Here is a 288,358-nt window from a genome sequence, read left to right as displayed (position 1 = left end):
GAATTTCTAAAAACTGACTGAATATTATAATAAAGTACTATACTAAATATATTACATCAATTTTAAATAATATCAATACTCTTTTGTACATGTACATTTTTATAACTTAGGAACTTCTCGTTACTCGTTCAAATTTCAGTTTAGATAAACATCTATTTATAATAATTTTTTGACAAATTAAAGTTAAAAGGGTAATTCTTATTTAAAATTGAGGTTTAATCGCCACAGCATACTTTTTAAATGATGGTACAAAAAATCATAAATAAATATTTTAAAATATTGTTCTTGAGTAGGTTATTTCAAAATTCCAAAACATTAGAATTTGAATAGATGCATTTTTATTAGTGGGAAAAATGGGGGAGTCACTTAGTAAATTATTTTCACACTGCAGTCTACAGTAAATTTCATGTTCATATCATGATAAAAACTTAAAAGGTATGCCAACATTATTTAAATTACCTAATATATATTTGTATTTATAGTTATTAAATAATGTAAGCTTAATTCATATAATAAACTATAGAGTATAGATATACGAGTATATGAATTATTATATGGGTTCTATAGCTACATAAACCACCTACAAATGAAATCTTTAACTACAGTAGATTTTACGCGTAGGATTAATCTTATGTGTAGGTACATAGTGGCTATGTTATAGCCTTATAAGTAAATCAGATATACTCATATACCTACATAATAGAATACAATTTTCAATTTGTGATTTTTTCTATGAATTTAACACAAAAATTTTAAAATAACTCAAATCAAACTAGTAGCTATTTGTGTTTCTTTTTTAGTGATAAACTTGTATGATCAGTCGTCAGAGTTAAATATTTTCTTATTTCAAATTCCATACAAGTTTATAAGTTTATGATTCATACTACAATGAGTCCAATGTTTAACATTGATTGATGAATTTCGATAAAAATATTACATTGCATCATGCCTGCAATCTGCATATAATCTGCACTATATGTTACATTAAAATGTAACAATTGCGTTTTTTCTGATACGATAAAAATATAATTCTTTATAATTTATATATATATATCATTTATTATAATATACAGGATTTATTCCGACTTTAGTAGTATTTACTTCTACACCTTTTAGTATTTTTATGACTGGCTTGGTGTTAACTTAACAATAATTATGTAAGAAGTGTTATTTTTACTATTTATAAATTATAAGTAACTAAATTATTATGCTTATTACCATTTTTACTATATATTTATATAAGTCCTAATAAACTTTATTTACCTACTCGAAATGATATATTCTACTCTTTACACTCGTACATATTTAATAATAATATACGTTATACGCCTTACACAACAACGCTAATTACAATGCACTATTGAAAGAAGACGAGGTGTAAAGTGACAAGATGCATAATGTTTGCAAACTGTTGCAGGTTTTTAATTTCAATAAAAACAAATAAGTGTAGGTAATTTTTGACCTTGAGTGTGCAATTTATTAGGCATATTAAATTGCATTTCCTATAGAGTTAAAAATATGTAGGTTTACTTGACGTCATCCAAAGACGATATCTGTGTAGCGTGCAGTGTGTACTATTAATGATACTTAATGTACATAATGCATATGCACTAGTTACTGTTCGCATGCACTAACTGTCTATGCGTCTATGTCACTATTACATACATTTAGTTACTCCCTAGAAGAGACAAACTACACAACCAATTTTGTGACAGTATACCGTAATATATTCAAGTATTCAACTACAACAAACTTTGTCGCTTTGGGTAAGTTTATGATAGCAATTTATTAAATATAGTTAAAATAAAAATATTTATTTATGAATATTTATGAAATCAAGTCGTACGCCAAATAATATATTATTGTTTAATAAGAAATCTATACTTATCAGATAGATATTACATGTATATACAATTTAAACTAAGTAAATACTACTGTTGTCAGGTATGCTTTTAATCTAGCAATAATAGTTTAAAAAATATACTCGTATATTAGCTATAATAAGTAGATACCTATATTTTTTTTAAATAATTATTTAAAAATATTCCAAATGTCTTAAATTAAAAATAAGGTTTTTAAAATGAAAATAGTGAAGTCAGTGAAGATATAGAATGAAACGGAATTTGTCTTTAGATTATAATTTATAACTTTATGTATAGGTATATAACTTCTAAACTTTAAATAAATATATATTAACACCACTCTCCATCTTGTTTCATAATGTTAACTATAAACACGAATATTTTCATGGTCGTTCATGTAAAATATATAATCCATTCATACCTACTTTATTCTACATTTCTTTTTCGTGTAATAATCGATATTACCTACCTTAATGTGTTTTCGTTAGTTTAAAATTTTATTACAAACCAATCGGCAATGGTATTATTAAGGTACAGTACATATTCACTTATTAGAGTATTTGGGGGGGTTAAACGGTTTTTTTCTTTTTTCAAAAAGAAAAATATACGTATATAATATATATATATACGCAAAAATGTACATCCAAGTATCATACATGAAAATAGAAATCCTAAAGACTCGAAATTAAATTCAATATTAACAAAAATATTTCATAATATGACGCGTATTAGTAATTCTTAATAGTTATCAGTTATCACTTATCAATAACGTTAGCTTAATATTTAATAAACATTAAATAGGTTATTATAATTATAATGAATTATACATATATACGATTATAATATGACTTACAAATTACCTAAAAATTATAAATGAACGGACGAAAAATTAAATAATAATAATTAAAAAAGTATTATATTATTATTCCCTTTTTTTTGAAAATACAAATAGGTGTACTAACTTTCAAAGAAGATCGATAAACATGCGTAATACGTGTATAATAATAGTTTGGATTAGAATAAAATAATTTACCACATATCCACCCACTCAATGCGTGTGCATAGTACATAAAACGTATAAAGACAACCAATGTCTAATATTGTAAAGTTTAAGTAGGTATAAGTGTGCATCACGTGTCGTCTAATCGTATATTCTATTATGCACTTGTGGAGTTGTTTGCTTTGCAGAGGCTCTGTACATCACAAAAGGGTTTCTCGATCTATCGGCGATCACACGGGTATTATTTCTTATTTTCTCATATTCGCTGTTGTATTATACACCCGCGACTATTATAATATAATATACACCGGACACCCGTGTGGCGTACAGTATTATAGCAACAGGGAGTGTCACTTCCGATGTTTGTATCTGCTACGTGCCACGTTTTTTATAAAATTATAATTTATCCTAAATTATTATGGTCTCTATTTGACAAGTGCCTGCAGTGTGTCACATCGAACGTGTGCATTTTTATAATTATGAATATATTATGCTACTTGATGTGCATATTTTCAAATGGGCGTGGCTGTGCGTATACTATAAGCATATATTATTATCACAACAATTCTTGTTTTTAAATTTTTTTTTGCCAATCATCAAACACCCTGTATTAACAAGAATTCTACAGCGAGCAATATTATAATACGTGCATATTTCGCAGTAAATAACAATTATGTATACATATAATTTGTTTATTTTATAGGTAATTTCAAGCATATTTTATTGATAACATTTAAAAATACGAAACGAGTTAGCGAGAATTTGTGTGTGTGAATAATTTTAGAACCGATGAGCAAAACAAAACTATACGCTTATAATCTATACTCTTTACCTACAGTTATTATATGTGATGTTTTAAATTTTAAAATATTGAATAAATCAAATATAATTCTAATAATACTATTGAATGCATTACCTAATGTATTAAATTGCACCATTGATATAGAAAATTGCGCTTCTTATATTTTTATAAATAAACAAGTTAAAAAAAATAAAAATACTGTACGTTTCCCAATGAATAATAATTAATAACAATAACAACATTATAATCATTAATAGTATGATTTCATTTTTAGAATTTATTCAAACCATGAGTATGTTGTTTATCTTATTTAAAAATTGTCCGATCAAAAACTTAAATTTTAACCAAAAAATTATAACTATATTTAAATATTTAATAGCAATTATGATCCGTAAACCATTAGTGTTCAATTTAAAATCAATTTATGTTATAATACTTCGCAGTATTTGACATTGAAAAATTATTAACTATATTAAGAAAATTAAGTATAAACCATCGATATTCATTTAAATCATAGTTGTTCGCAGAAGCGAAACCTTGGTTGGCAAATATAAACAAATTTACCCTTCCTTAATTAAATGAAAATTATTATTGGTATCAAATTTTATTAACTAAAATATATTACATACAAAAACTTAACATTTTGTTCAAAAACAAAACAAAACAATATATTGGTGAAAAATAGTTCACAATAAGAAGTAAGTTATTTATGCTACTATAACTTACTACCTACCTAGGTATTAGTCTATTATAGTCCTATATGGTCCTTTAAAATAATATAGGTAATAGCATTCTAAAAAAATGCATAAAATGTACAAGATATATTTAATTAATAATTTATAAAGACTAACAAAATACATTTATATTTTATATTATATTATTATACTATAAATTGATCTTTGTAAATGCTGGATCAATGATTAATTCGTTTAACATTTTTTTCTTGATAACCAAAGTACACAAGTTTCTTAATCAATCATGATTCATAGTATTCATTAAGAATGTCTTCAATCATTTTAATACATTATTATTCCTTTCACTTAAAACAATTGTGGCAGTCGACAGAATGTATAATATCAACCTTAACAATTTGGTCAGCTGGAATATGAACAATGTCAATGTATATAAAAAAATTACTATGCTTACCTATGTATTTTTTAATTTTTTGGTTTTAGTAAGAACTACTTATAAAGAACATATTTGAATATATAATTCTTACCTACAAAACCTGCGCATCACAAACTTTCTGTTTTCGTGATTTCAACAAAAAATTTTGAAATTTGAACTTCAAATAGGTACTTATAAAAAATTGATTTAACTTTCAGTAATTTTTTTTTTTTTAATAGTTGGAAAAAATTATAAAATAACTTTTATATAAGCATAAAAAATAAACAAAATATTAAAAGAAATTGTTTTACAACAAATCAATTTGAAAACATTTTACGAATTTTATTAAAATTATGAATCTAAATGCTTATAAAAAAATACTGCGACAATACATTTTTAATAACAATTGTACAAATATTAAGTGAAAATTATAAGAATCTACGGTTATTTATTTTCAAGTTCCACAAAGAGAAAAAAAGAAAATCGGATTTGACAAATAATTAATTTGCGTGAAATGTCCAGCTTTTCCATGTAGTTTTTTTTCTGAGAATTTTTCAACCTCTTTAAAGAATAAACTACATCTAATTTTCTATCCTAAATCACCTTCGAAGTTGGAATTTGAAACATTTTTTTGACTATTTATCGTGTATCCTTACACAAAAAAAAAAAAAAACAATCAGAATTTAAAATATTAACAAACTTTTAATTATTAAATTCAACGATTCCTTGGATAAAATGTATTTATCACGATCATTAAAAATTATCATTAACTTATTTTTCAGTCTTTTTAGATCAAAAACACCGGGAAAATTTTTTTCAAGTTGCAATAGCTTTTCAACTGGAAAAAAAATGTTATGATCCTTAAATGCCTTAATAATTGTGATTTCTAACAAATCGAAAAAGATCAAACATTTTAAATCGAGTATTTATTTTAACTTAACCTAACCTTTTTTTCTGTTTGAACCGACGACGTCGCAAAAACTGCTTTTACTTCTTTCGCTATGCTACCATCGTTCGTTAAAAGATAAATGATAAGACATGTTAAATTATTAATTTTTACATCTGAGTTTATGTCTCTTAAGAATGCACATTTAAATTATGATACATTTTATTGAAAATAAAATACATTTGTAGCTTAAAATCATGTTGTTACTTGTGATTTTGTTTATTTCATCAGGGTTGGTTTGGTTTTATGCAGTTTTCCTTTTGAGTCTTTCGTTCCCATTTTTTGCTCAATTCTAGGCACTCTCAGTCACAGCACTATATGCGACAGTCCGATCTTTATGCTCTTTCCACTGTTGCTTTTATCGAAATCACCCGGACGACAACCAGCCATGCTTAGGGCGTCCTACTAATGCCCCGGGGCAAACCATCTACTAGGCGGCAATTTCGGATGAGGGATACTATTGGTACTAGGGCACAGGATGGATCACCGTTGAGGTGCTTGTTTTCCAAAACTCCGCGCACTTGCCATACGGAATACAGATACAGACACAGTACAGATTTTTAATTGACATGTTTATCAAATTTGAAAAATATTTTATCAATAATTCTTCATACACAAATAAGTATTGAAGGTTGATACTATCTCTTTGTTTATCTTATGACACTTCACCGGTTTGTAATGACTGTAAAGATTCTCAGAAACGATCAAGTCAAAAAATATAACGCCAATATTTAATGATTATATAAATTAAAAATTAATGAATAGAAAATACTATAGGTACCTATATATTATGACGTTTATGTGACCGCAAAAACCTTAAAATTACTTGAATTGTAAAATTATATATAATTGTAGTGTAATACCTACGTTTATAATTTATTTGTACCGTATTTTTAAATTTCTTATAGTCATTTTCATTATGAAATATTTTTCAATAATCATTGGTTAGGTTTACTGGAAAAATGTCTAATTACAATGCCTTTGTGAAATTTCGAATTCGTGTTAATAATTAATTTAATAAAACTATGGCAGCTATACAGCTTAGAAAAATTTAAACGCGATAATTGTTAATTTGTAATTATATAATTACAATATAATAATATAATTATTTGTATCGGCATATTTGGATTTTTTTATTAGCACGTGCAACAATTGCAATAGAATAAGTAATGTAAAACTCGTTTAAACTCGAAACCTTTCCTTTTAGAATATTATACTAATACTATTGTCATTACTCATTGTATATTCTTTCAGGTATGAGTAGGTTATCTGAAGGCAGCATATGTGTACTCCGAAACCTGAGCACATACTTAAGTCATAAAACATACGTGTCAAACGTATAATATAGGTACTCTATGAACTATGATGACTGAGAATTTTATTAACTGATATTATTTCTCAAAAGTGGTCAGTGAGATCAATGAGTAATTATTATAAATTGTGTGTAACTAACCGCTGTCCACCACAATGCGACTGGCTTAAATTATGAGAAGACTGCAATTATTAAAAACTTAAAATAAATAAAATAACAGCACTTTATTTATTTTCCATTGACGAGGAGGACCCGCAAGTCACAAGTACCAAACCCTAGATTGCTATTAGGCACGTGCTCAAGTTTCTTATTTGTTGGGCGAATATGAAGGCTTACGAACTTTCCTATTCCCACATACGCACAAATGTATACAAAATTACCATTAACTTCTAATTCAACTTTCGATTTTCATAACACCAACAGTTAACAACAATATTTAATATTGTTATTGATCATAGGCGACGGAGACGTTCTACGAACACCTGCAGACCTAACCACTATACTATACATAAATCTAAAAATAATTTTCAAGGAAATAATCAATGGGCGATAGCCATAAATCTAATATTATGCACAGTTATTAAAACTTAAAAAGGCGCCACACCCATATGATGTGTTGTCTTCGTGTTTCAAACACACAATATAGCAAATTTTTGTTTTGCAATTTCAATTGTATGCAATAACCTTTAATACAATTAATAGAGAAAATTTACCTATTATATTTTATCAAAATTAAGTGTATGAACATTGATGTGCTTTCAGGTGGTTTTTTACATTTTTTAATTTTTTAAGCGAGCTTAACAATTAAAATATAGTAAAATACCTACGTGAAAGCACAGATAATGTTCTTACTTTTAAGTTTGACAATAGATCAATTTTATCCTCTTAATTTGGATTTAACATAATTGGTTATCAATTCGAAAATAAATAAAACATCACTTTTATAATATATTTTTGTAGAACAATATATAAACTAAAAAAAAAGATACATTTTTTTTTTAGTGAAGTGTAGGGGGAGTTAGCTTTAAATATTTTATTAGAATCGTATTTGCTCAAAACCTTATTTTCATGGACAATATTTTTTTAGAAATGTTTATACATTATTGAATTACGGAATATAGTTATGAACAAATATACTGTGCATTTACAATTTATATTATTCCGATAAAATTGTGATAAAACGATTACGTTTCAAAAAAATTCGATTCTACAATAATATTTTATCATTTAATTTTTAAACACCTAAGTTTTGGAATAGATATACTTTTAAAATTATATACGTTTCTGAATAAATACCTATTTTAACTGACAAAATACAATTCTAAATCAATATAATTCAGAAAAACATATTTTTTTAAAATTGTTCATTATCTACAGCATATTTATGTATACAATATATAATATATTTTAAACATTTATTTATGCATTGTGTCATCGTGCTACAGGTTACAGCGCATTCAATTGTGTATTCGTATTGTAGTTGTATTTATCATTGTCCATTGAGTAACACTCACGTGGGTTTTACCTTTTACTATTTATTATTCTTAAACGATAAGTATTATACAGTAATTCTAGAGCTCATTTAAAGACGAGATACATCATACTCTATTAAAAATACTATAAAAATTTGAAGTTAGTGTTTTTAACTCTTGTTATAGGTTTTGTTTAAAATTCTTGTGGAACAAGCGTAATAGTATTTTATACCATTATGGTACTATTGTCGTATAGACATAATACGCAAATGTTTTAGTGTGTGTCTTAATAAAACAAACTGATTGATATAAAATATCATAAGATTTTTTTTAAATACGTAAAACATTGAATTTATTATTTTAAAATTCATTCTTCGAAAAATGAATCATTAATTTTCTCTTAACACCAATATATATACTAATACAGTAATGTTATGTGATAAACGTTGTTGTAAGGCATTCAAACGTAATATAAAGAAATAGAAATATTATTTTTAATTAATCATTCTGTGGTAATTGTTTTTAGAGATTTTACATAGTATATGGATATTGGATACCAAATACGTATTAAATAAGATTATAGTTTGTTATGATTTTTTTTTCGAAAACCTAAATAGTCAATGGGATCTTTAAAAATTTATGAAAACATACATAATATTATAATTTAGGTACTAAGTATAATATATAGTCAAGTTTCTCGAGACAATAGGATTCATTATTATTATTTTTTTCTAGTTTAAATCAGATTCCGATAGTTTTTTTGTATAATATAAAGTTTTATTGTTATTTAATATATATTAAGCAGTATTCAAAATTATACAACTTATAACTGCTCTTAATGATTATAACTTAGAAATTAGAGTAAATGCGTACTGATAATATGTACATATTTTATAGATATAGGTAGGTACATATTTACTATTCACGAATTCAGTATCAAAAATTATTTTGTAAGTTATTTGTTGTGACATATAATTTAAATTAATAATTTTACAATGTTTATGAACTATCGATATGTGACATAATAAAAATGTATTTAAATGTATCGACAATTTTATTAAAATAATAACCTCGTTTAAAATTACTTGTATAAATTACTCGAACATTTTTTTACTGTTAAGTTATTTTGTAAATTTATATGAAAAAATAATATGTAGTAACGTACTAACGTTTTATACTTTTGTTCAATTTAATTGGTAGCAAATGTGTTACCTACTACGAATTACTTACATATAATATACATAAAAAATAAATTATATGTACACTCGTGTACAATTTCAAAATTATTCGATCATTAATTTATTATTACCTATACCTATATTTATCATTATAACAGCTGCTAATTAACACTGTAACATTTTTATAACAGTATTTCGTGATTGTATCCTATATGTATAAAAGTTTGAAAAAGAAGTCATGTCTAATGACTTCATGCGAGTAGTACAATAGAATTGTTTTGAATTTCAAATACCGCACGTTTTCAATATACATTGAATATTATTATAATAATACGTATTATACTATTATGTTCAATATTATATAGGCCTTACTACAATATGTATGATAAACACTACAGATAACTAATATACACTTTATTCTGGCATCACGGTGACTCTGTTTATACCTACGTTTTCCAGTCGAAATTCCAGCGCTAAGAGAACCTCTACGTGATAATTTCTAAAGTTTAAAACCGACATCAAACGAACCGGCCCCATCTATGGCAATGGGACACTGTGTATGACGTATAATATTATATAGCTATATACAGTGTGATAAATGGAAAGGAATGCAGACCACAAACGTGACCTCCTCCGGGTTAACAGTTTTCAGATTTGTATTATGCGTTATACGTGGTGGGTCTGGTCTCAGGTAGATATATGCCTATAGTGCCTACAATAGTCTACATATATATTTACGTTGTATGGTACACCTACCTACCAATATGGTAGATGCACATGCACGCACGCACGCATGCACGACTAACAGCAGCTGAGGAGTTCGGAATGCAGTTTTTAATACATCCGTGGTAGCTTGTTTTGATAATATTATATATTTTTATAATACGCCGATAAAAAGTATTTTTAGAGGGTATTTGGACTTAATCCCTCGCGGAAAAATTCCTCAAATCTTTTGTACTCTATGTCTATAAAGCTGCAGGTTTACATACCCACACAAAAAATAATGCACCCATTCTTTTCCTCCATAATATAAAAGAAAATGGGAATTCGTTGTGTACAATAGTAGCACAGATATATCAATATATATTATACATATTGTCAACGGCTCTTACAATACCTAAATATTATATTTTATTTATTTGTATCAGTTCAGAATGTTTTTTTACTTTTGGTGTTTATTATATAGTTTGCAAACATCGCTCTAGACATATAGAAAACATGTAGTGCAGTATATGTTTAGGTACTGCACTAAAACCATTAATTGAACCACAGCAAATGCTCAATATTTCTCTAGTTACCATCATATGTCCATATCCCATATACTTGCTAAATATTTATTAAAATATATACCTATATGACTATTTATTACAATAATTTACATGTTCCAACAACCAAATATTTGGCGATCACTAATCGGTAATCAGTCTTCTTATTCTCATATCATAGGCCGAAAAATTAGTAAAAATAAATATGATAAAAAATAACTAATTATTGAATATAACTATCTAACTATTTAAATAATTAAATATTGTTTACTCATCAGACATCAGTCATCAATTATGTAGCTTAACGAAATGATATTTGTTAATGACTATTAATTGTTATAAAGGATAATTTATCAAGTAACGTCAGTGCTAACTTCTATTTATACTTTTAATAATGAATTTATTTAAATTATGATTTTTGAAATTTTCAGTACATACTTAATGATCTTATTGTTATTTTTCAATACTTAGATTTTACATACTATTGAAGGAGTGTTATGCGGTGATACTAGTTGTTAGTATATTTAAATCGAATTTTAAATGCCTAATTTTTATATTATTTTGTGTTACTTTGTGTACCTACCTACCTACTTGCAGATAATAAAATAATATATTAATATGAAAATAGGTTTGAAAGATACAGGATTTAAGATGATGATTATTATAATGTTAGTTTTAATCAATCAATACTTTATATTTTGTACAATTTTAAATATACCTAATAAATATTATATATTTTACATAAGTTTTAAATTTTTTTAACCGTTTTCAAGGACCACTATTCTTAGTAAATATAACGAGTAACACAGCAATGCATTTCGTTTAAATTTTGATTCAGATACATCTAAATTTTCAAAAAAAAATAAATATTTTCTTAATAATTTAGTAATTATTACAGTAGGTATCTAAAAAAAGGTTGGTTCTAGTTTAAGCAAAATACATTTTTTTGTCTCAGGACACTTTTTAAATTATATGAGAAATTTAAAATATATATGAAAATTAAGTTCTCAAGTTAACTTAAAAATTCTAAAATCAAATTTTGAATATATTAATTGTTAAAGTAAAAATGGGGAGAAGCATGCTTGATGAATCACATTCTGTATACATGAATCACTGAATAAAAACTAACAAACTATTTTAGTTGATTGCATTTTGAGACATCATAAATGGAAAAATAATTTAAATACAGTGAAGAATTAATAGAAATAAATTATTGAACTGTGTACTTTAATTTCTTCAACCATTCTACTCATATTATTAAAATGTTTTAATTTAAAAGTAATAAAACCATATTGCTTTTTTTTTATTGTAAATAAGTACGGTTCAAATTCCAAAAACTTATACTAGTTACACTTGTTATATAAATATGATATATTAAGTAAATATATGAAAAAAATATGGTATAACACATAAACACTAAATACTAGAATATTCAAAATTAAACTATATTGTGTTTTATAAATTTTTTATTTTTGTGTTATATTTAAAGTTCAAAATCTAGCTGAATACTCATTTTCGTGGAATAATTATATTTTATGGTCAGTTATTATAAATATATTTCTAATGTTAAAGTATAAATCTACTAATAATTATAGTTATTATGCATATTATTGAATAGTTTGAATCTATAAATATATATATATATATAGCCTTAAATTTTTAAACATTTTTTTTATATAATTGCATTTATCGAATAGTTTAGTTAGATATCAATTATCTTACTAGGAAAAAAGACATTTAAAAAGAACTTTAACGTCTTAAACTAAACAATTTAAATTAAATTAATTAAAAACATATGGTTTTCTATCACATAATTGTAAATATTATTGTAAGTTATGACTGTAGACTGAAGCAATCAGCAACCATAAGGTTAATAAGTTTTTCTATAGTTATAATGTAAAAATACAAAATTTATAACTTTAGTCAAAAAAAGGAAGTATGACCAATACCTAACCACCCTCCTACCGTAAATACGATACTGTGTCCGTTCAACGTTCGTATTTCAATGGAAAAGCAACAAAAATTATCAGATAAACAAAAAAACCCTCTCCTGTAGACTTGTAGAGGGCGGATAACGCATATTACGCACGTGAATTACACATGCAGTTCGATTCAGATGTAGTTTCCGCAAACTATAATTTTATCCATATATTGTACATTGTACACGAAAAGTTGATAGAAATTGTCACCTCTCTTTATTGTCTTATTATCACTGCTAATGGGTAATGACGTCTACAGACATACAGCACTCCGGAGGTCTGCACCAACTGGCCTCTCGTTATAATTATTTTTACCCACATGTATCCAAGACTATTTAACGATTTAAAATTCTCATTATGTGTGGGATCATAGTCATTAATATTTCATAAATGGAAATATTGAATAACCAAATGATCTTCATTAGTAGCTACTAGCTCGTAAGTATATTTTAATTAGGTATTCCCTAGACGATAGATGTAAAGTTATAAAATGAAAATTGGGATTGAAAAGAAGGGATGTATTGTATTTTTAGGTTGATGAACTAAGTTTTAAACTTCAAAAAAAAATTGAAAATAATGAATATTGCTCAAGGGAAAAGTATTTTAAGAAATTATTCGAATTCTGTTTTATTTCGTGACTCGATATATGAGTCAAAAGGTACCTATGCCTAGTTTAAAAGTTTTCTTTTTAAATTACTACTTTCATTTTATAAAACACTGAAAAAACTTGCGTTTTTTAAGACAAATTATAAATGGCAATTTATTTTTATTAAAGGCCTTTAGTTTACATATATTACTGTGAAACCTTATTGAAGAGACATATTTAAATAATTATACCTCCACCAAAAAGCGAACGTTTTTTTTAGGAATAAATTATAAAGTTTCACAGATTGAATAGTTTGAATAGCAAATAGCGAACACAATTTTAGCGGACAGCTACCAAGAGTGTCCGATATTATTTAAGGTTTCACTGTATAGTTTTATCACAGCCTCCGGAGGCTTGGCACGTTAAATACAATTATAAGAATAGCTTTTTTTTTTTCTGACGAATGAAATGACGGATCATCCGTAAAATTAGTAAAGAGGATCCGGGCATATTTCGAAGTATATTATATTCCCCAAAACTTAAAAGGGAGAAAAAATAAACAAACATCAGCGTCCGATAATCCGACCGTCAAAATTTTGTGGAATGTGACTGCCGAGTGCCGACTGGCGCTGAGTGCGACGTTGCCGTTTTGCCGTCGCGTCAATAGACCGACCGGTTTTGGTTCGATACTGTCTGGTGGCAACGTGGCGGCACGTTCCCCGACGGACGTGCGCCACCAGGGCAGATGGTTTCACCCAGACGGGCCAGACGTTTTTGTTGTGCAAGTACACATCTCCCCCATCATTGCACATGCACATTGTATAATATAATATTAATAATAATAATTATTATTATCATATATTACATAGTATAGGAGGCTACAAAAGTACAAAGACATCGGAGCACGTTGCGTAGCTCCTGCGACACCAGCTGCTCCATTATTATTATTATTATTATGATGATTTTCGGCGTTTTTCTTTTCTTGATAATAGTACTCATCAAAACCAACGGATTCTGTCCGGAAACTACAGTAGTTTAATACACTCTACAATCTTACTGTTAACGAGATTTCGTTCAGGTTTTTTTCCACTTCCTCCGTTACACGTTCAATGATAAATAATAACATGATCAGTGGTAATGGATATTATGAATAATACTCTCAGAAAATTAGGTATTCTAAATTCGAATTTACTGTTCTTGAGGAATATTTAGAATATATAGTAATATAGGTACTGTTTACGACTACTATAATATATTAGAGCATTTATGGTCGATATTACAGTCCAATTTATTGTGCTTTATTATTACTATATAATTAGAAATTTATCAAACAACTATAATCAATAATACTGCTGATCTACTTGTATGATTTTATGATTTTATGTGTACTCCACGTGACCGTGCTTAGTGCCATCATGTACTGCAAGTATGCGTTTGTGTATTTCTGAACAAACGTGGTTGCACGTTGCACTACAATAAATAACAACAACAACAACAACAACAATAATAAGTATAATAACAAAAATAATAACAGTATACCTACTATAGAGTTAGATAAACTCGGTCGTCGGCCACGCACTTTCTCTCCGCAATACCGCAAAACGTATTTTTACACGACTACCTCTTGATTCCTGCCTATTACTTCTACGCAGTCTCTTTTTAGCTCATACGTTCGCTCCTACATATAGGTTGGAGCAGGTCAATGACAGAATGACTCTTACACTAATTCCGGTTACTTGATTAATGATTTCTTTTTAGTTTCTAATGGAATTTATGGTGTCTTTATTTGGTTTTCTCACGACATGTCTAAATCTGGAAAATACTCATTTTTTCATTCTATAAATCAACGCAGCTGATTTCATCCCAACACTATTTAAAATTTAAACACTGAACGGTGCAAATTTGATCCTGTCCTTTTAGACAAATATACGTTTTAGAGTTACAGATTGTTGTCCATTTACGAATGACGTTTATTCTTTATATTCTATTTACCTATTTTGTCTTAAATTAAATATTTCAAATTATTATACCGTCTATAGTGTAATCGTAACTTAAAGTCAGCCGTCAGCAAGAATATAGACAAAATAATTGTTTTGAAATTAAAAATATTTAAATAAATATAAAATTACATTTTTAATTGTCATTATATTTCAAGTTTACTCAATGGTGTATGAAAATAATACATTTACTAAGTAGTCTATTAATTTTTTTCGTTTTGATTACACGTCAATAATTTAAATTTACAATACTCTTAATTGAAATTCCGATTATTTATAAAAACACATATATTTATATATATATGATTTGAAATATGGGTAGTACAGAGTACACTAATAGCTAGTAGCAACAATAAGTCATAAATACGATTATCATTATAGCGATAGAAACTAGAAAGTTCTAGTTAAATCTGAATTGCATTTAAACATTTAATATATTATTATATTGCTTCCCTCCACACACGATTGCCTATTTAGGTTTAAGTGGATATTAACAGCGCAGGCTTGAAGGCTGATTTAATTAAATTACTCAATGGCTATTCGATTTCATCGTTTTGTAGTCGACAATTATCTAGGCCACATAAATGTGGTTTTTATAAAATTATTGGTTTTAGACAGACCACAATGCCAATGGTACTTGAATTATAAAAATAGTTGAAATGTTTTGTATTTTAGTAAACAACATCGTATTATTCGTATTATTAATGTGCCATCGGGTCGTAATTAAACATTAATAATTTTGTGTTTTCCCACGTACGACCGTCGGTGTTCAAGGCTCCATTCGCGACCATACAATATACTCGCCACTCGAGCAACATAACGTGTACGGATTACTGAGTACAGAGTTCGTTTGTGGAAAACGGAACGTGGCAACACTGTGTTTCGTACAATGAATAATGTAGAATTTTATTACTGAATGGATTGTTAGTTTTTTCCCCTACCATCTCCAGCTGACGATGCAGACGATGTCTGCTATCGAACTACGTCTACGTGGTAGGTCGTCGCATCGCGGTTACTATTTACTTCACACCATATAATAGAGAAACTATAATATTATACTATTAAGTTCTTTATACTATGCTAGCCCTATCTACTTCATACTGTAGGCTAGTATGCTAAATTTTAAATCACTTAAATAATTTTATTAATTTTCAGTAGTGTCTATTTCGTATGTTTTTGTTTATGAAATATTATATTCCCAAAACATTCGAATCACATAAGCTTATAGATATTTAAGGTCATCATAGTATACTGAAACTGATCTATTAACACTAATAAGTAATAACTATTTAAAATACAATAATAATAATTATATCGTAGAAAAAATATTAATACTGAATAATTATTAATTAAGTATCAGCCGTGCAATAATTATTTAGTTGGTAAATATCAATTGTGCGTATTACGTAATATACTGTTATATATTTTACATATTATATATTTCGTTATTGTATTCCTCTTGACTATTTACTGTTTAGGGTATCACTATAGATGGATAGCGTGTTTACTGAATGTGTAAATAATTTTAATAATTGTAGTGTTTTATACTATAACAGAGACTAGAGTGTACCTTAAAGGGTTCGACTAATGTCACATGTAAAAGTCTTATCAGTGGGTCGTACGTAGAATGTAGATAAATGTAAAATTTTATCGAATACTTAAGTACCGACGTAACGACTTTTGGCGCCGAAACTCGGAGACTATAATTTTCATCTTCATTAATCATTACTATTATATAATATACAACGAAAACGAAATGAATGAATATGTTTGATTGTTTGAATACTTCGGAATTTTTGTTGGACATGAGTCATAGTTCGTGTCAACCTTTGGAATAACTTTGAAGATAACATTTTTTTTTTTCAATTGGATGATTACGATTTACGATTCCCGAATAAACACATACGATTATCAGTATTTGATTACTTAATATAATAACATTCAACTAATTAAATTCTAACATATTTGAATAGTTAGTTTTCCAGTGGTCGCCGAATTAACATATTGTATTTTAAATTGTATTATTAAATAATAAAATTGTTTGATATATTTTCGTCAAGTCTGATGTTGACCAGTATCAATTAAGTATTGAACTTTACATACATTTTAAGAAGTGAAATAGAAAAACTATTCTATGGGAGTAAAATACAGATACCTATAGAGGTACCTTTATAAAGTTAGTATTTCAAGGTAAACACATTTATTTTTTTTTTAATATCATACATTTTATAAAATAATAATACGAATGTTTTGAATTTAATAGCTGTTTGGTAATAATCTATATAGTTTGCTATTCTTTCTATATAATATAACAAAATAAGCAATAATTATGTGGATTACGTAAGCTAGTATAATAAAATAATATAACTACTAAAATACAATACAATATTATGTTATATTTATCTGTGGTTAATTCGAGTTTAGTGTTTACTTCAGATATAGCCTAATTTAAATAAATAATTGTGCGTAGTCGTAAACACATTCCGTGTCTATCAGTATAATAAACATGTGCTTTTATCATTGTGTTGTTTTTTATATGGAAATCCATTGCGCACGATACCACGTCGTAGCAGTGATATTTACACAGTATAATAAACAAGTAATGACGCACACAAAACAGAGGAAAACATTGAAATGACCGTTTCCAAGATGAAAAATTACAGATAGGAACTTCTCAAAATCGTAACACGAGATGTCAGTAAAAGAAGCGAGCGAATGCCACGGTCGAAGACGACAAGCGACCTTTTTTTGTAATTAATTATATCATGCTGTTGATAAAAAACGAAAATAATATTATATTGAAATGCTACGATAATAATACGTTGTTACAATGTTATCATTGGCCATTATCGGGAGGCCATTGAAACGGATATTATTTATTGTTACTGTTTTTCGGAAGCGTGGTTAGCAAAGGGCAAAGGCAGTGTACCCAAAAATCGAAATGTTAATGTAATATTTTTGGACTCTGGTTTGTGTAATGTATATCGACCAACGCGCGCGCGCGCGTGCTCTCACCGCTCTCCGGCAGCCGGCTCCCTATTCGCCGACAGCCGAGTGTAGAGGGGTCCGTCTGGCACGACCGGCGACGGCAGCGCGGCGAAGGCTTTGTCGTTCTTCGTTGATCGTTATTTGTTGTTTCAGTACGGCTGAAATCGCGACGGCTACTTCTCATTTTCACCGACCAACTCCGTGTGTTTATGATGTTCGTCCCGTTATAATTCCATTCCCAGTTTTTCCCACCCGTGTCCCGACACTCCGACGTCGCCGTCGGTGTTGTTGTTGTCACTCGTATCGAGCGACAAATCCGTGAAAAACTTGACAGCTGTGAATAATGCAAAAAACGTATACCGCCATCGTTTCGGCGCTGTGAGGTATTCGACGTTTCGAAATCTGAGGACAAAACTTTTCTAGTGGACATTTGTTCGAATTTCTCCTTGTTCGTTGCCGCACTTCAACGCTTAAGTTTTCGTCCAACGTCAAAGCACGCGCTAATACTTTGGAAAAACGCCGCACACAAGGTATAGTGTTATATTTTATTTATATTTCCTTTTGCTTACTAGATAGTTTTTCATATTTTTTTTCATCGTTTGTCTCGTTCGCGTTAGTACTTTTTATTTTCGTCGTTGGGTGTGCGTAAAACGGCTGATAGCTATTTACGCAACTTTAATAGGTAGTTTTCGTGAAGGTTATTGCATGGCCGCCGTCATCACCGTAAAAGGCATTCCATCTGGTATCACTCGTATGGTGATGTGGATGGTAGCCTCTGCAACCTTCATCGGTGGGGGGGCCTAATTCATGGACTGACTTGCGAGAGATCTGGTTATTGTATGGGTGGGAGGGTAGAAATTTTATTTTGCCAGCACTATCGATTTGTCCTAATCACACGCGTTCATTGTTTTCGATACGCGACGTACATCGTAAACACCGGAAATGTAAACATCCGTTTCCGGTCCACCAACTAGAATAATCATGGATTTATTTTTTATTATTACGTATTATTACGAATAATATGATATTGATGATGTTAAAATATCTGTACACAATGTTTATAATGATCGATTGTAAATTCTAAATTGCTGACATCGTGGCGTCATTGTCGAATGTCGATTATTAATCGTCTTGATATAATTTACAGGCCTGTTTTTGCTCAGGACGATTTCTTTGTCTACAATTTTAATGTAGTTACTGTGAGATTGGGTGTGTCCCTGAATTTGGAATTAATTAAGCTAATTGGTTTTAGGTGACAAATGCGTTTAAATTGTTTTGTCAGTCGAGGCTTTTATGAACAATAATAAAAAAAAAAAATAAATAAAACTATATTGATTAATGGTATTATTGGTTGTGGAAAATGAATTGTTTCCTTTTTGTTGTTATTGTGCTATTACCAGTAGTCCTATTAATTAATATCAATAGTATGCACTGAAGGTCTTAACAATTTAAAATACACGAATTAAGCATCATATTTTAGGTATAAACAAAATAAGCATACCCTCCTACTTAATGAATATTGAAACTGAAATAAAATAATACAATGTTACAATCGTGTTTCTCGTAGTAAATTGGCAACTATTTAATGTGTCTTAAATTACAAATATAATATATTTATTTAAATTGGTTAGTGATATAATTAAAAGTGCTTACAGTTTTTATTATGTAGAATAATACAAATTCATTGTTTGATATTGTATTGTTTATTTTACAAGCAGATAATCTGGAAATCTCGTGTAATTATACATATTTTATTTATAATTTATGTAAATTAAAATACTTAATTTGCTAGTCTTTTAAATTATACACTAGATACTAATTACATAAAAAGAAAAAAATAGGGAAAAAAATATTTATAAATTCCTACTTAAAATAAGTTCCTGATATTAAATTATTGTATAGAGAAGTATTATACTTGTTTGTGATAATGGGTTATTATAAAATCAATGAAAGTACTTTCATATTTACTTATAAACTGTATACAATTAATTTAATAATTATACTATAGTTCGTTTTAATTTTTCTTTTAGTGTCACCTTATTTGTTAATTATTAGGGCTTGGAAGTTGATGCATTTTGCATTTATTTTCTGGAACTTATTAGACAATGCTCTCCTGGTCACAAATGCATTTTATAAACATGTGAAGTGAATCTAAAGAACTATTTTGCATTTTTTGGATTTTTTACTTTTTAAGTCATTTTTAGGTCCTATTTCCTTTTTAGTTCAATTTCTTGTATTTATAACTAAATTTTGTTAATTAACATCTTTACATGTATAGTTTTTGTTTTACACAGACTATATAAGTACTTAGGTACATCAAATTTATATTTTATAAAATAATATTTTACACAAGTTATAATATATGGGTTAAGTAAAGATAAAGAGTCAATAGAATAAAGCAATTGCTAGCTATCATTTTTAATTTTAATAATATAAAATATGCTTTAATAGTATAATGTAATAATTTTGAGTAATTTTTTTATTTTTACTATTCTTTAAAAAAAAATAATGTATTTTTACTATTTTTAAACAAATATATATAATTTTTTAAATTTTTTTAAGGTCATCAATTTCCGAGCCTTATTAATCATATATTATTATTCCCATTTTCTTCCTCTATAAAGCTGTCTTATTCTTATGTTTTGTAGCATATATAGTTGCTAAGGATTCTTTAAGGGAAAATAAGTCAATTTTTATGGAAAATTTATAATTTAAATATTTATTTTTGGAAACAATTACAAATCTTATAGGTATATACCTTTATGTTTTTCATGTAATAATCACCTCTCATTCATTGGATCAAACTATATTTACATTTTCAATTGGCAACCAGGCTATTGATTTTAAATTCTTGAGGAGAACATTTTGATGTTCATTTATTCAATATTATATACAATACTTATTAATTTTGAATATGGGTACACATTTTAAGTTTTGATTGATGAATTATTGAAGCGTTAAAGTAGATCTAGTCAATTTATATTTTCCTTAATTATGCTTTTATTCTGAAGTTTAAATTTTCATGATTGATAAATCAATCATTATTACATATCAGATTTATTATTTAAATTTTCAGAATAATCTTTTGATTGACATAGAATAGTTTGTAATGATATTCACATTATTACGCTACAAAGCCTTATAATTAAATATCATATTATTCATCATACATATTAATGCATAAGTAAATAGTCATATTCATAAACAATATCACAATAATCAAAATTATATCAGTAATATTTATATTTATAATTATACTATATAATATCCATCTAATTACCAATTGCTCCAAATATAGATACACGTGTATTTACAAACCACTTTAATATATCAAAATAATTACCAAACAATTAATAATAATATAATTCTACTTGTTTAACATTTTATATCATAAAAAAACATGTTTTTGTAATACAAATTAAAATGGAACAACAAGTAAAAGATCAAGCCTATAAGTAGAACCCTTTTCTGACAAAAAAGCCAGTCTACATCCAGTCACCAGCCTTTCCTCATAGAAGCACACCACCGTTATTCTCAAAAGCAAGGGAATATTAATTCAACAATCCAAATTGATCTTTTATTCGTTGTGAAGTTTAAATTAATATTACAAATTTAAATCAAATTATTATTCTTATTTTATTTATTTAATGCATGTTCAATTATCATTTTAATTATTAAAGTATCCAACAACTTCAGCATCCATCAGATAAGAAAATATATCTAAATATTTATACTTCAGTACGTTAAGCACGGAAGGAATATCACCATTAAAAGTAAAAATAATAATAAACATAGACTCCGGTGTTGTAGGGAAAGTAAACATAATCTATATTTATAAATCTATATCTGCGATCCCAAATAAATGGTAATAATTTATAAGTTTTAACAAATAATAGACGAGGAGGTAAAAGAAAGTCGACATTCTTAACTTTATTGTTTATGTTTAATAAAACCTAACTATAACATCTAAAAAGTTAATATAATATTATAAGGTAAAGTTTCATCAATAGAACAGGCCAAGCTTATTTTTGATTCATTACAAGTTTTTATTTTTTGTATCACATTAATAATAATAAAAAAAAAAAGAAAATCAGATTTGGTTTTATGAAATACTTGTATAACCTGTCTTTTCATGAATTATTTGATAATTAGTTACCTATCTCATATATTTAATTGTGTTAAGTATATTGAGTTCATAAATATTAAATAATTATGTATTTTTTTAATAAAGTTTATGTTTAATTTTTAGAATGTAGACTAATTGATATTTATATTTTGTTACAGATGACTCCATCCCCAAATCATAGAGCTGTTGTCTCGCCAACATCATTAGGAAATATTTTAAAATTAGAAAAAAATATCATTCATATGTCAAATGGGTGTCCAATCATTCTAAATACTTCATATCCTATAACTGAATCTATTTCTGATAATCCTCTGGAGCCAATATCCAGATCAATGTCTGATGAAAGACCTTCTTGGGATTTGACTTCATATGAAAATCGCTTGAGAACGTTTGATGGAGTATGGAAATTACCATTTATAACACCTAACCAAATGGCCAAAGCTGGATTATATTATTTGGGCATACAAGATCGTGTTAGATGTTTATTTTGCTCTAGAGAATTTGATTATTGGCGACGTGGTGATGATCCTACTGTTGAACATAAACGCCAGTCTCCACAATGTCCATTTTTTAATGATTCTTCAGGTAAATATAAAATAACTAAATTTAATCTGTTAATGTTTAAATTATTGATTTTTAAGATAAGCATTTTATGTGTTTAATGACATAACTATAATCATACAATGACTATAAAAAGAGAGAATCTATTAAATAATTGACCCATCTATTGAATGCTATTTTTCTAATTAATTGCTAAAGTGAAATTATTGTTGTAAGCTAGTTATTGAGATTACATTTTAGTATTTTTACCATAAAAAAACTTATTTTATAATAAAAGTGTAGTTAGTGAAATTGAGTTTTTAAATCATACATTAGTTAAATCTATGAATAAATTATTATTAGGTATAAATTTGTATGGTTGATACATTTTTATTTTAATAGTAATAAAGTGAAAGTTTAAAGACATTTCATTTTTTTAGGATATAAATGTTTCTACAGATTATTTCAGATTATAAAAATGTATTATACTAGTACTATTACAGATTGCTTGTAATAATTAAACATTTTAATTCTATTTTTAGCTGGTTATGATGTATGTGGTCTTTATGGTTCTGCTCCTGCTGATGTTCAGTCTAATAATGAGTCAAAAAAAGTACAAGATTTTTTAGATTCTGTGGGTGTCCTGCAACAAATTAGACCTCCTAAGCATAAAGAATTTGCAACATTAGAAGCACGCTTGAAATCTTTTGAAAAATGTTTAATACAGTTAAAACAAGATGTTCAAACTTTATGCGAAGCTGGATTTTTTTATATAGGTAAAATGATATTGTAGTGTACTAATTCACCGCTCATATTAATATTGTTTTAATATTTTTAGGCAATGGTACAAATGACCAGATGTTATGTTACTACTGTAGTCAAGGTCTTAAGGATTGGGAAGATGACGATGAACCATGGACAGAACATGCTAGATGGTCATCAACTTGTAGTTATGTATTATTAAATAAAGGCAAAAACTTTGTTGACAAAGCATGTGGTGTGAAAAGTAGTGATATCTCAAAATTCAACACAAAGGTATTTTGATAATTTTCTCAATCGTATGGATGGAATATTAGAAATTTACCTTAAAATTAATTTTTAGGAGTTATTCAAATTGATTGCTGAACATAAAGATACTACGTCCATTCTTGAAAATAATATGAAAGTAAATTCGACAAAAAGGTATGTGTTTATAAAATGAGTAACATTTTTTTTTTTTTTTTTCAATAAATCATTAAAAAAATTTATTCAATAAATCTGACAAATAGAAATTTGAATCTAGTTAATTATTTAATTTAAAACATTGAAGTTCATGAATAAATTTCATAACATCATTAATATTATTACAATGTTAGTTATAGTTTTTTTTATTTGTTTTAATCAGGATTCACATTGTCTGTCAACATCATGAACTGAGGTATTACACCTTGAATCTCTTTTTTTTTTTTCATAAAGTTGTAGTTAATTATTTAGTTGTTTTCAATGCACTCAATTTAATTCAATCGTTTTAATAAATCCATAAAATGCAATTACAATTACAATTAAAATGTATGTTTTTAGTCGATTTAACATTAGAAATACATCACCAAAAGCTTTCTTTTACATTTTTTTTTTTAAGCACCATTTTATAAAATTATTAATCTGTTAATTTGTTAATGAATTGATTCTTTAATGAATATTTTTTTATTTTTTTGTTATAGAAAACTAGATGATCAGTCAGAAATTTCTGATATTAGTCAAATTAAAATATCATCTGACGAAAACCTCCATCTTTCTCAAAAGCGAGATCCTAATACAATGCCGGATTCTATGCTATGCAAGATTTGTTATAAGGAAGAGATGAAAGTGGCTTTTATCCCATGTGGTCATGTAATAGCCTGTATTCAATGCGCTATAACCCTTGAACAGTGTGCTGTTTGTAGACAACCGTTCACTATGGCAATGAGAGTATACTTATCAATGGATGAAGAAAAGGATAAAGATCTCAAACAGTTACCTTGTAGTTCATCACAGTGTGTCGAAGAACAATTAGACCCAATGACATGTAAAGTATGTCTTAAAGATGAAATGGCAGCAGCATTTATACCTTGTAGACATGTATATGCATGTGTTAAATGTGCGACAGATATGCACGAATGCCCAGTGTGTACAGAAGGATTTTGTGCCACTATTCAAGTGTACTTATAGGGCTTATAAAATTACCATGACATTTGTGTGGTGTAAACCATTCTAGTCTTAAATTATAATTTGTTTAATTAATTTTAGCTTTAACAATTTAATTTATAATGAAATATAATAAGCACCAAAGTGGGCTAAATCTTGCTATGTTTGTTGTGTTGTTGGTATTTAAAATATTCTGACAATGCGCAAAGATTATAGTAAAATGTGAGACTGATTTCCTTAGAGGATGTTATACAATGGTTGTTATCTCTATCCTTTTATAGTAAACTTATGATCGGTACAATTATGTTATTTTTTTTTATAGAAATACATTGACATAATATTTACTATTTGATAATTATTCTGAATGTAAGTGTCAACATAAGTGTTTTAAGATATATTTATGTAGAAACAGGTATGAAGTCCTTTTATGATAATTTTTAAATCAAATTGTTTGAATACATTATATAATCTTAGAGCTGTCATAAGTTACTTTTTATATTAATTTGATTATTTTTATTTCCATATTTTGCACTTGGGTTGAATGAATACAGCAATTATAGCTCTTAAGGTAGATACTCCAATGTACAGTTTCTTTGTAAATAAACTTTTTTTTTGTTTTTCTTTTGATTGTTGTTATTTAAAAAAAACAACAATTATTTAGTGTTTTAACTATAAAAGAATAATTATAGAATAAAAATCTGATTTTAAAATTATGAACTATGTGTTATTTTATTTAGTAGTATATAACAAATATTAGTTAAATATTTTTCTTAAAAATAAATAATTAAAAAAGGTATAATATATATATAATTAATAATTTATTCTCGCCATCTATGTCCACAGTTACAACATTTATAGAAAACAGTCATAGGTTCATCTGCTGATCTAGTTTGAACTTGTAAAAAGTATGCTCTGCCATGATTACATGTATTACAAACTACATCAATTGAATCTACATTTTCCCATGCAGCTTTGCCTCCCAAAACTGAGTCTATTTCCTGAAAATATGTTACAAATTATATATTAAATAAGATTTTTGTATAATTTTGTTCAAAATTTTACATAATACATTAGTACAAATGCATACATAATTTATTATTCTAATGGGAAATTGGATCAATGAAAATTGTTTAATATTGATTGAGTTAAGGATTTTGTAACATTTTCCAGCAGTTTCTGGACCAGGCATATTTAATGTGTAACTTGAATTTTTTGTAGCCTTTGGATTACTCAGAATATCAGAAAGTTTAATGAAAGTAAAAAAAAAAATATATATATATTTAAATCTTATTTTGTGTTGTAACTGTTAGAAATATATATTTTGGTGTACATATTAAGTATTATAATATTTATGTACTGTTTCAAAGATTTGTATATATTTTATTTAGAAAAGTTTTTTGTACAGCTAGCATAGTACTATATAAATTGCTGGAACAGTACATAAACATAATATATAATATGTATATCAAAATATACATTTCTAACAGTTACAACACAAAATAAAAATTGAACATTTTTTTCATTTAACTTTTCAATTGCTATTAAGTTAATACTTAATATTTTATATGCCTGGTATTAATACTAATACTTCCTTCGTATTATCATCTATATGTTGCAAGTAAAATACATATTTAAATTTCAACTAAAAACAATTTAAGTAATTTAAATACCACACAAACTCGTCGGTAGTGACATTTTAATTACTAAAATTAAACTATGAGTTATTGAAGAGAATACAGATAAGTATATAGCTGTCCTTAGCAATATAGCAATATATTTCAGATATTTTAGATCATGGTTAACTTTAAATTGATGGGTGATGGATCCTCTTTAGTTTAGGAATTATATGATATATTTTATTTAAAGGAAGTTATGTGTGTTTTAAGAGCGTGCAATTTACAATTTTAAAATACTCATAACTTGTTTAAATTAAAATATAATAAAAGCCTATGAGATGCCCTAGATAATAATCTCACTTTTAAATTTCAAAAGAGGTCAATTCATTCTAATTTTCAAGCTGAAGGAGCTAACGTGATCATCTGAGTACTATTTGCCATGTTATGCATTTGTAAGACGGAGACAACATATGCGGGTACGACATCCTCTTGATTAATAATTAATTAAATGATTTGAAGGGAACTATCATAAACGGTGATTACTTTACTATTAACTTGAAATATTTTATTAGTAACTACTTAAATACATGATTATATAGGTAGATTGGTAAACTTATAATTATATAAAACTATATATTAATATACTGATGTTAGTTTTATTGTTATGGATATATAGCGTAATATTTATCTTTTAACAAAACAAACATAAATTAATTAAACATTTTGTTTTAATTGAATGGTTAGTATTTATGTATATATATATATATAATTGTTACTATATTGTAAATATTGTGAATAATAATAATAATAATAATAATAATAAAAAAAAAAACAATTCAAATAAAATATAAATTATGGAAACATAATTTTAAAAAGGTGTTTTATTTTTCAAAATTGTATTTTAAAAAAAATCAAATTAAAAAACATCCCTTTCTTAAATTAATGGTACAAAATAATTGATAAAAATTAAGAGTGTACCTAATAATTAACTAAAATTAATTACATTAGATAAAAACTAGTACAAAATCTAGTTCAGTAAGAAATTTTTTTACAGGATATAGTCACTAATAAATTATTTTTTAAATCAATGTGTTGGTATGTTTGGAATTTAAATAATGAGGGATCATTAAAATGAAACTCGGGTCTTTATCTTTTTCTCAAAAATATTTTAGACATAGGTAATTTAGACCATATTAGTGATATACTTAAAACTTTATCATTGCCTGCTTGGTTTTAACCATGAATACTAAATTAACCTGTACAGTAAGCTAAAAATTCAGTCTGTTAAACTAAACACAGTAATTTGTTACAATTTTGTCATATTCAAGTACATAGCAATTTCATAAGAATCACTAATATGGATGAAAAGACTATTATAATATAGTGTATTGTTTGATGATAATAATGAATATTTTTTACTTTTAGTTTATAAAACGATCGGGAAGCAAGCATGACATTTTTGATTGCTGAGAAGTATGGACACACTTGACATTTTTGTCTCATCTCGCCCATATACTCGTCCAGGTGAAGAATGTTTGAACAGTTTGGACAGAAATCAATATAGCACATACTACTCTCATTTACCACTTTGCTGCTCATTTTGAAAACTGAGTATTTTGTTTTATAATAATACAAATAAAACTGTATACACTATATAAGTAGTTGTTAAACGCACTACGCACTATAAAATGTATGCTAATACGTAATATACCAAAATATCAGACTACAGAATAATTGAAATTTAATAAATTTAGTAACTTCATTTACTTATTTTATATTTTGAGATAATTGATTAGAGTGATCACTATTCACTGATCAGACAGTAAAATTTAAACGGTTGATATCACTCACTAAGATAGATAACAATATAGATAACAATTTATTCATCCGTCAGTGATAACACAATCTAGCAAAAAACTTACCGCCAAATTTAATTATTATATTTTATTTAAATTTAATTATTTATTTAATAATTGATAAATGTTTTTTATCTTATATTTATAAATAATAGTTTAATATTACATTGTAATATATTATTCATTAAAATATTAATTTATCTAACTTTCTATGAAAAATATTTAATTCAAATGTACAATGCTTAAATTAATCATACTTAATACTTACAATTTAAAATAAAAGTTAGGAATATTGTATACGATATGCATATTATAAATTTTATAAAATGAAAATGTTAAATGAAATTTAATACATACTTTAAAAAACAAAAATCAATTTTTATGATATTTAAACGGGGATCAATTTGATCCAAACAGGAAAAAAATGTTATATTTTAGAATATTAAGTTCGTAATATAAAGAGTAATATTGTGACACAAACAAAACAAAATTAAAGTACTACCTTTTTATAATAATACATACACATACGCGCACGCCTATTAATTTTTAAAAAACGATAGTTCTACCTTTCTGTTTGGTTATTTGTTCGATATTCGTTATAAGGAGTGATTTGATGGAAATTCCATGTTGATGGTGAAATATCTTGGAAGTTGGAGCCTAATACCATTATTAGAATTATACCTATTACTTCTGTAAGGCCATTTAAATTAATGGTACCAAAAAAATGTACCAAACCTGTTGTTTTCTGTAATGCAAAGTTTTTAAAAAATTGATTTTCATTAATAGGTACATACTTGGTTTTATGATAAAAATTCCAAACTATTGAGTTTTTTACAAAATGTATTTAAATTGTTATTATTTAAAACATGAAATAATAAATAAAAATTATATTGAATATTTATTAACTTCATATTTAGAATACTTTAAACTAGAAATATTGTATCATTTATATGTTTTTGGCTAATGATTAATAATTTATACTGAGTTACATCTAAAACTAGTAAATATTAGTGCGAAGCATTATTTCAACGAATCTGGATTACGAATTTAATCCGGTTTTTCCTATATCTGAATTTGAAATAATTAGCTAGCGTTTCATTATGATCTATTAAATATGATCTCGGATCTATCGACAGTCAACTTAATGTGATATCATTTTTAAATAAAATACTCTACGTTTTTCGAGTGTTCCACAATTTTTTAACTTAATAACCCAGAGAAACTTTGTCGACAAGTCATAATATTATAATGAATAAAATAATTATATGGGTGCCTATTATTATTTCTTATAATTTTAAGGTAACTCTAAATGAATAAAGAAGAATCCTTAATTATTGTGTATCTACTATGCAGTAATGTAGTATATACGTATATTTATAGACTTAAGATGATTATTACACGACGATTATCATTATTGGATTATTATAATTTTGTAAATCTATACATAAATGTAGTCAAATTGCCTGCATATTGCGCCAGATAAGCCGCACAGTCAACTATTAGAGAGTACCACAGATCAAATAAAACTTCATTTTATCTGTTGTAATGCCATACACATTAATACATTATGTGTTATTATTTAATATCATAAAAAAAGAATGGTTTTTTAAATTCAGAACGGAGCCATGAATTTATTTATTTTACAATGATAGGTACGTGTTTTTTTTGTGTTTATGTATACGATAAGTAATCAATAAAATGCTTAGATTTTTAATTTTGAGAATGATTTTTACAGAAAACTGAATTTAAATTGTATTTTAAAGAAGTCAAAATAAAAAATTGTTTGTAATTTTTTTATGATTGGGTAAAACAAACAAAATATTTATAAAAATAACATGATTTTAGGTATTTTATTTTTAATTAAAATTTTTTTTGGTAAGTATTAAACCTGTAATTAACATATACATTTGTATATTTGCATATCAAGTTTTGTAATTTGTACAATTATTATTTAAGCGTGGAATTAAAAATTGGATGTGATGGGAGATTGTAGAACATGTTTCTAACCCCTCAAATATAAAAAAAAAATATTGCAAATTTTTTTCCACCCAATGCTTAGCATTTAATTACTAATAACTAATAAGAATATATATTGTACGAGTGGTATTTAAATGGTAAAACTATCATAGTTGTTGGTTGACAAAATCCGTTATCTTATCCGTACGTGTCTTTGATTCCACAACGATACAAAATACTTGCCATTAGGTATTGTAAATTTATTCATTTATATTTTTTGTTGAAACTCACACGTCATTCACTTAATCACCTTTATTATAAATAGGTTTTTTGTTTTTGTGCGTGTCTCCACTACTCTCTAGCACCCCAAAAAGTGAAATAATGCGATTTTTAAACTTTTTCTATGGTCATGTTTAGCACGTAACTAGTATGAATCAGCACAAATTGTTAATTAAATTGGCATGAACATTTTTTAGGATTAATTTATTTTTTGTTGTATTACAGATGTGGTATCAACACTATCAACAATCAACAGCAATTGATTAAACCGGCGTTTCCGTACTATACCATAAATCGAATATTCCATAACCTTGTTCATAATCGTAGAATTATAGAATTTATGACCTTGATTTGCATGGAGGAAAAAATTATGTACGATTAGTAGTACCACAAACGGTGTTGGTAGCACTGATGTTCGGGCTACACAACGAGCGCAACTTTGGGCCGGTGGTGCCGGATGAATAGACGTGACGCCATTTTATGTCGGTTTCCGACGAATGATCCTTTCACTATATTTTGCCGACCCCGGTTCATAACAGTCGTTTGATTCATTATTCATTAGTCAACTATCCTCCATCGCCGTTCAAACAGCGTGTTAAGTACACAGACTTGGTCGCCGGTGATGCACTGCTCCTGCTGCTGCTGAACCGCTGCTAATTGTTGTCTACTGCCGCCGCCTGTTCAGGTTTTTGTCTGGCGGTTTAGCGTTAAATCGATTCACCCCAATGGCCGCCAACAATTATTTTGGGTTCACTCACGGCGGCACCCAATATGCGTAAGTTTCTATACAACAGTTTCGGCGGCCTTAGTAGTTCGCCATCTGCAACTTTTAAACTGCGGTTTTCGTAATTGACATTATGTAGTGCGCACTAGGTTATAATAATAATGACAAATATTGTTACCGCGCACGAGGTCGTGATGAAATTTTGATACTTTTGCTATGTTTCTGTAATAGATATTAGATACTATTTAATTCACGCTCGTGGGTGTGAAATTTATCTGATGTAGAGCTAATAATATTTTTAACCCCAATGATTTTGAGGGTTTAATTCATTTTACGTTGAGTTCAATAATAAATATTTGACTATATAGTACGATTTAATACTTGCGTCTTACACGTGTGCGATGATAATCTGTGTTCTCTTTCAAAACTCTTCCTTTTTTTTAATCTGGCGTTGCTTACTTTTCTTGTTTGTTATAATTGTATTAATTACTGTTCATCATCATAGCTGTTCCTATATATTCATTCCTGTATGTGTAATTGTTACTCATTTTTATTATAATCAAAATATTAATTTGTAAATTTTAGATTATTTTATGGTATTTTCATTGGTTGATATTCATTAGTGAATTCTTACAATTAAGGTCACTGCCATCATGTTTATACTTTCTATCGAGGATTTACAGAGATCTCTAACGTTTTCGACATATTGCTTTACTTTTTTAGTCTTAATAAGATTAAAAAGCCATTGGGTTTAATCAAACATTTTAAACTTTCTTAATTTTCGGAAAGTCTGGGATTAAATAATGGAGGATTAACTTTGGTTGACTATAGATTATATTGATTAGTACTTGTTTATTATTTTATATAAATATTTAATAATTTAACTAGCCTTATAAATAATGTTTCAGTACTGCAACTGGTTATCAGCCTCCACCACAAGCTGGATATGCTGTACCACCAGCTACTTATACAACTCCACGAGCTGCTGCAACTGCATATGATGTAGCATCCTATCAAACGGCTGCAGCGACACAATCTGCCTATGGTATTAACTTAAAGTATTAATTAAATTAAAAAGGGTTACATAAGTAATTATAAATTAGAGATGTGAAATTCTTGAATCAATTTAAATCGGAATAAAAAAAAAATCGATTCTCAAAATAAAGATTTTATTTTAATTGCTAGATAGTGCTTTTGACATGTTCTAGCTCTCTCTTTTTATACTATAGTTCATACTGATTAGTATTTAAAGGTTTTCCTTATTAATTAATGTAGTGCGAGTATTCCCTATCTAATCCCTCTTAATTTCCGATCGAGTATATGCTGGAAAGTGTTGCAGTCTTATCAGGGCTGCTGGACTGGGTCAAAAATTTCTACCAGTAAAATAATATAAAATAAATAGGCTTACTTTGAAAAACCTATAAAAACAATCTTTTAAAAAATTTAAATTTTCATATGAAATGATAGTACATTTTGAACACTTAAAATTATTTTTAAAATTAAATTAAAAATTGGTTAGTAAAAAAAAAATGTTATCATTTTTATTTAAAATACATTTGTTTAGACTCCAGAATACACATTAATACATTTTAAGCATTTTTTTTTTTAAGGTTTGAGTTCTTTTGTGTAATGTTGTCGATTATGATTTCATTTTCCAATGCTATCAAAATATCACACAGCTGACATAAGCATAAATGATTCTAATGATCTTGAATCAATGAATTTCCTATTTTATTGACAATATATTTCAATTTCAAAAACCTTTCACAAGCTACTTGTGTTGATGACAGTGATATAATGAATCTGTAGCAAAAAATAGTATTCTGACTTGTAAGCTTCACTGTACAGATTATATTTCAGTAATATAATTTCTGCACGCTTTAATTAATATTGTTGATTTTTTTTAAATTTCAAATTAAAATTTTTAGTGCTTTCTTTTAGTTATAACTGCTTTTTCCCGTCCATAAAATTATCAAATTCGTACCTCTTTGTCAAGTGTTCCCATTTAGAAGAAAAGTCTTGTAGTTTAAATATTAAATTAGTTCTTTTTATACTTTCATCATAATTTACTAAATGCTTAACTAATTTTGTAAATGCTTCTTCAGGATTTTTTCTATTGAATCTGCTAGGTTGTAAAAAAGCACAATTGGCTACTAAAATATTGTATTGAGCCTTTACCGACAAACCTTAAAAAAAAAAAAAAATCCCCTGCAAGTACAAATAGCTCAATTTAAACAAGCAGTCTACCGCAAAACTCCTGGTATCCCATCTGGCCCTGAGTCCTATAGACTGGCTACATCAATCAAATAGAACTCACTATTTCAATGAAAGGTGTACTTTGTCCACAGAGAGAGAGGTAGATACATCTTAATTTTTTATTTTTTTAAAATTGTATAAATTATCAAATTTAAAATGTTTTTACTTAACCATGGTTGGAACTAGGCAGTTGGTAGTAACCAGTAATGATATACAGAGAAAAAAAATAGCTGATTCTTATGTAATTAAGTCAACTCTTCCAAGAATTGGTTCTAAAAATTAATTTTTCAATTTCAAACATTGATTTTTTTATTACATCTCTTATAAATTGAGACATCAGATATTTATACCAATTAAAATTTAGTTCTTATTTATATTTTTTTCAAAAAATAATATTTAATTGATTGATATTGAATGTTTTAAATTATTAGGTTAAAGGTATTTAGGTTGTTAACTAATTTAGTGGTAATTTATAATGAAATGATATTTTATTTATTTTTGTTAGTTTTATTAGTTTTATTTATTGTATTTTTGTTAACCAATTTAATTTTTATGAATTAATCTGATAATTGACAAACTAGGAACATAAATATTTTATTTAGACTAGTTGTATAAATTTGTTTACATTTTGGGACTACATAATTTTCTTTGTTGTAGTATATTATTAATAACTCATCAGTTTTTCAATGTCAATAATCCTTCAATATAAAAATGTATGTTAAAGGGTCTCAAAAATATTAATGAAAAAAAAAGCTAAAATTTATTCTGAACTGAATATAAATTATGTTAAACAGGTATACCTATGATAACATAATAATTTAATGAGTTAATATTTATAAATGGCTTAAAACTTGATAATATTTAATAACTTCTAAACTAAAATATTTTATGTTGCAACGCTTGCCACATTCCATTTATCCATCCCACCAATTGATTATTATGCTCTCAAATATTACTGTATAATATTGTATTAATTTTAAAGTGAGCTATTTATTATATTATACTTAAAAATTTTAATGAAATAAATTAACCTATACATTTATATTTTTAGCAAAAGCAGCTTATAATAGTGCAGCATATGATACAAGACAAAATGCTTATGCACAACAAGCATATCCCACTCAGCCACAATATGCACCATACCAAGTAAGTGATAATAGTTTTAAATTATTTAGTTCGTGTAATTGTATTAATATTTGTTTTTTATTATTATCATAAAGTATATATAAGTCATATTAGTATGTTTTTAAAAATATCGTTAGTTGTATAATTTGTACAATATTGCTAAATTCTGCAAAAATATTGAACACTACTGTTTTTTTGTTTAATTAAATTATCTATGATCAATATTAACCTATAAAATATATATTTCTTGGTTACATGCTGTTTTAGCTTATTAGTAGTTTTTTAGCTACAAACTATATGGTCTTACAGTTGAATATGATATGTACAAGGTTGTATTAGCTTTACCAAATAGACCATTTTTACCCTAATAAACTTATTGGGTCAGGGATAGTTTTTATTATCGCTTATAGATGTTGATAATTTTTGAATTCTAAGTGTAAGTGTAAAGATTATAAAAAAAAAATTATTTTATGTGTGGCATTGTTAAGTGCTACAAACTAAGTGTTTGTTGCTTAGTTGTCTATTCAATGGTAACCATGGTTACAGACCACTTTTAATAATTACTGATTTATTGGATATTTTGTTTAAGATAATTTATAATGCTTATGTGCTGATGATTAATATTGAATGCAATAATTTATTGTTTTCCAATTTAGTAATAAAATATATTTTGAGACAATAATAAAATTATAAAATTAAATTTCATATTTTATTATACATTTTAGTACTACTTTCTTAAATTTTATACTAAATATATTTATTTATTTATGATGAAATACAAATATTTGAATATTATGATAAATAATATTGGCTTAATCTTTTCTGAATGAAAGAACTTCATTTGAGTTTAAATAATTCACTTGTTAAGAATGCAATTTTTTTAACTATTAATGTATGTTTAGATTTGTTAATATGGAATATTTTCTTAATTTATGGGACTAATTAAATATTAATGATGAAAAAAATGAAAGTATGATCATCAATGATTTATAAAATTGGCTTAATCTTTTCTGAAATGTTATTAGAAGTAACTCCAGTCTTCAAATATTTGTAAAACTGTTTCTAAAATGGCATGACTAATTATAGTTCAATTTATTATGTAACCAGTATTGTAAGTTTTGTTATTTTTATGATGAAAAAAAATAAATATGACTATTATGATTAATATAATGGCTTAATCTTTTCTGAAAAATATTTTTGATTTTAATGATCTTACAGTGCAACTGTTAGAACTAGAACTTTAATATGGTACTCATTAATACATTTTAGGGTTTTATGATGAAAAAATAGAGTATGAATATTCCTTTGATTTATAAAATGGTCTAATCTTATTAATTAAACTTCTTAGTTGGCTAATTAATGAATAAATGTTATTTCTTATTTTGTCTATAATTTTAAAGACTATTTTGTGTTTTTGTACATTTTAGGCAGTTACTACATATACAACAGGAGTTGTTCCAAAGAAACAATGTCAAGCTAATGCAGCTGCATATGCTACTAGCTCAGCCATGCAACAAAAAGTCACTTATCCAATTCAGTCTGCTGCAGTTACCCCTAACCAGACTACAAATAAAGGTTTGGTTTCAATATTTTGATATTTTCTATTATGTTAAATATGTTTATGTTTGACTAAAAAAATTATTTATTTAATTTCTGTCTGTAATCCTTACTAACTTATGTAATTAATTTCTTAATCCAGGGGAGGATTTTAAATTAAATTTAATAATATCGATGTTAATTAAAAAACTATGTGTTCAGTATTAAAGTTTATTCATTAAAAATCTAAGAATTAGGCTATTTAAAAGTATATTTATATATTTCTGTTGATTATTTTACATATTTTGTTGATTTGGTGTCTTATACCATAATTTCAATAAATTCAAAATTCTTAAGTATTCAATTATGTAAAAAAAAAAATGTCTCAATACAACTTTATATTATTATCCCCATGCTCCACTTTAGTTAAAATAAAATAACTATCAATCCTGTATCTAATTGTAAACTAGTGAACTTCATTTAATTATTTTTGTATTTTTACAGCATCAACTGTACCAGGATATGAAGCTGTCTACTCTAATACAAATTTTCCTACTCAAAATCAAAATCAAATACGACCTAATAATGCACAAAAAAGACAGAATTGGTTTAAAAAAAGTACAACTGGTTTTGCTGGAGGTGCTAAAGGTAATAATAGGATAGGTTTTGCAAGTCGATCTCAGGAAATTCACTATTGCGAAGTTTGTCGTATTAGCTGTGCTGGAACTCAAGTAATTAATAACTTAAATTTATTATAAAATACTAATAATTTATTTAATTATTTAATGATTTAATTTATGTAATTTATGTAATTTATTGTCTTCAGACATATAAAGAACATCTTGATGGTCAAAAACATAAAAAACGTGAAGCAAATTCAAAGTTATCTACTATAAATGTCAACAAGCCTTCAAATAATCCGGCCACAAAAGTTTTCCATTGTGATCTTTGCGATATTTCTTGTACAGGTGCTGATTCATATGCAGCGCATTTAAGGGGTTCTAAACACCAGAAGGTAAGTTTCTACATGAAATTAAATTCATTTCAGAGTCTACTATGTTGATTTAATACTGACTAAGCTCTCCGAGTTTTAATGTTGTTTAAATGTATCTAAGTTTATTTAATATTAACAATATTTTATTCATTTATAAATAGTAAATAATTAAGTTGATCCATAGAATGATGAAAAAAATACTATACCCAGCTCTCTGAAGTTACTTATGTGTTGAGTTTAATTTCTGATTTTGTTAGACACTTGATATTTAATTTAGATTATTATTTATTTATATTTCCAGAGAATTAAAACAAATATTATTTCTGGTATAAGATTAAGGATAAAAATTAATTTAGTTAATTAAATTATAATCTTAATGATGATATCATTTTTCTATACCCAGCTCTCTGAAAAAAAAAATGTAGAGAGATTAATCTGAAGGTTATATTAAGTTTTAATAGTATTGTATTTAATTTTTATTCTATATTTTTCTAATATAAGAAAATTTAATAAAATTGTATGATGATAATATTTATTCTATACCCAGCTCTCTGAAAAGATTTAAGTGTTGAGTTTTATTTCTGATAGTTATTTTATAATATATTTATTGATACGATGATCAATATTTTTTGATATTTTTTTAAAAATTTGTTGGGAGTGTTAATTAGATGAAATATTTACTTATATATAATTATATTATTTATTTCAATGATATGAAAAATTAATTTATACATTTTTTGTATTTTTATAATATCTTTATGATGACATTATTTGCTATACCCAGCTCTCTGAAATTAACTTGTTGAGATAATGGTCTGAAAGTTGAAAATTATTTTTATGATCTATAGTATTATATTTTATGATGATACAATTATTCTATACCCAGCTCTCTGAAGAGAACCGTGTTGATAATATTATCTGATAGAAATATTTGTTCACTATGTTTAATTTTAAAATGTATAAATAAATGTTTTAAGATGTGTTTTTAATCTATAATTTATTCCAGGTTTATAACTTGCACACAAAGCTTGGTAAACCAATCCCACCACCTAATACTGAAACTGTAGCTGTTTCAAAAACTGCCACTCCCAAAGTGAATTTTATTGCGGGTACATACATTTGTTGTTTCTATTAGTTTAACATAATTATAATAGTAACTATCTACAAATACATATATATTTTTTAAATATTTTATAAAATTAAATAAAAATAATTTTTAGCTGGAAAATTGGGAACAGTTGTTCCTAAAATAGACACTAATGTTTCTCCCGTTGTTACTGTTAGAACTGAAACTAAAAGTCTACCTCCTGTAGTAACTCCTATCATAACTGGAGAAACTGATGTTTTACTAGTTGGAATGGAATATATTGAAGAAATAAAAGATGAAACAGGTATGTTTTAACTGTTTATTAAATATATTGAACTTAGTACTTTTAAACTGTGTTGATCATAATTAAATACAGATAATTTATTGATATTATTAATTAGAATAATAGTTGGTTTGTAGATTATATTTATTATGTGCTAAGCCTTAATAATATTGTTTAGGTAAAATGGTGAGTTTCAATTGTAAATTATGTGAATGCAAGTTTAATGATCCCAATGCTAAAGAAATGCATATGAAAGGTCGAAGACATAGACTTTCTTACAAGAAAAAAGTGGATCCTAGTTTAATAGTTGAATTAAAACCAAGTTGGTTTGAAGCTCGTAGAATGCAAAAAGACAAACAACATGATGGTCCTAGAGTAAGAGAAGACAGGTATTGTAGACTTCTATGAATTATTTAAAAAAAGCAATGTATATGATGATATAATTAGATGACGAGTCTGAATTTAAGTTTTATACTGTAAGAAGCATGTTTTTTGTTTCTTATGGATAAAATTTAATTTAATTGAAGTCATTAATGATGCTGATGAGTTGAAAATACATGGAATTATATTCTCATGTTATAATAGTTGAATGTAAATTTTGTATAAATAGTATGTGTATTCTATGTTATGTATGATGATTATTTAGATGACGAGTCTGAATTGAAATTTCAGATCCAAAGAGAACATGTTTTTTGTTCTCTTAGGACACGATTTTTTTTATTTGAAGTCATTATTTTACTGATATTAAAATATTTTGTTAAAATTTTAGTATATCTATGTCTTTAAAAATAAATATTTGAATTCAATGAACTTCTAGATCTAACTTTTGGGCTGATCGTTTTATGGATATGGAAGATAGATTTTCATGGGAAGATCGAAGACGCTATCAAGAAGAAGTTGATTACTATGATTGGTATAGGTCTGTAGGACCAAGAAATATGAGTATGGGACCACCACCACTATTTGGTCCTCCAGCCATGATTGGTGCTCGACCACCTCCTCATATGGTGTGTAACTAGTATTAACTAATAAAAAGTATATAATTGTAAAATAAAGGTTTTATTAAATAAAATGTTAATAGATGAAATTTGGTATTGGAATGAGACCTCAAATACATAATTCAATGCGTCGTTATGATACTGTTGATGATAAGCATATTATGGCTAAGCACTCAAGTCTATTTCCCAAACAAAATTCTTTAAAAACTTTACAAAAAGCTATTTCAGACACAGAAAAAGCACTGAAACTTGCTGCTGAAGATTTAGTGAAAACTGGTTAGTACTTAAGATTTTTATATTGTTGATTTATTAATATTTTTATTGGTTAAATAGTTCCAGAAGTAGTTGTCTCAGTTCCAGAACCAGAACCAGAAGCTGCAGAAAGTACTGAAGTAAAAAAAGAACAAACAAAAAAGTCAACAACCGCTAAAGAAGATGGCCGTGATGGCTCAATGTGAGTTATTGAATCATATAAATTAGTATCTTAAATATATTAAATGACAATTCAATGAATAGGTTTACTTTTACTTCTGAAAAAGATGACACTAAAGTAACAAAGAAGATGACTGGTTCTATGCGCGTTGGAGCACTGTCTAAAGGATTGTTATTAGTTAATGAAAATGATGTAGACTTGGTAATCATATGTTCAGTACCGCCAACTGTAGCATTGTTAAACTCTGTTGTTGCTATTTTACCAGAAAAGTTGAAGGTATTTGAATTTTAAATAATTGGTTAGCTGTATTAAAACATTTGTATGTATTAATTTGTTTTCTATTTTCAGATAGTTGCTAAAGATGATACATATATTGTGAATAAAAATGAAGCAGCTGCAAAATTAACAGTTGAAACCATTTCAGATGAAGAAAAATATGTTGTAAATGTCACCCTAACATCACCTTCTATAAGAGAGGCTATTTTGAGTGCAGCTGAAGGAGGTAAGTGAATTATACTCATTTATTTATAGGACTTAATATCCTCATAAATTTAATAGCTTAAAGTATAATAGGGTATCAGGTCCAGGTATATAGGGACATTTAAATTAGTAAACCGTAATTACATTGGCATCTGATGTAATGTTAATGGTAAATTTATCATGAGTATGTACTATTATTTTTTTGAAAAGGGTTTTTGACCATGTGGTTATGATAATTATTGTGTTATTATTATTATCGGTTAAATTTAAAGAGCTCAATATACTATAACCAAGTTAGATTATGATAAGTTATATCTTAAGAATTAATATGGTGTGGGTCTCGTAGTCTTGATTTTTTTTTCAATGAGAATTAGGTGCTTAATAATATCTTTGTAACTTAATGTTTTATGTGTAAAAGTTGATAGTTAAATGATTTCAATTGCTACTTCAGTTAATATTTGCTTTTTTTTTTTTTTTTGAAGAAATGTATATTTTTGATATTTAAGCTTGGTGTAATTCAATTTATAATCGTATTTATAATTATAATAATGAATTTTATTAAAGTTAGTTCTTTTATTTTGCCAAGATCTCAATTTCATGTAATTTTCACTAATTATGCATTAACAAGTGTAACTATCTTTTAAATTTCAAATTATATCATTGTCTTAAGTATACAAATTTACAAGAAAATAAAAGCATATAATTCTAAAGTATAATTATAATAATTACGAGTTATCATTGTGCCAATTCAGCAATTTTTAAATGTAAAACAAAAGGCGACTGTTTTGAAAGATTTGTTCAAAACATTTTATTGTTATGACATTTAAAATATTAAATTTTTTCCTCGGAACTAATAAGAATGTACTCTTAATATTGTGATATTTTTTGGTCGAATTGTAGTACTGGTTGAATTTATTATTAAAGGTATAATTGTTTATCTTATTTTATATACATTTGTCTTTTGTTGTCTCTGTGTATGTGATGTGTTTTAATCATTATTTTTAAGGTAAACAATCAAGTTTTATTATGCTACAAGTATTAGTATTACCATTATCTATGTTATGTATCTGTGAGTAGATGGACGGGTGTAAAATATACTTTAGTAATTAACATGGGTTATTACAAATTCACTTATAAACAATGTTAAAATAAGTCATTCAAATTATCTAATATTCTCAAAAACAACCAACTTGTTGTGAACTGCTATGGATCACTTATGCCTCTTGTCTTTAATTATATTAACTTGATCCGTGTTGAATCAATTCGTTTTAGGATATAAGTATGAATACATGTTTTCAATTGTATTAGTATGATACATTTCCACCAAACTAGTTAACATTGCAGCGTTTATATGCACAGTTTAAACCTATTTACCTTAAATTGAATTAATAATCTATTTTTTTCACCATGAAAATATTAATTATTCCGTTGACGGCATGGCAGACAATTATAATTTATGTAAATAAAATGTGATTATACAATGTTATGTGTAATCACATAAAATTATTTATTTTAATAAAATAATGAATGTTATTACAACTGTAAAAACTGATGACATCTAATATTATACTTTTTTATCTTGTTGTAATTACTTACTGCAATCCATAAACAGATTTTTATAATTAATTATTATCTGTATGGCATATGCTGCAATTCTGATTTGGTTGTTGTAATGTACTATTGTGATCCGTTTACATACATTTTCTATACTCGTAGTTATTTCTAATGTGCATTTCAAATATGAATTAACTACACCGTTTTAGGTAAACCGAATTAATAGCCGTTTAGATGCATTTAACTCTGGGAGTTAACTAATTTGAATTGGGTTAAATCTTAGCTGTGCATGTAAACATAGTAATAGAGTTTAATTGAAATTAGCTTTTTCCCATCTAAGTGTGACATGGTTATATCAGTCAACTTTTTGAAGTTAGGCATTATTTGTACTCCATTGTCAGGCAGCTACTATATATTTCCTATAGCATGATTTATCGATAAAAAACTAATTGTTATTATACTTTTAATTCGAAAAATGTTTAATGCTGCGTTAATGCATTAATTTTTAATTATTATGAATTTAATCAAGGTAAATCATAATTTAACAATTTGTAACAATCTACTCAAATCATTTATATGATTTAAATTTTAAATTAATTGAACCATCTAATCTTACTTATTGATTTAATTTGTATTATCTATTTGATGTGACTTCTTTGTAAATGGTTGTTTTAAAATACAAAATTGTGAATTTACAATGTGTAAATTAATAATTGTTAAAAATAGGTATACTTAGTATAGTTATGTTATGAATTAGTCAAATAAATTGAATTTTGAAATAATTCAATAAGAAAAAAAGTAAAAACTTATTAAAATTTTAAATTATTTAATATATATATGTAATGGTCAAACACTCTTTGGGAAATATCATACTGAGCACATTTTTTTTTTTTGGGGTTTTTATTGTAGAAAGCCAACAGACGGAACCAGTGGCCATTGTGCCTGGCGAACACGTTTTGGACAAGACAAAATGTTTGGAAGCATTGGCTGCCATCAGGCATGCCAAATGGTTTCAGGTTTGCCTATTTATTTATTACTTTCCAGCTTAGCGAAATTTGTCATATTTGCCATAAGCAAATATGATTTTTTTTTTTTTTTTTTTAAAAAATTATAAATTAAATTAAATTAAAGTTTTTTTTTTTATTGTAGATCATAGTATTTATGTTGTATGTATTTATATACATATACTTATTGATTGTTTATACTTGAAAAGTACAAATGTATAATCGTGTGCTTTGCGGGGCACCCAATTTATAACTGATGGTCAGCAGGGTGGTGTCCCTACAATACACGAATGTACAAATGAGATGGATGTGTGCGTATGTATGTATGTGTATGTGTGAATATGTAAGAAACATGATATAAAATCAAAAGGGGATTAAATATATCTATTTTGTGAGAAGTTAGAAGAACATATTGCTTAATTTAATTCCTTAACAATCCTTCTTTTATTGCACATATTCTTAAACGTTAAGTATAACTGATTATTCTTTAAATTAATCCAAAGCTTTATGCTCTAAAAGTGTATTTTATGTAGATAGTGTCGAGGTTATAAGTTAAGCACACATCCTAGGTAATTCGGTATAAACTGTTATTTTTTGAATTTAGAATAATATTATTAATAACCGAATGTGTAAGGCTGGAAAGTACAAAAAATATGCATTTGCTGCTGATAATATTGCGTGTTAGAAAGTCCCATTTCGATTATTTTACATATTGAGAAAAATTTACTTGATAGTAATACACTTCTAAACTAATTTTCTGGGATGAGCCAATATACAATCAATTAAGTAAAACTGTATATTAAAATTAATAAAACTATTATAATATAGTTTATTCAATAAGTTTTAATAAAGATGTTTCCGTTATTTAAATTAATATAGTATGTTTTGTATGTGTTATCAATTGATTTGTTAAAAATGGCTCATTTCAAATTAGATTTATTTAAGTTTAATATTAATAAGATGATATATTACAATATTTTAGGCTAGATTGGCTGTAATTGCTAATGGACCTTTGATCATTCGTATTTTAAAAGACTTCATTAAACGAGAACCTAAATGGCATCCTTTTACTTCATGGGTAATAGAAATTTATAATTTTCTTGACATTTATTATTTGATATTTCATAACAATTAAAATAATAATAATAAAAAAATGTTTTTAGATGTTGGAACTGTTTGTTGAACGTGTTTTAACTAGTGCCTTTCCTCCCAATTCACTCAATGCTGCTGCTGGTTTAAGTCCTGCTGAATCGTTGAGACGTTTCTTAGAAGCAATTGCAAGTGGTGCCTTATTGCCAGGGGCTACTGGTATTCATTTAGTTGACCCATGTGAAAAAGATCCTGTTGATGCTTTGGCACCACTTACTGTACAACAACGAGAGGACATAACTCTGTCTGCTCAGGTAATTTAATGTTTTATGACTGTATAAGAAAGGTGGTGGGGATTGGCAACCAATCTGGGAATAATTTTGTATGCTCTTTGTATACCTTATTTAAATTTAAAAACAAATTATAAAGAGTTTAACTATATTCATTGTTTTAACTGTTGTTAAACGATTCAACCATGTGTTATATTTTGCATTATACATAAATTCTTTAGTGTGTAGTGATAACTGTAAACTGCAAATTGTTGAACATGGTTATCATACAACAAATTAAAGTATCAATGATTTCTGATTTTAGTAAAAAGAAAATGTTTTAAAGTTCCTTATTACATTTTTTTAAATTTTTTTTTGGATTTTGTTTAAGGAGATTACTGACCCTTCTTATAATGTGATTATTATGTAATAAATTATTATGATTTTATAAGGTAACTGTTTGACTTGAAATCAACATTTAAAATTAAATTTGTTGGTATAATTTTAAAGCATGAGAAATTATTAATTTCATGAAAATGATGATTTATTTAACCTAGCTCACTCTGATTGACACTGTCATCCTGATGCTAAATTATATTTATCTGATAAAATAATCATACAACAATAATTGTAAAATGATCTATCTAATATTTATGTTTATTTTAAAACTAAACCATATTTTATCTGATTTGATAGTTTTAAAATGTAAACAATGATTTTTAAAATATTTTCATCTGATGATTTATGTTTAACCTAGCTCACACTGATTGACATTTAGTCGTGCTGATGCTAAACCATATTTATCTGAATTAATATTTGTAAAATATTTATATTAATGATTATTGGACTATTTTATCTGATGATTTATATTTAACCTAGCTCACACTGATTGACATTTAGTCATGTTGATGCTAAATCATATTTTTCTGACTAAATAGTTTTAAAATATAAATAAATATGATAAACCTTAGATATTTTATATATAATAATTATTGTTTAACTTAGCTCACTGTTTTTATCTTATTGACCTAAACTATAAGTAATATTTAATCAATTAATTTTTTTGTTAAATTTATTTATGGTGTTAACTTTTTTCTTTTATGTGGCCATGATGAATGTCTCATTAAACCTAGCTCACTCTGATAATTTTGGTTTGATGTAACATGACAGCTCTGAGCTCAAGAAGGTGATATAGTAAACAAGTTGTTCAGCTCACATGTGTATAGTAAAGTGTTTCCTTAAATAATAATTAGTTTTCACCATAATAGTTTAAAGTATGTTTTTCTACTTTTACTTATTCTCTTAAAGTACAGAGAATTGTTAACACACAATTAGTTTTCTCTTTGATTCCATGATGATTTAAGTAAAATTAAAAAATGTGTGTTCAGTAGATCCAATCTTGGGTTGTTAGTTTTAATATAAAAGTGAATTGACATATAAAATTTAGGATTTTTAAATCTTTTTATATTTATCTTTCTATTCTTAAATTTAAATTTGAACTATTTATTTTTGATATTACTTTTAAACAATTGAAAATAAAAAATAAGACATCCCATCAAACTTAAAGTGAGAGTGAAATGATTTAAAATTTAAACTATTTTCAATTATTTATAATTGATTAATAGTTGTCAGCAGAACTTGGTCATTTTACTTCTGAAGCCCTAAGCACAATTTGAGATTTAAAAGTTACATAAACATACATAATTGGACACAAATCAGATAGAACTATAAAGTATTGAATACATCTTCCTGTATTTTTAAGATCTTTTTAGTTAAATTTTTTATTATAACTAACTAATACTTTTTTTTAATTTGATAACACCAATAGTACTTATAATACATAATAAATATATAAAAGTCAATTTTATTTTAAATATTAAATTTTTAGAATGCATTGCGATTGTTAACCTTCAGACAAGTGAATAAAGTACTTGGAATGGAAATGCTTCCTGTAAAACAACAACGTTTTACTCGCAAGCGACGTCGTGAAGGTTCAACTGGTGAAGGGAATGAAACAGAAGATGGTATTATTTCTTTATAATAAATTATTTAAATATAATATGTATTAATGACCAATTTTTACATTTTAAAGTTGGTGAAAATAAGAAGAAAGACAAAAAAGAAGATGACAGTAATATAATTCAAAGTGAGACAAGTGATCCTATTGATACTGCTGATGAAATTTCAAATGGTATAGTAGCTAATATGGAAACTGAGAAGATTGATACTAAATAGTATGTAAAAGTGAACTAGTCTTGTACATTAACTATTCTTTTTTTTTTATGTTTAAGGAATTAAATTTTACATTATAATCCAAATCATTTTGGAATTTTACCTTTATACTTGTATTATTTTCCCAATGATTGACAATTCAGTTGATTTTTTTTCTTGTGTTGATTACTTTTATTTTATAACTCATATAAGTGCATAGATTAAATTAAGCATGTACTTTCACTATAATTTTTAATATTATTTTTCTTCAATTTGTATTATTTTATATTAATTCATAAAATAGATTATATTATAACTGGTATAAATTAAATATTTTATTATCAATTAAAAAAACAGTTAAATCATACTAAAAAGATATAATATTTATCGGGTCATAAAATAAATATTCTTATTAGAATCCTTGTTTTTATTAAGAATATTAGAATTGTCAGTTATAATATCGTATAGTTAAGTGCAATAATTTATTTTTTAATTTTTATGATAAAGTTTACTTTTGGTTTTTTTTTTTAATTTATCTTTTTAAGAGTTTTAAATAGTTCAAAGATCTTCAGATTATATATATAATCAAATATTATCAAACATGTATATTAGCTGTGGCTAATTAAAAGTTTTATTGTTTTCTAAAATAAATAACAGAATATTTGTATTCAAATCTTATGTAATTTAATAATTTACTAAATATTCAAAAATTAGTAATGGATTGAACATGAAACTATTATTAATTTGAAAATATTTGAACACAATATTGTATTATACCAATAATTTGAGAACTTTTTTAATGAAATCAATGGTTTGAGTGTTTTAAAATGTAAAACTATTATACTCTGTCTAAAAAGAGAAGACACCAGATATTGTTATTTTTAGTCTGAAAGCTTATAACCTGGAAACCAAGTTAGATTATGCATATGAGATCACCACCGTTCCCAATGGGTGTTAGCCGTTTGAATGACTTATGGTTTTTAAAAAAATGATTATATTTATCGTTGAATAATAAATGTAACGTTGATTATGAATTAATAATTATAAGTGAAACTGTGTTGTCTGTGTACTGTTGTATCTGAAGTGCCCAAATATATATATAGTACATCATGTAAATTCCAAAATTGCCTTCAAATTTTGTTTTTTAAATTTTAATATACTTATCTAATTAGTCTGTTGAGTTTAAAAATAGACAGCCATGATGGCATAGTAATTGTGGGTACAATCCATCATGAAACATGTCATCTCCATCTTGTACTAAACTGGTGGTGATCTTTTCATTTGGGGTAGGAGTAATATAAATATATTACAATATAATTATTATGATCTTATTAACCTTGCAATAATATTGTTGTAAACATGATGTATACATCATTATTAAGTATCTTAAATTTTAGAACATGTTTAATAAAATTATGAGTGAAGGACTGATTGTGTATTTTTAAGTATAATTAATTCGTCATTATGTATAGTTACGTTTGGTTTTATTAAATAAATTATAACATGACATTTTTAGAAATTTTAGACAAAATGAATTAATTACTTAATAGTTAAAAATATCTGATTGGGTACTTCTTTTTCTAAGTACTATTATACAATCAGTAAATCAGTTATCATACGTAAATTTTAATTTTTTTTTGCTTTAATTTTGTTTTTAATTTTACGCATATATTATTCTATTATTATCGTTCATCCATTTTTACATTTAATGTTCCTTTAGTTTTAATATCATATTCTATCATAACCAAAATTGTTTGCAAGGATTTTCCATGTAGAACCTTCGAATTGTCAAAAATGTAATTTTGAAAGAACTAATTTTTTTTATGGCAACTTATTAGGTGGTTGAAACACAATAATACTAATTGATTTATTTTATGTATGAATGTAAAATTTGAGAAAAATTAAATAAGCCTGGACAAAAAACTAAACTTACATAACTGAACTTGTCACGTTAATTGTTATTTTTATACACAATATTTCCAAATGCAATTTTTTTCGGCAAAAATGAAAACAAATTACCCAATATTAATATCAAAAAAATATGAAATATATTGGTGATACAGGTTGATAATTTAATACATCTATACATCTATTACAGTGACCAGTGATCTACTTGACACTTGCCGTTCAGTTGAGTGGTTAGATCTACATACTTAGTACTTACCCGTGCGATGGCGCTGCTGTTATGTCTGGATAAAATAATGGTTTAAATGTTAAAGTTTAAGAATTGTACCATTTTTACATGTTTTGTTTATTGTCATAGCCATGGCCTATGTGTTAAATTTAACTCTTCAACACTCAGCTTCAAAAATTAAAGAGTAGGATTTTTTTTAATCAATGTCTGGTCTGGTAACTTTTTTTTAAACCCTCAAAACAGACAAACGTTCTATAGAATTTCGTTAAAAAAAAGTTGTATTTAGTAACATCAAACAAGTGGGACTTTACTCCGAGACTCGTAAACTGTAAACACTATAAAAAATTGTATGATATGCTGTTATAATTTTTTAAGCACATGCATGATAACTTCTGATTTGAATAGCAAGTCAATTTTGAAGACCCAGGGTTTTTTTTTTCAAGTTTTCATTACAATTTTTACTAAATATATTTTCTACAATAGTTTTATATTTTTTAGCTCTGATGTTCTTTTTGATGTGCTCTAGACAAGAGCTATGAATATAGGTAGTATATATCGTATAAAATGTTAATTAAATTATAATTAAACTACAAAAAGTACGTGCAAATGATTTAAAAAAACATTTTAACGAATTTAATATAGACAGCGGAAGATGTAGTGAGTCCCTGGCGAGAAAAAAAAATAGAAATTTGAGAATTTTTAACTTTACTACTGAGTAAAGTTTTGTACGTTGAAATGTGTTTGCATCAATAATTAGAGGCTGGAGCTAGAGTTAGGGATATACTTTTTTTTATATTATATCGTTCGGTCGAATTGGTTTTAACTACTTTATGACTAATTTTAGTCCAACCAAAAAATTACAAATAATTGTTATTATTAAGAGAACTTACAACGCAAAAAAAAAAATAGACGGGAGTATCGATCTCAATTATCTATTTATACCTATTGTCTTTTTTGATTTTAAATAAAACTCAAAATTAATTAAAAGTCTAAGACAGAATTTATCATGATATTATTTAGGGAAGAAAGTAAAAACTTTTATTTGCTGTTCATAATTGAGCTGAATTTCCTGTAAAAATCGTATCAAAAAAAAAAAAAATAATAATTACAAATATTTATTTTATTTTTTAATTGAAGTACACCTTAGGTTTTATAATTGGAACTTGTAATTTTTAATATACAATATTTATATAATTACACAATTTAACAACATAGTCGTCACTATTGTCTCCAATGAAGTAACAACTAATAACTGAAACAATTTTGGGTAAAATTTCAAGTATTTGAAACATTTGTTTTATTAAAATTAATTTACTAAACGTAACATGCATAAATACAGTGTTCCAAAAGCTTGGAATAATAATTTCCATAATTTTGTTAATATTTACAATTTGTAAAATTAGAATATTTTAATAATATAGTCACGTTTTCAAGAAATGTTATGTAGGAATATTGACCGTTGGCCAACATCGGAATATTTTAATAGTGTATACATTATAATAATATTATACGTATTATAAGTTATAACAAAGAAACAAATCGACGGCGCGGCGTTGAAAACGATTTTTCTCTTAGAAAAGTTTATTATTTCCGCAACGTTTTCCCGAAAAAAGATGATACTATGTTAAGTATAAGAGTACAGTTACAACAATTTAATATGATATTAATGATATTATATACCGTTACGTTATTTCTAGTTAATGATAATAGTTGTCAACAAACGATTTGTGTCCATGACTGTCGTTTGTCTCTCTAACGCAGGTTAGACCTGTACGCAGGTACATAAAAAATATTCGTAATTTTAATAATGGAAATTAAAATACATACATTTAACTCCCTAATATGACGCGAAACACAGTATTATTATAATATTATATTGGCAAATATACAACGAATACGATCACAGTAGACATCCAGTCTGTTGATGAGCGAATACCTAAATTGGCGAGTAGATATTCATTTATACAAAAAAAGTTACATTAATCGATTTAAAAATATCTGTTTAGTTTATTGTATTTCTTGATGACGACGTAACGAGATATTCAACCGATAGCTTTGGCCCAGACCGCAGTCAACGCGGCCACCGTAACTATGTGCATGTGTTTTGGACATGCCGATGATCTGGCGACTTTGTTCTTTGAGCTCTTTCCGATGGGTATGTCGCCTTGAAGCTCTGGAAAAAAGAAAACCATGACGTTTAAAATTTAACGAGTGTGGGTAAAAGTTTTTAATACTAAAATGACCGCAATTGTTTAATAATTCGATTCTATGTACAGGAAATAGAAGGTGCCTAGGTCGGACGATAATTATTATCAAATTTACATAAGCCGCGCGAATAAAACATAGCAGCTTTAAATCCGACAAGACCCGTAACATTAATTCTATGGATAATATTGTTATAGCAACGACGTTTCCGATTTTCAAGTACCCAGTTATATGGTTTCTGCGATGGTGATTAAACGGCAGGTAGTCTTAAGTCGTCGATGCATTTTGGCAGTGATTGTCTATATATTGTTGTGTATAGGATATTGAAAAGCTCTTTATATTAGACGGTATCGCGATTAGATGCGCTTATGCGAACCTTTAAAATGTGTAGATTATAAATTCAATAATCAGGCCTGTAGCCAGACCAAATTTTCAGGTGGGGCAAAGTAAATTTGGGGGGGGGCATTATGTATAAAAACAATATTAATGCAGTTTTTAATTTATAAACACTAACATCTCATTAAATTGACACAACTATAATTTTCCATCTAAAATTCATTTATAATAGAATATTTTGGGAATTTACAATGAAACATATATTTTAAAAAACGGGCAAGTGAGTACCGCTCTGCTGTACATTAGGGGGTGGGGTGAACCTCGGACTAGGGTAGGTTAAATTTGAATGCTATGATAGGTAACATTGTACACGAAAAACGATTCTAAACGGAGATGATTTGTCAGTCTAGGATATACCATATTTAAATATTGTCATACATTCTATTTTGAAACAAATATTTTATTTTTCAATTAGGGCGCATTTGCAAAAGTCATGGTTAATTAATTAATTATTAATTTTTATGAATTATACCTACAAAATAGTTAGCAAATATTCATGGTTTTGACGAATTTTTGTCAATATTTAAACTTCAAATGCTAATAAAAAAAAATTGTGCCTATGTATTCTTAAAATTTTTTGATCACTACAAGAATAACTTATGAGGAACTTTGTATTAAATTTTCAAGTATTTTGATTAGGTCAAAAATTTTTGATCGACACTTCAAAAAATAATTTTCAGAAAAATTGAAAATTTCAGTTGTCTATAAATAACTGGTTAAAATTTTCAAGTATTTACGACTTATACTTTTTGAATATTAACAAATATTTAAAATCGTTTGAGGATAAATCGTTATCGTCACGCTATTTTGTAAAAATTTAAAATTCAAACGCACTTAAAATTTTTCCTATAATGATGCTTCGAGTTTTTACTATAGCTACTAGAAGGAAAACTATAGCTACTAGAAGGAAAATTGAGGGAAAACAGGTAGTGTAGTATTTTTAATCCTTAGTTATAAACAAACATTTTTATGATTTTTCAACTTCAAAATTACTTACAAATTTTCGCGTTTTCGATACGTTTATAAAAAAAAATTGTGACTAACGATTTTTAATTTTTTTTAGCTACAATAAGAACAACTCATAAGGAACCTTGTATTAAATTTTCAAAATTTTTTGGTAATTCAACATTTTTTTATCGACACTTCAAAGAAAAATTCTCATAAAAATCGATAATTTCAGTGGTCTATAAATAACTCAAAAAAACTCAAAATTTGGTGAAAATTTCAAGTATTTACAGTGATTAGTTTTTGAATTACAACCATATAAAAAAATCGATTTGGTCGAAAACTGGTTTTGCGTAAAAATTCCCGTTTTTCCGTCATTTTTTTTTTGTTTTTCTCAATTTTTTTGTAAACTGTTGGAAAATGTTTACTTTTTACCTTTATAATGCACCAAGGATATTCACTTTGCCATCGGAAACCACCCCCGAAGTTTGAAATTGAAGCATTATTTCGACTACTTATGCTGTACACAGACACAAAAAAAAAAAAAAAAAAAACACATCGTTGTAAAATCAATACATTCATTACTCCGTTCAGAATCTAAAATACAAAACGAATAATACTAAATAATAAAAATAAAACTTAAATTAAAATTTACGTAGATAATTAAATATTACATTGATGTCGCATGGTTAAATTTTTATGGTAATATTTTTAGGGGGGCAACGCTCTCCCCCATGCCCCCGTGGCTACAGGCCTGGCAATAATACAAGAGGTGTTTACGACCACGTGTTTTGAGCGTATTCGTCATGTATTATGTTAGATATGTATACCTTCCAATAGAAACGGTTTGCTGGTTATAATATAATGTACGACAGAGATGTCGGACGAAGAATGTCTGCTACTGTGCTGCAGGAGGTGACACCGTGCGAAAAGAAAAACGAACGTCAATCGCATTCAAGAATCTTTCTATGTCTAAAACCGTTTTACCTTATCTTCAATATATCTCGAGACGTGACGGCCCAGACGCATCCCCTACACCTAGCATATGTAAATGCGAATCCGTTCGAGTATGAAATGTAATTCATATTTATATTCTTTTCCGTCGCAGTGTTAAACGCTCCGTATTGTTGCAAGGTAGGGCAGATACGTTACAATACGACGAATATGACGTTTTGGGTGTGCGGCCTACGCTTGGGGTTATTTATTTTATCTTAAATCGGACTCAAACGTCGCATACTTTGCGGGTGTTTTGATTTTGATTTTTTTTTTTTAACTGTAAGTGATACAAATATTTTTTTTTTGCTCAACAACAACATGTTGTCATATCAGATTAATTTGCTCTCCTAACTGTTCAATTTAATTGCACTGCTATAATGACAGGTTGCTTTTGATGCTCTCGTTGTTGTCGATCTCTGCAGTTTGCTTATAATATATAATATTCAATACGTCAATATTTTTGAAATAATGAATATACCAGTTTGCACGATTGACATTTATTGTAACAATAAAACCATATAAATATTTTATTAATATTTTGTATATATTGTTACAGGCAATGCTAAATTTAGTTAAATTTTAGGCGTGATAGAATATTATATTTTATTATTGCTAATAAAACATGTAAATTAGTATTAGTCATAATTCACGACACTATATATAATTTTCTAGGAATTAATTTATTCAAATTAAAAAAAACAATGCTGTTAATTTAGTTTTTCTTTTGACTGTGTTTACATATTCAATTGATAATCATTAGAATAATTAACTTAACTTAGCATATCCACCTAACTTAAGGCTAGAAACTAAAAATATATATATAAACTCTGAGAAACAAATAATTTAGATAGAAACTTATTACACTATCTATATTGTTTATTCGTATTTTGGAATTTCAAGGGATGCACGGAGGAGAGGAGTCCAATACAGTTTTATAAGTAGGAAAGTTGTCCACACCCCCGGGGTTTTCTGGAAATTAAGAACTAATTAAAATAATTGGTTTGAATAATTTACCTACTGTCAAGGTAATTAAAAAATAATTCTTTTGAAAGTAAGCATGTGAATTTTATTGAAAAATTATAATTTTTAAGTTATTTTGAATGACATACATTTTTAATTTCTTTTTCTATTATAATATAATTAAATATATTTTAATAATGAAATTAGTGGCAATAAATTATAATATGCTGATCTAATTTTTAGATACTTATGACTAATTAACTAATAGTTAAAAATTCGATTTTTATTTTCCAAAATACCTCAGAGATTATATAAGTGGATCTAAGCTATTAACATAAGAGTAAACTAATAAATTATCAACTAAGAACATAATATAATCTATTTTTTGTTATATTATCATTGTCAAAAATTATCTTGGGATAGAGAGTATTATTCATGAGACTTCACGTAATTTGTAATTTGATGTTAATACCTATTCAATGTATAATAATATATATATATAAAACTAGTTACATAGTCAATTGCGGGGCTGCGCAGCGAACCGTCTCCCTTGACCCATTTTGGTAAAGATTTATTTTTTTTAATATTAACTACGAATTTACGAACAGTTAGTTATTTTTAATAAATCCATTATGTGAGTACAAATTTCTGTAATTTTATACCATTTGGTTTATATGTATACACAATATAAAATCATACTAAATACTAATACACATATTGTTCTTTGTATTGGGAAATTTAAATTTTAGAGATTTCAATCGCTGTTCGGGAAACTACTGCTCAACGATGGTCGACGGTGCAGTTATTATTTACACTCGACCCTCGTATAATATTCAGCAAGTATTGTGATGATAATAATAATAATCATATGGAAGGGAAATTTATCTAACAAGTTGCAGTGGAAAAAGCGTTCAACGGGTAAGTGTGCTTATTGTGTGCGCACGCGCGCGTGTGTGTGCTGTGTGGGGCCAGTTTACGGTGAATTTTCTCTCGTTCTTATCGTTTTTTTCTCTCTCCGAAATAAGGTATTGTGAAACAAATAACGTCGGAATATAAAAACAGAAAAACCTCAGAATAACAACCCTTTTTAGAGGGTTACTGCTCGTTTATAACTCCGAATGTGGCCAATCTCCGTACATACGCAAGCAATAATATAATGTGATGTTGCACAGCGACAGACTACACCATCGCAATTTTTATGAAGTACCGCAGAGTTATTTCACGCCCTATTCTAGTGAGTTTATTTTTCTCGAGGCCATAAACTGATTTCATTCGGTCGTCAATTCACTTTGCCGAGAATCTTACGCAGTAAAATATCACTTTTATTTATCTTTGTATGTTTTGAATATTCAAATTGTATTCTTTATCATAAAAATAGGTACCTACCTACCTATCCAAATTTGATCTATATGATTACATAAACGCATAATATGTCGTACGATATCTTGTAGTGTATGTTCATAGAAATTGTTAAATGTACAAATTATTGTGCGTTAGAAAATATTAAAATATGTCTGGTGCAAAGGAACCACTAAATGCTTATAATTTATAACCTTAAAATTTGATAATAATCTGCTAATACAACATAAATTAAAAACATTATTTAACATTATTTACTATATATAGTTATAATAATTAAGGTTCCCTAATCTCGAGCAAGTGTATTTTTTTAAATGAATTATTTTTATGAACGACTATATGGTCTATGGCAGTGATGTCCAACCTTTTTTCTTTGGTGGGCCACTTTGGTAAACAATTATCTTCAAACGGGCCACAAAGTATAAAAGTACAAAAATAATCTTATATATTGGACTTGTTTTCTTATCTTTTATTGTCTATTGAAAAGATTATGAATTGAGGTACACATCGTAGGTACCTAATAGGTACACATTAATTTGATCAGTTCGTTATTTTAAGTACACGGGTGATATCGATATTTAATTGTAAAGTTTCCGTATGAAAATTTCAGACAGAAAAAAACGAAAATATAATGATGATTTTGCTGTGATGAACTTCAAAAAATAAAACAAAACGATATTTTAAAATTTTATTCAAAATTCTACACAAAGATTTCCCTGCTTTAAGAGACTTTATAATGAAAATGGCTACTGTATTTGACTCGACGTATATATGCGAACAGATATTTTCAAGAATGAAACAAACAAAATCGGTTCATGGATCGCGACTTACGGATGAACACCTTCATTCAATTTTGAGGATTGGAACCACTAAATTTCAACCAGATTTTTCATTATTAGTAAAAGAAGTACAAGCTCAAATTTTATATTAAAAATAAAAGTAAAATATTTTTGTATAGTTTTTAGTTTTATTATTATTATTGTATTTTTTGGAATAATTATTTAAACGAATTCATAAATTTAAATATAAATAATATATGAAAATAAATAATTGAAAAATTTGTTCATACATTTTAAAACTTTTTTTTATATTAGAAAATTCGTAACGGGCCACATAGAATACCTTCGCGGACCACATGTGGCCCGCGGATCGCGGGTTGGGCACCTCTGGTCTATGGCATCGGTCTTTTCTAAGATTTTAGAAAAGGCCAAATTTAATTTTTGAAAATTACTTGCGGCCGCATACATTTTTAATGACAATAAATAAAAGTAATAAGATAAGATAAAAAGTAACAGCGGTGAGCGACATAGTTTTTTAATTTTATTATCTTATATATAATAGTAATAATAATTAAAATTATAAAATAAGAATTTTATCTTATTCACTGTTCATAGACTTGGAATTTAGAATGTACAATTTAATTTTAGTGAGGGACGCATAAAATTTGTCAAAGGACCGCGTAGTGGGGGATAACTATGGTTTTAGATGCTTTATCATGTTTACGAGAAAAGTAAAGCTTCATATATTTTTTTATCAGTATTGTCGATAATATTTTATTAATTTTCTGTTTTTATATTAATCAGTAAGTTGATAGTTTTTGTTTTAAATTATGTCTTTTGTATTGCATTTTTTTATAGTTAACAAGCGATTTTGATTTAAACCTATTTAAAGAACTTTTTTTAATGAAGTAAGCAAGCCATTTAAATATGGATGAACAAAAAGAAATTCTGTAATAAGTACAAAAAATCATTATTAAGAATATTAAAATTATTTCCGAGTTTTTGAGTTTTTGCTATTCTTTGAACAATGAGAAATACATTTTTCTGTAATATTACTGACATATTCAAAAATAAATTTAAATTAAATTTCATTCCTTAAACTGATTAAGATAACAGTTGGCGTGAAAATATAATTTATTATGTGGTCGATATAATAATTTATCGTAGTTGTATCTGATAATGTTATTATAATTGCTTAATATTAACCAATAATAAAAAACAAATTATTACAGCGGGAGGTTGATAGTTGCCTCAATGTCCTCAGGTTACGGAATCATGACATTTCTACCAATAACAGTATTATTGTAACTTGTAAGTTGCATGTCAAAATGAATTTTAAGCGAATGATAATAATAAACGATGCGTAACAATTAAATACAATATAAATATTTATAAGAACAGCTTTTAATTCTGAGGAAGTACTTGAACTTCGAAAAGCGTCGATTTAACAATACTAAAATATTGTACTAACTCGTAATTTATAATTGCAGTTGGTTTGGATTGAACATTATTTTTTTCTTTTCAACTATAAAATTGTAGGTCGATAAAATAATTAATTGTATTATTTCAACTAATTATATTATTGATTATTATTATTAAAATAATTTTGTTAGAATTACAATAATTTTTCTTTCCGCGCGCGGAAATTAGTCTTTTAAAAAGGGAATTCCCTTAGGAATATACGAATAGTTATTCTTGTCCAAATATTACATTGGGTCGTTGTTATAATTCTAAGGGGCATTGGTATCAATAAGACGGTATACAGCTAAACACACCAGTAGAATTTTAATGAATTTTCTACTCAACATGTTTTCTAACCAACTTATATTTTATGCTCGGATCCTAAAGACGTTTCGAGTTTATTTGTGTACGTATTAATTGAAATAACTGTTTATGAAATTAGTTTTAATTTGAAAAAGGCTAAAGGGTAACTTAAATAAATTCTTTTCAAAACGTATAAAGACTGTTCAGTTATTGTATTGAATAACATTTCAATGTAACCAATTGACAAAATTATGCTACTGTACAAGCGACTTACTACAGGTAGAATTGACTCAAAAAGGATTTCATGTGTATAAACGTTTCGGTTTTGTATAATAAATATAGGAATTGTTTTGTTTGGTTGTACGTTCGGTTTTTAATGAATAATGTTTTAATTTTGTGTCATGATGCTTGCTGACACTTGTTAAATTGTAACGGTCAAAATAATAGTATTATGAGGTTTAGTACTATTGTAGTTATGTTATAAACAGAACAGGACCAACTGTTATATTATAAATGAATAGTGTCATTACGAAAGTAACCATAGTGTCGCCTGATATTTAATTAGTACATTTGAAAGTATAAAAGTGTAATTATTTTATTTTAATATCTTGTAACTATGTTATTATATCAACAATAACATAATTATAGTTAATTATACTTGTCGTATAATAATTAAAATTAGCGAAATGAAAACTTATGAATTTTAATTTTCAAGTGATGTATTTTTTTTTGTCACTATGTCACCAATGTGGCAGAAATTGTGCGATATAAACGACAATAGTATGACACACTTATAGCAATTAAAATATCTGCATAAATAAATAAAATTATGATGTTGTATTATTTACAGTTTGGGTAAATAGTTAATTTCGTTATATTAGACAGTTATTACTCATCAGCTAGAAAGTAGTAACTGTGTAATTATAATTATGATGATAATATTCTTTTACCTGCAGTAATATAGTGCAAGTAATTCTGAAATAGTGTTTTGTAGTAATGATTTAAAAAAATTAATATTTTAAGTTTATTAATCACAATGCACATACTATTTTAGAATTATTTTTTTTTCTTTTATCGATCGATTTATATAATATGATTAAACTTATAATAATATGTATCAGATAAAGAGAATTGAAAAAATGATTAAAAAAATACGATGGCAATATTAATAAATTTCATAGTCATAGAAGATTATTTTCAAAAATTAAATCGTTAATGATGCAAACATTTTCTCGTTAAAATAAGCCCACATTTATACGTGTATACATAGGCATTTATATTACGAGAAGTATCGATAGTAATAATTTTATTATAAAACATAGTTTAATGTATACATGTTTCACTAAGTGACAGAGGCTACCGTTGATGTGCTTAGACAGGAGATGACTTCATATAACTATAAAAGTAATAATAATTTAAAACTAACTTGCATTTGTTAAATATAAATTTTAGATCTACGAATTCAGAGACGAATTAAATTTAAATAAAGTAAGAACTCATAATTTAGTACATCAATGTAATTATATAAAAGTATGATACCAGTTATCAATGTAAACTAGTACCTTTAATAATAATAATGATATTTTAGTTCACAGATGCATACATTTTTAGTCATTTTCCGGAAGATTTTAATAATTTGTTAAGTTTTGGCATCCTTGTTTGTACATTTAAGTCAACTTTTATTCCTAAATATTGGTCAATGTTAAAAAAAGTGAGTTATTAAAATTTATCGAATTAAATGAATTTGTTAAATTAGTTTTGTTGTTCTAAACATTTTATGAAATCACTTGGGATCATTAGAGTTTCATTAAAATTTTAAGGCTTTAGATGTATTTTGTTGATTTTAGTTTGTTATATAAAGTACATAACTTTTATAATAAAAAGTAAATATTTAAAAAAAAAAAAGTTTGGTCAAGTATTAAAACATTAAAATGTTATGGATTTATTTTTTGACCAAAGTAATGTATAAAATAAAACAAGGTAAGTATCTATAACATTTTATTTTTTTTTGCAAATAATAATTTCTTACAATACTTAAATGATATCTAAGTTAAGTTAGTTTAGCCATATTTATGTTAATGTTAAGGTTCCATTTTAAAGTCATGTCTTATATTCTTAATACGAGAATTGTATTTTAAAATAAAATCGTTTTTAAATCTGTATTTCGTTTGTAATTTTATATAACATAATTAAGGCAACACGAAGTATTATAGTTAGCTTTCAATCCGTTAAGCGGGGATGAATAATATCCTTTCATAAATATGAATGTTCACATAACTGTCTACAATTTAAAATACTTGTCTTATGTAATATTATCTACGGCTAAAATATATTTATCCAACTTTATCAGCCATTATAAAGTAGTTGAATAGCGAGCAGTGTGCTTTTTTTCAGCTATAAAATTCGTTTATTGTGTGATTGGAATAAATTTACCCCTCGTGACCATATCCTTTTTTGTTTTATATTTATATAATACTTAATAGGTATTTGTGTATTTTGTAAATCAACATAAGTGTCACTAGTGAGTGGAAAAGTGCAGGCTTCTATAATCATGTCAATTCACAGATAAAACATTCTTATTGTGTATTGTATATTTATATGTATCGATAAAATAATATGTGTGATAATGGTTTATAATATTATATTAATTAAACAAAAATAATAATATTTATATTTATTTTAATAATGTTATAAAATGTATAAAATTATGATAAATCGAATTTGGGGATTTAATAATTATCTACATAATGATTTTCAGTACATTTTTTTTTATTTTCTTAAAATTATGCATGCTTTTTTTTGGTTTGGTTTTCTATTTAAATATTTTTCGTGAATTATGAGTTATATATATGAATATTTTTATTTGAAGTCTTGTTCTTTAAATAATATACATTTTTGATGTATGTTATTCTTAAGACTGAAATTAACTGTTGAAATGTAAAAATAAGAAAAACAATGATTGCTCATTATTATTTTTTACGATTTGGATAACTCATAGGTGACGAAAAATAAATATTTAATGTGGAAAAATAAATAAATGCAATAAATGACCGAAATTTATAAGACAGCCAATATTTTACTATTCTTAATATATATTATTTAGTTTGTTGTTATTATGAGTTCTATTATTTACCTGTTCAGAAAAATAACCATATGTACTTGTTTATAAGTTATAACTTATTTAAATATTATATAAAACTGTAACCGTGACAACTTACCGTACACTCTTAGCGTGCCTTCAGAGTTTCCAATGGAGTTAGTTGATATGCAATTGTAGGTTCCCACATCTGATTGATCGAACATTTTGATAACAATGTAGTACGCAGCCTTGTAGCCGGATATTGTTTCTCGAAGAATGTGCTTGGGCCTGGGGAGAAAATAATTGCAATTAATAGTCTAAATGATATTTAGTGGTACATGGAATGGCTGAATGCTTAAATTATATTAAGTATTCATGACATAGTAGGCTGTATAATTCTGAGAATAATGAGGTAGAGCAGACAATTTTTTCGTTCCTATTTTAATGATACAATGATTGTATTACATAATATTCGTGTACGATTATGATGATTGTGAACTAAATCACGAAATTTGTTGAATGTTGATACTTTTTGATCGATACTACCTAATACTTATGCATAACGTAAATTCATTATTAAGGGCGTAGAACAAATAAATAACATAATTTTATAAATTAATATTATTACGATATATATATTTTTTTTTTTTTTAATAAAAATACATTGTTACATACTTAAAAAATCAATATGAAACGCAACGTTTTGAAAAGTCAAGAAAATTAATTGTAAAGCGCAAGTTTATCAGCTATCAAAAAAATGAAAAACTTATTATATTTAATTTTTTGAGTTTTTCCGTATTTCAAATCGGTTAGTTATGATTTTATGAAAGATATTGGTTGAAGAAAATAAAAAGAGAGCAAATAAATTATACTTAACATGCATATTGAATTGGCTTCATTCAATTGCATACTTTTCAAAAGATCAGATTTTGAATGCATTAACAGGTAAATTTCCAAATATTAATATTTTTAATTATATTTCAAAGTATGTAATTTATTTGAACTGTACAAATATAATTTTTCCCTTTATAAATAGCTTATATTATTATTAAATGTTGATTCAAAAAAATAAAACCTGTGTCTAATTGTTGTTTATTCTATTAATGTTACTGTTAGCTAATAATCAGAATTTTTTTTTTTTTTTTGATAAGGAATGATTTCAGTATTTCCAATTTTGAATTAAATATAAAACACACCAATTGATGTTGTTTATACGAAAATATAGCTGAGAAAATGTCAATTTCGGAACATTATTCTAATATTGAGCTCTTGATTTTAAAAAACCGTAAAAAGGATTTAAGCAGCTCTCCAACTACCTTGTACGCTGTAAGTTTTGCTATAACTTCTACGACAAATTGCGTACACATTTAGAGACTAATAGCTATAAATTTATCCAATAATGTTCAAACATTTTATTACATGTTCCAATACCTTTACTTAGGATTTGATTTATTTGTGATGATTGTACTTTATGAAAAAAAAGTAAAAATACTATTCCATAACTTTATGCCGTGGTTATTATTATTATTATTTTTTTTTATCAATTCTACTGAATGAAATATATGAAGACATTTAAAATCCACCAGATTTTTTTTTTTATTTTGATTTATTTTTTGCGATAAGAACTTGGAGAATTATAGAAAATATTAAGTATCGAACTGTCGTAAATAATTCATCTAAAAATGTCTTTTCTTACCTTTTTTTTTTTTAAAGTATTATTGGAAAGAGTTTTAAGTAAAATAACTCTGTATATTGACGTGAACAATAACATTTCAATAAATTTTATTATTTAAATCACAATTCTATAAACCGAAAGTTGTTTGTTCGTTTTATAGCTTTTAAGATATATAATTTTACAAGTATTATAGTTATCTAGCTAATTATTTCTCATTTAATATTTAATTTTTTTAAGTTATGATGTTGTTACGGCACTTTAGTGACTTAGGTTTGGTAATATTAATAATTATTTTTAAATAATAATGTTTAATAAGTTACTGGTGCTCTGGTACATAATTTTTCCACACTTGAAGAATTGATGATTTATTAACATTTTTTCTGTCATAACATACTCGTAAGTTTATTGTTAGCAATTATGTAGATTTTTATTTTAATTGCCTTGGAACACTTTTTAATAGATAGAGTTTTTAAAAAGTTTGTTTTAGTAATCAGAAATATATTGTGAATGGTATTTAATGAAAGGATTTTTTCGTTTAAAAGTCAAAAGTAATGTTTCTCAATAAATGTGTTGCGACACACTGGTGTGTCACTGGATAAGCAAAATGTGCTGTTAAGTACCTAACAAAATATATAAACATTTTTGTCACGATTTACAAAAATGTATATGTATATTTGATAAAATTTCTATGATGATAAAAATTTGTCATCTGTTATCGACATTAATCATTATTTTTTACGTTACATATTTCTTTGTTATTTTTAAGTTTACATTAGCAATTAAAATTAAATATTACCCATTATCCTATTTTTATAATGTGTCATAAAGTATGAAATATTTTAATATATAATGTGTCGCCATAAAACAAACATTGAGAAATACCAGTCTAAAGGACCAAATACGTAAATCTATCTTAAAAGTCATCAAAGTATGTCATAAAATGTTATCAACTATGGTTTCAATAGCTCTTCGTTAAGAATTGTTTTCTGATCGTGATGATTAATTGTAGCTTTTAATTGAGTATGATAACACATTTCAGTTCAATTCTGACTGTTTAACTCTAGGTTTCTGTATCTTGTTTGTTGCTATGTTAAATAATTAGATGGAGTATAAATACATCAGTAGTAAAAATAGGTCCAATTTACAGCTCTTGTCGTTCAATTCCTGAAAAATCCATCCAATCCAAACGACGGCTTTTTTAGTACTATACAGTAAATTCGCGCAAATAATGTACTAACTGATTTGATTTTTAGGGATTGTCACTAAATCAGTAACGATAATCAATAACGCATTTAATTTACCCTTATACAATTACAATTAGTATTTGTATTTTTAAACCGTTTATTATAACACACGTAAATTACACATGTTTAGGTTTGCAACGTTCATAAAGTAAAATTACACCATCAGACCGAAGAAAAAAGAAATTGTTTTTGGGGTATGAAGCGTTTTCAAAATTAAAAACTATAATTGGAAACGTTATTAAGTTATGACTTTTTTTTCGGTACAAATTCGGTATGACATAACTTACGAGTATTTGGAAATGTTCTAATAATTCATTTTTATTCAGTTACAACTTCGTAGTTTATCCTATACACGTGCGTGCCACTGATATTAATATGTTAGCGTGTATAACTGAATTTAAATTTGGAAAGAGGGCAACAGCCATTTATTATGTCCAGCATTATACCTGTCCTCCACGCGTCAGTTAAGCACCGAAAGTGTGGATAATCATATGTACGCGCGCACAAGGGTTATTAGTTTATTACTTATTTAAAGTGCAAACAAATTGCGCTTGTGTTAATTATTATTATTATTATTATTATTATTACTGTTGTTAATCAACAGTGACTTGGTTATGGTAGTAATTCATTCTGTTTAAAATCTGTCATGAATAGATCACGCATATTTTACTCCCACGTGTTTTAAATTAAACAACGATAGTGGATGGATGGAGTTGTATCATGATTAGAATTCTCTCAGCAACAGAGACCTATAATAATTGGAAATTACTGTTTGGTGTACGTTACCGTGATGTTAACTTGGTTCAAACACGAAAAACACATAAAATATTATATTTTATATTTTTCCGCCGAAAATTAAATAGGCCTAATATTATAATTTTTTAAATATTTTATCAATTTTGTTTTAATTTATTTGTTAAACTTTATTTAATTGAAAAAAATGCTTTAAATTTCTTGTGATTAATGCGAAATCAACGAATATTAAAATTCATAAGTGTGCGGTATAAATTAATGTATAACGACAAACAATGATGCAACTATATTTTATACGGACAAAGTAAACGTTTTAAAATACACAATGCTTATATTTTTTTCATGTTTATTTTATAGAAAATATTTAGTTTACCATTTATCACAATATGCTGAAATGAATTCTAATGGTTTATTTTTTCGATATTACCATTAAGAGTATCAACTCTCGGTTTAATTGATTCCATTCAATAATATTCAAAATTTCATTAAAATATCACATTTAGAAATTAATATTTATAACGATCTGACGATTTAACGGTTTTAGAATAATACAATTTTGTGTAGTTTAACTGTTTGAAAATTATATTTATTCAAGAGAGTAGTAGTTTTTATCGGATTTTTTTTTACTCCTACTTTATTTGAACCTAATTATTTTCAGTACGTTATAATTTATTAAGTACCAGTGTTGAATTTTTTAAAAATCCAATAATCACAATGGTTTGGATTTTATTATTTAAATTTCAACAAATACACCAATATTAAAGAGTGTATTCCGGTTATTTCGACGTTAAATAAATATTTATATAAGGTATAGGCTTTTATTTTGAAATATAAATTATTGGTTATTGTGTATGTAGTACTTAATCGAGGTAAATTTTCAAAAAAATACACTTCGTTGTAAGTTTTAAATTGTCTATAATGAAATAGTCATTTTTTACTATGCGACTGGTATTGAAAAGAATGTCTTGTGTCAAGTTAAGTGTTTGGTTATTTGATAATGCACACGTTTTTCTAATTTTAACATCCTAAAGTTACGAAATTTAATTCTGTTTTAAACATAGTATGTGCAATTTAATTTTATATTAATCATAATAGTCATTTTTACAATTTGTGAAATAAAAGTCACGTTTTATCTAAAATCTTAATACTCTATAGTCTATAAGACTATAATTATTATTTATAAATGCGTTTTTCATTTATCAAGCATATATACAAATACACATCACATCTTTATAATTAAATTAATAGTATTTACTTTGATATATATCATCTTAAGAAATAAAAATATGAAAAGAAAACACTGTATGTTCGAAAAATATTTACATACGTACCATTTATATAAAAAAGAAACGCTAAAATTATGTGAAACTGAGATAATTATCAAAGTAAGCTTAATTTTACATACTAATTATTACCATGTACATAATTTTAGAAAATATTACTTTAAATTATTATTTTGTTTTATGTCTAAGTATAACCAAAGTTATCAAGTGTCAAAAGTTTGACTCTTAACTCGTAAACAGCGATAATATTGTTTACCATCTTTGCATCTATGTAAACAGATAATCGTAAAATCGGTTTTATAAGCGAATTAGTAAGATTATGTAGTATATTAATAGAGCCTATGGCTTAGAAAATAAACACAGATTACACTATTATTTCGTATTTTTTGTGCTGCTATTATATTTTATTATTTATTTCTGAGATTCAAAAACGTTAATTTCACTATAGTCTCCGAGGTTTAGTACAGTTATTATTTTTATGTTTATTTAATAAAAATAAATAAACACGAATTAAGAGCGTATTTATTTTTCATGAGCTGAACAAATTTGGTATGAGACTACGAAAAATACGAAGAAAATTAATGTCAAAATGTTTTTTTATTTCTGTTTTGCGTGTACTTTGAAAGATATGTAACGCGGTTTTTGTTTGCTAAATAATATCATGTTAACAGTAATAAAGCTAAAACGGAGATACACCTATGTAAGTATATAATTTATACATATAATATATGGTCACATAGGTTATTTGGAATGTAACCGTCAAGACATCAAATGTCGGCCGGAATTAAGTATATCTATCTAGTAGGTTTTAATTCTACTCCAATTACGGTTATAGATAATATAATATACTATCTTTTATCGTGACTCTGATAGATCAAATATATATGCACAAACAGGTGCGCGAACGTAGAAATTTTCTAAATTTTGTGACACACTAACTACAAGAATGGTAGCTATCGTTCGTGTAGATATTGACTGAGGGCACAAATTATTAGGCATACAAAGTCTGTTGACATTCCGGGAATGAACCGGGCTAAAAAAAAAAAAAATCATAATATGTTTCAACTAACAGCAGTTATCTGTTTTTTGGTAACGATTAGGGCTCAGAAGTTGTAGGAATTTCATATTGTTCTGTATGCTCTTAATTTATAGCAAACCATGCAAGAAATTTGAGCTGTTCAATGAAGAGTCAAAAAATTGAAAATGCATATTTTATCAATTTAACTAAAAAAGTGCATATTTCATTGATTTTATATGCATATTATGCATATTTCATATTTTTCTAAAAAATTGATTTTTTCCTTCTTAACTAGTATATTTTAATTAAATAAATATTGAATGTAAAACTTAAGATTTTCAACAAAAGTATTTATCGTAATTTCAAAAATACTGAGAATATATTTTTAATTATATTTTCAGCTCAATAAGATGCCAAAATGCCAACCAGTTATAAATTGTTTTTAGTTGTAAATAATTTTTATGTATATTATTATTTTATTAATTTTTATTAACAACATCTGATTTTTTTTTTTGGAATTCAGAATAATTTTTTTGTATATTTAACATAATTTTTTCGCGCATATTTTGCTTTTTTTTTAGCTCCTACAACTTCCGAGCTCCATTTAGACCGTAAGGGCGATAGTCACAAATAATTATTAATATTATTATAGTTATTTGATTTTGTGGCCTTGATTTGTTACATCACGTTTTAATTAAAATTCCAATATACGCTCAGTAAAATTCTATTGTTATTACAGTAATATAATAATTCCGGTTTTTTATACGCTTCAGGCTTCATAACATTACTAAATTACAATCTCGTAAAATTAAAAAAAAATATACTTACATTATACATTTTTCAACTTTTAAATATATGCATAATATTTAAAATCTCAAATTTTTAAGCGTAGCTTGTGTGAAAGTAATACGATTTTATCAATCAAGATAATCAGTCAACTCAGGTTATTTTGAGTCAAAATTTGTAATCAAAATAGAACAGCTATGGTGTAAGGTTTTCGCTTTGGAGACAAACGCCTGACTAAATTGTTATTTTTGATATATTTGTTTGTAATAATACATACTATATATATTTCGATTAAGTTGAGAGTATGACCAAATTTTCGACAAGTTTGCGTTTATTTTGGTCAGATACCCGCCACGTTACAACGATATAATTAAATGAGTTATTTAATTGGTTAATTAGTTTTTGGTAGCTACGTTAACATATTTTTTTTACATATTTTGAATATCTAATTTAACGCGTGGTGGTGTTGAAATGAGCCATCCTAATTGCGCGACTTGTGGTCATCTTCTTGACTTGGTTGGAGTATTAAAATAATAATAATAATATTTATACCCGATGACCGGTGCGTTGTATAGGCAATTTAGCTACACCGCTGTATCCCGCTCGTCCAAATTCGTGGACGTGAATATTTTGTAAATACACTGTTTAGCCGGAAATTACACGGAAACTGAACTTATAAAACAAGAATCGCATTGCGTTCCAAGGATATCCATAGAAGATTAGCCATGTTGATATTGGTACAATACTTTTGGTGTCAATATAATATGTTGACCATGTTAATTAAAAATCTTATATTAATAATAAATTATTTGAACTATAATGGCTTAAAACTTGGACACACCTATAAAGGTTTACCACTGTAATATAAATACACTTTACAGATAATATAAATTATAATAATATTAATAATAATTATACTATTTTAATCAACAAGTGTTTAAACAGACGCCTTACACGCTTGTTAACTGTTGTGTAAATATTGTTGTTTTTAAGCATTTGGATATTATGAATTGTATATCGCAGAAGAAAAAAGGAATAATATTTTTTCAAGTCAAAATCATTAAAAAAAATTCAGTTAGTATAGACTTATTACCAATTATCTTTTCAACTGTCCCTGATGAGTTCCATACTTGGGATATGATATTTTGTAACTATGCGTCAACTCCTATCATCGAACATAGTATGGTTGTGCGTTATTTGAATGACAAAAAAAAAAAAAAAAAAATACTTACTAGAGTCGTCATTGAACGTAAGTATTGATTTTCTTGTACTCAGAAATTATTAATTTTCTATTAAAAATCTTATAAATTATTTTGTACATATATTTTAATTATGAGAATTTCGTAATAATTAATTATTATTAATACCTTCATAGAATTGAATTTTATAAAATCTCATAGTTATTCAAAAGTCGATAAAACTTTATGTCGAATAAAAATACTTTTAATAAAATAACAGAAAGGTGTATTTTGTGTATATGTATAACTTAATATTTATTTTGCTCAATTTTGGTTTGTGACGATTTTGAAACATAGTTATTGTTATTAGTTAACGAAGTTGGTTGAAAAAACGAAAAGTTCATAGTTAGAATAGTTTTTTATTTTTCAATTCGTATTTTTATTTACGTTATAACGAACGAAAGTGGGTTAAAATATATTCAGTTAACTTGGTTTATCGTTAAAAGAAAAATTGTGATTTTTTTTTATCTATTATTGAATCAGCATATGAAATCATATATCTACGTAATGCGATTATCATTTTTATTGTTTATTCTATAATATTATGGTTAATGATTAAGTGGATGTATAGTAAAATAATATTTTCAATTATTCTCTATTGTTAAATATTGCAGACAATTATAATATAATAAAAATATTTTAAAACGTTTAAATTCAAGTAAAAAACAGTTAACTCCAATAAGACCACGTGGGATATATAGAATTACATAAACACATAAACACATAATGACATAACAAACATTCCAAACGTATTTACAATAAACGTAATTATCTTATTACGCGCCAAGGTTTTTACGAAACACTACCAACACTCTATACGCTCCCGAACCCTGTTCTAAAATACACACAATAATATACGTTTAATATCGTATGGATTAAACGTTCGGTTATAAAATAAATTCGATTGGCAGTTATTTGTACCTCAACTGGTTTCACGGTAGACTTACGTGTATTGATGTTCAGAGGATATTCTGGAAATACGATATTATAGCTAGGTAATCAGCTGGTATCTGAATACATAAATATATTCAGTGAGCTAACGGTATCTTCGCCGAATCAACGGAAGTCTCGAGTGTATTAATATGTTCAGAGAACGGTCTTAGAATATACAATTAAATAGTCAGTGCCTGGATATCGAAATACATTGGGTTGGAAATCGGTAGTACCTAAAATAGTTTCACGAAAGTCTCGAGTGCATTAGAGTTTAGAGCATGTCGTTAGAACTACATATACATGTATAAATTGAGTAACTGTATAGTCGAATGCACAATCACAACACAGGTTAAATCTTTACATCTGCAGTCGTTAGTTATTTGATATATCAGACTAATACCGCATTATAATATTACTGTCAGATTTCCATTTATCAATAATAAAATGCACAGAAACTGACATAATACACTGCAAACTGTGGTGTTCGACATACCCGTGTTTATAATCTCAACGGCAGAAAGTGTGAGACAGAGTACATAATATTATTATAGCTATGACTAGTGTATACGCAACACGTTATCTTATAATACGACCGATTATTTCGATACAAATTTAATTATACTATGCCTATCGAAGTCATACCGAGCATTAAACCCGACCACAGTTAATAACACACCTCTGCAATAACGGCGATGTCATATCGCACCACGCGCAGCAGCAGTTACAATCAAGTTAAGTGCGTCAGGAACATAATATTCACGTTACACACACACATAATAATAAACAGTAATGGAGTAATAATATACGCGCACATGCCAGGAATAAAGAACAGAAACTACCAAACGATATCAATGGTCTTGAACACTTAGAAATGCGCGGTTACCAATAATCCATAGCCTACATTTTATCTCGTCACGACGTTATGATAATAAAATAACTATATCGCGCCGCTGTACACCAGCTGTGAACTTTGTGAAATCTCTTTTCAAAAGGATCACAACCGCCGTGCGTATACGTGTCATCCTCACATTAATTTCTGACAGTTCGTCAATCATTAAACTCGCAAATCCAATCGGTTTTAAATATATTTTTCGTGTAGGCATTTAAAATCTTTATCACATCACCCTGTACCCCAGATCCTTATTTCCCGGCTTTTCATAGTTTTCAATTTTTTTGTCGTATTTTATTTTATTACGATTCGTCTGGAATTAAAAAGGTAGTTAGTTCGTTTTTTTTTTTTTTTAAACCAATTAAAAAATATTTCGTTTCAATTATGAGTCATAATTAAAACATGATATTTTAATTGAAAATTGCATTATAATATGTATTAATAACGATGTTATTTTAGCCAACTATAGTTTTACAATCGACAGGTCGCACCGCGGAGAATGTAAAACTGCTGCGTGTACGGTGATAAACAAAGATACGACCTGAGTCAAGGGGTATGGAATGGCCGTTTTCTCAGTGCTAAAGTAGATTAAAGAAAACGCCGCGACACGGGTAATCGTGGCCAAGTGAAAAATTTCGGATATAGCTCTCCAGGAAACGGGAACCGGAGACGGAATGGGAAACGATAGGCGATTTATCGGAAATGAAGTAAGCGAATGAGAAAAAAATAAAATGTTATATTAACACAGTTAATAATTATTCACGTCGCGAGTACTCAAACAAAGTCGATCCATCAACCGTCCCGGCCGAGAAACGTGTTTCCCCCTCCGGAGTCGGGAGACCCAGTCAGTATAAAACCCCCGTTCGTCCATCAGCTACGCGCGAGGAAAAGCCACCGCAAACGCAACTCTCTACCAGTAAGCGACCAAAATGTGCGGGAGGGGGGGGAGAGCAGACACTTGGCGTGTTGTCGTTGTTGTCGCCACTATATATATATATATAAGCTACGGCTGCAGACTTTCAATTACTCGTCGGGAATAAAAGGAGAACGAACGAGCGTACAGTGCACACGTTAGCCCCGGAAGACGAGGAAAACCGAGCTCAAAACTTTCGTCTGGCCATTAATCACGCGACAGATTAGTCAAAAACTTCTGCGCTCATCGTCGCCGCTACCACCATCACTGTCGTAGCCATCTGATGATGGTTTTTCGAGAGGAAGTCGACGGAGGGTGTCGTGCGTGTGTGCGTGCTCGTAGCGGAGAGTATAAAAACGATATCTTTTATATTATGTATGTATAGACGACGTTTCGCGACAGAAAAAGGTCACCCTTGCCTCCTATACCACAAACGCCGCGTAAACGTGAAAATCCTGCTCCGGAAAGGAGCGAGCGACAACGTTGTTGGCGGACGGTGGATAAGGGTGAGAAATTAGGGACAAATGTATAATTAATGACTTTGGCGCGTGGAACCAAACCGAAAGAGGTTGCTTGTTTTAATTTTTTGTTTTTCGTATTTTATAATATAACGTCTCCAACCCACTCCCCGATTTCTCCTTCAAAGGTTTTATTTCTTGGGGTTCTTTTTTTAGTTTTTTTTCCAGTAGGTGTAATTATTCCTTGGATAATCGTGTTCTTCTAGCTCTTTAAAAACACCATCCACCACCTCCATAACTGCTTTCATACAATCTCGACTCTCATTAATCGTCTTATGTGTGTTTAATGATGCCGCCCCGCAGAGGAAAATTTACACTTGTGCGCTGCATAAAAGGCGTCCCGCTGCAGTCACTTTTCTTGTGCGGTTAATTATTATTATATTTATTGGCTTCCTTATATGCATAAAATCAAGCATTCATGCTATGTGTAGGTATATATATTTCTGTACGTGTCTGTAATTCGCAGTGGTGTACACTGATTAATGTGGTGTTTTGAGATTTCTCGTAATTATTCGAATTTAAGAATTTGAATGAAACAAATAATAAGTAATTTAAAGTGTAGGTTTTTATGTAATTAAGCATTAAAAAGTTTTATTTCATACTTGTATTTGAACGATTTTTTGGACAGAAAGATTTTCTTAATAGTTTCTTCTTATTCGGCACGCGTACGAGTTATGCATTAAAGGTAAAGTTAAATTATTTAAGTAATCGTTTTAAAATTGATTTCACACGAATAATAAAGTTTTTGCATGTATAATAATAATATCTTCTTACATTTGCTTTCTATTACAATTTTTTACTGATTAGTTCTGTTAAAGCTAAGAGTCGTAACTATTCTTATTGACGGGCTTCAAACTTTTACAAGTCTCGCTATTTTCGAGGAAATCTTAAAAAAACTTTAAAAAAAAAAATGCGTCGTATCTATCCAACATTTATAAATTAATCTCAGAATTTTTTATAGGTATTCAAAAAATTCAACATTATTCTATCAGTTTTATAGAAATTGAATAAGCATTTTAATAAACATTGATCAATATTTATTTATTAGAAAATTTAATGAATAAAACCCCTTTTAATATATGATTAAATACAGATGATAATAATTACAAAGAACAGACTAACATGACTTAAAAATGGTTATAGGTTAGTTTAACAAAGTACAAGTATTGAAACTTAGATTTGGAATAATTTATTGGTTGTTTAAATATCTGTTTGATTGGTTTAGTTAAGATGACTTAAATTTGATTTTTATGAGCAATTTAATTTATTTTTAATATAATTTAAACCAATATATTTAAAAACTGTAAAAAACATTTTATATTATGGTTGTTCATATAATTGATATTTTTTATGCATTTTATTATTAATAGGTAACTATAATTATTTATGTTTAAAAGTATGCTAAAAATATTGGTGTAATAATAAAAAATAATAACTTAAAATAATTTTTAATTATTGTATTTTATGAATATTTTTTTTATTTTAAACTTTAAAGTTAATTTAAGTGTGCCAACTAAAAATCAAATAATTTTAGTGTAACAATTTAAATCGTACATAACAAATAAGCTTAGTCGATTTATTTTTAGATTACTTGTTATACAAGATTGGTAATATATTTTTCCTTATGTTAAGTATTTTTGTGCTTAATTATACTATAATTTGCATATCTCCAAAAATAATTTTGGCATTGAATTTAAGTGTTTTTACACCTAAGAAACCTTTTAGTATGTATGACATACTATTTAGCTTATATGATAAAGAAAATATTATTTAATATAATCAAACACATTAAGATGAATAAATTGTTATTCGTTAAAAACTTTTTATAACAATTTAATATATAGTTAAAAGTTTATTTTTAAATGTTTAAAATACTCATATTGATAAAAACTATGAGTACGTGGACTTTTTTTTAATTGTGTTTACATGGATTTGATATCATCTAATTATATATTATTAAGAAAGTAATAAATAACAGTCGATTAGTGTTCATCATGCAGACTTAAAATAGTTAATTTCTTTAGACTGTGTGTATCCCCATTTGCACAATGGTGTACTCTGAATTGTTTCCAGCAGATTATATAGTCTCGTATTTTGAAGATTTAATTATATCCTTAGTTAAGACTGTTCAGAGACCCTACACAAAATATCGGCTTTTTTTTTTTAACCCGTGTAGGATTATTTTCACTGTCATTTTCACAAGCGTTATACTCGTAAATCCAGATTTGTACGCCTATTTCTTCGCGTTAACTGGAACATTTGTATGCCATGTGAAGTTGTCACCACTTCCAGTTGTTGACGTCTATGTTGTTATTCCACCTAAATCCGTTTACACGTTTTATTATCGTGACGTCCAATACTATGAACGCATGCTTGACGTGACTGGATTACGCGATGAACTAGCTGTAACGTCAGAACCGAATATTATTATTGTACCAATTGTTCGTATCGTCAAATCGATAAGAGCATCTAGTTTTTACATGTCTAATTTGATCCACGAATAAAAAGGCAAACTGCCTACTCACCGCGGAATTTTATTCGAACAAATTCGTCAAAAATAGTCGACATATTTTATTATAGACGTTTCGACTGGATTTTGACGGCTGTTAGTTAAATTATTGTCCGAAAACAAAACTATTAAAAAAAAGTCTATGTTATTTTATTTAAACTTCATATTGTTTAGAATTTAATATATATTTGTGTATTGAAAATCTATAATGTTTTATAGGGTGTAAAGTAGAATTCTTTCTTTTATATTTTTCTCGTGAAAAGATATATAAAATGCTTTTCCATCTGGCTTCTCACATGTCACTGTCCATTCATGCATATTGTACTTAAGGCTTACACATACGCACGTTTTCTTCTCAACACCTTATCTCATGTTTAGCAGTCAAACATTTTAGAATTAAATTCTCCTCTGAGTTATAACGCAGACATTCTTGTGTGGAAAGATTTGCATAAAATAATGAAAGATATATTAAAATATATGGTCAAATAGATCATAACATTGATCATAATTAAAAAATTTAAATAACAAAACATTTTTTTACATTAAAAAAAAAAAATACGGCATATTTAAATTATTTAAAGTTATTATTAGTAATTTTATAGTAACTATTTGAAATTTTGAAATGAATACGAAAATAGGTATACATAATATTGTATTTTACATAATATTTACTTTTAGAAGAACTTAAATTAACTAAACACTGTTTATGCTTTATAATAATTTTATAATAACGTATTGGCAGTATTTTGATACTATAAATATGTTTAGATATTGTATTTTATTTTTTAAACTCTATATTTATACGAAATTTTTATTTGCAGTTGAAATATTTGTCATATACTCGTTTGGAGTTCTCGAAAAATAAAATCATAGATTTTTAGAGAAAACGTTTTTTAAATATTTTCCATAAGCACCTTAGGATCCTAGCTACGTGAGGGTGAAAAATGCAATAGAACATTTCCGGGTAATTACACATTCTAAAACATATAAAACTAGGCTGCTGTGTGAAGAATAGTGTTTTTTGATTTTGTATAGGAAATAATTAGGTTTTATACTATGCTGTTATTTTGAAAAACTTTCGCGTAATAATTTCGATAAGACAATAATAATTTGTTGTCGGAAAAAAAAATAAATTAAGTAAATTCAGCTATCTCCTGGGAACATGTCATCATAGTCGGTAGTGACGGCGGAACACTGGCTGTAGCGGAGGTGATGGTTTTAGTAGCTACTAGCTGCAGGGTAGTAAATTTATATATTTCATGAGTATTCCGACAAAACGTTCAAGTATAATAATTACCACCGGAAAAATAATTTATATATCAAAAGTATTCCATTGTATTTGGAATTTCCTTCTATTAATTTTTTCTATTCCTACTTAGTTATCTTCCGTGCTCTTTGTTTTTGTTATTATAATAAACGTTATTTCGATCGATGTTAATTATTATTGCGCTCTTTGTTTGCTAATTGGAACGAAAACAAAAACAATGAGACAACTCGATTCCCTTCGGCACGGCAAATAGTAACAATAATAATTGACATTAGACATAATTTTTAATTCAAACATTTTAAAAACTATAGTACTATATAGTGTTATTTACACGATTTTTCATCACATTGGCGTTCTGATATATTAATCATATTTATTATTTCGTTGCACTAAGTCGGTGTTTATTTTGAATCATAAAATATATCGTGAGTTTCCTGTATTAATAGAAAATCCTACGGATCAGAAATATTACTGTGTTTCAAGGTAAATACCGCCATACTAGAATTTATCGTTGTCGAAGAAGACGTGATCGGATTACTATGGTCGCTGGTAAGAGTAATGTGTGGTAAAAAATATTTTTCGAACGAAATCATCTTTTCTTCAACATTTATAATCTATAAAACTTACATCATATTACAGACGAAGGACATTGTATAGTATAACTTACATAGTATTCGATTTTACAAAGTATACATTTTTAATGGTAAGCTTAATTGAACTCGTGATGGAATTTTCAAAAATTATAAGAAATGCGTTTCACTAGTCTACGTTTAACTAGCCTTATGTGGTGTATTTTTCTTTCGATTTATAGAAAATAAAATTATCTTACCCATCCATCAACATTTTTGTTCGATTTCTGACCCAATAGTTGATTGATTTTGGGTAGGATTCCACGTGACATTCGAGCGTGACGTCTGTGCCTATTGGTGCTCCCAGTAGTTGGTTGGGTACCGCAATCACGGGCGGAACTGAAAATAAAAATATGTAAATAAATATGTATACCATTGCTTATTATTTAATTTATTAAATAGGAAAAAAACTCCATTATATTACTAATGAAAAATATCACCAAAACAGAGAAATAACAAATGTAATGATAATACATAATCAATAATATTATTATATTTTGCTAAGAAAAAACTGGGACAATGTAGGAATATGAGATTTCATCCAAACGCAAGGGTAGTACAACCGGTGTACCTACGCAAATGTAGTGACCCGCGGAAGCGGGGGCTCACTCCCGAAAAACAAACATTAGTGACTATATATTTTAATTTAGAAAAGATAATATTATCAACAATAATATTATGTTTTCCAAACTAAAGTTGAAATAATAACTTAGTAATATCCTAGAGAACAGTATTAATTTACTCTATTTTTATTAATACTGGTTATTGACATCGATATGATGACATGTTAAAATATAATACATTACCTATAAAATATTTATAATATTATGGTTGTTAGTTTTGTTTAATATAGATAATTATAAGCATTTTTGTGGTATTAACTGTTTAGTGATTAACCAAAGAGTATATTAAGTAGACTTTGTCGAATGTCGTCATGTAGATTTGAGATTTAGAATTTGAGATCACAGTATCTCACTCCCTTGTGCTCTTTTAGTTTTTACAAAATTTATATAATTGTATAAATTTATTTAAACTAAAAAGTAAAGAGTATATTATAATATTAATTGTTGTGTGTCATTTTATTTAAATTATTTTGAGTGTGGCCCCGCAATTTATAACGCCGGCCTTGATTCTATCGCCGAAATTACGATTCACGAAGTCAAGATAACATTAAAAATGAGTGAAAAAAGGTACGAGATGACGTACGAAAAGTTTCTAAATTGCAAATAGCTATCGATAAGCTCCAGACATGTTTCATCCAAGTCTTATGGCGTAAATTCTTGAACTCCGCAGGCCTGCTATACCGCCACCACACAAAACAATATATAAAAACGAGACACATGGTGCCCGGTATCTCACCATTTACTTGTTTATAATTGGTCAAAAACGAATTATATAACAATTCGGACTAGATGAATAAAAATAACTTAAAATCAAATCAGGGTTTTTTTTATTTATAGAATTTCATATTAAATTTTTCATTAAAAAAAAAAAAAATAAATAAATATTTCATCAATAGTTCTTCACGTAATTATATAAATGATGTTCTCATTACTGTTGAATTGTTTCTTACGGCCTTACGATTCTGTAATCATGGATTTGATATGGTTTGAGTATGAAGTATTTAAGTATTTAATGAAATAACGCTATTTAATATTTAACACTAACATATTACATAGTTTTATTGTTGTTGAAGTCTAAATTTGTTGTGATTAATTTATTAATATTCATATGTTTTGTACACATAATAATTATATAATGTGATTTACATTACTTATATCTCTAATACTCGCGTATTCTTAATTTTTCTTTATAAAATAATATATTGAATACATTATTATAAGTAAACACAAGTTCAGAAAATTGAGGTTTTTTATTTTAAATTGGCGACAATAATGTGTTTTTTCGTGTAATTTAAATTTATTTCGTATAAGGGCAAAGCTCAAATATGACATCTATGGATTTTTTAGAATCGCGGATTTAAATAATATAATAGTTTTAGATTTTATCATTAAAAACACGTTGTATGTACATGTGCAGTAAATGTTGAATACTATATTAAACTATACCATATTATTGTAAACGAATTATAATAATAATAATAATAACACGACTATTACAGCTTATGGCACTACAGACATCTGGATTATCGGGTGCGTCGTCAATTACCCCATAATACGTGTGATATACGTTTTCAAATATAATATTTCGAATTTAAGAAGGATAAAAAATATCCATTATATTATGCGAATGAACACAATATAATAATAATGTTAATATACAAAAGCGTAATCAAATATAGTACAACGAAAGGCGGTCGTTGCTCTTCGAGTTTGTTATCGTGCAACGATTTCGTACTAAACATTATAATATATTGTATATGATATACTCGTAGTACAGAGTGATTCTCTGATCGTGTATACCCCTATTTGCTTTTACAATAGTTCAGTTATTCAAAATGAGGAATATGCATAGGATATTTTTTCTGAATGTTTTGAGGTAATCAAAATTAAAGTTTGAATGAACAGATTTTGAGTTTTTTTTTTTAAATATAATATTCTAAGGATAGGTTCATGCTAATACATTTTTAGGATATGCGGATTTGAAAATGTTAGTAATTTGTATTAATTGATCAATACTTGTTTATTCACAAAAATGATCCAAGAATAATAAATACTAGATTGAAAAGATTTGGGTAACAAAACTAGAAATCGGAAAACTGGCTTACTGTTTGGGACATGGAACGTACGTACTCTTTTTAAACCTTGAGTGGTCCAAAGCATTGTTTATAAAATAAAAAAGTATAAGTTAAAAATAGAGAGATATAATTTTGATTGGTCGAAACCAAGAAAGATAAAGAAGATCCCAATTAAATATCTTTTTTAATTTTGTAAGGCCAATTTTAAGAACTATTATCCTTGATATAAAACTTTTATTAGGTAATTGACACATTACTATCGATTGAATTTTGAATTAAGTACATCAAAATTTTTAAAGAAAATTATCTACAAAATAATAAACAAAAAAAAAAAACAGGGCTATGAAATTAATTCATTATTAAAAAAATAAAAAAATAGGGGTTTGAATGTTTGATGAATTACGTTGAATATTTATTGCGTGTTATGTACGTCATGTTACGTGTGTATGCGGGTGAGGCGGATATTGAAAATTGAAATCCGGCCGGAGTTCTCGGAATTCAATGGTAAATGCACCACGTGTAATGACAGATGACGGTGCGCGTGGCTTGCGAATTTCATACTGGACTAGACTAATTTCACCGGAAATCCCCTTATGCTACAACAATCGAAATTATCAGCACATCCGGTAGTGCAGTATATGCTACGTATATAATAGGGAAATTCGCTCTTGGCAGTTTGTAGAATTCAATTTCAGCTTGCCCGTTGAGGATGGGTTCCCGAGTGCTTTCTAGTTACGTTTTTTATTTGATTTTTTTTTTCCTCGGCCTCGTGGGCTTTTATTGTTGTTCACTCGCTGGTAATTGAAAATACGCAATACGTGTAGGTACACGCTGCTGGCCTGTTTACAAAATTAATGTGTTATACAACTACGAAAACGAATACACTTAAAAAGAGCGAGTAATTATCACGATCGTTATCTCGTAGACGCCACTTGCTGTTTTTCAAAAATCGTTTTAATATTTTTATCAATTCAAAATAGTAATAAATCATACAATAAAAAATAAGAGTTTCACTACACAAATTATGGTTTATTACTATTTAATTGTATATTCAGTGATGATGAAATATAATATGGTTTATATATCGTTCGTATCACTCAAATAAATAACATTTCAAACTTTAATGCGTGGAAAAAGTATTTTCTTAAAAATATCACGCAAAATGTTATAATAGGCTAGTCAGACTAGGTTTGAATTCGAAATTAATAAGTGGAAAGCTGGAAGTTGTTTTAATTGCTTAAGTATAGGTCTGATATAAATTTTTCTCTCATCACTGAGCTTAGTGTTGGCGGTCACCTAGAAAAAATATTTCTAAATTGGAGTTTTTTTTTATTTTTTTAATAATAACTTAAAAATTGTGAGTTTTATCAAAAACATAATTAATAATGTTAAAAATATAAGATGCATTATTTTTTACATTAATTTTTTCAAATCAAGTTGAAAATTAATGAGCTTAGTTCAATATTAAGGTTGATGATTGACGTTTAAAATTAGCGTTTTTAGAAGTTTTTCTTAAAAACTGATTTTTTTTTTTAGTTTTTTCAAAATTGATCAAAATTACGACAAAAAGCCATACTAAATAATTCATAGAAATATTATAATTTGCGTAACATCTAAGAATGTTTAATTCAGAATTTTTTTAAATAAGTACCAATATCAATAATAGATTTTGAAATTTGACTCTTAAATCACCGGTTGCAAATAAACGGCAACTATGCGTAAAAAATATGTTTTAACAAATTCATACATAATTTTTTGTGAAATATCAATAAATATTTACTCATTTATATACATATATAATATATATCAATAATATAGTTAAAATATTAATAACCAAGGTAATTTAACCTATTGGTCTAATGAGTAGTTACTAAGAAAGCAATATTATGTAATTAAATAATAATATGCAAAATTCTACGTAGGTAGTAACGTGTAACATTTTATATTAAACAATTGTTTTCGAAATAAATATAAAAAATTTATTTAATTTATAATTGAAGTTTTTTTCTTTGAAAATTGATTTTATTTAAATTTTTTTTTTTTAATATATTTACAATTGCAATATTATTTACATAACTAATTTGACAGTAATTGTCTTTATTGTTCATGGTCCATGTTAGCTTTTTCGATTGCTAGCTCTTTCTGGGACAGAATAATACAATTTTTTAATTAAATACATTTCTTTAAAATATATAGAAATTTAAAATATATGATAAATTATACAATATACTACACTAATTAGTTTTTAATATTTTTGATGTTGATGTCTCATACGTAGATATTTGTTTGATTTTCTTTCTTCTATCTGGTCTTTTCTTCATCGTTTTTTTCGTGTTTTCCATCTTCTTTCTGATATTCTATATTGACGTTTTCTTTATATTTTTTTTCTATTTAATTGTATTTTTCAAGATTTTCATTAATTTCGATAATATTGCTTTCTGGATTTGAGTCTTCGTCTTTCAAACAGTTTGTGCATGCTTGTCCCCGACAATTAAAACAAATGTTTGAACAAGCCACGCCTAGTTTTTAGCAACTACACAATCTTCTGCATTTCTTCACACATTTACATGAAACTGTAAAGAATAATTTGTGGAGCCGTATCTTTATTTGTAGTGATTGAAAGAAAACCGTATTTAGAATTCTTCTAATCCCGATCAAAGGGATTTTTTTCATTTTCAATCCACATTTGAATTTGGTGGTAAGCAGGTAAGAATTTTTGATGTACGGCTGTTTGAGTAGGAGGTAGAGAAGTAAGATTGAAACCCCTTTCATTAATGATTTTGCAAAAAGCTCATATCGTAATTTATCTAACAAAGTTTTAACATATTTTGCTACATACAGCGTAGTGATAAAAAGTTATTAGTTTAAAACTAGCATTAGTAGTTGTACGAACATAATAATACAATATATTTGTGTTAATTTCGAAAATAAATGTTTAATATAAAATGTAATACGTTATTCCGTAAAAAGCCATATTTATGTAGTATTTTTAATATAATTATATAATATTATTTTTCTTAGTAACTATTCATTTAACTAATAAGTTGATAACTTTGATTTTTATTAATTTAACTATATTTATTAGTATTTATAAATAAGTAAGTATTTGTTGGTGTTTCATAAACAAATTAGTTAAAATGCATTCGATACGCATAATTTCCGTTCATTTGCAACTAGCAATTTGAGGGTTTAATTTCGAAATTTATTATTGATTTTGGTACTGAATTAAAATTATTGAATTTACTGTTAAATATTAAATTATAATCTCTGTACATTTTATGGCACGAATTTTTATCATAAGTTTGATGGATTCTCAAAAAACTTCAAAAAACGCCAATTTTAAATATAAATTATTAACTTTAATGTTAAATTAAACTCATTAGTTTTCAAATTAATTTTGTAGAAAATTAAGTGACTTATGTGTTTGATATAATTTACAGATTTGATTTATTATTAAAAAACTGAAAAAACTCCGATCTTAGAGCTGTTTTTTCAAGATGGCGACCAACGCTGATTTCGGAGGTTTAAGGAAAAACATTTTTCTCTTATATAAAACCTGTATTTAAGCAATTAAAAAAATTTTCAGCTTTCCATTAATTAATTTCGAATTTGATCATTTTTTAATCAAATTTCACTGGCCTATAAATCACTATAATAAAATATAATTGTATAATAATATTATATAAAATAAATTATGGTTTAGGTTGTATACATTTTATAAAATTAAATCATAACCACCTACTGAGCAAAATTTTAACTTACGTTATATCAGAATACGTACATTTGTTATTTTGGAAAAGTAATCTTTATTATTTGTATTTTGTACATAAATATAAAATATTAAATTACATTACCTAGTTGAAAAAAATTGAAATTAGATGATTAATGTTGTAGTTTAGTTTTAATATAAAATTTTAGTTCAGGATTCATAATTGGGTGGGTCTAATATAGCAGTAATAGCAATAATTTATTAAAGGTATAATATAAAAATATTAAAAATATTAACCAACTAATAAAAGAGAAATACATGTTTTAATATATTTTTCATAAATGTTGAATGCATTAAATCAATTAAAATACCATTTTGGCTTTTTATTTTTTTGCCAAAGTTAAATATAATTGATAATACTGGATATTAGTAAACTGTAAACCTGGATATAATTTTTCAAATATAGGCAGGAAAAAAAGTTCAACAAAATTGTTTTGCGATATTCAAATAATTGAAAAGCAGTTTTAATAATATGTTAATTTCATTTATAAGCTTCAATTATTATACAATAAACTTTATTAGCATTATATTCTGACTAATATCTAATTCACATTCAAACAAATTAAAATACAACATAATTATTTACATTGTCAGGTCGATAAAATTAATTTGATTATTTCAAATCAATTTTATATTAGTGTGATCAGTTCGATCAAATTGACAAATGTATTAAAATTTTTATTCGAAGCATTTTGGTTTCTTGTTCGGGTGTCCTTGGACATCATTCAGTGATTAAGATCTATGATCGATATGCCGACTTAGATTCAGTTGGGACATTATATGAATTTTGTGGGTAATGGAATTACATATGTTGCTTTTTGTCCGAGTGTCTTTGCTGGATTTTTTTTATTATTAAATATGAATGTGTCAATTCAGCGAATTAATTATTGTTTTAGTATTGAGGACATAATATTGTATTGGTTGTGTAGAGGGTGGTGGTTGGATCTGGTAATATATTGTTTTTAATATTCGATTTTAAGTTTGTTTCATTACGTTATTGTTGGTTAAACTTGTATCTGTAATGTTTGATGTAATGTTGAATACTTGAATATAACAGGAATCGTATTTGTTTATTTCTATGAGAAGTAGTAAAACTTAAATTTTATACATAATTCCAAACGCTGCTCATTCTCTAAACTAATTAAGTTGGTATCAAAATATTATTTGTTTATACAATTTAAATTTGTTAAAACTAGATTACATTTTTAATTTGGTAGTTTGCCAATACAATTTAATAACGATTTAAATTTAATTGTAATCCATTTAAGTGACATAATGTCATAATATTTATGTATTTCATTCAAGCGAGTTTTGTTGTTGTTGAGAAATTCGGTTTTATTAATAACTTTTTGAAATAGTCGTTTGTTTATTTTTTAATCAATGCAAATAGTTTAGAGTACTATCATGTCTGTCATGATGATATTTAAATTATTCGATTAGTGAATAATTTTGATGAAATTTATCAATTTCCGAGTTACCTACCTTTTAATTAAATAATTAAATGACGATAAAAATGGGTGTGAAAAAGTGTAGTTACAAATTGTTATTAAATGTATTAAAGTTTGTTTATATAAACAAGCTAAAGGTTTTCAAAATAGTTATTTTTATTTAATTTTTATTCAAGAACGAGAATTCCAGATTGTTTTCTTACTTGAAATAAGTACAAACATATTGGAAGGATAATATAATAATATGGACTAACAACATTAAATCACTGACTACCAGGTATATTCGACACGTATTGGAACATCGAAAAAGTCAGTGAGTACGGCGTAAAAATGATTCGTACAAAATAATGGTTTTAATAAGATTATTTTTTTCACGATAGTGAAACGGTACTCGAAAATATATAATAATAATATAAATACCTGTGTACGCGTTTGATAAGTTTATCAAACGAGTGTACAGAGTTACCATCAACTATACGAGTATGCAATAGTGTTTACAATATTTTATAGTGCGCACTGTGCATCATATTGCGTGTACAATGACTATCGCATAATTATAATTATAACTATTCTTGAGTAATAAACACTGAGATAACGGTATTTCCAGTTGTAAAATAAACTATGATTAATAACCGCTCAAACTTTAAGGCCATAAATGCTATACAATACATAATATGTTTCGCGTTGTCGGGTCTGGCGACTAACCGACTAAAGTGCCAAGCTTTCCGGAAGTCATGTTATCATTTTATATTGGTTTGACAGAAAATGATATGATCTATATTACGGTAGAAAATTTGTATGAACTTTGATCGTTAAGCGCTTTTAATAATTTGTTAAAATCTGTCATATATAAATATGTGACAAACAATATGTGTGCTAAAAGAAAATACATAGAATGGTTAAAATCAATAGGACCGAACAATAATATAAAAATATACGTTCCAAAACAGTTCTAAATTAGTATACTCATTTCAATAGGTAGACATTAAATATAAAATATACATACATATACTTGTATATATATATATTAAGAGAAAAAAAATAAATTTCATTACCTATTTGATTTTATTTTATCTATTACTTTCTGGTAGTCGTTAAATCCATGTATTTATTTTGTTTAAACTAATATGAAGCAATGCGAGTTATCCTTGGGGTAGATAAACATCAACATTTATTTCTTTTGTTAAAACCAATTAAATAACAACAGAATCACTAAAGCGATTGTTTTTAAAATCGACAATCATTTCTGCCTTATGTACTCGTATGTTCAAAATGTTATGTAAAATGTCTTTTATAACTAAATTCTTAAAACTTATCGTTTGAAGACTCATAAAAAAAAAATTGAATAACTTTTCCACTAGATTTTATTCATTGCACAACTTCTCAAGCTTAAATTTTTTGTGTTCAGATATTATACATAAAACCTTAATAATACAAATAAAGAAAAGTTACAAAATAAAAAACTAATTGTTCATCAGTTGAAATTTTGTTCGTGATATTCAAAATTATCAAGTTATCAAAACGCAATAGTCATTTAAACAAAAAAAAGAAAATATTCTAATTTAAACATTTTTACACGAGTTACACTCACAAGTTTAAAGGTCACTATGGTAAATTTATTAGTTTATTAGTATTTTGTTTTCACTGAAAAAGTAAAATGTTTTATTTCCAATCGATCTATGACGTGTTTAATCATAGTAGTGTTTTGTAAAGTTAACATTAGAGCCGATTGGAACCGTTGAATCAATCACGTCTACGATAATACACGAACTAAGTACTTGCAAATGTTTAAAGTGAATTGGACTCTGATCCCCTTTAGTTACAAAAAACTTTTACTGTAAAATGTCCTCACTTATAAGTATACTTACCACAAAGTATTTGACCATGCTGCAAGAGACATTATTTAGTTGCTGAGGAAACGAAATAAATAAATCTAAAAGTTGTTTGTCATTTCAGAGAACGGTAAGTTTTAGACTATTTTTTCTAACACTAAATGTTTCCCACATAATAATGGCAGCTGTTACTAAAATGTTAACGAAGAAAATTGAGTACATATATTATTTCATCGGATTCAGTTTTGACAAAAGTCGTAGTTATTTTAATATGAAGGGTAATAACGAAATTCTATTTGATAATTGATGTCTAAAATTCGATCGAGTAAATTTGTCAGCAAACTGCAGTTCATTATCGTTTATTTTAATGATTAGTTTGTTCATACGGAATCTTAAATATATCATATACAATAATAATGTTTGCATATACGTACCTAAAAAACAAAATATTATATTGTTATTTGTTTTCAGTGTTTATCGCCGTTACATATTATTTCCATTATGTCTAATAAATCAAAAAATTATTTATGGCAGCTATATGTTTATATACAACCATTTTGTTTTTAATTAGTGATGTAATACTATATAAGGAATAAAAAATACATTTATCGCTTCGTTTAGATTCAAAAATCCGAATGAGCGGCTTGTTGTCGTCAAAAAATGAATTTATCGATAAAACTCGATTTTTGAGAGATTTGAAATATATTAAAAAAAAAGATTGCCAATAATCAACAAAAAAAAATTAAACATTTTAGAACTAAAAACATATTCTATAATTTGAAAAATTATCTTAATAGCTATAGAAATATTTAAGTGTTTGTTAATATTTAATACAGGTGGTTTTATTAGGTTATGTTTTTTGCTAACCTTACATAGAGAAGTTTTTAAATGTTACATAGCATCTTTTTCGATTGATAATTTATTGTTTTTAAATAATTTTGTGAAAATAAAATTAATGAAATTATCGGTATTCTATTGATTATCAGATACTATACTTTATTATTATTTCATTTTTATTTAACAAACCAATACTAATCAATATTATGGTAGTATTTAACTACCTAATTATAATTAATGTTAAGAAATGAATTTCATAATAATTTGTAAATTGATCAAATATACTTTGATGTTTTTTTTCTTAAAATAACTAACATAAATTTTAATTAATTAATTTTTTATTTTTATCACAATACTGAATTAATTTCGTTTATTTATTACAATTATATCATTCTACATAATATAAAAGCTTGTTGGTTACATTAGAAAATAATATTTTCTAACTAAAAGTATCCAAGTAATAACTATACAGTATACATACAATTTATTGATCAATAGTTTAACTCGACACTATACTTACTCTATTGGATCCCAAGACTTTAATTATAATTTTGACTAAAGTTTGATTCATATAGAAAATAAGAAATTTTTACATTATCATAATAGTAAATTTAACACATTGAAGGTCTTATTTTCCATGAATTTTTCAATGCAGGTAGCACAAAAGAAATATTAACATTTTTTTTTTTATTTACGTATAGTTAAACTATACATAGTTTAAAACTATGATAGCTCAACAATTACAAAACACATACGTATTATATATAAAATAGCTTTTATTTCTGAATCCAAGGACACCAAAATTTCAAAATCGTAATTCGAGTTAACGACGTTATTGAAATAAAGTTTATAAGTGAACAGTGTATAGCCTGCTTGTCAGCTGATGTATTATGTATTATTATATTATTATACCAACAACACCAATAATACGCTTAATTCAAAGCGAATGTATGTCATTCATTGTACATTCAAAGGCACATACAAATATATTACGGTTATTATAATTAACCATCTGCTATTTTAATAATAAAGAAAATAATATTAACTCAAATTGTATGTAAATTATAGTTTTACAGTACTCGTAAATGTATGTACATCAAAAAGTTACCTACAAAAAAATGTACGTTAAGAAAATTCGAACACATCTTTTTCTGAAAAATGTATTCCATTAACGTTGGGCTTATGGCATTATTTTGAATTAAGCGGTTAGCTTATATATTTTGCAACAAATACATAAAATTAGATATTTGTTTTAAGTGGTCGCGGATACGAGTGAATAATATTACGTTTCATTGAAACGAATTTCATGTGTATGTGAAACCGTATATGTTTTAGAATAATAATAATTAATGCATTTCTTCAGAGCTGGCTATGATTATATTTATTTATTTTTGTTTCTTCGTGTTTTTTCTCGCAAAATGTGAAAGTGAACTTGTATCACTTATGTCAAGGCGAAAGTATTCAAAGTTGTGATTGAAAAATGTACAATATACTCGTAATATATACGAGGTGCTTTTTTGTCAAACAACAATTTACGTTGATAAAATATTATTTTTTTCATTCTTGCCAGCGGATGAAAATAAAAATAATAGTGAACTTGATGTATAGTTATGCATATTTGTCTTTGCATGTAATAAGATAAATGATAATAGACACAAGTAATATTCGTACAAGAAGAAAACAATAATTCAAACAGTGCACTTGACTGAATAGTAGATAACAATGTTTTTTAAATTTAAACGAATTTGAAATTTTTTTATTTTTGTTACCACTCATTAAATACTTGTGAGAGTAATTAAAATTGTATGAGCTTTTAATTTATGGGATTTTTATCGTTACTCGTCAAATTTAATAAATTTATTTTAAAATGATTATTCGATACTCAGTAATCATACAATTGTTAGCATAATTATAAATTATAATTCAACTCAAATTTGAACAGAATTTGTTCGTCATAATACATATAATAAAGTTTTCCTATTTATTTTTCTGTTTTTCATTGTCTTTTCAATGGAGTATATTAATAATGTTTCATTTTTTACATGTTTTTCGTTTTATAAAAATATAAGTCATTTTTCAAATTTATTTTCCTTTTTACATATATTCATATAAATGTATACATGACTTTTAAATATGAAACAACATTAGCATTATAGTATTAATCGCAGTTAAAGACGTTATATTCGATAACACAATATACGAATTCGGTAAAACTGTGTATTAGGTACGTTAGGTATAATATTGGTGTCTTATTCAAAATATAAGTCAATACAAATATATTTTTCTTTGTTCTTAATTACGTATTTTTAATCACAAATTAAGATAACTTGATTATTTTTCAACATTAGTAACTTTTTTTACTTCTAGGTTATTTAATTTTGATATTTGATATGAAGGCATACTGTTAATACACCGCTTATCATCGTTTAATAATTAATGTTTTTAGTTCTATACGTAACCATAATACATAATAACTTATTATGATACATTAACTGTAGAAAATAAAATTTCAAAGTAAAAATAATGTTTAAAATAATATTTATATAATTATTTATTTCTGAATATAATGCTCTGCCATGGGCTGTATGCCATTATATAAATTAGTTATATTTTTATGTAATAATTATTAAGTACAATATTATATATTTATATTTATGCAGGATATTTTGAAGAATACATATGAAAATTCACACTATATTATATGATTTTTGTAGTATAGTCTAATGATTTAAGTGTTAGTGATATCTTTAAGAAACTAAGTGAATATAACCGCATTCAATTGGGAAAAGAACAAAAGTCAAAAATCATAAAATTCGTCGAATTTTTTAAAGTTATGTAATTAAACTATGCATTACACGTTTTGCAGTAAAGATGACGAGAGTCAAAGGATGCATTTTTGAATCACGCATTGTGCTATTGACAAGCATTTACCGATGGGTTATACTTTGGTATTAATTTTATTTTATTTGATATTGTGATGACAAAATCACTTTTTTAGTTTGTTACAAATAGTAATTTATTTTTATATAATATAAAAAATACTTTATATTTCTATGAACTTTGTAGTTTTATTACACGTGAGTTTTTTACACAAATAATACTAATAATGCTCATAAATCACATCGCACACAAGTTTGAAGGTTACCAACGACCGAAAATACTTTTGAATTGAGGCCGTTCATTACGGTCGGGTAAGACTACCATCTGCTGGTGTCCAAATATCGACGATCGTTGTTGGCTAATTGAGAAGTGCATTTTAGGTCAACTAAAAAGGTTCATTACACCCAGACACATATTTTCTAGGATTTAAAATTTAAAATTTGGTTAATATTTAATAATATGCGTAATAATAGTCAATTAAAACTGTATATTTTTCTTTTATTTTAATTTCAACGCGTCACGTAAAAAATAGTTTTTAAATTGTTCAGTTTCATATTAAGTGTGTTACATTTCAAATAATAAAATTTTCATTTAATAGCTTATGATACTTATAAATAATATAGTATTAACAAACTATTTTTGAAAATGTAGTATTTACGATCATGAATTTTTATGCCTTGAATTTAATGAATATCCAAATCCATTCAAGCACAATTTTTTATACATATATTATTATTCAATAATACATCATAAAAGATTTTTTTGTTTTCCCATAATATTATGGCGAATGTTTGTGGCCTACACGTGTAGGCCGTACACGTGTATATCATGTACAAATCAGTCATACACAAAAATAAGATCTTTATGTGTGAATGTACTAAAAATTGAAAAGGAAATAAGGATTTTTATTGGTATTTTATATGTATTTGTTACGTTTCACTCGTGTAACATTATTCATGTATAATAAAATATCGAGTACTTGGTTAGTATATTATGATCGCGTGTCGTATACAATAAATTATGTGTGCGGACAAATGCATTTTTTTTTTATGATTGCAATTTGTGAAGTGGAGTATTGTTCGTTCAATATGCAATGTATGCAATGTGATTTGTTCGAAAAGTAAAAAAAAAGATAAACATTACACGCGCAATTTATACAGTCCCCATTGTCTCGTACTCATTAATATTGTTCGAAAAATTCATCTCGATTCATCCGTCGCTTAAACACGTTTTGGGTGAAAAAAATATGTGCCAATAAATATAAAGATTAAAAAAAAAAAAAAAAAAAATTCGATTGATAAATAAGTGCGTAACTTTTAGAAACGTGTTCACGTCTTTAAACGGAGTTTTACGAGTATTTGATGTGTGCATACGTAATATTATGTAAGTGCGTTCAGTTTGTAACCATCATATACTTACAACCTACTATTACATATGTTTATCGGTAGAATAAACTACCATAAAGGTGCATTTTGGCATTAATATATTTTTACCTTCCGTATGGAGATTGATTATTATAGTGTAATTTTTTTTATCTGTACACATACGTGTATACGAAAAATACATACTACAGTTTAAAAAAATAGACTTTTCAATCCCCATCACTTTTTGATGATTTCACTATTGATTTTATCTACTCTTTCCTTTCCTGTCCGGCCAAAGTTATCAATCGTAAAGCATTATTACCTTTCTCAGCGTGGTTAAATAAATTATGATACACGGAAAACGTAAGGTTGATGGGTATTCAATTTTTTCATTAATATAGTATTTAAAATTTTTTTACTGAGCTGTGATTTAGATGACTAATAAATAATAGGCAATTACACTGACGGAGTTTCGTATAGAATTGTAAATTTGGATATTTCATTGGAAATCGTATAACCCAAAACGTTATCGATAAGAAATAATTTTTTTTTATATACATAACAAATGAGTTTTAAAAATTAAGTTATTGATTCTATATTTATATTTATGTAATATTTTTATACATGCCGAGTAATATGAATTAGTTTTAATATAAATATTTGACATTGATTTAGATAACGTTTTTAAAATATAATCAACATTTTAATTTACGCAAGTAATTGTATTTTAGTTTTAACTTTATATAAATACATAATTTTTCAGAATTCGTTTGATGATTATTTTTTAATATACATATTTATTTTGTTGAAAAAATTATAAAATAGTGTTTTTTGTAGAATGCAATAAAATAAATAGTACATAAATATATAATATAAATAAATGTCAGAGTGGTGTTATAATATATCAAATATCTTCCCGAGAGTTGAATAAAAAATATTTCTATCGAAGGTTGAACACTCGATACAAGGAGCATTAGGCACGCACATTTGTATTTTTAAAGTAAACTCACTTGAATGGGTTTTATAAATTTTCGAAACTTAAGTTATTATTGAAGAATGGATTAATAATTTAATGGATCTTTTTCAAGTCACTCGATTCTGTCATAAATGTTTCATGAGGGTTTAAATCTTGAATGCAATTTTTATTTTAAACAATTAAACGTAATGGTGTTCATTATTATTTTTTTTATTGTTATTTAACAATGATTTGGGGTTGGTAAGCGTCATTTGTCCTATGTATATGCGCATGTTACGTTAAAGTTTGTTATACTTATTAGGAACCGATTTTCATTTTGGTGGTCGATGTTTGTGCTCTAGTATGCAGTCGATTTATAAAACAGGACCATGATCGACGCCATGAAAAATCAACAAAAACCAACTATGGTTGTTTTCGGTGTTGAAGGATATATTATATTTAAAGGCGGGTGAATGGACTAGTGAGAGCACTATATACGTTTAAAATATCTATGACGCAACAGACTTGTCATGGTAGTTTGTGATGAGTGAGGTGGGGAATGACAGGTTGTGGTCGAAGGGAGCGTCACCACAGCCGATGATAAGACGTGACGTGGTTGTTGGTTAAATATATACTTGTATACAGAAAGAGATAGGGTGATGGAGGGGATAGAGAGATATGACGAGAGAGAGAGAGAGAGATAGTGGAAAAAAGGGAGACAGACATAGTAACAGAATGAGAGAGAATGAGTAGGAGAGAGAGCTGGAGAGTCTAACCGATTAGAAGAGGGCTGGATGAAAAGTAAATAAATAAATAAATAAATAAAAGGGGAGGAAAATATCCCGAAGGGTATATACGGGTAACCTTTACCGTGGTGCAGACAGTAAACAATATATATATATCTATATAAATATAATAGTGCGAGAGAGTGTACAGCGGCTGCTGCTGATGTTATGGTTCGGGACCACCACTGCTGTTGTCGCGTTGTCCGGTCGATAAACGTAGTAAACGTGCTGTGGCTGCAAAACGGCCGCGTGCCAATCTCGGAGATCGTTTTCGTCTTCGGTTTTATTATTATTATTATTATTTTTTTCAAATCATTACGGCCCATGGTCTCGAAATAAACGTTTGTCTGTATAGAATTTCATACAGTGCGAAGTCGGGCACAAACAGACTCGAACTCGTAGTCGACGTATACTGCACATACTTAATACATATATTATTTTTATCTATACCGAGTTTATACCATCTTCCTGCTTAGATACGATACGATGCGAGAATGAACTGTCTACCGCATAAACGTGTGCGGCACGCGTCATTTCATTACGTGGTGCATTCGATTTTTGTGGTATTCATTTGTACACCCACGGGGACAGTTTTCAATGTTTGAGCTACGGTGAAAAGCGTTTTCGAGATGATAAGACACTTGAGATTCAAATCGCCCGAGTATTTGAATAAGACCGGAAAGAAAGAAAATCGAAAAAACATAATTTATGTAATATGAAACTAAATTTGGCAAAAGTTTTTTTCGCGAAAAAAATACCAACGACATTGATAATTTCACGAAATAAATGAAAATAAATGAAATTTAATTATAGATCAATTGCGATCTTTTCGTCGTTTGCGGGCTAATTTTTATCTTGTAATTAATTCGCTTCGAGTTCTGCGCCCGAAAATCAATTCAATAATCAGACCTAAAATCTCAATCAACAAACATAATTGAACTCGAGTATTACATCCATCGCCAGTCCACAAGTGTTCACCATCCGCTATTGCCTATTGGACTACTATATAGGTCGTATTTCTGGTTTCTATTCTGTTCAAGGGTTTCAAACAACTGTTTATCATGCAAACACAAGTGCATTTTCAACAGCACTACTGGCTAATAACGTTGGGTACCTACTGACCAATAATTGTTCAGCAAATCGGGAGATTATGATTTGACCAATAAACGTTTCAATTCACATTTACATTGTATAATAATTACGAATTACGTTAAAGTCCGCTGACGTGTAAGGTCTCTTTCTCCGTTGCGTTCGTATTTTTTTATCATTATTATTATTTTTTTTATAGATCTTGACATGTTTTTGTGAAAAATATTCATCGTTATTTTTAATCGTATAGCTGCGATGTATATTTTGTACCAGACCCTCGGGCGTAAAAAGTTTGTACTAACCCGCGGAGGAGTAAAATATTTTAAGCGAGATCGATTTGTGCGATCGGCTCAAACCAATTCCACGTTTTAGAACAGTAAACCGAACACTAAACGCACTTTATCTAGGCATTTGGTGCTGCTCGCACCGCCGGAAAAATATATAAATAGTTTTCTCTTGTTTTTCCTCTATATATGCGCGTATCGGCGAGACGACGTTATTAGGATTTCGTGCGAACGTTCGCAATTTTACCATCTCATTATTCGGCGACGTTCGTCAGTCGTCGGTTTATGAATATCGTTGGCGGTTATCATTATTTTATTTTCCTACCCGATAAAATAACGAACGGAAATCTATTATGTTCCAGCAAAAATCCGTCGTATAATTTAAGTACGGAGTTTGTTCGGTGTCTGTCGACATAATGTTATGTCTATATCGATGTATTGTAGATTGTTATACTCCGACGCAACGTCAAGTGATGGAAATATATTCGTGTGTGTGCGCGAGTGTGAGTAAAATTGATTTCACGTTAGTTATTTTTCTTTGTTCGCGCGCGTTAAATATACAAGAGGATTCAGACATGTGTAAAAATAATGCCTGTATACGAACGCGTAAACGTTAAAATCGATTGGGCGATGACGGAAGGCAGCTGTGGTAGTTTGTGTTTTAATTGAACTACACAGACAGCCAAATACTTAAGTTATTTAATTATTTAAACTGTATTTATGTGCAAATATAGTAGGTGGCTGGTTTTTGAGAATACGTTCATCTCTCAACTTGTATACCTACATCGCCACAACACTAATTAACGCAGTTATTTATTGCATCTAATAATACGATTTAAATAAACGAAAAAACAATAAAGATGTGATAAAAGTTAATAACATTATGGTTAAGGTTTGGTGTACATTTTGAGTTACAAAGTTATCTCAAAAAACTAACAATTTTACTCTTAACCCTTACTTCAGTAAATATTAACATCGTATTCTCCACATAGTGACACTGCAGTGTAATAATCGTAATAATGATATTATTATTAGCCATTGGCTTATTGTTAGGTATTATAAATTGCAACGACAATATTTGATTCTACAAAAAATGAAGATTATAATTAGTTAATATATCATATTATATAAATATTTAACTAAAAATAGAAATATGTAATATTTAATGTTATTGAATTTGGTGTTTTAATTGTGATTTGTGATGATATATTTTACACAATAATATTACAGAAATCATTCATAGTCAGTGTTATGTTGGGGTCACGGTGCGTTTATTCGACCGATACCTATTATTTAGTACGTCCTACATATACTATCTTTATTGTGTATTTAATAATTATTAATTAGCTTATATTATAATCTGTCAAGTTATTAGATCGTATAATTTTTTTCCTCATTATCAGTATTACTATCATAAAGTATGATACTAAAATCTTCCATATCAAACTTTTAAAATGTTTTCAATTATATTACTATTATTATGATAAAAAATCTATATTATAATATATTTGATAAATATTTATTAACCAATCAAATCCAATATATATAAAATAATGTATTGAAATTTAAAAATCTACATAATATTATACATCAGAGGAATCTATGCCTAAAAAATATCGTTAAATACAATTTTATTTTAATAGTTGTTAAAGTATTTTGAAAATTGTTGTAAACAACTTGTCTTACATAATAGTTTTAAACCTTTGTATTACTTTATCCTTTTTTTAAAATCGGGTAAGCCACATAAGTCGCAAATGGTTGGACTCAGGCGCGGGCGTGGTCTATTGAGAATAGCTTCTCGGAACAGTCTTGTTGATAGATGTATGTATACTGTATATGTTTTAAAGTTAAAATAAAATAGATTTATGAATAACTCTAGTTTAGGTAGTAAAATTGTGTGATATAAAATAATAACGATATTTCAATTGGATTTATTTTTGATGAATATCAAAAAAGTTTGACAAGATTTAGAATACATTGGAAATTTATTATTTTTTTGTGTAGTAAATTACGAGACATCTGAATCTTGTCAAACATGTGATTTTTGGGTTTTCACCTTTATAAAAATGTTTATTTTTCACATTGTTAGTTTGTTTTATTTGATTCAAGACCTGTCAGAAAATTTAATATGTTATATGATTGAGAATAAAAGACATGTGTCAGATATTATTTTCTTTGACAGCTTTTATTTTACCATATGACAGTTATATATTTGTCAAAATTAACAAAAAGAAAAAAATGCAAATCCAAGGTGTAAAAATCCTATGAAATCAGGTGAATATTAAAATTATAAAAATAGGTAATACACCCTAGATTGTCCAAGAAGAAATTAGGATGCATAAATATAAATAATAACTAGTTATTAAATATTAATACTTTTAAAACTAAGTTATTTCATTAAATAAAAATTTGAACTTTTCTTCAAATAGTTAATATTAAATTTTATATTGAATACATCAAATACAGGAGAAATTGTAAAACTTAATACTCAGTGTTAAAACTGTAAAGAAATAAAATTAAAAGTATTATATAATACATTTAAGAGTAAATACATTAGAAAATATCGCAATATTATCGTATTAAAAGTTTAAATACTTTAGGACTAATAGAAAACCATATCATCACATATTATATGGCACCTCAGTTGATAGATAACCAGACATAAATTGTATTTTATAGAAATTAATTTTCAAATTCTACAGTAGTGTTTTTTATAGAGTAGAAACTTGAAACAACAAAATAATGATACAAGTACCTATTTCTCCAACATTTCAATAATTTTTAATTTAAACACATTCACGTCAATCTAGCTTTATTTTACTGATTTTATTAACCTCTTCGTGCATGTAGGTATCATATGATACCGCAACTAATTTAATCGATAAATTAATTAAATTAAAAAAGAAAAAAACGATCAATTTACGTTGATTTATCCTACATTAAAAATAAAAATGAGGGACATTTAGACAAATACATGATACAAATTAATTATTTAATGTTTTGTATTAAATTAATATCGGAATAAACGAATGATGGAAAAAAAATGTAATGCTTAAGTCGATTAAAACATTTAACGATAGTAAATTTAATATTGAAACGTTCATCAAGTGTGAACATTTTTTTCGTTTTAAGATTGATATAAGTTTTTCTCATTTAATCGTCTTAAAAATACACAATTTCAGATTAAATATTGTATTTATTTTTCATAACAATCATCTACTGGGAATTTGCATAAGCGACTTATCCATCATAATTCGTTAGAGACACTGTCGAAATATTTAAAGCGTTTATTATACCCCAAAAGGATTTTTTACAGGAAAAAATAAATCATATTGGAATAACCAATATATGCAATAATCAATATATATATATATATATATAATATATTTCCTACGCTATGCTTTCAGTCTAAAAAGATTACCGCTATAATATTGCAATTGTCAATCAATTAATAATATTTAAAATAAACACTCCAAACATGAGTTCCAATCATCTGGTATCAAACGTACATAGAAAACGCAAACTTTTATTATTTAAAATTATCGGTACGACCTAAACGCAACAAATACGTTACCTACTATGAACTTTGAATATCGTATTTCCAATTGTAACACTGAGCCGCCGTACGCTCGATGCAACATAATTGTGTGTCTACTCGTTTTGTTCAATAATTCAACATTTTATTTTTATTGTTCAGGGTATAGGTCTGTTGAACGTTCGTTTACAGTCTATAATAAAACATCGGAGATAATCCGTGTTTTATATTTATTTGATATATTTTCATCCTTGTTGTTTTATCTCAGAATTTATATTATTTTTATTGGCGATATTAGTTTTATATAAGCGTACCAGCATTATATATATATTGATTTTAAAAACCTTTTTTTGTTGGGTATTTGAAAAAAAAAATGCAAATAAAATAATAATCTGGATATTATTTACTTAATTACACTTACGTGTCTTCTACCGTATTAAATAAATCGTATCGTAACGATTAATCTACAACGCGAACCATACATAACATATATTATTTATGTAAAATACGTATTATGAAACAAAAATAAGATGTATAACAGAGATATAAAATATCATTTTTAAATTTGAATGCTTAAAAACGCGTATTTATGAAGATATTGTTTTTTTTTTTTAATTTTATAGCTTTAATGGATTTAAATACATTTCAAATCAAATTACGTTTAATCTAGTTAGTTAAAAGTTTGGAAGTGACTATTAAAGTAATTATCGTTTTGTTGTTTTAGTTGGTTGCAACTTGCATTGTCTGTTCACTAATGTCAAGTGGTATTATAATGCCATTACGAGTTTTTACTGTCAAAATTTGGTCTTGGTAAATTGTTATATACATGGACATTAGAAACTTAATGGAGTGTTTCAGAAAATATAGACAGAAATTCATAAATCGAAGGCTATAGAGTATGTTTCACAAACAATACTAATTACAATATTAAATTACAAATATGTTAATACATATTTATGAGTTTAATTTTTTTTTAAATAATTCTATACTTAAATGATTTATTCTATTCGGTAAACTCATATTTGCTTCAGAATAACGTTTATTAGAGATAATGAAAATATAATATTTGAAAAATTATAGTATTTAATATAATATATATATATATATATATTTATGTATACTATATTAATAAACTCTCTAGACATATTGCAGTAAATGTGTTAAGAGTTTATAAATTTAATGGAAGTACGGAATTATAATTTTTTAGTAAATTCTATAACAACATTGTAATAGGGTTAAGTAATAAGTATATACATATATTATGTAGATTTACAAAGGTAAAAAAAATAATATTTTTTTTTTTATAAACTTAAAAGGATTTTATTATTAGATTGCTTGATAAAATACAAAACAAAAAAAAAATAATTCTCTCAAAGTCAATCTTCTATGGAACGGAACGGACTACAATTTTCAGTGAAATATTGTTAAAATTAAAATCGAAAAGCAGTGATAAATGATTATTTGATTTTTTTATTGGATTTTTTGTGCTATAACTGGATCGTGTTTGTTTATTAAAATCGTATTTTTTGCGTATTTTTGTAGAAACAGTAATATATTCAAAAACAGAGAAATATCTGGTAACTTAAAAGTTTGTTGATTGAATGGTGATCAGAGTATGTTTTCAAAATTATCTTTCGAGCAGTCTTTTTTCTTGCTTAATTTAGGGACGACTGCAGTATAGTAGTTAATATTTATTATTTATAAATTAAAAAAAAAAACTTTTAAAGCCTTACTAATTAGATTATTAAATAAGTTACCTATATGACATATATTATATGTGTTCAAGTAAATTATATGATAAGTAGTAAAACAAACAAAGACATAAAGTGTATAACCTTATTTTTCAGTATCAATAGCGGATTCAGGGAGGGCACAGGGGCACGTGTCTCTCCTGTCAATGTACCATAGAAAAAATTTTGAAATGGTCATTTTTTTATTTATACATAAATATGATTTTAAAAACTAAATAAATATCTATATAATAGTCGGAAAGCTGGTATTGTCGAACGTCAAAAGCCATTATCATTGGTTTTAAATTAAATATTGCATCGGTATTAGATACTCCTATGGTACGTGAAATCGCACAAAATAAACAAAAGTTAATTATTTCCATAATAAAAACCATAATATATTGTGGTTTACAAAAATATCATTAATAGGCCACAAGGTTGACTGTCCTATTTATTATAATGAAAGTAAAGATAGCAATTAAAGTATTATGAAACAAAAAGGGAACTTTAAGGCTCTGTTACAATTTCGTATTGGCACAGGAGATAAAATCTTCGACGAACATTTAAATACATCACAATGTAATGCAACTTATACGTATATTAGTAAGACTATACGAAATTATTTAATAGATTGCTGCGGAGATGTCATAAGAAATTTAAAAACATAAAAAAAGGTTATATTACATTTTAATTGATAAAACATGCGATAATAGTATATCTGAACAATTTACATTTTTTGTTAGATATTTTTATGTAGATAAATGAAGATCGTTGATGAATATTTTCTTGAATTCAAAAAAGTTGAAAACATTACTGGAGAAAATTTGACTGATACTATAATAAAAATTATTGAAAGTAAATAAGTTATATATTTTATTTCTACGAGGACAAGGGTATAATGGAATGGTCTAACATGAGTGGTGCATTTAAACGTGTACAGTCGCGAATTTTAAAATTTAAACTTCTTGCTTTCTATACTCATTATGTAAAGCATAGATTAAATTTAGTATTAAAAAAATCTAATTATACTCCTTTCATATTAACATATGTTTTTATTTATATATTTTATATTAATTCATAATTATTTACTAAAAATATAAATAATGGGCTTCCCTTTCAAACAATTTTTGGATCCGCCGCTGTACAGTATATATTTATATTAAAAACGTTTTGGACAAAGGCTTATTGCTTAAATACTTGTGATTGTGTATAATTATTTGTTTTTAAATACTAAAAAGAGTATTTTTGATTATAATATACTACATATTTTATTGGAACAAAAAACATAATATTGCTAGTACAGAGTAGGTACATTTTTTAAACAGGGTTCAAGTATTAAAAAAGTTTCTTAACCTGGTTATTAAGCGAAGTACAGTAATAAAGTATTCTTAGTTTTAGTTTTAAATTTTATTTAGTTTAATATATGAGAGTATAATCAAGTTAACAATCGATAGATTGGTTTTAGAATTTAAGGTAATTATACTTTTAATTGAAGATATTGTAAAATTTATTATTTTAGATGTGTAATAGTAAAATTTGTGCAATTTACCTAATGCAGTTTACTTTCTGTGAAAGTTTGTGTAGTGTTTAAATTAAATTACATCGGAAAAGCGATATTTGAAAAAAAGAGAAAAATTCAATTTAAAAAAGAAAAACGTAAGCAGTGCATATTATTTGACTGATACTGAGTTTTATATAAAAAAAATACTTATTAAATAAATAAAAAAAACCATTAAATTTTAATTTATTATACCGGGTAGTATAGAATTTTACATAGTTTCTCCATCAAAATCTAGCACTACCATAATGCCTGGTTAACATACCCATACGTTTCCATAACATATACATATAAATTCATGGTTTGCATGTAAAACCACTGTTTTTATAAACGACGAGTCGACCGTGACAATCAATCATTCGATATTAAGAAAAAAAAAAACCTTATTTGATTTAATAAAACACCTCTGTATCAGTCAACGTTTAGAATTGTACGACTAAAACGCCATTACCTTGTCATCGTCATCGTTGACTTTTTTTTTTACAAGCTCTGTCTAAATGTAAAATGTACGATCGGTTATTCGTTTTACAGAATCGAGTAGCGCCGTAAAGACATTGGTTGCGGTTTTGTGCGTGACAATGTAAATAGAACGCTAGTCAAAAATATTTCATGCGTGTCACCGTCGAACGGACTAGACAAGTAAATCGTCCGTGTAATGTTGATGTGCAGTATGATAGATACATTTTGTGCGATGTACTTAATTTTAAGTCGTAAGTTTTATCGGAAACACTGTTGACAATAACGACGGTTATAGAACCACGTTCGATCGATTACGAGTGTACGAAATGAATCGCCATAACTTTTATTTGAGTTCTGAATTGATATTAAAATTATTAGTAAATTGATATTATTATTATTATAATTTTTTTTTTTTGTTTGAAAAACACTAATTAAACAGTTCTTTTTGACATTTGGTAAGTTTATAGCGATGAAGGACAAAACTTTATATTTTTTAACAGATAATTTTGACTTTTAAAAACCTGTCTGAATTGAAAATTTTCAAAGGAAACGTTTTACTTGATTGCTCTGTCAAAAATGTGACTTTCTACCACCTACAGTTGTGTTAATGTAAAAGAAAAGTACTCACAAAGCTTGGCTAAAAAAACTTTATCCCTTCAATCCAAAGTAGAAATATATGAATGCAATCATATACATGTTATTTAAGTATGTTTTTGATCTACATATATGTGAGATGTACAAAGTAAATATATAATTATTGAAAAAATGTGATACAATGTGATTTAATATTTCCAAAGTAATTTATTTTTCTTGTCGTTATATTTTTTAGAAAACCTTTGGAAATTTTTCTTTGTAATATATCTATAAATGAAAAAAAAATAATTTTCATCTACACGACAGTTTTTACTTTGCATGAATAGATAAGGCTACTGTTCGGATAATTATTTAAGTAAAAATATTGTGTGAGTTTAAGTTCTTAGAATTGTTGTCGATTATGAAGCTTCTAACTACAAAGTAGGGTTATAATAAATTACTAATTGTTTGAAAATGTATCAATGTTAGATTGGACTTTATAAGTATAATAATTTATTTCACGTGATATACCTAATGGTAAAAATAATTGAATTTATAAATATTGAAAACTGCGATTATAATTGCGTTTAATACAAATTCGTTTGTATTTTTTGATTGAACAAATATCAGTTTGCGGCTATAATAAAGACCAACAACTAACTATATAAGAAAGTTTGATTTAGAAATAACTATTAGAACACTTCATGTTTTTAATTTTAAAACTTAAATACTAAATAGAACGAAGACTGGAAAGTTTCGATGAATATGGCTACTAAAGTTTGAACGACGACGATAGGTACCTAATCGATTTTACGGGTTATGTGTTTCTTTCTTTTTTTCAGTTATATTTTTCTAAGTACTTTCAGTTTTCAATAATAAACATTAATTGTTTCTATTTTTTTTTTAAAATTCGTTTCTCATTTTCAATGCACTCTATAAGCAATTTTCATGAGAGATTTTAAAGAATAACTCTTATAACATTTTACCAATTAACTAACCCAATAAAAGTATACTTTAAACGCCAAGTGGACGTCGTTGATTGAATATACTTATAAATTTAGCCAATTAATAGTCTAACAGTGTTATGACGTAAACAACAGTTACATTTCGAAATTAAGTTTTATCAGTAGTTAAATGTCTATAATATATAATGATAAATATTTTATTATTATTTCGACGTTTGTTCATTTAACACTTTATTGGGGTCTGCAACTACAAAGCAGATACCTACCTACACTAATCGAATTTTCAAAACAGCTATAAACATTGTGGTTTAAACAGTAAGTATAACGAATAAAATACAGTTAATTGGTGCGCACGAACCATTTTAAAATAAAATACTGTTATACTGACTAGGTACAATACACTTTGGACCGCAATACTATTATTGGGATCTATTTTTTCTACATACCCGATTTTTCGTGCTCTATTCGCGTTCCTTTTTTTTTTATTACACTGCGGTTTACCGTCTACAATAACGATAACATTAGACCACTTTTCGATTTAATCCGCTCGTACCCGACCCACCGACCAATTATGTTCACTAGTTTCTTTACCTACGTGCTTTTATCGACGTTTATACCATGACATTATGTGTTTGTTTCATTCCATACACATACACACATACACAAACACAAATCAAATTAATATTTAATTTATTATCCATCATCTAACCGCTGTCGAAAATATAATTATATACGATTATATAATAATCTAGACATTGTGCGACGTGACGAAATCGAACAAAATGGGATCATTTAAATTTAGTCTGATGAATACATATATAATATATCTATTATATGTATTTGGTTCTATGGCAAACGTTTTATAGGAAATTGCAACGAAAGCTTTGACATTTGTTTTGTACGGTAGAATTAATAATAATAATAATCATAACACCATTTCAGTTGCAAGTTCGAATTTTTGACATATTGAATTATTTTGAGCAAGTATTGATTGATGATACAAATCTTACAGATAATAGGTAAAACAGAGATTGTACTGAGTTGACTTAATATATAATTGTTATTGATATGATTATTTGTGTTAGAGACTCAATATTATATAATACTCACAGTAAACGCTCAACGTTATCCTTTTGCTGACTGCAGGTGGTATACCGTTGCTGGCTATGCAGAAGTAAACACCGGTTTGCCTTCTGTCAAGCCGCCAAAGTTTTAGATCATTACCGACATATGAAGTGTCTGCCAACAAAAAAACAGAAATAACAGTAATAATAATGGCAATAATAATAATGATAATAATAATAATAATAATAATAGCGATGGAAATAATAATAATAATAATAATAATAATGACATCCGTTAACTACCAAATATTAGTGGTATAGTGTGCTACCCCATACATACCACCACTATTGAAAAGTATACTTTTCCTCTCTTGTGATACTATGACTATCTCTTTACTGTCTTTCCGCGCTTGGATGACGGACGTTTTACCGACCTGTCGACAACCTTTGTGCTCCGGGCGATGTTTTTATGCACAAAATCTTTTAGGAACCATTTGCGCAAGAGGAAAAGAGTCGACGGGGTTTCCCTTTTTATTTTTGCTTTTTGGTTTTGACATATTCAAGTACATGTTGGTATTTTATACACCGCAAGGCTAGGGGTCAAAGATAGCCACAAAATTCAGACTCTGTGGTAAAAAATAACAAAAAATAATTTCCGCCGAAAGCCTTTTAGAAAAACATGGAACTTTAATTAACGTTTAAACTTTAAATTTTTCTATAATGTATAACACAAACTGTGATAGTATGTGATAATATTTTTTGATTTACTTTAATTAATATCGACGTGAACCGATGAAATTTATAAGAAATATATTTTTCTTACACTGGAATATTTTATAATACCCATTTCACTACTGTTTTAGTATTAGTAAAACACAGAATTTAATAATGGAACAGAATTGATTGTAGACTACATACAGATAGTGGATATAAAAAATGAAAAACAATTTGAGTATAAATACCTACATAGTATAGAAATGATGATCGCTAATTCACTAGTATTTGGTTAAATAAAAATAAAAATATATTATACATAGGTTAGAGTTAGCGTATTAATGTGAACAGTATAGTTTACACTGAGTTATGTATGTTTCAAATTTAAATATTGTTATTGAAAAAATTAAAAATATACTTTCATTTTTATTAATTAAAAATGTCCTGATTGATTTTTCAGATTTTATCGGTGGTTGTATCTAGGTATGTACACATTTTGTAAATAATAAAAATATTTTTTCTAGATAAATACCTAAGTTATCATATTAAAATAGTAATATTAAAATCTTAACGGTAAAAAATCGAAACAAATTAATTATTCTCATTGATCACTTATCGTTAATATTCGAAATCTGGTTTCTCCAAAGAAGAAAGAAATTACAATATTAATAAAACTATTTGTCAATAATGTAGTTTGTTATCAGAGTGGAGTGTCCCGAGTCTTTCAATGCAAATTATTTTTTGTCACAGTCGTGTCGTTTTTTCAGTCATGATTTTTTACGTGTGTACAATTTAGTATAACTATATAAGACGTATTTTATATTAAATAATATATTAAAAGTAACTTTAAAAATTGGAAAAATTAAGTTATGGATGTATTCTTATTTTGTCACTCAATTTTCTTGGGATTCACTAAATTGAAAACATGGAAACCTACATCGCTGTGTGTAATTTATATTTAAAAAAATCATTTGAAGATTGAATATATGATTAAAGAGTCAATTCATCAAAAATATTTATTTTGTCGTATATATATATATATATATATATTAATAGATTATGGTACTAATTATTTTAGGTAGTAGGTACTTATTTAGACACTAATAATATATTATATGAAAGATTAGTATTTAAACAAATTATTCTAACACTAATTCAACAATAAACACGGAATTAAATTTACTAATAGTACTTTGGTATAATAACGATTGTGACGGTTAACAATTAGAAGTACTAATTTTGTAAACCTCGTATACATTAACTAATTTTGTGAGTGATGAGAGCTATTGTTGGTGTTTGTTTTTGAACGCGCGTTCAATTATTATTTTAAGGGGTTATTTACCATTTCTATTGTAATGTTAAATAATTCTTTTATTTGAATGTTGTAATAAATTTAATTCAAATTGAATTAATGTTATCATTTTCAAATAAAATAAAATTTAAAAAAAATTGTTCGAGTTGCGCATTTTTTAAATTGCGATAGTGGAGTGATATTATCGAAACCTTAGTTGAATATATGGTGTAAAAATAAAATTGAAAATTCTAAATGACAGTTTATTGTTTAAATGGATTATTTAATTTCGGTATTTTTTGTTTTAGAATTGCCCTTATTATACGAGCAATCTAAGTTAAAAAAATCATTAAAACATAGATGGTTGTTTTTATTTTTTAAATTGACAATCGATTCTGTGCAATTATATTATTTAAATTTTTCAAGGCGAGAAAAAGCTCTATAGTTTTGTTTTATAAGAAAAATGAAAGCAATAAGTTTCTGTTTGACTTGTACCTTTGTTCTAGACGTTTTAATTACGAAATTTGCGAAGTGTATGTCAGAGATGCTAATGTACATTACACAATATTTTTTATTTATATCATTTAACAATAAATTTAAATTTGCATATGAAATAATTATTCAGCCAAAAAAGCTAATTCAACATATAATAAATTGCCATTTAAGAATATCAATAATTCTTTATTTATTGGAAACAAGTGGATAGATAATTTCTAGTATATAAACGTCTACCAAAACTTGATATAGATATATAATTTTTATAATTATGATTTACAGTAAATATTTCTTGTCTGAATTTTTTTTAAACTATTTTTACCATGAATTTAAAGCTTAAGCCGGTGATGAAACGTGCATTTAATTGTGTTTTGTTAAACGACTTCATATTTAACAGTGGTATAAACTAAAATTGATTTTTTTTTCATGAAAACCAACAATAGTGTATAATACAATAATTGTGATGCTGAAGACCATAATTTCTTCCGTTTTTTTAAAAAAAAAATGCGTTAATTCAGAACGCACGGGAAAAGCGCACTTGCAATAAGTTTTCCGCCTATACAGAGCATTACAATTAAAGTCTCGATGGTAGTTGCGTAGGTAGGCACGCTACTCAAAGCAACTTAAACGTACATAAAAATGTCCAAAGTTAACTTTTAAACGTAGTTTTATGGAGCTGCGCGCGAAGGTGAAATTTTAATATACTCATATGGTTGAGAGTTTTTAGACCCGAAAGACATCAGGCGTTGTTATCTATCACGCACTTACCGTCGGCTCCTTGGTATATAAAACCACGCGAGCGGAAACCGTATATACGAGTAGATTTAGAAACTTTTACAAAGGGCCACAATAACAGTTTCGCACTGCTTCCTCTGTGTTTGCTCGAAAAACCACTCATCGGTTGTAAACTAATATCGCGCACGCGCGCGTACCTCATATAATGTACTCGGCAGTCTGCTTTTTGTATAAACATTATACACATAGACATCTAGTAAAAACGGGTATTGGCCATAAGATAACCACGCTCGGCATATTATATCGCAATACGCCGATAATAAATAGTGGGCAGCCGTTTTTCGTTAGTGATAACGCAAAGCGATGATCAACCAATTGACAATTATTACGTGATAATCAAAAGTCATGAAAAATATTATAATTTTTGATACTTTAGATAAGACAAACTAGTGTATTTTTAAACGCGTTAAAAAATATTTACAAATTTTGGGTGGTTTTTTAACGATATCCCAAAAGTTTGGTGAAAAAATCAAAAAAACAATTTTATATTGATTGAAGACTTTTGCATTAAAAAACTCGCGTAAAAATAAATATCAGCTCTCTAAAATATGTTAATATTATCGATATAGATTAATACATAAAATATATACTAAATATATAATAAAATATATACATAGAAAATATTTTTGAATTTGAAAACACGGTCTTAAAGTATATTTAAAAATTAGAATTAGATAAATTTATTATTCTTTAAGAAAAAGCGGATGGCATGCTTAATGAATCGTAAACCTTCATCGATGAATCTTAAATAGTATAAATACTATTATATTATTGCAGTTATAGTTGCTTTATTGATAATAATAGCGGAGTATTAACTTTCCCCACTGAGCTACACCACTGACGAGTCAGAAACGTTAAAACAACTTTAACCTGAAGTAATATCGGTCTTATGCACGAATGTGCGCAAAAGTACAAGTAAAAAATCCATACATCAGATAATTTGAGGCGGCGAGGGGTCGGTTGCTATAATTGTAGATGTATTGTCGTATCGAAAATATTGTTTTAAGGGAACCGGTGCCTCCGGGATAAAATCCTACAATGGTATTAAACAAGAATTTCATAGAAAAGTTTTCGCATTTATTTTGTCGTGTTTATTGACGTCGCGCTTGGTTCGGTGATTTGTATGATTTTGAAAAAGAAAACTAACAAAGCGCGTTTAAGTGGTCGAAATGTATTCCAATATCCCCGCCACCACCGTCGTGCGCGGTTTGGGATTTGCTTGAATTTTTGATTTGTTTCGTTTCGCTAAGGTAGTATAATACGTAATAAAGAAAGCAAACGTTGCCCGTCTGTAAAGTCTCATTTCACGATAACTACTTATAAAATATTTCATACAAGTTTCCTATTGTGTACTGCTAAAACATTAAATAAAAGTTACAAATAGCGTACGTAATTTAAATGAATCTCTAGAATCGCCGAGAAATGCGCAAAGTAAAAAGTTTAATACTATAATTATTGCGGCGTTGAGTTCTGATGTTTACCGCATGTTAGTTTGTGTGTACTTACTCAAAATGTAATTGTAGACTTCGAGGACTTAGCGCGTAACAGGTAACGGGATGACAATGAGCCTGGGGTGTAAATTCACTTTAGAAGTGCAATATAATTTCTATTTTTTGGTTTTGTTTTGTCGTTTTTAATCGTGTTGAACCCATTTTATTCATTTCTCGGTAGAGTTTAAGGTCAGCGTCTGTCTTGTACGTAACAAACGTACACGGAAGTCCAATAATAGCCGATTTTCGTAGTAGTGCGTGTGTGCTCTCCATAACTGTTTTTTCTTGTAGTTGTCCTTCACTAATCGCCAATTATTATTTTTATTTTTTACTTTTACTAAATAATTATTTTTAATTTGTACTATTCGTTAAATTTAATTTAATTAAATGTGACGTAAAATATGACATAATCATTAATCGCGTAAGGAAAATTCTAATTAAAAATGGAATTGATAAAATTAAATAGCTTGGTGAAAATTCTGAAAATGTTTTTTTTATCTATGATATTGTTGCAACACCATAATATGAATTTGAAAAAAAAAATTAGGGAGGATCGGGAAATAGTGCACTTTGGAAATAAGTGCTGTACTGAAAGTAGTGTGAACTATATTTATTTAAAATATCTCCAGGAAAAACTTAAGTTACACTAAAATATAAATTATTATTGTACAATAGTGCGCTACGAATTGTATTTTAAATTTTTTTTAAAAATGGAAATATGTAATATTTATTTTATTGAAATTAAAATAATGGGATATACAATTATTCGGTGTTTTTAATTTCAGTCATCAATATTTTATATTCGTATATTTCAGAATAAATAATTTTTGAATTGTGGTTCATCATTTCAGTTTTATAATATTCGAGTAAGTATATTAGTTAATTGCAATAATACATTTTTAAATATTAAAAAAAAATAAATGGTTGTCGGAAACAACTAATTTTATTTATTTTTTTTATACATTATCTGCGATGGATTAATTTTCTTGTAATTAACGATCAAAATCAACATCTTTCATAAAAGTCAAACAAAAAACATAATTAAGCTTCGATAAACTCAAACAAAAACTTTAATTTGGGATGGGCAGTACTTAAAATAAAGTATTCCAAATACATTTTGTATTTTGTAGTTCAAATAGATTTTAACCAAATAGATTTTTAAATAAAATTCATTTTCGTGTTATTATAGGTATTGCTATAATGTTGTACACATGTACATATTGTACATATCATAATATTAATTTTAAAACGTAACTAACTTAATTATATTATGTATTATGTGTTAGGTAGTTGGTCGCATTATTGAACATATAAATAATATATTAGAATATGTAGCTTATAATCATCCAATTTGTAAATTTGTGTACATAACATTCGTTTTATGTTTTTAGTCAATTCTTCGTAAAATGAATGCCATTTTAAAAATAACTAAACCTTTTGAAATATATATTTCAAATAGAAGAATTTCATAACATATTTAATCAGGATTAATATTTATTTTGAGAATTTGGTTATTTGTTACTGATGTGTATGGCTTATAAAAAAATGATTTTTTTAAATTTATTTAAAAACATATACGTCGACCAATCAAAATTAAAGTTATTTATATTAAAAATTATGGAATTTAAAATGAGATATGGTTTGTAATAAACTAACCTCGTTGATAATATAGGTAAAACGTAACTATGAAATATGCACTAAAAATTTCAAAACATGTGAAATCGTGCAAAATAAACTTAGCAAGGTAATAAAATAAAGTTACTGCAATTATGTTTATGGGTTAAATGGTAGTGTTGAAAGATAATAAATAGTATGCGTACAATATTAAAATAAATATGAATAAAATATATAATATATATATACGTAGTCTTGAAAAAATAAATAGATAAGCTTTGTAGAAAGAACATTTCTTTTTGAAGAAGAAGAATATATGTAAAATAAACTTTTTATATTAAATTGTCATGTTTAAACAATATATTATAGGTATTATACTCAGTAAAAGCCATAATGCAATAAAAACATGTTAAAAATTTTGTATTTAGGACAGTTGTCACGAATCAAATTTTTGCCTCACTATAAATTCAATTCAGAAATTCATCTATGTGGAAAATCACAAAATGTACAGACCTGATAATTATATTTAAAAAAAAAAAATCACGAAAAATAAACTGTAGGTAAAAATATTTTATTGAATATAAAGTTTTTGCTATTGTCAGTGGTTATGCGATCATATTATTATACAGTTTACGGCGTATACATAATATTATGTGTGTATTATTATACTCAAATACTGAGTTAGTATACTGCGAGGACAACAGTGACGATCAATGTGGTATTGTGCTGCACCTAAATGTTTTTCAATGGTTAATGGAAATCCAGACACAGTTTTGTCATGAGAATTTTTTGCTGACAAAGACATAATGCAAGAATTTACATCATGATTTGTTGTCAAAATGTATCGCTTGAACAGGAGGGTTTTGGAATCGGGTAAAAAGACACAAGTAAATTGTGAGCGTAATCATTTAATTTCGAGGACATATTATTATGGATTAACAAACAGTATCGTGTTTTTAAAAATACATAACGTAGTTTAAAGTTATTCTAATACATTATAATACTATATATCAATAACTCAACGTAAACCTTGTGAAAATGAAAAAAAAAACGATAATCATACCATTTTTAATATTGCTGTGAAGACGTCGAGCCCGTCGTGGACTTTAACGTTTTTAATGGGACACTGATAAAGTTATTTCATTTTTACGTCATGAGTATATAACACTTAAAAAAAAAAAAAAAAACCATTATTATTCATCGGTAAGGATTGATTTGTTTTGATCAACTGAAATGTTTGCTTTGACATAATAATTTACTCTAGAAAACGTTAACAAGCTGTCAAATAGAAAAAATCATTTTTTGTCGACCGATTGCAATATTTTTCGAAAAGGGATAATTGGACAACAACGTTAGATGTAGGTACTTAAATATTTTATTGGCATGGTTTTATGAATATTTTATATTTCTTAATTGTAACTGTTAAAATTAGGCAATATACCTGGTATACAATGTATAACGTACTATACATTTTATAATAGAAAGAGGTGATTTGACATCATGAATTTATCTACATTAATTATATTCAAAACAAATATTGTAATTACTAATACGATAAATAAAAGTTAATGGATGCATCACGTATAAAATAATCACATTCAATACAACATAATTATTACGATCAATTATTAAAAAATAATAATAATAAATATTTTTATTCAACAGTTATTTCAGTGTAACTTAATATATATATATGTGTACAATGGTAGTTATCTATACAGTATTTTTATTTATTTTTTAAGCATAGTATTTAAATGTAACTTACTGATAAAAATGTCATTAAACTATGTTCGTACATCAATTTATTTTTAGTGTTATTAAATATAATTCATGTTTTTGCATATAGATGAGTGATGAGTAAATATTCAGGAAAAGTTGTATAAACTTTATCCAGAAATATGAAGAAATTATGAGCATTGTTTACGAAACTATTGTACATACTGCTGTGTAGCTTCCAAACTGATATTATAAACTTGAATAATTGACTTCAAAAAATTCAAGAATATGGTACTATTTTTTCACTTTGTAACTATATACAACGAATTTATATTTATACAAGAACGATAATTAATACTGAGAGATTTAAAAAATATAAAGTTTATGCCAAAGAAATTTCATGATTTTGATTTGAATATGTCTGTACTGGTTAATAAGTCAGTAATAACAAATAGTTTTCTATTTACTTTAGATCTAAAATTATATTATGTAAGTTATTTAAAAAAGTTGTCCTCTTACCGAAAAAAAAAAAGTAATAGGAATGAATTCTATAATCCCTTAAGTTTAAATTTAATATTAATAAAATTTCTGAATATTTTTACAGGAGTATATTTTATAAATAATAAATTACATAATATATTTTAGAATATACTAAAATATATTCTAAAATCAATAGTAATATTAACGATTTGATTATGTTGACATTAAAGACGCATTATGGCTATTGTGATTATAGTTACATTATATTACACTTTTAAATCATCCGTTTCTGTTATTTATTTCTATATTGTATGATATTAGTAAATGCAATGAGTGAAATTATACTTAATGTTAAAAATATATTCTCAATTAATTATTGAGAATGAAAAATTCTATAAAGTTGGTAATTTATATGACTCTTCACTACAAATTTATTATAATGATATTAGAAACTAATTCGGCGTTTCTCCATTGACTTAAATATTTTCAGATTAAAATGACTTTTTCAAATATTTTAAGGATATTGTAAATAAAGATGCCCTGATGTCAAAATGGCATGGTCAAGATTCAAGATTATCTAATTATGTTCTAGTAAATAAAAAAGTAATACTAATGTGTATGCTGTATATTTATATTTTCTATCGTAGAGCATTCATTATCTATAAATAAATAATACATTGTTTTTCCTTAATATTATTTTCTTGTTTGTATAGGTAATATTTTGTTTGTTTTTAATATTACGATGAGTATTAAGTTTAATATATTTAATAAAATAAAACAAATTTAATGTAAATAAAATTATTTTAGTATAAATTAACGATAAAATATAATAAGATCTGAAACGGTCTTGAACAATAGTTTATTTCGTATCTATTCAATGCTAAATTATTACTTTATAACTTTATTACATTTTTTATAAAATGATACAAAACAATTTGACTAGTGTTAAATTTGTTGCTTACATTATGGTCATGGTATAAATATTATTAATAGCCGAAAATGTTAATGCATATAATATTAACAAATTCCAAATTAATATTGTGAATAATATCCGAAGAAATTCGATGAAACAGTAAAAAATGATAATATTTTTATAAAGACATTTTAGTAAACTTTTTATACTCGATATGTATGAATTTTGACAATTTTCCTGTTCAAAATAATCAACTCAGGATTGTTCTCATTATTTATAATTGTTTTAAAATTATATTTTACATTATGTGATCTCTGATTATTTTACTCTGAATTTTCGTATTTCATTTATAAAATACCGACAAACAATAATTTGAAGGATAAACGTGTTATTTTTTTTTTTTTGTAATTACATCTCAAGACGTTACTAGAATACATCACATTCCGTGTGTATAAACTCGCGGTGATTAACCGAACAGATGTTTAATGCGGTTAGTGTAATGCAAAACAAACAAGAAAAAAAAATAACTACGAGAACTAAAATGACATAGCTAATTACAACGTTTTACGGCGGTGAAACAATTGTTAAATGGGAGACGGGTAACAGTCGGGTGAATAATACGTTAGAAAATATAAGGGAAATGTTCCTGACAAAAGTTTTAAACATCATAAATAACAGTTAAGTATAAAAGTTTACTAGGTAATATTATGTTCTGGCATAAAACCACCTCTAATAATAAAAAAAAAAATACTCCAGCAAGTGGGTCACCGTGTGTGTATGGTTGCTACGCGGGCGGGTTGGTCAGTTGGAGTGGTTCGATATTAAAAAGAAATGCATAAAAGTAACGAACTGTCGTTATCAAAAGTTAATTCTTAATGAAATAGGGCTTAAATACTATACACGCATGTTCACGAATTTAGGAATTTATTATTTTATATTGGTGTGTAATTAACATTAAAATTTTACAACGTTAAGCCATGTAATTATATTATGCATTATTAATGACTTTTTATTACAAATTATTCGATCATTATCATACTACGTCTATTGAGATAATAACTATGTTTTGACCATTAATACTAGTGAAAAAAAAATCTGTTTGTATAGAGGTAATTTGTACAAAATTAAAAATTAGTAAACAACGTAATTTTTATGCATAGTCGTTATCACTTATGACGCTTTTGCATATATTTTTTTTTTTTTTTTTTTGTGTACTGTAATAAATTCTATTTATACATTCCTAGAATTTTACATGAATTTATATTATGTGCTTTAATTTGTTTTTTATTTAAGTATACTATGATTGTTTTATTAAAAGAATATTATCTAAGAGAAATGTTAAATCAAAAATAGCAATAAAAAAATATTTAATAAAAACTAATGAAAACCAGGTGATGTAGTATAAACATCAAAAATTAAAATAATATGAAAACCCTGAAATGTTTATTGTTTGTCTCCGTAAAATCTTGTTTTGGATAAAACTATGCTATGTATAATATGTGTAGTATAAATAAATATATTTGATATATATATTATTTGCAATGCAACAGAGAGCACTTATTAAATTGTCACATATTTCTTTTATTTAAATCGATATTTGTAGAAAGATTATCACAGAGAAGAGAATGACAAATCAACACACATGGTGATCGAGTAAAAAATTAGTCTACTCATTTTAATTTACTTGTTTAAAGAAATATTATACCACGACAGCTTCTGGTCGGATCGTTAGTTGGGTGGATATGATCTTTTGTGAATCGATCGAGTAGGAATCTTGTAGTGTTCAATATAATTATTGTATGTGTATAGTGTTTATTATGTGTTTGTACGATCATTTGGAAAAAAACGTTTTGTATAAATCATCGACGGTTATAGGTAATTTGTTTTAAGAAAATAGCCTTGTATATTTACATCAAAGCGTATTTGTGTTCAAAATATTACCTAGGTATTTATATACTTTTTTATTCATCCTTCCTAATGAGAAATAATATCGTAGTGAAGTATTAAAAGACTATTAGTTGTTTAGCAGTAGTTGCCAGTAGAGTGATTTTTTAAAAAAAAGGAAAATTTAAGCATTTATTCGATGTATGATATTTTGTGCGACTCGAAAGTTCAGATTTATTATAATTTATATTTACATTCTAGCAAAATATATTGCTAATTACAATATGGTCTAGTATTTATGTCTACTTGGTATTGCAATATTAATGATGGATTTAATTAAACATTATATTAAATACTAGCCGTTTATACCTATAATTATTGCACGTTTTCACTGACATTTATTAGGTACAAGGCAGATAAAAGATAGTAAATAACCCAACCTAAGTAGATATATCTATTGTTTATAGCTTCTCATTGCATATTCAGTTCTTGTCTAGAACCGAAAATGGAGGGGCCCGATGTTCTGATTTCCGGTTTGTAGTCGTGTTTTCCCCAACTTCCATGGATCATAAACTGTATACAACACAACTTTTCCATGCTTTTCGAAAACATGCGCGTGTTTTTCTAGTGTCGTCCATTGAAAATAATTTAAAATCAAATATCACGGTCGCCGATACTCGTTGCGTAAAAAGTAAATGTTTTGTTTTTTTTTCTAGACTGTCTGTCAATTATTAAAACGAAGACAATTCCATCTTGAAATCAACAAATTTCTGGGATTGAGTGCGTAATACCATGGTTGTACGTTTACGCTTCCCGTGGAAATGCGCTCGTTCGTCATGCGAAGGTATTAATCACGTTTTACGCATAAATAATAATTTTAAAGTGTTAAATAATACGCACGTGCGTCTGATGCTCAATACACGCTGCAGAGATACATACAACGGGACGTTGTGTATGCGTTTCGTTCGCGTTATCGAAAGAACTTTTTTCTATCCACCAGTCGACAGCCCTGCAGTATTTCGCGAGCATGACTAAATCGCTTTAATAATAATAATAAATTATTAAGATATACACTCATCTGTAAGTGTAACGGCGATAATACAGCGTGAGGCATAAGATATGCATCGATTTTGAGGGGCTGTAGAATAAAAACTATCGAACTTACAGAAATAAGATATCTAGTTTTTACATTAAGTTTTAAAGATAAAATCTCTAAAATGGCAGCTGTTAACAGCGACGCACCCTGTAAGTGATTCCGGTAGTTTTCAACCGCTTGTCGGCACATTCTGATGAGTATAACCGTAACTTCCTCCTCGATTCTCTCTTTAAATTTTTCTAAGGCGTGAGAGCGATGTTTGAACACTTTATTCTTTAGATATATCTAAAGAAAAAAAAATCACAAATGCCCAAATCTGGTGAGCACGCAGGCTTTTCCACGTCATATCTCAAAGAGATCAGGCGCTCTACGAAAATATATCTTAGTTTCTATGCCATTGAAATTATAATAGAGAAACTGAATGTAAAAAACTAGATACACTAATGAATTACAAAATATACACTTCATTTCTGTAAGTTCAATAGTTTTTATTCTATAACCCTTCAAAATCGATGTATATATTATGCTCCACTCTATGTTATGACGTATGGATTGCGGTATTTATGATGACGAGTATAAATACTGATATAAGAACAATTGTGAAAAGAAATGCCATTGAACTTTTTTTCGGGTCATAAAATATGTATTTAAGAATAGCAACTTTAACTTGACAACGCGTTGAAATATTAAATAGGCGGAGAACCACGTTGATTTTTTTTTTAAACAAAAACCTAGACCGGTGATATAACTATTTATTTTTTATTTTTATTTTTCTGCGGTCTGCGTGAAAGATTTCGAGGAATCAATATTCGTGAATGTGTGTAATGTGTGTATGCTTGCGCGTGTGTGTCGCACGGGGGTAGGATTGATGGAAGAGTTCCATCACAATACTGTGGTAATAATGTTACGTTGCGCACGTGGTCACCGCGACCGACGACTACAACAAGTGAAAAATACTAGTTCACGACCTCGCGGGAACGGTAACGAAATATACATATTATATTAAATAAAAAAATATATTGTACACGAAGACGGAAAACGGATTACGTGTTATGCTACTCCGTATTTGGCGAGCGATTTTTTTTCTTCACTTGTTCAGTCCCTTCGTCCTTAGTCACCGACGAAAGTTCGGCGAATACTTGGTACGCGGCGGAGACCGACGATTACGGTCGCAAAAGCGAATTGCGCGGATCGATGGTAGCGGTGCGGAAAAAAAATAATAGAGGATAAAAATAATAATAATATACAACTCCGGGGAAATCTGACGACCAGGCCAACGGCAGTGGTTCCGTGTGGGAATTTCACGAAATGTATAAACACACATGAGATTTGACATTCGGCGTACGCACGTGTAGTAGTGCCGAAATTCTGACGCGTGTGCACACGTATTAACGCCATCGCACCAACCTCCGAATGTTTGCATACCCACCCGGCACGTTTTTGGGGTTTCTGTTTGCGAATCGGGTTTATTCGTTTCGTTGACAGGTATGGCCGCTGATCGTATTATGCATATTATATTATGTCGCGCACAAAACTCCTGACAACCGTGTTGAATAGAAATCACAGCGAGTGCGGTCTCGACCGCGGACAGATCTGTCCAGAGGCGGCCTTTTGAACCCGTCAGATTCGTCGTTAGTCTCTCAAATCAAAAATAATTATTGACATATTATTTAATAGTACCGTCGTCTTGCGCCCAGTAAGCTCTGTGTAACCCGTGTAGTCAAATACCTTTTTAACACTCACATTAAACACTGTTCAACTAGTGCGAGTATCATCGTCAGGACTACTCAGGACATTTAACAGTTATCAGGATGTGTTCGCCGCGAAAAACGGTCCATGTATCGATTATCCAACAATCGGTAGGACTGATTTTATTAGTACTAGACTAGAATTGCACGACCATTACACTATTATTACGTCATAATATATCCGACCGTTATTCCACAATGGTCGATCGTTACGATTTATTTTCCTGAGTGTTACGGCCAAAACGACTTATGTACTCGTAATGCATTTATGTGTGTTCGTGTACATTAACGCACGCGTTGACGTGATATTGTTATTGTTATAACGCGTCAGTCAATTCCGTAGAAGTTTTAATATGTGCGTATTATAAAGCGCAGTCAAATTAATGTTACCACGTCTCGTAAAATGAAAGTGAATATGTTTTGCGGCATATTTAACGAACGTCACTATGAATAATGAAAACTTTTAAAGTTCTCTAAAGAGATGAAAGTGATCTAATTTCTCTGGGTTTTTATTGCTCGAAACAAAGTGTAATTTGACAAACTACCGGGATTAAGTTTTAAGTTTTTAAATCCGTTAAAATGCTAAGAGGTCCCGAATTCAATAGTGGTATATATACGCGCCGTACAGACAGGACGGGTAGACAAATGACGAGATAGGATTACGAGTACGCGTCCTCTTTGTTAATTTCGTTTCGGTGCGCAAGTTATTACTATCGTCATCGTTAACCACCAAAAAACTATAAAAATAGTCCATACCATTCCGTTTTAACAGATTTATTTTTCGGGTTTTTTCAACGCGAGGGTGGTAGTTGTGGTAGTGGTGTATACGTATCGTTGTAACAATTAATTGGATCGTATATATTATGTAAAATGAAAAAAACAAGTTCAAAATTAAAAAAGTTATATCGTTATGAGACGTCGAAGAGAATTACGCATGTCCCCCCATGCACGAACGGGAAAAATCACTTGTATTTTCGTATTCATAATAATGTAATTTAGGTTAGACGAATCTTCAAAGTACGTATAATATATTATGTATTGACGTTAATTCTTAAATAATGTATAAAGCAAAAGAGAAGACCAAAGGAGAAAATACCAGACGTTTTTATTAATATAATAGTTGGATATACATTTTTCTTGAACGTAAATTTTGGGGTGTCGTATTATTTATACACAAATCGTTCGTATTGGCCGGTTAGTGTTTTCTACTCGACAGTTTGTGTTTCAAAGTTTAGGCCATTGGTGGCAGGGGTCGTTTAGTTTTTAGCTCCGCGGAAAAGCGCAAAATGGCTGAAAAGACGAGGACGATACGATATTGGTTTATGGCGATGCGAGTGCGTACGTATTACTTTTAGTTTTTGTTTAGCGTAAAATATTGAACTCGTGGTGTACCAATATAAATTTACTTAAGATGTTTGGTTTCTGTTCAGACAGTGATTTATGTCTGTAAAGACTGAACGCGGACCGAATGCGCGTAAATTGAAAGTATGTACCTATACATCGTACAACCAACTATCGGTTCGATACAAAAAAGTTATGTAATTATTTTTTTATAAACATTGACAAAAATGAAATATATTTATTTTAAAAAGCGAAAATTTTTATCGGAATCATATCTGATGTATCCATATTTATATACACGTAGGTGGGTATGAATTGTATGAAAAACTAAATGTTTTGAACAGAAATCGACTTCTATTTGATTATTAAAATGTGGTCAAATTATAGTTATTAAAATGTCATTAGTTCTCGGCCAAAAATGTCTCAAGTATTGTCCTTTGCCTTTCATAATTAAAGTATACAATACGTAAATACCAAAAATCGGTTAATCTACGTAAAATGAGCGTGGTAGTAGAAAGTTTGATTATTTAGAACGATGACGGACCACTAAAAGGTACAGACATTGGAAATTCGATTTGATAAGGTTGATGAATGACTATATACTTAAACTCAATGTCCATTTTATCGCACAAGTTTGTGATCTAAAAAACAATAAATATAATCGTGTAAGATTTGAAATATAATTAAACATTTCTTTTAAAAGCACGTAATAAGACTGTGCATACAGTTTGTAAAACGAAATGCGATTTTTTAATACACTATTATTTCTATATAAACCTTATAAAATATTGTATTATTTTTCAATTGATTTACATAGCGTTAAATTCAAAGGTAGGAAATTTAATATAGATTTTGTTTTGAGAATGTGAAAAGTTTACCATTTTCATAAATTACTGAGCAATTGATAAAATTAACTTGTTTATTTTTCTATTATATTTTATGCAATATATTTATTTTTAGACAAAATTTAAATCATCTAGAGCTGTGGTTTCCAACCAGTGTATCACCAAGTAAGTCCAAATGTATCGCGAACAAAAAAAAAAAAAAGTTTTTTTTTTATATTGTATCTATCTACGGGCCACCTGGGTTAGTAGGCAGGGTGATTGTAAGTTGCGCCTCGTACGTTTATGTAAATTGCGTCCCAAGTATTTTTTTTGTGTAGACGTAAATTGCGTCCCGTGTACTTTTTACATTAACGAGTTTACTGGTACGATAATTTTAATATTTAACTCTCACTAGTCAAACACGAGAACTTCAATAATTTTATATAATTCTTACCGTTTTCGCTTTGAGAACTAAACTTAAATACATATAGTGATAAAACACCATTTGGACAACTTTATTATTTAATGAATCACAATAATATTAAATTAATATCTAGTATTTTATATTTACTATTATAAAACGAACATATCACTAATCAGTTAACACGTTCAATGCCGGTACCGTATTAACGTTATAACTATAATAGACACACGGAAATTCCGATGTGATAAGATATGACAATGACGTGTTATCATCGACCATATAGGTTACATTTTTAATGTTGTAATGTATCATTTTTTTTCCAAAATAATTTAATGTGGTTATTCAATAAGAATAATAATATGAAAAAAATTGTATTTAGCTATTTTGCATTTTTTTTTTATGTAAGAGTATATGCAAAATTTTGAATTGTTATTCGAGTTTACAATAGACCTTTTAAAAAAATTATCTTACTAAATATCATATAAGATTTTCTTTTGTAATTATACATAATAATAATTTAAAATGAGGAGTTTTCAAAAATCATTAGTAGCCTTCAAGCCTTTAAATTTATGTTACTAAGATTATATTATTTTTTTTTATCTTTAATCGCTGACATAGAAGTATTTATGCATAGAATATAATCAACATTTTCACATTTTTTACTATTAAAAAAAAATAATAATTATATGAGATATAATGTATAAAAAATTATATTTCTACTTTTAGTAATTAAATGCAGAATCAAGACATTAATCTTAAATATTTAGAACATTTTATTTATAAAAAATACACATTAATGTTTTGTTATAATACATATAATACCATAAAAAAATTAGATAAAGTGTCAAACTATAAGCATGTATTCATTCTAATTTAATTGAATAAAACGAGTCAGCTTAATTCTCGATACTCGACTAGATTATTATAATTAGTTTATGTATTCAAAGCGACTTTAATTTTTTTCGATTTAACTTATGTGACTACTCAGTGCTTCATATAGGTAGGTGATTATTGAGTAATTATTTATCTTACAGTTTATAGCAACTATGTTCAGGTAAATCAAGTCGTATTTGTGTTATTGATTTGTGGTTTAGAGTTTATTTTTGTTTCATTAGTTATTATAGTATGATAACAATACGCAAAATTATGAAATGAAAAATGATAAACAATAAACATGAATAAATAAAAACTCAAAACAATAATAAAAATTATTTTAAATATCTAAATAGAAATTGTTTAATTTTCTGTAAATTTATAGTGTTAACTATTAAATCTAAGTGCTAATTGTTTTTTTACGCCATCTTCTAAAATCTGAATTCTAAATTCTGTGATATATTTATTTTTTAGTATATATTTTAAACAAGATTGGTGATAATAAGAAAGAAAAAAAAAACCTGATGACGGCACGAACAAATTAATACTTTATCTTTATTCTGTTAAAATAGGTCTATTTAGTCGAATTGTAATGTGATTGCATTTTATTATGTATTGTATATATTATAATTCTAATAAAGTTTTCAATTCAAAAACAGACTAGAACATACTTTTTTTTTTTGTTTATTTTTATAACAGTGTTTACGATGGTAGTTTCAGTATATTTTTCATTTATTAAAAACCTATATAAGGTATTGAACTTTTTTTTCTCATTGCCTCTATATACAATTTCCCGGGTAATTTATTTCTCAATATTAAATATCTATATAGAAATACATATTTTCTACATTTCATAGACCAAATCAAAGTACTGAAATGCGTGAAATAATGATCTTATATTTTAATATATTTAATTTTGCGTGCGTAAAATAACGATGTAATAATAAAATAATATTATACTTTATTATGCGTGTATACGTGTGGTATAACAAACTGCTATCGATCAACACGTAAATATTATAAGCTATTTATTAAAACTGTTAACATACCTCTACAATTTTTATTTTCACTGAATTTTGTTTGTATCTGTTATTGCTTTTTTTCTTTTTCTGTTTTTTATGTGCAATGGATTTGTTAGTTTATAAATAAATTAAAATTATAACTGAACGATATTTGAATAACAGAGTTTATTATGAAATGTTATTAAAATTATCAGAGCGATTATTTATTTAAAAATGACCAGCATATGGATTTTATTTCGTGAAATTAATATTATTAAATGTGTTGCGTGTGAGTGTGTTATTTAATTTGTTTTTTGGTTAGAATCCATACCGTGATTAAATAATACTTTTACATAGATACATAAAATTAATATACAATATATAAATACATTATAATAGTTGAAAAGTCATATACATATATCTTTTTTAAATAACTTTTTAAAACAATATAATTATGTTAAGCTCAACGAAAAAATTTATAGTAAAACAAGTGTGTGTACTTGAAGGTATTTTCATAAAATTACAAGGACAAGTGTTTGTGTGTGTGGGCGGTGAGCCAATGATCGTAAATGTCAGTATCTATAATATATACAATAACTATAGTTGACGAGTATAATAACTGAATATAGTTTCCTATACATTTTGAAACTGTTTGCGGGTCTTATATTATATCCTCCGGGGAAACCGAGGAAGGGTTGTTGTTGGACAACTTGTATCGTTCATTTTGGGAACAGATATTGTCGTCACATAAACACGGTTTAGTTTCAGATAAGTAAGTAATTATCAATACTGTTTCATCTCACCACCACTACCTCCGTATGGAACTTTTGTTGGCAAAGCTCTTCGGATAATGCGACGAAGATTACGGTGCAATTTGTCTAAGTCAAAGATGTTATATGTTGCATAAATGGTTTTCATAAGCATTTAAGGTAGCCTTCTAAAATTAATTAAATCTTTCACCCTACCTCTCTAGCTCACACATCCTTTCCGATGTGGTCGTGCAGCGAGGCTTTAAGACAAAATTTAACTTTCTCACTATACTCATATGTGAGGATATGGGATAATAGGCGATTAGAGTGCTGTCATGAACACCATATAAGAAAGTTTATTGTATTCACTTTAAATTCATGTTACATATATGTATATATACGAAGGCCTATCACGTGCAGTCGATTTAAATAGTTTCCAACAGATATGTATAACATTACCACATGTATATACGTATTATTCAATCAATTGACGCGATATTATAAACACAATATATGTGTCTGAAAACGGTTAAATTTAGCTAGATACAGGTGTTGAATATTCAATATTGTTCCTAGAAGACCATTCCTTTTTTTAAAATAAAAACCTGGCGTACGATTTAAAATAAATAACCAAGTATGCACCAAAAAACGGAAATATATTTTATTTTCTTAAACCCGAAATCATTTTATGTGATATTTTATAGTTAGTAGCTTAATTTTTAAATCAAATAATAAATATTATTAATATGGTTATTTTTACATTTACCTAAATACTAAAATAATTATTTTATTAGTCTATTTCTCAAAATATATTTAAAGTAAAGTTTAAGGTTTGGTATGGAGCCGTATTATTCCAGAAATTATGCAAATTTAAAAAAGTAAATAAATAAGTTTTTTCTTTCAATCAGAGCCATAGAAAAATTGTTAAATTTAAAAATATGTTTATTATTAGGTTTGAAGAACAAAATAATTTTTTATTTTAATTTAATAGCACTTTATTTTTATATAATAATTAATACAAGTATTTAAAAATATAAGAAATAAATATCTGGGAACAATTATCGGGTTTATAAATCTGAGTATGCTTTTAAACTTGAACGTAATTTATATTCGGGCTCTATTTTAAAATATAATAGATACTTTTAAGCTAATTTTTAATCATTTGCCTCGTCGTATCAAATGTAAAAATGGTCACGTGATCTATTAAACAATATCTAAAAATCAATAATATATAAGTATATTAGCAACCCACTCTCTAAGTTCATAATTAGGAAGGTCGTGTCGATGGATGCTCCCTTCCTTCAAGCCGTGACGTATAGAATTCCATTTTCAAACTATTTACTTATTACATTATTGTGTATGTATATGGATTGTAAATATCTTTTATTAATAATAAAAAAGAAAAAGTTAATTAGACCTCAACTTTTTGTTAAATACATAATATTCACAGAAAATTAACATTGTAGAAATATAAAGTTATTTTTCTGCTGAACATCCTAAAGATTTATCATTTATTATAACGTTTTTAGTTATAGTGACTTTTTTATTAATATTTAATAATTTCATTATTTACCTAATTAGTATGAATAATTTTAAGTATTATATTAAATGCACGACTTAAGTTTTTTAAGAAACTTAGGCTTAGTACTTTCATTTTATCTTGAATTATTAGATTTAACTTTAAAAATGATACTATCCACGTAAGATGAAAATGTAGGTTTATAAATTATGTAAATTTAATAAACTAAAAAAACAAATGTACACAGAGAAATTATAAAACCAATAGGTTGATAGTCCACTAGATTTTATTAAAATTATCAGTATCTTTAAAATGTCAATATTATTTTCTTGTTAACATTATATTGTTTAACAATAATATATTAAAACTTTTTAATTATTGTTTAATAACATAAACGATTCATAATTAAGGAACCATTAAAAGTGGAATGGAACATGATGTAAAAAGTGAGTGGTTTTTTTAAAGGATATGTGGAGAATGCTATGATTAGAAATGAATTTCACGAGAGGTAGTCGGAATTGTCATTTTAATTGCAAAGAAGAGAGGAGATAATATTAATATCGACATCAGTGTGACAATAGTTAATAGTATGTGTGATTAATGATTTCCTTACAAGAATTCAAATTAAAAAAATAGAGTATTAACACATTTTAGTTCAAAAATCAATTATTGTGTTATCGGTGTAGAATTAATATAGGTACATCGATATTACATAAATTGTATTTTATTGTTCTCACACACAAGTTTTTTTTTTGAATAAATGTCATTTTTTTACATGCTGTATCATACTTGAATTTTCAAAACGAAGTTGGTAATTTTGAATATTACTATTATATAAATGGTAATTACCTAAATGGCCACTAAATTATTTGCACGGATCTGATTGAAACAGGGAACAAAAATTATTTTATACGTATAAGTATACTAAAAAAAAACATTCAATCAATGTGAGTAGACTTTTTTACCTAACTCGCGAAGAACTCAATTTTGTACCTTAAGATTTATTGTACATGACGCACATCAACCGATGAGTATTGTGATGATAAATGTTCTGTTACACCATTTTTTTTTTTTTTTTGGTTGTTTGAAAAATATCGGTGTGTACTCTAGATAGCAAACTTAATGCCACTATCGTGTCTTTGTAATAGAACCTTTAACTCGGTACTTGGAAGACGTATTCTATTAGATTGTGACATTACACACGCGCGCATATACAAAGTTTTAAGGTGGAAACAGGAGTATTGAGGTCGGATAAGTACAAGGATTTACACTATAAATATATTATAATATTATAACCGATGCTGGTTAACAATAATATATTCGGGACCGATAATTTTCAGGCACTGTACCGTGTCAGGTATTAATAGGGTTCGCGCGTGTTAGTAAAAAATAGAAGGAACGAGCATGTTAGAGCAACGTGTTTTTGAGATGAGGAGGGGGCTGAAAGACCTAACCGCAAGAGATAACGAACCCCCTGTTATACCATCGTAATTATGCGTCCAAAACCAACGATCATGGTTTAGAGGGAAATGCCTTTCTGCGAGCGACTTTGCTGAAATGGCACGAGTAGCGGACAGGAGATGGGTCAGAGAGCTCGCGTACTCGTTAGGCAGTGCACTAAAGGGGTCCGTCGACCATTTTTCACGCGGTCACCTACAACAGAAATGTGTCTGTGTGTGTGTGCTTATTTTTAGGCGGAAGGAGAGGATGAAGTGAGATCGTGATGCTGAGTGCTCGTTTGCCGACACAATGATGAATGAATCTTGTCGACAACCACAACGACGACGACGACGATGATGATGACAACGGCCGCGCGGCGACGTTAACGTTTTGTGCATCTAATTGACAAGTTTATTCGAACGCCTAAGGGGGAAGGAGAAAAAAAATTGACTACTCCGTCGTTGAAATTTTGTCCGTACCTACAGCCTTAATCCCTCGCGACATGCCGATCGGGAATACGCGATATGACCCCCATAGTGCGCTAGTAAAACGTCATCATATCCTACAGGACACCATATTATATACATAATAATATAATATGCTGTGGCGAAAATATCACTACCGAATTTCGAGTCTGGTCTGTGTACCTATATTATTTATGGTGCCACTGTGACTATTCGTTATATTTATATAACATGATCTTATGGGCGCGTTTTCTCGTTACAGACGTCATGGCGTGTATTTGATAACGTTATAATACTATTATGGTCTAGTGGATTTTGCTAACGAACGAAACGTATACGTACGGCATAAATACGGTTAACAGCGAAATCACTACGGCGACAGTCGTTAGGTAATGATAATAATATGCCCCATACCAGACTTGTATACCCAAATAATATAGTATAAGCCGTCTACACACAATACATTAAGTATTACTGGTTGCGAGATTTGATGTTGTTTTTTGAGCTGAATAATCAAAATCTTAATAAAGTCTATTTGATTTTTGAACATCAAATTAAATTGATAACCATGTAATTTGAATCAAAACCAATGTATAAGTTCTTATTTTATAACTATAGGTTTAATTTTTTTAGTTTAATCTTTTTTTTCTCTGAGATAATTATTTCAAAGGTAAATACTCGTTTTTCAAATAATATTAACGGTTTAGGAATTACTATTTTTTTTTTATATAACTTGAAGTCGTTAAAATGATTTTATTTTTTTAAATGATGAAGTACTTTTTAGTTTCATATTCTTATGGAAAATATTTTTATGAATATTTCAATGTATAAACATCGAGTTCTGAACTACTAGTTAAGTAATTACTATAACTTATAAGTAGGTATTTAAAGTTTAGACAAGAGAAGTAGGGGGACCTACATTTTATAGGTTGTTCTTGTACTACTCCCTACTCCACTCGACTCATTCAATTGTTAAATACGTTTAGCTAATTAACTACTTGTTATGTGGTTTGTATATTGAAATAATAAAATATTCATTGTCTCTGGAAAATAAAAAACAATTTAGGAAAATAACGCAATAACAATTTAAAAATATTTTTTATTTCAAATATTTTGTTCTATATTGATTTCAAATAATTCTATACGTAATACAAATATTTTCTTAGTCGTCAAAACTTTTCAAGAGAATAATTGTTAATATTTAAAATAATTAATTTTAAATAAATTATAATTTGACTATTGTTATTTATAGAGGTGAAACTTAGAAATTATTCTTATGTTTTTGAATAACATGAAATTCCAAACAACACTTAGTTCAAGTAATATTTAGTATGCATATTTATACAAAATACACTAAGGAGTTAGATTAAGGAACAAAGAAATGTATAATTTTATTAATGTATATTACATTATAATATCTAAATTAAACTTTTGTCGTACTTTTCTTTTGTCCTAAAGTGATAAGAGACATGTCGTTATATTAAACTTATAATAATAATAATAAAAAAAATACTATCGTTAAACTAATAGTACATAAATCATTTTTTGAATATTTTTTTTTTCACTCTTGTTAATGTGTAGCGTAACAAAAACGATGAAACACAAACAATATTCAAAACGTCTTCGGATATAGTAGGGAGGTTATAACACTAAATTGAATAAAAAAATGTTTTTAATGTTATTAGTTACTAAGAAAAAAATGTATTTTACTATGCTCTTTCTGAAAAGATTAAAAAAAAAAAAAAAATATTCATATTATGTAATGAAACGAAAATTCTTAGTGTTATCGTTGATAATATGAAACCAAAATATAAATACCTCTACACGTTTTTATGTATACCTATTAAAATAATAAACTGGATTTGTACTTTTACATAAAGACCAATAAGAGAAACATATTTTTGTACTGTAACTGACTAAATTTCAACCCACCAAACATAATATACATACATATATATATATATATATATATATTAGTAACCATTTATAAGTATAAAATATACGTGTCATTAAAGAGTTTGAAAATATTTATTCATTTTGACTCTGAATATTATCTACATTTATAAGTTTAACACTAAATATACAATTTAAATATTTGTGAAATACTGTGTTTGAATACACGATGTCCTAATTTCATTGATACCGTTAATTATTCATTGAAAATTAATACAATACTATTTAACTATTCATTATTATTATCAAATAAGGAACGAAAAGTGATAGTTAAATTAATTAATTAATTGTTTAATTAAACATTTTGTTTTATTTCATAAGATTAAACGTGTTAAAATAAAAAAATTAAATTTCACGTATATTAGATTAATTTTAAATAATGGCTCGAAATAGTAAAAATAAAATCAAATAAAATAAAGCTTTGAATATACTGTCATATGGAATAAAAATCATATAAACATATATAATTTTATGAAATTATATTGTAAGTAATACTTTTTTGTAGTATTTGCGTATACATTAGAATAAAATAAATCATATATGTGTATTAGAGACCACGGGTGTTGTATAAAAATATATTATAATATATTTTATGTGTTTTAGTCATAGAAACAAAAACTGAACTATTTCATTTAAAAAAAAAAATATTTCTAAGAACTGGGTTTATTTTTCATTATAGTTTAACAGATACGATGGGTGGTAATGGTATTATATTGTATTCTATCTAGAACAGTAAGTAGTTCACGTGGGACGTTTCTTGTAGATTTTATGAATCAATTTATGTGTCCGAGACGATAAATAATAAATAAATAAATAAATAAATAAATATATAAATATTATTCGAGATTTAAAATTCCCATCGAAGTGATTTTTTTTTATACGGCTCGTCTGTAATATTATAGATGATATTATTATTTATTTATGAGTTTTTATCTACAGGCTAAATAATTATCAATTTTTTAAGAAATGACATAAAAAGATATATACATAAAATATATAAATAAATGAAAAAGAAAAAAAAACTTAATCAAGTTTCTTTCCGTACTTTTTTGCCCAAGATTAATAATACTAAATAGAATTCAAAGTTATCGCTATAACACTAATATTGACACTTATTTTATATAATGTATGCTTTTGTTTTATGCGTATTTTTTCTTCACTTGTAAAATTAAATATTAAATAAGATACAATACAATTGATTGGTTTAAATACGTAAAATAACGTAAGTATATGCAATAAAAAATCTATTCTAGACATAATTTTTTGTTTAAATATTTTATTTTAAATTAATCAATCTACCTGATATAGATGTAGTTATTATACTAAAATACTCTGAAAATAAACATCTTGTACACATAATATAATTTTGCTGAATCTTAAGAAACAGACAATTAATTGATAATAATGTATTTATAAAAACCTTTTTTTTAATATTCTATTATAATAATTATCTTCAGTGGGCATCATTTATACAAACGAAATTATAAGATATTACAAAGTAATTGGCATTAAATAATTAGGTTTTTAATATTTAAATTGCACAATGATCAATAAGAAAAAAAAATGTATTAAAATAACTAATATGTATAACATCGCAATTAAATAATTATTATTGTTTGAATAACAAATTTAATAGACTTTTGAACTTGCAAAATAATGATAAATTTTAATTACGCCTTCAAAGTAAATTATTAGGGTTTTGTAAGGAATTTGTATAAAATGTATATTTTTCTGCGAATTGTCCGTTATTTATGTTTGATATAATGTTGCGAACGCTAACTGAAGACATTCAATATATTCACGCAGATTCATGCAATTTGAATTTACTATATAATATAATATATTTCTCTACGCTCGTTGAATTTTTTAGTGTGCGTTAGAATCGCATTTGTATAGGATTGCTATTTATTTTCAACGAAAATTCCTAATGCAACGTTAGCAGAGGATGACCAATTAAATATAAGATATCTGAGGAGAAGAGTCGTGAAACCCTGTGAATATAATATTTACCATAGTCAGGAATATATAAGGATATAAAATCTATTTAAATAACAAGAACTCAACAACAATAAAATTATTATTAGTTTTATTGTCTACTGAATACTTATAGGCCATTATAGAACAAGGCATACAAATTCAAGTTTGTAGTAAAGGTAACTGCATCGTGGCCGAACGGAGTTCGGTAGCCTGAAATGTGTTAAGGTTTAATGTGTACAGAGAACTATTGTTCTTATGTGGTGTGTACTGACAATAGGCCTTAGAGTTAATTGTTTTTGAATATGTTATCGGTCAGCAGTTAGTCGTATCGTGTCACGTAAAACAATCGTTGTATTAATTGATGCAACTCGTCTAATTTTGGGTTAAATTTAAAAAGGAAAAGTTGTTTAATTAAGATTAATGTCTTCAATTATTATTGCTTACTCACTTTATATGAAGGTACCTATTAAGTTATAAATAAATCAAAATTATTAGGTATATGCACGAGAAAATATATTTATTTTTTCGCAATTTTCGTTGCGATACATTGATCGGGTGAAATAGCGATAGTAGACCCGGTGTGTGAAATACTTACTAAGGAATTTGTGATTAAGATCTTTATCGCCGTCGTCCAACTTTGTTGACATTCCGGAAATCCGGAAGTCGAACGGAAACGGTACTTCTCATCTATTTCTCTTCCTATATACACATATATATGTAGAACTACACATACACACCCACACACAAATATATAGTCGATTTGGAAATCGTGCGGTCCGCACAAGACTACATTAAGGCACAGCCGCCAACACTGCGAATTATATATATTTAATGAAATCATATTACTGTTGTAGCCAACGATGCTATTCACCACAAGATGACCCTGATGCCGTGACACAATGTGTATCCGGTAAAAAAGAAACTTTTCAACGATAATTATACAAGATTTTCATCGAGTCACTGAGTTTTGCGTCTTGAGCATGAGAAAATGAGACAAAAAAAATTATACTCCTGAAAATTCCATTCACGCATCAACCGGCATAGTTCGTCAAAATATTATTATGTTCCATATAAGTGGATATTTAACACCGATACATAAAAGTTTTTATTATATTTTAGAGTTCGCCTACGACGCGTGCCATATTATACGTACGATAAGCGTTTATGTCAACGTATTTTAGTATTATTTGAACATAATAATATAAATTAGGACATTTTTTTATCGACACGGTGTCACGGTAATGCGTTGCAGAGGACGGGGGTGTTTCATATTATAATGTAAATATGCAAATGAATTAGCGAACACCGAAAATCCGAATCGAATATTATATCGTCATTAATGCGATCTTCGCATTCAACGGAACAATAACCGTAATCCGGACGGGGTGGTTTTTATTCGAGTGCAACTCGAGATTTATTTATTTTTTTAATTGCACTATGTCATCGGGCATACAGGCATTATAAAATTATGTTATAACATCATCATAATCGTCATCATCGTCATCATCGTCATTGTTGCAGTGCGCATCGAGACACTTGAACGTGCAGGTACGGATCCGCGTGAACGGTAAATGCAGTGATATTTTGACGTTCGCCAACGGCGGCCGGTAAGTCTCGTGCATCGTACAATGCGCTCTCGAATAATGTTCACTGCCTATACACCAGCAGTGCAATACGTATAATATAACATCAATGCTTAATATATTGCGCAATGCATAGGTTTTGTGTGTCGATGACGGTATTAAAACGTAGACGTGAACGGTCGGGGTATAATAATATGTGGCGGCGGTTTACACACAATAACGTTATAATAATTATATCGACGGGGAAACCGTTTATTCCATACTTACGACACGACTCGCGATCGACGTAATTTCGTGTTGCCAATTAGCGTGCGGCGCGCCGTACGGTTCAGTTACGACTATCATAATATATGTATATATATTATATATATATTAATAATTATTTTACGTATATAATTCAATATACACAACGTATAAGGCGGCGTGTGTCGCATTTTATGCCGAACAGCACACACACACACACACGCACCACACTTACGCCGCCACCCAGTCGTGTATTATTATTTTAAATCCGTCCTATGTCATGCACGCGTAGGATAACATCTATAACCGACCCACAACGACAGAGTATTACTATTATGCATGTGCGCCGAATCGCGTTTCCCGATCGCCGTCATTCAATTTAATTAATGCACATTATGATAATATAAACATATACGGAACATATCATTATCGTTTCGTGCGACAGCCATACTCGATATTTTTACCTCGTCGACGTCGCTGCTTAACTATATATACCGTATTATCCACCGCCGCTGTTTGAAATATAATATGCACGCTCACCGTGTAATAATATCGTACTTATTGTGTTTATATTATGTATGCTCCGTATTTCCGTGCGGAGATAATAACGAAAAACAAAAATGCGAAAAAAGCCACCTCGAAGTCAACGTAAACAACGGTGGCATATCATCCTCAATCAGCCCGGTAAAGATAATTGATTTTGTGCTATATTTTAATTTAACACGAAAAGAAATAGCAAAAAAAAAAAAAAAAACCGGATCGCTCAGCGTCGAGTAGCTTACTACTCTCGGTTGAAATACTCATATGATGATCAACATAATAATATATTAAATGAGTGGATCGACATTTATTAATAAGACTATAAATCCAAACACAAACGTTTTAATCGGGAGGGAAAATAATAATAAGATAATTATATAGTAATTTTTTAAAAAAAAGTGCACTATTATTAAGTGATACCTAATTAGTATGGAAAGCGTGTTTAATGTATTGCTATATAATAATAAAGTATGAATTGTATATAATAATTATATAATATTGTGTGGGTGTTTCATTCGTTCGGCGCTGCACCTTTTTATTTTTCGTTTAAACTCATAAGACATATACGGTGTGTAATCGTAGCAGCAATTTCTCGAAAGAGCTTATCGTTTATTTCCGTACATATATCAAGCCAAAACGAAACTTCTGTCGATGTGAACTTTGTGATATACCCTTTCCTTATTTTACCATAAAATGCAAACAGGAACCATACAACATATAATCACGTCCTTAAAATTAATTTTATAAAAGAAAAAAGAAAGTTCATAGTCTAAAGTGATTTTTAATATCATTTATACATTTGAAGTTATGAATATGCTTACAACAAGTGACTCTAGTAGCCACTAGTTATCATAGACCCAAGAACTACAAGTGATTATAATACACGAAAAAAAGTAATTTATAACTGCAGGTGAATGTTTTCCAAGCCAAAAGTTGATTTGGTTTTGTACAGCATGCCCGTGATATTTTTTTTTAGAAATTAATAACAAAATATTTCTCTACTATAATTTTAGGTTATACTTTATAGCATAAATTAACTTTTGTATATACATTACACACATATATATATATAACATTCTGTATTTATTGAATGTATTACCTATACTTACGTATACCGTTTTAATTATACTGATTTGATTATATTGAATTTTATTTTAGACAAAATAAAGTTATTTATTCATTACAATATTTCATTTTAGATTCATAAATTATGTATAAAAAGTGAATATCTAAAGAGACATTACCATGCTCATAGATATGATTTTTCTTCTTGTTTTCTTCTATATACGTAAATATCAAAAATAAAAAGTAAGCAAAAGTTATACTTTGTGTAAGTAGGTTTTTCGCTTGAAACATTTTTTTTTTCGAAAACTGGGAAAGAAATGAAAAATGTCTGTCGCGTACGTCAGTGCAATAACTTACTAAGATTTGGTATAGCAATGTGGCGAGTCAGTCGATGTGAAATAATAAATTCGCTATAAATTAAACGTTCATATTTTTTTATGCTAATGGATATATTATGTTCATTGTTAGGCGTAATAATTCTGGTAAGGTTTAGCGCGTTGCGATTATTTTTAATGTAAACAGTACAATAACATTAAAACATATTATAATTATGATAATAATTTGGTGTTTTAGGACGGAGGGATGGCAACGTTTGCTGTTACTGCGGCAGTGCTTATAGGTCAATAATTATACAAGATTACTTTTTAGAATAACCGTATAAATTAAGGTTTCAAGCTTGCATTGTAACTTGATTATTATCACCTCTAGTGGTGGCATTCTCGCAAAGCTAACATTGAAAAAGGAGTATACTACATAGGTTTATTCTATGCATACACCGCATGTGTAGAAGAGTGTGTGTGTGTGTGTGTGTGTGTGTGTTTGTGTTTAGGGAACGAGAAACCGATAACGATTTTGCGTGTTTCGGCTAGTTCTGTGTGACCAAAGTCTGATAATAAAGAGTCACATATATTAAACACATACCTACTACACGACTATATGGACTACATTTCGAGTAAGGTAATGTTAGGTACACGCGAGCGTACACAATAATAACACAGTCTTATCGATGTATTCGGCGTTGTTATAATTTAGACGCTTTATCGTCCTGTTCACGTGATTTATGCTTTGGATTTAATAAAACCACTCAAATACCCTACATCGAGTACCAAAAACAATTTCGAGACTTCCACTTTTACACATTAAAACGACCAAATCTTTTTCGAATTTCGTTTTTATATAACTATTTACAAAACGAAAACCCTATCGATTTCACCGTAATGTTTGCGTTTGGATTACCACAACACTTTTGAAGTGACTTTTTATATGAATTGAAAGCATATATGGATTAAGCTACAACGATTAGCTTGCCGCATTGTGTTATACTATATCACTAATTAATCTATACATAATATTATGGTGTGTATAACTGTTATGCGACAAAGTATCTCCATTACCTCTATTATATGAAGGATCTTCACTATTTTTATAATAATTATTTTTTTTTTTTACTGTCATTATTATATCTAAAATAATCAACGAACTTATGTAATATATAGTCTAAATACAAATTATATTAAACATACATCATTTTTAAAATTTAATTGTAAACATTAGTAAATAGTACAGCGAGAAGCTGGAAACATCAAAACAAAGTGAACATTAATAATAATGTTTGTGTTTTAAAATCATATTTAAAATTTTTATATATTAAAAAAATAACATTAAAAGAGATAAGGTAGAAAAGTACTACACTGAATTATGAATATTCAAAACATATTTTTTTTATTTTTTGATAATTTCTTTTGATATTGGTATCTTTATTATATACTTAGCTTTTTTTATAAATAAATATTTATCAGTATATTTTTTATAAGTATAATTTATAAATTGTTGAGATATACAAATATTAGATACGATGTGTTTGATATTAAGCACATGGTAACTTGTAAAAATATTTCAACAGTAATAATGTGAAATTAAAAATATTTTGGATCACTTCAAATTCGAAATTGTACAGATATTGTGTACGTACAATATAAAACATATCTAATACTTAATATTGTTGACAAATCTTCATCAACATAAATAGTTGCAAAATTCGTTTCGAAATGCATACACAAATTTATATAGTTTTGTCAACAATAATAATTATTATTTACCTAGGACCGAATTAATTAAAAAGCGTTATTTATGTAAGACAGTGTTTTGCACCATGGCATTTTTTACAAAATTGTCTATGAATAGGTTTGATGAAAATTAATGTGAACCCTCAAGCATTTTTTTTATATACCTTAATAAACGCCATATACTGTTTGATTAATCATAAATATAATAATTTAATACTACTAAACCGTCTGCGTTACTTCTTACATGCACTGCTGTACAAATTTTATCGTGTAATTTTGTAATTCGATATTGTCGTCTCTCCCTTCAGTATTAATATCGATTTTTAGAAAGTTTAAAAATTAGTGGTAATAATAAATAATTTGCAAACATTTTGTCGGTAATATTTTATACGCATAGAAATTCGGTGAGTCGATAGTGTGTTTTCAAATTCATGTCATATTTCATCGGTACAGCAAAATATAATAACCGTCGTAAAACACTGAAAAATATCGTTTTATGACCGTACGCATACGAATAGGATTTTAAAAACTAAATGGAGTTTTTTTTTTTATTGTTCTTCATATTTGTGATTTAAAGCTTTAACATTTATGGTACTATACTGAGACATACGAGAAATAATACTTATTTGGCACAAACTCGGTTTTTTTTAAGGCCAATTCATCAGCATTCTATTTGAACTCTGAACATAATATAATAGCGCCACATATAAACATATTACATTATATATGTATAAAAAATGTATAATTCTTCTTGGCTCGTGCATATATAAAACATTGAAATTAAGTGAATTTAACGTATTATTCTAATTTATAAAATATTGAAATGTATTTACATTTTTTTTTCTTGTTATACTCATTATATATATTTTTATTCGTTTGTTATTTTTTCTAACGTTAATAGAATCCAATACTTCTGATAAAACGAACGTATTTAATATATTGGTTGCATGTGAACATGGAAAGTAGGTAGCATATTAGATTAACTATTGTTGCGTACCCGGTAAATCAATTGGTTTAGAGTTAAAATAAATATATTTAAATAAGAAATAGTTTCCACAATAGTATACAATTTCACGAGGTCATGATTTATAAAAACGATATAAATGTGATTTCTTGAAAAGACGATGTATCCATTGATTACTGCTAGCAAATTATGCGAGTTCGTAAAACTATACTCGCGGCACATAAACATGTTAATGTATTAGTGACTAATAATAAAATTAGTCTTAAGGAGCTAACAACAACAATTTTTTGGCTTTTATTTATTTATTTATTTTTTTTTTTGGAAGGGGGATATAATATTAAAATAGTTTGCTTTGAAATAAGAACACATCGATCAATGACCAAAGGGTTATAATATGTTCATATAGTGTATACTGTATATGTATTATATTATATATAAGTGTGTATTTTTCTTGTAACATCCAAGTAGAACGATCGTCGGGAGACTTGACATATTTTTTTCTACCCACAAATATTAGTGTAACGCCTCACCACACACGTATCCATATCGCACGACCACGTTTCAACGGTGTGGAAAAAAAACATCGTGATCCATATACCAAACGATATGGATGGAAAATTTCCCGAAAAATCGTGTTCACCGCGTATTAACCTGATAACGAGAATAGAATGTTATTCATCAGATTTTCGTCGGCGACCTTTTTACGAATGTAGTCATACGATTCGGGACAGACATAAATCGGACCGGCTTATCGTCCGTCCGAAAAAAGGCGTTTAGATCCCCCCGCCACCGTCTGTGGGCATCGTCCCGGTCATCTGTATCCGCCGATTGGTACCTTTCTTGTCTCGTCCTAGTTTTAATCGTTCGCGTCCAACGACGGCAGTGACGAAACTCCGCAGGAGATTACCTGTGAACCGTTATCGCCATCGCCAGGTATAATTTTAATTGATCGTCGGGCGGTCGAAGTTATGTGTAGAATCAGTTTTGAGCACACACACACACACACACACACACACACACACACACACACACACACACACACAACAAACTGTGTACTTCCTATGTATTATTATTATTATTATTATTATAGTTCTGGTCGTGAAGATGACATGCTGGCGGGGTCGAGTCGGCTGTGACTTTAGGAGTCGTATTCTGCAGTGGTATATTCAGTTAACGTCAACCTATAATCTTGATACTCGGCGGCCAGGTTCGTATAACGGATTACCCGGTTACCCTCGACTAAAAATTGTGTACCTGACGTTCGCAACAGAAACGCGATGATAGAATAACGGATCGCTGTAGTTTAACGATGCGTAATATTATACCTATCGTACTTTATTGGTACGTGGCTCATTATATATAAAGGTTGGATGTCCGTGTTTATTCCTGGCGTCGTATCAATTAGGCGGATTGGTATCGTATATACTTTGTCATAGTATTATTGTGTGTACAAAGTGCGCGTAGGAGTACGGTGGAATATATGTCAATATAATATTTATTATGTATTAAATGCGCGCGCTATTATAACCAGTGGAGTACATTAAATTTTCTTATTGGGAGGAGAGAGGGTGGATTAAACTGTAAATCAAAATAGTATTTCGATGTCGGTGATAAACACACCCACGAGCTACAACACAGAGACAATAATTGACTCATAATGATAAACAATATATAATATCTAGATTCTAAGTATTTAAAAACAGTTGTAGTTGTGTCAATAACTAATATCTACCTCCTTGAACGGAAAATTAACGTCTTTGTGATTCCATCATAATTGAAAAATACTATTGGTACTAAATTTTAAACTAGCGTTAAACATTTCACAACGTGTATATTGTTCATTTAAATAATTTTTAAACGGAATTTTTAATTTTTTTTGTGCTTAAGGAAGGATTTGGGGATTTATTTCTAAAATCTCCACCATTTGTACGCCCACTGATTGTAATAGTTTTATGTGCTTACTATAATTATGCGGTTCTATTTGTACGCACAATAACTCGACCAATGTGGAAAAGGTCAATGGGATTTTTTTTTTTTTTAACGGGGCTTTTGTCGTTATTATTTTTTACGACAATAATCCGATTGGACTGGTATCTAGGCAGGTACCACTCGAATAGATGACTGTACACGACAATCCCTTATATAATAAATTATAATTATATTTCAGAATCGCGCGGCTTCGCAGCACCTACATAATATCATTGGTAGTAGTACGATATAAATTTACCTCTGTTATCAACGTTGTATTAAATCGGTAGACAGTGATATTGCGTCATATGATAACAATTTTTCAAAACAATTTAATTCGCTTGCGTATTTTCAAATAAAAAAAAATCAACAATATAATACTCACGCTTGACCAAGTCCCTAGAACCGGTGCGCAGCATTAATGGCTGATTGTTTTCGCGTTTCCACGTAATTTTGGGTTCAGGATTGCCAGTGGCGTGACACGACAGTGTCGCGTTATCGGCCTCCATCAGCGTGAGGTCAGGGCTTGACTCGTCGGTGATTATATCCGGCGGCACTGAAAACGATAAAGGTACGTTTTTATTAATAACGCATGTGCACGTAATATATATTATATATGTATATTTAATATTACACACTCACACACACACACACACATACTGAACTTCATGCAATGTCATTGACGCGCGTTAGCGATATCTACAACTATTGATTTCGAGTAGTACCTCCAACAGCGACGAGTACGTATATTATTATTAGATACAGAAAAACTGTATAAAATGCATTAACGTTGTGCAGGCATACAATGATTTAAGCTCGTTTTCTACACGTCCACGAGTGTTACGATAATAAAATATTTACTTTTTACCGTGGACGCGTTAGTCGGTAATTAATAACTTTGCACAAAATATTATACTTATACTATATTATAATAATAAGTGGTGTTTACTTCCAAAGAGAACGTTCTTAATAATTTGAAACCACAAAACAAATTTGTTATTCCGTAAATTGCATTTACGTATATATTTCAATTAAATATGAACAATGCACTTATGTAACGATTCATTTTATATCGACAAAATAATTTATTGCTATACTTCGAATTGAATATTATTACGTATTTAATTTTGTTAAAAGTTATTCTATTTTAACTTATGTTCATCCAATAAATGCAAAATTAGTCACTGGCACCTAGCTCACTAATATCGATTATTCATTATTACGGAGATGAAAAGAACTCGGAATTCAGATAAAATCAGAAATTGAATAATGAAAATGTATTTTAAACGTCGTCTTTGGGTTATGTATTATGATGATTCAAATTTGTAGGTCAAGAGCTATTATTATGGTTTGAAATACATTTTAATGATCGTATTATGGGTGTTGATTTTCCCTGTATGATGCTATCAAACATAGTATTGTATACATTTCTTTTTTGTATTTAACATATTATGTTAAATTTTTTAAAGTTTTAAATTGATTTTGGTTTTTTTGATTTAGAATATACGAGGATTATTAATACACACGCACACATATTGTGGTCTGATTTTCGGATGAATTTAGAATTAGACATATTATGAAATCCTTAATAATTAATATTAATAAATGTTCGTTAAATATTTAATTGAATTTTTATTATTAAACTGAATATTTAATTTAGATAATAAGAATAACGATAATAATTATGGGTATTAATGATAGTTAAATTTATAGACTACTATTATTGTTTTAATTATATATTTTTTGTAACCGTTGGTTTTATAATATGTTTCTTGTTCGATATTTTAAATGCCAATGCGAATAGTGCACGATAGACAAGTCTATAGTAACTAATAATTATGAATATTATGATATTCTCGTGTCTCATATCAGTTTAAAAATTTGAAGTTTAACATGGGATAATTCATTCGTCATTATCTTTTCGTAGTATCAGGAGTTTTACTACTGTTCGGTATTCATTCTGCAGTATTCCGGACTGAACGGGATAAAGTGTTAATGGGATAGATACGGATTACGCTGGAATTAAAAAATGATGCCGGTAACGACAACCGTTGGTTGGTGTTATTATTATAATAATAAATCACATTCGGAGAAAGAGTAACAGAGGGAAGGAGAACAAGATTATTGTATTACAATAATTAAAAATATATTATCATAAAAATATAATATGACGATGATCTGAATAATATCGAGAATTAATTGAGGTCGTTAGAGAAAAGTTTATAGAAAGCTTATTTGCAAACTGTTAGGTAACATAGTTTGGGGAAAAATGCTTTTTGAGTTTTTGTAAAAGGTTAATGAATCAAAATATTATCTACTAACATTAACGGATCGAACAAGAGTAGTTCGTATATTATAGAAATTATAGACGTTTTAAAATTTCAAAATCTTAGGAAGTCGTTCTACTATAAAGTAAATGTCGAGTGTACGTCATTGAGTCGATTACTGTACTTTATATGTTAAATTTGACTTCAATAATAAATCATTGCAAATGAAGAAAAATTTTAGCGGAAACGGAATGCAAACTTTATTTTAAATGATGCTTGATAATTTATTTGTTTAATACTATAAATTATTAATTTTTCTATTATTTAAATTATATATTAAAATGGTTGTTTGCCAAATATATCACTTATATGTAATTAAAATCGTTAAAATAGATTTCGTGATTTTTCGTTTAATAACAACATAACTTCAAATAGTGAATATTTCAAGTTAATAATAAAAAATAAATAAATAGTGAACATGTATATATCATATTTTTAGATTATTGTAAAAATAACTTATTAGGGAACTCGTATAACATTTTAAGGGTTAGTATGCTAGCGACTAGCATAAAAAGTTTTATAAAATTTAAAAAAAAAAAACAGAATTAATAACAATATTGAAAACTTCAAGTACTAAAATATATACATAATAAATTAAATAATAGTAGAAGTTTCAAGTTCCTAAGGTTAATATTTTTTGAATTACAATAAAAAACTCGTTTGAGAAAAATTCATTTGTCTACATATATATATATATATATATATAGGTATACACTTTTTTTGAAATATAAACTTCAAATGCCGATTATATACTAATAGAGTTGTACGCTAAATTTGATTTTAATTACAGCAATAACAATTTATGCGTGATATTTTATCGAATGTTCAAGTCTGAATTATTATGCATTAGTGTTGAAAAAAAATTTCTACATTTTCATGATTTTTACAATTTTTAATAAATTTGATTTTCTTACAATAAGAAATTATTTTTAAATTGCTATAAGATAAACTTACTAAGAAATTCAATAAAATTGTCAAGCTTTATAAATTTAAAAACTATTAAATTCTGAAGATTTTGTGATTTCTAAAAATGCTTGTCTTAATACTTTGTGGAAATTCAAAATAATTAACTACCTATTATTAGTCACTTATTTTTGAGTTTAAGTAAAAAGTTTAAGTTTAAGTTATAGTAAATAATAAAATCTGTTTGTCGAAACTATCTGCGTGAATATTTTTAAATTTTCGTATTTTTTTTTGTTTTTTCCGAATATTTTAAAATGTATTAACAATTTTTACTTCCCAAAGTATCAACTAGATACAATCGCGATGTATAATAAATCTAAGTGTTTTTTTTTTTGTCGTGGTTGCTCGTCGATTCAAAAAGGAAATAACGTTTATTCAATAACTGGTACTTATACTTAAGTATCTAGTATTATGGACGCATACCTAAAGGTTATATCTGCCTTAATATTATTAAAATATTGTAAACTATCTATTTTTTTGATACCTATCTATTACATTTGACATATCTGTTATGATTTAAATATTATTAGTTAAACCATTTTAAATATTGATAAAACCACGGGATATTTTATATTAATATTTATATCATAAAGATAAACTGATTCGTAAAGAAAAGTCTAATGAAAATAAAACTCTGCAATTAAAAAACAAATATTTATGTTTTAAGTGAAAAGTTTACTTGATGTGACATTTCGTGATATTATTAAGTTAAATCATCGATTAAATTAAACTAATAAAGCAACAATTTTTTAATTTATTAAAAAATATATAATTTATTTTTTGCTTATAAGTAAGCATATAATGTGTATATTATGTAAATTATTAAAACATAAAATATTATTACTTTATTACTGTGCAACATACAACAAACCACAGTAATAACACTGCATGAACATTTTTTTTTTTTTTTTTTTTGTAACACCCGGAGTCTGGAGTTATTTCAGGGATTAATTTGGATTTAATTAAACACTGTGAATATTATATACCAACGGGAATGGTGAGTGTATACACAATAAATGTTGATTACTTTGAAGAGTATTATTTAAAAACTGCAGGAAAGATGTTTATTTCACTTTATCTAAGGCGGTATTACAGAGTTGTATCGGTGTACATAAAAGTGTATTACACAGCGCTGCTGACATTCGATACAATTCACTTCCAATAAGCAATAATGATAAAAACCGTAAACATTTTTATACGTCTGTACTAAATACAGGATACTACCGGATGTATTGTTACTAAAATATTTTATGCAATGGTAAATACAGTATTTAAAAACAATATACAGTTGGATTTCTCGGCTCACACTGACACTCTATTAGAAACTAAAATTGTTTTTGGAATTTCCAATTTATCTTGAAATAAATCATTAGTACCAGAAGATTATTATTATTATTCTTTTTTTATCGTTATTATAAACACAATATAAATAACTTCGTATAAAATCTTTCTTATAAAACACTACTGGGTTTGTTAAAAAATTATGTTTTTGATATGCGTTTACGTAGATGAAACCTACGTTTATATTGGTCGGTAGTTAGTAGACCAAAGTATCCATATCACTTATGAAACAATTGAAAAATGTTTATGGTTGAAAATAATTGTATCGAATTAAATATTAAGAGCTTAATAATATTGTCAAAGACTAAATAAATTAACAACAAATAAGGTTAAAATAATTGTAATTCTTTTTTTTTATTAAAAAGCTAGGTATGTTATATATAACGTAAAATTTTTTAGATTCTAAATGGAGCGCGTTAACGAATGGATTATTTTACAATGATTTGTTTGTGATTGCCAACACTATTCAAACAGTAAAAATGTTTCGACTGGTGGAATTCAAAAACAAACGATCGTAGATTATTGAAGTTTTTGCAAGTTTGTTATCCATTATCTAATCTAGTTAGAATTCAATAGACCATTCGACAGAATTTGAGCATTTGTAACACACTGTACTTACTCAAACACACAGCTTACACCCATGTTTTCCCAATTAAATACGAAAATATCGCCCATAGGCGGAGTGAATATCGCACATATATTACGCGACACCGTATTGTAAAAATAGCCTCAATTATTTCGTATGGCGATTGTACGTCGGCAGCGGCGTAAATAAAACGATTTTATTTTCATATATATGCACCTCACACAAAACGTCGTTTCCGAGCACACGCGTTCACGTAATACAATAAGAATATTATATTCATATATACTTGCGCTATAACATTATATATTATGTACCTAGGTACATATTATTATTATTGTATACTTGAGCAATAACATAATATATTATATTTTACATTATATCATAATATTACATAGGTACCTAGGTACTTATTATTTATGAATTTTAATATTATTAAAGACTCTCGAAGGACGGAAAGAGTGAGGGCTACTAGATTTTTTTTGCTTTTACATTTTAGAGCACATATATTATTAAAATTATTTACTTGCACGTTTTATATACTATTTTAAAAAGTTTGTTATATTTGAGTATATATAATATATAAATATAATAAATAACGAACTCTATATAATAACTCATAATTAAAATGTTTGTTTTTTTTATTCGAACTTCAGTATATTTATTTTTCATTAACTATTGCAGTAATATTTAATCATTAAGAGCGATTGAATGATTTGTCTAATATTTAAATTCCTATAAATTAGATTTTATATAGTAAAATTTAAATAGACAATATAATTTTAATATTTTTTTTACTTTTTTTAGTTAAAACGTTATGATAAGGTAATTAACAACAAATATATATACATTTTAAATTTATTAATTTATAATAATACATAAATTAAGGAGCCAGATAGTTAAATTAAGGAAAATTATAATTAAATTTAACGAATTTTTAAACAAAAAAAATTAGATAATAAGAATAACAACTGTGAAATTACGTAAGTATTTTATTATTTTTCATGCATTCAGTACATTACATAATATTGTAATAATTATTTTTATAAAAGTGCAAATACTACATCAATTTTCCCTTCAAATATTTTGAATTTTGATACTATTAATATTTAAAAACTAATAAATTGTATTTTAGACATACGTTTTTCTTTCAAATCCTGATGAAATAACTAAAAGTAAACATACGGAGAAATGTTAAAGCATAATACGATTATAGAAATACTAATTGACGATTTTGAATATGTTCACATAAATGAGTTTTATTTAGTAGAATATCTCTTTCTTTCAATGTATTTTTCTTGTAACGCTTCTTTCCATAAAATATTTAATTGTACGTTTCATTACTTACGTAATATTGAATCGTAAACATACATATATAATTTAAACTATTCTAATTAATGACTTATAATATAAGTATTATATATTTATAAACCGACTTACATAAATTTCATAAATATAATAATGATATAAATGAGGTAATAATAATAAAAATATAATACAATTTATGATTTATTAAATTATTAACAAATGAAATATTAAATATTTAATTAAAATTTGAAAGCTATAGTTGAAAAACAATGTTATTCTAAATGAGGAATGGTGAAAGTAAATTAAATTATAATTCATATAAACCATATTATAGTGATCTACATTTAATTATTTTGGAAATAGTAGCGGTTTTATTTCAATTATTAGTATTATCTGTAAAAATAATTTCAACACAATGGTTTGGGAAGTCCATTTGTTATGATGGGAGAGGAATGTTTTTTTTTTTTTATTCAACTAGGACAATATTGTGTTTTATTATTTATGACAGAAAAAAAAAATACAGTTGAATAAACCCTAAAAGTTTAATTTGGTACTATAATATATAAAAATATACATTTTACAACATATTAACACATTCATCACGAATATATACTGCCGACAGTTGGGCGTCAAGTAGTTAATAATACTTATATTGTTTTTCTTTGAAAAATATTTTGTTTCTATGGCTATGAGGTCACGCAAAGCGAAAGAAAACGACTCCGAGTCGGACAGTGAGAATATTTGAAACAAATAACGAAGAAAAGAAAGAATAAAAAAAGTAATGCTATAGCTATAGGCACTCTGAAAAGAGAAAACAACAACGATTTCGCGTTGTTTAAAGTTTTGTCCAAGTTCACGTTTTAGAAATCACTTTGACTGTCAATGCGATTTCGATAAGAACTAACGGGGAATCGGTTTTGAACATTCCTTCGACAACAATTTCGAATTCTCGACAAAAAGCGCGCCTTGTAGTTCCGCCGTGGCCTATACCGTCTCCCGCGCCATTACGACCACGACGCTGCAGTTGGAACGCTTAGGAATTTCATTTTTAAGGTAATTTAAAAACTATTCGTGTAGGATACTTGAAGATATAGTGTTTTATCCAGAGTTCAACCATACGTAGATCAAATTATTTTAGTGAATTACCGCGCCGTTTATATATCATTACAGTTCAGTTCAATGAACATTTCATAATTTCATATGGATTTTGGAAAAAAAACATAGCGTTGTAAATAATAAGCGAGATAGATAATGTAATATCGACTTCAGAATATCGAAATAAAATGGTATAGTTATAATTAAGGTATTAATTACCATAATGGGCTTGGCCATATCCATACATATACACCTGTTTGAACATTACGAGTGGGTTTATAAAATGTTGTCTTTTTTTTTGCATTCCCATAGCAAAGTAAGTATATTTTATCAAAATATATTTAAATCATATGACATGAAAAATGATTTTTCAAATAGTAGCGAATAATACGAATTTCCAAAAATTCGAAAAACAACTCGAGTACCGCCCGTTATCGAAAACTCTTTCGATCGCAGAATAGAAGATTTTCAAACAATCGACTGAACGTGTATCATACCATAGAATTCAATTTAGATATTATTATCGAGTTTCCGTTGGTTTAAAAATCATCAGTCCGATTACCGTTTGTATGAAGGTTGCGTTAGTACTATTGGACGTCCTTACATAATATGTTTTAAGTGTATTGTTTGAAAATGTAAACGTCGAAATGCTTTTACTTGGTATTTTACGAGCAGACTGGCTGACCGGCTTCTTCTTCTTATTATTATTTTTTCATTCTAACCATAATTTAACGTTAACAACATAGTTATTAACGGTCTAATTATATTACAGTCGTAGATATTTTTAATGGCTGATTAATTAAATTTGTTTGATGGTTTAGTTTCTACCTGGAAATGATTATACGTTTAAATAATTATTGTGAAACCCTATCAAAAATCATCAAACTAAAAATATAAATGTTTAAAAAATAAAAGAACACAAAATACTATAATTAATTTAATACAATATTATACGTTTTTGATAAACGAAACGATTACGATGTACATTTTTAAAGTAGTAGGTAATAATGTATACTTAATATAAATGGAAAATTTATAAACTTATTTCGATAAAACTAATTAGCTTTAAAAAGTATTTAATAAAGGAAATATAATACATAAAAAATAATTATTTATATTATACTTTATTTTTTAAAACTAAACAATTAAATTTTATTATTTAGGTACTATGTTTATTTTTACTCTTTGCCTTAAGTTTTTTCAATGTAAGTAATTTGTATTTACTTGGTTTTTTAATTATTTTATATTATGACCTTTATTTTTTTTTTGTAATTTTGATTAGTATGAAAAATTAAAGAATTATGCCAAAAGTGGTATAGTTTATTATCTACATAATAAATATTCATACTTCAAAACAAATTAATATTAATCAAACTGTAAACACAATGTGAATAAAATATATGAATCTTATCCAATTATGTTAATACTCTTTAGTGTTATAAATACTATAAAATATCGTATGCTGTATGTATAAATAAAAAAAATACCTTTAAGTGCTAAATATTATGTTACAATGTGTAATATAAATTGAATTCTCAATATACACAAAGAATCCAAAAACCATAAAATCTAAAAAATGTATAAAGGCAATTTTTTTGTATAAAGTATTGTTAGCTCAAATTCGGACGAAATTACTTATTTAAACAATACATAACGATGCACAATTATTTTGCTATTATTTAAAAACATTGGTGGAAACTTAAAAATTTTACGTGTATTATATTATTATAAATTCTACTATATGCAATAATATTGTTTTCATTTATTTTAAGATAATATTTAAATATACTATGAATCTATTTTTCTGTGTTATAGTATTTTTAGTATCATGTTATATTATTAAATTTTGAGTTATATAAATTAATTTAATGTGGTATAAATATATTTATTATTATAATTAAATACTAATAATGTAATAAATCTAATATTCTTAGATAAAATTGTATGAATTTACCGTCATATTTAAAGTAAAATAACATACTTTATTAGTTTTATTATAAATATACCACGAAAAATACATAGTGACACAGACTGACTGACCATCTCCTCTCAAAATCGTATATCGTTTATATTGATACATCAATGAATTAATATTAAACACATTCATAAAAGTGACCTAATCGACACAAATTATATAATAGTACCCATTTGTCAGTTATTTTTTGTTTCTATTTTACAGTTTAAATTATAAATTTTATAGTTTAATATTGTAATAGCATTTCTACGTATGCATATACATTCAAGTGTTAAACTTTTTTATTATGTACGTTACGGCGGTTGCTTATAATCAGTAATACACATAATTTTTAATGCACGTGTCAAGAAATCGTTTTTACGTAGTGTGTTTCAAGATTAGTTATAATTAATAGAAAAAAAAAAATTATATCGTGTATTCTTTTATAGACATTATTACATAACACTTTTTTCTTAAAAAAATATTTATATATATTGTATTATTTAAGTTCTATAACTATTTATGATTGGATTTATGAAATATAATTTTTAATACCCTCAAACCTTTATACATGTACAACTTTAATATAACATACAAAATAAAATGATTGTATAAAAACAGCCGATTTATAGTTTAAAACTTGTTTTATGTCATTTTACTAAACAATGCCGTTAAATTGTATACACGGAGCGCCGTATTACAAAATATAAACTAATCGTTGTTTCATATCGTTAATTACATCCGTTTTAAATTTCACATATCGACTAGAAGCGTGTGTGTGTTAGTAATATTCATTTCAATTAATATCTGTTATATAGTTTTGTGATACCGGCTTGATATTAATCATAGTTTTCAACATGCCTTTTAATTAATTTTAATTTATACGTTTTTACCTACTGAAAATTTTAACAACTCTAGTGATTTCGTGTATCTATTAAAATAAATTATAACAACATATTATACAGTATAAATAATTAAATAATTAATCGTTTTTGATTAAATCCTAAGTAATCTTTAATGAAAATTAAATATTCTATAAACCAGAGGTCACCAATTAATATTTTTGAAGGGCCAAATTAGGAATCTAAAAATTCTTCACGGATCATCATAATTCTAAGTACATATTTTTAAAATAAAATGGTATTATTTTAAAATTTCATGCAATGAGAACGTTTTTTTTTTTTAAATTTATAATTTTTTATTGTTAATAAACATTAATGACATGATTAAAATTACAAATATTTGAAAACATTTAAAATTAAAATTAATTAATATACATAAATAATTATGAATACAATACAAATATAAAACTGTTTAGTGATATTATAAATATTTGAAAAAATTATTCTTTTTCTGTGGACCACTATTTGATGACCTCTGTTATAAATAAATAGATTTAGAGATTATTTAATCGCGTATATTAAAAGTAGCTAAGTGTGCGAATTGCATTTGTAATAAATCAACTCCTGTTGATATATTTTCATCAAAATGTATTTCGCAACAAAACCTTTCTACGCATAATACATTATACTTATACATAAATAGCAAAACATGTGGACAGTGCATCCAGTATAGATAGAGGGGCAGAACGATAACAATTCGTGAAGGCGTGCAGAACAGTTTTATTGCATTTGAAACAGTCTCCTATTGGTTAAACAAAAATAAAAATAACCTCGTTTAACAGCCATGATATGTCCAACACAAATTGGAAGTGGAGGTAGTGGTAGTCTTTTGCTTACTCGGCACACATCTTTATACACAAGCGTTGCACAATGTAGATAGCTGTATAAATACAAATCATATATAAAATAACAGACATAATAACATATTCCGCTGTTAAGTAACGGGTAACGGATGCGAAACACATTGTGGATGGTGGCGTAAAAGATAATAACAGCACATGCTGAGCGTGAGTAAGAGACGATGGCAATGAAGAGCAGGACGATAAGGAGGCGAGGGTATAGACTGCATACACGATGGTGTATGCCGTATCTGCGCGCTTTGGTGTTGTCCAGTCACGTTCTCCCATTAAATCCAGTTAATGCGTGTCGCACACTAGAATACCCCAACCACATCTCAGATGATATTTTCCAATCCTTAATGTCGCCGGTCAGTTTCAGGTATAAAATGTCAGTCTGGCCAGTATAAACACGGTATGATGAAAAAAATTGATGGATTTTAAAAAGCAAACAAGTGGTTGAATCAAATTTTTTTGTATTTACATGATTTTTTAGTAAATAATACAGTTTGTGTGTGGAACACAATATCATTCATGCGGCGGTTATCTTCGTTGGTATACTTAGTAAAGTAATTTCTGGAATTTAAGTATATTTTTAGCACTCAATGTAATCTTATGTGGAATGTCATAATCATTGATTTCTGGTTTGAAAAAAAAAAATGCCTCTACTATAAATAGATGGTTTGTTTAGAACAAATTATTCAACTGACTATTATTCAAGTCCGAGGTCAGCTGCCGTAACAGCCATATTGTTACCAGTTATACTTACGTGTAATTATGGTATCTATATACATTTAGTGTATGTGAGTTAATTAAAATATTTTTGGTTAGTTTCATTCGGGTGTAGGTAATTATGAGATGTTGATAGAGAGTACTAGGCAAGTAACTAAAAATAAGTCTATGGTCTTAGGTGGGGATGCTTCATTGATAACTTAGGTTTTTGTTGAGAATATACTAGTTTTTGGTAGTAGTTTATGAAAAAGTGCGATGTTTTAGATAACTTCAAAGCCTACCCCTTGCGTAGATTTAGATATAACAGTATAGATTTTGGTGAAGTGTGAAAATTTGTCTTGGGTAAATTTATGAGATTGTTTCGTGTTAGTTATGTTTGAGTTCAATGTCAAATTTGTTTTGCACGACCAATTTTTACTGTCGTTTTTATGTTTTGCCTATTACAGAATACGTGTCAGCTATTGACAAATAATAGATATTTTGTGGGTTTAAGTATTTTTTGAAATATGTTATTAATAGCTAATCAAATTATTATTACGTTAATAACTGATCTTTGTGGGAATCTTTTTTCTGTTAGGAAAAATGTTGATAGTTCAGTATGAGGTCTGAATTGAACGGTTTTTATTGGAATTATTGCCACTGTTTAATATGATTTTTTGGATTTTATTTCATTATAATATATTTTTAATGATGTTTCAAAATTCAAAGATATTAGTATGAAATGTTTTTTTTCTTTTAATTTTCCGCGTTGTTAGTGTGTAAAATTAAAAATATATCGAGGGTCGATTAGAAGTCACATTTTTTATTAAATATCAGATCGAATGTGTCTAAGCGCTAAATAAAAAAATTTAAGTTTTCAATAATTATAAACATAAACATTTTTTTTTTATAAATTAGTTGAGTTATTGCGTGTGTTTTGCGAGTTATTTTATACTTAAAACCACTTATGAAATAACTACGCATAGAATTATCTCTATATTGATAACGAACTATCTTTATTTTATGGTTTGATACCTGCCCTTGTTTTAACTGTTTATAAACCATTAGTTTAGCTAACGCACGAAGAATGTTTGCACATTTTTTTTTTTTTTAATTAGAATACCTGTTTTATAAATATTTTATGTACTTTAAAGTTTACTGCGTCTACAATGAAAAAATGTATAACGACCAGGATTGTTTGAAAATACAATTCAAAACATATTACAATTGTATAGTACAACTTTCAATTAAGTTTATTTTTACTTAAAAGTTTGAAGTAGCTTACAATTTTCCTGATAGAAATTTTTTTTTGTTTACTTATTTGTAAAGATAAATTAACCAATAATTTAACAATAATATTGTATTTGAATATTATTTAAAAATTTGATATACCAGATAAAAAATGTTTTTCTAGGTCAAAACTTTAAAAATGTAATATGAATTTCCTCTTTAATAATATATCAACTTAATTTTTTTTTTTTTTATATAGACATTCGATAATAACCGATAAAAATATTTGGAAGAAATTCTATACTAAAATAAAGAATAATAAAAATAATGATAGTAATTATTATGTGATATAATTGAAAAATGTGTTTCACAAAGATTTAGAATTTTTATGCATATTATTATATTTTACATATTATTACATATATAATGACAATTTTAAAAGATCAGATCAATTTCATGCTATTACTTATTAATGACTTGTGGTGTATTTCCAATAGTAATATAAATTACTATAATATTATCTAAAGCGAATGTGTTTAAACGATATATTCTAATAGACTAACAAACTTCCGTTAGGGATTTCTTTTGCATTTCCAATATAAATCATTGAATTTAAATATTGAACGTATCCATTACTGTGCCCTAATCAGTATGATAACGTGCATTCGAATCCTATTGTAAAGCATAACAGCGACTTACTTTTTTCTAATTATCTTATAAAAATTTCAATTTCAATTTTTTTTTTTTAATTTTTGCTTTAAATTATGTATGCTATTTGTTGGTTTGTTTTAATATCATGAAGTTAAGTAAAGTAATACGGCTATAGAATTAAAATTAATTGATTGAAGTAAAATAGACATTTCATTTAAACTTAAGATAATTTTGCTTTAACTTAAAATTTAAGAATTTTAAATAATTTAATTTGTATGCGTATACACATTACATTTTACTATAGTTTACATTTATTTCTGGTAAAACATTCGTTTTGCAAAGATATATTTAGTCAAATGTTTAAATTATTATATATACTTCATACCTATACATAGACCAGTTTTTTCATTTGTTCAATGTTAACATGCTCAAATTGATATCTTATAAAAATATGAAATTAATTAGTGTCGGGGTGTTGTATCTTTTATCTCAAACTAAGTCCTTATTAAAGATTAAAGAAACATGTTTAGTTTTGAAATGTTAATTTCTGTCAAATAAAATCGAAAATTAAGATACTTAAAATTATTTCTATTTGTTTAACATCGTATATTAAAATTTAATAGAAGAAGAGGGGAAATGCTTTTACCCTTAAAATAATTTACTAATCATAAATTTATACATGTAAATACTATATAACATACCTTAAAACGAACGTCTATGGTGTTAGATAATGTATATTACGTGAAGATAAAACTTACCCTTTTCACTGGTTTACCTACTATGTCAAAACTTTAAACAAAGCTTATTGTTGACTACTTGGTGAAATATTAAATATGGTAAGTATGATGAAATAATTATTTGAAAAAACTTTATAAAAAATTGTAAAAAGTTTTTGTAATGTTGTGATGATATATAATTCAATGTTGAAAAAAATTGGAAATGTTATATGATATTAAAATGTCGAATACAATTTGATGAAAAAATATTTATTTTTTTTTTTTATGCTCATGTTCAGTGAAATAAAATTGATAAATTTTTCAAGTATCAAAATAATATGTTCCATAGTTGTGAGAAAAAATTCATACAACACAATTTTGATATTATTTTTTTCGTATTTCGTTGAACTTACTATTCAGAATATTTTATTTATTTTTCATGCATACATATTTTTTATTGTCATATACAATTTATATTTTGCAAAATTTGTAGCCATGGCTTGTCTTATATTTCTAGTGGAAGCGTATGGCAGATGTACTTACCGCATAAAATATGAATATTACAAAACCTTTGAAATACAAGGTAAATTTTAAACTTCAGGTAATTAAGTATTAATATTTTTAATAAATGCAAAAATTGTTTGAGAATATTTTATTTAAATGAAAAACAAATGCATTTTCTAAAAATCAATAGTAAAAATCTCAATACATTTCATATTAAGTTTTACTTGTTGTATTTTTGCGATTTTTCGATAAATAGTAATTACTAATCACTGTTGAAACTGTACTATGATTTAACATATTTAATGAGAATTACGTAAGATATGGTATGTACAATTATTTTGAATTTAGAAATATTTTTATATAATAAGGAAGAGAAAATAACTTCAGAAAAATATATGTGTTAATAATTGTTAGCAATGGCGCCGAACCAATTTTTTCTAGACGTGGGGACTTATACTTATCTATACAGGTATTAAATCCAAGTCATGATAGACAAAGCTCCCCCACCTCTGTCAATATCTTAAATAATAAAATATATTTTCACAAATTATATTATTTACTGAATACTATACTTTATATTTTTGTATTATTTAATATTTTAATACATAATAAATATTTTTTTAACATGAATATAAGATTTTCATTGTTTGTCATTTGATAAGCTCAATATTTTTATTTATTACAATACTATATGATATAAAAAATATTAATAATTGAGTCAAAGGTAATGTCAATATATTTTTTGTATGATATTAAGTGAATCCAATCATTTTTCTGATATTGTACTCCCTAATTTACTTTTAATAAGTTTTAATTTTGAAAAGGCTCAATATTATGTCAACTGCTATTTAAAAATTATCAATACTATAAAAAGTATATATACCGCTTCAATTAAGTTCGGCGTTACTGATTGTTGGTATTGTAATTTAGAATATAACTGACTGAAACTGACATAATTGAGATCTGATTTAACATTCAAGAGATGAGAGCTACTTAACAGTGAAATGTTTGGTATGTATACTACGCTTTTGATAAGAAAATGTGGAACAAAGGAACCTAAATATATGGTGAAGGTCATAGATAAACACATTAAGATGTGAGATCTAAGGTTATATACTTGAATACTTCATATTGGTTTTTAAAACAATGTATTGAAACAACACAATTTGAAGCATGTGTAATATTAACATTATTGCGAATAAATTTTGTTTTAAACTAGCATAATACTAAACTTTACAGTGCCTTAGTAATCAATCAGCCTTGGTAGTCTAAGTGACTGTATATTAGATCTTTAATCAAAAGTATAAAAAATTTTTACAATTAATAGTTTCAGTTTTATTATTGTTGCTCGTTTTTACGAAAATTAAATGGTTGATATTATATTAACAATATAATGATAAACTGCCAATATTTAAAAAAAAACTATTTTTGCGTTTTATACAACATACATAAGTAATTAATGTAACCCAAATACACAAGATAATAGAATAAAATGTATTATTTTATATAAAAAAAATAGTAATTCTAAAAAACATTAATTAAACGTTACGATAAAAATTACTTATTAATACACAAAACTAAGTATTTGTTGATATTTAACATATTAATTTGATTAATAATTCAATGGTTTAAAAAAAAAATTATCATGTCCAATTTAGGAAACACTTTCGTAGACATTTTAAGTTTTAGATATTCTCTTTCAGAAATTTTTACTCTTGGATATTGGTGAATATGGATATAGCAATGTCGTTATACGATGATTTTATGTCGTAAATTATTTAAATGATCCGTTTAACGAAGAACATATAGATACATTCTACGGTTGTAGCAGTCTATGTAATATATTAAAATGGTTAAATCGATGAGGTGTTTTAAATTACTCCCATAAAAAAAAAATTGGTCTTTTGTCGGCCACGTGGGGCACGTGGAATCGTTGTGGTCGTCAGTACCATATCTCTAAACGCCACACTCACACAAAGAAATCGATTACTTCTTTATAGGCGGCGTCAGAACTGCCTTTTTTCGAATAAGTTTCCGGTTTAATTCGTATATAGATACTGTGAGATCTCTCGCTAGGAAGGTTGTACAAGAGAAACGAATATCGATACGGGAGAAATGCATTTTTTCTATAAGCGTGATTGTGTCGTGCGGTTTGTTCTCTCTTCACATCTATCCCATTCACAACATACGCGTAATTGGTCACCATTTTTGCGGCTAGAAACAATATTCAATCCTGAGTCTCCAATCGTAAAACTACTACATATCATATGTTTAATATTACAATAGTAATATTTACTCGTCCAATAACTTTATTTTATAATTCTCCTGAATCGGTTAAATATAATTTTGTCGGTTAAACTACTTATACGTAAACGCATTGAGGTGCGCAAAATATAAAATTGATTTTATGGACATAGTTGTCTTAGTTAAATACAAATTATTATAATATGATTACAATATTAATAATTAATGTATTATTAATACATTTTATAAACTGAAATCGTAACATTTTAGTAATAAGGTTAATTATTTATGTCATCGCATCGTGTTTTGTCAATTAATTATCATGCATACAAACATAGCCTCCTGGTTGAATGTATCTTTATTAACTTTTCACAAAGTTAAGTTATTATATAGTGTTGAGTGTTTATATTGATGTTTAAAGTGTAAAAAAATATAATGGATGATTGTGTTGCAAGACTAATCAATAGTCAGAACCATGTAAGTATTATAATATGTTTACAAGTATATACCGTGTTAAAATTACATTTAGTATTATCGTGTACCGTACTTCAGTTAAATTAAATTATTTTAATACTGGTGAATAGTTTGCGATTATTATTTCAAGTAATTTTTTTTTTATTTTTTTTTTTAATAACTTCAATTTGTTTATACTAATTTATATTATACTTTTGAAGAGATCTTCGATTATATTTATTAAAATATTAGTGCTGGTGTGGGGGAGGGGGTGGTTTTAGGTAGGTATAAATGATTAATAATACTGTGGATATATAATTTTTTTCTCATAGTTAAGTACCTACGAAGTTTAGAGTAGTTTAGTGGTTATCTAGAAAATCGGAAAGAAACAACGATAGTATAACTGTTTTCTACATGGCTGTAGCAATAATAAGCAATTTCAATCATAATATATTATGTGTTAGGTTAGTTTACCAAAAAGATATATTGAGTGATATTTTACCTACTTTTTAAACCACTTTCTTAAGTATAAAACTTTATAAATAATACCGGTACAGTAATTTTCGGATAATATAAAGCCTTACGTAATCATGGGCTTGGCGTTTGAAAACAAAAGTACGTTAAGCACTGATTGTAGTGTCGGCCGAGGTGATCGTGTTTGGCAAATGGCCACAGATGCATTGTCGATGAAAATATCAAATAGCATAGCGTTTTAAATATGTGTTCATAGTGTATTATTATTTATTGCAAATTTTACGTGTTTTACATTCGTTATATTATATGTATAACGAAAACGAACGCTAAACAAATTAAAGATACGCACTAGAAATTAAAAATTATAAATATTAAATAACGTTATAATGTAAGTGCGGTATGTTTGTTTGATGATCTTGATCGACGATGACGTGATTGCGTTGACACGAAATCACTTGGAACATTCAATCGCTCGATCTGTGTTTAATTATTATTATCATTCACTGTATCTATTAACAAAGCGGCAATGTGTAATGTTCTACAAACTCAACTAATCCAATTAGCGTACATTTTCTATTGCTATTACTACTATACACGCAGACAAAGCAGAGTACACGATAAGAGATATTTGTCTGTTTCCATCGACTTGACGCGAATCATATCTAGATCTCGTCACACATTATATAATAAAAATACTATCTACGGTTATAATTATGTGTCGGGTTTATTGTAAATTGCACCCGAAAATGTCAGACGGCTTGACGTGAATGTATGATGCGTTTCAGAGATATAGTTGTTAAAATAATATGTGAATAAAAGTTGGTGTAAAACTCATGAAAAAAACGAAAACGAAATGTATTGAGATACACACGTATTGTAAAGTTTATAATACACTATTTTCGTTTTTTGTTATATAAATTTAAAACGAAAGTTTGATATTAAAAAATTGGCCATGACTTTCGGCTTGAAAGCAATTTGAACTACAGTTTTAGATTGAACTGTGATATTGTTATCCTCAGTTTTTTTTCCCCGATTATAAGTTAATATTTTAAAATAGTGTACATTTAAACATAAAACAACACTAACTAACTATAAAGAGAATTTTTATATTTATATCGAATAAAATTTCGCCGAGTTATTATGTAATTGTGATGGTATGATTTACTCATTAAATATTAATTTTCTAAATGCATTCAATTAAAAATGTAGGATCGATGCGTGGCGTAATAGAACCAAATATATTGATAATATAGATAGTTAATATTATATGAACGTTTTAAAGATTAATTTAGCACGTTTTCCAGATATTTTCTTTGAAGATGGCTAAAATTAAACTGATCGGAATGAAGGGACTACTACAATCATACACAAGAATTTATAAGATTTTTCCAAGTATTTGGTCAGCTGAAGAGTATTTTCTAGTCGATAGTATAATAGCAATCATTGGCCGGTCCTTTTATGTTCGAGACTGAAGTATTTGATACGTATCGATGACTGGGTAGTTCAGTATACACATCAAACGAACTTCCCCTTAACGAATTATCGCCGATACATAAATGAAAATTAGAGAGGGTGAATAAAACACAGTAATTTGTTTCAATATGTACAGTTAGAGTAAATTACGGATTTAATATTTTAAGCTTAATAAAAAATATCCGTGTACATATAATTCGAGTCAACTAGACAAGTACAAAATTAATTTAATGACAATTTTTATTTTTTTTGAATAAGCATTGCTTTTACATAATATTTTTAAAGCATTGAGTTAATTTTGTTATTACTACATTTAGTTTAAGTACAATTATATATAAAACATAATAAATATTTTATACATATTTGAATCTTAAATTAGTAAAACAGTTATAATTTGAGCACCATTAATAATTTTAGATAATTTCGGTATTTTTTTTAAAATTATCATATATGTAACTATTTAATTTTTATGTTTTGTTTTTAAATTCTGAACTAGGCGATATTTTTTTTTTTTTTGTCGATTGTTTTAATTTAAAACTTTTCTATAGCTTACGTAGACTAAAGCATCAATTCATGAGGATAAAAATAGCTGTTGGTAGTAAGGTTTTATTTGTCTTAAAACACAGTTCAATTCATAAAAACTAAATCTTCTTAATTAATAATTTTGAATATTTAAATTTCTAATAATAACTTTTTAATATTTTTTTAATAACTAATTACATAATTTCAAAATAATGAAATAAAAATGTTAAGAACATTATATTCAAGTTATATGTAAAATTCGAATAAACATATAGATGAACAGTTATTATGGTATTTGTGAGAATTTTCCTTATTAATTAATTTAATAATAAAAGGCGAATGACGATGGCAACGAGATAGTATGTGTGTGATTAATGTTGTTTGTTTTTCGAATCATAACCTCGCAAGAATCTTACATGTTTAGCCGAAGTTTCATTCGAGATACTGATCGTTAGTTATTGACATTTAATTAAGGACATTCACTTAGACACTGATTTACAGTGACTTGTGCTGATAATCGAATTCGTTTTCTTAAATTTTGATTTAATATTTGTGATTATGACTTAACAAACACGCACATTTACACACCAATTGCTTTATTCATGTTAATACGGTCAGTAAAAGTCGACTGTGTTCTTCATGCTTTCGACGGAATATATTACTCATACGATTATTCTTCGTAACTCCAATGATATTAGTTAAATATTGCAGATTAATAATAGATAATGCACACCGGTCGTGAAGAATTTATAATGAAAGTTATAAATAGGCACAATCAGTGTGATTCGGATAATTAAAATGCATTTTGGTGATAATTGTATTTTGAAAGATTTACAGATAAATTTACTATGATATCGACAAAATTGTATCCAATTGAGTCAAAATTAAGACGGTTTAAATAGTTTAAATCGATTTATAAATTGATGAAAATAATCCCAACATCAATCAAAAACCAAGCCGTTAATAATAGATAATATGTACAAATAAAAATACATATTATAATGTATATTATTGTTATAATTGGTATTATTTTTATTTGGTGCTATTATTATTAGTAATATTTTTAATAAGACCAATGTAAATAGTTTTAAATAATTTATTTTCCGTTTAAAGTGATTTTATAAGAAAAAAAAAATGTTATAAATAAAATGTGGTAAATCTAAAACTGTTAACTAAAAATAAAAAACCACTTAGATTTATCAACTGAAATTTTAGCCATTACGGTTTATTCAGAAAAACCAGAGACATGCAACATAAGACTATATGCAATTGAACGGAAAATCGATCGTGTCTATTCAGTTGGACTGGCGCCGATAGGTTTAGATATATTGCCAGGTCGCTAAATAATCAAAACGTATGTATAGTGTGTTCGTTCAAATCTTGATAATATATTTTCGGAAGTAGAGCAGTGTAATCAGTGTTAATGGGTTGTCGTAAGCTTCTCTTAAACGGGAAAAACCATATGATTCACAGTATTCGATTGTTGGTACTAGATTTTCGCTAAATTTGGCACACGTATTTTTGTTTTACGTTAAATTGCATGAAAATCAACGGAAACGATAAAAATAGCTTTTAGTAATATTTCCGTTTTTGTAACATCTAATTATATAGGCCGATAGACATTTATGATTAAATATTAAAAGCAGCTATCGTCCAGTTTAGTGTCGTTGTGTCTATTCTGAACGTTGTTCTCATTGTTCTCAGTCTACGAAATAGTATCCATTCGGTGTAAGCAAATATTTTAATGCCTCGTGATCTGATTATAATTTTATGATAACGTTTCGGGAAGTATATACGGCGATGTTTGCGGACGCGATCCATGTAATGGCGAAAAATCGAGTTCGTGATTGGATCGTGTTCGAAGTATCGGCGGTGCTGATAAACTAAGACGGTGATGATAATAATAATAATAATAGTAATAACAGTTATTGCCGATAAAGCAAAATTAGTCCATCAACACTTCAACAATAATATGGTGACCGTTGTGGTAATGGCGGTGGCTACATCGAGACGAGGTACGTGAGCGGTTTTAGTGGCAGTGGATTATGTGATGCACTGTACACATAGTTATCGTCCGTAAGGATGGCGAGGGGACGAGAAGCACAGTGGCGGCGACGGCGAAGACATGTCTGCAAAACTTTCGTTTAATCTGCATGCCAAATTTGTGAGGTGTCGTCAAGAGAAGGGTTAGTGGCGACGGGCGTGTGGGTATACACACACACACGTACACACATAGGCACGTGTTACCTACCAGTTACGGAGTATAACGAGTTATTCTTCACTCGAATCCGACGCTCACGTATACGAAGGCGAGAACTAAACATAATGGACCAGAAATATAAGCTACCTAAACGACGGTCTCTATTAACAAATTAACTTTTACTTTGTTTGCCAACACCGTACCCGTCATATCACACGTGTAATAATAAAAATAATAATATTATATTATCATTAGAGTATTATGATCATAACGATAATGATAATAACAATAATAATTTTACAGAGTGCAGTGAGGTCGGAGGAGCCTGAGAAGAACCACACCGGACCAACCATTATGTTTTTGTATGTGTGTTTATATATATTTATTTTACGGATACGCGGAAGATGTAAGTCTGCACAGCGATGGCGTATGTATAATAACGGTAAGGGAGACCGGATAATTATTCGGAGGGGTTAGTACCTACTTTTGTTGTTATAATATAACCGGAAGAAGTCGACGACGTGTTGGCAAAGTCTTTCGGAACGCCTCACGTCAGCAAGATTGTATAACTCGCTTAATCTATATTGCACAATATACAGTACACCTAGTTATACCATATACGTGGTTAGTTGGCCAATTATTAGTTTGAGCGTTTAAAACGTGACGACGATACGTTATTATCTTTAAAGGTCTATTTAACGGCTAATGGGACATCATATCTGTTTAATAAACATATAGTGATTCTTTAAACTGCCATTCTTAATTATTACACTTTGAAAAGTATTAACTATTCTTCACATTTTTAATTTAATGTGCATACAATATTTCAAAATAATAATATTATGATCCACGTGTGCTTTTTTTTTTTTTTGGTGTGGGGCTTTTATCAATTAGCAAAATCACTATCATTTTTAAATTAAGAAAACTATATTCTACCATATACGTGTAAAAATAAAATTTAAATTATTTTAATTTTTGTCTGATTGTTTTAATTATTTTCTCCAACGAAGAAAAATTATCTCATTATATAGTATGATTTAAAAATAAATATCAAAATGATTTTATCATTTTATTTATCTTTTAATTAACATTATTTTTTATTTTATTTAATACTGATACTATAATTTTTTACAGATACTCCAAATATTAATATCCTTCCAAATCTTAGTATTTTATTTTGTTAGCAGAAAAAAATATTTAAATAAAAATGACTCAAATGATTCACTAATTAATCCATAGTTATAATATGCTAATTTCTGTTATTTATGTTTTATATTTATATTGTTGTGAACAAAATAAAGACATCTTTAATATTATAAAAAAAATTAATGTAAAATAAATAAAAGAATAATCATAATTGAAAAAATGAGAAAATGGAAATAAATAGTTGTTAAAATTGTTCCATGTTTTAAATATTATTCTAACGCATCTAAACTTTAAAATATTTTAGCGTTAAATTTAAATATGGTATTTATTTAATTAAAGTTAAGTAGGTACTGAAGTACCAATAGATAAATAATGATTTTTTTTTTCGTTGTGGGTTTAGTAAAAATGTAATAAAAAACCGTTTATTTTGACGATGAATAACATAATATTTACATAAAAATGACTGAATAATCATATTAATAAAGAAATACTTAAGGTGTTTATAAATCGATCATTAAACATCATTTAAATTATTTCTATCTTTGAAAAGCATTTATAGTTATGCATTAAGATGGCAAATATTTTTTTTATATTTTTTGACGTTTACTAGGTGCCTTTAACTGTAATAAAGTCATTCGAATAATTTTTTATTTGAATACATATTTATTCGAGAAAATAGCACATTTCTGCAAGATGGCACAATTAAGAAATTTGATAAAACAATAATATTTAACAAAAATGTTAACCACTGTTAGCTTTAATAACTAACTCGAAAAAATACATTTTTATTTACTATTTGTAATATATATTCAGTATTCACGCGATAATAATTACGTTTGCAGAACGCGCTAAATAATCATACACCGAGTCAAAAATTATAGTTGAAGTCTGCTAACAAGCCAGCTACCGTGTATGAAGAAAATTAAAAAAATATACAAGTGCGTGATAATACTATCATCCTGTACAGACCAAATAGTCTAACAAAATAAAAGTCTGAAAATAAAAACTAGAAATATAATATACACACACACTCGATATTACGGTGTAAACGACTTTTCACGTTTTCACGGTTAGTATAGGATTGGTATGTGAAAACGGGCGTGCCATAGTTTTATACATGCACGCCAAACACGATTATGTCATTTTCCAACGAGAATTTGGTGCTGTCGTGACTGGCGAAATGTGGTTAAATGCCGAAACAGCTGCCGGATGGGTACTTTTATAACTATAAATAATAAATAATATGTAAGACGTATTCGGCGAATGGCAGAGTATAGGCAACAATAGCTATATTACCGTATTACAAAATGTCTGAATAAATTGTCGGAATGACACTAAAGTAACCCAAGTAAAATAATTTCAAAGGGGACGGTCTACTCGGTCTAAGATTCCCAGAAACACTGATCAAAGGCATAATCTAAATATAACGCAAGTTTTTTTTTTTTTTAATTTCGTTTATGTTAGATCGTTAGAGGCAATACTACGTCAAAGAACGGGAGTTGAATATTTTGCTATGAGATGGGATAGACTATGCAATTATTTTTGTATAATTACCTAGTAAATATGCGTTAGAGAGCATTTGGTAAATTACATTGTTTTTTTTTCTTAACTTTTTTTACGTTTAATATAAACAATAAACCATAGAAAATGTCTCATTATATCATAATATTCATAATCAAGACAAACATGAAAGTAAATTATTATGTTTTAAGTTAGAATTTGTGTATCTCTTGAAACTATGAAAAAAATATATGGTAAGACTTTCTATGTTATACGAAAATAATAAAAGTATTAACAATTTAAAAATGTACTTATTCATAAACATAACATTTCAAATCATTTAATTTTAAAATTTAAATATTTGTATGAATTATATGTTATAGAATAACGAGAATAATTCAGTCATAATATTTTATTTTCAAAGAACTATATTTTAGATACACGCGGTATTCAAAATTTGTATACTTTTAAAATTGTTCAAGTTATCACAGTTTTTTTTTTTAACCATTAATTTCTTAGATTTTAAGCTATAGTCATCAAATATTCTTTTTTATAAGCGTATGTTCACATTTTTATTTTTATTTTTAAAATTATTAGTGTGTTTGAGTTAAGATGGTTCGAACTTTATGTTTTATTTGTGTTATTATACAATTACGAACAATACAAACTATATAATTACAAAAATAATTTAAAATATTTTTGATTCAGTTGTGTTTGATAGTTGGTCCCACAAATAGTTTTTTTTTTTTTTTTGATCCCAATGTTGAATAAAAAACTTGACTAACGGGGTCTTGTCACAATAAACAGAAAATACGAAAAAGTCGACGGAAAAACTTTCAAAGAAGAATAGTCAATTTACCGGTAAGGTAATTTAAAATTAGTCAGTCGGTACAAATGTGATTAAACATGTTTATACCTTAATTTATTCATAGATGCTATAGTAGTTTTTTCCTCATTTTACTTTACATTTAATCAAAACAACTATTTATTTTTTTCAACAGATATTCAAGTAAAACGTATCTTTTGCTTTATTATTGAATAATAAAGTTTGATTAAACACGGATACACGTAGGGTATCTAAGTACCTATATTATGTGCATCAAAAATCAAATTTTATCGTACGAGCTATAAAATATGTATTCATAATATTTTAACTAACCAAATTGAATTTGAAAATTATCGGTTTTTTTTTTTTATAAAATTACGCAAATATATTAATGGCCGTTTAATTAAGATTTTTTTTATAGAATACTTACGTAATTTTTGTACTACAGCAATATCACTTACATTAATTACTCAAAAAAAAAAAAAAAATTTAAAAGTTCTAAACAAACAAGACTTTACTGATTCGATTAAAAATATTTAGGCCTATATATATTATTATTTCATTCATGTTATTTTTAAATTTGAATATTGGTTTGTTTTATAACGTGTGTGTACAACAATTCAATAATATTACGAAGAACTGGAAAATCGGGATGGCGCTTAATGTAGTAATAACGATAATATAATTATAATTCTGTATTTTTCTATTGTCGATATCATAACATTAAAACTAATAAATGTTTTTCCACTGAATTTCTATCAAATAAACAGAGTACATTGTTTCGTTAAAATTCTTGGAATAATTTCAATAGCGGAAAATGACTTTGTCGTCGAATTGATGAGTTAACCTAACCGTACGTACGTTTATATATTTGTGTAATACTACAACAACATCGTTTTATGTTAAGTAGTATGCTCAATTTCGCACACAATATCACAACAATACAACATTGCAAAGACGCTTCCACGTAAACTTCATATTTAAGTCGATTTGTAGGTTAGATGAGTCAATAATAATCGTACCTTACACAAGAATTATTATAAACACCCATGTCGCTAAACGGGAAATATGTACGTATAATATTAGATACCAGTTATCGTAGTCGGGTGCCTATTGTGTGCGACTTTTGAGACCACTGTGGTAATGTGGTTTTGTTTCGAAATAACTTTGAATCGACGTCAACGTATAATATCTATTGTCACGTTTAGACGGCACTACGATACACGTGTACGCAGGACTCGAAATCATGCGAAAACATAACTTCCGATTATTGTAATAATATCCACCGGGCGGGTAGTATGTATGACAACGATGTGAAAGGAACGATGTGTTATAAACGTGCTTGGAAATTATCTCACGAAATTGTATACGATATAATATACCGGTAAACGCTGGAGGTACATGATATTGTTATAATAATTGCGTGCACGAGTGTGTGTCTTATTAATTATTTAGTCGATCCGAGTTGTTCGTGGATAAATATGTGTACAAAGACAGCGTAAAATATTTCAAAGAAGGTATTATTGCTGCTTATAATTATCCGGCCCCGCGTTACGCATAGCATTATCTCATATGCAAATTATTCGCAGAGTCAACAATTAACAAGTAAAGTCGCGAACACGCTCGTTATTCTCGCACATGCGCGCACTTACGTATATAAAAAAAAAATCAGTTATATGGCTTTTAATTAAACGATGACACCCTATGACATACTATTATGATAAGGACTTGGGTAGTATTTTTAGACACTTTGTATATACTCGTACAACCATTGTTAGAAAATATGTCGAGAAACTAAAGTGTATAAACGCTATTCGTTTTGAGTTGTACGAAACCGAAAGACTAATAATAATAATAATTGTTGGTTCTTCTCTTTTTATTTGTAACACGGCACTCTGTGTATGCAATTTAACAGCAGCACCTTCTTGTTTAATATATTCTATTCATCGCTCATTTACAATTGTTTCCATTAATGGTTTTACAATAAATGACGCCATAATAATACAACAATTTATAACATTTCACTTAACATAAAATAATTACAATTTCTTAAATCGATTTATTATTTTACTCCCATAAAAAACATCCACGTTATGAGTACATACTTGTATATTATAACACAACAATATAGAATTCAAAATTATAGGAATTTTAGGAAATTGATTGTTTTTTTAATATAACTTTAAAAATACATCAAAGGTCAATTGATTGTATACATTAATAATTTAAAAATACAAAAATTTAAATGGATAAAAGTCGCTGTGTGTTTTTATTATATTATATTAAAGTGTTTAACGAATAAAATTTATCATAAAATAATAAGACTTAAGTAAAAAGATCTTCAAGATGCGAATTATAATTTTGCATCTTATAAAATTCTGTTAGAAAATGCGATGTATTATTATTATTATTTTTCTTTTACTAAATGACCTTATGGTTAATTTGCTGAAAAAGTCAATAAAATGTTTTGCAAAGACATCAATAATAAGATAGACTATAAACATTACTTAAACTTATGTTATAGTTAAGAATTTTAAACATTTTTTAGTTTTTTCTCTTAATTTTGCATGTATCTTAAACGGTACTTTCTATCAGCTTATAATGTTATTGCTAAAAATGTATGACCAGTGCTAATCTAACATTAAATTGTATGTTTTATTATTGGTATAGAATGGCCGCTTCCCAAATTTGGGAAAAAGGTCGTACAAAGTCTTACAAAATGCGTATTGTAAGTGAACATTAGAATGCGCATTAAAGTAATTTTATCCATAAAAGCATAAACAAAATTGGCGTGAGAAGAACGATTCAAATAATATTAGGAATATAATTGTCGATACAAAAATCTAAGCACGTATTTCTCCTTCACGTTTTGTAGTATTTTATTTTTTTTTTTACTTTTATTTTCACGCTGTTTAAAGATTTTTGCGTTTGTGATACGGGGAAAAAAAATCTAGAAAATCCTTTAGAACAGTACATGTGTATATAAATAATATAAGACGAATCTAAATACTACGAATTTGTAACAGATGAGCTCTTGGTTGACTTCATAAATGGGTTAAACAAACTTACTCTTACACACGCACGAAACAACAGAAAACGGATTTTCTAGGTCAAAGAGGTTGTTATAGGTTTATGCGTGGATGCATAAATCTAATAGATACGAAAACTAAGTGGGTAATTTAATACGTGTAAATGTAGAACAATGTTCGCATGACAATGGACAATGCGTGTGCGTATGTGGTAAATTCAAAGTGTTGATACTTAAATAAACCTCGGAAACGATTCCGGTGTAATAAGTGCATCGATTCAAAGGTATATTTACGCACAACAATATACGTTCGCGCTCAAGTCACGCACATATTATTCGTTAATATATATTAATGATTTAATGGCTGTTTTTACCATTTATCATCTAGAAAATGGGGTTATTGCACACACGAGTAATGCGGGCAAATAAAATGCGGAGGTGGGCGGCGAAGACAAACATAACAATGTTGTTAATGACAATATACGTATATATGAAATGACGTTTGGCGGCTCGACAATAACGCGAGCGTTCATATTATATTCTCTGGGAAAAATATCAGAATAAAACATATGCGTGTATAGATTAAAATAACAATTGATAATTTGAAAAAAAAAAACGAACGAATATAGATAGAAATCCGCTATTTGATTGGTTATTTACGTCATTATGGCTGATTGCCATCGTCGTGTGACCGAACCGTTGTTAACACAATATTGTAAGTATATACATTTTTATAATGACGGTAAACCGATTAGCGTACTTGGGAAACCGAAATAAAAACACAACGAAGTGTAATACACATTTTTGATGGTTTATATACTTGACGAGTTTTTTTTTTTAATAATATAATTATTAATTTTTATTATTCTATACAATATTGTGTTCATATTACGATTATTATTATTTATCATGCTGACGATACTGAACCGTAAAGGACTCGTCGACGCATAACGTTGTACATGTCGATAAGCACTATTATCGTCGGCGTGGCTTTTTTTCGTGTTGTCGATCCGGACGAGAGAGATGATGGGGATATGATCCGCATTGTGCGTTTTATTCAGTTTAATACGTATAATGTATTTATTTTTCGTTTTATACTAGTATAAAATAACGATTTCGATGTAATACTCAGTTGTCGAGTTTTGTACTTGAAGTCTACACACACACAAACACACTAATATACCCTGCTCGGTCGTTTTTAATATACCGGCACAATGCAACCGTATTGCCACGCACAAAAGGTTTGATTTAATTAATTATATTACATGTATCGACGTGACACGAACAAGCGCAACGTGCTCCAATCGTCATTATATTACATTCGTACAAATGTTCAAGTACGATATTATATTATGCGTTTTGATTACATTTAATATTTTTAACAACAGTGGTAGAATTAACTTTGCATGCACTAATATACCATCATTTCTATGGTGGAGGGTTGGAGTGAGGCGTATGAGACATGTTCACCCAGTTATAGGTCAGTGACAACCCGAGATATAGCACGTGACTCCGAATAATTCGACAATGTGTTCGTTTTCATGACTGTCGAGAATTAGTTGGTAGGTAATTATGTTAAATTAAGAATTTTAAACGCATCTCGTGATGTAGTTTTAGATCAACTTTGACATCGTTACGTTTAATTGACGTAACTATTCAAAACACTTTGAGTTTGCGGCCAAACCTTTAAACTCATATATATATATATATATATATATATATATATATATATATATATATAGATACACAATATACATACAAACATAAATACATAAGTTTGGGTGTAACTGACAGAACTTAAAGCTTAACATTAATGTTTTTAAAAATTGGGATGTTTTCATTGAATCGCAAAATAAGAGTGATCCTTTTTATAATTAATAATACCAAGATAAATAGCTCAAATGTATATCGAAAAAAAAGTATAAAAGTAACTCAAAATACCAAATATTTATATAATAGGTGATGTTTTGTTTATAAATGTATGAGCTGCCTTATTAAATTAAATTTTATTGATTATTTTTGACTGAAAATCCATAAAATATTTAATTTTAACAGATTTTACAAGAATATATTAAAATATATTGTATAGTAAAACGAATACAGATCAAATAAATTATTAAATTAGAAAAAAGATGTAAAGGTAGAAAGGGTTTAGTTATTTAAGGTTTTGAATGATAAAAATGTATGTTGTACGTAATTGATACATTTTCTCAATATTTTTATTGAATTTTGTTTATAATAATAAAATGATTTTGTACATTTATTACCTATAAGATATTTAGTTCTATAGATGTTTAGTATTAATGATTAATTTCCAACTGTTAAAGTTAATTTCTCAGAGGTTTCAATTTTTTTTTTACTTAATGGCTTCATATAAAAAACTAAAAAAAGTTAAATTTCATACAACGTTTTTAGTTTTATAGAAACTTTACAAATATACTACTTAAAATCATAGAAATTTAATTTTTTATCATATAGATAAGTGTACGTAAAGATACATTTGAAATTTAGTTTAATGAGTTTTCAGTATTTAAAAATATATTGTAGCTATGTTTAATATTTATTTTGATGAAAGATTATACTAAATATATACAAATATAAAACAAGTTATTAACTAAATATTATTCTTAGATTATAAATTATATTTAGAAGGTCAGTGGAAATTGATACTCGTTTAAAACTTAACCCTAAAGATATAGTTTAAAGACTCCTAGGTTATGGTCTTAAAGATAGTATATAACTATACTTAAAATACAATACTACAATAGTATTTTTCTTATTTTTCACTTACCTAAGACGTCTAAACAACTGATTTGTTTTTGCATTTCGATCGTGTTTACTTGGCACATGTAGCAGCCTTTATCAGTTTCTTCCACATCTCTTATATGTAAATACCAAGTTCTGTAATTCTCATGACTTACGCTGAATCGACCGTTTGAAGCCACTACACGCTCATGAAACGTTAATATTGTTTGATCTTCTGCTTTCATCCAACCGATCTAAAAGAAAATATTAAACAATTAATTTTATGATTTTAAACTATAAATTGTATGATTCTGTTATGATTGTAACTCTCATACATTATGGTATACGTGCAATTTTTTATACCACTGATATTTTTGTATGATTCATCATATTTTGTTCTCAAACTTTATCCATTCAACGATTGATATTGTCAATATTTTTCGTATTTATAATTATTCTGTTTTCAAATTTCGATCATTTCGCATTCGTTCTACATTATTTTTGTTAAATTTTATTATAAACTTTAATGTCTCTAAACAAAAAAAAAGTTTTAACGAACTAAATTCAATACAAATGTATTTTACTTGCGGTTTCCAATAGAATATTTAAACAAATAATGTTCATCAAAGAAATGAAATAATTGTATTTATAACGATGCGGATGTAAGAACAAAATTAATTAAAATAAACCAAGAAATCATTCAAGAGTAAATTTCAGCAGTAAATTAAAACCAAGTGTGTCTTGTGTTTTTGTATCATATCGAGTAAGGTTACGTGTTAATTGTTTGCCTTGGTAAAATTTTAAATACTTAAAAAGTGTGGATTTATTAGAAATAGTAACCAACAGTGGGTTATAAATAATATTTTTTATATAAATATACCAACAAAACGGTAAACTATGACCATAAAATCGATTTTTATTTTTGTACAGTAAAGTTCACCTACGAAAATTGCTTCTTAAGTACAAATATCGGCCACCGAGATTTAGTCATTGGCGTATTAGACAATCGTTCTCGATGTCGCCGCCGCGATGTTTCAAAATTAGAACTGCTGAGTATCGTGAGACGCACTTGATCGTAAAAAAAAATCTTCGTGAAATCTATTTTTATCGTGTATTTCGTATGTTTGCGTTATTTGGAAATAGGATATGTGCGACAATAATAACGATAAAATAGCGTAAAAGTCGAATAAACAAATACATTTTATAAAATATGAATAAAAAAAAAAAAACAAAAAAATGAACGATAAAAACCACCCTATTGTAGAAACTAGAGAGAAGGAGTGGTATTGGGCATATGTAAGAGAGAGAGAAGAAATAGATAGTTGCATTTTGTATGGAATACGATCTCGTATATCAGAGTGTTGAGAGGAGGGTGGTTGGGCTGTGTAGTGAAGGGTTGAAGTCTTATACGTAAATAATATTATTATACAACACGTCTGGATTTTTTATTATTTCGTGTTGTTCGGGTACAGTCGTCTCGCATTGTAACAGAATGCGTTCCTTACACGAGACATCGGCGGACGAACGTGTTTGTCGTCATCAGACTCCCTTCACCTCACGGGAACGATGTGCGCGTTAGGTCGGGAGCGGAAACAAGAATGGGAGCACGGATGAAATCGAATTAGGGGTATATGTATGTGCGTGTGTCTGCTGGGCAGACTCGTAACGTGATTTGTCCGGTCATCACAAGCGATGGAAAATTACCGTTCAGCCGCCTCACGCACGGACGTCCTCAGCCGGAAGTAATGGAAAAGTTTTGCGTTAGCCAGCAAATATCAACTGTATATATTATTATTATTATTATTATTATTATTATTATTATTGAGCAATTAAATAATACATTTTGAATTTTATAACAGTACATATTTTATAAAATTCAATCTCACAGTTTTAGTTGGCATATTAAATGGTTGAAATCAGTTTCAATCGCATTGGATAACCTCGATGTCCGTAGTCATATACCGCTAACAACTCATGTTATTAAAAACACACGAATTACGCACAAATTTATCGACAAAGTAGTCTGAGAAACTGTAGTAAAAACGATATGATTTGTTGGTCGACAATATCAATATATTATATGGATTTGGAATATTTACGTATATATTAAATTTCATCGAAATTTTAATTTTAAGCTGTCGACGATGTTACTCATTATATAATCATGTGGTTATGAATGCGTTTTACTTAGCGTTTTATTTATTCACTATCTATTAATTTGGTTGGCACTCAAGGGATTTCACATAAACGAGAAGAAACTTGTACAATCGAATTACCGTCGATTATACCATAAAAGACAAAACATTATTTACTACAGAATTTGCATTATATCAAAGATTGCTACATTAATTATTATCTGACGGATCAAAGGTTGGTAAAATATAAACATGAGTCTTTATATGGTTTAACACACTGTTACATTACGTCTAGTATAATATTAACAATGAATTTTCAATAAACTTAATCTGTTATAGTCTATTGACACAAAGGTCCGTACTTCATAGTGTTAAACATTAACTAGATTCTATAGTTTAATTTCCCTATAAAAATGATCTATTTTATATATTCAATTTAAAATACACACTTTTTTTTTTTTTTTTTTTTTTTTTTTTTATTAGCTTTTAGTATCTAGACTATTACAGCTCAACAATTAACTTATGTATATAGATAATAGAATTATTCAATAGCAATGACAACAATTACAAAATATACAAAATTATGTTATAAGGCACGTTAATATACAATGAATATGAATATTAATTATAATAAAACAAGGAGACGGTTTGATTAAATTATAATAGGTTAATGAGAAAAAGATAAGAAAGGTAAGAATGGAAAATTTTAATGAGGAAATATATTATAAAAATGATTAGGGGGAGATAGTACCTTTGGCGATAAGAGCATTTAGTACTGAAGAAAGAAGTGAGATTTGTGGACTAATAATTGAATTTAAATTTGAAATGAAGTGCGAGAATGAGACAGAAATATCTTCCGAGTGGAAGTTTTTATTGCTGGTAGCTTCGGCGTATGTTTTTGTGTTTGATTTTGGATATGATCCTGGAACCGTGGTTGGTGGAACTCTTGGAGGAGTCTTCTTATTTTCTTTTAGTTTTGAGGCTGACTTAAAGACTTGACATCCCTTGTAGTTGGCAGTGTGGTCCAAGGAGCACAGGGCGCATTTGGCTGGGCTGTTGCGATCCTTGGTGCAGTTTTCAGTATGATGGTCTTCACCGCATTTAACGCACCGTGAGTTATGGTTACAAAAATTTTGCGTGTGGCCAATGATTGACAATTGTGGCATTGTGGAGGGCCATATTTTTTCCTGTGAGGTTTTTCAACAACCACTTTTGTGTTAAGCAATGACGTAATATTATGAACATCTTTATTATTATCATTCCAAAAAAGTTCCACAAAAAATAGTGGTAAGGGGCGCTTATTTTTATCCTTGGCATTATAAACATTTTTAGTAGAGTGACCTAATTCGGACAGAGCCGAGGAGATATCGGTACTTAAGAAATACACACTTTATTTTTCAGTTATTATTTACCTATAATACCATTGATTGTATGATTGTAATCTAAAAATAAATATATTTTCTTGAAATATAATGATTTAATTGAATTTAAACTGACTTATAATCTATGGTCATGATATCGAATTTAATTTAAGAAGGCGCTTAAATGTTCTTGTATTTCGTTATATTCTATTTTATCTATAGAATTAGTAGTACTACCATCCCAGGTGCATTAAATACATAATACGTAATGTAATAATTCATTGAACTCGAAAATTAAAGAATTATTAATTAATTCTGCATAGATACACTTTTGTATGATTGGTTACTATGGCCAATGAGCACTATATTACAAATTATACGGATTAAATAAATAACAAATTAACAACGCACGGAATACATGCAGAATTTAATTGAAATAATGTGTTTTTAATATTAGCTCAATAGTAAATATTCATTTAATTTATAAATTAACTAAACAAAACAGTTTTTTTTTTTTTTTAAATGCTGTATAAATAGGAATCGTAAAAAAAGGACACAACATTGCAAAACCAATATATTTTACGCTTCACTCTAAATATATCAATTATATGATGTGGTTTCGCGTGCAATCGTATTTTTTCTTGAATTAAAAAAAAATAAAAAAATAAAGTCGACTTAAAGAAATTGGTGGTGAGTGAGAGAACAGAAAATTTCATATGTTTTATCGTCCTGACAAATTTGTTAACGTTGTCGTTATGCATTCGTCTGTATACGGTTCGTAGCTAGCTAACTTAACTAGCTTCTCGTTATAAATACATTGCTAATCTATAAAAAAAATCAATTTATCAAATAGTAAGTGTTAGTCACTGATGGTAAGTTTTATTTTAATTCAATTTGTAAACGTTTCATTCGTTTGATCAATAATTATTTGAAATATCTTGTCAGTAAATATGAAAAATAATTAAATTTATTAATATATTTTTAATATGTATTATCTTAATTTCATTGCAAGTTTATTCCACGCAAATAATATTATGAAATTATGCGCCATTGAACGTCAAATATTGATCATGATGGAGTAATTAAAAATGTATTTAATTCACACACTACATACCAATGTCATGAAAAAATACCAAAAAAAATATAAATAAATAGGTATTTAGCTGTGTAATTACTCATTAAATACATGAAAGGAGTCGGTTGTTTGAATTTTTTTATAGTATATTTTTCTGTTAAAAAATAAAAAAGGGGGTTTTTTATCTTAGTAGTTGTGTTTAGATTAAACATAATTTATGAGCAATTCTAGTAAATAAAATATCAGCTATTAACTTCTTAAATCGTAGTTTTGGATACAACATATTATATAACTAAATGTTAGAATTCATGATTAAGATTTACTATTTTTACTAAAATAGAAGAATTGATATACAAATGTATTATTTATACTGTGAAGATTTTAAAATGTTTTTAAATTATAACAAAAGATAGTATGTATTTCAGTTAAATTAGTTTTTTTTCGTTGTATTCTAATATAGTGAATAGTAGGAGAAATGTTTTACTTATTTTTTTTTTTACAATAAACCATTTATTACTTTTTCAATACTATTATGTTAAAGTTTTACTGCTCACATTATTTATAACCTATCCCGAAAAACTCATCAAATGTATTTTTTTTTATTGCAGATGGCCATGCTGTAATTTGTGGTATTACATTGTATTTCAACGAGTTCTGTGAGAATCTTTACGAAATTAAATGCTATTAATTTCATTGGGTTATGCGCCTATTTTAAATTTAAAAAATAAAAATTTTATAATATTATTTATAAAACAAGTGTTAATAAAATATGAAAATAATAAATACTTTATAATAATAATAAAAAAATGTTTATCAGTTGGTATTAATTTTAATTAAATTTATAACCATTAAAACATTTTAAAATACAATAAATTAAGTATTTTTTATATAAAAAATTACTTTGTAGGTTTATTAAAGGACTCAAAGTAATTGTAATATATTTTTAGATAAATTGCAAATGTATTTATGGAATTCAAATGTAAAATTCAGTTGAAGGTTTTATTTTAATTTTATCAAGCTTTTTTATTATTTTTTTTATTTAACTTATTCATAATAATCTATCAATAGCTTGAAGAATTTTGATCAGCGTTTGATTTTGATAAATTTTTTTACGACTATAAAAAATTATTTTAAGTTTATTACACACACACATACGTATATATATATATATTTATATATAATTTTCGTGAACCAGCGCAGAGTTAGGATACAAATTGATAAAGTAATTGCGTGAGACACTGAAATAAGCGTTAAAACATTGTTTTGTAATGATTAATTTTATTGGAAAAAAGTTCTTGAACGGTATTCTCAGTTGGGGGCGTTTGATTATATTTTTCACTTTTATTTTATTGTTTTTATATTTGCTTGATTTTTTGTTGTTGTACTTAAAAAAAATTGTTTTTAGTACAATAAAAAGGAGTCTTATTTTTCAATTCGATGATATGCTGCTTGATACTTTCGAAATTATTTTACAATTCTAAAAGTATAAATTAAAGTACAGTGGTTAAACATAAAATATATGATTTATTTATATTATCTAAATATTATAGAGTATATAGAGTATAGTATAAATTGACTAAATTGCCAAATTTAATTCTTAATATAGCAATAAAACACTATTATAACTTATAAATTTAGAAGTATGTACTATAATACTGTAGTTATTACATAATAATTAACTATTAGCAATTTAATTAAATAATGTGAATACTGAATAGTTAACACGACTGTATCAAATTTAAACGAAATCAATAATATTTTTCATTGTGTATTTTGACCGAGAGTTTAATCAAAGGCCTAGCTAGTCACCTGTTAGGTAGAAATTTTAATCGGGCATTAATAATTTCTGTCATGCTTGGTTTTCGGAAAGTGGTGTTTTTCGTTAAACAAAGTGATGATACCGCGCGTAGTCTATTTGAATCGATTGAGCGAATTTTGAGCAACAACAGTATACCGCTTAAGACAAAAGTTGTCCTTTCCATTTAAAAAAATGTCGAACTGTCACTTTTGTAATAATTTTTAAACATATGTATTTTATTACTTAAATTAAAGTTCTAAATACCAACAAAATGCATTTATCATCAAATATTATTAACTCTTTTTGTATAGATAATCAAATTAAAATGATTTTAACCAAAAAATATGAAATGCCTTTTTATAATAGTGGAACAAATATTTAATAATAATATTATATACTATTTGTAGCTAGTTATTAAATACAAGTAAAAGCATAAAATAATGATATAGTGTCAATAAGTTATAAATACTGGAAGTCTGTATGTACATGAGAAGTTATATGTATTTTTGTGTGAGTGATAATCACCTAGTATAGTTAATTGCAGTTTATTATATAGATAGTTTATTTTACTTAAATTGTCTGGTTCATAATGTTCACAAACTCAGAATTACTAAATATTTTCATATAATAATTTTTTGGTATTTGTGTGCCCTAATTATCAGGGTAATTATTCAGAATCGGAGTTCAATCAGAGATTTTTCGTTGTAATAAGCTGTTATACAGTTACATAATATATATGATTAAGATACGAAAATAGTTAGCTGTGTGAATATTCAATCAAAATGCAAACTATGTAAAAAGTGGCCATGTGCACTGACGCAACATATCACAATAATACAATATAGTATAGACTCATACGGAAACCGCATAAGTGTATTAATTATAATAGAAATAATATAATGATGTATCTTTGGTAATGCAGTGCATTAAAACTCACATGTGAAATAGTTTACAAATGAAACTGAAAAATAATTAAAAATGTTTGCAAATTTATGTGCAAGGAAATTTTGAGGACAGAAAGTTTGTACAAAAAAGAAGAAAAAAATTGTATGTATATAATATACATATTACTCGTAATAAATTATTTAGTCAGGCACGTAATACAATTTATGGGGAACTGAAAGCAAAAAGGATGCAGACCAGTCATTTTTAAGCTTTGACAGAAATCGTATCAATTTGGAATGTTTAATACGATACTATCTCGTTCGTTGTTGTTACTTTCATGTATTAAAAAAGTAAGCCTTTAAACAGTTTTTCTCTAAGCTTTTTCCATTTACTGTTTATTAAGACAGTCCAAGGAAAAAATATTTAATATTGAAAAAGAAAATTAGAATATTATTATTAACGTTGAAAATACCTGAGTTACATGCAGCACACGACAAAATAAATGTAAAATTATTAGAAATCTATTAATAGTGCAACGTCGTGAAGAGTTGAAGACTACTATGAATAGTTTTCAAACATTTTCCGTGTTATCATAAGGTTCACCTTATATAATTTCAAAAGATACTTTCAGATAAACAATTTTAGATTTAAAAATGTCGAACAAGTTATATTACATGTCCAATACCGCAATGTAGAAAACAAAATTTCAAAAAGCGATTTGTATAAAAACGAATTTTTTAAACGTACAATATTATTAGACATAATCATGTATAAAAGGAAAACACACAAATCTATTTAGTGCATGTTAATGTTGTTCACATAAGTGCACAGACGACGTTGTAAATTAAATTCAAAGTTGTAATACGGTTTCTTACGAGTTTCACAAATTTAAGACAAGTTAATATGGCCAAATTACATATCCGTATTGAACTTAGATTAGATACAATTTTCATGTGATCACGTCACACGTTGTATGACGAACACAATTTAATTAATCGACTTAGAAAAATTTAAAATTAACGTGTATGTTTAATGTATATAGTGTACATAGTGGTTTCAAAATCATTGGCTATGATGTATGTAATACAGACGTTTTAATAATCGACTTAACTCTTTAAAAACCAGAAATCTCAAGTAACTTAATCAATACATTTTTCCCGTAGTCGTATTACGCAATTCTGCAGCACCGTTTTAAAATAAAACGTTAAACTGTGGCATACGTTTGTGAAATGTATAATTTTCCACAGAATTGTTCATTTGAATTTCAAAGTATTATTTTCAATTATCATAAAAATTACTGAGAAAAGGGGCATTCAAAGAGAAATATGTATGTGTAATTTTATTAAGCCTTAATTTAAATACCACTACCACAATTGTGTGGAATGAATCATTATCATAATAACATTTAGTTGAATTTTCATATAATTGAAGACCGTATTATATATATATTGTATAATCTTGTAAAATTGTAAAATTGGGAATTGTTTTGTATATTATGCTGTTGGCCGGTAATATAAATAAAAATTAAATATGTTTAATCGGGTTAAAATTATATATTTTGTACGATTTATAAATATTGCTTATGACGAAAATATATAAAAAAAATGTTGTTTGAGTAATAAACCATCACATTAATTTATAATAATTATGGGCAGAATACATTCGGCTGGGTTTTATAGGTACCATGTTTTGCATCTATACGTATACAAAACTCATCTTTAGGGTCGAATCATTTTGCGTTATTTCACGTGATGCAGCAAAGGCATTGATTTCATAACAATCTCTACGTGCATTTTAATGAATTTCTAATAAGTTAAATAATAATACTTTTTGTAAGCGAATAATACATTTAAAATTTAATACGCAAGAAAAAAATTGTGTACTATTTTCCGGTGAAAAATAAATTTTCAACTTAACTTTATCTACGACGTATCTAGAGTAAAATAATGTTAAAGTTCGCGATCGCGATTGTATCGGAACAAACTTCCACGTAGATCTAACGATTTTTCTTATTTAATAAGACACTATTATAAATTATTCCCGACCTTTCGTGATGAATTTTTTTTTCGTTAGTCACATTATCAGGTCCGATATTATAACGGGCGTAAACATTTTCGCATTCATATTTGTTCTCAATCAATATTCGTAGTCATTGATAATCGTAAAATACACGTTCTATTATATATTTATAATTTTAAATTTACAACGAAACCCTACTATACTTTGGTTGATTTTATAGTGAAATAGTTACATCGGAGTATAGAAACGTATTTTCAGCATCGAATCGAATATTTACGTGTTTTCGTCAGTTCACGTGCCTTATTTTTTAAAACTTTTTATCGATCGGACCCAAATAGCTCGACATCAAAGTACTACGTGTAGATTTTCAATATATTTTAAACGAAGTATTTTGTGCCATACATATCGTGCACTTTTTTTATTGTTAACTCAGTCCCTTATACCCACGTATTCATCGGTTTTTATAAATCCGTACATTTACTCCGATCAACAAGTTCTCTACGTCCTTAGGGAAATTCGACGTCTGTACAACCACACACTTTTGAATCATCCTTCACTACCACGACCGTGATGTAATTTGCATATACACCTCGCTGCCTACTGTTCAATCAACAAACGATTTTGCATTCCACTCACCTCGCTAGGCTGTACGTCGCATCTACTACATACATATATTGTACTTGCACATAAGTCAGGTGTATACGCTTATTTATTGTATTCAAAATTCAATATACACAGTACATATTATGAATATATAAAAAAAATAAAGTGTGGCTATTGGGTGGCATGTAATTAGTATTACTGAAGTACGTAATATATTCTAATTCTTCGTATTATACTAATGACAATTTTATTTATTGTTTTGAAATCGTCCGACTAATGACCGAAACAAAATTGAGAAAAATAGTGTCGCAGAAGAGTTTTAGCAAGTTAAGTGTTGCTAAATCCCATTATCGTATCGTCAACCAACGCGACTGAGCAACAAAAGTAAAACGCTTTGACCGGGGCGTATTGTAGCCATTCATCGTTTGGGTTTTGTTAGTCTTTTCTGTATACTCCGATGCAACGCTCCTTTCGCCGTTCCATGTACGTTTCAAAACACTGAAAAACCTCAAATCTTGGAGTATTTATTTTACTTGTCTTTTTGTTTATATGTGTAGTCACTTTACAACAAAAGCGATCGATTACGCAATACAATGGCTAAATCATGGCGAACGACAAGTCGCACTCAGAGCATTATCTCTTTAATATATCGATAATATAATTATACGAGCCTGATTCGATTCGATTAAAAACGTTTTTGTCCAATTTATTTTTCTTGTTATAATATAATATCACCATGCTTTAATTTGATATGGAAACGGTTTGACATGCGTGTATTCTTTTTGTGCACTTAAACACGAAACACCGGACGATAATATTTCATCTGATCACCCGATATGGTTTAACTAGACATAAGGTTTCCAGATGATTTTTTTCATTTTTATTTTTTATATTTTTACTCGTACATAATACACAATATATTATTATACTCTTGTCTATACACTGATGCCTCCGCCGCTATCACAACCGTTATTTTTATAGTGGACGGATAAAACATACACCCTCCTACTCTTCGGAAACGAAAAAACGTTACAAGTGAGGTTTACGATATGTTATCATTATTATTACTGTTATTATTTTTTTCAGTACCTGTGCAAACTGGTAGACTGTAAATAATGGGACTTAGGAACGGACGAATGAGCGAAAAAAACCATTATCGTTGCGGGGTGTAGAGTAGGGATGATCGTCTTAATTTAAAGGGGTCGTTGAAGTTGAATTTTTTACTCGCCACCCGTCCAAACTGTCCGCTCATCCTATAGTGATGTTTTATAGCGTTTTAGGCTATACGTAAACGACTCTAATTTTATGTTAGTGCTGTTTTTATATATGCATATGAAAAAAATAAAATAAAAAAAAAGAGTGAATGTCGCCGTCGAGAGTCGTTCGAACGTACTTCAAGAGAAGTGTAATCAATGCGGAACGTAAATAAGGTTTGTCCATTTTAAATTTTTAATCATTTTTTTTTTTTCAATGTGAGTCTTTTGTCCATTGCAGCTATTTTGTTCAAAATTAAAACGAAGTTTAAACGTTATCTTTAACATAGAATGATGGAAATAAAATTTTATCACGTAACTAAATTTGATATATTATTAAACATAATATAACAACTGCTATAATTATACAGTATTATTATACGATAAGCCATTAAAAATAATGTAACTGCAATTTAAATGAATTAAGCGCACTGAGTAAATATATGTAATAATTTGAAAAATAAAAATGTTTTATCTTTAAAATAATATATAGTAATTAAGTTATATCATCGTTAATGTCATGGTTAATGCCATGTTATAACACGAAATTTTTTGATCAAAAAGAATCATATTTAATCATTTTATTTTATTTATGATAGTATAATATGCAACAATATGTTGTTGAAACATTGAAAAACGGCGTGAAAAAAAAAGGCTAACTATTTAAAACTTTTAATATCAAGGAAGTATTTGTAATTAAATTTACATTAAAAAAGTGGAGAGTTTAAAACAATTTTGTATTCACTAAAAGACAAGCTAAAATAATAATAATAAAAAATACCGTTTTAAGGCATCGGTTAACTAATTGTGATTAACATATGTACAACGTACAATGTTAGATAAAGAATATAAATACTAACATTTTATATTATGAAAAAATATAACGACTAAGAATGATTAAATATTAGTATGATATAGATGTTTAATGTCTGAAAAACATTAACGTGAAATTAATTTATTTAGTAATTATGCACCTTAACGTTATAATATTTTGTAACTATTTTTATGCTTATTGGACACTTGTTTAATTAAAACTATTTAAAAATCTGGTAAACATAAGCTGTAAATCAAGTTATGCATCAATATAAACAGTGAATTTTCCGACATAGATTCGTATTACATAACATAACACAGTTTGTCCTGAATAATATTAATTAAGTTCATTTAATTTAAATGGTTAATATCGGTTTCCCGTATATGACCATCGTCCAACATGAGTCAAATCATTATATCTGCATATTAAATAGTTATATTATTGTTAAAAAAAAAAAAAAAAAAAAAAAAAAATACTATTTTAAATAAATGTCTTTATAATGAATAATTTATTATAAAAAAAATATATATATACATATAAATACAAATATAAATGTAAATAAATTTATAATCAGTGGTAATAATTTTAATTAAAATTTTCTCGATAAAATATTAAATGCAAAATTAAAAAAACAATACTATAGAAATCATAGATAAATACTATGGAAATATTAGTATTATATATTCGTGTTTAAAAATGCTTATAAATAATACTTACTAACTAATAGGTTTAATGTTTAATATTTATACAGTAATATTTGAAACAAATATTTCTCTTTCTGAGCATTAAATCTATAGGAGAAGGAATTGATTTTCGAAAATTTTCTTATTTCTAATATTACAATTATTTTTGTGTGTGCTATTGCTGATAATCATTATTCCTGTTGATAACGACAATTATAAATTCTTCGCTCACGCTGATATACAGTGTGCCCGACGATAGAATCTGCAGACCGTGAATTTTATACTTTTAAGTTAAAAAATAATGTTACGCTTATGTGATGATAATAATAATAATGTGTTTAATGAACAATATAAAATTATAATTTATGATTGGTAAGTAACTACTACCTGGTACCTACATATTATTATTACAACGCAGTTATCGCTGCTGTATCGTCATCGCGTACAGTGGTGCTATTAAATTGCCTAAGCGAAGTGCCGTGACAAAAAAAAAAATCCTTTAACTTGTATATTTTTTTCATGTTTTGTCTTACAATACGACATTATTGTTGTGTTATCAGATACTTAAAACCATATTAAAAGTGAATTTTTGAAACAGAAATGTTATCTAAGTCATTATGCGTCGCACGTCGGGAATTTTACCCTGTATATACGTCATGTTAAATCAAGACAAAAATATCACTACCGTCATTAAAATATATTATTGAAACGCTCATCGAATATTCAACACCTCTTTTTTTTTTTTTCTATTCGTTATGCAATATTATTAATAAGCAATAATAGTATTGTGTTATTATTATTACCATTATTATTTACGACAACGACCGTATGTCATTGGAAATATTATTATTATGTCGCCAGCGTACAACAATTTCCCGAAATGTCCAATATATAAACGGGTGTTCGATTATTATTATCGTCGAATAATATGGCAAGACATTTACCGCTCCACGCAATACGTATATTACACATAATATATTATATAATAATATTATTACCACCGTTGTGTAATTTCGGGCGTTATGCAATGTGCGCACAGTATAATATATTGCGATGATATATATTTTATATAATATTCGAATTGCGCGCGAAAACATGAGCATTTGTATTGTGCGTGACGCACGCACTCGCCACAGCCAAACGACCGAATGAGCATCGTTCCACTCGGGCCGAGTGTAATGGTAAAATGCCCGAATTATACAACCGACAAAAATAATGGTAATAAATATCAAATTCTGAGTGCGGAATAATAATAATAATAATAAAAAAAAAAAGAAACACAACCATGTGCAGTACTCTTTCACCCGTCGTCGAGCTGCACAGGCTCACCCCTCTTCGGTTCCTTGTGAACGCGCCCCCACGCCAACCCGCTCGCCGCTTTGCTTTGTATACACACACGCTTACATACGTGTTCACCTTTCCTATCCCCCTCGTTGGCCGCCCAGGACACCGCTTTTTACCATTTAAATATTGTAAAAGTTTGGGCGCGCTGATGAAATATTCTTTTCTGCGGTGCCGGAGAAGTACAAAAATAAATCTGGCTTAACCGCTACCCCTCTACATCCATTACTGCCGCGCTCCGTGGTTTTGATTTATATCTATGCACTTCTGTGTGCTACTGTGTTTCATTTGGAGACGCGAAAACCTGGAAATCTCCTGGATTATTCAGGTACGCGTTTGGCGTATGAGTCGAACTTGTTAACCAGTTAAATTGTGCACTTCATGCCAACGCGCATTGCAATTATTAAAACGACGCCTTCTGATGATTGCATGCGGCGGTCCTCTGGCGTATATGGTTTTATCAAATATTCAAAGTTTGATGGTTACCGTCGGTTACTGATTTAATCGGCTATTTTTTCAGGCAACCGTAGTTATCGGTTAGTGTGATAAAGCTATACGCCGTGTGAATAATCTGTCGTTATATCTGTTCCTTCAGCTCAAACCTATTACTACGATAACAATCCCATAAAAATTTAATATGTATGATATTCATGTATTTGAAACGTTTGAATTTACAACAATGTTCTGAATTATATAATATAAATATTTGAAAACTACAAAAATCTGTAAAATATTATTGAGTAAAAATTGAAAGACTTTAAAAAATGTGTACAAAATCAGATTTAATAAAGTAACTCTGTTGAATTAATCTTTACTAAAGGATAATAAGTTTAGTTTAATTGCAAACGGGTTGGAAACGGAAAGTACATTCAAATTTTGTTTTACTATAATATGTTTATGTGTCAGATATTATAATTGTATTTTTTATACATTATTTATACCTGTGGTGAATGTGTTGACATAATAGTATATTTAATTTTTCGATTATCAATATTATTCGTCCCCATTTATCTAAGTTTATTTTTATCGATACTGCCACACTAAGCATATAATATTATAATTTGTTCCACGAAAATTTCGTATAAATATACTTAATAGAGTTTTGCTCTTTTGACGATGACATATTTTTATAAAAATACATCCACTATAACAATTATTCTTTTTTCATTACATTCTTCGTGTGAAAATTATTTCTAGATGATGGTTTTTTATATTGTGTATAACGTGTAAAGTAGTGACGAAAACGAACGAACATAATATTAAGTGACATGCACATAAAATCATTATTTTTTGCGGAATGTTGAAAATAATAAAAATAAAAATAATAATAATAATAATAAATATAATATAAACATTTTATTATCTTTTTTTTTTTATAATTTCAGTTTATAGAATGTGTGATATTTTACAATTATATAAAAATAGCTTTACTTTATAATAAATTTATATTTATGAATTAAAAACTTTTTTCAAAACATCACACTTGTTGGGTGAATCATGAGATACTATCCTCGTAATCAGTTACACTTAAAATATTTTTAGATTTTGAACGAAACGATAAATGTATTGATTTTACAATATTGTGTTTTTTTCTATCTGCCATTAGCTTTTGTGGAAGTAAAAATTTTTTGATTTTCAAAAATGTGGATAGCTCTTATTAGCAGAATAAATCTAATTGATAGCTTGTAGAGTTGAGGTCAAATGTTAAACAAATCGATTTTTTTTTTTTTTAATGTAACTTAAAAATAAATAACTGTAGATATTTTAAATTTTTACAGAATTATTAAGTGGTAACATTTTCAAAAATTTTCTTTTACTACTTTTTTTTGAACTAATTAAAGGCATAACAAATTTAAATTTTTTCAAGTTTTTTGTATAAATAATTATTTGCTTGGTCAAAATTCTTAAAAATTTGATACAAAATCCCATCATTTAAATTAGTCATATATCTGTACAAAAAAAAAAAAAAAAAATTAAAAATATAAATAAGCATTTATATGCATTTGATGTTAGAATTTTGACAAAGCTTGTAAAAATCGTAAAAATATGCTAACTATTTCGTAGTTAAAAATCCATGAGAACTTTTCTTTTTATGTATAAGTTTTGAAAATTGAATACGAAATTCCTCATAAGTATTTTCATCATGAAACCATAAATCTAAGAAATGTATAAAGAATTTTTTTTATAAATATTTTAAGTTCAAATTTAGATGAAATTATTTATTTGAATGATAAATAATAATATACATTATTTTGTTATAATATAAAAAAATAATATTTTTAGGAACTTAAAATATTTACGTATATTAAATAATTATGAATTTTATTATGCGCCATGAAATTTTTGATTTATTTCATAGTATTATCTATTATTTATACTATGAATATATTTTTACTGTTTTACGGTATTTACAGAAAAAGGTTATTATATTTTAAGTTATTTTAGTTAATATAATATGATAAAAATATATATCAATTATAATAATACTTATAATATAATAAATGCAATATTTTTTTAAAAAAAATGTATCAATCTACAGTAGTATTAAATGTAGATCAAATGAGTTAACAAATAGCTAAATTTATATACACACATATATATATATATATATATATATATATATAAACATATTATGAAATATATTTTGTGATAAAGACTGAGAGGTAGTCTCTATTCACAATCATTTTTCGTGTATTTTCGATCATTTAATTCAAACTAAATTGAATTAAGTTTTTACTAACATACTTATGATAAGTCCCGGATTGGCACTTAATGTACAGAAGAGCGGTATCTACTCGCTCACCTTTTTATTTTTTAAAACGGTAATTTACATCATAAAGTTTTATCGCATCAGTGATATAATCATATGGGGGGAGGATGATAATAATAATGCTATGGTGAATAGTAACTCATTTAAAACCATTTTATGAGAAACAAATTTTGAATGGGATTTGGCTGATTTGGAATAGTTTTTCATAGTATATTTATTATTACGAAAGGGAAAAATCAATTTACAAAAATAAATATTATTTAAGCCAGAAATATATTTAACTACCGATTTACTTATTTCTATACTATACTTTTTATTGTACACATGAATAGATGACACCATATTATTCGTATTAATTTTATATATTTTATAAATAGTTATGTATTTTTTTTAATGAAAAAAACAAAAAAATATGATGATTTCGATGGATCACTTTTAATTTCTAAACAATTTAGTTTTACTGAAAATCTGATTTTATAAGACACAAGTATTTAATATACATAGTGCACTTTATTAATAGCCAATCAGTACTGTTCAGTAAATTAATATGATTATTTAAAATTTTTTTTTGTAAATTTTTATATACAAAATAAAATAAAATAAAATAGATTTAGTGACTTAAAATTTAAACACCGTAGCAAAATTTGTATGTGTATGTAAATCAAATTTATACGTATGTAAATATATATACAGTCGAATTTGCTTATTACGATGACGTATATAACGATATTCCCGGTAAAACGATTTCAAGCTGTGCATTTTGTTGGTTTTATATCTAATATGTAGTTACTTTTTATAATCAGGATATAACGAAGTTCGGTTATATCGATCAGATTCTCTAGGTCCCTTGAAGATCGTTATAAGCGAATTTGACTGCATATTATACATACCTAAAAAGATATATTTACTGTGATAATATATTTATTAGAGATTCGTAATAACACTGACATATTTTTTTTCCATTAAAAGTTTGTGGACATTATTATATATTTGTAATCGAATCGAGACGGAATCATGAAGACCGCATACGATCGAAATAAAATGCTTGTGTTTGTTCGTGTGAGGGTGGGGGTAGAGTTGGGTGGTTAATTTAGGTTAGGTTTCATTGCTAACAGAGCTTCGATCCAACACAAAATTAAAAGTTTCACTTCAAAATACAATAAAGTGGTTTAGCGGTTTTGTCATCTGACGGACGAATCGCGAAAACCCTATGCAGCCGCCGCCTCGGCGATCAACAGTTCAACACAAACGTTAATTGAATTCTACTTTATGCTATATTATAAGAGTCAAGTAAACTAAAATGAAGTATTCTCGGATGGATTCAAAAACCAATTTAATATTTATCAATTTTTTGTTTAAATATACAGGGTGTCCGAGAGGTGATTTGACTTTTTCACGATTACTGACAATTAATGTTGCGAAAAAATACCAGATGTGCTAGAGCGGAACACCCTATATTACTTATTAGGTATTACGTCAATTTCGATTTTTAATATTTTTAAACTTAATTATATTTCCAAAATAGTAATACATTTATTTTCGTAATATTGATGGACCGACAAATGTCGTGGGAATCAATGATAAACAATGATACCGAATTATTTATTATATTAAATAAATGTATCATTTTTATAGTTATTTTCTTTATAATTATAAATTTATAATGTTTAATACTTTAATGTAATAAAACAAAATATTTATTGAATAATTATTAAAAATTGTTATTTATGATTTTTTTTTTTAATTATATTTTTATGAATATAACCTCTGGCTCCAAAACATTCGTTATTGGATTAAATTTAGTATTTATAGATCCAAATATAGTGGAATATAGTTAAATATATCAATAATTAAATTATTTATACAAATTTTTGAATTTTTTCAAATTTTTTTTATGTATGTGAATACAATTTGAATATTTTAGTACTACTTTTATTGTGTTTTAGGTAACATATATATTATATTAAATAGCCAATAGCTGTAATCGTCGCCGCTACCAATGCCGTAAAATATTTTCTATTAACAATGATATTAATAAAATCGAATTATAATATATATACTACATACTATAAAATGATTAAGAATCTTATTGTCCATTTTTATTTTTATTTAGTATATAGTTGAATAGTATACTTAAACGTTAGTTTTTGAATAAATATTTTTTATTTGAACCTATTTTTAATTTATTTTATTATTAATTATCAATTTTTTTGCTTTATATTTTATTAATTTTTTTTAATCAAGTTTTTATTTTAGCGTGTTAAAATATATAAGTTTCTTATGTTAATTTGTGTTAAATCTATATTACTGGTTTTTATTTTATTATTTTTATTGTATTAACTAATAACTCATTAAAAAGTAAACCAAAAGTTCTCAGGATAAATAAGTTTTTTTAATTATTTGGATTTTATTGGTATATATTTATTAATCAGTATAATTTAGGAGTTAGAATAATTGTTATTAAAGTTAAGTACAACTATACCTTTTCTAACAATAAAATAAAAATAAAATAATATTACTAGTTATGCATATTAATATTTCAACTCAGTTTAAAGCAATATATTTTTTATTTAGTTTATAGTGAGTTATATAACTGATAATTTGTATATGAAATATATAGTAGCATAAACAATATTTTAAATTAATGATGCAAAAAAAAAAAAATAATAAAATATTTTTATCATTGGTACTAATTATGCTTTTATTATAATATAAAATATAAGGTTAATCATCATTGGTTATAATAAAATATTGTTACTTAATAAGAAAAAAAATAAAGTAAAAATGTATACCAAATCCAAATGTTTATGTAAAAGTATTTGAATAGTTCTGATCAATAAATATAAATAGTATCATATTATAAAATGTAATTCACACATCAAATACATATATTATAAAACGTAAAGCAAAATATTTTCGACACTATTTGATAAAGTTTAGGACTGACACGTTAAAAATAAAGCAATTAGGTTATATTTTATTTATGTTTTTAAAACATACAATTTCCATTAAAGTAATTTGGATCAGAAACTGTTTATTATAAATTAATATAATATAGATATTGATTAATTATTTTTAATAACATTATAAATAAATGTAATATAATACTACTATTATATATATAACTTTAAATGTGTATAAAAACAAATTTTTATAAATTTATCTTAAAATTTCAGAATCATATTAGGGATATCAGATAAATATTATGATGAACTTTAGTCAAAGTTAACATTTAATGCATGATAATTGAACGAAAATGTAAGTTAAATAATATTTTAAACTAAAACAATATAATTGAGTTTGTACTAAAATTTAGGTTATGCCTATAAACAATTTAAATAAAAAAAGGGAAAACAATGAGTACGTTAGCTAGGAATTGAATGATACGTATATATGATTCTGAGCGGAAACAGCGTGAACATATTTATTTCCAAGAATATTTTATAATTTATTTATATTACTATCAGTAATTCATGTAATTAATACTTATATTAATATAGTTTTTATTTATGGTTTTTATTTTTTTTTCTAAAACATTGTATATATTATTAAGTAATATAATAATTATGAACTTAACCTATATAAACATTCCTTTTTAGAACGGAGTGAATATGATCATATGATCGTGGTTTATATTTTATAATACTTAAGATTAGTATAAATATTTTTAAATTTTGTTCTGTATGAATAATAATTATGTATAAAATAGAAAAAAATAAAAAGGTTTCAATTACTAATCATTAGTAAAAAAAACCAGCGTTTTTCGTTTAAATTTTAAATTTAATAAAAAATCGAACTTAAAACGTATATTATAAAATAAAATTGTAAATTTATACTTTCTTTAATTTTTATATGAACATTTATGAGAAATCTTGTATTAAATATTCTAATTTTTAGCAAAAGAAAACTGTCTGTATTATACATAATTAAATAAACTAAAAAGTTAAACACTCAGAACTTTTTTAAAATTATATCATGTTTAACTAAAATAAATATTTAGTAAAAATGTGAAGTAACTATGGTTTTTAATATTTAAATTAAGTACAACAGAATTAATTTAAAATCGATCTCAGTGTAAACTAGTACTGTGAAAATATGCCTGTTTATTCATAACTTTTTTTTAGTTTTTCTTTTAGTATTATTCTGAAAAGTGAATTTATTTTTCACTCTCTAAAGTATTAATTAGATTCAATTTATTACCTGAAACCATCTTCAAAATTGAAGATTGAAACATTTTCACTTTTCAAAAATGATGTTATGGATATAAGGCTTAATTAATAATAATTAATAGTAAAAAGTTAAAAAAAAAACATAAACTATTGTTTAATTTCTAGTTCATATGGTACTTCGCCCAGAATTAATAACATATACTCGTATGTATAAATGATTCACAATATTGGTGAATTTTAGTCGTAGTTAATTGATAATTTACAATATACAAATCAAAAAAATGTATAAAAAATTCAAGTTTTAGAATTACTAAGAAATTGTAACTAAATGTAAAGTTTCGAAAGATAGTTTCCAATTGTAATAATATGATAATATTTTACATATATTATGAGTATAATGGCTTCTTTTGGAAGATTTTCATAACTTTCTTGAAAACTATCGAACAATCTTAATTTTTTTTGAGTGAGTTAAATAAAACTTTCTAAGCATTCTTATTAAAATAAAAAAAAGTATTTAAAAAACAACTAAATCATAGCTTTTTAGAGAATTTATAAATAAATGTGTATTGTTATGTTAAACGAAAATATTTTCGTTTGAATGCTTGAAAAAAAATGTAAATAAACATTTGACAAAATTAAAACTAAAATAATGTATTAAAAAGAAAGTTGATGATTTCTTAGTCATAACTCATAAATAATAAAATATAGATAAAATACTGTTACGACAAATAAAACGTCTATGTTATTCTTGTTTTTATTTTGATTCGTACTGTGAATTTTTCGAATAGAAGAATCAGACATATTTAAATCATCCAATTTACTATAATTATTTATATGGAGAAAGATTGAATAAAGAAATATTTTAGATAAATATATAAAATATGTATGTAGTTGCATAGTTTATTATTAAAAAAAAAAAATATCAGTTCAATGTGACACAAAAATTTAAACTTAAAAAATTATCGTAAAAATGCAATGTTTTTGTTGTCATTCATATGCTTATAAATCACTTGATTTATCTAATTTTTAAAACCGTCGAAACGTTACCGATCTAACGTATAACGGAATTAAGTTCAAATCAAAATTTGATTAGAATGACAATTTTAGTTATAACTTATAAGCTAAAACTATAATATATTCATAGACGTATACATACAAAATATGAAAATAATATAACGCAAACTCACAAATTAAACCAACTAACAGTGTGGGAGAACATATCGTGGTAGATACAAACATAAATGGAAGCGAGGATATATGGACCGTATATAACGGCATACGTCATCTCAATTTGACAATTTTATTCAGAAATAGCTTAGTTTGTCATGAAATATTATCAAAATATCTTGAAATATCCATAAATTGTTTGTTCGAAGGGGATGAATAACGCGAGGGAAAAAATGTAAAAAACGAAACAAAACTGATTCGTTGTTAGTTGTGGCAGGGTGTAATGACACGGTGTTATTACTCACATCTAAAAGAAACAATTTTCGTTTTTATTTCATCATAAATTGTTACTATTATTTTTTTTTTTTTTTGAACTACACCCTTATAATTTATACCACGCGATTTCGTCCGAGTGTAAACACGTCCGACGCACCGAATCTATACAGCGGTTAGGAGGTGCAGGATAGGAACGACCGTACAACCGTGACACAGCTGTTTTGGCCCCTTAACGATGACCGCGTGGTTGTCGGACAAAGTCGGATGGCGGGCACCTGCAGACTTGATTTGCATAATTTATAAAAGCGGTGTGTCGGCTGCTGTTGCCGCGGCTATTCATTCGCCGTAGTTTCTATGTATCTCGGAACGCGGGAAAGATATTTTATTCCTTGGCCAGTGGCGGTGGATGTATACGTGAGTTGGAAGCCAATTCAAAGATTTAATAAACCGTCGGCGGCGGCGGCGGCGGCGAGCTCCAAATTAAGACGTGGGTCAAGAGAGAGATACATGCGAAGGAACCGAGACAGGTTGAAGGAGAAAATGAGATAGAGAGAGAGAGAGAGGTGGAAAAACAGATAGGAAAAAATAAAAGACTTTACCACTGTCGCTGTAGTGCGACTACTAGACGATTGATTGATCCCCGTTGACCGATAATCGAATAAAAACGCGCGGAGGACAAAGCTGATTGAATTCAACGGCGGCGGAAAAGGTTAATTGTACCAACATGCATTGGTGCGGACGATCGTTGGAAAAGGGAAATGAAAAACGTATATTATAATCAAACTTGACGAGAATATTGTTATGGATTCGTAGGATAAATTTATTTGAATACGTGCGGCGATAATATATTATTATTTAAGGTCTGAAAGTACTCGTGCATGTTCATTAAATTATTATATATACACATATATATATATATATTATATATTTACCGGTCGGATTGGTTTTAAGCATCAATGTCATTTTAGTTAAAAAAAAAAAAACAATAAAGCTATACGAGACCCTGTTTCATGTTTCAATATTGACTGATATATTTTATCGTGTTTTAATTAATTAATTAATTTGGTGAACGAGTTATCACTGTAACTCGTATTGAACTTATGATTTTTCTCATAAAATGTATTGATGAAACCTATGTAAATATGAGTTTTAAGGTTTCTTTTAACGTTTTTTTTTTTTTTTTTTTTTTTTTTTTTTTTTAATAATTTTAGATCAATCACAAAGTTGCGTAGGTAATATTTAGATAGCCAATGTAATTTTACCATTAGATGGTTATTAAAACTAATTTGATTCTGATACAATATAATAATAATAGTAAAAGTAATTCGTTTTTAACTATAAAACATCGTTATAATATAAAGTTAAGAAGTATTTGGTTCAAGGAATAGATTATTTTTGAGTTCCTAACAAATGTAGACAGACAATATAGTTGTGTTTCGAATGCGTTATAACGCGATTTGATACGCATGTATTTTATATTCTTACGATATTAAAGTGATTTGAAGAGCTAAGTAAACAGTATTTTGCCGAAAATCAACTCACTTGCAACACTTGCAACATATGCACGCATGCGAGTGAGCTTTCTGAAAAAAATAAGAAGAAGAAAACGAACACTCAAGACATTCAACCATGATACAATGTGGATCAAGAACACTCATTATTTCAAAATCAGAAGGCAAAGCACTGACGTTTTTGAAAATATTTCTTTTACATAGGTAATTCAAATATTTTTGGATAAAGTTAGAATACTTTTATTTTATAGTGTTATTATTTTGTAAATTATTTAATCTTTGAATGACCACGTATAATTTTAATTTAATATTCGGAAGTAAAATATGCAGATCTGGGATATATCTATCCATACAATTAGGTATAATTATTTAATGTATATTGATGAATGGAATAGAAGTCCAACATTTTGTGAGATACTTTTATATAACTTTACTCCGATCGTCATAACTTTATAATTATAACTTGTAAAATACTTGTCCAAAATTCAATTTTTATGTATTGAAGTATTGAAAAAATAAAAATATTTCGTTTTGGAATAAAGAATTAAAAACGCATTGAATAAAAAATGCATTTTTACAGATAGTAGTAAATAATATAATTGTTATTGAAAAATGTGTCTTAAAAGCTTAACGTTGTGTAATTATTTATTTTTAAAAAACATTCATAGTTTCTGAAGTAATGAGTGCCTTACGTTAAACGGTTCGCACGGTATATAAAACAATAGTATAAGACGTAGTAATACGCGTTTGATGTGCAGTATTACTACGATTACCGTACGAACATACGATTGACCATTAATAGAGGAGCCACGCGCCAAGTCAAAATTTCATGATCACGGCCTCCGGAAACGCAATGCGACGGAACTCGACAATCTAATAATAAATTAAACATGGGCTTCGCGTACTAGAAATCAAAAAAATCGACGGTTGAGTCCGCTAAAACGCTTTTTCCTTCATCAAGTCGAAAGGTAAGAGGGACTTGAAGAAATACAATATAAAAGATTAATCTATTGGCTACAAATGTTTGACACTGTAACAGCTGATTATATTGGCAATTTAATATAATAGATAATATGCTTAAACTTTATCAGATCACACCAGCGGTGTGATGTTGGCGAAGTTCAACCCAGCGGTTCCCCTCTCTCCACTGTGGTCTCGCGATCAATGGTGTTCGGAATAGATTATATCCCTGGGTTGCGAAATGGGGGCATCTTCTACACACAGGATAGCCGTGAATAACAAATAAGCGACTGCAGACAGCTAAGTGAAATCAACTCCTTGTCTGATGACGAAAAGTCCGTCGTCCCTGAGCGGTCGGTATAGTACCACCGATGTGAGAGTCAGCGATGTTGATGATATGTCGGCTTTCTTCTCGCTGAACAGTTAGTTAGCATACACAGATGGCATTCGTTTTTTGTGTGGGGTGGAGCGAAAAATTTGGCACCACCGTTGATTTGCCAAGTGCTCTAGTTAGGTTAGTCGCGTTAGGTGCTATGTCTCCAGGATTTAGCGGTGAGTGTGTAAACCACACATTTGGGAACTTGTCAGATTGCGAAGCCCTTATTCTAATAAAACCGGGGATTGGCTGGAGAGCTATGTTCAATGAACAACAGTGGCAATTTAAAATGGTAGTACGGGTTGGAGGTTAGCCTCCAAAGCATGGGCCTTGTCACGCCGAGGCATAGTTTCCGCCTACGAAAACGACCCCTCCCCCAATTGTTTGAGTTGGCTTTATATGGACATGTGGTTTAGCGTTAAAGAACCAGTGATACTGTGACCGTTGGATTTCGAGACTTGTCGCGTAGCTTTTACAGTACGTGGGAAACGGCCAACGTCCGTCATGTCATGCGGCGGGCAATGGTCATGAATCCTCCTTGTACCTTCTAAATTAGCACTTGGTATCAACACACGGTCACAACCGCAAGGCATTAAACCGACGGATATTAATGTACGTGAACTGTAAATATACTACCGTAAATGTTTGTAAATATGGTTAGATTACGACAAATACATTTTTTATGAATAGGTTACGTTAATATTAATAAAACCGTTGCAATTAAACAGGCATCGAACTCAAAATATAATGTTATGTAGGTACTCGCTGCTTTTATATTACTAAATTATAATTTGCTCAGGAATTTTAATTTATATCAACATCTTCGAACAATTAATATTTCTATACAGTTACATATAATTTCTGTATTTTATTGCGCATTAATTAAGTCGATTACTTTTTTGCATTTATAACTTATTTATTCATTACTAATATAATTAAACGTAAGAAGTTTAATAATACGGTATATATTTTAGAATACAATACTTTTAAATGTCTTGAAAGTTATTTAAATAAAACTAATGAAATATTTGAATGTGAGAATTGTACATTAAGTATTTATTTTACTGCAAATGTCAATTTTCTGTCATCCAATTTATTGAAATTACGCGTAACCGACGGTCAAAATGTTATTTAAAATTTTTCTTGATATTGTTATATTAATAACATAGTATAATATAAATGCGATTTGTGATTATAACTAAAAATACTTATTATTGTATGCAAGTTCATATTGAGTTCATTTTTCGTTTTAATGATGTTTATAATTCAAATATAATACTTACATTTAATAAAATAAAAGAAAGATTTTTTATATCAGACATACGTTTTTAGTTTTTGAGTAAAAAAAAAGTTACATAACTGTATAACTGTTATATCGTGATATAATTTAATTGATAACGAAGTCACGATTTAACAGCTTTTTTTTAAAGATGTTTTTTAGCAAACATTTTATAGATGCAAAATAAATAATAAAAATGTTTTAAAATTTTTTAGACATACTGTATAAATTAATATGGCTTCAAAATTATAAATGTAAATATAGTTAATTAACAATAAGATAATATAGTTATATTTTGAAAGTTATAAGTATTTATTGGTACGTTTTTTATTTTATTTTTTAAAGGAATTGTAATAATTTTAGAACGAATAAAGGTAATTTGTATCCTTTATTAGAATCTTTTAACGTAATTATTGAAAAAAACAATTATTATAATATAGACTAAGAAAATAAATTTTTTTTTACAAACAGTTCTTTGAAAGATGAGTTTGTTAACACTGCGTTAAATACATTATTTATTTTTAAAAATTTCCTCTTTAGGTACTTATTACAATGAATGAAATTTTCAGAAATAAAACCATTTAATTCCTAAAACATGAAAATGAAATAAGTCATTTTGAGAAAACGGCTTTTCCAGAAATTTTGATTCCTAATATTTTTAAGGTTATTATTATTAGTTTATATGTATAGTATTTTGTTTAATCCGTCTTTACTTTGTAGTTTAGCATAAGCCCAGCAAACAAATTTAAATACAATAAGTATGTGAAAAACTACTCACCTTGTGCGCCCCTAGGTTTTCAATGGTGCATGATAAAGTGGCCCTTCTGCCAACCGTGGCTGTTACGTTTTGTAACGTTCCGTTGAATTTAGGATCCATTTTCGTCGAATCCGTCTTCGGAATCGGTAAGTTTGAACCTGAAACGGCATTTGCCAATTGAAGATTAGCGACATGAATACATTATTATGATAATGGGGGATAATGTAAAAAAAAAAAAAAAAACAAAATGAAAGTCACTTCACGACAATAACAGAACGAGGTGTAGTCATCGCCGTCTATCCGCGGTGCTTACACCGTTTTGGGTGACTATAACGCGAATGCCCAAAGTCCTTCTCAGGGCATCGAGCCAGTTCAATTAACGAAATTACATTTCCCTAAATAACGAATAATAATAAACGTTCGCATGGTTTTCTTTTATTTTCTGTTCCGATGTTTTTAATGAAACTGCCAGTTTATTATTCCGTAGACACGATACCTCCCTTTCCGTTAGCTCACCGTTTGTTAATTAAACAATTACAAGTTCTAAAACATGTTTCTTTTGTTATTACTATTATTTTTTGCAATAAACTCGGTCTTTGTGTAATTTAAACAAATCGTCGACGGTGATTACAACGAAGAATTAAGGCACGCTGAAAACAACTATGTGCTTCATACGAATATCGATCGTTTACACTACAGGCTTTGCTTAAGATTTTTAAAACCAGCCTTCGGCGATTTTAGTTTTATTTGACCGTTCCGTTAATAACATTAAGACGTTGACAAATTATTAATTTTTTCTTTGATACATTCGGAAGCTACTTGATCAGAGTTCGTGAATTACACACGACAGTTTAATATTATTATAAGTTTTATAAACATAATGTATTGCCGGCGAGAGAATCCAGTCTTATCGGCTTAAACTGCAAATAATTTCGTATTTGGATTTAACCCTAGTAAGAAAGCAATATTTTTCTCCGTAAGTTTGAGCCCAATTGATATATTGATATGATAATTTGATTTTCTAACTGGGAAAGTTACAATGAAAATAAAAAAACGGAAAATTATTCATTGATATGTGGTATACATTTGACGAGTTCTAATTATAACGATTTTAAGAAAAGTCCAACCATGGTAATAAACCTTTGTCATTGATTACAAAGACCAATTATAATTAACAGTAAGACATTTTTTACTCCCCGGTTCATCTTTCCTACCATACATGTACCCCTCCCCCAGTCATCACCAATCACTGTTTTAATGGTTTTGCGAGCAGTAATTTAAACGGATGTACACAGTAAATTATATGATTAGAAAAACTTCAAATCCGCGTGATTTGTAGACGAGAACACGTAACTGACTACCTGCCTACGTATCTGCTAACCGACCTTTGGGTACTATTATTTCTTCAGTCTCTTGTTCTAGAAACTACCTACTACTATAATTCCCTACAAGCTCGCATCTCCGGTGGGTAGCTGGTAATTATATTTAGTTAATTTAATTTCTAGCTTCCCGACAAAGCTTACTCAACGACCGTATTTTACTCGATAATGATGTATACAGACAGATATATGGGTATTTATTATATGACTACCTATACCTTATTGTATTGTGAGTCTGGTTTTTAAAAGTTTGAAAACATGAATTACATGAATTTTGCTTCATCGTAACACGTTTATAAGTAATTAAAAATAATTAAATTGCTCAACATTTTTTTTTTAATTCCCATCATAGTGATCAATAAAATTACATATAGCCGAAAGTGTTCAATATATCACACAATTAAAATTTGTTAAATTATATTTTAATTTTTTTTCTAAATATTGACAATTGTATACTATAATTCTATAATATGAAATAGATATAAATTTTAACTAAACTGTGTACAGTATGGATTAGTAAATTATAGGAAAGTTTCGTTAATTTCAAACTTTATTGGGCCACAATATAGAAAAAAAATGAACAAGGTAAAAATGAGTAACTTCTTTATTCTATAATTTTAAGGATCAAATGAACCTCGTTACCAATTAACTGTTACGATGTATCTATATTATATATAATGTAAAAATATTCTTAGCAAAAATGGTTAAAATTGTTTATAACCAAGGTGTTACCGAACAATTATTTTTAATACTAACACTGTGATTTTAACATATCGACGGACATGATTACTATTATAACAGTCACGTTCTTGGTTCTAATCACAGATTCACTTAAATATCTCATTAATAAATATTTTTTATTTTTTCTTTATAATTTGAAAATTATCTTAGAGTTTTCAACTTTGACTTCTTAAACTATTGAATAGTTCAAATTTTCTATAAGTAACTTTTATCATAGTTGATAATAAAATAATTTTATAGTAGAAAAATGTGTCTTGAGGTATAAAAATAAAATAATTATAAAAATATTTACTATTGAAATTTAATAAATTTATCGCTACTGTTGAGTCTAAAAAAAGTTATTAATATTAATATTTAAATTTTATTTTATTTTTTCATGCAAACATTTTAATAATTTTTTAGTAAAATTTAAAATAGAATACATTAGCAATATATGTTTTCATTCTAAAAACTATAAAATGTATAGTAAAACAGATAAACATTTTCTTAAAATTTTGTTTATTAATTGTTTTTTAAGTTGGTATTTAATTTTAAAATAGTGACATAAATCTGATAAAAATTGTATATAGCTCTTCAATTTCCCAATAGTTTATAGGTATAAAAACTAGAGTATAAATCATTTATATAATTATATTATAGTAGAGGTGCTTAAATTAGTCTGTAATAACTAATATAGTTAAAAAAAAAACTAAATGACTGATGTTTTTACATGCATCGACTCTGAGTTTTGTATGAATGAAAGTTATTATTTTTAAATTTGTCATTGCAGTTTTTTCGGTAATTAAAATTTAATCGTTGCTTATATATTGTGATGTGCATGGTATAATTAATTGAGTTCATATCAAATAGCTTTATAAAATGAGTTTGTATAGGGTTTTATTCATCTATTTTAAAAATCATTAAATTTGTAAAGATTAAAATTAATTGAATTTTATAATGGAATCCTTAGACACGACTCTTAGTGCGGACAAAATGTTGACGTTTACATAACATTATCTTGATTAATATAAAATAGGAATTAATTTATGTAAATATATATATATATATATAGACAGAAAACCTTATATCTCGCTTAGATAAAAAAATAAAAAAGACATATTTTTCATGTACTTCAAGATTTGGACAAATAGAATACAGATATTTCCTTTTTATACTCGTCTATCGAAGCTTATACGAGAAGAAAAACATATACATAACTATTGTTTTAAGAAAGTCCAGTCTTGGAATAAAACTGATTTGAGCTATAATCTGATGAAGTAATTTGGCCGTATTGGATTCGTTGTTTGTAGGTTTATATTAGTATTTCATTTCAAATATACACGAGTCAATACTTTTGTTTTATTTTAGTCTGGTTAATTGAAAATGTTATACAAACAGATAGATTTGTTTTTTTAATTACAGGACAATATATTTATTCGACAAAAAGATACTTAATAAAACTGTATTACAGTAATACATTGTATAAAGAAACAATCGTGTAGATATAACCAGGTAAAAACGTCCATTAGTGGAACGCCTAGGAACGTCAACTGAAAATATGTGTATAATACTGAATTTGCAGTTAGAGAATAGAATATTTATAATAGTTCAGTAAATGTATCGTACTCGTAAATACGTATCAATATTAAATGTACATTGTACGCGATATTATGTTATTCACTACGGGAGTTTAATGGAAGCATTATAGAAACGTTACATCGTTGACCACATTGATCAACCGAAATAAAAAGAGAAAGACGACAGAACTCTTTTTGACCGATTGTACGAAGATTACGAAAAACGGTATATGACCGATAAAGTTTCACAAGGCAACAAGTGTGTAAGTCGTAATCACCGCGAAAGGAAGCCAAGGTTTACGGGGTCGAAATTGAGAAGGCTAGTGGAGCGCACGTGAACAGAAAGCGCTTCAGCGTGTAAAACCGCGGTTTAATAATATGGCACGAGCTCGATGATAAAATATATACTATTACTAGCAGTATTACTCGTCGAAAATGAACCACCTACGTGCATTTTATGCTCTTACACTATCATTATCCTCGAACCTTTCTTCGGAGATATAAAGGTTTACAGGGTTTTGGGGTTGAGCAGAACGGCCATTCGGAAAAATGTTAATCGGTTTCCCGTGGAGGGAGCTCTGCATTCAAGTCACGATGCCGGCACCCACACACATACACACAAAAAGACACGTGAGCCTTGTCCATTACGAACATTTGAACGTTGTCGCGACGATGTCATTTTCGCGGAAATTTGTAAAACAAAAACGTGAGATGAAAAAAAACAAAATAAAAATAAATATTAGCACGTCCGCACCGAGTGAAACTCAGAAACTGAAGATTGTTTACGATGACGACGGTGACTTAATAAACTTTTTGTTCTTTAAATACGTACCTACATAGTTGTTACAATAGGTATTGTTATTATTATTATTTTTTAGGACATGCAGCAGCATTGAAGTGTCGTTTTTATGCGAGCACATTGCATTCGATTAAAATAAAAGTTTACGACCACGATTCTTCGTTAGAACGAATCCCATCGGATTCAACGTGCGTATTTTTTGTTATTATTATATTTTTTTTTTTGTTGTTTTTTTTTTTTTTAAACCGACCTAAACAAAAATGTATACACAAGCTGGTGGAAAACGTTCAAATTGATTCGTTTTTTTTTTTTTTTACTCTCTACTTTCCGACAAGACAATTGTAATATAGGAACATTTTTTTTTTTTAGTAGATTTTTTATGAAATCGACAAGTGTATAATACTCCGAATCGTATACGCGGACATTTTAAGTATATTATCCCCATACCAAAAATAAAAATTGGTATGTAACCATAGGTTACTCACATATTACCTTGGTAGTATGTTGATCGGCTAGACTATAATATATACCTATAATCTCACATAGTAAAAAATTTACGTTAAAAATCTAATCTAATCTTTTCACCAGTAGGTACCTACTTTGAATTTGATATGCAACTTATATATAAACACAATATTTTTGTAGGTGTATCATAGTATATGCGTTATACGTGTTGTAGGAATCCAGGTCAGTTAGTTTCCCGGAAAGTTACTTGAAAACATCGGGTCTCATAACGAACAGTTTTTTAGTAATTGTTGAATGTATATTAAAATTATATCATTTAAATATTATGGTATTAACAAATTGTTGAACTAACATATTATTATATTATATTATCATAACCATTGAATGACACTACATATCAGCTATAAATAAACAGAGAATTTTTTTATCGCACAATATACTTTTTTTTCAGAATTAATTAAAATTTTTGAAAAAAAAAATATGCATAAAAGAATAAAACAATATTCATAAGGAAAATAATTTATTTTTTTAATATTCTTATTGTTATAATATTTTAATTTTTACTTTTCGAATAAGAACATAGACTTTTAATTTTATATTTTGAAATAGAATATTTTTTTATACATAAAAATCAAAATCCAGAAGAGTATTTTATGATTTATAAATATTTAAAATTTTAGTGAGCGTAGTAGTAGATTAATATTTTTCCCGGTATTCCCGTACCTCTTCACTTCGCTTACATACACCTTAAATACTTATAACTCATAAACTTCTCGTCCGGATATTAATTTTTATACATCGAAATACACTGAAAAATAGTTTGCTTCAAAAAATGAAATTAAAAATGTATAATGTGGTTTAAAACAGAAAAAAAAATATAACGATAAAAATACTTAAAGAATATTGTTTTATTTCGACTAAAAATTATGTAATTTTTTTTTTTTTCAATAACTTAAATAGATTTTGAAATAATAAGTGTTGTTCAATAAAAAAAAAAAAAAAAAAAATCACTTAGTATCCACTGTACTCGGTCGTGCGTTAAATGTCTGTCACACAGTCGATAATATAAATTGTCTGTTCGTACAACGTTTTGTGTACTTAAACACTACTGGCGATTAGCGCAATAATCTGGCCCCGTACGGGTGACGACATTTGGCGTTTAAAATTCGACCCAACAGTGTGTGCATACCATAGTCACGCCAGCATTTATCGTACGATAATTCTATATAATGTATTGTGTTTAGTCGGATAACGAGTCTTCATATTATTACGGATGTTTGGATCTGGGTTTTCGAAATCTAATCGCTGAAGCGTGTAGTATATACCTACGTGCGTTTTATGATGGTAAAAGTGGTAAAACCGAAAGTGGGTCTGTAAAAATGTGTTTGGATTTTGTCGAGCGTCTCGTATAGAAATTTACGTTCGACAATATAATACGCTATAACTGTCATCTTCTGTTAAAATTGTACACGTCAACTATCCGCCACCGGACTATAGTGGAGGTATATATCTAGTTGATATACGAGATATTATATTGTAAATAAAATATTATATTTAACGATAAACGAATTTAATAAATATGTTAGTAAAACAATAGGTTTTTACAGAAATGAAATTGAATACGAAACACCTATAAAACAATAATTTGACTTCATAAAAATACATATTTAATATGCTTATTAAGTTATTTTAATTAAACATCTTAAAGATATAATGCACAGTTTCTACCTACTATTATGAATAAAAAGTAAGGTAAAAATACCACGAAAGTCAATAAATTACCTTCTGAAAATTTTCTATAAATGTTTTTCAAAATGAAAATATGTATTTTCTTATTTATTTATTTTTATTGAAATATAACCCTGGCAGCATTGGTCATTGAGTATACTAAAGTTATTTAGTGTTTTAGGGAAAAAAAATTAAAATTAATAGCCAATGCTAGTTTTAGATGAAATATTAATACTTATTATTATTATTATTATTATTACCCACCTACAGTTGCGATTAGCAGGTGAATAGATATTTGTTAAAAATACGTTTGAAGTCATTCATCTGTCACAATAATAATATTTAACGAAAAAAAAAAGTAAGTCTTTATAGCAATTTGATGTATTTATAATAATATTATTTAGCAGTACGAGGAATTCAACTCTAAGAGGATTTTCTGGATTTTCCTTTTCAATATATTTCAGGTTTTGTACGAGGTTTCGTTATATGTACCTCCAAATGATTTTTGAGGGGAAAAAAACCCTGAATCAGAGTAATATATAAGCTGTTTATAATTTTATTTTTTTACTAAACACTAAATTCTCTATTATGGTCAGCGTCCTACCTGTATGTATTTAATGTGATTTTTAGATTTTTATACTAAACTTCAACAATTTTTTTTTTTATTATGGGCTACTCGCATCTTACATACAATAACATCATAGATTTTTTCCTAGTATTAATTTATATTATATTACGATTTTTATGTTATATTAAATAACATTTTTTAGAAAAATATAATGCTTTAAAATATAATTCATACATTGCCAGCATCAACTTATGAGAGTAAATTTTCTGGTTGTGCTCTTTCATTATGATTTTTATAAACTCATTACGAGCTTCCTGTCAAATTATGTTATTCAACATAATTATTAATTACATAGCGTGATTCTATAATTAAACATCACTCATTATTTCGAAATCTATTAACGTTTTTGAAAAAATAATTATTTTCACACATTTTCCAGACGAAATAAAATAACATTTTTTAAATATTTTCTATCGTTTTAATTTATTTCATTTTTTACTGTTGTGAACGAAAACATAAAATTTTAATTTCATACTTTAAATAGAATATTTTTCGGAGTATTTGATATATTAAAACTGGAATTCGGACGATTAACTTATGAGTTATAAGTATTTAAAGTTTAGATTGGTGGAGTGAAGTGTTACAGAGATACCCCGGAGAATGTTGGTCTACTACTCCGCTCATCAAAAACTTTAAATACTATAATAACTTAATAAAATATTCGTTTAAATTAATTTCGATTGTATCTCGATATATTGAAATATTTTGAAATATATTATTCTTCGAGATATAGAATTACGTAGTAATGAGCGTTCAATGATCAAATAATCTCTCCGTACAATATTATAGATAGTACATGTCCCGCACTTGAGAAGACTGTACACATATACTTTATGATGACCTGAGACCAGACCCACCTAAATATTGTTAGCATTTATTTTTTACGAAATCTGAACATCGCTAGCGTGTGTAATAACACCATAATACATTGTTCTATTACATTTCAATTATAATAATGTAATATTTTTTATTATGCGGTAGAATATAATATCAAACATCAATATATGCATACAAATATATATACGTTAATTAAATAATTATCGTAATCATTCGAGCGCAGCGTCAACTATTCAATTAGCAGTATTCAACAATATAATAACGTAATATAGTAATAATCGATAATGGTCCTCTGAAACGTTGCCCTATGTCCGTATAGGTATAATAATAATATATACAACATTGCATCATATCACGGTGGAATGCCACTAAATATTGACACCCTCGACGTAAGGTAGGCATTTTTATATGACTAATTAATTAATAATTCATTGTATGTGAACACCACTTATGTGCATTTGTTTTACACGCTTGCGTGTACATATTCATGTCATGTTGATGAAATTATTTGACGAATAAACGAGGGCTTGTATTTTATATTTATAGTAAATTAACTTATTTTTGACGCAAACGTATCGAATAATCATAATGATATCATGAAAAGAAATATTATATTATAAATATAAATATTGAGATAATATGATGATCTTTTGGTAAACCTAAATGTCTAGAAGATCGAAACAAACGTTCAGTTAGAACAGTTATAACTTCTAGGTTCCAGGTTTTATATTTAAATAATAGACTTTATTTTTATTTGTAAAATAAAATGTTTATGTGTCTTGAATACTATTCAATATTGTTCAAAGTGTAAGTTAGACATTATACATATTATGTGTAAATAACGAAGTTTGTGTAAGTCATTCAATAAATGTACTAATATAGTTAAACACGAGTTTTGTATTTATTTAACATAGAATTATGGAAAGCATAATCCAAAATCAAAATAAATCAAAATGACCCAACACAGGATACTTAAAATGTTCAAAGGAAAACTAATCAAATATTCATAAAAAGGATAAATAATGATCATAGTTATAGGTATTCATGAAAATAAAAAGAGAACACTTTTTGATATCGGGTTGACTTTAAATTTTTAAACGGCAATCAGTGATTTGACATCATTTTTAAAAGATTCCGAAGAAGTACTTAACATATTTATTGTATTGATCTTTTGATGTCTTGAACTCGAACTTTACTGCAATACCCATAAAACTGCTAAACAGTTATATGAGTAATCTATAATAATCGCATATGTACTTTATATAAAAACTGTACAGTCGATAAACGTAATCACGCGTATCCATATCAATACCCAAACGTGTGGCATCTTATCTTAACATTACCTACGCGCCCGGAAAAACTCTGCCTAAATTTACTGGTGTTAAGAAGAGGAATGAGAGGAAAAGTGCGGGCATTGAATGTCTTCCAACTCTTCTATAAAACTTTTAAAAAATGTATATAAATATTGATCGTAGAATATGTGAATATTTTAACTGAAAAATTCTTTAAGCTTTAGAACATATTAAAAAATATTTATTTTTTTACCTAGTTATTGCGAGGAAACCTTACGAAAAAACCGTTGATCAAATTTCTAAATCTTACGTAGATATAGTAATTAAATCATTTTTAAAATATTGTATCATCATTTGAAATTCAAACACTTATAAAGAAAAATTATGAATATTTTTTAAATTTATTTGAATTATTGTTAGCAAAATTATTATGAAAAGCTTTGTATTATATTTTAAATTATTTTAACCTGCAAACAAATATTTTTTGTTCTTCTAATTATCTTGTAAGTTACTTGAAAAGATTTGCTTTTGGTCTCCTTATAGTAGAAAATAGATTCATTTTTTTATTTAGAAAGTTTCCTCGATTTTGAAGATGAAATCATTTTTTTCTAGTATGAAAAGTTTTTAGAAAACACAATATATCATGGTTAATTCAATAAATTCATCTATTCACTCAGAATTTGAAAATATTTTAGTGAGATATAAAATCATCTAAGAGGATAAGCTCCCGTAAGCTCTTTTTTCGATCATCACCTATGGTTTTAATGTATATAATATTTTATTATGTTATAGCAAGCATATAACATAAATAGATTCCATATGGACACTTTGATGGCAAACACTCAGTTTTTAATATCCATTACTTGATTTCACGAAAATGTTGGGTAATAAATTATGTCAACTTAAACGTTGCAGTGACATATTATTTTTATAAAATAACAATAGGCACTCGATAAAAACCACAAACGCCTTATATATTTATTATAATATATATAAATAACTGTTTGCCCAACCATTTTAGATATAATTTGAACTTCTTTTATGGATATTTTTATCATTATTATCACCTATCTACAGTAAATTTCATTAAAATAGAAACTGGTTAATTGATAAAACCAATTTTTTCAAGATTATGAATTTATTTAACTATCAAAATTTACTAATTATCGCAGTGTAATTGTTTACTACTTTTTTAAACCAAAAAATCGGATAATCAGGACGTTTTTATAGAAAATAATTACATCAATTATGTTCGATAAACCGTAAATATTCGTTAAACAAATTACCATATTAAAATTCACAAGATTGATGAAAAAATACAACGAACTTCTAAATATTATTATTGTCACTGTTATCGTTACAATGTTTGTAATATAGTTCAGTTAATGAGTTCTTGGTCGTGCGTGGAGTGCGTTGTAGCGATGTCTCTAACAGCTTTATCGCTACGCAGTTATTAATAAATATTGATAATATATAAAGACATGTTTATACATGTTCTAAACGCGTTAATGTGTATACAATATATAATATTACGGACGAACGACGTAGTCGAGTGCCGATAAACTGTCTGAAAATCGATTTAGTCCGACTGCTGCTTGTTCGTCTCTCCACGAGACTCATCGGTCTCACTTGACGCGGTGGATGACATTTTTCAACACTCGATGCCATCTCCCGCCGAGAGATATACCACCAAGTTTATGTTATTAAACGATGTACATTTTTTTTTTCTGTACGTCATTAAATTGTGCGTGGGCGCGGTAAATTTTATCTTATCGGCAAGAAAGAAATGCGAGAATCGGACACTTATATTATGGGACGGCAAATGGCCGTGATATTAATTTTAAACTCTTATCTTTTGAAAGTACTCTTTTCACGGTGGTAACGAGTAGAATGAAAATCCAACGCAAACCGCAATAAGTCGAGAAGGTATATAAACCACCGGAAAACGCACTATCGAAAATGTTGAATCGTCATCGAAAATGTATCGATTACGGGGGTGATAAACAATAGACGACCGCTTTTATACTTGTATTTGAGCTAAAGCAAACGATTTTTTTTTTTGTACCGGTTAGTGGTAAACCGAAGAGTATATGTAGTTTAGGCTGCAAAAACATGCATGCCACGGGGTCGGAAAGTGATCGAGGTAAAAAGGCAAGAGAAAAGTTTTCGGTTGTACACATCTGCATATCGCACGTAGTGCATGTATAATATATCAGAAACGTACACGACGAGCAAATCTGATCAACACTATGGGTGGCGGAGTATTGTTGAATTTTCGGTCAAATAAGGCGTAAAACGGGTGAAAAACAGTGTGGCTAGGAGGGGATGTGGGTTAGGACGTATGTGAGTGAAGTTTTCAGAGTGATAAATTTTTAGTCATTCCTTGTGCGTGCAGTAGGCGGACTATACAGCGGAGGTACCCACGGACTACTACTATAGGCGTCGACTATAACAAAGGTGTTGGCGGCGGCAGTGGTAGTTGCAGAGCTGACAGCGCGTTTTATTGGGCGATTAATGGTGCTAATTCCAGGTACCGAGTGGCAGCCTCCCGAAAGCTGATTTCCCGAACCGAGGTCTTCTCCTTAAAAACTGTGTATCCTTCCCCTCCACCCAGTCAACCATTCCGCCGTTTTTAGAGATGAAATCCGAGATTTACACAGCTCTCGACTAAGTCCGAGACGATAAATCGACGTCTTCTGTCGTTTCTACACAGCGTTTACCTTACGGGGACGACGACGACGATGCTATTCCCTCTTGCAACCCTTTCCACTCATCCGCCTTAGTGCGTTTTACTTGCAAACACACATATATACCTAACATCAGCGTAACGTTTAAGTACGACACATACAAATGTATATGTTTATACGTACTCATACGTGTTCGCACGGTGGACTTTTGTCACTTTTGTTACGCCCTATAATTTTTTTTCTTCGTTTGACGCTCGCGTTTATATACATATATATATATATTATATATTATTTTTTTTTGCGTGTGTTATTATTTGTGTTCGTCGAGGACCACATGTGAAATTCGCTGCTTCAACAATGGAAAAACTCACTCGATGTACCATGACAATTTAAACAACAGTCATCCAGAAAAGTAAAAAAAATCAGCAACAAATCTAATCGTATAAAATAAATCTACCAATTTTCATAAAACACGTTATTCAGAATAAAATTTAATAAAAAAGTAGAAAAAACCATATCTAAAAATTGGGAATAGATTATTTATTTATTTTTTTTTTTTTTGTATACATTTTTTTAATATCTGGTCAAGATATTTAGTAATTATTTTTTTTTTTTTTTTTAGTTAAAACGCAGGTATTCAGACGGTTTGTTTTATTTTAATTTTTAGAAAACTAAACCTCATTGTCTTTAAGTCTAAGCAGATATAACACTTATAACAAGATTACATAAGAATTTTATAAGACTATTGATCTATACTATGGGAAAATCTTTTAATAAATCATATTATAAAAATAAATGTAATTTAATTTAAAATAACTGTGTGAAAATCATTTTTAGAAAATTAAATTTAAAAAAATTATGATATATATTTAACTTGATGTAATGCTTATTTAATATAAACCCTGTAGGTCATAACTTTGTAGTTATTATTTAACAAGAAGAAAAAAATTAATATCTTTTGATAAAAAGTGATTGCCAGGACGATTAATATTGGAAAATATATACCTAACACGTGGGTACTTAGTGTCAAAGTGAGATACTTATATATATATACTATACAAAGAATACAGAATAGATGAATTATGTGTAGTAAAATGAATATCAGAATGTCAAAAACACAAGAATAACGAATCAGTACAAATAAAATTGAAAACGCTCTATATAATAATAATGAAAAGATCAATAAAGTAAATAGGATCATCGGTAGGTAACCTACTTAATAGAATGTGAAATTTTATACTGAAAATGAATACATAATATTAATTAAAACTAATTATTATAATATTTTATTTTATTTAAATTATTATAAATTAAAATTCAATATTTTTTTTTTAGATAGACAATTAAGCTGTTTTTATATAAGAAAGTTGTAATGGCTAAATTATGCTTTAAAATGTAATATGTTTATTTATACTAATAAACAAAATAATGAACTGTATTTACGGTTATTGTTAAATTAATTTTTTATGTAAAATATTTACAGCTATAATACTATTTATAAACACATTATCTTTTTTCGTGTTTCTTATTTGTTACAATGCAGAATATATAAATATATATATAAGAGTTAAAATTTTAATAACATTATTGATGATTATTAATTTATTTTTAAAACATTTTGGCTATTAGTTTATAAATCATGTATTTTTAAATATTTATTTTTACTTAAAATAATATTTTATAAGACAAAATTAGAATACTAAAATTATTACCTACATAATGTTATACTAAACCTATACGTCAATTTGAATGATATTTGTGAATCATATTTCATATTTAATGATATTATAATATTGTAGTTTTAATAATAATAATAATTTATTTTATTATTATATGATTAAAATAATGTCTAGAAAAATTTTATTTAATAGAAAAAAAAAGGTTTCTATCTCTGGATAGTTGAGTATACTAAAACAAGACAACTGTATATGGCATCTTCAAAAAGGGTCTTCGTTTTAGACCCTCTTCATAGAATGCCGAAGACAGATATTTTTCCCTCTTTCCTTTATCGTTGTTATATCCCCTCATATATGACGAGCCAGAATTATTTGAAATACTCGAGTTTTAATAAACCAACAAAAATATTATATACCTAATACGATATGACAAAATAATTCAATGCAGTGTACAATTTATGTACAGTATCTAAAATGTTATTCTTGTATTTTATTTAACAATTAATGATAAAATAATATAATAGTAAAATAATATTGTGTAATGATAATCATGCGTATTTTTTCAAATATTTATTCAAGTAAATAAATAAGGAACAATTTCGAGGTTATAATATTATGTTAATAACTAATTGTTTTACTACTATAGTTATCTATAGAATTCCTAGTGTTAACAAAAGTGGACTTACCTGGTGTGCCACTATTCTACAGTACAGTAGACTAGCACCAGCTTATATTATGTAGTAAACATTTTTTTTTTTTTGGGGAGGAGGGAGAAGAGTTTAGACGTTTAGTAATTGAGCTACTAATGAACTTGAAATAGTAGGCTGGACCCTTTCCAGTCTGCCCCAATGTGTTAATATAAATTAGATAAATTAATTGATTAATACATTGTATCTTACAATTGTATAAATTCTTTAGTATTTAAAAACGATTAACTTACTCGTCTCAATAATCATTAATAGAAAATAATTCGTTAAATATTTAAATCGTCGATCAAGTATTGGTGAAAGAGACACCTACGTTAATTTCATAGTACCTATACAACTTTATCCGATACCTTGGGTGTACTCGGTTTTAAAACGTCTAACATTTGTTTGCATTTAATGATATAATAATATTGTAAGAAAATTATAACGACAGCAGTTAGACTCTACTTTTACCTTTTTTTTTTTTACACGGTGGCATTGCGTTTAATATTAATGCATATCTGGCATGCGATCAAATGGACATATCGTGCAATAAGACTTATCGTTAAATGCCAGGAAAAAAAAAAATACGATATTCATACAACGATTTGTGATATTATTATACAAGATCAATTGAAATCGCGTATTCGTGCTATATTTGCATATAAAGTACAGGACATTGAATCGTTTTTGCATATTTTTATTTTATTTAAATTTAAAATTCGATGTCTATTCTCTAAATATAACCAAATATTGTATCAAGTGTATTACAATACAATTATTTATTATATTTTACGTACGTATTTTTATACATAACTGTAATTATAGCTATGCTTTATGATTATAATAATAAAAAAAAATAAAAACCATAAAATAATAATTATGATCGGAGTTGAATATATTGTGTCTGTTGGATCGTGCACCATGCGTCGTTTCTGATCGTATACATCATATTAATTATTGTTCATATTTTTCAACACCCCTAAATTGCGATATGGGTTTTTCGATAAAAATCGCGTGACGGGTCCGTTAAGATCGATCGTAATAATATGAAAGATAGAAAGATGACGGGCTACGCTATTTGGAATAGGATCATCATAAAATCAACTGTACTATTCACGTAAGCGTTTCATTTAACTTATTCATTAACCCAAGTAATAAACACACATAATATGTATATACTATTGGCATCCAGGTGTTCACTATACGACTACACATTACATGTATATGTGCGATGTGCATGAAAGTATATAGTGCCCTTTTCGCGCAGTTTAAATACGTTTGATGTGCGTGAATACGATTAGTTTAGCGTTTCTTGAAATATGCATAGTATATATAAAGATCACACGGTGTCGTTGGGCGCGCCAACTGCAAAGTCACGTTTATAGCGTCGCCATCAAGAGACGATGCGTATAATAAAAGTTTATCTCGAGGGCCCCCTCAGAGGACGCAGCGCCGGTGCTCCTTTTGCAAATTGTGACCAGGCAACTGTGAAATAATTCAATTACGACCCCGAGACGTACCAGTGTATATATATATTGTGCGTGTGTATGCGTGTTAGTTGCGTTGGAGACAAGGAGGCAAACAGATGTTGGGCGAGATGAAGAGACGCGGTGGCTAAACCGAACAAGGAACGGAAAAAAACGATTCTATGTTTTCGCGACAAAAATATACAGTTTTAAACTCTGAGTGAGGCGATGAATGCATTTTTTTTATTGAGGTACGAAAATCATGCAAATTGTTCGAGTGTAATGTTAATCAAACGTTTACTTCTAACTTCCACTGTTGTGACGATTATTGAAATTGAAAATGTAAAGCTTAATTTCATTTCCCATGATTTTTTACATAAGCAAAAATGTAGTTAAGAGACACATCGTAGCTGTATACTCGTATACTGTAATATTGTACACGTTATAGATAAAGTCACAAGGCTGTACCAATTTATTATTTGGCGTGTTATTATTAGTAACAAATTTTATTTCGAGTGGTTGTCTTTTGACGTCATAAAACAAACTAATTTGAGTGTACTGAATAAAATGAGCTGAACTCTAATATAAATTCGTAAAACTGCGAATCAAATAATTGCATTGTACGTGGGTAGTCTTAACAAATTACCAACTATAGTGTTCTTATTTTATTTTTTAAATCTTTTTGCTAACCTAGAGATAACTGCATTATTATCTTAAAAAATATTTTATTTTATTTTGTTATTACATAATAAGACATTTGAATATGATTGCACCCACTTGAATAGATTTTAATTGGACTTTTAATGTAATTATTTTACTATAAAAATTAAAATATATAGATATCTATACGAAAACTTAAGCTAGTGATGGTTTTAACGAATTCAATTGCGAAGAGGTGAGAGAAAAATTGCTTGATATTATTTATTATTTTTAATAAATGACATTTTTTATTGTTAATAATGATAGCTAAAAGTTATTTTTGAATAAGTATTTACATACTACAGTGGATTCCGCTTAATGTGGCCACCGGTTAATATGGGCATCCGCTTATTGTGGGCAAACATGTCTGGTTCCAATACAAATGTATATTAACAATGTCAAATAAAACCGCGTAATATGGACACTCGATTCGGTTTATGTGGGCAATTTTTTTTATCATAGCGTTAGAATATACACATAGGTATTTAAAAACGATTAATTTAATCGGGTTCCGTCGTATCTATGAGATTGTGTTTATCGAAAGTAATAAAAATCATTACCATTCAAATAAACAAATTTCGCCAAAGAGAGGCGAAAAAGTGCATTGATTTCTTGCAGAAGTTCTTCATGCAAGAGGGAAACAAAAATAGTCCGTCTGATAAACTTGAAGCGTGTGCCTATTTTGTCAACCAGATCCATACTAAACAGCTTAGACAACGAAAAATTACAACGTTTTGTATATCTTCTACATCCAAAGATTAATTTTATTTAATATATTATATGTATTTAGTTTTATTTATATATCTAGTAATTATTTAAAATTTTTTTCAATTATATGATAATACAAATATATTTTTTTATTATAATTTTTTTTTTTTTTTACTCATTTCGGTTTTTATGGGCAACCGCTTAATGTGGGCAAACAGGGCTGGTCCCAACGTGCCCACATTAAGCGGAATTCACTGTATATAAATATACCAAATCTCCATCTAAATCACACCATTTAACACTGACTTCAGTTTAAGATGTTTGGAAATGACACGATGGTTATATATTTTGTTTTACATGAATTTATAAAACACATCGTTATAAGCAAATAAAAAATATATTTTTCAGTTAAGTATTTTTGTATAAGATAATAAGTCATTACGAATAATTTAGAAAACTTAAAAAGTAAAATGAAAAACCATGTTCTCTAAATTAGTAGTAACTAGTTTTTGTAACTAAAAATAAATAAACGGAATCAACAAAACCAATGAAAAAATCAACAGACAAATACAAACAAATAAAAAATGAAATAATTTTGTTTTTTGCACGTGTGTATAGTACTTACATATATAAATATGATTTATGATTATACTTTAAGAATGTGTGACGAAGTATACACAACAAACAAGCATTCACAAAACCGTATAAATTCATATATTTGCATGCGCTCGAATATTTGCCTGGATAAATCTTTGTGGTTTTTGGTATTTATAAAATAAGTGATATATATATATATATATTTTTATCATTCATTCGGTGCCGTTAATTTTCAGTTTTGTTGATAAACGGTTCGATTACTGTAATATTATTCTTTCGCATAACTAACACCGTGGTTCGTTCATGAATTGTATTTCGATAGTGATAAGACTATCATTCATTCAGGTCTTGACTACAGCGATTACTTTTGACCAAACACACGACGACGAAGGTGATTATACGTTATAAAAACATAAAAAAAACCCATAAAAATAATGAATGGAAACGAAATAACGTACAGAAAAAAATGATTATTATACACAGAAAAAAAAAAACTTGTCACATAACTCTACAGTTGTGGGAGGTGGCATGACGCGGTGGAGTGTTGCCCCGGACCGACATCAAACACTTGCACATTAAAAACAAGTATTACACACATTACACACTATTTCATTATTATTTTTTTTTTTTTTACTCGCCCTACACACTTTCCATGCTGTCGGTCCCGTGAAGGATTTATGCTCACGCGACCATTCAATTTGGTAACAGGCCTCTGCAACGCGCCTGCCCACCCCTTGCAACACCCCATATAACTAGAGATATATTTCACCCTCTCCAGCAGGTCGTTTGATATAAAATATTATTATACATGCCCAACCACACCTACTGGTCTCTCTCGTTAGTTACGCGTTTACGACCGCAGTTATGAATATTATTTAACCGAATCGTTTAACACGCGCGCGAGTATATTATTATAATATTACAGACCTGTTGTAGGTCATCACGGTCGCCACTGACGACACTACGCCAAATAAATTATATAAATTATATCAGCGACCACCACAGTATTCGCTAAGAAAAAAAAAAATCAAAGCTTATTATTATGTTACAACGGACAGAGAATAGCGCGCACTGTATACAAAAATATAAAATTCTATATTTTCCAGTCACTTATATTCTAATTGGTACGTTTTGTATTATTTAAGTAATATTATATTTTGGGTTTTTTTATTGAACATAAATATGCTCAATAAATAAATTCATAAATATAAAAATTCTTACTTAAAAAATTGTTTATTGAATTCTACATATACATCATAAAAGCTGACAAAAAGAATATTTTATATTTTCCAACTGATACCAAGTATATCATAATAGTGTTGTGCTTTGTCAAATAAAATTATTTATAATTCACATTTGAATAACTTGGTGTCGGAGTTCTCCGATATTGATGGAATTTGCAAGTGTAAAAATGAGAAAATAACTAGGTAAAAAGTAGTTTCAGCTAATATTTTTGAAATTGTATAGAATTTTAAATTCGATATTTATAACACAGATCACTGAGAGTTGCATTACAAATAGATACATAGAGTATTATTGCAGTTGATTTAAAAACACGAAATATCAACTATACAATTCACAATGGTTTATTTGCGGCAGCGTAAAATCTCTATTTAAGACCAATTCGATCGCCAGTCTTTCGAACACGTCTCCGATAACTTACTACGTTATGTGTGGGTACGCATTTTAATAATAATAATAAAAAAAAATTCAAATCCTTCATACACACGCGTTTAAACACGTGACGGATTTAAAGAACCACTATATACGCCTCTTGACCTACGCCTGTATGATTTTATACAGGTACCTACATCACGTTATTATTACGTGTGGTAGTTATTTAAATGCACTGCCGTTGCACCCGACAAGCTAGACGTCATCGCAATAACGTATTCAACGTGCGTCTATGCACTACCCTTGCATGTGCTAGCGGCCGCGTACATACCCAATTGTTGTATCTATATGCGTATTGGACGCGAAAATTCGTAAAATGTACAGAGAGGTTGTTGGAAGATAAAAAAAAATAATCGCTTAAAAAACAAACCACTACGTTTTGTGCTTTTTTTTCGGTTGCACGCGATCGTCGGTGTATATTTTGTCGATACATTTTTAAATAATATTTTCTTCGTTTGTTTGGCAGTGACTTGTATAGTTTCGTGAAAAAATAAATTGCGTTAACGATACGCTCGTTTTTCGGCTACTCCTCTGGTGCCCGTTTGTATCTATTCGCAGGCACTGATGAAACGATAAAAAGTTCGACAGGTGTCGTATAATGTTGTATTACATTTTAAACGATTCGATTATTATTATTATTATTATCATATTTTATTTATTTATTTTTTTTTTTTATAAACATTTATTTATAACAAACATGTGTTATAAATAGTCTGAACCCACAAAAGTTGTATTGGAATAATTTAGGATATCAATTTTAATAATTGATTCACTCTTCAATCGCATAATATTTATTAAGAATATATTTAAAATTCATAAACATACGTATACTACATTTTATTCATATTTACGAAGATGCACTCTAGAACGTGTCAAAGTGTATTCATTTTATTAATCGAAATTTTCTTGAATTCACTGAGGTGCGAAATTGAGAAAAACTACTAAATAATTTACTCTTAAATTCGATTAGTCTACGAGATTTGTACGTCGTGCAAAACAGTTCGGTGACTTTGTATATAATGTACACCCAACAAGTACCATTGCTTCATCACTCAATACCCTCTGAATTAGATGTATATTATACACGTGTATGTACGATTTTTTTTACGTGAATATCGTGCCAGGCAATCGAATTTGACGCCCCAGTAAGCAAACTATTATTACTACTACTTTTACTAGTTCTTATTGTACCTCCGACTGTTTCGATTTTTTGATTTAGAGAAGAAACACGAAATCGAAAACGCGCACCGAGTAAATTGATGTATCGACAACGAAATTGAATTGGACGAAACGAAATGGGCAGAGGACGTAGAAAAAAAAAACAAAATACATAGATTTTTACAAGCGATTTACCTTTTGATGTCGCTTAAACCATAGTCGCGGCTGGTCGGTCGTACGTGACGGTGTTTCTTTGTTTATTGTTTGAAGAAAACCAAACACAAACGTTATTATTTATACTGCTGGCACACGTATTATAGAACGCTGAACGATATCGGATGTTTATTCGTGCAAAATCGATGTCATGAAATGTTTGATCTCCAAATGATTATAACCTGTATACTGTTAAGTGAAGTGAAATCCACAGAGATCGGTTAATGCCATTATAAAATAACTAAAATCTGTTTAATCAACGTTCGTGGCTACGAGTTAAATAATCTAAAAAAATGTAGTTATTATAATATAAACGTTTCTATCAGTCACTTTAATAAAAAAAAATACGTTATCATTATAAAAAGTCCCTACATATATTTTAAAATTAAAAAATTTCGTAAATTTTATCACACAAGTATTTTAATAGACAAAATATAAAATTTGTATGTAAATTAAGTAAGTGTTTACACCAACGTTTCTCAGCCGTAGAAGGTACGGAAAATAACGGAAAAACAGAACAAGTAATATTCACCTAACCTAGTCATTTGGCTAAATAATTTTTGGTACACAATAAGCAACCAGTTTTTCATAATTTAACGTGTGGTAGGTGGTGGTATGCTGATTAATATAAACAACTATTTCAAAGTTGAAACAGTAGCTAGAGGTAATGTGAAAAGGTTAAATAGTATTAGTTCAGATCAACTAGTTTAAATTAATCATTTTGGCGGTGAAGATAACTAATGATATTAGTGATTACATTATTTTGTTTATTTAGGAGATATAATATTATAATGACAACGAATCATCCTAGTATTATAGATGGATGTATGTTATATTTATCAAACTATGAAGCTGCACACGCATATTACCTACATAATGTATCATATAATATATATGTGTAATATTTACAGTCGGTCGTAATTCATTAATGGACAACGATTTATTAATACAAACTGAAGTTTACGTCAAGTATATGCAATTCGTTAGTTGTAGCCCGTAAAGTTTGATAGTGTTCACAATTGATTCCGGGTGTTCAGTTATAGAAGTTCCAATCAGTTTGTCAGCTGTAAGTAGATCGGGTCGGTTACTACTTACTAGGCAAAAAAGACAACGGCCCAAATGCATGAGAAAATAATTTAAGTTGATTTTATGTGACACAGTTGTTATGATGTATATAACATATTACAATATTATTTAATACAAAAAGTCTCTGTCTCTTCCAGAGTTTAACAATAATTTCTCGACGCGTCCATGCAAACAAAGTCAAGGTAAACACGTGTCATCACGTTACACTAATGTATGAGAAACGTCATACTCGTTACATAGATTCACGCGTGAGTGTTTGTATAGAAGTGGATTTAAAAGCCAATAAGCCAATATAAGTACTGAAACGGTAAATAACATGCTTTGATGTTTATAAAAAATTCCTAATAACCATTTTTGGTCTCTGAACAGAACAAATGAAAAAACTATAACGCATTTTCACTAATAATGTGATTGTTTTGAGATATTTGTAGACTTTTAAAATATTGTTTACGGTTTTTATTTTATTTTTTACATTTTTTAACGGGTGAGTTAATTTATATAATATAATATATATAATATTGAAATTATTTAGTCTATAGTATTTTTATAAGTATTGGAAGTTAATATTTTGGTGTACTTGAATATTTACAATGCATCGTAATTCTGAGAACAAAATATAATTCAAAATAAGGCATGCACCAATTTTTAATTACAATATTATCAATTAGCCGAATACAAATCGTAAATGTATCATAGAGATTCAATCGGTTTTCCAGTACAATACTTTGATTGGTTTTGAAATAGTTTAAATAGTTTAAATTATTTTTAGTTCTTAGTATTATAAAAGTAATGTAAGTATTTCGTATTGTGAAAATAAAATATACTACAAGTAGCTGGTAATTTTCGCATTTGTAAATTAAAAATATACACAATCTTTTAACAAAAAAAAAAAAATTAACTCTATACTCATATTTTAATAGTATTGTATGTATAAGCTAAACACTGTCTACTGAGTTCATTAAGAGCGAGGTAACACCGACGATTAGAAGTGACCAACCAAGTAATATAATATAACCTTATATTGGCATGCGTTAAGTCTTATTATTAACTAAATACAATGCATAAATGTAACATTTTAATTAATTTGTATGTATTACGCATAATGCATTAACAAATGTATCACAATATTATAATTATATTATTATATATTTTTTTTTCTAGGCGTTTTTAAAGACTGCTTGCAATGTTTGTACTGATATTAAACAACAGCGTAGAATAAAACTCTCAGGACAGAGATAATTGTATACTTCTGGAATTACTTAATCAGGACCACAACTATATTTCATCATCGATTAAATTGATCATAGTCGCCAATCTACTTAGTAAAGTATAACTTTCTTTTTATTCTTTTCATTATCATTTGTACATCGTTATACTTATGACTTATGAGTAATCGATATGTAATTTAATATTTTCAATGTCATCCAACGATAATTTTATTGTTAATGTGAGTGGCTGTGGGTTTATTAAAAAAAAAAAAAAAAATAATAATAAGTTAAATGACCTGTTCTTATCATTCTATATAATTTAATTTACAACAATTCAATAATGGTTAGTTTGAAATATATTATTTTTATATTTACGTTTAAAAATAAATTAAACTTATACAATATTCTGTTCATCAGTTATATTTCATATACATTTATATTATTATACTATAATATAAGTTTTTATATTCAATAATATTTCTGCAACATACGATTTCTAGTGTCCAGTCACAAGTGAATACGATTATTATTGTCAGTTTAGGCTAAATAGGTCTCTAAATATTTCTGTGAAATTTTAGGTTTTACGTTTTTAAAATAAAATTCGTTTCATGTTAAACAAATAATATGTTTTGTTTTACTGCAGCTGCTACACATGTAACTAATGATCTTACAATATTAAATCCACGTTTATATTTAACCAGCAGTCATTGTCTACAGCTTTATAAACATACTTATAAATACTACTTTAAATGCATTTCCATTTAAACTAAATCCAAAATAATGAAAAATATCTTACAACTTAATCTGCATTTTGGTGTTAAAATGTTGATTTTAAAACTATACAATAAACTCATATTTTTGAACTACATTACGACAATAGAATATAATGTTCTTGCAACTGACTTATCAGTATTACAAGAAACCATCTACAATAAATTAAGTTATACGACTATAGATGGTTTATTAAATAGTTTTCAATAATTTCAATTATATTATTTATACATACTTGGATCCATCAGAAGATCGCATGGTAAATGAATATATGAAATTGAATATATTTTATATTTTTATGAACTGTTAATTTGGAGATTGGACGCAGCATAAGTTGTTTGAATTTATTAAAAACTTTCCTTTACTATATCAATAAAATTTTTTGAATAAATATAATGATATTTATAAAAAGCATTATTTGAGAATAGTAAAGGATTTAAATGAGATAAAAATTTACGTTGGACGCTTTATAGGTATTTTATTACACACATTTTTATACTTCAATTCAAGAGATTATGATACATCTTTTTTAAAAGCAATGCTATTACTAAAATTTAAAATTCACTTTGTGGTACCATTTTCAAATAACATAGATTCACCAAAATTCAAAATATATGATGATAAAGTAATTCGTTCAATTCTTGGAATAATGAATTTAATTCAAAACTTCAAAACAACGAACTGAGATGTTTACACTCCTAGTCAAAAATATCCTAATAAATATAACTTTTTTATTGAATCAACACATTTTTTTGGTTTCTGGATAACCAAATCTGCTGAAATAAATAATAATTTAATTGATTATATTTTAAGACAAATCTATCAATTGAAGCTAAAAAATTATAATAAGTGTAGTGCGAATAAAATTTTGTTGGTAAATATTATGGCAGATACCACAAATTATGTCGTTTCGCGTGAAATCTCTAACGCATTAGTTGTGACGAAATATGAAAAAATTTCAATAAAACAGATCATTCAAAGAATTAATCTGCAATGACCTTGAATGTTTTTACCTTGAAAAATATTTATATATTTTGAATATTTTTTAATAACCTTGAATTAATATTTTGGTATCAGGAGTCAATTTACAATGCAATCGTAAAACTAATATACAGTAAAGTAACAATGACTTTGTACATGAAAACTGCTGAGCTGAAAGACATTATTGGATCGATACCAAAATTCCTAGATTTGCCAACTAAGTTTACTGATATATTTACGATGCAAGAAAATGAAAATGAAATTGATAAAATAAAAATAGTGATTGAAAATATTACTGATCTTTATTATAACTCCATGACCGATATAGTTTTAGAAAATAATTATCCAATTCAAACTCAAAAAGTTTCTGATTTTCATGAATTTACAACATTTATAAATTCAAAACTGCAGATTTTTACTGTTTAATTTCAGTCTTGAAATTCTTACGCAGAGAATACGGTAGATACTACGTACCATTTATAACCGATCCTTTGAAAGTCAAACACATTGTTAATATCGAGGATGTATCGAATTCCGAAATTGTTCAATCTAAAGTTGATGATGATCTATCAATCATTATGTGCCAATATATTAGAAATGTATATAGTATTTGTCTAGAAGTTACCATAATTACAAAAATGATGACTGCCAAATAAAATGATTTAATAAATGAATATACCAAGCAAGTAAATATTTTTTTGACTACGATTGGAGAACGATCCATTGAGTTAATGGAACGTTGTACGCACCAACGATGTAGAGACCTTTTAAAAGTTTCATACGATATTTACGTTATCTTGAGTCCTATGCGTTGTGAAAATTTTAAATTCCGTCAAACACCGATTGTGACCATGACAATGTCTATTTTAAATGCATATATTATTGATCATTGCAATCAATCAAATTTAAATTTCTTGTTATTCAACAGTACGAATTTTGATACCATTGGTAATGCAGACATAACTAATAATAAATTAAATGCATTTGTGAACAGTCTTGAAACCGATAAAAAGTAATTAATGATTTAAAATTATGCAACTTTTTTAAATATTGAAAACTTTTACCTCAGTTATGTTCAGAACGAGAAATTATTTAATAAAGAAAAACAAAATATGGTTAGTTTTTTTTCGGAAAGGAGAAAAAAAATACATTCAAGAAATCTACAATTACATAACTAAAATAATTGTACATTCTTCTTATGTGTACCAGTTTTACGATATCTATTTTAAATGTATTATTAGTTTAATATATTACAAAATAATGGTTTTTAAATATTAATTAACTATAAATAAGAATCCTAAATCTAATAAATTTAATTCTGATGAATAAAAAATGTTTCAGCGACTATGTCAGTTATTACTTGATAACAACTATTTTCCTCAACATTTATTGATATTAGTTGATAAAATCAGCCAATTATTGGCGTTGACATATGTCCTATGTGGTCAAAATGTAACTAATCTTAAAACAAATAAAATAATTAAAACACAAAGTAAAAAATTTCAAGTAAACCAAAATCTAACAACATTAAATACATACATAGATGATATGAATTCATTAAATGTAAAAATAAATTAAATCTAAATAGAAATAGAAAATGTATTCCAAACATTTGGAGTGTTAATACAATAAGAAATACAAAGTATTTCGCTATCTATATTATAACAATTCAAAAGTATTATTAACAAATCACTTTTTATCGATGATATTTTTAAAAACCGATTGAAATGTATTTACGATAGTTTACCAATAATTTACTAATAGCTTAAAATAATACTAAAAGAATACAATTCTAATCAAATGCGGATGTAAAACATATTCTATATGACAAAACATAATATAAATATGTTAAAATAAAAATATAATGGAAATTTAGTGTTCCCCACATGGCAGTGGTAACATTCAGATTATTATTATTATTATATCAAAAGAAACACAATTATTGTTACACAAAAATTGAAAAGAAATATCAATATTACAATCAAAGTTGTGTAAATTGTGCAACTTTATCCATATAAGTCACACCACTTTTCCAATCAATTTACTTTAAAATTTAAATATGTAAAAAAGAAGAAAATACAAACTATTCCTATATATATATATATATATATATATTATCATATTACAAAAATTATAAAATATAAACATTAAACATATGTTTGCCGTATTTCCATAAGATAATTGAATTATTCCTTGGACTTACAGACATGGTAGATTATTATTATTCCGACGGTTTTCTGATATTTTATTAATTTATATTACATTTATAATGTATTAGTCAAAAATATTATTTAATTATCATATTTTTTATAAAATATAAAATTATATCCATAAAATCCCTCTTCCAATAGATGACTTCAATATTTTATTTTATTTAATATAAATTAACAAGATTATTAAGCCTATACTCTTTTTTTATTATTTTACAATCAAAAGTGCCAATCATTTTTTTTTTCTTAATATAAAAACTATTTTATTTTTTATTGTGTATCGTAAATTCATAAGACGGTTTGGTTTTCAGATGAGTGCGGAAAAATCCCCAAATAGGCCCAAAATATTACACTATTTACGTGGATTGCAGATCATAACATATATTATTATAAATGTATAGAATAGTAATAGTAATAATAATATATACAAAAATGTACATGTATTAACGCGTTGTAGCATCCACGGAAACGGTTCGGAAGTGTATCTTTTCAATAGCCCATTTCTAAAAAATACCCACAACAGTACCGACTGCCTTTTCCGGAGTAGCGAACAAACACACTATTCGAGAAACGATTTGTGGTGTTCGAATTAAATAAATCGATAAACTCAATTTGTATTTCAATTAAACAATCGCTCATTACGTTCACCACGTGTATACTAAATGCGATAAAAAGTTCTGTTTTACTATTATTATTATATTATGTGCGTGTTGTAATCGCGTTTTCCTTGTTATTCGAATCGTTGATGATATACTTATGTAAGCAATAATTACACTAGGTGGGCCAGATTTAACCGTAAATAATACAAACACGCCTAATAATATTTGTTAAAAACATAATCTCTTCTTCGCCATTAGGGAGAAAATCGAAAATTTTTGTTGAATTCTAGGAAAATAAGATGGTAGAAGAAAGAACAGGAAGATGATGTGGCTAGCAATATACATCAATATCATCTACCGTGTATCCCGGTAAAATATAAAATTATTTTTTGATATTTGATTGATGATTATGAAAAAAAAAAAAAAAAAATGTTCATGTAGTTTAAACGTTATTTGAGAAATTAAATAAGCAATAATTATGGACGTTTATACAAAGAAGGTTTTGTATACGCTGCAAAATGAGACGTCACTGTCCGACGTTTTTAGCAACTTTAATGTTCATTAATTCCAATCAAACGTTTTATTTAAACTTTGATGATTTATTGTAATAACAAAAAAAAAAAAAAAAACCCCGGTATTATCCTATATAATTTTGATTTACAAAAAATTCATGTATTTTACCTTAAAAAAATGCGTTTAATATTACATTACATTTTAAGTTAAAATAATTAATAAATTAAGTAGAATAATAACCACTTAACCGACAGAAACGATCATATTTGATAATGTAATAACGTTTAAAAATAATTGGCGCTCTAGGGACGTAATCTCGTCGTTATTTTGTTGCGGTGTGTACCGTATACTTTTATTTCAATTTTATTTAATGATTTAGCATTTGAAATTCTTTTGAAGAAATTAATTTAAGTATAAATAATTCATGTTACAAAAGATTAGCGTTATAGAAGTTTTCCATTCGATATTTAAAGTCCAATACAAAATATACAAACCAGTATAAATGTGTACAGAATTCTGATGTATCTATCATGATTTATCATTTTTTTTTTTGAGTATTTGAATATATACATTGTATATATATCGAGGAGCATCGCGAGTACCAGGATAACCTCCATTATTTATGGGAAGTAACGAAAACCAACAGTAAAAACAAGAAAAGAAAATAATACATATTAAATTCGTCGTCCAATGCAGTGATATAAATATTATAATATAATATATTCATTCGAATTAAAAGACCTAATACGAAGCGCATGACTGCCTACCCTGGCGCAAATTCATCCGTTAATTGATGATTATTATTTAAATTCAACGGTAGTTTTTCAATTTAAATATTACGGTATTATTATTGACGTACATATAAAGGTTATATTTTTGTTCAACGTGTTGAAGACATGTAATAACATATTATGTAAAAGCTGACTAAAAATCGCGCACAATGTGCTTATTCAACAAGAATCTTACGATACTTCCAATAAATTCAAAATATTAACTTATTTATGATCACTTCTCTATGTTAAATATTAAGTTCTTTTTTAATAAAAAAATTATAATGATATTCCTCTATTCATATATTTTTATTATATTAAAATGTTTTGTATTTTTATTTGTTGTTAATCTGTCGCCGTTCACATAAATTTCAATGTAGTTCATATTTTTTTTTTTGAAATATTTAAAATTTTTTTAATAAAAATAATTAATAATAATAATAAAAAGAAAAAAATATACAACTCAAAATATCAAAGCACATCAAGTCGTTAACATTTTTACTGTATTCCTCACTTGCGTAGAGGTATATATTTATATATACCTAATATTATATTATATTATATTATTCGCTTATTTTCAAATCGTTGTGTGTTTTAATGTGAGGCTACAATGAACCGTGAATCCTTCATAAATGGCTATATGAACGAGACTGAAAAAAAAAACCATTCTGTTATTAAATCCGTACACGTGTGTGCTTGTAAATTAAACGAGACATGTGTTTTCTAGATCGAATATACCAGTGACCGGTGGCAGAGACACAAAATAAGATCGACTCAGATTTATTGAACCACTCGCACGCCGATGATGTAGCGGCAAAACACATTCACATTTTCTGCATTATACTCGCCAGATAAATTATATTTTCTAGCGACGACGCGCGTCCGAAAAACACAAACCACCGTTCTTATTAAACTTCTCCGTGTAATATTCCTTGCTCGTAAATCCTTCTCCATGCGAATAACCCGGAAAAACATATACCAGCTATTGCTATGTAATATTTTAAACAAGCGCGATTTTATATTTTTTTTTTTTTTTTTTTTCATAATAATTTATTGCAAGATACACCATGTACAATACTGACGACGCCAAAAACGCAAAAGGTTATTAGCCCACAAGGCTGTATCGTTAAAAATACCTATGATTATAAGGTTATTTGTCCTACATCGGATGTGTTGTAAAGCAATGGTTTTTAATCTATGCACCGAGAAAATCCTTATGGTGTGTGTCTCAAGAATCTGAACTGTATTAAATTTAAATATGGAAATGTCTAAAAACGTCAAGTTGTCCATGTTCAAAATTGATTGATTATTGTGATGCGTAGAGATTAAAAAAAAAAAAACAAAAACAAAAATGTTATAACAATAAGAGATGCAAATGTAGTATTTATTCATGATGTAAAGATTGTAAGGTTATTTGGTGAAAAATTATATTCGTATAAAGACTAAATTAAAATGAAATATGTAATATTATTACTAATAATTAATTAGTATTAGCTGACTTGAACGTTTAAACTTCGGTGTGATTTAGCGTGCCATGAAAATTTTATATAAAACAAAAATATGTAAAGTATTTTCAAAAAAAAATTGAAAATCACTGCCCTAGAGTCATATGTTCACACTCAATGGTAGGTAGGTATATCAAACAGCGTATGCACGTTTTACGTACAAGAATATTCACATTTTTTTTTTTTTTTTTTTTTTTATATTTTTATTTACATGAAAACACAAAGAAGAAACATAAAAACTCGCGAACGAATAATTTCCCCGGAGGTGAATAATTGAACGTTTGGCATCGCGCATATATTATAATGATATATGTGCAATATTTTCGACCTGTTTGATTCTCGTCTGGACCTTTCGCCGATGTGGCGTTGCTACCTAAATGATAATATGTTTATGCTACGGTTGTTTTTCATCGTTGTCAAAATTTATAAATATTCTATATTCTATGATGGTATCAGTACTAAAGTCATCACACGCACGTACCTGTCATAAAAATCGAATTATTTTATTGCAATAATAAGCACTATAATGTTAAATCATTGCCGGTTGCCCCCGTATATACCTTTTCAGAACCTATACTTTCTTCGTGCCACGTATAATCGAAATAAACTTTCGACAAAACTATAAGACAAGAACGTAGACATTTTTAACCGGTTTACCGATTGTTATTATGGTATTATATGATTTAAAAATGTAGAATGTTCTTATTTTATTAAAATAAACACTGTTCTTATAAAAAATACATTGTATAGTTTAATAGGATTGAAAATAAAAATAATAGATATCGAGTACACCGTGCTTTATACAATATTATGTCGATTGTGGTTGATAGGCAAAAGTGTACCTACAGTCGAGGTATTATAAATTGCCTGTTCGCCGTGCGTTGCGGGTTGTTAGGTGTTCGTGTTTTTGCTAAAGCGTGGTGAAATTGTGAGAGGGTAAAAGCTTTACTGGAACAATAAAACAAAATATAAACAAGAGTGGGTTTTTTTGTTTTGTTTTTTTTTTTCGTATATTTTACTCTCTCGTTGCTTATTGCAGTGTCAAAGGATAGGGGTTAGCGAAATTAACATTTTAATATGCGTTAAATTAATGAGTGCTTCATGGACAGGAATTGGAAGAAGGGAGCGGCAAACTACCCGTCCTTTCGAATGACACCATGCAAACGGTAATCGACCGTACACTGTTATACTGCTACAATATTTTGTATTCATACGATTTTTTCAGGCATCTTAGAAATCGGCTTGAAAATAAACTTTTATCATTAAAATTATTATATTTAAAACATAATATATTTATATAAGTACAAATATTGAACTGTTAACATATCGTATACAGGAGAGTGTACATTTCGACGAAAAAACTGTGAATTAACTCATTTCAGCAGCCTAGACGAATAAAATAACTTACTTCGACCAATTAAAATAATAATTTGAACTATTGAAAGTTAATAACTGTGGTAGTTATAAGTAATTTATTTATTACTCATCATCAACGACATTATTTATAGTAACACACTTGTAATATGCACTCAAACGCACTTACTCTGCATTTTTTACACATCAGTGAAAATAACCTTCATGCTAGAAATTTGTTTTATTTTAAATTAATTGTTTTTTAATCAATTAATTAATATGATATTACTCGATTCGTATAAAACTAGTGTAATAATCAAAAATGAAAATGTGTTTTCAAGTCCGAGCAGTAATATTCTACATTTTATATTAATACATTAATTGGTTAGTGTAAAATCCAATCAAAATGATAAACGAATTAAACAAGCAAAAATTTCAATTCACGATTTTTTGTATTAATACAATATTTAATAGAACTATTAGAAGTATATTATTATTAATTTATTGTATTAATTTAATCGATGAGTATTCTTAACTTACGATCACTACCGATATCTACTAATTTATTTTCGTTTTTAATACTATATTGAGTTTTACAGGTCTACCGTTAAAACAATTAATTTGCTACATTTAGTTGTTTTTTTTTTACAAGAACTATTTAGTTGTAGTGACAATAACAACTGAAATACACACTATACACTAATAGTAAGATAAACATGATTTTCAGTGCGTATTATTAATATACTATCATACGACAATGATTATTGTAATACGTATGATTGAGGCTATACGTGTAAAAAACGCATAATTATAAACAAAACGAGCGATTGAAAAACAAAAATTAAAATTAAGACTATTCCGAGGTACTGTTCCGAACATAAAAATATAATGAAATATATGATAGTGTAATAACAAATAATCGTAGGAATTTTTCTTCTTAAATAATATTATTTGATAATACTCTTGGATATCTTCATTGGACCGTTGTCGAATCATTTGAATAATTTGGTAAATATGGTAACTTTTATAAGAGATATGGCACAAAAATGACAAAAAAATTTTAAATAACTTATACGTATTACAGTAAACGGATTGTACGTAATATGAAAATAATGTACAAAAGTATTTACCAGCTAATGTCAATGTTTCATCTCAAAACAATTTCTATGAAACTACGTGAGTCATCGTACCATATGTATTCGAATTGATTGAAACAATCATAAAATGATTTTAATCATTTTTAGATGGTCCAATATTACAAACTATATTGCATTAACTCGCATATAATTAAATTATATATATTATATAGGTATTTATTACTGAGAACGACTGATCCTCCGCCATAGTTGAATAAAAAATAAAGAAATTTCTGTGCAGAAACTAATAGAATAGAACCTCTGCCCTTTAAATTTCGATGTAAATATTCAGTTTTTTTTTTCTAAGTGGAAAATATACACATATTATAATAAGTGTACCGTTAATATAGAGTAACTAATTTTACAGTTTAAAAAGAATGAAGTGAGAGAAATGCAATTATGACATACAGTATTGTACTTATATTAGGGGTTGTGATGAATCATTATATAATTATACATAATACTTATACGAATTACAATAGTAAAAATTAAACGCTATATGTTCATGAGGATTAATTATTATTTTTGTATTGTTAAGAAAACAAAAGTTAAAATTAAAATGTAATTATATGCAAGCATAGTCTGCAAACGAATCATAATTTTAAATACCCACTAGAATAAAAGCGTATACTTAACTAAAGCCAAAATTCGAGTAATTTACTCAAAATAAAATATTTGGTTTTCGAAAAGTTTGGAATTTGTATTTACTTAATATATATCGTACACATATTATATTTAATAAAATGTGTCCAGAAACATGTTTTCATTAACGAAAAAAGTCGGACGTATGGTACAAAATTATCTATTTTTAAATAAAGCATCAACGATATAGCTTCAAAACAATATTATGATGATATTTTCAATTGTATAAAATAGCAAGCTTTCATTTTTAATATGATAGAGGTCAAATATAAAATAATTTAATAATATTTAAGCAGTTTCATCATTATTATTATTTAACTATAACTTTATAAAATTAAACTAATATATTTTATAGTTGACAATATAAAAGACCAAAGAACAATAACATATCAAACGTGCAAAAAGTTATTCTGCTCAAATGGTATCACCATAAGCTTAACAAGGTGATCAGCGGTGATTTTTAAAAGCACAGTGTCAATTTTTTTCATGCACCAATTTATTATAGGTAGTTGAAACGGCAACCGGTAAATCGAAAATCTTAAAATGACTAACTAAATTATATATTTGCATCATTCCATATTGTTATGATTTAACATAATTTATGTAATAACAGTTTCTTTACAGAGGTATTATATTTATTTTAATATAAAAATCTAATAAAAAACAATCAAAATGTAGAGTTTAATTAAACTGAAATTATGACTTGTATGCTTATGTTGAGAATATATAGTTGTAAATCGGTTTTAGTTATATTATGAAACTATTCCAATAAAAGTTTTTAAAAATTACTGATCCCCCCCCCACCATTAAAATTTTCAAAGTGGTGGGATGATATTAGATGGTACTAAATATGTGGCATACTGTATCCCAAAGCTATGTTTTGTATGAATATACAATTTGTTCTAGTGTATAATATACATATTATTTTCGAGTAGGCTAATTTGAAAAATTGCTGAAAATTGATTGCTGAACATTTATTAAAATTATTGAATAGGATATTTTTGAAAAGTATACTTAACTTACGCAAGGTACGTAGCTTATAGAAACTGCGTAGTATGAAAAAAAACTTGTTTACAGTATTATTGTTAACGGGGTAGAATGTACAATTTCATTTTATTGTACGATTTATGGTTAGTATTTTTTATAATTTTTTTTTTTTTTTTGTAAGCTCAAAGATATAAAAACTGAAGAATATGTCCATGGTATATTAAACAGTGAAAAAAAAACTACTTCAAACGAAAATATTGAATTTTAGAATTGATAATAGGTAATCTTAAAAAATTTTCTCTTCAATGAAACCCCACATGGTTGAATAATTATGAAGAGATGAATAAAAGAGAATTGTGACCTTTGATGATATACTTTTTTAGTTTTAGAATATTACGGTACTATTGTTTATTTTTTATATAATATTATAGCGATTTTATGTGTATTGGAATATAAATAAAAAAATATCTAAAAAAAATATTTCAACTTAAATTGGATTTTGTTTAAAAAAAAATATGTATACACTTTTATATTTAAATTTAAAAATCTGTTTTTATATAGAAATAATATAATGAAAAAAATATAGTACCTATTTATAATTTTTAAAAGTGCGTTAAAATTTAAAAACGAAGTTGGTTTAATTAGAATACAATTCAAAATTTCCAATAACAAATCAAAAATATTTTAAACAATGTTATGATTATTTGATTGTTATTCTTCATGTGAATTTAATTTGTTTTGAGAAACACGCGAAGTGTTTTCGAAATTCAGGAACACTCATATAAATAGTGTATATTATTATTATATAGTGAATAGCATTGTGCACTCATATACATATGAAATAATCTGAATATAACTTAAGCTCTAATCTACTCTACCAGTGAAATCGTTTTCATACATAAATAAAAAAATAAAAAATGTACGTAATAAGAAACTCCTGTAATTTCCCTTCCACACTAAAAATAAAATAATAATAATAATAATAATAATAATAATAATGATATTTTTTTGGACAATCAGTTAAGTAAAAACTACTGTAATGTAAAGTCATATGGAAAACTTTTTTCTGTTGTGTATATATTTTAAGAAAACTTGTATGTATATGCCACCTGTTCGGTAAACACGGCTAGAGGGTTTATTCCACCTCCGTTAGCTCTGCATGGCAACTTATACAATTGCAACCAAACAAATGAAAACCTTTTGCATTCTCTTTGATTCCCATTGTATTCAGAAAACAGTGTTCGAACTTTGGGCATAAATTCTGAATTACGAAAGTACCGTATGCAATTCAAATACATATTTTATATATTATACATCAGAATACAAAAATATGTATTCGCCTTATATTTAGGTTACTATCATATACATTTGATATGAGTTCAAAGTATGTAAATTTATTTTTGTTCGTCATTCAGAAATTCAGATCGTGGTACTATCATTATTTTAGAAAAAAAAATAACTCGACAACTCAAAAATCACGTGAAGCGTATACATTTTAGAGATATCAACTGGAAGTTTTAACGATGTTTAATATAACATAGACATTTATAAAAGCTAATTATTTGATTTTGAATTATCTATTTTAAAATGAAAAAAACAGGAGTGATATGACCAATATTCATTATTTATTAATATTTTACGATGGTATTGGAACTCCAAACTGTAAGTTTTAAATGGAAATTATATTATGGATGAATTATAAACTAGATAGTATCACTTTTCTATAAATAAGTAAAAACTATTAGCATAGAATAACCAGAACAGACACTTATTAAATTCAATGAAGGTTTTTAAGAAAATTTACTACATCTTTCTTCAAATCGATGGTTTTCCTTCATGTATAAATATAAATCTGATTATTTTCTCTTTCTAATAACACAATATTAACTATTCATTTGTATAATAAATACTTTATCTAGCTCCATCTATATTGAATTAATTTTAGTCTTACACACTGAATTTAGTAATACTAAATACTTTATAGTATTTATAGTATTAATAATTTTTGCTTAATTTAAAATTTGAAAAAAAAAAATATCATAAATACATTTTTTTATGATATGATATCCGCATATTATTACTAATACAGAAGAATAATGCATGAGCATTATTAGGTAATATCTTTAATTTTAACAAATCTACATATTTTTAAAATGCCATTGTATATATTAAAATTCATAATATACATTAATATACAATAAAGTTTTACATCTCATAGTTTTTCCTTAAATTTATTATATTTCATAAGATTTATATTTTTTTATATTTATAGATATTTATTCCGGTTCGTAAGAAAATTTATATAATTGATTTCTCCGCGAGTGTCTCTTCAGGTTACTTTTAGTTATTAGGTTAAAAATAACAAGTTCTTAATTTGTTCTTTTCTTAAAAATAATAATAATAAAATTACATGCTGTAAAATTAAAAGCAAAAAATGTCGTTGTTTCTTCTGAAATATAAAGATATCATTTAAAAAAAAAAAAAAAAAAAACAGAATATAATATATTACTAACACCATATATCTAATGTAACTTGTAAAAACTAACAAAATATACTTTAATGGTTAACAAGAACTATATAAAGACTATATAAAGACTGTATTATATTATATTACAATCGAAAAAATCACATAGTCGAATAATAATAAAAATTTAATTTATTGTTAAAATTTTTAAATTAAACCTTGTTTGTCTTAAAAAAATCCAAAAATATTAAGTTATTAAATATATTTTTGAAGAATAAAATAATCTAAGGGTTTTTTTGTTATGTACATATGATTCTTTAAAATTATCAATTAGTAGTTTATTTTATGGGGTTTTTCTAACAGAACAATACAAATATAATTATAAATAAATATTAAATGAAAACAAATTACGTATTTAGCTGACAAAAACCTTGTTATGTTAACTCAATATACCTAATTATTCCATTCAAATATAAAACGTCATATAGGATTGCGTTTACAATGAATGATTTACCCACATAAATACCGATTAAATATATTTTTGTTTATTTTTTTTTTTGTTATATTTTTTTTCTTGTTGAAATAGTAAAAAATTTATTGTAAAATCTATTCAAAACTATCGATTATTTAATAATAAGCTATCGCTGATTAACCTAAATATAAGAATAAACAACGGTTATCTGTTATACAACTAAATGCATATGTAATATTTAATAATTACTCAAAATAAATAAAAAATTATTAAAGGTCTACATATAAACTACTATTGTCTTTATTTTTATAGTACGCATTGTTAATATTCACATAAAATGATTCGACGCACATCGTCGTTATGTGGTAGCGATGATTCAAAGTATTTTACATAGAAGTTATGAAAAAAGCGTATTATAGCCTATAGGTATTTGTTATGTATATTATTGCCTTTTTTACATACGCACACATACGTACATCTAAGCTAGTTATAATTTTTTTTTGTAGCATAAAATCGTCTGTCAAACAAAAAATTAACTGAATTATAGGTGTTTATGGGTAAGTTTTGTTTTACAATTTATTCTTTATACATCGTTAGTATTGTCTAGTATTACGTTTACAGCGTAGTTTATACATTAATAGTATCAATGTGACCAGATAATATTAACCGCAGTAAATAATCTTCACTATTTCTTATTATGTTATAACTAGGGTTCGGAAGTTGTAGAAACTAAAACAAACAAAATATGCATGCAGTTGTGCACAAAAAAATTACAAAATATGCATTAAGATAATGTTGAATATGCAAAAAAATTATTCTGAATTCCAAAAAAAAATAAATACATTAGATGTAGTTAATAAATTAATAAAATAATAATATACATAAAAACTGTTTATAACTGAAAAAAAATTTATAACTTTTTGGCCTTTTGATATCTTATTGAACTAAAAGTATAACTAAAAATATTTTTTCAGTATTTTTGAAATTACGATAAATACCTTTCTTGAAAAATTAGAGTTTTATAATCAATACTAATTTAAATATATTAGTGTAAGTTTTAGAAAAATATGAAATATGCATAACATGCGTTTAAAACCAATGAAATACGCACTTTTTTTTTAGCTAAAACTGACAAAATATGCAAAATATGCATTTTCAATTTTCAATTTTTTAATTCTTCATTGTACGGTTTAGATTTCTAATTCATTATATTAAATTTAACAACTTAATTTTTTAAATAAAAAATAAAATAAAATTGATATTTTTTTATATCAACGATCCAAATCTTTACATTATTATTATAATTGTACAACAATTTAACGTGGACAGAATCCAAAGTTAACAAAGAGTCTCGTCTGACAGTCAGTCAGTTATAAATCTAGTCTCCTGTAGTCTGAAAACAATTATTATTCGTTTGCATTCATCTACTATTCATACACGCGTATCTTTATATTTCATATAAATTATTATAAGTGCATCGTTGCAACGCCTGCCGTTTTATCGTTTTATATCACTTTTGCGCATTTTATTTGTGTGTATAATATGATTCTGATGAAAGTATACGCAGTGAAACGCATCGCAGGCATATTAAATAAAAAAAAGTAAACACAGTTTTGCGTGGTCGCGCATTTTGGCAAATCCCGCCGGTGACTCCAATTCCATTCCATTTCCGAATTACTTTTGCTTCTCCGCCACCAAACAAACTAATTAAGTCATTCGTTGTTGCACGTCAATGTCTCTGATCCTCGCCACCGTCCAATCCACCCCACCATCCACAGGCCACCATCGCTAACATTAAACGCGAGACTGCTGTTCAAGACGCGTATTCCCACCTGAACAAAAAAACCATCGCCAAGATTATACCACTTTCGAGGTAAATCACGAGAATAGGGTTCTTTTTTACCTATTCTCAGAAACAACTATCACGGCGCGCGTCCTTTCCAACCTGTTTCATAAATAATAATAATACTGGTGAAATAATACGATGGATAAAAAAAAAAGAGAGAGAAACAACGAATTCCTATGTATGGAGGAAATTGAAATTCCTAAAACGTTCGGAAACGAAAGATATATTTTATTATTTTTTTTCAAAGTTCGTATAATGACTTCCTATTGTAAGGCAACTACTTTTTTCTATTTTATTTTTTTATTTTATTTTTACGCTCGTGAATTAAATACAACGGAAACGATGATTCAAAGGACCGAAGCGTATCGGATTTATTATCGTCGTCGACGGTGTCGTGAATATCGCGGTGAGTGTGCGCGCAAACATATTTTCAAAATAATTCGTTTATTTTTATTTTACGGCATTCATTCAATCGTCATTCCTATAAAACAGTTGTTGATTCATTGAATATATGAATCACTGCATATTATTATTGTTATGAGAAATTTCAAAGAATTTTTCCAATATGCAAACAAACTGTATAGTTTTTAATGTAATAAATGTTTTTTTTTTTAATAAAAGTTTAAAATTAATTTGATTTATTCCAAAAGGAAATACAGAAATTCTTACTATTTAAGCTTGTCTGGAACTTCCTGGTAATTCAATTGAATTTCTTAAGCTTCAAGCTTAAGAATTTTTAGATTATTAAATACATATCAAATTAAATATGTAAATATTTGAATAAACAAAAAAACATAATTTATTTAAAACACTACTTGGTTGGAAAAAATCAAATCAAATCGAAGTGCTTTTAATTTTTATTTTTGGGTTATTTGACATGTGTTTATTAATACAAATATCATGCTTAAAAGAAAATTAATATATATTATTATTTATCAAGTGTTCTCTATAACCGTAGAGAAATTTAGTTAAAAATATTACACTTTCATTATCATAAGCATACTAATAAGTTTAATTAGAAACATATAAAACTATATAAATTTCAATTCATCTCATAGTTGAGATATTCAATTATATCGTAAATAATTTTGTCAGATAAACCTATTAACTTTAACTCATATGTTTACTGTAATTATTATATTTTCCTAAGCCTAATCAAACAAAACCATTGTTATTTTAAAATTTATATTTTTTATTTTATTTTATTTATTAAGATACTTTTAATTGCGTTACGAGTATAAATGGTGACAAATTGAGAAAACGAATTAATCTTAATTGGTAATGCTAGATATCATAAATTTAAGGATGATCAGTATTTGTAAGGTAATATTTTGTACCAACATTTAAAAAATGCTGAAGAACTTACAACATTCAATAAAAATTAATTATAATTTATTTCTATTAAATTTATGAGATTGAACCTAATTTGGAATATTTATTTTACGATACCATATTTATGTTAATACTTGTGTGCATTCCATAACCTAAGATTTACGCAATATGTGTTGAGTTCTTTCAAAAATAGTTTTCTAATTAAATTAGATAATTTACATAACGTTCCTTTTAGTAACTATTTATTTATCTGAGACCACATAATGCACTTCTATAATTATTATAATTAATCGTGATTGTTATGTTACTTGTTTCAAATAAATATATATTACATTAAACGATACCTCAACTTAATTTCGAACCTTTAACATGACATTATATATTTGAAAATAATTTATGAAATAGGTAATTACTAAATAATACTTAATTATTCACGATATCATCTGGGAAGTAAAATATCAACTCATAGCAAAACTTCAAACATAGATAAAATGGTAATAAGTGAGTTTTGATTAAAATTGATACAATTTTATAAAAAAATTATTATTATAATAAACTAAACTTATGACTTTAAAATAAATATTAATTCATTATTATAACAAACATGATTTAAACATAATCAGACTAAATAATAAGTTATGTATAAAATAAATACAACAACATATCTGTAATTTTGAGATTGAGGATACTGTGAGGAGATTAAAGGATATTCAATTCAATATCTAGTACTTACATTTATAATTTTGAATAGTAACCATAATAGTGCAATTTACCGATGTTTATTATATCTATTTAATAAAAAATATTTACGTGTTAATTAGTTCATTACGTATATACATTGATTGAGATATAAATTAATAGTTATTTCTTAATTTTATTTTATTTTTAGACTGTATTGAGATAATTGAGTATAATGACCTTTTAAAAACACCAGAATAAAGCCAAGTTATAAATGTTGCCAAAAAAAAAAATATATATAATAGGTACTTTACAGTTATAAACTATTTTTGTATAAGAATATTGAATATTTTATTTATGAGCTCTATTTAGTTATATTATTATATATTAATATTTGGTGTACACAGATAATTTGATAAAATAGTATTATATATATTATATTATAAAAAAACATATTACTGAAAAACAAATAATTAGTTAGCAGATAGATATTAATAGATAGCAAGTATCAACAGTCTAATTTGAAGCAATTAGATAATTAAATGTTATTTTATAAGGAATTTAAATGTTATTTTTTCATATACAAGAGTAACGCATTAAAATTTCACACCATACGTCTTCTTTTTTTATAGAGACCCTTTAAATGTACTTAACGTAAGAATAATAATTTGCTGATCATAATTATTCACGAAGAGGGTTTTTAATTCCTAAATAAATATTTTATTAAAATACAAATTTATTATTTTTATCGCTTGTCCAATGTAATCCAGTTAAACTACCTTCAACTTAATTTTCTACACTTATAATCTTAAAAAAAAAAATAAATAGCGCTTCTAAACTTTAAAGCACTATATTTAATCGGTGTGCAGTTAATTTAACGCATCGTAACGTACTTTTTTTCCAAAATCGGTTGTCTGATGTTTGTTTAGTTTTGTGAAAAGAATATTGATTTTCTGTAAAATATTTTTCAGTCAAAATTTACTTTATACGAACATTTAATTTGATACGCGTTCTACTGAGTACTGAGTTATATAATTTGATTAGGGTAAGAATTTATCGGTTTTCTCCATCTTTTGTTTATTTTTACATCGTTGGCAACGAGAAAGACAGTACACACGGTAGAAATAACATAATATGTACACGGAAAATACACATAGATTTGATAAAATTTAACGCGTGCAACGCACACATCATCCTGTTAAATTCTTATTAGTACAGATTTTCAATTTTTAGAAAATATACAAAATTAAAAAGATTAAATAACTGGTTTAGTTAATAAGTTGAAAAAAAATAATTTTTTTACTTGGTTTTAACCTTAATTAATTATCTTTCATCGGTTTTAACAAGAGTACCCCACCAATGAATTCCATTATTTTTTACGTTTTCAACCTAATATATTTATTTGTACATTATTTGTTTTTGAACGCCTAGATTTGGGATATTGTACATTGCCTATAGTTAATTACAATTTATTTTCCTATCCATGAAATATGAAAATATATTGTTATTTTTATTTTTATTTCCATAATACTTGCTTATTTTATTTAATTATCTGATCAGATTTAATATTTTTCTTGAAAAATAATATAAAAAAAATTGTACAGACGTACAAATCTTACAAGTTGGGTCAATATTTACAAACAATAAGTGCAACAAATAATATTTCATTTATTCTATGCGTCATCTATGGGCCAATGAAAGGAAAATTCTGACAATCGATTTATTACTATATTGATATACTTGTACTCTAACAAGTACGTCAATGATTGCATAATAGAGACCAGTGAATGAGTATTAATATTATAAATCAATATGTATGCCGATAAATAATTACCATAATTGATGAATACATCAGTACATTTTCAGTAAATTTTCATTCAGATCGTTATTTGTACAATAATTTAATTTAATTTAGACTTATTGAATTATATCGCTCTTGAGCTATTCTAACAAAATATTATAGTTAACATTAAAATAATAATGAGTGGGTAAAATAAATTCACAAATATGGTGTAGTTCAATCGCCTACTCAAAATGCCATGCAAATGTGCGACATTCAGTTTTTTCCATTTATACCTAATAATATATTTATTGAAAACATCCAGGAAACACACAAGTCACAGATAACCGTACAAGTATGTACGCATTGTATGATATTTTTATACAGGTACAATACCTACGTTATGACAAGTATTCACCAGGGACTAATATTCATCAAGTACTGCTGTACCAGTTATGGGGTCGATCCTTAACCCTTTAATCATAGTTGGGAAGTGGGAATATAATGTTTATACATATTATTTGCGTGATCGTGTAGTACATTTTCAAAACATTGGGCGATAGAGAGAATAGAAACACGAAAATAAATAATGTGCTATTTTGTGTAATGTATTAATATATTATATCAATGTTTGTGGTTTAGTGCTTTTCGGAATGTTCACTATCCCCGAAAACAAATCGCAAAACGAGAAAAAAATATTAACTATGTATATTGTAATATAAACGCTGTAGCCAGTCGGTCGGCCGGACTACCAATTTTTGCCTATCCCATTTTGACATCCCACACGGCTGCTTCCGTTATAACCATCGATGAAATTTATGCGTCTACGAGAAATACTTTCAGGGGATTTGCTATTGTGCGTGAAAAAAATGGTCGTTTTAAGCAATACTCACACGCAACAACGAATGTGTGAATGTGTAAATGTGTGTATCTGTATATGAATAAATATATATACGACGCAAAAATGGTTGTCCATTTTCAACTATGATTTCACGCGATGTTTGAGGGTACCCGTAACTATTATACAGATATATATATATTATTCAAAAACATTTTAAGTATTACTCTGCTGGTTTATTTTCACATAGAAACTATTCCAAAAACATTATTTTTTTTTGGACGTACCTATACGATTATTTTTCACAATTCTTGCACAGACATTTAATTAATTAAATTTAATTATTTGCGCGTTAAAAACCCTGATGAGTTATTCCATTTGTTTCTGTTATTTGTGGCATGACAACCGGGCACACTTTTTCAATCGAAATATCCATACACCAATATCAATATAACTTATACAAAACATAATATTAATTTGACTCACATATTCAAAAATGCACATATATTATATACAGACGCAATATAATGTACCTACATAAATACATATTTGTGCATGTTATGTGTTAGTGTGTATACGAGAGTTTTCAGTGTAGTAATTTTATTAATTAAAAATATTACCTATATATATCTAATATGCAGATGGCAAACAATACAATTTTTTTGATCATTTTGATCATAATTTATTTATTTTTTATTGATTTCAATGAATGCTGGTCGAGCGCATAGCAATGCTCACGTATAAGTGCATATAATAATATTAATAATTTTATTAATTTATCACGTCCATATATTATATTAAAATAACATTTTAAAATTATGTCTTTAAATACAGCAAAAACTATTTTTTTCTCGGGAAATTAATATTTTTCTTTGATAACATAATTCGATAAAGAATCGTATGTGCAGCTAATGTAAAATAATATGTAAATTATTCAAAGTATAAATTAAAGACAAGTGGCAACCCATTATCCTGTATATATATATATATATAGCTATTTAAAGAAAGAATATATATTTTAGTGATTTGTTTAGGTTATAAATTCGTATTTAGGGTGCAAGGTTAAAAGGGAAAAATGAAATATAACGTATTTTGCCAACAGAAAATAACAGATTTTCGGGTGTAATTGTATAAGTTTGTTATTATAACAAATTTGAATTACAAACAATAACTTGTAAAGCGATATTATGAAACATATAAATTTAGTAAAAAATATTACCTAAATCCAAAAATAAAAAAGATTGAACGTCTCCGACCGAACGAAATTATTGTGATGTAAATGTTTCTTCAGTGTTTTTTTCTAGATTTTCCTCGTGGTTTCGCACACATATTTTATTTCTAGATAAAATTATGGAAAATTCAAAATCATCTTCCACAGGTACGTAAATTATATGAAAAGAAAAAAAAGTCCTCAAGCATTTGGAAAAAAAAAACTTATCAGGTCATATTATGATGGATAATTTTTACCGATAGAAGAAAAAAATTATCGAAACCATCAGGTATTTTGCCCGATAACAAAAGCTGCACCGACCCTATGAATAAAATAATATTTATATATATAAATATATTAAAAGAACGGTTACCCCTAGGAGAGTTTTGATATAGAACAGTATCTACGCCGGACAAAGAAGCGAGAAAAAACTCCTTGAGTAAAAAAAGATACATACGACGATAATTTATTACTTTAAGCCTTTTTTGTTCAACGTTAACGTGTATGAGTATACGCTATTTTTTAAATGGAAATTAAAGTTCCAGAAATCTCATTGAAACCACCCACCCAACAAAAGACCCTTTAGTTTTCGATTATTTATATTTTATTATGACATAAACTTGGTGAAGTTTTGAATGTTCGTTCTAAAAAATTGTTTCCCATACATAAGCTTTGCTTCGATTTTATCGAAGAATACAATTTTATTGTACAAAAACTAATCTCGTAATTGGTTTTAAGACTAATTGATAAAGAATTGTATGATTGGATAACAATTAAAGATTTACGTCTTATCACAATATCATTAAAATATCAAAATACAGTAAAAATTCAACTTTATTAATATCATAATTATACTAATAAATCAACAAATTTTTTTATTGTTTTTCAGATAAATCTAAATTCTAATTAAATTAATTTCTTTTATAAATATAATCTTTGAGTCATCGTTATAAATGATACAATTTAATGTAAACAAACATGTTTTCATCTTAATAATATCAACGCTTTAATTTTAAATTAGAAAAAAAAAATGTATACATTGCAATATATTTTAGTGGTTCATTATTTAATTCAGTCAAAAGTACATAATTTAGTCTATTGCCAATATTTAGTTTTAAAGTACTTAGTATATTCTAATTTTTTTAGTCGAATTTACATAGGTAAATAAGATTTCGATATAAGTAGGTACTTACATTTAGTTTGTACAGAACATTTTAAAATGAAGTATACACAGTATGTAAAAGTGGATAAATAGATTAAAATAGAAATAAGTTGAAATATTTAAGTTAATTTTTAACATGATATATATATTTATGTAGTACAAATGAATATTACAATCAAGAATAAGTAATTCAGATAGTTTTATTTTTTACAAAAAAAGTTATTCCAAAAATACATTAAAAATACCTTATATTTGGTTATTAATAAAATATATAATTATTGTAAGTTTAATAATACAATAATATATATATACAATACATATACTTGCATTTGTCACGTGATAGTGATATCTATTATAATTCAATTATTTTCCTTAAATTTTTATTTTCAATATTGCTTTTTTTTTTGTCGTCTCTAATGAAAGGCACAGGATATTAATATTGAACAAATTGTTTATGTCATAAAAATATTTTCTTGGAATTTGTAATCACATCCTACCAGATTTGCATACATAATAAAGATTTTAAATTGATAAAAAAGCAAGCCAGGCAGGAAAATAGTATTTAACACTTCATAATATTGATTTTTTTTTTTTTACTAAAAGCTTTTATTTGGAAATTAATTATTATAAATTTGTTAATTTTTGTAGTCATAAGTTATAAAAAAATTTCAAAATTTGTCAAATTTTAAAATATATGATGTTATTACAAGTCAGCTGCGTCACTGTTTTAACTGCCTAAATTTAGACAGTCGATAAAAAAAGCGGAATCAAATTAGTATATATATGATTTCATTAAGATAAATGAATAGTATAGTATTTGTGAGAGAATTTTATCGTTCTAATAAAAAAACCTATTGTCTGTACTCTGTAATTGTGTAGATATGTAAATCTATTTTTATTTATAAAGACTTTAGTCAATTCTTATTTTTAGTTTTTTAATAAGAACTAGTTGTATATTATAATAAGCGTGGTATTAAATGATTAAAAAAATCATTCATCGGTTATGTATGATTTTACTTTGAGACTTGATAGGACCAATAAGTTTCAATTAAGTAGAATGTCTTTACACGATTATAATTAATTCGTTTAAATAAAGAATTTCCAAGATTTAGTAAACAGATCGCTCATGACTGGATTCATATGATTCGATAGGTGAATATTAAATATTTTATAGTGTGTTTTTGAATGCTCATGAATTGGTTATTATTTAATTTTTTTTCATAGTATTTCTGAGAAAAGATGACGTGTGAAGAGAAATAATTTACACTATTAAAGGTTTAAATTAAAAATTAATGATTTATGATCGATTTTACGTAAATATATAGATGAAACTTTAATAATAATTGTATTATTATTTGAATGATCAGTTGACATCCGATCGAGCAATACTTGGTATTGGATTATCAGACACGGGCAAGCTGGGTACTGACTGCCCGATACACCTTCGCTGTAGCTTAGTATTATTTATAATTATAATTAAATATAGTTTGTATAGCTCACCTAGCTTTTCTTTATATCAGAATTTCACTTTTGACCATAGTAAGTGCTTAATTTAAAACAATAATATTATTATGTATATTTTATTCATACAGGTTGACTGATCAGATAAACCACTTAGAAAGGAAATACGTATAAGTTAAGCATAAACACGGTCTGAATGCTATAAGCGTGCTAAAAATTCTGTTACTTGAAGAATATTTTAAAAGTAAACTTTCTTTTAAATGACAGATGAGATTAAATAATTTAACATAAAAATATTATTGCAGATTGATTATGTTTTTGTATAATATATTATTTAAGTGTTGGCGTCTTTATATTATTTTTAATAAGAATAAAAAAAATATATAAATATAGTTGAGTTATTATTATTATTATCTTGTTTTTCTTTTTATTGAACATATAAAACATAATAAGTAGTAATTTGAAATTATGAAAACCTTCAAAGTTAGTTCTAAATTATTCCAAATCGTGTACAAACAATATATTTTTTCAAGTATTTATTTATATTTATTATTTACTAGGGAGTTATTATACATAGTTTTTAAAAATATATAGCAAAAAATAGTATATTAACTGATAATATTGAAAAATATTGATGGTAAACGTGAAAAATTCTAAACACTCTGTTTTACGGATTCGGGAATTTGAGTGTATTTATTTCAATAATTATTCGCGTTATAATTGACATACAGAAAACATGATTAGATTTGATTAGACATTAACTGAAAATATTTACATACCCACGATCTCTTATATTTGTTAAAATTATAAACACCACCCAGTGATGACTTATCGCTTTTTAATTCGTTTTCCGACAGAAGCCAAAATTACTCTAAGTTGGTAATCATACAGCGTTATTTTTAACCTTAGTAATCACGTGAAAAATAAATCTATTATTTGAATTTTGATACATTGCCGTCTTACACGGACAATCGTGTGCCACAAATAATATTATCGTCAAATCGTGTGTAAAAACAAATAGTATGGTATGATAACGGGGGGGGGGGGGGTAGAGATCGGTTGCACGTATGTGCGTTATTTTGGAAATCGTCGAAATGTGTTATTGATATGCGCTTTCGTAAACATATTGCCGCAGAGTTAACAGCTGATTATTTCGTCGTTCTATGTGCATACTCCATCGGGGTTGTAACGTACACACAACTATTGGGTGTAAATAAAACGATATTATTGTTATAAATGTTCAATTGAAAATACCGTGATAGATAGCACACAGTAATTGTTAATTGTAATTATAATCGATGTATTAGCATTTTGAAACGCTCTATTCATTATTTACGCTGATTACGTCAAAATCACCACTCTGACCATTAATATTCAAAATATACGCACATACACCCATGTTCTATTTCTACGACTATTTTTAGTCTAATTAATTGATTATATAAACCTGATAACTGTTAAATTTATTTCAACAACGCATGTTACAGATAATAATGCCAAAATACGTAATGATAAGCGTACATTTATTTAAAAATAAACAATTAAATGTGAAAAACATATTTTAAACAAGAGTTTCAGATGAAATTACGTTATTTGTTATACCTATAGAGTATAGATTAATTTAAAATACATTTAATGATAGTCAACGAAATTCATATGATGAATAAATTTAACAAAGTCATTATTTTAATATATTTTTTTTCGATGAGTAAATTCAAATTCTTATTCTCTTTTTTAACATCAAATAATCGAAAAATGTTTTATCATATTTTCATTTAAACAAATATTATTTTAATAAATGAATTTTGTTATTTTCATTAAATTTAGTAACCAAATTATTTTAGCGTTTGGCATTTATAAAAACCAATCTTCAAACATTTTTTATGACAGTAAACATTTATTAATTTTATTTCCTATACTTTATTAGGTATTTGTTGTTTTATAATAAAGATGGCGGAATACTTTGAATTATCCGAATAATGAAAATAAAAACGGTACACCAGAAATTGACGGAGTTAATATAAATTTAAAAATGTCACCATTGTATTAAAATGATTAAAAACAGTATTAAGATGTAAAACTACATTTTTATTACTTATTAAGTTACTAAGTATACTCGTATTACTGTCGATCTTATTTCGAAAAAAAAATGTACTAAATTAAAATATAATGTAACTGGTATATTCAATAATTTTCTAAACCAGTACACATATACTATATTAAGTGTTTATAAATAGACTTCGGAAAGCAGCAATAAAACTGAATTAAGTTTAAATCGGTGAGGTAAACCTAATGTAAAGTGTAAACTACCAAACCTCTAACAAACATCAATTCAACATGCGGTCACGAGGCTGACTATCACAATAAACATACTGAAATATATTATAAAGTATTATAATAAACAAAAATATATTCGTATTTATATCTGCCGATGAATTCAGGACCACCTGCAGATTGTGTAGATATTTACTTTAATAAAGCACCGAAAAGTTATTTAAAAATCTATTTCAATAATGAGTATTTCTATTAGTATTTTAGTTATTTGGTTTCTAATAATATAACGTAGTAATGGATTTGGGTTTTGTATAGATCTTAAAATTAAATATAAACTATAAGTTTCTTGTTTCAACAATATTTTTTTAAAACAAAGCTGTTAAAATTATTATCTTAAATTATATTCAATTACATTTTAGCTTAAAAAATTAATAAGTATAGTAATAATAGAATTTCTACGAAATTGACTTATTACTATAATGTTATATTTTGTTTTATTTTAACTAATAATAAATATTTCATACTAATAGTTATATCCACACTGCCCACAATTAAACTAGAAGTACTAAATATATTGTACTTAAATAAAAGAAAAAACTTTAAATACTTTCTATTCAATTTGTAACATGTTTATCTAACATTTAATCGAATAAAAATAAAATAGATGTTACAAACTAGTATATGAAGTGAAAATCATAAAACATTATATGATCACTGTTATTGAGAAATAAATATAATATTCCTGTATAGTATTAAAGTAGTATAACATTATTAAATTTATAAATATTCATAATTTAATTTATATATTTCATTTGAAATGAAAAAAAACTAGTTTTCCACAATTCTTGAAAATGTTAATTGATGTAGGTATACATAAACACGTAATATACGTTAATAATGAGTATTAATTAAACGTAAAAAATATGCTATTTAATTGAAATTATAATAATAATTAAAAACTTTATTTTATTTGTAATTTTATTGTTAAACTATCAATTAAAATAATTCAAAACAACTAAAACAGTATCTAAATTGAGTAATTACAGCAAATATAGGTACATTGTTAGGTTTAAATTATTTTTTTTTTTTTATACTTTTTTCATCAAACCGACAATCTTTATAAATTCCATATATTCCATATTACTTTTGAAGCCACGACGAATAACGGAGACAACAGGTAATTTGTGGTGATTAAAATTATTTTAAACTACCTAATTAAAAACACTGCAATTTAATTAATACTTTGGTCTATATACTAGTAATCAGCCTATTGGCTTATAATCTGATTAGTATTAAATAATTACATCTAAGAAAAGTAAACTTTATTCATATTATAAAAAATAAATACTTTAAATACTTTCCGGGTATTCGTGGACTTTAAAAATTACGGTTTACTGCTAAATTATTATAACTGCAATAACGATATCACGTTTTTTAGTAGATAACTAATTTATGATATGGACATTATTTTAATACGAAAAACATTTTAAAATAGATGAAGGATTACAATTACTATTATTTATTCATTTATTCATCATGATTTATGTTGTATAATAAATAAAAATTTATTTCAGTATAGTTATAGTAATTTTTCAAAGATCTAGAAAGAATGGTTCAGAATATTTGTATAAATACCAAGAGGCATGGTTTTTTGTTGTTGAAAAGTATACATTTTAAATTAAATTTCCGTATTTCACGTGTAAAAGTGGACTTTTATATTTTCAACGAAATGAATTCAAATAGGTTTTTTTTCGCATACTTCTAAAGACAAAAAAATACTTTTGACGATGTAGAAAATCAGATTTATTTTTTGCAGTATTTGAACCGGACAAAAAAACATAGTTTATCCCTTCCTTTCTTCGCTATCCGTCGACGACGTAATTTCTGGACGACTTCCAATAACTACTATCGCGTGAAAGAAAAAATCTCAAATATGTAAAAAAAATAAAAACCAAATGTGTGTAGCACTCACCTACGACGGCCATCAGCTGAATTACAGCCAAAACGGATAAAGTGACGGTGGCAACCGCCGGAAAACCGCTATGCATGGTCGCGGGAAAATTAATTTGCGTCAGTGAAAATTAAATACGGCGGTGTGCGTGTACAACGAGCTGACCCATCGGGGAGGAAGACCATCCGCGCACGTGTTCGGAGACGAACTACCGTCAACAACGTCCGAGTTAGTCGGCCGATTTGCCGCGGCGCTCGACGTTTGTGCCCGCCATCTGGATGACCCGAACGCCACACTGCCCAACAACACCAACGCACGCCACCGAACGACACGACTGCAAACCTTCGTTTGAAATAATCATGTTCATAATATTATTTGTTGTTATTATTTTTTATTATTATTTTGTTTTACATAATACTATAGGTATTTGATGTTGCAGTAGTTTAATTTTGCTAAAAGATTCCGAGTATGTCGATGTGATTTCTTCTTTCCACTAAGCTACCCTATAAACACAATATTATAGGCTTTATAATGACCTGTTTTAATGCCCGAAATCTACGAGATTATAAAGTATGTTTATGTGTTATTATAATTTATTTGACTATGTTATTAATTACAGACTATAACTATTTGGCTTTGACGAACATTTCTAGTTAAAAATCACTATATATTATTAGGTATTCATGCTTATATCATTATACGAAATAATAATTTTACTGTGTTTTTTAAGAAATATAATTCATTTAATCGGAATACCTATATACTTATATAGGCTTAATTAATTTGTATTTCTATACCTAAATATGCTTATTTTTTCAGTTTTATCAATACATATTATACTGCAGAGAAAACAAATATATTCAATTTTAAAATTTTTTTCTCATAATAATTATTTAACTAAGAAGTAAGGACTATAATTATTATAGTGCACAAATGTACAACGAATGTACGTAAATACATTTTTACTGATGGAAAACTGATTAGAAAATACACAAAGTTGGTATGTTGAGTAATGGAAAATAATTTGATTACTTTAATTCTATGTTAAATATATATATTTAATTATTTCAGTTTATATAAAATTGAACAGTTGCAAAGCTCGTATAGCATCGACCTCGTATATATTATATACAATATAAACAATGTTGATTAAAACGTATTATGACTAATAATAAAATGTACACGATTTAGGATCATAGTGAGATATATGTTGATTTTACGATAATATTGGTTTGTTTTAAATTTTTCTGATTAATATTTTTTTTTGGGAGGGGGGTAGGATAGTTTTCATAAATTACCACTTTAAAAAATAATTAATAGGAATATTCATTAAAGATTTGACAAAGATTCAATCAAACTAATTTATTTTGCGGCGATCCTAAGCTTCAAATCTGAAATAACTAAGGTAACTGAAAATTACATAATATATTATGGAAGGAAAATGGCAACTGTGAGAATCACACACAATTCTGTAAAAGCTTCAATGAAGAAGTACCCCAAACAAATTTAGTTATATATTTTAATCATCTTAAAGAAAATATCTGATATACTTAATTTTAGTATAAATGAAAACCTAATGAAAATCTGCAATGATATACAAATGGTCGTACTTACCTACATATTTAAATCAATGAAAAAAAAATTAAATATTTATACGAAAATTTGTTTAGTGAAACCATAATATGAGTATGTTTCTGAGTTGTAAAAACAAGTCGTCTAAATACGACTAAGGTATATTATATGGTTTTTCGAAAATGATTATTCGTTGGTTAAAATCAATATTTCAATTAATTATTAGCTTTGGTTGTACAACTCGTTTATTTTAATTATTGTTTGTTTTCATGATTTTATATACGATATAATAAAATTATTTTGTTCTTTAAGGTATGCGAATTAAACTAAGAGGTCAATTTTAATTTGTTATGACTACTGCATGAACGCAGAATGTTTAAAATATAATTAATCTGAGGTCACACATTTGTAGACGTTTTACGTACTTTATAAAAATGATTCATGACGACGCAATTTTATTTTTAATTACTGCTTTACAAAAAAAACAACTATATTCTTAATATCATTGTAAAGATTAATACATCTTTGGTCTTTCAACACAGAGTTTACTAAAATTCATCAATACAATGAATAATAATATAATAACAACATTCAGCACAGATCTAAAAGTTTTATTGATTTTACATCCAATATTAAATAGGTGCCCAAGGAAGTTTTAAGAATTTAATTTTGTGATAACGAAAAATATTTTATTAAATTAATACCTTGTGTCACACTAATATCATCATATTATGAAATAACCTCTGTTTGATATGACGATATACTGTTCATTGCGACATAATGAAAAAGGATTTGAGTTTATGACACTGATATGCCTATATAGTGTAATGGTATTAATAGATATCTAGTAACAACACAAGCAGTATAATATGGTAGTAGTTGTAGAAGAGTGCACGTTATTCAGTTTGTCTGTCCGTATAAAATAAAAAAAATTGTATTTTATTGTTTATTATTTCTAACTCGGCTGGTTCTCGGTTTTTATGACTTTCACGAAGACCAAACTACTCGAAGTTAAACACTAGAAAATGTTTTATACCTAGAGTAGACTCGACTATATACTTTATTATGTTCACCACATTCGCAAAATATATTTATAAAATATATAATTATAAAATGTGCAATGTGTCTCCTCTGAATTTAAATTAACCCGTGTAATTGAAAACAATATGGTGTGTAAGTTTTATAAAGTTACACGCAGCCGATAAACTAATAACGATGAAAATCACTATTGGTGGTGGTTGAATTTAGTTTCTCAGCTGTAAATGTCTTATGCGATAATTTATCAAATTTAATATTCCGATTTTGTTTTTGTAAATATCTTACTATATAGCTTTGGTAACCTCATTTACTCAATACATTACCAAATATACATATAATCAAATAAACGATTTTTTTCGAATATAATATATTATAATTTACGCAAAATTTTTAAATATAATATTAGGCGTTTAAAAATATTTTTTTTTATTTAACACTATTGATTCAATTTCAAAATAATCTGTAATACGCTCTACACTTGAATGGTTTATGATATTCGAATAATTGAACATACAAAACTACACCTTCATAACTATACTATAGTAACAGTCGATAATAGTTATTATTATTATTATTTATCTAGAACAATATACAGAGATCGCACATACTATGATGCATACTTGCATGGAGGATAATAAATAAAAAGTAGTTTTTATCTCAGCATTTTTTTCTGTTAAATGAGTTGGAATATAACAATAAAATATTAAAAAATTATCGATTTTTTTTTTTTTTTTTGTTATAGTAACTATAACTATTGCAAAAATTAATTTTGACAGTTGATAGGTATCATGATTTAAAAAAAAAAGTGATCGAGTGGTATATATAATCTATATATATATATATATATGAGGTATAAACCAAAACGCTGGATAATGTATAATATACAGTAGTTACACAGTATTTATACATAATGTAAACACAAAATACTAATGTCAATACTTAATATTTTGCTTGCATAAAAAAAATAAATAATACATAAAAACAAACAAGGGTTAAATAAAATAAAAGTTATTTGTGTCCACGAGTTTTTTTTTTCATTATACGTTTAAGTAGCTCAATAATAATAATAATAATTTAGAGTCTTGGACGGCTGTCTGAGTAATTTAAGTATTTGTATTCAATAGTTTTTTAATGAAACTAAAATAATATCTGATACCAATAATAATAAATATATTTTTGATATTATTGTAAATTATTACATACTTATAATTTAAACATCAATGATAAATTTCATCTTAGTAAATTTTAATAAATAAAATGCGTCTCACAAATATTATAGTTCGTGATATCATAAAGTAAACCAGATCATTGCAAAACATTTATATTCACTATAACAGAGTACACTTTTGGTGTCGTAATGTTCAAAATTAATACATTAATTTACTGGAATTTAATCTGTCACGTGAAATGCTGTGCAACATCAGCTTTAATTAATTTATAATATATCTGATATATAAAATCAAATGTCTAAAACGGATGACCACATTAAATCTGCAACTTACCACTGTTGTCCATAAAACTATCGTCTATAGATACATCATGCTTCTTAGTATTATAATATGCTACTTTTGTAGATTTATTAACCATTCTAAATTATAATATATAGAGTTTGTTTTAAATCGTTATTTAAACTTTTATAAATGATTTTTAAATACGGTAAAAGTAAAAAAAAATAGTTGAAATTTATTATTTAGTTTAATCTTTAAATATGTATATAATAATGAAAATAATAGATTAATTACAATATATGACTAAAAATGAAGAAATTATTATGCATGTAAATTAGTAAGTTCAAGAAGTTTGTGTAAAATATTTACTAAAACAAGAGAAACATTTGTAGTTAATTATTAATAACTGGTAAACTATAATATCTACGTAATGCTTATCCTAGTGAAGATAGCGGTTATACCACAGAATGGCATTACTTTGTGGTTATAAAATGACAAATTATTGCAGTTAATATCTAAGAGACCAATTTGGGTTAACAATAATATTGGAATAATTCGGATTTATTTAACCTAGTTTAATAACTTATATTTATTTCGGAATAAATACCTATCGTAGTTCAATTACAATAAAAAATATTTTAAAATATATTTCATTGAAAACTCTAATTAAAATCAAATTAAGTGTATAATATTATAAAAAGAAAAATTACTTATAAAAATAAACGTTTAACTTGTTTGCATTCTCAATTTCCGTGAATGATCCCGTTCTTATAATTTTCTAAAAATTCTCAGGGATATTCGCTTCTCTGAAAATACCATAAAAATTCTGAGAAGGGAGTGTCAATCTTTATTGAGACTAATTATAATGAAAATAATTCAATTAAAAAAATAATAAAAATAGCCATTAGAGTATTTACTAAGAAATTATATTTAAAAATTGTTTTTTCTGTTCTAGAATGGTAAATATTATTTATAATTTAATAATATTACGAAACAATTTTTTTTTCTAAAAAAGTTTGATACTTAATACGAATACATAGAACCAATGTTTCCTTATTTATTATCGTTTATTTAAGGACTTTGAATTTTCACTTACATATATATATATATTATATTATTTAAGGATTAATTTAAATAATTTGTGTCATGTTTTTCTGTGGATTCACAGTTGGGGGGGATTAGCTGAGCATATTGTAATGAAAGGACCATTGTATCAAGAAAAGTCATTTTTTTTGTGTTAAAAATTATACACTGTCAAAGGTCTGTCTAAAAATAAATATAGTATTGAGTCGAATAATTAACTAGTTTGTTTGACGATTCCAATACACGTTCATCCGCACAGTGAATAAAGAGGTTGAAAATCGTGCTGTGCCGAGTATACACTATACGAGCACGCATAAAACGTTGGTCACAATGACCCATAACGGCCATAACACTGTGCGTGTAAATATTAAATTATCTTGGATAGTTTTTCCGCGACGGTTTTAATCCAGACAGCTGCATTACTCATAATTTGTGCATCGGTTCCATTGAATATGTTTGAAACCACAATTTCTGGTCGCCGCGCCGTATATTGGTGCACGGTGTAGTGGACGGTGGTAGAGCGCAGATCCAATTTAGAGTTTGTTCAGCAGTAATAATACCGTGTAAATTGAATTTCTGTTTTCGTAATTTTTACACTCACACGTCACTATTAGCAACTATAATGAATCGGTACTACAAACGGCAATCGGTCACACGAGTTGGGATTGTAAAATTGTTAACTATAAAAAAGTCAACGGTATGTTTTCGATTTTACTTGATATATTATGGGGGATCCACTACACTTTAGTCACTTCGATATTCACATCGCATTGCGATACAATTTAACTAATACCTTCAAACTTACCAGTCGCTTGTTGCTCATTCCTCCTTTCCAGTAGGCTTACAACTTAATCGGCAAGCAGTATCGCTACTCTTCGATTATAATATAATGCTTAATTAATGCATTAATTGATTATTTATTAAACACGCAAAAGAAAATAAGTTAAATAAAATTTAGGTTTATATGTGTAGTGCGTGTAGGTATATTATTTATATTAATGAAAAGCGATAGAATATGGTGTGACGCAGTGTATGCACTAATTGAATGTCGGTGCTGGTCTTAAGCGAGCCGTTCTGTTGATATTTCTCGAATGGTGTGATCACCTGGGAATTTTAGCAACACACACGTCATGTCCTAATCTAACCACAATTTTCGAGATAAATATTACCCAGCTGTATATCTTCTAACATGAAAATAAAATAAATAAAAGGCTATGATTGTGTGTGTGTGTGTGTGTATGTGCGATCCAATGCGAAGTTTACCACACACATGGTTCTGGAAATCGGTAAATACGAGTATGTAATCATATTTTTCTTTACATAAATATTGAATATAGCGTATTAAAAAAAACTATTTATATATCTTTTTTTTTATTTATGTATTGTTGGTTAAAGAAAATAAAATATTTCTTATCATTTGATTTATGTATTTGTTAACTTTTATATTATATTTTATCAAAATAATCGAAATAATTATATTATAAATGTGTGCTGTATTTATATTTTAACGGAGTTTAAAAATATATACGGCAAAAATCAATACACACACTTAAATGGCCGTTTTCACGTCCAAAACATAATTGAATAATTAATAATTAAGTAATAAGCAAGAAAATGCAACACGCATGATAACACAAACGCATGTGAATAATGTGATTGTTCTTAAGCAAGTTTCTCATTAAGGCCGAGGGAAAATAACACAGTTGATACGCGACAACCTGACAAACGATGTCATGATTTCTTGTCAAATGGGTCGATTAGATCCAATAAGACTCGTACAAAGGTCGTCAAACCGTATAAATACGAGTACACTGACCGACCACAAGACTACTTTTTCTCCACATTTCAAGCTATCAAGATCTGCATTCCAGCACACTATCGACTGCCTGAAATAAAGGAGAAACTATCGAAGCGACATTCGAGCTACTGCGAACATCAACCAGTTATACGATCACAGTACTCTGAAGCCACGACGAGAACCAGGCCAGCCATTGCATCCCGACGAACGGCTCCGCGATCGTGACTTGATCATCGACAAGAGGTTCCTACAGACTCTTAGTTTCATCACGAGATCGACAAACCGACCAACGGCAGTTGCGAGATATTTCCACCAGGCTGTGCGATACCGGGACATTCACGGAGAGCTTCGGAACCATCGGAAAGAGTACAATAAACTAGCCCTCCCCCCCAAGCGCGCCTGCCTAGGCTACGTTACCCAGATGGACCCACGAAGCGACGCTACTTATTTGAGCGGGGCGGACGTGGCAATCCGTACCTCCACCCAAACTTGTAGAAAACACAAAATTCCCAAATTATGAAATGGTCTCGAACCTATAGTCCGATTGTACGATCTCAGGTTTAAAAACCATATCCCAAATTTTTAATATATTTTACTTTTATAGAAATAAACAGAACCTAAATACTTTAAAACATTGGCGTTAAATTTCTATACAGAATGGTGATGCGCCACGGCGTGTACCGTTACAAAATCCATAAGCAATTGATTTGTAATATCCAATGCCTTGCAAGATCAGCTAGTTTGTACCTTTATATATATATAACATAAATACGTTTACATTTTGTATTAAATTCAAAAAAAAAAATTAAGAACCACGAAATAAAAAATTAAAATTAGAGGTTTGAAACCGAATACAGAAAAAACCAAAAACTTCAATGAAAAATACGTAGTTCATAGAGCTAAATTCAACGAAGATGTTTTTTTTTAAGTGTTTAAAAATATAATACACAAAAAAATGTATTTTCAATGAAGTTGAGCGCGTTTTAATGTCTACAGTATTATGTTTAATATTTTTTAAAGTGCAAAAAATACGTTTTCAATACAGGATGACGATTTCTAATGTATATGTTTTTGTACTGTAATAAATGAGTTGTATAAGTAATCTTTTTTTTTTTTTCTGATGAAATATAGAGTATAATATAAATATTATCTATATTGATCCATTTTAAACATTTGTTAAAATATGTCTATTTACGAAAGGATCTCTATATAATAGTTTTAACAATCTGGTTGGCTTTTCATCCAATACAGAAAATACAGTATTATCACATTGTGTATGTTTTGCAGATTTATTTATACTATTGCTATTAATAATGCAAATAAACTGCAGACTGCTGCAGTTTTATACGTTGGCAGATAACTAACAAAAATTGAAAAATAAGTACAATTTGTATAAGTGTTTTATTAAAATATGAAAAATTAAATGTATAAAATGTCAAATTGTATTTGAATAAACGACTATTTAAATAATTGATGTTGGAGGATTTCAAATATTTCAATCATTAACAGTGCTTAAAATATAATGTTTAATATTATTCTTTTGACTGCTGCAATGTTCTCACGGAGTTCTAGCCATTAATTTTAAACTGTACAACTCGTAGATTGTTTATTTTACACAAAATCCTATAAAAACAAGATGAAGACAAAATATACATTAGAATATTACTAAAGTTAAGACGGCCAAAAAATAAAATGGGAACTTTATGAATAGTTTGACATTTCAAAGCAAAATCTCTTTTTGTATTCAAATTTATAAATGCAATTTTCGCTTGTTATTCCATACAAAAATATTATAATAGCTATTGTAATCAAATTAATTTCTTACGACAACTGTGTATCGTTGCTGTTTTACCAAAAGCTAAATACTTTTGATGGTGCCATATAAGAAATTTTTATTTCATTAAATACTTCACATAATACTCATTATTTTTAAGTATTTTGTTTTTTTTTTTTTTTTTAATACAAGGTTTTAAAATAATAATAATATTAATATACTATAATAGCCAAATTTTTCAAGCTTGATAATGGCTTTAACACTATTTATTTCTTTTAAATGATCAATACTTGATATTTTTATGCTTAAAGATCATAAGTTATTAGGGGCTTAGCAATTAAACACAAACATTTAATGACTGATGACAGAATTGTAAAATACACTCTATAAATGTATATTTAACTTACATTTTCATAACATACTTCCAAATAAAAATACAAAACTAAGTGTTATCGAAATAATATATTTCTTTAATTAGAATAATTTACTTTATTATTATATAAATATATGTTTGAGTATTACCAGCAAATATGTAATTTGATAATTATTAGATAAATCGAAGACAAAACAAAACAAATATAATAATATTTGATTAAAAAAAAAAAAAAATGTAAATTTTTGTACTAGATTTTTTATAATGTATTTAATTTAAAAACAGTTAACACCTTTATCAAAACTGCATGGCTTTGTACACTTTTTATTAAAAACTATATGCTAAAGGTTTGTGTATTAGATATTGAACAACAAACAAACGTGAAAAATATCAAAACAGATAAGAGAGCAGCGAGTTCAAATCCCAAGACTTGTCATAAAACTTTTGCACATAAATCAAGCAGAATGCATTTGTGTTGGCTACAAAGTTTATAATTACGATAGGTATATATATACACTGTACTTAATACTGCATGTACCAGTGTTACTAGACATAGGGTCGCGATGAGACCAGACAATCTCACATAAAATATTCGCTCATATAATTTATATATTATATATTTGTATTTAACTCTTGAAGGACAAACCCCATGGGAAACCATCATCTTCTTACAACTGAAAACATAACAATATGTCAATTGGTATTCTCGGTCAACTCAGGTTTGTGGCAAAGAAATATGCAGATAAATCGGTAAATGTATGTAATAAAGAGACGCATATCAAAATATGCTATACATATATTATTAAAGTCGCTTTATAATATTAAACATGATACCTGTATATACAGGTGTTGAATTAAAAAATCTCGGTAGAATTTGTGTGGACTTAATCATTTATAGTATTATATTTATTATGACGCTATCTATGGGGTTACAATTTACATGCTATATACGCTTTCAATTAGATCGTTGCTACGATATACCCTACTATATAGTAAATGTTTCGATACTATTCAACGTTAAAATACAATGCATGACAAAATGCCTAATAATTAAAACATATTGGGAATTTTTCTATTCATAAAGAATGGCTAGTCATAAAATTATTCGATTTTTAAATTTATTTAAATCCTTTCCTCCACTTTAGCTATTCTATTAACTACTTTTTTTCCATAAAAAATAAGAAAAAAAATTGTAATAAAACGTCATGAAGATTAATAACCACCAAAATATATTTTTATAATTGATCAAGTTTTAATATTATATTGAAATGAATATGCTGAATAATGTGTAAAATCGCTGTTTAATTATCAATAATACTACATTTGAATATTTCTAATCTAGTATCTTATGAATTTTAATATATTTTATTTTTTGTGTTTTCTGTTTTAAATGTACACATCTCAAAATAGTTTTGAAAGAAAAATAATGACTACCTTTTAATCAGTTTATTATTACATTACGGGCACTGTGTCACATATATAACACGGTGTTCAATTCCAACAGTAAAATATTATCAAGTTCGTTGTAGGACGCAGTGACCTAGATATTTTACATCTTACGTTGAAATCATACAAAGTTTGATAATAATAAGCGTGGAATGCAAAGCTACATAGTACTTTTGTTAATTTACAAGCATAAACTACAATAATTACCAAAGTCTCCAGTACACAAAACACATAAAATGTGTGTGTAATAATTATCCATGTAGACATTATTAATAATGTAACACTATTACACTAAACAATAAACATAAACAAATAAGAAGATACGCACTTTGCTAGTTTCTACGTACGGTTTCTAAAATATGTAATTCATTATAAGTCTTAAATATTGAATACGACCAATAACTGTAATACTATAATGTCATATTGAGTATGTATTGTTACATAAAGTTTTAATTCATACAATATTATTATTATATATGCTAATACAATATAATAAAATGAAGTTTGAAATAGTATTACTAGTGTTCTAAGTAGGTAAAAATCATTATTATATAGTAATAGAGCATTAATTTAATTTAATGTGGATAATTATAAAATATTCTTATTTTAATTATTGTGTAATGTATTTTATATCTTATTTTATCTTACATTATTTTGCGAAAAAAAAATTTGTCAAATAATTTATACACCAGTAGTTATTACAATCAATTGTTTTATTAGTTTTTGAAAACGACATTAGTCATGATAAACGACTATAACTAGCATAATATAATGTATATTATGTGATTTTAAATTTGATATAATATATGTATTCACAAAATCATTTGTTGTAATCGTATTTAACAAGATTTAAAAAAATGAAAAAAATTAAAAATGTTTATTTATAAGAATTTTTTTTTTTTATTTCAATTTACTAAAACTAAAAAATATTTTTCTCTCAGTTTACAAAATGCTGATTAACAATTTTTTTCTTAAAAGTTTTAAGTTAAATTTATTTAAATAAAATATGTAGTTCATAAATAAAAAAATTGTGTGTATCACATAATATTATGTAATAATAAACGTAAAATGAGAAATTTCCCTATAGTGTCAAAAGTTTTAACACCGCATACAGTGTCTTCAATTTTATTTTGCTTATCTAATTTCCTTTAACGGACAGAATACAAATTTTTGACTAGAGAAAATTAAATTTAAAAAAAAAAATGACTTTTTCTTGCAATGAAGTTTAAATCTATAGTAGACAATACTATAGAAAATTATGTTGATCAAATTTAAAATGTTATAAGTTTACTTTTCATATTTAAATTTTATGAAGTATGAATATTGATAATTATTAACAAAATGTTTTGTACTTTTTACTTATACTATAGTATTTACCATGGTCTGAAATTCAAAATAAAATAGAATTTTTTTTATTCTTACGTTTAAATAAAAATAGCTGTGTGTAAATATTTATTAAATATTTACATAACAATTTAAGAAAATTTTTTCAGTTTTAATGGTAAAATTATTAAGAGAAAAAATAAGTCTTGAAATTTAGAGACATTAATAAATATTAATTAACTTCACTGTTAATGGTTACAGTTGTTTTATATCATAAAATATACATGACACAAGCCTTATGCAAATGGACAGAGTTCTATAGAGTAATTTTGTTTATTTTATTTTTATTTTTATTAAAAGTACTCTCTCTTCATGCTACTATAGAGACAATTATGTAAAATTAATGAATATTATAAATATTAAAATAAAAGTATTTCTTATTTTATATTATAGTCGTTTTTGTGTGTATATTATCATTTTTAAGTTTTTTTTGTACACTTTTTATCCATAAATTTATCTTTATCACTTAATAATTTTAAATTTATAACTTTATTTTTAAATTCATTGAAATTACAAATTATATTTGTATTCTGTAGATAAGAGATATGGTACTAGTATCAAGAATATAAAATCATCAGTTTAATAGTTTAATTGATATCGGTTGTTATGTATGACAGTAAATGTGTGCAACGTATACGTTAACCTAATGCCGAACGTGATTTTTTGCCAATGTTCTTGATGATTAATTCTGCTATATTATGCTGCCTTTTATAATATATAAAGGTTTCAGATCAGGAGTAATAGTTTGCCAATCGTAACTGATGTACAAAACAGACGTATATATATATTTCAGTAAGTGAATCCATCAACTATTTAATAAAGAATATAGGTATGCATTTAAAAACAACTTCGAATAAAAATAGTCGATTTATTTTTTTTCATAGATTTATTGAATAACGTACTAATTAAATACCTTATTAAATGTGGTTATTTGTTTCCAAAAGACTCTTCGAATAGGATTATTATAACCACGAGTTTTAGATTATTGTGTTATCATTAATTGTTTTTCTTGCTAAATGCAATATAAAACACCTAGATAATACCAATGTTCTTAGGTTTTATCCTTAAAAATGTGAAAAAATAATCGTAGAATGAGAGTTAATATTCAACATTATTAGTGCTAGTTGTCTCTAATTGGCGATTATTTCTATGGAATAGAACATTACTATAGTTGTCATTTTAACTTTTTAAGAAGTTCTTTCAGTTACTTATTTACGTGTAAAGTATACAAATTTCTTTAAGTTACTTAAATATATTATTTTCTAAATATAATTTTAGATCTTATAATTTCTTGAAAATTGAGAGAAAATAATTTAACAAAGTGTAGAACATGACCAACAGTCTGACCTCAACATTTTAATGGAAAAAAAATACAATATAAAAACAATACATTTTAATATGAATTAAACAGTAGACTTGTTTTTAACTAATATCAGGTTTAGACTATACTGTGTGAGGAACAAATATATTAATATTTCAATCTAAACTTTGTACATCGGGTATCAAAATGACTCATTCTCGACTCGAATATAAAATAGCGATTTTCAGCGTTATTGAATTTTGTCGAACGCTCTTTGAGAGCAAACTATGTATTGAACGAATGCTCGTATTTTTGTACTGGTAAAGTCGGGTTGGAGCGTAAATGGAAACAACTTACCTAAAAGAAACCATATCAGATTAAAAATGATTTTTATATTGACACTAATTAATATTACCATACATAAAATAACCAAAAATTGTACCGTTACGTTTAAAATTGAACCGTTAATGAACACTGAGTGGTATTTTATCGTCTGGAAATCGGATAGGAAAATAAACAGATTTGTAACACGATTATGATATCGTGTGCACCACTCTGCTGGTAGTTGTATTTTATATTATTTTATATTTAGGTGGGAGGTCATGTGAAACGGTTCCACAAGCAGAAAATGATAATAATATTATTATGAAAATAAATTAAAATAAACACCGCACACATCACACTGTTGTATTGATCTCTGTGTATATTAATGTTTATAATAATACGTGCAACTCAAAACTCTATCCTTGTCATATTATGTTATCAGATAGAAATTGGTGATGTTTTACTTACTATAAACTTATGCGTATTATTATAAATACATATTAAATTAATAATTTAAGTGTATGTGTGTGTATGTGTTGTGTGTATGACGGGGAACGGACAAACACAAAAAAAAAAAATAACAAAAAAAAAAAACCATAATTTCCATTCTAATCTGCAATAACGTGCGATACATTTTAATTTGTGTGGTTTGGCGCATTAAAATATTATTGTTGTCAGCGTCAGGTTAAAACGAAAGCGTATTATATTCGCAGTCTACCTACACAACGGAAAAGCTGCGTCTCTCAGTCTTCGTGTACGTATACAGTCATGTGTACACGAGACTAATGGCAGTGGCAGTAAGAAAATACAATTTATGTGCATATGATGTTTGTACAATGTGTTTAGCTTTAGACGCCTTTTAATGTGAGGCAATTACGAACGTCGGCTATTAACCATGTATAATATAACATAAAGTACGTAATAATATTACGATATGTTACGATGACGACGGTGGTTGGGGACGTGTTTTTCAAGCGTCATCAACTGCAGCATAATATTGTTATTATTGTCGTTATTGTGAATTTGTTGACTGAATACATTTAAATAATTTCACATACACGTTATACCGGTGGTGCCGTACAGTTATTATGACGCGTCAATGAAATACTCACAGCTCATTATAATAATTATGTTATGTGTCACGCGAATTTCCGCCCTACAGTCCTACATATTTTTTAACGCGTTCGATTTGAAACGACGTGGATTTCCTTCTCCTTTTTGGTTCAGATATTATTGGATGTAGTTTTTCCTGATAAATCTCTGAATAATGTTAATGTGATGTCGATACTAACGTTTTGACACCGGACACATATGGTTTATCGTTTCAAATATTTTATGATTAATCAATATTTCACGAAATATTATTATCACATGTGTTTAATTTGACGATAATAAAAATGGGTATTTCAATGCACTCCATTTTACATCGGGAAAAATATTACGGTCAGCGAAGGGTCATCAAAGTTACTCTTAAGTGAATACGATTTTTAAGTATCTGTAAAATTTGTAAAAACAACTACCTACAGTATTTGCACATCATTAATTTTTTAGATGAATTTATACAATATATATTGACATTGTATGTCTTTGCTTTGGCACACAGAATCAAAAAACGTTACGTTACATAAAGCGTTACTTACACCCAACGCACTTGGCTTTATTTAGAAATATAATATGGATTTTTATTCAAATTTAATTTTTAAAATAAGTAGATATTATATTTACTATATTGTATAAAAAAGTCAAAATAAATTAAAAAGTAAAGATTTATTTTTATCATGTAACTCTGCTTTAAATTAGAAGTCGAGTGATCAGTATTATGAATATGTTAAATTTGAATTCAATGATATATTATTGTATACAAAAAACGATTTTCGGAAGAGATGGTCTGTAAGTCTATATTATAAGCTATATTGTGATATTATGATTATATAATATGATATTCATGTTATACGTAGTTTATTAAAGTAATTTACTTAAAACTTAAAATAACAATCAGTCAACATATTTTTTCCCAAAAATATTACATTTGTTTTATTACTGCTATTTAATTCCTATAACATATATATCTTTACCGTATAAAACAATTAACCTATAAAAATATATGTAAAAAAAAATTGTAAATCTCGTCAAATTGTTAAAATAAATTTAAAGTATAATAGATAATATCTTAAAATAAATCCAAATTTCATAACATGTAGTAAAATTCATAGTATAATACATGTAAAAGTCTTAGGTTCCTTCGAATGTTTTAAAACTATAACAAAATAAAAAAATATCTTTATTCATCGACTAAATACATAATTACATCCAAATTTTAACTTAAAATGTCTACATAAAATAATATTTATATATACTTTTAAGAATTTTTTAGTTCCTGAATAAAACACTTTTGAAGAATATTTTATTCAATTTTAAAGTCGTTGACATAAAAAGAAAAGTTTTCATACATTTTTATCTATAAAATAGTTTGCAAGTTTTCGCGATTTTGACTTATTTCGTCACTTATAAAAAGTATTGTGACAACAGATTTTCGATATTTATTAATTAAGAAATTAACAGCTTATGAGAAGTTTTGTATTAAATTGTCAAGCATTTCTATTTAACAAATATTTTTTAATCAATATTAAAAAAAAAAAAAAAGTTTTGAATTTCTTGTGCCTATAAATAGCTCAGAAATAATCAAAGTATTTTTAAAATGTTATTGTTAATTTAAAATGATTAATTAATTATTTTTTTGAAAATTTCAAGTATTTACAGTTATTTGATAGTAAAATTTTATATTTATTATTTTGTTAAAAATTAGTTTTGCGTAAAAATTCCTGTTTTCCCTTTTTTTTGCTTGTTATTTCCTGATTATAAAAATACATACCAAACATTTTTAAGTTTTACTCTAAAATATAAAATAGATCCAATTTTATATCCACAATCAATTCCATTTTTGAAAATCAAAGCATTTTATCGATAACATATCGTGTTTTCGCCCACAAAAAAAAAAAAAGAAAATACATTGTTGTAAAATCAATATATCATATACAATTATCCACTTAAAATTTAAAACATGATATGTATGTCATATACATATATGTTTTAGAGTATTTAAACTTTTTAAATAACTAAATTGATGAGACTAATAATGTTAATAAATTTATACAAGAAGTTTAATTATTTACTTAATAAAATACTCGTGGAAGTTTTAGATTGGAAAAAAGTATAAGAAGCATTTGAGAGGGATACTTGCAGTGATATCATGTTGTTAATATGGTATATACAGTCTTCGAAATTAAGCTAGAAAAAAAATCGGTTATAAGATATATTATTCAAAAAAAAAAAAAAAAGTCTATAGAAAAACGTGTGTTGTAATATTAATACAAAAGTTTCGTTATGGCTTATCAAATGCTTTCGTCGCGTAATAATATCGCACACAAGTCAACTATAATTCTCTAATAATAAACCATAGAAATACAAGTAAATATTGCAGTGATATATTCTGATTTTTGTCGCTAAAATTGACATAGAAACCATAAACCTAATCATTGTTCACGTATAAAACGCGACTAATCGTATTTTTATATTTTTATTGATGTCATTTTTATAGTAATATATTATGTTGTTGCTTATATTAGTATTAAGTTTTTTATTTTTTTTAATTATCTAATCAAGTTGTCACAGAAAAACACTTCACATAAATTAAGAGAATTAATAATATTATTTAATAATATTAATTAATAATATTCACAAACTACAAATCATTTTAGAAATTTATTTTCTTTTGTATTAAAATATAACTTTTGCTTTCGGTAATGATTTCGATTTTGTTCCATTACAATAAGACTTGCACATAATATACGCACAAGATACTTATTTATTGCATATTAGATAAATTTCTGAACTACTTTTGTCTGTACCTACATGCAACATTATTTTATACGTGTTTTAAACAAAACCAAATTCATATTTAGTAATATTGTATATTCTTGTATAGTTATTAAATAAATTATTAAAAAAAAAAAATATGATATCAAAATATAAATTTGAAATTATAATTCTATATTCTGTGATAAATAATATATTTACATTAAAATATTCGATGCCTACTTAATAATAATATTGAAGATACATTTTTTTTTTTTTTTTTTTTGTTTAATAATGATTAACATTAATAACGTAAATACAACTCGCTGATTTATTTATATATTAAATTAATAATATAATTTAATATTTTAAAATTGTACATGCATAACGCATTTACTCTAATTATCATACAAATAATAATTAATTTTATACCAGAAGCTGATTGTATCATTTATTTTAATAACCGTTTTATTTTTATCACCTTTATACTAAACCTTTATATTAAACTATAACTGTATATTTTTGTGTAATATTTTCTTGCGTATTATGCGTATAAATTAATTATGTAAATTATATTTTATAATTATCGAACTTTAATAGTTTTGTACTAAAATCTAATAATAATAATGGAAAAAAAGTATTTACTATGTGATATATAACCATGATTATTTACCAAATTTTCTTATTTTAATAATATGGAATTACCAGTGCTAGTGGGACGATTATAATTTAGTATTATTATAGATATTTATACTTATTAGTTCATTATACGCAATCAAGCTACAATTATTGGACAATAACAGTCATCAGTGATTCCATTTCTATTACAATAGGGTAACCATAAGTCCTGTTATATACAGGATTATCCTTTATTTTAACTTACAATCCATTTGTCCTGACAATCTTCTTTCAGGACGCTTTTTGTCCCGTATTTTCAAGTCTGTTCCGTATTAATCCCGTTTTTTGCCTCACTGTTATAATTTATAACTTTTGAAATTGATTTTAGAAAAGAGTTGTTTTTTACGGTATTTTTTATATAGCATTATTGAATTGAATAATGTAAGAATCTATACTTTCCAGTTGTATTTTTGGATTCTTGTTTTTACCATAATTATTGTTGAATCACACTGTTGTCGGCGACGTAAGCCGTACCTACGTATAATCAGGGTTAGACATTGTCTGATATTGACCAAATCGGACAACATTGGCCTTAAACATGGTCTCCAGGGAGGCGCGGCATACGTTATCACTTAAATAAACAATATCAATATTATCACAGAACAATATAATGTTAAAAATTAGTTGAAACTGTTGAAAGAACACTGTATAATAATACAAAAATGCAACTATTGCAATTTCAAATTTGCTCGTTTATAGCAATGTTTGTTTACATAAGAGCCGCGAAAATTACGCGGGCAATGGGTTGTTTCCATTTTTTATAATATCGTAACAAATAGGGATACACATTACCAACATCTAGTCAGACTATGGATACGGTTTTAATTTTTAGAATCCAATAGTTCATACCGTAGGGATACACTAGACCTCCCAGCTGATTGAGTGTCGTTTCTATATTGTTCTGTGGTATAATAATATTATATTTACCGACCAGCGCGACCGGCCACAACCTGTTCCTTGTAAAATATTTATTATTTATAATTAAATATTTAAATTATAATAGTTCCATGTTGAGCACAAGCGTTGTCACACATATTTTGAAATTAGAAAAATCTCGATATGCTATAATTGGATTTCCAACTGATAGAAAGATCAGGATAAGTAAAGCAATGTCATGTTTTGATAAATGTAAAATCAAATACTTGAAAGTTTATTTAAATTATAAAGAATTCCCCTACGAAGATTTTCACAGCGACTTTACTAAGAACAAGATGGCTACATTATACCGCGCATATACCAAGTTCCAGAAATCCTACTAAGTTCGTGATAATGTTACTCCCCTATTGATTCGATTAGATTTTAAAAAACTATCACCGATTATAGTTGTGGATATGACTATATGAGCAGACAGAACGATAATGTAAAAACGTCAACTGTTGATCTAAGAATTGAGATTGAGACTGAGGAAGCGTTTCAGCCTCCACTTCAGCATATCGCTTAATATTATATGACCAAATTATAACTTAAAATCCATTTAATGGTGAAGTAAGAACAATGTAAATATTTATTTTAAAATTTAATATTTTTTCAATGAATAAAAAATAATTTTTATATATATCATGTCTTTATTTCACATAAATTGTTAATACAACTGTACTTAGAAGGGTGGATATCACATTATATGACGGGTGGTAAGTGGGGCACTAAGTGATAGACATGGATGGGAGGGGAGGCGCCAGGCTGAGCATGGCCATGTACGTACGTAATAGCAAGAACTATAGGCTCGACGGAGTAGCCAGATTCACTGGTTTTGTGGGGAATCCAAAATATAATAAAACACATACTATACTGACGTGGATTGGCGGCGCTTTTTGGGTTCAGAAGATCCATCGGTAACCCATTGGACGGTGTGAATCGTGAGTAACAGTTATTACGGACTTGTTTTATTGAAATAGATCGTGTAGTTGTTATTATTTCCATAATTATATAATATGTTAATAAAAACATTATTACTTGATCCATTATTATGTTTAAGTTTGACTGGTAATATTCAATTGCGAAAATAATAAGTACTAATAGTTTAGAATATATAAAAATTATTATAACTTTTTATTTTTATTTTTTTTTTAAACGAACCAAGAACAAAATTACTATAGAAAAAAAACAATATAATATTAAAAGAAATTAACGGGCTTAAGAAAAAATGAATGAAATAGAAAAACAAGAATTGCCAATCATAGAGACCGCGAATAAAAATTATGCCAACATTTTATTAATCCTTACTGAAGGGTACTCCCAAATTTCAAAATTTTACCATCTTATGATAGGACACAATATTCCAAAATGCAAATCTCTTTTTTAAAAAATGTTAATAAAACTATTATGATATTTTTTATGTTAATTTTTTTTTGTTTTTATATTCACGGTATAATTATCTTCGATTTAAAAAGAAAATACGTAACAATATTATTTTCAGTTATAAATTACTGGAAAAACATTATAATATTATATACTTACGTCGATTATACAAGAATTCATTATTTCGAACAAAACACAATTTCGAAGAATGAATAACACAATGGTTATGTATTTAAATATTTGTTTAGCCTTAAACGTAACCAAGTGTGTTTATTAGCTTTTGTTATTAGCCAGATTACATATATAAGTGTAATTGATATTCGAGGCAGCCGAGTTGTCTATACGATACTTGCGATTGGCACTCGCAATAATCATCGACTAACGGTTCACAGGTAGTGACTATGAGATTAGATTATATGCTACTCTTTCATTATCAAAAATATAATATTTGATAATGAAATTCAATTACGTACATGACAAACCACCCGCCTTGAAATCCCATTGCAAATCTACAGTCGACAATTAATTAAATAACATATAAATAATGAGTTCAATGATTCGTCGTTACGTTTCTAAAATTTACATTTTTTTTTTTTTTTTTTTAAGTAAAATAATAAAATATGTGATAAAAGGAAATTTTAAAAATTATTAATTTAATTTAACTATGTAATTTTATGTTTTGCGAAATAATGTTTTTATGCGTCTAAATTTTAATTTTTAATAATTTATATAATAATTTAATAATTTAAAAATTATATTTTTTGACAGTTAAAAATCAACAAAAAAATATTAATATTATTTTACTAAATTTAATATTTATAAATATTAATTTAAAAATATTACGATTATTATTATTTTTTTTTAAATATGGTTATCTTATATTACAACAACAGGGGCTAGACAAAAACAGGGCAACTTCGTGTGGTGACAATACAATACGCAAATGGTTTACACAAATATACGACAGCACGTGAATGGTTATAACCATAAACGAATATGGACTAAATACGGCACCAGTAAAATAGGGACGGGGCTAACCAAGCGCACTTGAAGAGGTGTGAAGGGGATAGGTCTCGTTCCGGCACCACGTGGAAGGGTAGTGCGGCATTTTCCTGGTTTTAATCGAGGCACTTATGCAATTTCCGCGCATTCGTGTAATACTTTCTGCCGCTGATGTTGCCGTGTTTGCCCATGGGAAATTAAAAGGCTCCGTGTCAAGTCGCGGTGGTAGAACAGAAGGCAAAAACAGGTAGCAAAGCTGCAAGCCTAAATGATAATACTACTGTAACTAATAATATTATTACTATAACTATTATTACTACTGTTACTATTACTATTTCCATTACTACCTACTAATGTACTATTATAATAGATACCGTAACATTAAGGGAGCCACAGCATTAATAATAAACTAAGTTTTTGAACAAGAGTCATATAATTAAAAGACGAATTGATTGTGTACCCGTTCATCTTCACCGATCTGTACTGTGCTTCCTATGTTAATATTATGATTAAAATGTTAAGAGTGATTTTTTAAAAATATTTATTCTTTATTTTTCAAGTTATTTTTTAAGTTACTTTTTGTGTTTTTTGATATTTTTTCTTGCAATTTTAAATACTTCAAAGTAATTATATTACATTCTTAACTTTTTTTTCGAAGGATTTAGCCTCTTTAAAGTATTTATACTTATCTTCAATTGAATATTTACTGAAGAAGAATATTTGTTTTAAAAATATAAGTATTATAATAACATAAGACCATTATAAACCAACGGTTTACTTTACATAACCGTTAAAAAAAAAAACAGATTTGTGTAGGAGTAATACCCAAATATTTTCCAAACATTTATGATATTTAACTTCGATATTTCATAAAGAGAATAACTTTTAAAAAATAGTGCAACTATTTGTATAAATAAACATACACATTTCTTTTTTTCTTTTAAATAACTATGAACAAAATAAAACTTTGATAAATTATGTTCTTTTGTGTATTAGATTTTTCGGTATACCCAAATATGTCATTATTTTACAAGTGAAAGGATTCTTAACTAGGTTGATGTATTATTAATTCTTTTTTTAAATATATTATGTAATATATTTAATATTTATATTGCTATTAATTATTTATTATTCTACTAACTACAAGTAAGGTTTGTGTAACTAATTTTTGAGAAAATATAGAATATTATAATATTTTAGTTATATTAATTTCAAAGTAAATACCAATACACCAATCTAATACTTAAAATGGTATGAACAATTCTCGATTTATAATATTAACATCAAATATGTAATCAGTTTAATCAGTCTAAACATCTTTTAAGTGTATTTAAAAAATAACAGCATGGAAAATTATGTAGAAAATTTTAATGTTTCGAACATTTTTTTTTTTTTTTTTTTAGGCTTTCATGAGTTACTACAAAAAAATTTAAAATAAAGGAAAAATTGTTACTTTAGATACTAAGCGAAGTGATAACATACAATATATTGATGTGCTGTTTTGTGTCTGTCTTGTATCTTTTGGTCAATAAAATATACTTTGAATTTTAACTTCTAGGTTGGTGAAAAATTTCCAGTACTTTTCTTAACATCTAAATAACAAAACACAAAAAAAAAATATTATAAAATAACCGGAATTTTTACGTTTAACCAATTTATAATAAAATTAATTTCTTTTGTTATAATTCAATAGAAAAAAATTCATAGTAACTTGAGATTTTTATCTAGTAGATTCATTATCATTTTTTTTTTTTTTTTTTTAAACGGTATAACTTCAAAATATTTGTCTTTTTCTTTTATTCAGTTATTTATTGAAAATTTTAATTTTAATTTTTACTTTTTAAATTATTTATTTATTTATTTATTTTTTTTTTTTTTTTGATTAACAATGACAAAAATTTTAGTCAGTTAAAAACTTAAAAATTAAATACAAAGTGTTTAATAAAAAACTTATCTAATATATTATATACATTGGCATGATTATATCATTTTTCCAAGTATTTAAAGTTTAATTTAGAAAAAAAATCATCAAATTCACCAACATTTATAAATTATGTGAATTTTGTTGTAAAATTGTTAATTTTTTTTTTTGTTTAGCTATGGTTTAAAAGTTTAGAACAATATCTCTTCATAAGTAGTTCATATTGGATTTAATAATCTAAAAAACATACATTCGTTATTCATTTTTATAGACATTTTAAATTGAAATTGAGACAAAGTTGCATATTTTAACTATACATTACGATGTCAATTATTTTTTTATAATTTAAAAACATTATTCGTTTGCCTTAAACTTTTAAATGCCTGTATAATACATTTTAACTTACCAAATACTATTTAAAAAATATTTAAATGAATTTTAACTTTTAAGATATTATCTACCTATTTATGTTTTAAACTTATTCACTCTATTTTACATCGGTGGTATTAACTAAAAATGTAAAAACAATAATATAATATTGTAGAAATTTACTAATAATAACTTATAGTAACACAAATAAGTTAAATGAGAATAATCAAAAGCAAATTATAAACTAATCTAATCATAGTTGATAGACTGTCACAATTATGTATCGTTTTTTGTGTACAATGATACCTTAAAATTTAACACAACAATTACTTTAAGCAAAGATGTATCTAACCTGTGTTTGTTTAATTAGGATTCAGTTAGCACAAAATTTTATCACACAAGAAAATTGAATAAAACTACGGGTATTTTTAAATATATTCAGAAGCAATTAGTAACTCAGATTTAAATATAATTTTATATATATATATATAAAACTAAATAAATAAATGACCTGTGAATAATATATATATATAAGGTGTGTGTGTATATATATTTAAGTATATTCGGACATAGTCTTCTTTCTAGTCTACCTGCAGGTAATTTGTAGTTTTTTTTTTGCATGAAGCTTTTAGTAAATAACTTATTCATGTTAATCACTGTCAAAATACTTAATCGTATTGTTTTTTTTTTCTATAGGTATATAAATAAATAATAAAAAAAAAAATTAGCACACAATTAATTATAATTCTATGACATTTAGCAAATATATTTACTTGTGTAAATTTAAGTTTAAATGTATGGAATAGTTTTATTCAAAACTATCTGGTTCAATTTAATAAAATTTTTTTTTTTTAAAACAAAAAACTTAAAGAATTAATAAAAAATCCCTCATAAATTGTTCATACTGCAATTTTAAAGATATTTAAAATAATACCGTTAATAATAATAATAATAATAATAATAATAATTATATAAATAAGTTTTTTTGTAGACATTTTAACTTAAAATATAGAAGGAATTAGATATTTAAATCATTAACAATGATTTTTTTTTTTAGATTTTAGTTAATTTATTCAATTAAAAAAAAAATATATTAGATAATTATTTTAGAAATTTGAATTTTGTTTTAAATAAAATTTTACTATACAATTATAAAATAAACTATTGACAATTAAAATATTACTTTATAATTTACTGTAGTAGATATTATGATCATTAATATGGATAACTAATAATATGTCAGTGACTAATGATTTAATTGGACCATATAAGTATGTATATGCATATAATTAAAATGTTTAATATTAAATAGGTATCTTAGTATAAGTATCTAGTTATCTTTACACAAACTTAACGTTGAAAAGAAGTGCGTGAAACTAAAATCATCACATACGTATATACAAATTGAAACTAAGAATTATTATAATAATAGTTATTACTTTTATATTTATTACCAAACTCCCCTTCACTTATCACATTATTTTTGTCAAATATATACATAAAACAAAATACGATAATTCGTTATTTTTCAGTAGATAAAACAATATAAAGTCAACAAAATAATAAATTGATTATATTTTAATTAATTAATTAATTCAACATAATATATTGTGTTGTAATTAAATATATTTTACCGTATAACTGACTCATTGTGTTAACTCAACTTCATTTAAACCTTAGGCATATAAAACGACTAGAAAACATACTGAAAATTACATTTCAATAGGTACGTTGAAGTTGTGAAGTCGTACGGCTATAATATGCCAATAGAGAAAGGTTTACAAAATACTTCAACACGTAAGTTAGCTATACTGTCAATAATACAAATAACAAATTAGGTACTTTTCACAGTTTCATGTTATACCATAATACTAATATAATTGCTAGTGAAAATTGAAATATACATTAAGTACATACTATAATACTGTATAGTAATACATATATTATAATATTATATTAATAATTGGTATACAAGTTAATAAGATACTAGTTTCTTGTTTTGCGCATGGCAAATTATAGGCAACGTGATAGTATTATCCATTTTCCCAGTATCTAAAAAATATTACTATTTTATTTTTATTTTTATTATTTACTAGAATGAGATTTGTCTATACTTACGGTTTCTAATAAGTATAATCAAATAAAAAATTCTTTGATTCAGCGTACATCAATCTAATTATTCATTATTGTATTCGTTTTAGTTTTCCTTTAAAAAATATTGAAAAAAACCAATCATGAATAAATTAATATGGCTGTAAAGGATTTATTCTATCAAAGAAAAATGCACAATTTGCAGCAGTTATTTTGTTCCATTTTATTTCAAAATAAATTCAGACCCAACTACCGTTTGTATTTAAACACAAACTGCAATTTCATCTGTTTTTCTGGTTTTCTACTAATAGCGAAAAATTCTAAAATGAACCAAACTTTGAACATTATTTACCTATTAGAAAGATACTTGGTACTAATAACTTTTTATTGGCTATTCCATCCAAAGTAACAGGAAGAAAGCTTTTATTTTTTAAAGAAAACTAAAATTAAAGATAATCACAAAATTCTGGATACTAGAAAATTGTTTTAAAAAAAATAAAAATAAAATTATTACTTGTTATAATAAGAAATAAAATGACAGTATAAATAAATAAATACATGACATGTAAAATTTTATTAAAAAATATGCATTCTAAATGTTTAATCAAAGAACAATGTGAACAATTATTAACTTACTATTGGTTAATTTGAAGGTATATCTCAAAAATGTTTTTAACTCAGAAAAAAAAAAAAAGGAAAAAATACTATCATTATGTAAATACTTTAACGAGGTTAAAACATTTGCTATTACGATTTAATAGAATTTATCTAAAGCGCTTAATTACTGGAGATATTAGAATTTAAATTTTTATTTAATAGATTCAGGTCATGTTTTAATTTTTATTCCACACACAAATTATATAACTAATCGCATATTAAAATACACGTTATGCGCTTCTCTCACAACCTTATATTTATTGTATTTTTTTATTTACCTTATTAATATTATATTGTTTTCAACTATATTTTTTTAAATTGTCTAATGTCAAATGAAGTCTGAACTGAAATTTAAGAGCCGAAATTTTTCAATGAAGCACTTCAAACCTTAATTCACATGAAAAATGTTGTTATCTCATTTTCAATGCTATTTTTATATATAAAAAAAAAATTTAATACTGTAATTATGGCAATTCACTTTAACTCGAGGGACTTGAAACACCAGCTGCTAAAGCATTAGTATTTACGTTGGCTAGTATAAATTAAAAATGGAAATTACCAATTGGGTATGTTTTTCAAAATAAAATAACTGTTTGTATTAATTCTAAACTAATTAAATCAGTCATTACCCATGGTTATAATGCTGGGTTAACTGAAGTGTTACGTGTGACTGGATCTATATAAATGTTTCTGCTTTAAAATTTTTGGTTAAAAGATAAGCAATAACTGTGATGATGTTGAGGTTCGTATGAAAATTCAGTAAGTAAAAATGAAATTCCAAACGCATTTTGCATGTTTAAATTAGCCAGGAATATTTTAGCTAATAATTATTTCTTAAAACTAGATACTAGTTTTATTAGATGGGATCATATCAGCAATATATATATAAGGTTTAAAAAGACTTAACATCAAAATCAGCTAAATATACATTAAGTATGACTCATGTTAACTGACATAACAATAAAATAAGAATCCAGTATGCTGTATAGACATCGAGTTCACCTACGGCTGATTTTTTATAATTTCTAAAAAAATATTAAATTACCTAGCTTTGAAAAAAATTAAAGCTACCATAGAATATTGAAAAGCAATAGACTATTTGTTTGATTTTCTAAATCAAATTTAAAAAAAAATAACTTTAAAAGTCCAATTTATAATATTACCATTTAGCGACTTGAATAAATTATTATTACACAAATTAAGTATCTATGCACTTTAAAATTCAAAAATTTGTATTATAAATATTAAGTAAAAAACTTTGTTTTAAGCTTTGCAATAATAGTTTATCAATTTTTTTTTAATTTGAGATTACTATTTATGTAACGCCCTAAGTCTAATTACCTTTTAACATATATATTTTCACAAGATTATATCGAGTTGCTTTTTAGCCGTATTAAGCTACATTTAAGATCAAACAATAATCCTAGTACAGCTCAATTTAAAACTGCTAAAAAACAAATATTGATGAAAAATGCAATTAAATAAGGATTAAAACACAATTTCAATACATTTTATGACGATAAAATAGGTTCTCTATTTAATTTTAAATGAATGGGGAAAAAAAAAAAGATGAAATTGAAAATGTTATTAACTTATATTAAATTAACATTAAAACATTCGAAAAATTGGATATTATTAATAACTTTATTCCTGAATCCTAACTAATTTATCAAGTAATTTACAAAATTTACAAGATGCTAAGTACAACGTTGTATATTATAATCTTAGTTACCTAATTAGAAAACTTAGTTTGGATTGCTTTCATGTGTAAACGCTGTAGTTAATATATTTAATGAATATGATTATAGTAAATCTTTATCATCTACTAAGTTAATTTGTAAATTTAAAAAAAGAGGTGGTCTTTTCTTTGATTCTAAATATATGTGTTTTAATTTTACTTGAAGCAGAACAAATATTTTGTTGTACTTCTCAAAGACTTCTAGTTACCCACAATAACCGAGTTCATAAAAAAATTGGCAACCAAATTCTTCCACGAATTCTGCTCATAGTGCAAAATACTATACACTAAATGAACCACCCCTCATGTACGCCGACTCAAGTGTGGACGCCCTTATGATTTGTTGTCATAACTATTATGTATCTTATATTTAATTTTAATTTTCTTCTGATTTGTAAATATTTAAAAACTTAATCGATAGTATCTTGTATCACTATTATTTGTTTTAATTATTATTAATTGTTATTTATTATACAAATTATATATAAAATATATTTATATATTATTATCAATAAAATAAGATGATATACGTCAGTAAAACTTTATTTAAAAAAAAAAAAGAACAAATATTTTTATTCCTAATAGATAATTTTATGTTGATTTAAATTTCAAATCCTGTAACTAAATATTTAATCATGTAATAGTCACTTTCCGAAATTATATTTCCACGTTTAAAATATATCCATTCTCGAACGGCTCCACAAAATATTGATTACACGTCTATAACATTTTTTTTTCTTTTTTTTTTTTTTAGGTTAAAATAATTCTTAAAAAATATTTATTTGACAAATATTATGATTTCAGTAAGCAAAAGGCGTATACTTTTTAAATTTGTTTTATTTTAAAATTAGTGATCATTAATTAGTGAATTAATTATCTTAATACTATTTTACAATATTTAGTATACATTATCTTTTACTTATTAATTAAAATTTAATTGTCTTACTTAGGTATTCTATGGTCAAAATATTATAATTCAGATTGAATTATTTCTTAATAACATTATATAATCAATGATTATATGTTGTTTTAATTATTAATAGGTAAGTCAAATGTTATATATAGCGTATTTAATAACGCTATCTTACACGTAGTTATAAGCATTTAATTGTTTGTATTAAAAAAAAGAAAAAAAAGTTTAAATTAGTTAGAAATATAATATCACATTAAAGAATAATTAAAATATTATGACACTGCAATTTTGCATAACTTTTGTTTTTATTATTAAATATTTATTTTAACCATGCAATTTTATAAACATCCTCCCGTTTAAGATAGTTTCCGACTTAAATAATATCCTATAGAGTGTTATATAATTGTTTTAAATGATTATTAATAAAGGTAAAAATAATTCTCACTATTTGGTTTTCTTATTATTTAAAACTAATTTATGTCAATGTATCCAATTAATTAGCACCCTAAATACATATACTTACTGTTGTTATTCAAAAATATCATTTTAAATACAATTTTTAAAACATACATATTTTTTTTCATTTTATTATTGTTATTATTTTTTTTAAATGGAATAACTTACACCGCAATTTCGTTTTACCTGCATTTTATTTTTATTTTGAACTAAAGATAAGAAATATCCATATTCCTTCCAAGAATGAATTTCGATCGTATCCTATTTTTACTATTCTGATAGGTTTTACTATAATATATTATATAATATGTTCCATTCAACATATAAAGTAAATTTAAAATCAAAGCAATGATCGAGATCAAGAAAAACAAAACGAATTTATAGCCAGATTGCAAATACCACAACAGTATTAAGATTTATTTCAACGACAGAAAAATGTCTTTTATTTTTGTTCATGAATTTTTTTTGCTCTTACACAATATTAATTATATTATAAACATAAAAATATACATTTGATTCTTATTTTAATATATGTAATTCATTTTACTTTAATTTTTAATAAATTAATTAATTGAATACCTAGTTAACATACTACAACTTAATATGGTTGTTTGCCTTCAAATTAAGTATTTTCAGTCCAACTTCAAAAACTATAAAGGAACTGAATAAACAAATATTGTTTTCAAAATAGCTATGGTGATGCCCAATGATATATTTCAAGCTTTTTTACCAACTAGAAAAAGTATTAATGCGCTATAACTTATAATGTGTGAATGTGACATGGGTTGAAAATCGGAGTATTTACATTTTCTTTTTTGAGGATATATCTTTTCTCTGATTCTTATATAATATGTATAGAAATATTCTAGAGTATAAGATATAGATATTTATTAGTTTTCAGAAATAGTTATCATCCCGAATGTTTCAGCATAGTATTGATACAATAGTATCAATATTCTTGTTTTATTTATATGAATATCAATATATTTATGTTATTTGTTTGATCAAATTCTGTTTTCTTACTACTTTCCATTTGTTAAGAGCCTTAAACACTAATATACTAGGCTATTCATTGCATGATATGAAAACAAATAAGGAATAATTTAAAGATTTAAATGTTGTTCGTTTCTTTTACTGAAACGAAAGCAATTCAGAAACTACCAGCTGAAATGAGATATTGTAATTAAATTTTTTAATTTTATACTTTTGAAATTAAATACGGGAAATATAAGTAGGATTTAAAAAATAATAATGTATAACATATGTAACATAGTTTTATATCAACAAAGTCAACTGAATCATTTAGAGAAATGTTTTTACTTTTTTAATATGTTGTCCGACAATATTGCGTAATTGCACTGAAATATTTTGGTTTATTTAAGACTTGTATTGTACTTTATTACGTTGTGTAATCCCAGACTAGGAAAAAGTTTCACCTGCCTGAGAGAAGAGCAATTTTCACGGAGGCTAAACAAATACACCTCCAACTGTTTCGTTTGTAGAGATGGCTGACTTGAAATAACTAGAACTCTGTTTTACGGGATTTAAAATGTTCATAGACCAGTGAAAAAAATTAGTTCTACTTCGTTTTTAATGTTACACATTATTATCATGCGTAGTTTGTTCATTAATTAAGTTTTATGACCTTGTGAATGGTAATTCATAAATACATATAAACTTAATACATACCTAATGTGTATGTTGTGGAGAAGACCGAATACCTCAGAAACAAAAACTCATTTGTAGGAGTCCGAAATAAAATAATCATTTGTGGTTTTCCGTTTTACTTTCAACATCCTAATAGTATTCATCATGATCAATCGAAAAATGCTTCAAATTCAGGTATTATCCAAGACCATTTGGTGAAACCACAAAATCGAAAATCAAACATTGGTTTCAATGACATTCGGACTTTTATTGAATCGAATAATAATTGAATATCCCTTTTAAATATATCTTTACTGAGTTTAGTTCTAAAATTTAGTGCTGATACTATACATGTGTATAATATACTTGAGTATCTAATTTTTATACAAAGGCTGATATTATTTTGGGATTTAACTATTTCCGTTAGAAATTATAATAATATTATACCACATGTCATCAGTGCTCATATATTATTTGTTAATTAATTAATTATTATTTACATGTATATAGTATATTATATTATATACTGGTTTTAATTAATATACTTTTCATTACACTAAAAAAAAAAGTATATTACAACCATTATTGTCGAAACAATGTGAATTAATTATCACTTATTCATTTAATTCGTCTAATTTTGCAAGACCTAACCTAAATTATTTGATATAAATATATATCGTATACAATACTTTTAACATTGGTTAGTCATGTTCCCTACGTACCAATATCACCTCATCCAGTGTACAATATTATGACTGGTGTAAAATAATAATAATATGCGTACACCACCCTGGTGGAATATCGCTGTCGCTATGCGCACCACACGATCGAGCGGCACATATTTACGCCAGACCCTGGATGATGGATCCTACCTGTCACCAAGCCCGTGTTTTCCTTGTTATACATGACTATTATTTATTTATTATATTTTATTCTGTGACGTCACCTACACAAATGAACACCAAGAAACATGAACGTTCGTGTTGTAAGGTGTATCTATATATTTTCATCACGACACAAAAATATGTCGTCTTACAATAACAGTCTCTTTTTTAACCACTATGCCGAGATCTAATGTTCTCGTGAGTTTTCCGTATACATTTTCCGACCGATTTTATTTGCTTGGCCACAGCCCTATCGTATACAATAATATTTGAACGTCAAGTGTGCCACACGATATAGAAAAACTGTCTACGAATATTATTAACGTTATTCAACTCAATTTAAATTATATTAAAATTATTTATAATTCGAGAGTTAACTATTTTGTATTGATTAAAATATTATTGTAGGGTTAATGATAATTCATATTAACATATAATTTTATTAAATCCTTATAGAAAAAAAAAATTAATTTTATACGCTTGTATTTATTATTTTTTTTAATACTTAATATGTCAGCTTACGTTGTATAGTTTGTGTTAACATTTATTCTAATAATTTAAGAAGGGTTCCCCATGGTTTTGTTTAGTCGAAACGGCTTATTCCCATAATAATTTCACGCACACACATCATTATTACAGAATAATTTCCCAAATATGGACTATCTAACGAATTTTTATTTTATTACTCATTGGCTAAAATCGAGATATAAAAATCTATTATATTTTATATAAATATTATATTTAAAAGTTAATAGTTGTATTTATGGCTTTTAAACTCTTTTGAGTATATATTTTCGAAATAAATAAAACATAATTTAAGTGTATGTAACCACCGCTAATCAAATGATTTAAAATAATAACTACTGTTAACATAAATTATTTAGGATATTTTCGCTATAAGTTTATTTATCAATATCAAAGTTCATAGTTATAATTAATAACTATGCATCTGAGCTCTAGTATAATAATATTTTAAATTTTTATTTTATTTTAGAATGGAAAAAAAAAAGATAAACATAATTGGATTTTTATATATTTAAAAAAAAATGTGCAAGTTTTAATATTTATAATAACGTGTTTTTTGGGTGACTTAATTTAAGTAAAAATATACTGTTTGTTTTTTGTTTTTTGTAAACGAATAGATAACTGTAATGTACAAGCTATTTACATATGATTTTGTTCTTTATTTATACATCATTAGTGAAGATATACTATCAATTTCTGAGATACTTAACAAATTGAATTTTACTATATATTACAGTAGATATCCACAAACTGCTGGTGTGTCTTGTTAGATTTTTTTTTCGTCACATATAGCAGCTTATTCATTTAAATCTAAAATCATTAGTAATACATTGTATAAATCAAGTAGCTTTAGCGTAGGCAAGTTAATGAGAATCATTAAATAAATATACCTTTTACAAGTGTTTTGTGTTTTATGAGTTAACTAATTAACAGCGGTCCCATCTAGGATTTTGGAAAGGGCCAAATATTAGTTTAAAAAAAATGCTTTGTGGACAATAAATATGAAGTGAATCAATTTAAATTTGATTAATAAGATACAAAAAATATATTAAATATTATAAAACAACAAAATAATTATATTTGTTATTCTTTAAAAATAAAGGATGCTTGAATTTAGAATGTAAAAATGTATAATTCAGTTTTAGCGTGAACCTCATACAATTTGTTAAAGGGTAGTTAACAAAACGGGTATATAATAAATTATTATGTGCATATATTATCATAAATTATATACAAACAATATTTTTACGTTAACTTTTCATTTAAATATTTTTTAAATACTCAAAAATATAAAATAGCTGTTATCGTAAGTGAAACATTTTTACTCTCATTAGTAAACGTTTTGACAATTCCAGTAAATTTTCAAAAGTTAAATAATCAGGTATAAATTTAATTTATTTGATAAAAAAATTAAGTATAAATACATACGTTCTTTACTATAATCAAGTGTTTGGCAAAGAGATCAGACTACCTAAGACGTAAAGGACGTGATTTAGATTAAATATTTTGGGGACGCAATAGGTAAGAATAAAATAGACACTTTTTAAAATTTAAAATAATAATATTGGAAAGTTACAATTAAGTTCCATAAAACTTTTGAAGATTTCGTGAACGAAAATTCTTGGGGAAATAAGGGAATCTGTAAAATTTTTAATTTTTTGAATACTAATTTTATGTTATTATTAACAATCGCATAAGTACATTTATATAAGTACTTTTAAAATATTAAGTATAATTTATTATTCTGTTATTAAATGTGTTTCATATAATAATCTCAAAATTTAGGTATTTTAAAACATTGTTCTATAAGAAAAGAAAAAAAAGAGTAATTTTTTCTAAGTAAGTGCTTATGTCCTGTATAATTTACTACTCAACTAGTAATGAAACGTTTTTATGTAGTTTTCAGATTCTGTTCTAAGAACTGGGAGGTAAAAAGGTATAATAAAAAAAAAAAAATAAAATAAAAATAATGTCACACAAATATTCTTGGGTGTTTAAAGTTCATATTACCGTTCCGAAAATATTTATCAGGATTTCGATATATGTCTAAGTAATTATAATAATAATTCGTTATTATAAATATGTATTAAATTAATTGATAATGTATATGACCTTCTACAGTACATCCTATTATTAACCGTCATATTTATTTGATTATACTTTTAAGAGAGATTTCGAGCGTTTAAAATTGTTTTAGGTGTATTTGTAATATGAATTCCTAGTATAAAGACTTACCAAGCTTTAAAGTTTATCGTATTACATAGAAAATCTTTATTGGGATTTTGATTTGTTCCATAATTATAATTAGTTACTATAAATTCATAATGAATTATTTGTTAATATATTATATTATGTTATAATATATTTTTACACTTTTGTGAGGTTTATTCCGTTTTCGGCTTGCTTACGTATTTTTTAAACTACCGACGCTTAGAGTGTTTGGAATGACAAAAAATAATAAAAGGTTAATTTAGTTTATAAATGATTGTTTTATTATTAACAGCTATAATATATTATTTGTCAAATTAAATTGGATTTCTCATCTATAATACAAATCTTAATTTTTTTTAATATAAATATAACAAAAAACAAATAATTGTAATGTAATCAACAATTTCCTTCAATATAGAATAAATTCTAATAGTTCGGGTACAATACATACATATGTATTATGTATATTATCTGATTTGAAACCTATTTTTTTTTTGTATATATATATTATATATTATATCTTCAAGTAGAATAAGTACTTTTTTACGAATTTAAATTTAGCCAAAAACTTGAGTATTAAAAATAAATTCACCATTTTTTAGCCTTATAATAAGTAAACTTTAATATTTTCAACAGTTTAATAATGATTCCTGTGAATTCTTTTGTTTTTTTATTTCAAAATTATCAACAATTGGTATTTCTAAAATTGTATCATTCCGATGTCGGTATCGCTTAGTGGGTAGCACTTCAGAAAATATATTTGATTGTCAATTATTTAGATAAACATGTAAAAGAATTAAAACATCGAAGTGTGCATACAATTTATTCGATAAATCAAACATATTACAATCGTTATTAATTTGAATTTAGAGATAGAAAATTTAAAGGATAAATGAACAATTAACAGACGTACAAAGTATGCATTTATAACAAGTTAGTCGTTTGTCATGATATAAAAATAATTTGTCATCAGATAACTTTGCTGAATCATCGTGAAATGTCAATAAAAAAATCTAATGATCATTTTTTATTATGTTTCGTTACCTACGTGTAATGGAATCTACAGTTATAATTGAATGTACAAATTTGTGATTTAATAGTATTGTTAATCGTACGACGCTCGGCTTAAATTTATCGTTTCTTTAATCAAATTAAAAAATGTTCGATCGTAATTACTATTGTATATATTTAACGAGTTGTATATTACCGAGTAGTAGGTAATGACCCAAGTAATTGTTTTATAAACAATTACTCGTTTACATTTTTAATATGTTTTAAGCACATATTATAATAATGAGTCTACGGACACGATCTATGCAACATTTATACTCTGTTGACATAATAATAAATGTATAGAAAAAACTATTTATTTTTTAATCTTTTACAACATTTACAGTCAACAAAATATTACTTATAAATATTATTATATTACATAAAATATTATTTGATACATATTATAACAATTTGAAAATATCGTGTTATTTTTGTATATTACTCACATTACTGTTTCAGTAATTTAAACTTGATCGTTGTTATTTGATTATAAAGAATAATAGAACTATAACTATGCTATACATTTCGATAGTAAAGCAATATAATATTATGTTGATTGAAATTATTAGGAGTAATATATGAACTTTTTACTCGTATTGTAAATTTGTAAAGATATATGCTTTAATTTACGTTTATGTAAGATTTAATTATGTAAACGTAATATTATGTTATGATTTTAACGACAAAGTTTAAGTTTTAAATAGACTGATTAAAATATATACTCAGTACTCATATATAATAATACATTAAAGTACGTGTTAATTTAAATTCTAACTTTATATTCAGTCTAATGGAATAATATTACATATTATGTATAGAAAATGTGTTGATTAGAACTTAAGATTGGATTAAATCTGTACATACTATTCAGTCCAACTAAATACGTTGTATACCTTTAAAATATTCTTTTTTATAATATATCTGTATGTATATAAA

The 288,358-nt window shown here is 26.8% G+C and overlaps 4 protein-coding genes and 1 long non-coding RNA gene across 8 annotated transcripts; 3 read left to right on the top strand and 2 right to left on the bottom strand.

Annotated features, from left to right (window-relative positions):
- Nucleotides 1–1,640: 1,640 nt before the first annotated feature.
- On the top strand, nt 1,641–25,944 carry LOC112590851 (death-associated inhibitor of apoptosis 1-like). Of its 3 annotated transcripts, none has more exons than XM_025334430.1 (7): nt 1,641–1,766; nt 22,779–23,205; nt 23,703–23,936; nt 23,999–24,195; nt 24,263–24,342; nt 24,545–24,577; nt 24,861–25,944. In XM_025334430.1, exons 2-7 carry the CDS (start codon nt 22,779–22,781, stop codon nt 25,345–25,347), a joined length of 1,458 nt encoding a protein of 485 aa, XP_025190215.1. In that variant the 5' UTR covers nt 1,641–1,766; the 3' UTR covers nt 25,348–25,944. The 3 variants fall into 3 exon arrangements, with proteins under 3 accessions (XP_025190215.1, XP_025190213.1, XP_025190216.1); XM_025334428.1 differs by lacking the exon at nt 1,641–1,766 and adding an exon at nt 18,591–19,024; XM_025334431.1 differs by lacking the exons at nt 1,641–1,766; nt 24,545–24,577 and adding an exon at nt 18,593–19,024.
- Nucleotides 25,945–26,119: 175 nt separating this feature from the next.
- LOC112590849 (DNA-directed RNA polymerase III subunit RPC10) lies at nt 26,120–28,738 on the bottom strand. The gene is made up of 2 exons (XM_025334426.1): nt 28,359–28,738; nt 26,120–26,321 (listed from the first exon to the last, which is right to left on the bottom strand). Exons 1-2 carry the CDS (start codon nt 28,536–28,538, stop codon nt 26,142–26,144), a joined length of 360 nt encoding a protein of 119 aa, XP_025190211.1. The 5' UTR covers nt 28,539–28,738; the 3' UTR covers nt 26,120–26,141.
- Nucleotides 28,739–31,476: 2,738 nt separating this feature from the next.
- Nucleotides 31,477–47,202, top strand: LOC112590844 (zinc finger RNA-binding protein). Its single transcript, XM_025334419.1, has 19 exons — nt 31,477–31,805; nt 32,663–32,799; nt 35,062–35,156; nt 36,563–36,710; nt 37,176–37,402; nt 37,498–37,686; nt 38,672–38,774; nt 38,886–39,056; nt 39,214–39,424; nt 39,853–40,042; nt 40,117–40,309; nt 40,367–40,487; nt 40,550–40,742; nt 40,815–40,968; nt 43,410–43,516; nt 44,487–44,582; nt 44,668–44,907; nt 46,751–46,886; nt 46,955–47,202. Exons 1-19 carry the CDS (start codon nt 31,756–31,758, stop codon nt 47,095–47,097), a joined length of 2,904 nt encoding a protein of 967 aa, XP_025190204.1. The 5' UTR covers nt 31,477–31,755; the 3' UTR covers nt 47,098–47,202.
- Nucleotides 47,203–50,434: 3,232 nt separating this feature from the next.
- Nucleotides 50,435–251,807, bottom strand: LOC112590841 (lachesin-like). Its single transcript, XM_025334418.1, has 8 exons — nt 251,607–251,807; nt 199,386–199,522; nt 172,179–172,386; nt 140,786–140,956; nt 105,217–105,345; nt 77,546–77,684; nt 61,830–61,978; nt 50,435–51,380 (listed from the first exon to the last, which is right to left on the bottom strand). Exons 1-8 carry the CDS (start codon nt 251,680–251,682, stop codon nt 51,250–51,252), a joined length of 1,140 nt encoding a protein of 379 aa, XP_025190203.1. The 5' UTR covers nt 251,683–251,807; the 3' UTR covers nt 50,435–51,249.
- On the top strand, nt 51,331–56,977 carry LOC112590843. Of its 2 annotated transcripts, XR_003114477.1 has the most exons (4): nt 51,331–51,420; nt 51,484–51,673; nt 55,459–55,627; nt 56,679–56,977. It is a non-coding gene; the product is annotated as an uncharacterized LOC112590843 (long non-coding RNA). The 2 variants fall into 2 exon arrangements; XR_003114476.1 differs by having other exon boundaries at nt 51,396–51,673.
- Nucleotides 251,808–288,358: the final 36,551 nt, after the last annotated feature.

The sequence above is a fragment of the Melanaphis sacchari genome, unplaced genomic scaffold (assembly GCF_002803265.2).
Source record: "Melanaphis sacchari strain LSU unplaced genomic scaffold, SCAv2.0 Contig120_pilon_pilon, whole genome shotgun sequence".
Classification (NCBI taxonomy): Eukaryota; Metazoa; Arthropoda; class Insecta; order Hemiptera; family Aphididae; genus Melanaphis; species Melanaphis sacchari.
This window is presented reverse-complemented; position numbering and strand designations above follow the sequence as displayed.

Bases quoted from the DNA above. Each gene is read 5' to 3' on its own strand.
- LOC112590851 (XM_025334430.1), top strand. From the start codon at position 22,779: ATGACTCCATCCCCAAATCATAGAGCTGTTGTCTCGCCAACATCATTA. The intron at 23,937-23,998 runs GTAAAATGATAT...TAATATTTTTAG, and splicing joins AGCTGGATTTTTTTATATAG to GCAATGGTACAAATGACCAG. The intron at 24,196-24,262 runs GTATTTTGATAA...ATTAATTTTTAG, and splicing joins TCTCAAAATTCAACACAAAG to GAGTTATTCAAATTGATTGC.
- LOC112590844 (XM_025334419.1), top strand. From the start codon at position 31,756: ATGGCCGCCAACAATTATTTTGGGTTCACTCACGGCGGCACCCAATAT. The intron at 40,743-40,814 runs GTATTTGAATTT...TTCTATTTTCAG, and splicing joins TTTTACCAGAAAAGTTGAAG to ATAGTTGCTAAAGATGATAC. The intron at 46,887-46,954 runs GTATTATTTCTT...TACATTTTAAAG, and splicing joins AGGGAATGAAACAGAAGATG to TTGGTGAAAATAAGAAGAAA.
- LOC112590849 (XM_025334426.1), bottom strand. From the start codon at position 28,538: ATGAGCAGCAAAGTGGTAAATGAGAGTAGTATGTGCTATATTGATTTC. The intron at 26,322-28,358 runs GTAAAAAATATT...ACATATTTTCAG, and splicing joins GATCGTTTTATAAACTAAAA to GAAATAGACTCAGTTTTGGG.
- LOC112590841 (XM_025334418.1), bottom strand. From the start codon at position 251,682: ATGCATAGCGGTTTTCCGGCGGTTGCCACCGTCACTTTATCCGTTTTG. The intron at 77,685-105,216 runs GTGAGTATTATA...TTTTATTTTCAG, and splicing joins GATAACGTTGAGCGTTTACT to TTCCGCCCGTGATTGCGGTA. The intron at 61,979-77,545 runs GTAAGATAATTT...TTTTCTCCCCAG, and splicing joins ACAAAAATGTTGATGGATGG to GCCCAAGCACATTCTTCGAG.